General features: G+C 38.6%; 13 protein-coding genes and 1 long non-coding RNA gene across 22 annotated transcripts; 4 read left to right on the top strand and 10 right to left on the bottom strand.

The window, feature by feature from the left end:
* Window positions 1–14,380: 14,380 nt before the first annotated feature.
* Window positions 14,381–17,688, bottom strand: LOC132151744 (C-signal-like). Its single transcript, XM_059560088.1, has 6 exons — window positions 17,481–17,688; window positions 17,339–17,393; window positions 17,005–17,192; window positions 16,529–16,690; window positions 16,308–16,418; window positions 14,381–14,580 (listed from the first exon to the last, which is right to left on the bottom strand). The coding sequence occupies exons 1-6, from the start codon at window positions 17,628–17,630 to the stop codon at window positions 14,467–14,469; spliced, it is 780 nt and encodes a 259-aa protein (XP_059416071.1). The 5' UTR covers window positions 17,631–17,688; the 3' UTR covers window positions 14,381–14,466.
* Window positions 17,689–20,184: 2,496 nt separating this feature from the next.
* On the bottom strand, window positions 20,185–21,723 carry LOC132151759 (uncharacterized). Its single transcript, XR_009436439.1, has 3 exons — window positions 21,611–21,723; window positions 20,667–20,928; window positions 20,185–20,493 (listed from the first exon to the last, which is right to left on the bottom strand). It is a non-coding gene; the product is annotated as an uncharacterized LOC132151759 (long non-coding RNA).
* A 2,169-nt stretch (window positions 21,724–23,892) lies between these two features.
* On the bottom strand, window positions 23,893–24,538 carry LOC132141666 (retinol dehydrogenase 5-like). The gene is made up of 3 exons (XM_059551360.1): window positions 24,390–24,538; window positions 24,220–24,274; window positions 23,893–24,071 (listed from the first exon to the last, which is right to left on the bottom strand). Exons 1-3 carry the CDS (start codon window positions 24,534–24,536, stop codon window positions 23,893–23,895), a joined length of 381 nt encoding a protein of 126 aa, XP_059407343.1. The 5' UTR covers window positions 24,537–24,538.
* A 3,352-nt stretch (window positions 24,539–27,890) lies between these two features.
* Window positions 27,891–31,276, bottom strand: LOC132151752 (C-signal-like). The gene is made up of 6 exons (XM_059560100.1): window positions 30,963–31,276; window positions 30,811–30,865; window positions 30,455–30,642; window positions 30,064–30,225; window positions 29,851–29,961; window positions 27,891–28,513 (listed from the first exon to the last, which is right to left on the bottom strand). Exons 1-6 carry the CDS (start codon window positions 31,107–31,109, stop codon window positions 28,400–28,402), a joined length of 777 nt encoding a protein of 258 aa, XP_059416083.1. The 5' UTR covers window positions 31,110–31,276; the 3' UTR covers window positions 27,891–28,399.
* Window positions 31,277–35,353: 4,077 nt separating this feature from the next.
* LOC132124350 (C-signal-like) lies at window positions 35,354–37,759 on the bottom strand. Its single transcript, XM_059535394.1, has 6 exons — window positions 37,538–37,759; window positions 37,395–37,449; window positions 37,032–37,219; window positions 36,536–36,697; window positions 36,307–36,417; window positions 35,354–35,675 (listed from the first exon to the last, which is right to left on the bottom strand). Exons 1-6 carry the CDS (start codon window positions 37,682–37,684, stop codon window positions 35,562–35,564), a joined length of 777 nt encoding a protein of 258 aa, XP_059391377.1. The 5' UTR covers window positions 37,685–37,759; the 3' UTR covers window positions 35,354–35,561.
* Window positions 37,760–50,607: 12,848 nt separating this feature from the next.
* LOC132151733 (potassium channel subfamily T member 2-like) lies at window positions 50,608–139,781 on the bottom strand. 2 transcript variants are annotated; one of them, XM_059560066.1, is made up of 30 exons: window positions 139,394–139,781; window positions 100,669–100,748; window positions 100,287–100,386; window positions 99,336–99,389; window positions 98,002–98,050; window positions 97,590–97,649; window positions 94,026–94,100; window positions 92,313–92,396; window positions 91,922–92,016; window positions 90,868–91,048; window positions 85,602–85,766; window positions 85,212–85,348; window positions 82,562–82,625; window positions 81,711–81,819; window positions 75,422–75,530; window positions 74,187–74,243; window positions 72,565–72,717; window positions 71,979–72,229; window positions 70,378–70,696; window positions 69,347–69,452; window positions 69,066–69,238; window positions 68,612–68,683; window positions 54,166–54,300; window positions 53,978–54,089; window positions 53,773–53,874; window positions 52,809–52,892; window positions 52,213–52,341; window positions 51,784–52,129; window positions 50,954–51,038; window positions 50,608–50,769 (listed from the first exon to the last, which is right to left on the bottom strand). In XM_059560066.1, the coding sequence occupies exons 1-30, from the start codon at window positions 139,480–139,482 to the stop codon at window positions 50,652–50,654; spliced, it is 3,693 nt and encodes a 1,230-aa protein (XP_059416049.1). In that variant the 5' UTR covers window positions 139,483–139,781; the 3' UTR covers window positions 50,608–50,651. The 2 variants fall into 2 exon arrangements, with proteins under 2 accessions (XP_059416049.1, XP_059416059.1); XM_059560076.1 differs by lacking the exon at window positions 74,187–74,243.
* On the top strand, window positions 58,008–63,577 carry LOC132151707 (uncharacterized). Of its 3 annotated transcripts, none has more exons than XM_059560026.1 (14): window positions 58,014–58,057; window positions 58,989–59,202; window positions 59,502–59,577; window positions 59,860–60,134; window positions 60,224–60,361; window positions 60,839–60,918; window positions 61,063–61,143; window positions 61,221–61,426; window positions 61,614–61,716; window positions 61,800–61,962; window positions 62,049–62,149; window positions 62,281–62,431; window positions 62,788–62,914; window positions 63,050–63,577. In XM_059560026.1, exons 1-14 carry the CDS (start codon window positions 58,038–58,040, stop codon window positions 63,340–63,342), a joined length of 2,028 nt encoding a protein of 675 aa, XP_059416009.1. In that variant the 5' UTR covers window positions 58,014–58,037; the 3' UTR covers window positions 63,343–63,577. The 3 variants fall into 3 exon arrangements, with proteins under 3 accessions (XP_059416024.1, XP_059416009.1, XP_059416015.1); XM_059560032.1 differs by lacking the exon at window positions 58,014–58,057 and adding an exon at window positions 58,684–58,905; XM_059560041.1 differs by lacking the exon at window positions 59,502–59,577 and having other exon boundaries at window positions 58,008–58,057.
* Window positions 63,664–67,412, bottom strand: LOC132151727 (uncharacterized). The gene is made up of 7 exons (XM_059560053.1): window positions 67,341–67,412; window positions 65,183–65,883; window positions 64,844–64,889; window positions 64,654–64,745; window positions 64,350–64,460; window positions 63,962–64,238; window positions 63,664–63,870 (listed from the first exon to the last, which is right to left on the bottom strand). The coding sequence occupies exons 1-7, from the start codon at window positions 67,374–67,376 to the stop codon at window positions 63,664–63,666; spliced, it is 1,470 nt and encodes a 489-aa protein (XP_059416036.1). The 5' UTR covers window positions 67,377–67,412.
* Window positions 139,782–141,382: 1,601 nt separating the features above from the next.
* LOC132124282 (queuine tRNA-ribosyltransferase catalytic subunit 1) lies at window positions 141,383–146,680 on the bottom strand. The gene is made up of 9 exons (XM_059535275.1): window positions 146,279–146,680; window positions 146,130–146,198; window positions 143,030–143,168; window positions 142,755–142,949; window positions 142,372–142,510; window positions 142,223–142,298; window positions 141,911–142,020; window positions 141,691–141,775; window positions 141,383–141,603 (listed from the first exon to the last, which is right to left on the bottom strand). The coding sequence occupies exons 1-9, from the start codon at window positions 146,597–146,599 to the stop codon at window positions 141,451–141,453; spliced, it is 1,287 nt and encodes a 428-aa protein (XP_059391258.1). The 5' UTR covers window positions 146,600–146,680; the 3' UTR covers window positions 141,383–141,450.
* A 797-nt stretch (window positions 146,681–147,477) lies between these two features.
* LOC132151677 (dynamin-2) lies at window positions 147,478–195,127 on the top strand. Of its 6 annotated transcripts, XM_059559971.1 has the most exons (22): window positions 147,478–147,924; window positions 160,894–160,967; window positions 169,656–169,805; window positions 169,907–170,110; window positions 170,368–170,466; window positions 171,336–171,496; window positions 171,575–171,717; window positions 171,800–171,935; window positions 172,120–172,187; window positions 173,780–173,918; window positions 179,263–179,349; window positions 179,452–179,522; window positions 180,656–180,709; window positions 180,974–181,022; window positions 182,359–182,370; window positions 185,808–185,918; window positions 187,958–188,067; window positions 188,149–188,260; window positions 189,488–189,652; window positions 189,777–190,000; window positions 190,945–191,151; window positions 193,024–195,127. In XM_059559971.1, exons 1-22 carry the CDS (start codon window positions 147,764–147,766, stop codon window positions 193,091–193,093), a joined length of 2,607 nt encoding a protein of 868 aa, XP_059415954.1. In that variant the 5' UTR covers window positions 147,478–147,763; the 3' UTR covers window positions 193,094–195,127. The 6 variants fall into 6 exon arrangements, with proteins under 6 accessions (XP_059415954.1, XP_059415969.1, XP_059415961.1 ...); XM_059559986.1 differs by lacking the exons at window positions 173,780–173,918; window positions 180,656–180,709 and adding an exon at window positions 175,497–175,635; XM_059559978.1 differs by lacking the exon at window positions 180,656–180,709.
* A 3,771-nt stretch (window positions 195,128–198,898) lies between these two features.
* LOC132151668 (transmembrane emp24 domain-containing protein 1-like) lies at window positions 198,899–202,719 on the bottom strand. Its single transcript, XM_059559960.1, has 4 exons — window positions 202,311–202,719; window positions 201,316–201,413; window positions 200,211–200,397; window positions 198,899–199,177 (listed from the first exon to the last, which is right to left on the bottom strand). The coding sequence occupies exons 1-4, from the start codon at window positions 202,494–202,496 to the stop codon at window positions 198,959–198,961; spliced, it is 690 nt and encodes a 229-aa protein (XP_059415943.1). The 5' UTR covers window positions 202,497–202,719; the 3' UTR covers window positions 198,899–198,958.
* A 3,035-nt stretch (window positions 202,720–205,754) lies between these two features.
* On the top strand, window positions 205,755–211,276 carry LOC132124204 (tumor necrosis factor ligand superfamily member 6-like). The gene is made up of 4 exons (XM_059535153.1): window positions 205,755–206,044; window positions 209,785–209,824; window positions 209,959–210,036; window positions 210,347–211,276. The coding sequence occupies exons 1-4, from the start codon at window positions 205,841–205,843 to the stop codon at window positions 210,736–210,738; spliced, it is 714 nt and encodes a 237-aa protein (XP_059391136.1). The 5' UTR covers window positions 205,755–205,840; the 3' UTR covers window positions 210,739–211,276.
* A 10,914-nt stretch (window positions 211,277–222,190) lies between these two features.
* On the bottom strand, window positions 222,191–226,301 carry LOC132124138 (uncharacterized). The gene is made up of 3 exons (XM_059535033.1): window positions 225,816–226,301; window positions 223,303–223,369; window positions 222,191–222,955 (listed from the first exon to the last, which is right to left on the bottom strand). Exons 1-3 carry the CDS (start codon window positions 226,005–226,007, stop codon window positions 222,606–222,608), a joined length of 609 nt encoding a protein of 202 aa, XP_059391016.1. The 5' UTR covers window positions 226,008–226,301; the 3' UTR covers window positions 222,191–222,605.
* Window positions 226,302–231,563: 5,262 nt separating this feature from the next.
* LOC132151660 (phospholipid phosphatase 3-like) lies at window positions 231,564–258,078 on the top strand. The gene is made up of 6 exons (XM_059559948.1): window positions 231,564–232,189; window positions 251,300–251,457; window positions 252,207–252,490; window positions 254,102–254,159; window positions 256,496–256,672; window positions 256,769–258,078. Exons 1-6 carry the CDS (start codon window positions 232,006–232,008, stop codon window positions 256,871–256,873), a joined length of 966 nt encoding a protein of 321 aa, XP_059415931.1. The 5' UTR covers window positions 231,564–232,005; the 3' UTR covers window positions 256,874–258,078.
* The last annotated feature ends 12,430 nt before the right edge of the window (window positions 258,079–270,508 follow it).

Genomic DNA, 270,508 nt, shown 5'->3' with positions numbered 1-270,508 from the left:
GTAACGTAGTTACAGTCTTCATGGAAGGCCCTAGTTCTACTGCATTCCATAGGACACAGCTGAGCAACCTGGCAGGGGCAACAGCTTATGAGCTTGCTATGGACATGCTGGAGAGGTGTCTCTGAGGGCTGTACATCTACCAGGAGAGGACAATGTAGCAGCCGACTTTTTGTCCAGGGGAGGCCCCATACCAGGAGAATGGCGACTTCAGCAGTGGTACATGCCATCTGGCTTTGTTTCAGGAAAGGTAAAGTGGATATTTTTGCCTGACAGGAAACCACACATTTTCTCCTGTGGTATTCAGAGGCAAACAAATCATCCCCAGTACTCTTGTATATATTTCCCCCTTTCCTACTTCTGCCAGCAGTCCTAGGCAAAGTGAAGATTTTGAAGGCCAAAGTCTTGCTGATTGATCCAGTCTGGCCCCAACAGCTTTTCAGAGCAGGACACCATGGTGCTGTCCTATCTGGCAACTAGAATCCAAGGACGTACAGGCTATATGTTTGGTCACTAGATGGGAGTCAGCCATAAATCTTGGAGAAGCAATTCTAACAAATTTGCAGGCAAAAAAAGCCCCATCTAAAAATTGGCATTACACTACTAATTAGGAAATGTTCTGTAGATGGTGTCAGTCCACAGATATAGAGCCATTTTCATGTGAAGTGGATTCAATCCTATAATTTCTCCAATTCCTGTTGGAGATGGGATTAACAGAATCAACCTTGATAGGGTACGTAGCTACTTTCTGATTGTCATTAAGTCTATGGAGGTTACAAAGGTGGGTTTAACCTCTTGTCAGGGATTGACAAGGAGGCTCATTGTCTCTGTCCATCTTAAGCTCATACCTTCATGGGATCTGGGTATTGTCTTGAAGGCTCTGACACAACCTTCTTTTGAACCAGTAGACGAAATAGGGATGGAGTTTCTCCCATTGAAGATTGCATTTCTTTTGTCGGTTTCTTCAGTTAAGAGGGTGAGTAAAATGAATGCCTTCTCTGTGCACACTGTGTGAGAAGACAGCTCATCTATTTCACTTCATCCAAACCCCTCCTTTGTGCCTTAAGTTCTGCCCCCTTCCTTTGTTTACAGGCACTTAGTACTGGAACCCTTCCATCCACCTCCTCACAATTAAGCAGAAGCAGCCAGAATTGCATCTAATCTGCACAGTCAGGGCACTGAGAACATACATTTCTTGCACACACCAGATAAGACATACAAATCTGCTGTTTGTCTGTTATGGGTACTCTGTGCAAGGCCAGACAGTGGCTAAGTAGCAGCTGGCAAAATGGGTGGTCAAACTTATAGAGCTAGCCTATCACAGTGCAGGGATGCCTCCTCCTTAAGGGGTGGTGGCCCATTCCACAAGAGGAGTCACAGCCTCCTGTGCATTGTTTAAAGATTGTCGCGTTCACTATGTCACGGGTGTTCGTAATGTAACGCAGGATAATAGGTGGGAGGTTTCACTTACCTGATTGAAGCACAGACCAGTCAAATCCCAAACAGGTGTGTTAAATCCAGTAATGAATGAGCGCGGGCTATAAGCGGGAGCGAGTATTCATTTTGGCATGTTGTCTCGTCAGGAGAGATGCGCCACCGGTAAGCTGCTGTTTTTATCCATTGAGTTTGTTGTCTGTTGCGTTACTGCTGTGCTGCCGTTACATGTGCGCGGTTTGTATGATTGAAAACTGTTACTTTGGTCACGCTGATAAAACCTTGTGTGCGGTCTGATGTTTAATATTGTCGGCTCGATAGTATCCGTGACTATATAAAAGGCAAATGTTTGAAATTGGAGCGTTTCACTGTCACACGAGTTACTTCCTGTTTGCAGTGCTGGATGGGTAATGTAGTTGATCACTTTACATTTTGTAATGGATTACTATGCTCAGCGATGCCACTTAGAACTACACTCACTGTTTTCACTTTGAGTCAACAGACTGAGAACGCTATTGGTTTAATGTGTAACATTGACATTGTATATTTGGTGTGTGTGAAGTTGTTGCATTTCTGTGTTAATATGCATGTGCTTTGTGTAGTCATTTAGTTTAAATACTAAGTATATTATGATATTTATAAGATTAAATACTGACTATATTGAAATTTATATTTTACTTATATTTGTATATGTTATAATATGTAATATATATTTATATTCAGATTTTATGGTATATTATGTATGTGGCTATCAATATTGTTGTTTACATTGTAACCTCTCCATTTCTCCAGGTTTATAACCTGCTGATGTGTGTGGACTAATCAATTGTTTATGAAAAATAAATCAGGGTAAATAAAAACCCACAACGAGTTGTAACAACGTGTCCTCTCCTGACGCCCCGTTCGGTGGGGATATTCTTAAAGAACCGAACAGTTATAAACCGCGGCCTACTGCACTGGATTGAATGCAGCTAAAACAGCCACGGACTGCTTCATTAAGGAAGCTCAATCAACCCAGGATCAGCTGGCCTCTCACTTCTTTGACTGACCCCAAGTTTATCATTAATCAAACTGCCCGTTGATCAAGGATAAAGGAGCTCGTGTGCACATTGGCATTGACGTCTCTCCAGTCAACACAAAGGGAGTAACAATGGCAGACTTGGAAAAGCTTAAAAGTGTGCGATCAAGAGCACAGGCTTCATTCACCAAAAGGGCTCATACTCTCACCAAACCGGGACTCTTGGAACCGACTGAAGTCCTCAGTGAATGGAAGATTTTCAGGACAGACTTTTCTAAAGTCATAGATGCGGGACATGAGTATGCTGAAGCCCTGAGAGAGTCAACGGATGAGGAGGTCATAGAATCTGCAAACCAAATTGAGGAGAAGACAGCGGAGTGTGAGAACAGGTTCCTCGAGGTAAAGAATGCCACCCAGGAAACCTTTTGGGCCAGCTATGCAGAGGAGGTGTTTTTTAAGCAGGTCAAAACAGCTGAGTCGGCCATCACTCAGGCAGAGGAAGAGGAAGTTAACCCTCGGAAGTCAGTCAAGGACCGTAGGCTAAGAAATAGAGGTCTTGAGAGAGAGGTCATTGAACTCAGAGAAATGCTAGTAGAGTGGAAGGAGTTGGTTCCTGGTTCGAGGGCATTAGATCTCAGGACACGCCACAAGACACTAAAGAAGAGGGTCCTGGCGTTGTCTGACAAACTGGAGGAGGACGAAGCAGACCAAGTGAAGGGTAGAGAAAGAAACCTGGAAGATGAAAGCAGCGCGGTTGGTGATCCGATACGAGATGCTCCTTTCATCTCTCTCCCTGACATGTCTGCCGATCTCCAGCTGAAGCCCAAAACGTATGCGGGGGCATTGAACATGAACACACGGCCCCTCTCACAGCAGAGCAGCCCGGAAAGGACCAAAGGAAACTTTAATCTCAAGCCTCAAATCAGCCTTGAAAGAGCACGGCTACCGACTTTCTCTGGTGACATGAGGGACTATTACCGCTGGAAGACTGAGTGGGAGGACCTACAAGAATTGGGTAACCCACAAGGTGTGGAATGTATAAAAAAGTTCCACTTATTAAATAGTCTCCACGAAAAGGTCAAGAAGGATCTCGTCCTATCTGGCTGTGGATCCGCCGACGATATGTTCAGGCTGCTGGACAGCAAATACGGGAACAAAGCAAAAATAGTCCTAATGATCACCAACGAAGTCCAGTCTCTTCCCCCTGTCAAAGGAAACAATCCAAGAAGAACCATTGAATTGATCCAGGCTGTTGAAAGAGCACTGTACAACCTCCAGATTCTTGGTGAAGAGGATGCCGTGAAGAACCGTGTTGTTGCTCAATCTCTTGAAAGCAAGCTTCCCAGTTCACTCAAGAAGGAGTGGATTATGCACAAAACTGACCCAGCAAACAGGTTCTCTCCAAAGTATCATTTTGATTGCCTCCTAGGATTCTTGAAAAGGCAAGAGGAGATTCTTGAGGAATTGGATCAGTTGGAGCCAAGCCCTGTGGACAAAGGCCCTGTGGAAAAGGGTGCTGCAGACTACCCAGATAAGAGAGGGAGGAAGGCTTTCACTAAATCCACAGGAGGTCAGAAGGACGACTATCCCTGCTGTACTGTCTGTGAAGATGACTCTCATGCTGGCAAGCTATTTGCGTGCAAGATCTTCAGGGAGCAAGATCTTTTAAGAAAAAGGGCCCATGTGAAGAAGCTAGGGTTGTGCTCCAAGTGTTTGAGGCCCCACCCCAAGGATGGTAAAGGATGCACACCCAGATACCTCTGCCCAAAAGTAGACTGTCGGAAAGGAGGGGTGTCGGACCACAATTACCTTCTGTGTCCTAAGCCACCGACTCCAAGGAAGAACAACAGCAGTGAGGAGCAGAGTACCATAAAAATTGGAGGAAAGAAACTTGGCCTAACCAACAAACAAGAGGAGTTTCTGGCAGAACTTACTCCAGAACAAAGAGAGAAATACAAGAATGCATTCTCAAACAAAATATCATCAACTGTATGTGCCAAGGCTGGAGATGGACTGCAAGAACATCCAGTGGTGATGATGCTGATGGAAGTGACGACAAACTCGGGATGCCTTATTGGCTCCCTAATCGACCTCGCATCTGATACCAATTACATCACCAATGAAACTGCTGATCGCCTTGGACTGTGCGGTGAGAACATCAGGCTTATAGTCCATGGAGTTGGGGGGATGAAGAAGACTGTCCTGACCAAACGATATTCTCTGCGGCTGAAGGTGAAGACATCCAAGGGAAAAGTGGCAGAGCATAGGATTCTCTGCTATGGCCTGGAAAACATCGCCGAGGTGACTCAATTAGTCACTGCCGAGCAACTGCAGAAGTTTTTCCCAAATGTACCCAGAGACGAACTGGTCCGTCCCACAAAGATTGACCTTCTTATCAGTCATCGGGAAGGTCGTCTTGTTCCCCAGCCAATCAGGATTGTGGAAGACCTCGTTCTCTGGGATGGTCCGCTAGGAAAGACCGTTGGGGGAACCCATCCCGATCTCATTGAGACAGTTGACATGGCCGTGTACTGCTCCGAAACTCACCTTGCAAGAACCATGAGATCAGCCTCGATGGCGTATAAAGAGACCATCATACCTCGGGAAGAGGAAGGAAATGCGCTTATCCGGAGCACAGCAACCGCCAACAAAGAGGTCTTCGAGTGGTTCAGGTGGGACAGTATCGGAGCTGCGTGCAGTCCTCAATGTGGCGGCTGCAAGTGTGGTAGGTGCCCCCCTGGAGGAAAAGAAATGACCCTTAAGGAAGAGCGGGACCTGGAAAAGATAAAAGAATGCCTAACATACGTGCTGGCGTACAAACACAGCAACTCTCCCCACTGGGACACAGCTTATCCCTGGAAGACAGACCTCACAGCACTGCCAAATAATCGGCAGGCAGTGGAGGCGACCTTCAGAAATACTGAGAAACGTCTGGAGAAAGAACCTGTGTGGAAGGCTGCATACAAAGAACAAATACATGAAATGGTTTCAAGAGGGGCTGCTGCAAAACTCACAAGGGAGGAAATTAACAACTGGGAAGGACCTAAATGGTACATCAGCCATCTGGTTGCACCGAACCCTCATTCCTCCTCAACCCCTGTGAGAATTGTGTGGAATAGTAGCCAAGAGTTCCGAGGCATAAGTCTAAATGATCTCCTTCACAAGGGTCCTGATGTACTCAATCCCATCAGAGGTGTCCTTCTGAGGTTCAGGAGTGGACTCCATGCAGCACTGGGTGATGTAAAAAAGATGTATAACTCAGTGTGGCTGAAAGATGATGAAGTTCACCTCCACCGCTTTCTCTGGAGAGACAACCCTGAGGACAACATTGAGGAGTTTGCAGTCGTCAGAGTAAATATTGGCGATAAACCCGCAGGATGTATTGCCCAAGTTGCAATGAAAGAGACAGCCAACCTTCCTCAGTTTGCTGATATGATTGAAGAACGGCGAGCTCTGACTGAGGACAGCTATGTGGATGACATCCTGACCTCACACGATGACCTCAAGACACTGGAGAGGATCACCAAAGGGGTGGAGGAGATTTTGAGAGCGGGAGGCTTCTTCCTGAAACCATGGGTTCTGTCATGCCAAAGTGGGAGGAGTGGAGTCCCTTCTGAAACAACTGTACCCACGACCCTGGTACTGCCCAACCAAATGCATGATGGGGAGAACAAAGCGCTTGGGGTCGGTTACGAACCTGAGACAGACAAGCTCCGTTTGCTGACTTCTATCAACTTCTCTAAGAAAAGAGGGAAAATGAGGACAGGATTTAATCTGAGTATGGAGGATGTCAGGGAAGGAACACCAAATCCCCTTACCCGACGCATACTTCTTAGCCAGATTGCCGCATTATACGACCCGGTTGGTCTTGCCTCACCAGCCAAACAGAAGGGAGTGATGTTGGTACGAGAATCATTCCAGGAAGCTGGCAAGGACAACCCATCTAAAGACACATGGGATGCCCCTCTCTCACTAAAACTTAGAGAAGCCGCAATAACGCTCTTTGAAGAATTTGTGAGGCTTGGCCAGGTAAGGTTTGAGAGAAGCCTCACGCCTCCTGGAGCCATAGGCCCACCGACAGGGATCACGTTCTCAGATGGAAGCGAATCCTCCTATGGAGCCGTACTCTACCTGCGGTGGGAAATCCGAGACAAGGTGGTAATGAAGTTGGTGGAATCCAAGGCTAAACTCACCCCTCTCGACCAAAAGGGAGATGTGATCAAAGCAGAACTCTGTGGCGCGGTCTTCGCTACCCGCCTAAAAAAGTATTTTGAGAAGCACTGCCACATTAAAGTCAAGCAATGGATTCACTTTGTGGACAGCCAAACAATCCTGGCAGCCATCCAAAAGGACAGCTACGGCTTCCAGACCTTTTTCGCAAATCGAATCGGTGAGATTCAGAAAGCCGGACATGTGGAAGATTGGAGGTGGATTGAAGGCAGACGAAACATTGCTGACATTCTTACCAGAGGTGCAACTCCGGAGGAACTTAATGAAGGGTCAGAATGGCAGCAAGCCCCTGAGTTTCTGAAATGGCCTAAGACCGACTGGCCTATGAAGATGGCCAGTGAGATTACACCCTCTGCTGCTGAAGATGTGGGAAAACTTCAGCGGAAAGCCTTCTCAGCTGTGATTACCAGGGCCCAGTCAAAAGAAAGAACTGACCTTAACGGGCCTGACATCAAGGCGGACCTCAGACATGGGGTCAACGGTAGATCAACATCACCAGCTGTCCCGGGTGCAACATCAGTGGCAGGCAGACAGAGAAGGCCCTGGGCGATTGGTTTGGTACGTCTTGTGGAACCTCAACGCTTCAGTTCTCTGTCTAAGCTGTGTGGTTCCATAGCCTGGACTCGAAGGGCTGCGGAAACCTGGCTGAGAAAATGCCAGGCACCTGACTCATCAAAGTGGGAGGCAAACTGTTCTATCCTGTCAACTGAGGAGAGAGCGCAAGCTTTCCAAGACCTGGTCCTCGCAGCCCAAGATGGCAGTCAGTTCCTGGACTCAACACTGAACCGCTTGGTGGTCCACAGAGACGAGAGCACAGGAATCCTTCTCTGTGGAGGACGAATCCAGTCCTGGAAAGAAGATGGAACAGCTGTTCCTTTAATTCCATTTCGTTCATGGCTCGCAACACTACTGTCAAGAGAAGCTCATGACGAGAACCATGAAGGTGTTGCTGCCACGCTTCTGCGCACCAGGAGGAAGGCATGGATTGTGCAAGGTCGGAGGATAGTAAAGAAAGTTGCAAACAACTGTATTACATGTCGCAAACTGAAAGGGAAGATGTGCCAGCAGATGATGAGTGATCTGCCGCCAGAACGCTCACAGCGTGCTAACCCATTTGAGTATACCACACTAGACCTCTTTGGCCCCTTTGAAATCAAGGATGCTGTCAAGAAAAGAACAGGAAAAAAAGTTTGGGGCATAGTATTCTGTTGCATGGCATCAAGGGCAGTCCATGTGGACCTCGTTGACGACCAATCATCGGAAAGCTTTCTCCAAACTTACTCTCGCTTTGTAGCATTGAGAGGCAATCCCAGAAAATTGTGGTCAGATAGGGGAACCAATTTCATTGGAGCTAAACCTGCCCTACAAGACTTGCATAGGTACTTAGCTACCTTACGGGAAGCATCCATAGAAGACAAAGCCGCCAAGAATGGGACAGTGTGGGCATGGAACTTTCATCCGGCTGACGCACCTCATCGCAACGGGTCTGCGGAAGCTGCAGTTAAGCTCATAAAAAGGGCTCTCACTAGCCTCGGAGGGACAACAAGCTCACTCACCTGGGGTGAGCTCCAAACCCTCTTCTACCAGGCAGCTAACCTCACCAATGAAAGGCCGATTGACGCCAGGGCACAAGAACAAGAAGACTCTATAGAGTATTTGACCCCCAATACTCTGCTTCTCGGGAGGACCAGGCAAGGGGGAGATACAGGAGGAATTGACTTGTGCACCCATCCCTGGCGCCGTCTCAGATCCATCCAGATTGGTGTGGATATGTTCTGGAAAAAGTGGAGTGAACTGGCCGGACCTAACTTATTCATTCGGCCAAAGTGGCACCAGACCCAAAGAAATGTAGCGATAGGTGACATTGTTTGGATTGCTGATCAGAACGCACTGCGAGGGCAATTCCGGCTCGGACGGATCCAGGCCGTGTACCCTGACAAAAAAGGACTTGTGAGAGACGCGGACGTTAAGACGTGTGCAGGCCCCCCTGCCTCCCTAATAGTTGGGCAACTGAAGAGGAATACTCAGCAGCTGACGTCAGTCATCCTACGGCGAGACGTGAGGAGACTGGTAGTCCTCATCCCTGTGGAAGACCAGTGACTCCTAGACCTCGTCTCTTCGGCCACCAATTCTCCAGGCGCTGCCTAAACACCCAAACCCCCAATTCTGAAGGCATTACCTCAGGATACCTCTCTCTCTCTCTCTCTCTCTCTCTCTCTCTTTCTCTCTCACTGGTTGGTATGCTTCTATGCTGCCTTCACCACCACTTGCACCACCATTCACGAAGAATGAAGAGTACATACCCCATATGACCAAACCTGGCAGAACACCACACATCTGTCAGGGGAGGTGCTTGAACAATGACAATGGTGTCCTATTCTTCACAAAAAAAAAAAAAAAAAAAAAAAAAAAAAAAAATTGTGTGTATTATGTGGTGTAATGTTTGCCTGTGACCGCCTTAAATCACATGATCAGTCAGTCAAGTGGGAGGTGTCGCGTTCACTATGTCACGGGTGTTCGTAATGTAACGCAGGATAATAGGTGGGAGGTTTCACTTACCTGATTGAAGCACAGACCAGTCAAATCCCAAACAGGTGTGTTAAATCCAGTAATGAATGAGCGCGGACTATAAGCGGGAGCGAGTATTCATTTTGGCATGTTGTCTCGTCAGGAGAGATGCGCCACCGGTAAGCTGCTGTTTTTATCCATTGAGTTTGTTGTCTGTTGCGTTACTGCTGTGCTGCCGTTACATGTGCGCGGTTTGTATGATTGAAAACTGTTACTTTGGTCACGCTGATAAAACCTTGTGTGCGGTCTGATGTTTAATATTGTCGGCTCGATAGTATCCGTGACTATATAAAAGGCAAATGTTTGAAATTGGAGCGTTTCACTGTCACACGAGTTACTTCCTGTTTGCAGTGCTGGATGGGTAATGTAGTTGATCACTTTACATTTTGTAATGGATTACTATGCTCAGCGATGCCACTTAGAACTACACTCACTGTTTTCACTTTGAGTCAACAGACTGAGAACGCTATTGGTTTAATGTGTAACATTGACATTGTATATTTGGTGTGTGTGAAGTTGTTGCATTTCTGTGTTAATATGCATGTGCTTTGTGTAGTCATTTAGTTTAAATACTAAGTATATTATGATATTTATAAGATTAAATACTGACTATATTGAAATTTATATTTTACTTATATTTGTATATGTTATAATATGTAATATATATTTATATTCAGATTTTATGGTATATTATGTATGTGGCTATCAATATTGTTGTTTACATTGTAACCTCTCCATTTCTCCAGGTTTATAACCTGCTGATGTGTGTGGACTAATCAATTGTTTATGAAAAATAAATCAGGGTAAATAAAAACCCACAACGAGTTGTAACAACGTGTCCTCTCCTGACGCCCCGTTCGGTGGGGATATTCTTAAAGAACCGAACAAAGATACCTCTCTGGAAGAAGTGCAGCTGGTTGGTGTTACGTGCTAGCTTTTTTTTCTTTAAGTCTAGGGGAACTAGGCATAGCAGTAATAAAGTTTTGGAGAGAGAGAGCACAGGTCCTTCTTGTCTCTAGTCCCAGTAACACACATCCAAAAACTAGTAATCTTAGAAAAAGTATTTATTGAAATCAAAAGAAAAAGGATAGAAGGAAACAAACTTCAGGAGGGGGCAAAGGCCAACAAAACAAACAAAAAGGTTTCTAACTCAGTTTTAACTATAACTTACCTAAACATTAAAACAAAAAGTAAATAACAAATAAAGTTCCCTTAAAAGAAAATCTTAAATTCTAAACAAAACCATAAGTCTCCAACTATATCTACAATTGCCCCAATAGTTAACAGATTTCAACAACATAACAGGATGAAGCTATCTGGAACAAGGGGAAAAGAAGTCCATGTGGCAAGTTAGCATCTGCAACCCCCTCTCCTTGTTGTGAGATGGTGCTGGCTTTATATGCTGACATTCTCCCGGCTGCAGCCAATCAATGGAGCTGAGGTTAATGGGCAGCAAACCAACAACAGATGATCCAAATCACCAGCATGAGTATGGTGGCAGTAGACATGAGGAGAAACAAAAAGAAAAACACACCACAAAACACATTAAATGATTACAAATAAAATACGTCTTAGGACGCAACATCTCTGGAAGAAGTGCAGCTTGTTGGTCATCTTCTGTGACATTTTCCAAATTCTATGATCTGGATGTTGCTGCGACAGTCTCATCTACTGTCCTGCAAACAGCAGAACAGACATGATCTGCTTTTATGTAAACAATATCAATGTGCTAATAACTAGGGTGACCATACATCCTCTTTTCCCCAGTTGTCCTCTATGTAGACCTAAAAAATTTCTAAATCACCCAATATGTCCGGGATTTTGCTTCGCCATTCATTATGTGCATTTTTTTTATTAAAACCCTGCACAGAACTGTCTTTTGAATCCCTTCCCCAATTTCTGGCAATTACTGCCTGCTCCTACCAACATTCTAATTTTGAATATTTTTTTTACACATCAGGGAGCTGCCATCAATATGCAGAGTATTTAAATTGCTTTGAAAACTGCTTGTGTTGGATGCAGGGTTGCCAAATCTGATTTTTTGCCATGGAATTAGGCTGATTTAAACTGTTGCAGCTGGTTGATTTTCTCCCATGGGAGTGGGTTGAAGGTTTGAAATATTGCATAAATTACATTTGACTGAAATGATTGTATTGAAACATTTTACATTCTACTTATATATTCTACTTATATATATATATATATATATATATATATATATATATACATTCTACTTATATATTCTACTCTATATATATATATATATATATATATTTTTTTTTTTATGGTAAATGTCAAATTAAACCGCACAAAAAGCTTATGCATTCAAATATATGACACAATATTGCAGTATTGTTTGTTTAGTTTGTTTTATTGCACTGAACACAAAGAGATTAAAGTTCAACATGTTAAACATTAATGACCGTTCTTATCACTTTATTTATAATAGGTAAAATAGGATCTGGATCAGCCCTTTGATTAACTTTTGATTATTATTTAATTATTTTTCTAGTTTACCAGGGCATTGTTTTTCTAGTGTAGTCTAAGAATGCACCATTCTGCTTCTCAGTAAGGCTGTCAATGACAAACATCACTCCCTCCACACTTTCTCTGGCATCAATGGGTGCCTGGTGGACAAACAAGGATTAACATGCATTTTAACCCTCTGGGCTTCTTCGCCCGAAAACGGGCGAAAACTTGAACGTTTTGAAATGTTTAATTTTTTTGCTTCATCGGATGGGGATGAAACTTGGTGACTTTTGTTGTATTACCTATATGAACACACAAAAAAATCAAGGAGATGATTCTGATATGTTAAAGGGTCGTAAAAAAAAAAGTCACACTTAGCTTCCTCCCGCCCGAAAACGGGCGACATAGGAAATGAATGGGAAATACGAAAAAATAGGAAAACTCAGAGAAACTTTTGGTGGTACAAGCTACAGATCAGCAACTGTGCTGAAAAAAAGTGTACAGCAATGAAGGGGTGACACTCTAGAACATCAAGAGTGCAAATAAGATCCCCCCCCCCACACACACACACACACCCACGCACACACACACACATACACAGATAAACTGGCGACTGCAACAGCAAATTTGTAGAATATTCCACATAAAATCAATAAATGAAAAAAAAAACTTGCTCAAATACACACACACACACACACACACACACACACACACACACACACACAGAGAGAGAGAGCGAGAAAGAGAGAGACTGGTAAGACTGCAACAGCAAATTTTGAGAATATGCAAAAATAAATAAAAAATACAAAAAGAGACTCTCGCTCAAATGCAACACACACACACACACACACACACACACACACACATTCACTCACACATACACACACACACATTGTGTTCCCTTTCTAACCAAATGCTATAGTTTGATTGTAATCATAATGCAAAACCTGATACTTATCTAAACATTTTTGTTAAGAAAATAAAGTAATCATCTTTTAGAATATCTAAATGTATATCTAAATAAAAAAACCGAATAAGATAGAGAAATCATGTCTAAAACAACAAAAGGAATCAAAAAGCCTTTCTACATAGGATATATAGGAAGCTATAGACAGCCTACAGGCTGGTACAGGACATTACACAAAAGTGGCTATTTTTTAAAGCCACTAGATGAAGTTCTTCTCCTGGAACATTTTTTTTTTAGGCTGGCACTCTATTTTGATGTGAAATGCTGCATTTATTGAATTTTTTTTTAAAAATAAATATAAAATAAAAAATGATATATTAATTCTAATGGAAAAAATAGCTCATAAAAATTATATAATTAATGCAAAGTATCATAAATATATCTAAAAATTCTAAATAATAATCAGAAAACATTATAGAACAAAAATATATTTGATTGGTTATCCTGGGAAAAAGTAAAGTACAATTTTAAGGCTTCGCCCGTTTTCGGGCGGGAGGAAGCTAAGTGTGACCCATTTACGAAGAAGCCCAGAGGGTTAAATAGTGTAACATCAAAACGAGACCATCAGTGTACTTGTGTGATTCAAGCCTCATGTTCTGTTCTGTCCTGAGAGATTCCTTTATTTTCATAAAATTTTCATAAAAGCTGCTTAAATATCTTAATTTAACTTAGGCCTAGTTAGTCCTGACTTAAACTAAGCCTCAACTCTGAAACCAATGCAATTGGCAATTGCAGGGTATTTTTTACTAAGTAGCCTACATAAATATGCAAATTTATTTGTAGTAAAATACATTAATTTCAACGATATTTTATATTTATTTTTTTATTGACCGGGAGCCATTTAAAAACTACAGAAAAGTAAAACTACTTTACTCTAACAGTACTGGCCACGAGTACTAAAGATCACACATTGGCTGCTCAAAAATATCAGCAAGACGAATGGATCATGAGCGCAATTCTGTAACGGGCAGTATGGAGTGCATGAAAGAAAGATATGTGAGGGCACTAACAATGCTGTTAAAGGTATTTGTATATTTTATAGCATTGATTATTTCGATTCTTAGTGTTTTAAATAGATTACTACCCAAAATCAACGATTGACGATTCAAAAATCCATGTTTCAAGATCAATGCATATGCATCAGGGTTTGTAATCGATGCTTTGGAAACCAGTGAATCATTATACACCTAGGTACTGGAGTCAACCCCTTTACCGGCAGTCCAGGATATTCCACAAACACCATCAACCTCACCAACTCTTTTGCCCGTTTGAGTATGGTACCCAATGGAAAGACTGATGGGCACACTTTGCAAAAAGAAGGTGGCCTTCCAAGTCCCCATCAGTCTTTCCATTAGGTAGCCTACTATCTTTAAATGGGTGAAAAATTTATGTTCAGAAAATCATCCCGGCCACCAGATGTGCTCATGAAGTGTCTGGCTGATGCTCAGATGAACAATGCACAGGAAGAACAGATTTTGTTTCATAAAATGCTTCATTAAATGTATTTGCCTGAGCTTGAGCAGAATGTTTTTTTCATGTCTTACATCTCTCTATCATGATTACACAAAAACATTTTTTGTAATACTGTTTTTTTTTTTTAAATTAATTATTTACTTTTTTTCCCTGATTCAACCATGTATGTGTAATTGACAGCATATACAATTAAAAGAGAGAGAGACAGAGAGACAGCACCTCTTTATTGATCAGAGTGTTTTATTGAATGAAATTGTATAAAATTAAAATGTGTCTGTCATAAACTCTTGACCACATTTTTTCTTCTGGTTTACCAGGGCATTGTTTCTCCAGTGTAGTCCAGGAATCCTCCATGATGCTTCTCAGTGAGGCTGCCAATGACACGCAGCATCCCCTCCACACTTTCTTTTGATTCAAGTGGTGCCTAGAGAAAATATAAACATTAATATAGTTCACTAAACTCCATTCATCACTTTTCCAAATTACTTGTATTATGCTTGGGGAGATGAAGCCGCTCTCAAAATCTTGGGCAGGAAAATACCATGGGTGAATGGGCAGTACATTGCAGGGCTAAAGACCTGTTCACACCAACACAAATATTCAGCATGAAAATCTTGGTCCGTATTCAAAAAACATCTTAAGGTTAAAAGTAGCTCATAACTTGCTGATTTAGGAGAAAATGTTATGGGTATGTCAGGCCTAAACGTAGGACTCCTAAATGTTTGCTTTAGGAGTATTTCATAAAGTGTTTTAGTGATAAAACTATCACCTAAATCTGTGAAATATTAGGAGTAGTAGGAGTAAAAAGACCAAATGTCACTAAGACCAAACCACCAGACCCATCTCTGTCACCAGCAGGCAGCAGATTGAACTGGCACAACAACTGCCTAGAGTTTCTAGCAGTATGCCTTGACTTGAACGGTCTCAGAGGGAGCTTATGAAGCAACACTTGCTGGTCCGCTGGGACAACACTGCGACCATTGCGTACATCAACCAACAAGGTGGTCTGCGCACCCATAGCAACTCTCCTGCCACCTCCTCCTCTGGAGTCAGAAGCATCTGAGGTCACTTTGTGCCATTCATATTCCGGGTCTGCACAACCATACGGCCGACAAGCTGTCACAAGTTGCACTCCCCAGAGAATGGAGACTCCATCCCCAGACGGTCCAGCTGATTTGGAGATGTTTCGGAGCTGCTTAGGTAGACCTGTTTGCTTCTCTAGAGACCTCTCACTGCCAGTTGTTTTACTCCCCAACCGAGGGAATGCTCTGCACAGATGCACTGGCACACAGCTAGCTGCAGGGTGTGTTCAAATATGCGTTCTTGTGTCCAGTTTGGTTTTCTTTTACATTTGCATGAATTACTATCAGCCATGATCATTCTACTCTGCTAATTAAAAGGCTGTTTATATTCATATCCGCTAATTGTTTTACAAGAAGCACACATATAAGAGGCTGACAATTAGCTGAACATATACAGTACTTGATTAATTAGCTAAACTTAGCCTCCATTTCAAAATCTTTATTTGAATGTGGAAAATTCTTTATTTTTAAACCTTTTTTTTTTAATATGGCAACATATGCTCTACAATATTTCTATGAATGAATCTTTAACAGAGACCCCTCCCCTATCAGCCACTAACTGTGTTCATAGTTAGTAAGCATGCTGACATCATAAATCGCAACGAGGTCAACCCCACCCTTACTCTTTTAGGTTAAACTCCTCCCTATTCCTTAGTAAAAGTTTGTCTCGGCAGATTTGTGAATAGGTTTTACTGCTATTTACGTGAACTATAAGTGGTAAGATAAAATGTTTTGTGAATACGGGCTCTGGAGTATACAGCACAAAATATTTCCTAATTTGAAAGCATTTAAGCTTGAGTTTAGGTCAAATTGTTGTGAAGTTGTAATAAAGTCTGTCCTTTTTTTTATTTAATTTAGGCCAGTAGGTAGTGTTGTCAATAAATCATTTCCCGATTAGTTGAAAATTATTTTATACAACAAAATGTTTTTAATATCTTGCCTGTCATAGTCACAATATGATGTGACAAACTTGGTGAAGAAAAAGAATATTTGTATGTTTGAATATATATGGAAATTGAAAGCACCTGCTGCATTACACTTAACATGGATTCAAGTAATCTACACTCACTTTTTCTCCACCCATATCAGTTTTCACCCATCCTGGGTGAAGGGCCATGCAGAGGATCTCATCGGGCTTTAACTCCTCAGCAGCTAACACAGTCAGCATGTTAAAACCTGCCTGAAAGGTAAACATAATGTTTGAGATATACAATGACTTATGCCTTTCATATTTTGTGTGTAATTAATGAGATTCAGTTTAACTAGTGCCAAAACAGAACTCTGGTGTACCTTGCTGACGCAATAAGGCAACACTGGGAATTGGGTGTACATGGAAGGCATTCTGGTCATGGATCCCCCAAGAGTGGAGATGTTGATAACAGCTGCTTTATTACTGGACATGCCTGGTGTCCCACTGGCTTTGGCCGCTGCTTGTAGATATGGTAAGTACTCCTACAGTACATAAAAAATAGAAACGAAAACATGTATCTGAATTAAGTTTATTTGACACAGACCAAACCAAACACATTAACTAGCCTTCAGCAAGCACACCAAAAGAAACAACTGATGAACAAGGCGTTAGCTCACTAAAATAATAATGCAGCAGTCTCTTTGGGACTAGCTGGTCTCTCAGCCTGATGAACAGAATTTTTTACAATGTATATATTTTTATACAATGCCATGCCTAGATGCAAGGCCCCAATCTTAGATGTTTAGCCAGAAAGCTGAGGCAAATTGTTGCTTTAGAGCTCTTAGCGATGCATTACCTTAATGACTAATAAGGGTCCTATCACGTTGGTGTTGAAGGTGTTTTTCATGTCTTCAACACTGCTGGTCTGAATGGTGCCATTTGTTGCTATTCCAGCATTATTCACAAGCAGGTTCAAACCACTGTTTCCCAGAAGAGATCCCACTTTCTTTGCAGACTCTTTGACACTGGATGGATCATCAGCATCTAAAATTAACAGAACAAATATTAGTGCTAAAGTATTAATCAATGAAGTGGTATTCAAAAAACACTGAAAAATCACTTTGAAATTCTAAAAAAACTACTTCTAGTGAAAATTTTAAATGAAGCAGGAAGGACACATGCACATTTACCAAGACGTATGATGGTGATCACACTTGGATGCTTTTTTGCCAGTTCTCTTAATGCCTTGAGAAAGATAGTGTGTATAATTAAACAAGGCACATTAGGATTTACTTTGTTGTTTTCTATTTGTGTTAGTTATTTAGAACTCACCTCAGACTTCGGTCCATCTGGATCACGGCAAGTAGCAAAAATATGTCGTTTTTGACTGGAATCCTCCAAGAGTTGTTTAACAGTTTCTAAACCCAAGCCCCGGTTGGCTCCGGTGATCAAGATATTGCATGCTTTCACTGCATCCATCATTTAAGTTAATTGTTTAGTCAGGATTATCCAACCTGCTCCTTAGAAGTGCTTTTTATATGGACCCAAGTGAACAACACGCCCATTTTGAACTCATGTATTGTGCTGAGTGTATTGTGCTGTGTGCATTGTGCTGTGTTTACTGTGCTGAGTCATACTCAATGTTATTGAGGTTAAGAGGAAAATGTTACTTAGATGACATTCCATTGTACATACATGCTAGTATGATAAATAGCATACGGTTTTTCATTTCATTCATCTATTGTGTAACTATCTAAGTGTAACCGTAAGGCCAGTGGGTGGTAATAAATGAGAAATGTACAGTTTTGCACCATCATGCTGATAATGTTTCTTCAGTTATTCGGCTAAAGAATCATCTTGCAGCCTGAAGAGTCCTCATACCACCCCCTTTCCACCCAATGAATAATTTTATAGAACCATCTCAGAAATCGATATAGAACAGTACTGATTTATTGCTTTATTAATTGTTTTATTGTATGAAGCTGCATTGATAAAAAGTAGTTATGTGTATGTCATAAATGTGTGGACATAAGTGCTTATGATTAGGTGTGTCATTTTATGCTTAATAGATTAAACAGGGCAGTTTGGACCTGGATTGTCCCTTTCATGACCTCTTGTATAGAAGTGATATTGTTCTTCTGGTTTACCATGGTTTTGTTAATATCTACCATCCCAATTTCAAAAACGTTAGGACGCTGTGATGCAATGATTTGCAAATCTCACAATCCCATATTTTATTGATAATACAACAAAGAAAACATGTTTCAAATGTTAAAACTGAGAAAATGCACCATTTTAAGTTGAAATAAAAGGTAATTTTGGATTTGATGACTGCAACAATTCTCAAAAAAGTTGTACTACATCCACTCTTCTTTTAACAATAGTCCACAGACATCTGAAAACTTTTTTATTTCATGATGTCCCGAATGTTTTCAACAGGTGAAAGGTCTACTCTAGACTGTAGGCAGGTCTCTTCTAATACAAAGCCATGCTGTTGTAATAGATGCAGTATGCGAGGCCCTGAAAAAGACTTTGTCTGGATGGAAGCATATACTGTATGTTGCTATAAAACCGGTTTATCCTTTTTAGAATTGATGGTGCCTTTCCAGATGTGGAAGCTGCCCATTCGATAGGCACTAATGCCATCAGAGGAAAGCTGTTGGACTGAGTGCTGATAACAAGACAGATGGTCTCGCTCTTCCTTAGTCTGGATGATGCGGCATCAATGGTTTCTAAAAAAAAATTATTAATCTGACAACAGAATAGTTTTCCAGTGCAACTTTGCCTCAGTCCATTAAAAATCATTTTTAACCCGGAAAAGACGGCAACGTTCACACATCACAACTTTTTTGGAATTGGGGTTGTACATCATAGATTAAATTTTGAAATGTTGGTGGCACTTAAAGGGTTTCAGAGACTTCAAACCTATTTGTACGCTCAATTTTAAAATCATTGTGACGTTTCCTGCATTAGTGCTCAAAATAAAACAAAACTGACTAATAAATCTACACACCTCTTCTCCAGTTCAGGCTGTGTTATGCAGAGGATCTCATCTGCCTTTAACTCCTCAGCAGCTAACAGAGTCAGAATTTGAAAACCTGCCTGAAAGGTAAACATAATGTTTGCATTACACATTAGCTCATGCCATTAATGCATCATGGGCAATAAATGTAATCTAGTTTAACCAGTGCCAAATCAGGACTTTGGTTTTCCTTTCTAATGCCATATAGCATGCATAATTATTAAGCAGGGCCCGTATAAAACCTCTCAAAAATGCTCTTGAGAAAATCTTAAGTTTTGACTTGTCAAAAAATTCTTAGTAAAAAGTAGGACTTTTCTGAGAGTAGTAGACTTTTATAAAGAAGCTAAAAGCAGCTTTCAGTAAAGTCTAAGACTGATTTTTAAGTAATGACTGAGGTGACATTTAAGTGTTGGGAACCAAGGACTACAATGATATCAACCCAAAATGGCCATCCTCGACCTATGAAACACCCAATAGTTAGCATGCTTGTGAAGTCATAGCAGCACAAAACCAAACATTTTTTTAACTATAATAAAATCATTTTATTATGACACTAAAATATTTTCATATTTAAATAGTTTTTAGTCAGTTGGAAGTCATTGAACTGCCATAAAGAAGTGGCCAAAAGTGATGTCCGGCCTGGGAAATTTGATATCTTCACACTTAAAAAAAAATGCGTTGAAAGATTTTATAAGCATATTGCATAGTTGCTTAGAGTCAATTGTTTTATTTGTGATGATGCAAATAAACATGCCAATTTGTACGGTCATAATTTTTGGCCATGCTGTCATGCTGACTCATGATGGTTTAAGTGAAATGTGGGGTCAAAAAAAAAAGATAAATAAAAAAAATTCACTTCACTTCTCCTGCTCTCTTAAATAATTTAGGAGCTGAGACCTAGTCTTAACACTTAGGAAGTTTTATGAATCACTCTTATTAAGTCTAGTAATAAGAGTAAAATTACGTCATTCTTAGAATTTTAAGACTTTAAAAATTAGCTCTGAGTGTTTTTATGCATACGTCCCCAAGTGTCATATTAGTGTCACAAGTGGCAGCTACAGACAAGCATATGAAGACAAAGACACAGTCAGCATAGTCTTTAATTCAAAATCCAAGGAATACATAGAGAATGCAACCACAACACTACTAAGATGACACCAAACATTGAATACAGGGAAGACTGGGCTTAAATAACAAGGAAAAGTAAAGAAGATAATTAACAGAACAGGGGAATGTACTCAGTAACTATAGAAAATATTGAACAAACCGAATTAAGGCAAACGGAAACATGATAAGGAATGAAAATTAAACCAAAATAAAACCCTTTTAACTCACAGCAATATTAGTAAAAAGTAAAAAGAAGTAAAAAGGGCCCATTATCTTCCACTTATCTTTAATTTGACAAACAGGCAAGGACAAAATCAGGTACTACCTCCAAACACAGTACTAAAGCTCTGTACACAACTCTACAAATAGTGCACCACACTATTCAGCACATTTAATTGATAAGAGTTTTACTGTATTAAATTGCATAAAATTGTCATGTTTCTGTCATAAATCCTTGTGTGCCTTTTATGGTTATTGGGATAAATAGGTCAGTTTGGACCTGGATCAGCCTTTTCGCGACCATATTGTTCTTCTGGTTTACCAGGGAATTGTTTCTCCAGTGTAGTCCAGGAATCCTCCGTGCTGCTTCTCAGTGAGGCTGCCAATGGCACGCAGCATCCCCTCCACACTTTCTTTTGATTCAAGTGGTGCCTAGAGAAACAAATTGTGCAAACTGAAATTGTGAATTGAGAATATGCCTAATGGAAACACGTCACAATTTCACAAAAATGCCCATATATCACAAAAAAAGAAATAAGGAATAATTTGCAAAACTGCAATGGAAAGTTTTTTTTTTTGCATTTACAGGTCACATGGTGTATGTAAAAAGTCATGTTCATTCTTCAATGTACTACAACCTCCAAGAAACACTTCAAAGGTGGCTGCTCTCCAGTATAAGGGGCTTTCCCTATCATTAATGCTTTGACAATTTACACTGCAAACATCTGCAATATAGACAAAATCCCACCAAAAACCATTGCCATGACTTATCGTGATAGGTTAAATGTTACGTTTTAGTCGCATAACATTGGTTAATGGAAACGCCATCATTTCTCAACACTTTTTTTATCTACATTTATAAAATATTGCCAAAGTTTGGTGCAAATCTGTAATGTAAACACGCCTATTGATATCTGCCGATTAATATCTTAATTGAGATGCAAATGACTACAGAGTTTCTTTGAACTTAAAAATTCTGCTGTTAATTATTTTATATAACAAAATGTTTTAATATCTGGACTGGGATAGTCACAATAGTTTGACAGAAATTATGTAGAAATCAAAAGCACCTGCTGCATTACACTTAACATGGATTCATAGGCTTTACACTCACTTTTTCTCCACCCAGTTCAGTTTTCACCCATCCTGGGTGAAGGGCCACGCAGAGGATCTCATCCGCCTTAAACTCTTCCGCTGCTAACACAGTCGGCATGTTTAAACCTGCCTGAGAGTTATATATCAGCTTATGGCATCAATACATCACAGAATAATGAATGGGCTCCAGTTTAACTAGTGCCAAAACAGGACTCTGTGTACCTGCTAATGCAGTAAGGCAACTCTGGGAATTGGATGTACATGGGAGGCATTCTGGTCATGGATCCCCCAAGAGAGGAGATATTGATGACAGCTGCTTTATTTGAGGACATGCCTGGTATCCCGCTCGCTTTAGCTGCTGCTTATAGATATGGTAAGAATTCCTAGATAAAAAAAGGGAAAGGATTATATCTCTCTGATAAAAAAAAAGCAGTAGCTTACTTAAATAATAGTGCAGCAGCGATTTAGAATTACTTTAGCACTTAAGAATACTATTCCGTCATTAAAGTGCTACTCCATCCCAAAATAAAAATGTTGTCATTAACCACTTACCCCCATGTCTTTCCAAACTCATAAAAGCTTTGTTCGTCTTCGGAACACAATTTAAGATATTTTGGATGAAAACCGGGAGGCTCTTGATTGTCCCAAGTAAGTTACACTGTCAAAGTGCAAACTGTGTTTTCTGTACACAGAAAAGTATGAAAGACATCCATCTGCCATCAGTGGTTCAACCGTAATGTTATGAAGTGATGATAATATATTTGGACGCGAATAAAACAAAATAACTACTTTATTCAACAATTCATCTCCTCTATGTCTGTACGCATCACCGTATCACCATTTTGGAGAATATGAGTTGGACGCAGACAGTGTACACTCTTCTGTGTCAGCCACATCACAAGGATTCATTTTCTACGTGTATTTACGCTGTGATTTGAAAGAAAACAGCGAATCCAGCTGTTTTTCATTCATTTTGATGATGCTTTTCTAGACTTTGACAATGTTATTTACCTGGCAGTCTATGGGACAGTCTCAAGCCTCCCAGTTTTCATCCAAAATATGTTAAATTGTGTTCCGAAGACGAACAAAGCTTTTACGGGTTTGGAACGACATGGGGGTAAGTGATTATTAACAAAATTTTCATTTTGGGGTGGAGTATCGCTTTAGACTATACCGGAACAATTTACTAATGCACTATTAACATTCTAATAACTAAGAAACTCTGATTAACAAATCAGTAAGTAATAGCACTCAGTTGAAAGTGTTCACAATTAGTTTTTGTCATATTTTCCCCAAAACTACTAAGATCTACTACTGTATATACAGGCAGGTTCATAATTAATGTGAATAATGCAAAATGTTTAATTAATTCTAAAGTGACCCACTAGGTAGCCCACTAGTGATGGCTCAAGTACCAAATCCATTAGAAGGAATTATTATTTGGATCAGTATTCTGAAGCAGGGCTTCTCAAACCTCTCTGTGAAGTACTGCACGTTTTGTATGTCTCCCTGTATCTGACACACCCACTTCAGGTTACAAATCATTGTAAACTTTTGAGGCTTTCCGGGAGATATGAAACAAGTAGTTACTGTTTAGCTTATAGTGAACTACCACTCTCAACTAAGTGCTATTAAGCTGATTACTTACTGATTCATTAATCAGAGTTTCTTGTTAGTTAATAGTAGTTAGTAAAACGTTAATAGTGCATTAGCCATTTGTTCCAGTGTAGCTATTCATTAATGATGGACCAGTATTCTAAAGTGTTACCAATTATTTTGTACAATGCCATGAACCTTGCTAACTCTGCCACATCAAGTGACCAGTATTTCTCAAGAAGGACTAATTTTGCAGTTTTTTTTTCAACTGCTTACACACAAAATCTTTACTTGTCACACAATTTCTGAAAGCTGACATTCAAACACAAGAACAACACACCAAATCTGCAAAGCCATACGCTAATTCTCGGCCTTTGACTCAGTTTTCAATTTCATAAAACACGTTTTGCAAAAAACAACCTTAATATTACAGCAAAAGTGTTTGTAAATGTTTGCTTTTGAGATGGTTTTTTTGATATTTTTTTAATGCAGTGCCTCATTTTGCAATAGATGTGAGGCATTTTGTGTGTGCAAATCTTGGATTTGTGTGTTAAAAAAAAAGTGTGTAAGCAGTTGAAACTCATTCACCGGTGGCACAAAATAGTAAAAGCCCCAGCCCAGATATTAAGCCAGAAGGCAGAAGTTCTCATGTTTCAAACAGTTGCTCAAGAGCTCTTAACAATGCGCTCTACATTACCTTAATCACTAAAAGGGTCCTATCATGTTGGTGTTGAAGTTGTTTTTCATGTCTTCAACACTGCTGGTCTGAATGTTACCACTTCCCATTTTTCCAGCATTATTCACTAGCAGGTTCAAACCACTGTTTCCCAGAAGAGATCCCACTTTCTTGGCAGACTCTTTGATACTGCATGGATCGTCAGCATCTTAGACGAACAGAACAAATGTTAGCACTGAAAAGTATCAAGCAATGAAATGATATTCAAAAACCACTGAAAAGAACACTTAAGAAATCTCAAAAAATACTTTTAGTAAAACAATTGAATGCAACAGGAAGGAAACGTGCACATTTACCAAGACGTATGATGGTGATCACACTTGGATGCTTTTTCGCCAGTTCTCTCAAAGCCTTAAGAAAAATAATATGCATAAATAAGGTACATTAGAATTTATTTTGTTTTGTTTATTTTGATTTATTTTGGTTTGGTGTTTGGTGTTATTTGTGTTAGTTATTTTGAACTCACCCCAGACTTCGGTCCATCTGGATCATGACAGAAAGCAAAAATATGCCATTTTTGACTGGAATCCTTCAAGAGTTGTTTAATAGTTTCTAAGCACAAGCCCTGGTTGGCTCCGGTGCTCAAGATATTGCATGCTTTCACTGCTGCCATGTTCTAAGTTTATCAGTTTGGCTTATCCAACTTTCTCTTTAAGAGTGCTTTTCAAACAAACCCTGGTGAACACCACGCCCATTTTGAACTCATATATTGTGCTGTGTCATACTGTATGTGTTACTGAGGTAAAGAAAAATATAAGAGGAAAAGAAAAATGATGACTGAATAGTCAAATAGTCAGAGAGACAGTGAATAAAAAAGCTAATATAACTGAATGTTTGTTAATAATTTGCAACTATAATACAGTTTTTGCCCGTTGCTTGAACACATTTTGCAAAACTTCGCTTATTGTGCCAAAACTCTGCACACAAGTAAACATGACACAACACTAGAAAATATACCATTCACATCTGTGTCAAATTAAAACTCTAATATCAAAAACTAACATTCCTTTGTCAAAATGTAACTCTGATGACAAAAGGACACATACTTGCATCATATGCATACACTTTCAGATCAGGGGGAACACACTAGTCTACTTTATATAAAACATTGCAGTCTTTGATTTTCACTGTTTATTCAGAAGGCATATTTTCAGCAGGCACATTTTCAAACAACCAAAAAAGCAAATAAGCCTACTCAATATTGTTCATTGTAGCACTGTACATTGCAGTACGATCAATTCAGATAAAGCAAAAAAAATATATAAAATAATATAAAAAAAACTATACTGTAAACACAGAATATCATGGCAATTGTGCATTCGTGGGCTCATGGATCCCGCCGTCTGTTGGCCTCATCGACATCGCAAGCAATGTCTTCTCCCGCTAGGCACAGGGGAAAATATCCCCTTGCATGTCGAAACCATCCATGGATTGCTGTCACCTGAATGTCGTCACAGGTCTGTTCCATTGCCTGCAGAAGAGACATGCGGGCGTGTGGGTGGACTCTCTGCCCAGCTTCCCTCACAGTCAGGCCATGGTTGATGACATGGTCCAGCAAAGTTGCTCTTATATCATCAGAAATAGGGGTCCGTGCATGGCCTCTTCGACCTCCTCTTCCTCCTCCTCCTCCTCCTCCTCCTCTTCCCCTTCCTCCTCTTCCTCTTGCTCTCCCTCCATCCATGCTTGCAAAGTTCTTGAAATGGCTAAACTGAGGGCTTTTTGTAGCTGGCTGATTGGTGTTCAGTTTTGCAAGTAAGTGCCTTCAGTTGTGTATTTGAGTGGTAGCAATTACCCGATGTGTATTGTATTTTGGAGACATGTGTTTTCCAAACGGCACTCTGAGATTTCATTTTTGAACGAAGTTTCTTATGTATGAAATAGAGTGTAGTATGCAGGACCAAGTGTGTTGCATAAAGGAGTAAGTGTGTTGCAGAATTGCAACTAGAGTGCAAAGCAGCGCTTTTAAGGTATGGGTACATGTGTTTGAGGTATGGTAACGAAAGCTTCAAGTTGTGTTACTTTAGTCTAAGCATGGGTCTATAGTGTTCAAGCAAGGGGCAAAAACTGTAAAAAAAAACAGTACCAGATCATTCAGATTAAGATGCTGTCATTTTCAAATATTTTCAAAACTTTTTTGCCTGGTATACATATGCACAACTGCATAAAATGCAAAATATATGTATCGCTGAAATGACATTTTCCTTAGACATATTTATTATTTATAAATAACACATTTAGAATCTGATTATTTCTTTAATAGGCCATTTTTACATGTTTTCAGTTATATTTAAAAGGTATTTTAAAGGCTACTTTGTGGTCCCTCTGAGGAAATGCAACCTCTCGCATATTCGCAAGACAAATGTATAGTCCTATAAATTCAAGAACTATGCATGAATCTTGCTTCAGTGTTCTCTGTCTTGGAACAACCCCTGATTGATCCAAGAAAAGAATCAAAGCTATGAGAGTCTCAAAAATAGAGCCATCTGGTGGTTAGTAAAAAAGCAGACAAAGTTACAAAGCCAGGTTACATGCACAAATAAAAGCATGCATGTTGAATTTGTCTCAATGGTAAATCCATTTACCCACTAAACTGTGGAATTTAATGCCAGTACCAATATAAATGTGAGGTAATAAATGAATGTTTTACACATACTGTACTGTACACTTGTACGACTTAGTATTTTAAAATAATAAGTCTGAATGAAAACGTACTCGTAAAACCTGGGGGTTCAATATTTGAACATTCTGACACCCAAAGTGAATCATAAGCCGTTACTGTTGTTAAATCTTTTCATCAGCAGTGGGAGGTAATAGGAAAGAAAATGTACATTTTTGCACCATCATGCTGGTAATGTTAGTTTAGTCATTCAGCAATCCTGCAGCCTGATCCACCCCTCAGAGTCCTCATGCCACCCCCTTTCCACCCTATTAATTATTTTCTCTGTGTGTAATTGACAGGCAAAAAGACAGTACTGCTTTATTTCTTCATTAACTGTTTTATTGAATAACATTTCATTTGATACAAAGTTGTTATATGTATGTCATAAATGTGTGGGGTTAAGTTCTTATGATTAACCCTTTGACGCGTATGATCACACCGGTGTGATCAGTCTTGGCTGGTCCCTGAAGTGTACGATCACACCGGTGTGATAAGAACTTTCAGTACTTCACGTCATCAACTGCTGAATTTAAATCCGCTTTCGCTCTTCTACTGACGCAGAGCCAGATCGGACGTGCTGAGCGCCTGTCATATTATCACAAATATTCAGTGTTTTCAACCATATAATGCTTATTTGAGGTTTCAGACATTTAAATACACATAAGTACTAGCAAAACCATACATTCACAGTTTGTAAAATACATGCTGATGTCTATGGAAAATGGCAATAATGATCCTTCCCAGCAAACCAAACCAAGCAGATCATTTTTCCTAAAATGGGGTAGTTAATGGGTTGTGAGACCTGCTTGGTTACAAACATTCTTCCAAAAATCTTTGTGTTCAGCAGAACATAGAAAGGTATGCAGGTTTGAAACATGAGGGTGAGTAAAAGACAGAATTTTCATTTTGGGTGAAAATATAGTATAGTATATAGTATACAGTATTGTGTAATTGGTATTTTAGTTTGGTTAGATGCATAACTGTTCAAAAACAATAAAATGTGCCAAATCAGAACATGGTTCTTTTTTGCTTATGTCCACAAATAATGCAATCTTGTTTGTAATGTACATGTCATTTAAAAAGTTTTATGGACGTTCAGGTCTGACTGGACCGATTTTGAACCTTTGCGTTAAACCTCAAGACATAACTGATTGCCTTTCATGATGTTACACAATGGGTGTGTGATTATTTTATATGCAGGCTTATATATATATATATATATATATATATATATATATATATATATACTTAAACTATGCAGCAACGCATTTAGACGTCCAGGGACATGCAGAAAAGACATGGAATTCACTGCCAGATTATGTCAAAAACGTCCGTTCAACTTTCATTTTGGAACTATTTTTCAACCATGACGGGACGTGTCGGAGGGACGTCTTTCAACGGTCATTAAACGTCCAAATGTTTGCTGGGAACTAACATGGGGGCGCTCATCGCCCGGTATAGCTCAACTAACATGGTCGATATAAAAGTGTTTAAGTTACCAAATATATTTACTTGCACATATTTCAGAATCGGAATATCAAATATTTCATAATAACAAAATCATAATATAGTATGTTTGTAAATATTTTGTATAAAACAAGAAAAACTAAACAAAAGCCATGGAAACAATAAGGTGGTACATTCTAAAATAACAGTCGCCTAAGAAACTCATGCTGGGGGCTCAGCTAGATTACTTTAAACTCACGCGCAAAAGGGTTAAGTATGCCATTTTATGATTAATAGAATAAACAGGGCAGATTAGACCAGGACAGGCCCTTTCAAGACCTCTCGTATAGAAGTGATTTTGTTCTTCTGGTTTACCAGGGAATTGCTTCTCCAGTGTAGTCCAGGAATCCTCCATGATGCTTCTCAGTGAGGCTGCCAATGACACGCAGCATCCCCTCCACACTTTCTTTTGGTTCAAGTGGTGCCTAGTGAAAACATAAACATACATATAGTTAATTAAAATGCTAAATAAAAAAATGTTGCTGAAGCAGCAATTGACACTACCAGTGTGACACTATGTTCAGTACTACGTAATGCTGACCATGGTTGGAGAGCATTTAAAAGCATCTAACAACTTTTATATTTTACTTTTAAACTATTAAACAACACATTTTAAATCTTATGAAAGCAATAAAACAAGAGAAAGTTGTAGCTGCTCCAAAAAAAATAAAAATTGACAGAATTTAAAATGGTGGAAATTAAAAGAACCAGAGGCATTAAAATAAACATGATTTAATGAACACCATTGCATGAGTTTGTGACTAAAACACCATGTTCAATAGGATAATAGCTAAATAATTCATCTTAATCTGGTTAATAGCTACAACCTCAATTCCAAAAAAGTTGGGACACTGTGTAAAATGTTAATAAAATAGAATGCAATGATTTGCAAATCTCATTAGCTCACGTCAGAGCATAGACATCTGGGAACTGAGCAGACCAGCTTCTGGAGTTTTGGGAGAGGAACTCAGTCCCATTTGTGACTGACGAATCTAGCTGCTCAACAGTCATGTGTCTTTCTGGTCGTATTTGACATTTCATGATGTTTCCGAATCTTTTCAACTGGTAAAAGGTCTACCTTTGAGGTAAAGTGCTACCTCAGGGCCCGAAGATCACGGCATCCAGTATTGATTTCTGCCCTTGTCCCTTGCGCACAAATATTTCTCCAGATTCTTTAGATAACATCACGTACTGTAAATGATGCAATATTCAAAATCTTAACAATTTTACATTGAGGAACATCATTATGAAATTGTTCCACAATTTGTAGAGGAATGTTTTTGGCAGATTGGGTGAACCACTGCCTCTTAAATTCTAAGAGATTCTGCCTCTCAGACACACATTTTATGCACAATCATGATATTTTCTTTTTAGTAACACTTACTTTTCCAGCCTTTTGGTGCCCCGTCCCAACTTTTTTGAAACGTTTTGCGGCCATCAAATTCAAATTACCATATTTTCCCCCTAAAATGGTACATTTGCTGAGTTTAAGCATTTGACGTTTTTATGTTCTATTTTGAGTAAAATATGGTTTTATGAGATTTGCAAATCAAATCATTGCATTCTGTTTTTATTTATATTTACAAAATGTTACAACCTTTTTTGGAAGTTGGGGTTATGCGTCATACATGACATTTTGGACTTTTGTTGTTGGTTGCACTGAAGTGTTTCAAAGATTTCAAACATTTTGTAATTATAAGCTCATTTTGATAGGTTTCCTTGGCTAAAAATAAACAAAATTGACTTATAAATCTACACTCACTTTTTTCCCACCCATATCAGTTTTCACCCATCCTGGGTGAAGGGCCATGCAGAGGATCTCATCAGCCTTTAACTCCTCAGCAGCTAACACAGTCAGCATGTTTAAACCTGCCTGATAGGTAAACATAACATTTGAGTTATACATCAGCTCAAGCCATCAATACTTCACGGGCAATGAATAAGATCTAGTTTAACAGTGCCAATACAGGTGTACCTTACTAACACAATAAGGCAACACTGGAAACTGTGCGTATAAGGAAGGCATTTTGCTGATGGATCCCCCCATAGTGGAGATATTGATAACAGCTGCTTTATTAGAAGACATGCCTGGTGTCCCACTGGCTTTGGCCGCTGCTTGTAGATATGGTAAGTACTCCTACAAACAAAAAAAGAGAAATAACAATGGTGCAGCAGTGTCCAGTTAACCTGGTTTAAGCTTTTATTTTGGTACAATTCTATGAACCTTGCAAATTCTGTCATATCTAGTGACTAGTTCTTCCTCAAAAGCACTAATTTTAGTAGTCTCTTTACAATAAAAGGCCAAGCCTAGATGTTTAGAAGACAAACTGTTGTTTCAGAAATATTAATTATGATTTTTACCTTACCTTAATGACTAATAAGGGTCCTATCACGTTGGTGTTGAAGGTGTTTTTCATGTCTTCAACACTGCTGGTCTGAATGGTGCCCTTTGCCACGATTCCAGCATTATTCACAAGCAGGTTCAAACCACTGTTTCCCAGAAGAGATCCCACTTTCTTTGCAGACTCTTTGACACTGGATGGATCATCAGCATCTAGAAGTAATAGAACAAATAGCAGTTCTGCAGTTCTATTAAAAAATATATCTCGTCTCAATAATAATATTATCGAATCTCAATAAGAAATCAATGACATCTACATCGTTTCCAGTTAAATATTATTTTAATTTTTAAATGCACAAAGGAGGACACATGCACATTTACCAAGACATATGATGGTGATCACACTCGGATGCTGTTTTGCCAGTTCTCTTAATGCCTTAAGAAAGATAATATACATTAAGCAAATAAACATTTGGATTTCTCCTGGTGTTTCTATTTACAGTAGCTATAAATGGTAGTTATTTACAACTCACCTCAGACTTTGGCCCATCTGGGTCCCGGCAGGTAGCAAAAATACGACGTTTTGGACAAGAGTCCTCTGTGAGTTGTTTAACAGTTTCTAAGCCCAAGCCCCGGTTGGCTCCGGTGATCAAGATATTGCATGCTTTCACTGCTGCCATGTTCTGACAATCTGCTTCGATCTGGCTGCCTCTAAAACTGGTTTGTATGTGCAACCAAGGGAATGTAACGCCCCTTTAAACATTACGTAATATGCGTTTTGCTTTACGCTTGCGACTGTGACAGAAAGATCGCTTTCCCATATTTTAGCGCCACCAGTCACTTTAAACGCTGCCCTTCGCCCGGTGTCACATACAAAACTATCATCTGAAATTAGAAGTGCTGGCCTTGATTTTAACACATTAGATATTGTCTCGTCTGGTTGTCAATCCTTGCAGTTTAGTGAATCGCGCATTTACAGCACGTTGCATTGTCCTACAGCAGTATAAAAGCCAAAACGTTGATTCAAAATGGATTAGGCTATATACATCATAGCAAGAGCTCCCAATCACTAAAAATCTGTCATACCCATGCATAAGTTTGGCTAATGTTCAGAATGTTAGATCAGCCAAATTCCCCCAAGTTTTCGTATACGCAAACATTGACTATACCCTGGATTTTGAAATCGTGATAACGCAAAGACATAATTTCAATTCCCAACTCATGTCGTTCATTATTACCGAAAAGATGCTGGGCATGTGTAACGTTAGTCACAAAAATGATCGAGTCTCTCCTCTGGGATCGCGCTGCAGAGTTCATTTCAGCTCACTTCCTCTCTGTCACAAAGGATATAGAAAATATTTTTTGTACAAAGGGGGCGTTTTGCCCCAGCGGTGGGGTAAAACGCCCCCCAAGGTGGGGTAAAATGCCCCCTTTCTTACCAACCAGTTTGCTTCATAGATCAACAGCAAAATGAACAGACTAGTTTTTAATCTCTAAAAGTAAAAGGCAAGTAATGTATCAACATGCCTATATATTAATATTTATTTGAGAAATGTCCAACATATCCAAATTTGTAACATTTAAATTTATACATATAACTAAGTCATGCAAACAAATATGTTGTAATAAATAAATAAATACATAAATAAATAAATAAACATTAATTCATTAGCCATTCACTGTTCATCCATGCACATTTCACAGATGAATTCCCCTTGAATCTCATTGGAACAATCTACATGTGCCCACTTTTGGCACCCCTCACACCTGTCCGCATCTATATGGAGAGAAAAAATATATATGAGGTTGAGATTTCTACACTAGGCCTTTATGGGGTTGATAATTGATGTATTTGTTCACTATCACCAAGAAAAACAGAAAACCCTAAATAAATATTAAACTTATAAATTTGTATTTATGTAGTGAAATACATTCAATAAATGTAATAAAAGCCACTATGTTTTATCATTGGGTCACCTAACCACTTTCCATCAGTGAGCTAACTGTGCTATCAAGCTAGCCTAATGCTCACTTGAGGATTTTTTTTTTCTTTTGTTCAAATATTTTGATTTTACCACCTAGTTATACTGCATTAAGTGTAAAACAGAGGATTTGATAAGACAGAAATATGTTATTATAGTAATTATGATAGAGAGAAACTATGCCCTCTGGGGGGCGTTTTACCCCTCAGCGTAGGGGGCGTTTTACCCATAGACTGTATAAAAATATGGACGTAGTGTTCGTGACGTCACCCGTAGACTACTGAAGAGAGTTTTTGAAGCCTAAAGTGTGTAGAGCGGGCCGTCGCCATCTTGGCAGCGGCGTCACCGCGCGACTCTCCCGGACAATCAAAAATGGGCAAAAAGGCGGGAGCTAGTTGCTGTAGCCACGCCCACCTAGCGCGACGGCAGTGTCAGCAGCGGCAATCTTCCTGTCACTCAAGTGGCCACGCCCTTAATTATGCAGAACTTTAAGTCTTAATATAATTTAAACGGATGAGTTATAAAAAAATTCACCCCCCTCACAGTTGTCATGAAGGGCAAAATGAGCTATTTAGACCAAAATAATTTTTTGAACCAGGCTGTAAACATGTTTTTTCCTGCTGTAAAGTTGGGCATTTTAACATAGGGAGTCTATGGGACTGACTCCCTTTTGCAGCCAGCCTCAAGCGGCCAGTCGATGAATTGCAGTTTTAGTCACTTCCTTATTGGCCTCACGAGAGAGAGCGGGAGGTTGGCGCTCGGTTTTACCCCACAACCTATGACTTTTTAAAAAAATGTTTAATTTTTAAAATATAATTATATTCCTTATAAATAACATATCCTCTTAAACTACAGACTTCACTATTCATCTATCATACATCACTGTGATATCCTGCAGAACAATTCTCTTAAACACTTGTTTACTAATATCTGAAAATTATAGCGCTTACCATGTAATCCTCTTCTCTTCAAATACGTCGCTGGTGTCAGCTTCTCCAAAGAGATTTTTTATCCCCGTTTTTATCATCTTGAAAATGTATCTTGACTCTCTCTAGTGGTTATTTTGGCAAAAACAGGTGGGGGGCGTTTTACCCCAGGGGGGCGTTTTCCCCCACTCTACCCTCTTCTGGAGATGCCTGAATGTTTTGTCAAAGCATTTGACTTTCTGAAGACACGTTAATAAGGACAAACTTTGTTTAATATAGTATAAACTTACATTACGTCAAGGTCAAGCACACTTCTGAATGTTTGGTGTAAGTTTATATAAAGCATGTTAGAATAGTAGAAATCATAAAGGTTTGTGGCATTTTCTCATCAGTTTATATTTATATGTAGGCTAATTCCTGATTGCCAAGTATCAGTTAGTGGTGGCACATTCGATTAAAAAGTTGTTTTTTTCTTTTTATTTCTTTTATTTTTATATATATATAAAACCCAGCGGCAGGTTTTAGTGACACCTGCCAATGTCCACTGACACGTGCCACCAGAAGTGTCACTGAGCATAGTGGCAATGTGGCACATGCCACTGCACACTGACATATGTGCCAATGGCAACTGTGCGTCACATTTCACGTCACTTAATGTTAAAACTGCCTCTATAAGGCTATATGGAACAGTCTCAAAGAAGCAACTATAACAGCTTACTGTACAGTGTCTCAACTTTCGTGGAGTTTGTACAGGAAACCTAAACCCGATGGTAAACCACTTTCAAATGAGCTGTTATGCACACTGGACCATAAACACCATGCAGTTGTGCACACCATGCACCATGCAAGGCAACAGTTTACAATCTAATCATCTTAAAGGCAAAAAGTTTACTTCAAAAATTTCCATAGACTTACGTTTATTCTGACCTAACGATATTTTCTGTCCCAAACCATAGCCTATTGAAAACCTGTTTGCATTGAATAAACATAATTTACTATTTTTAATATTTAGTTTTTCCATCGTGGAAAAATTCAGATTGACTGCAGAAAAATGTTGCATAAGCTATTATTGAAAAAAAGTCTTTACTCTCTTCCAGCCAAGGGTGAAGTCATTATGTACATTAACATTTGACTGGCGTTGTGGACATCAGGATTTTAAACAGCTTTTTATACCGTGTGCGACTGCCTTTTACTCTTCTGTCTCTTGCAACCAACATTATCATATTCACTTTATATTCAACGTAAATATACATGCCGGCACATGCCAAAATAACATCTTGTTTCTGAGGAGTGAAATCTCTTGAACCATCTCACCACAAGGAAACCGCACCCCACTTTATTTTGAATACTTTCCTCGGACGTTTCATTCCCTTTTTCGGTCTAGTTATGTTTATATTATGTTACATCAATGTGACGTCTGTCTTAAAAGAAAAAAAAATGTCAATGTGAATGGATGTAGATAGAGTGGAGCTATGCTTTATTTCAGCTTGACCTGTAGCAGTAGATATATGCTGCTAGTTCAGTTATTGAAAGCTTAATAAAGCAGAAGCAAAAACTACCAGGACAAGAAATTGATTTCTAGCAATTATGTCAACCTTTCAAGACACGAGCTTGAGGTTTTTTCAATCAATATCCTTCTGTTGAAACCATCAGTCCACATAATTTCAGTTTAATTAAACTGTTTAATAGCAATTTAATTTAATTCAATTCAATAGTTTTTGTTGAATGGTGGAAAACAAAAAAGAAAGGTATATATGTATATATGCATGTATGTATAATGGATGCTAAATTCTGAGATGGTTGATTATCACTCTGTGACATATTCTCATCTTTCACCTATTTGTATTTTTGTTCAGCCTAGCTGCTGCTTTCTCTAAGATTTATGTTTTATACCTGTTATACATACTGCACAACAGATGGGTTTTATTTAACTTACCTAACTGAAACTGAACTTCAGCTGTGCATGCTATTGCTAATCAGAGTCATGCAACATATACAGTAAAAAAGAGACAGTAGTGCTTTATTGAGTGTTTTATTGTATAAAAAGTATAAAATTATCACGTCTCCCATAAACCCTTGAGGCCTGAAATTAAAGATATACTTCACCCTTCAAACGTGCATGAGGTTTTCCTTATTGGGTGAAGTATCCCTTGTGACCTTTAACTTATCCCCAAGTGCTTATGATTTGGTATGCCCTTTTATTAAAAAGTGACCTTGAACTTGTTCACCAGGTCACAGTTTCTCCAGTGTAGTCCAGGAATCCTCCGTGCTGCTTCTCAGTGAGGCTGCCAATGACACGCAGCATCCCCTCCACACTTTCTTTTGATTCAAGTGTTGCCTTGTGGAAATCAAAAAGCATGTATTTATTAGCATACTAACAATATAAAACATAAATATAGCTTCAAGCTGCTATTACAGCAAAACCACACCAATGCAAGGCTTGTTTTTGAATGGATTTGTGGGGTCATATCACTCTCAGCAAATGAAGGAAAACTAGTTTTAACACTATGAGATTCATGGCTTTATAACTTTTGACCAGTAGGTGATGATATCATCAAATTTATATATATATATATATATATATATATATATATATATATATATATATATATATATATATATATATATATATATATATATATATATATATATATATAAAAATTTGATGATATCATCATATATATATATGCATGAAGCTTGAGTTGAGCTCAAAATGTACTCTGGTTGTAAAAGTTTCTGCCCATTTTGGCCAGTAACTTACTCATTTCATGATTACATGCAAACTGTTTTGAATATCAAAATAAATTTCCAACTGGCATAGTCATAAAGATATGACTAAAACTTCACAAAGAAACACTTAAAGCTGTGGTCTAAAGAAAGTTTGTATGGCAATGAAAGAAGTGTGTTTTGAAAATGGAAATCAAAAGCACATGGTACAACAGAGCGTGACTTAAGAGATCAACACTCACATCATCTCCACCCAGTTCAGTTTTCACCCATCCTGGGTGAAGGGCCACGCAGAGGATCTCATCCGCCTTAAACTCTTCCGCAGCTAACACAGTCAGCATGTTAAAACCTGCCTGATAGGTAAACATAACATTTGAGGTGTTCATCAGCTCATTGTGCCTTCAATACTGTTTAGACATGCATTGAGTTGAGTTAGGCTTTAATTAGTGCCTTAGCATTACATTGGCGTACCTTGCTCACTCCATATGGCAACGTTGGGAAGTGATTGTATATGGAAGGCATTCTGGTCATGGATCCTGCCACAGAGGAGATGTTGATGACAGCTGCTTTATTACTGGACATTCCTGGAGTCCCGCTCGCTTTTGCTGCCATTTGTAGATAAGGTAGATATTCCTACACAAAAGAAAGAGAAAAAAATAATGTTCATAATTTTGAGACATAAATGAGTGTTAAAAATGACTCAAAAGACTTATCTGTCATTTTACTATTGTAGATATAGTCTTGAATTGCCATTGACTGATTGACAGGAATGTTGTGATTCATTAATAAACAGAAACGTGTTGCCTAATCAGTGCAATATGCAATAATCAAAATCAACACTGAGCGTGAAAGCGGTAGCTTACTTTAATAATGTCACAGCAGTGTGTTTTTGGACTAGCTGGTCTGATCAGTTTATTATTATTATTTATTTATTTATTTTGTAGCTCTTAATAATGCATCACATTACCCTAATGATTAATAAGGGTCCTATCACGTTGGTGTTGAAGGTGTTTTTCATGTCTTCAACACTGCTGGTCTGAATGGTGCCATTTGCCACGATTCCAGCATTATTCACAAGCAGGTTCAAACCACTGTTTCCCAGAAGAGATCCCACTTTCTTTGCAGAATCTTTGACACTGGATGGATCATCAGCATCTAAAATTAACAGAACAAATATTAGTGCTAAAGTATCAAGCAATGAAATGGTATTCAAGAAACATCGAAAAATCTCTTTTAAATTCTAAAAAAAAAAATATATATATATATATATTATTATTATTTTTTTTCCAAGGAAATTTTAAACTCTAAAATAGGACACATGCACATTTACCAAGACGTATGATAGTTATAGCACTTGGATGTTTTTTCACCAGTTCTCTCAATGCCTTTATGAAGAACAAATGCATAATTAAACAAGGCACATTATAATTTCTCCCGATGTATTTCTGTTTGTGTTAGTTATTCATAACTCACCTCAGACTTTGGCCCGTCTGGGTCACGACAGGTAGCAAAGATATGCTGTTTGGGAAAAGAGTTCTCAGACAGCTGCTTAACAATTTCCAAGCCTAAACCCCGGTTAGCTCCAGTGATCAAGATTTTGCAAGCTTTCACTACTGCCATGGTCCGCTAAAGGCTGCTTCTACTCTGTCTGCATGAAAAAGTGTTTTCCATGTAGGATATGTAAAAGTAACTCAATGCCACTGTTACATTATGTAATATACTGCAATTGAGGATGTGGCAGAAAGATTGCCTCCCCCATATTTAGCTCCACCCCGTCATTTTAATCAACGCCCTTTACCAGAATCATTGTGGCACAGTGCTGATCCCAGAAGAGGATAGTTTTTCCATGACCACACGCGGGCAACATCTTTTCATTAATGGAGATGAACCATCACTATGGCTGAGAGCTGAGCCGTCTCTGTACCATTTCTTCTTCACTTCCTCTCATTCACTCGCAGGGAACTCACCGCGAGGGCACCGTGTCCCACTTTTATTTTGGATAATCCACCCGGACATTTCATTCCCCCTTCTGGAGTGTTATGTTGTATTATGTTGCATAAACACCTCCTGGAGGCCTGAGGCCATACCCACTGTGTCTGTCTGTCTTCAGAGGATAGCTCACAGATAGCTCATTTAAACAACAGAAGGTGACAGAGTAAAGGAATGTGGTCAGTTCGATTATTAATAGTGACTGCCTGTGGAATAAAAGTGCAGCAGCAGCCTGTGCAAGGTCGTACAGAAAACAAAAGACACGAGAAACACTAAAACTGAATTGCCTGGCTGCAAAATATAAATGACTGTAAATACACAGCTGTCAGTCACAATTATGCAACTATCCTAGATACTGCTGCCATGATTTGTTGTTTTGTCCACCACAACCATCATTAATAAATAAATAGTTTAGGTTGTGGGGTATTGGACCCCACATTGATCTAAGACGCCACTGATCATATCCTTTCTTCAATATATATTAATTATCTCATTAATATTGTGTAACTATTAATCAAGTTATTGATCAGTATTTAACCTCCAAGATTGTTGTATGATTTAACTAAATAAGTAAAAAGCCATCTACAAAATTCTGATTGGTTCCAAAACCTAGATAAACTCTCCAAAGACGTATATCTGACACGCTGGACACTGGCAGTTGATCGTTTGTCCTGGGACTGTCTGAGCTTCTCCCTGTACAGATACTAACACACATACACAGAGAACTTATCTAAAATTCAAGGCTTTCTAGCACTGGTGAGTGTCTAATCATTACGGTTGGATACACACACATAATATGTGGACATTAATCTTGAGGAAAAGAAATACAGGGTAGAACAGGATTCTTTAATATCTCATAAGCACACATAAGGTTACACATTTCACTCTTGCCATAACTTGATTAATAGTCAAATAACAAATCATGTAATATCATAATTAATATCAGTATGAAGGATATGGCAACTCGGCATCCACTCCTTCAAGGCAAAGGTGAAGTAAGGTTCAATTTATATTTTCTCTGCATTGTTGACTGTCGTTTCAGAGAATTATGCTAAGCAGAACATGTTGAATCTAAAAAAAACCCTCTGTTTATATAACTCTGTTTATATATGATGAAGTTCATGTCACTGAATGTGAAAAACAAGGCTTATGCCCACATCAGTGATAGTCTGACCTGGAGAAGCCATGAGGAACAGCAGTACCGTTATCAGCCTCTTGGTGGTGACCTCGGCCAAGTGAAGCACTGCATTGTCTCTGTGATTTTTATGAAATATATTTTTTTAATAAAATAAATTTAAAAAACGTGTCTGCTAAACAGCATGCTGTTTCTCAGTAAGACTGTCAATGAAACACAACCCCCCCCCCCCCCCCCCCCCCACGCTTTTTAGTGTCTAGTGAATAACCATTGAATCACACACAATTAAAATAGTGTATTATTGGCCAGGAGAGACAATCTTTTGTGATTCTGTTTGGGTTTTGGGACTCCAGGGTCATTTGAATGAAAAACATTCTTCACACTAAATCATCACACTGCAACTTTATAACTTTACCTTATTATAACTGATTATAATCCAAAATTAAACTTCTCAAATGTCCTCAATAAACATTAACTTGTGTATTCTCTTTTGGGTTCTCATAGTCCCCCAGCATAAATTGATGCAATGCATTTTAAATGTTAAGATTCTCTGTATTGGTATAGACACAGTATAGAAGTACACTCCCGTCAGTTGTTTATAGTCTCATTTGTAATGTTGTTTTCTCCAGTATGGATAGTTACATAAGAAAAAAATATGTATTAGTGGTTTATTACTGAATCTAGATTTACTGTATCTCCCCCATTGTCAGTTCTCACACATCCTGGGTCAATGGAAATACAGAGGATCTCATCTGCTTTTAATTGCATAGCGGTATATAGCTCCAATCATGCTGGTGTTGAAGGCATAGATCATGTCATTAACAGTGGCGATCAGCATGGATTTTGATGGCAACACTGCAATGTTATTTACAAGCAAGTTCAAGCTGATCTTCCCCAGTTGAGAACCCTTTATGATAATGCAAGGATCAGCAACATCAGATCTGTTCTGAACAAATATAGTGATATGCTATTTGAAAAGTAAAACTAGGAGCTCAGTGGTGACAACAATGGCTGTCAACCAAATAGTGCAGTTTATATGGACAAAGACAATAGAATACCCTTAAATGGACTTTGATATGGAGCAGAGTTGACTCCGCACCCCACATATTAAACAAACACATTGGCAGGATTCTATAAAGAATATTAATGCTTGGATGCTTTCCAAAAAGCTGTAGTTTTTATATCAGATATACTGTGTCAGGGGTAAGAGTAGAGGCCAACAACGACTTTATTGCAGCTTTGCAGACTGAAGCAAAGTCCATTTTTAGAAAAGTCTGCCCATGCCGCTGGGCGGCTGTTCTATAAAGGCAAGATGCAAATAATCACAGAAGCTGTTTCAATAAAAATCACCAGAACTGTTGGCTTAGAAATAAAAATCACAAATGCTGATACAATCTGTTTCGCTCACCTGACTCCTCCAGATCCCTTTGCTCTTTTGGCTGTCCTCAGCCCACTGGCTCCACTGGAGAGTCCACAGTCTTTTGGCCATTTATCCTCAGTGTATCAGTGCATTTTGACCTTCCAGCTCTAACCTACTTTTTAAATATTGTTTTCTATAGGAATTCAAAACATAAAAATCTGGACTGCAGTTCCATAAGTAGGCTACTAGTTTGTTTATTTTTGTATAGTTCCATCTTTCAGCTCTATATTCAAATCTATATTTAACTGAATATTCTGTTAATTTTTGGAATATCTGTTTCATATTGTATTACACAGCAGTTCGATATTTGTATAATGAGTGCTACATTCCAGACATGGGGACTTGTGACTTGGTGACTTGGACTCGAGTCGACTCGAGTCGCTATTTTTATGACTTGTGACTTGACTTGACAAAAAATAAAATACTTGAGACTTGACTCGGACTTGGAAGTTAAAGACTCGGGACTTGACTTGACTTGAGACACGATGACTTGAATGACTTGAGTGTTAATCACATTATGTTTTCAGTTTGAATATAAAATATATAAATTATTATTTTTTTAAATAAAATTGATTACTCAGCTGGAGCGCAGGCTGAGAATCGCGTTGTCATGACTGGACCAGGACACTATCATCAGTCATGCCCTCTCTACCTTACGCAGACCACGCCCACTTAGATCAGATATCACATCACATCAACATCTCAGCTTGAGGGGTACCGAGGGTCATCGCTTTTGTCGTCAATAATTCGCGCCTAAAAACGCGTGGAAATCGCTAGGCGCGTCGCTTTCTCCTTGTTTCCAAAGCGCTCGGGCAGTTGCGCCCCTGAGGCGTCGAGCGTGTCGCACCGCGTGCGCGTCGCGACCGCGTTGCTTCCATTATGAGCGCGCATACCGGTGGCGATACATGGTGGGATAGGCCAAATCGTGCTCGGCTTGCAGACAAGACTCTCGAATCTTATATTTTGCAAGTGCAATACCTTGTAATAGAGGTAATGACTTACGGATGTACTCTGAGAGAGAGATTGTGTGTGTGTGTGTGTGTGTGTGAGAGAGAGAGAGAGAGAGAGAGAGAGAGAGAGAGAGAGAGAGAGAGAGAGAGAGAGAGAGAGAGACACTCGTGCTTCACCTGATGAAGGAAACCCAAACTGAGTCTGACTCCAATCACAACCCCAACATTCAGAAACTAATTGACAAAAATCTGAAGTATAATTATGATGAAAAATGAGAAAATGAATTTGAGCTCCAAACCAAACTCCAGTGTTATTCGGCCCTAAACAGAACCACAAAACTGGCAAATTACTTATCACTCAAGCAATTAAAAGAGAGACAAATCCTTTCAAAATATCGACTCAGTGATCATGATTTGGAAATAGAGATTGGTAGACATAAAAGATCCTGGCTACCGAGAGAAGAGAGGCAAACACTGTGAGCTGAATCAAACAGAGGATGAGAAACACTTCCTTCTTGTCTGTCCCAAATACAGCACTACAAGAGAAACATTCTTCCCACAGTTTGTAGCTTTGAATCCTTCATTCTTGTCTCTAAATGACTCAGAGAAACTACTCTATATACTTGGAGAGAATGAGACGGCAGTCACAATAGCTGCTAAATATTTATACACCATACACACCATACGAAAGGGATAATTTATTATATTCAACTGTTTTATTTGATATTCTTAATTGTATATAATTACTATTATTAATATTAGAAATATTATCTGCTGCTGCTATTTTTATTGTATTGTATTTTATTGTAATCATATTTTATTCTGTATCTAAATGCTAAATTTGGCAATACTGTAACTCAAATGTCATGCCAATAAAGCAACTTGAACTTGAGAGAGAGAGAGAGAGAGAGAGAGAGAGAGGAGAAATGTAAGAAAGTTTAATGTTGTATGTAAACTGTGTTTGAGGGGAAGTTGTGGCCTAATGGTTAGAGAGTCGGACTCCCAATCGAAAGGTTGTGAGTTCGAGTCCCTTGCCGACAGGAATTGTGGGTGGGGGGAGTGCATGTACAGTTCTCTCTCCATCTTCAATACCACGACTTAGGTGCCCTTGAGCAAGGCACTGAACCCCCAACTGCTCCCCGGGCGCCGCAGCATAAATGGCTGCCCACTGCTCCGGGTGTGTGCTCACAATGTGTGTGTGTGTTCACTGCTCTGTTTGTGTGCATTTCGGATGGGTTAAATGCAGAGCACAAATTCTGAGTATGGGTCACCATACTTGGCTGAATGTCATGTCACGTCGTTTGAGAGAGAGAGAGAGAGGGGGGTGTTCAGAGAGGAGTCTGTTGGATGTTTAGCTGTTATTTGTTTTATGGACTCAATGTTGAAAATGTAAAACATTTCTGCTGGCAGAAGTGAAAAATAAATAATTTTATGAAGTTACAATTTTGTTTGATTCCATGATGTATTTTACTGAACATGAGTATTTACAATGCAAATCCAAATTATTTTAATTTACTGTTACTTATATCTTGTCTTTTAACTTTATTAAGATCAGATTCTGCAGGTAAAATTACAATAATAAGGTGACTTGACTTGGACTTGACTTGACTTACTACAGGACTTGACTTGACTTGACATAACTTGTGACTTGACTTGACTTGACTTGCCCAAGAAAAAAATACTTGGGACTTACTTGAGACTTGAAGGTTAAGACTTGAGACTTACTTGAGACTTGCACATGTGTGACTTGGTCCCATCTCTGCTACATTCTGTGATGGCTGACTCAGAAAACTGATTTCCTGCATGTCTTTCGTATGACTCTGTGGCCTCTTCTCACGTTTGATTGCTGATTTTGTCACTATTTGTGTTAGACTTAGATCAGACTTTATCCCATCTGAGTCACGACAGGCAGCAAACATATGCTGTTTGGGTCAAGAGTTCTCAGAGAGTTGCTTAACCATTTCTAAACCCAAGCCCCGGTTGGCCCTAGTCATCATGATTTTGCATGCTTTCACTGCTGCCATATTGTGTTAGTCAGATTCTGTCACCTAATCTGCCCCACCTATGCTTTTTATACAACTCAAGTTAACTCCACACCCATAACTGCACTGGGGTATTGTCCTCATGCAGCATGTATGACAGAGAAAAATATAAATGATATGATCAGAGGGTGAAACAAAAAACCAAAATGACAGTTTTGTATTCTATCAACACAAATACTAAAGTGAATACTGTAGCTTATTGCAACAATACACATGGGTGGGACATAGTGGTTGCTTATTCAAATAAAGGTGAACTCTCAGTGAAAACTTAAATAGAAAACCTTCATATGTAATACAGTGTGGCATGGTATATTTATATAAAAAAAAAATAATAACACACACACAAAAAACATTTGCACACCTCCTAAGCAGTGGAACTGGAAATTTTCAACAGCTCTTGTTTTGTTTAGCATTCAATGCCCTATTACCTTTTCATGGTAAACAGTTTGTTTAGTGTGGATTTGGAAACCCAAGAAGAGCATTGCAATAATGCAAGAAAGGACAAAGATGTTTCTTCTTCTTGCTGCTTTTTTGGAGTTCTGTTGTATAGCTTTTAGGTGTTTGTACTTGGCAGCATTTGGCAGAATCATGGTTTCCTCTATTTCTTCCAGTGATTACGAAATGGCCTCTTTTTTTTGGAACTTGACCGATTTTGTTCAAGCACAGAGGCGAAGAATCCATTTGTCCATTTGAGGCCTGCCATGGCTTTTCAAAGAAAGATATTGATTCTTCGCCTCTTGCTGCCTTATTCATCATTTGCCAGTATTCTGTTGGTTATTGGGACCCTTTCTGTTTCTTGACCTGGTTTTGTAGCCTCTGGCTTCACAGGATCAGACCCTGCAGCTTGGACCCTGGAGGATCTAGTAACAAGCTGACTTTTTTTTCACAGCTCTCTTTCCTCTTTGTCCTTATAAAATGGTCCAAGTGCATCAGCTACCATCTTTACAATGTAAACAAAAATCTAGAAACTGTATTGAGAATAAGCATGCTGATTGTCACGATTATTAGATGGAGTGCCCATGTACTTCATTAGAGTGCACTCCACTCAGGACCATTCCACCCATCAACCACCAGATGTCACTTGGACTCTAGCACCTCTCATACTGTTGCGCCACACCCGAACTACATTACCCATGAGTCACTGCATCACAATCACCCTGCCACACCTGCACCTCATTCATCAGCCAATTTCCTTGCCACACCTGCACCTCATTTACACACACACATAAAAGCAGCACACTCACTCTCACTCAAGGCGAAGTCTTGTTTAGCCAGTCTGACATTTCCGAGCGTTTTTCCCCTGTGTTTGTTATTCCTGTGTTTTGACCTTTGGACTGTGTATTCCGACTCTGATTCTCTGCTGCCTGTCCCGATCTCTGCTTGTTTTTGGTTACGATTCTGGTTATCCCTGACACACCTGACGCCATTCCTGATCTCTGCCTGTATTACCATTCTGTGGAATAAATGCTGCATATGGATCCGAACGCCTCCGACTCCTTGTTACACTGATCATACTCTCATGTCTATTCAAAATTACAATCATCTATGTCAGCCTTTAGACAGAAAAATGAGCTGGTACGGCTGTATTTTCACTGTATTAATGCATAAAATCACTACTTTATACAACCCGAATTCCGGAAAAGTTGGGACGTTTTTTAAATTTTAATAAAATGAAAACTAAAAGACTTTCAAATCACATGAGCCAATATTTTATTCACAATAGAACATAGATAACATAGCAAATGTTTAAACTGAGAAAGTTTACAATTTTATGCACAAAATGAGCTCATTTCAATTTTGATTTCTGCTACAGGTCTCAAAATAGTTGGGACGGGGCATGTTTACCATGGTGTAGCATCTCCTTTTCTTTTCAAAACCGTTTGAAGACGTCTGGGCATTGAGGCTATGAGTTGCTGGAGTTTTGCTGTTGGAATTTGGTCCCATTCTTGCCTTATATAGATTTCCAGCTGCTGAAGAGTTCGTGGTCGTCTTTGACGTATTTTTCGTTTAATGATGCGCCAAATGTTCTCTATAGGTGAAAGATCTGGACTGCAGGCAGGCCAGGTTAGCACCCGGACTCTTCTACGACGAAGCCATGCTGTTGTTATAGCTGCAGTATGTGGTTTTGCATTGTCCTGCTGAAATAAACAAGGCCTTCCCTGAAATAGACGTTGTTTGGAGGGAAGCATATGTTGCTCTAAAACCTTTATATACCTTTCAGCATTCACAGAGCCTTCCAAAACATGCAAGCTGCCCATACCGTATGCACTTATGCACCCCCATACCATCAGAGATGCTGGCTTTTGAACTGAACGCTGATAACATGCTGGAAGGTCTCCCTCCTCTTTAGCCCGGAGGACACGGCGTCCGTGATTTCCAACAAGAATGTCAAATTTGGACTCGTCTGACCATAAAACACTATTCCACTTTGAAATAGTCCATTTTAAATGAGCCTTGGCCCACAGGACACAACGGCGCTTCTGGACCATGTTCACATATGGCTTCCTTTTTGCATGATAGAGCTTTAGTTGGCATCTGCTAATGGCACTGCGGATTGTGTTTACCGACAGTGGTTTCTGAAAGTATTCCTGGGCCCATTTAGTAATGTCATTGACACAATCATGCCGATGAGTGATGCAGTGTCGTCTGAGAGCCCGAAGACCACGGGCATCCAATTAAGGTCTCCGGCCTTGTCCCTTACGCACAGAGATTTCTCCAGTTTCTCTGAATCTTTTGATGATGTTATGCAGTGTAGATGATGAGATTTGCAAAGCCTTTGCAATTTGACGTTGAGGAACATTGTTTTTAAAGTTTTCCACAATTTTTTTACGCAGTCTTTCACAGATTGGAGAGCGTCTGCCCATATTTACTTCTGAGAGACTCTGCTTCTCTAAGACAAAGCTTTTATAGCTAATCATGTTACAGACCTGATATCAATTAACTTAATTAATCACTAGATGTTCTCCCAGCTGAATCTTTTCAAAACTGCTTGCTTTTTTAGCCATTTGTTGCCCCCGTGCCAACTTTTTTGAGACCTGTAGCAGGCATTAAATTTTAAATGAGCTAATTAAGTGGATAAAAGTGTAAAATTTCTCAGTTTAAACATTTGCTACGTTATCTATGTTCTATTGTGAATAAAATATTGGCTCATGTGATTTGAAATTCCTTTAGTTTTCATTTTATTAAAATTTAAAAAACGTCCCAACTTTTCCGGAATTCGGGTTGTATAATGCAGGCTGCAAGTGTGACTCCAAACAAAATCTCACCTGGAACAACTACAATGTTGGCAAGAATTGGGCTACTTTTATACTGCTGCAGTGGCTGTTTTTTAGTGTGTTGGGGCGAAATCCTCCGCACCCCCGGAATGTGATTGTGACCAAAGTGGGTCCCCTATTTTCTCCTGAAATACGATTGGCTGTGATAAGGTTGGTTTTGCATACCAATTGTCCTGGTTTGATACGCAGACCTGGCAACCCTCACTACGACTGGCGACAGATGTAATCATCAGTAGGCTATCAACCATAGATTTGTAGCTATCAGTGATTTAATGAAGCAATTCTCAGTGTGTAGGTGCATCACTAATACTTTTAGCGGACTACTACGAAAAGTATTAGTCTTTTTGTCCCTGATGAAGATAAAGTTAAAGATGACCTTAAAGTTATCAGTAAACAAACTAGTTTTGATTAAATAAGGGAAATGGGGGGGGGGGGGGCGGTACCATTCATTTACCATAGGGATAATTAAGAAAGTGAACAAGGCCACTATCCTGTAGAGTTTAACTTCAAACCATAATTAAGCACACAGCTAATCACGGTCTTGAGGATTGCTAGAAACTTCCAGGCAGGTATTTGGAACTGGTTGGAGCTTGACACGTGTCCTAGAGCAACCTTTCCACCTGTAGAACCGTAACTGCAACACATCAAAACATGACTTTTATTTAAAGCTGTGTCATTCACGGCTGAAACAGTGAGAATAATGGAACGTGTGTTGGAGTGCTGTTTGCAGTTTAATTATACTGAGTAATTCTCTCTGTTTACCAAATTATGAGTTCATATCATTTAAAGAGAAAAGTGCGTGAGCTGGTCAGATTCAACTCTAAAAATATCCCTATTAATGTGTAGGCTGCGTACAGTATTTACATTTGAAAAATGGGTCATTGGTCTGGAAAACTGAATTTTTGGAAAAGGGTGCGTGGGTGAGATGCTTTGCTTGACGTGCTTGGCAACTCTTCGGTGAATTCACACATGGAAGCATGAGAGACAAGTCATCGGTTTGGTTGATTTTATTATGCACGTGTGTTTGAATGGCACTGAATCAAGGCAAAAGTGCTTTGTTATCACAGAGCTGCAGGACGGTACATTCTCGCTCACTCCTGTACTCCATGGCAGGACAAACAAACCCTTGGTCTATACATGCATGTTCTTTAGCATGCATGCCAGCAACAGGATATTATACTGAAAAATGGCAAAAACAGGCAGAAACATTGAACATTCAATAATTGAAGGGGGAATAAAACAAATAAACTCACAAACCCAAAGCTGAACAGATGATCTCATGAAAAGCAAAAATCAAACAGAGAAAAACAGAGAATTTTTACAGAAAGAATTACATTTTCTTTAAAGATGATGAATTGACTTGTTCCTAAAGCCTCCTCTGAGAATAACCAACAGATGTCGTGGTAAAAGAATGAGAAAGACTGTAGGTCAATCATTTGGTTCAATGAATATTTAATAAGATCCTTTTCGGCAGATATGCAAGTCCAGAGACAGTTGAACGGTAGAAAACATTCACAAAACGTACAAGCTCTGCCTTTCTTGACGAATCCCAGGGTCCTCAGCGCGGCTGACAAGACACTGAATCTACATGACACAGAGCAACAGAGATCAAACTCTGTCCATGGACATATGGCAGCGTGTTCCTTTGGAGGTCCAAGTTAAGATTGGCAGTGCTGGCTATTCAACATACATTCACATGCACAGAGACTAACACAAGGTACATCATAAATGCACTTACGTGGCCTCGGCTGTCTGGCATCAAAAATAATTTGACGCACAAAATCAAATGTAAATGAATTTTTTCAAAGGTCATGCTTTGGAAAGTCCTTTAATAAGAAAATAAGGATTAGATTACACTGTAAAAAGTGATTTGTTGATTAAACATACAAAAGTTGAATCTATTTGTATTCTTTGGAGAGCTTTATTATTAATCTTATTGTTACAATATGATTGTAATTGTCATTGTTAATATGATTGAAAAACTTTGACTCATTTTGACTCACGCAGTCATTTTAAAGATTCAACAGACATTGTTCGTTTTTTATAATCTTGACGAATTAAAAAGTGTAGACAGTAAATATTCGATAAACTACAAGTATTTTAAAACTGTCAAACCGAGTTGCTTTGTCTGGAAATTCAATCATATATTTTAATCTTACTGTGTATCTAAAGTAAATTATTATCACTATGTGTTTTTCGCTGGGAATCAAAGCTATGAGCATTCCTTGACCTACAAAAACACAAATTGTGGTGAAGAATCTGTTAAAAGAATTAGAATTATGGATGACCCGTGCCTGAAAAATCACTCTTGGTTTGTACAGACTCTTTTGTTTTATACACTGAGAGCTTTTATCTTTTACATGTGAAAGGATCATTTTAGATACATTAGATAAACCTTAAAGTTTAACATTCTACCTCCAGTTATTTACAGAATCATAATTACTTAAACTTAAGTTAACGTAGTTTGGTAAGGATTGTACAAGTTATATTAGAAGTCATAACACTTTATTGTACTAGTGGGGCAAAGCATGAGCCTGAAACATGACTAAAAAAAATAAAAAATTCAAAATTGCTTATAATAAGCAGGCATTGCAATATTGTTTTTATTTATTTTAACCATGTTCTTAAGAGAACAATTATAAAGAATGAACCCTACTTTTAGGACCATTATAATTGTGACAATTATAGTTACCATATTTTAATGGAATATTTTAATGGAAAATAAGTCTTTTTTTTTTTGACTGTGAAACGAGCTATGACTTCAAATTCCAAAATTGCATTTCAAAATGAAACAAATATATTTCATTGTCATGAAATAGTATCACAATTCAAAACGGTCATAAAAGGCTTCATTTTGTTTATGAAAAAAAAAATCCTTATTTGGCTCTTGAAAAGCATCCATTAGCTGATTCAAAAGCTTAAAAAATCGTGTTCTCTCAACAGTTACAGTTTAATTGACTATTTAATAGGAAAGTTGATTGAAGGCAACTGAAAACTAGATCACTTTTTACAGTGTAGGTTAGCTCACCGTCCCATCTGCACAGGTATTCCTCTCTCTCTCTCTCTCTCAACCATACATAAACACATATGTACTGTATAAGGGGCCGTTCACATGTCTTTTGCGCACTCAAGTTCGTTATTTCCAATGTAGGCGCGCGGTATGCTCGCTCATAATGGAAGCGAAGCGGTCGCGATGCGCAAAACGCGCGCACTTTGCTGTAAAATCGCACGCTTTTGACGTGTCAATGTGCAATCAGACGCCCGAGCAGGCGTTTGTGACCACTTTGGCTTGCCATACGCACGCGGTGCGACGCGCCCGTTTTTTCCAGACACGTCCGCACAGAATCGAGTTAAAAACATCTCAACTTTTCAGATTGCCTCAAGCGCACCGCAGGTCATGTGACAAGAACTAAACATTCAGCTTCATCCTTTCCCGTAACAACGTTGAAAGCTCAGCCAAGATGAAGGAACAACTGATCATAGCTGTATATGGATTGCCATTTTGAAATAAATTTTGTAGCAGAGCTACTGAAAGCGATTTTTTGTGCTGCAAATCCATTTATCCTTTGCTGAAATTTCCGCGTCTTCATGGAGAGAGCGCGTCATTGTTGCTTAGCAACGGTAGACGCCTCAGGAGAGCTTCTGCCCGAGCGCTTTGGAAAGAAGGAGAAAGCGGCGCGCCTAGCGTTTTCCACGCGTTTTTAGGCGTGATATGTGAACGGCCCCTAAGAATGTCCCCATCTTCTCGTTCTGCTGGTGGCCTGTGGTGATTGTGTTTATAGATGAGTGCTGTCCTGTGTGTCAAATCTGTGTCCCTCCGCTGGCCCTGCGCTGGGCTTGCGCCCGCCGGCCTGGTTAGACACTGGTGACAGAAGGTCTGGTCTGATCAGATACCTGCAGGAATTACCACATTTACTGTGCTCAGTCCAGATTTGTTGCACAAACAGCCACATGAGTGTTTCCTGAACCAAATACAATACTCTAACAAGCATAAAAATACATGGCATGCACAAATTTTGCATAAAACAATCATGCCAAAATGCCTTAAAATGCTATCTTGTGATGTCATCGTACTCACACGACATCATGGAGCTCCAGGCGTGTGTCGGGTGAAGGGTTGATAAGAATATAAGACAGTCTGTTGCCCTGGTCTGTCATCCCATCTGACATGAGAAGAGCAGGACAAAGGACTATAAATTACAGTCTAAACACAACTATAAACATACAGAATGGGAACGGACGATTCATTTTGTAAACTGACCTGAAGGAAGTATCAAGTTCAGAGTATCAGTATCAGAGAACATAACGATTATTATTATCAATGTAATATATTTTATAATAATAATTATTGTTATATTGTTTTATACTGCTACATGTTTACAAAGTTTACACTACTGTTTAAAAGTTTGTTTTCATATTTTAAAGTCTATTATGCTCACCAAGTCTGCATTTATTTGACCAAACATACATTAATATTATGCAATATAATTACAATTCAAAATACAATTTTTTCCATTTGAATATATTTCAAAATGAAATGTATTCCTGTGATGCAAAGCTGTATTTCAGCAGCATTACTCACAGTCTTCAGTGTCACATGATCTTTCAGAAATCATTCTGATATGCTGGTTTCCTGCTTATGAAATATTTCTTTAGTTGAAAATAGTTTAAGATTAATATTTTAATATTTATAGATTAATATTTTTGTGGAAATCAATCCCTTTACTAAGGATTTTATTGCTTTTATGAATAAAAAAAGTGTTTAAATCATTTGTTTGATTATAAATGTATTTACTGTCACATTTGATCATCAAATCTTTTCAGCTATAATGCTGTTGATTTACATAGATATTAGATATGCAATATATTTTTAGCTACAGTATATCACCCAGCGGTGTGCACACTCACTAAATCCAGATGGTGAGAGCCCCAGGTGCTTCATGCGTGTGCGGACCAAAGCGTTGAGCTCCTGTCTCTCGGAGCGGCGGAACAGACTGAGTCTCTGCTGGCTGATGCGCTCGGCGGCGCTCCCCACTCCCTTGGCCCCGCTGGACCCCCGTCCACCTTTACGACTCAACCGCCGCGCCCACTGCATGCTCTTCCTCCTCAGGAGCGGGTGGTCCATGGCCTGTGATGATGAGGAGGAGGGAGGCTCAGACGACGTGGAGTTACGGTGAAGACCGGAGCGGCAGAGCAGAGGCTCGCGGGGTTCACGCGTATCCTCGTAGTCCTCCACCGTGATGGACACCTGAGACTGAAACAACCACACGGTGGACTCATTCCTCCACCGAAACGGATTGATAACAAGTAATGATAGAAATATGCACAAGCAGGTACCTCTGAGACGGGCAGTTTATGCGCTTCAGTGCGGTAGATGCCAATGGGAATGTCTCCTGTCGACGAGCACAGCTTCTGGTAAAGACGGCCATAAGTGCGAATCCACAAATCCTCCTCTGTGATCTTCATCTAGAAGGAACATGAAAGTGAAAAGTGAGTGAAGTGACATACAGCCAAGTATGGTGACCCATACTCAGAATTCGTGCTCTGCATTTAACCCATCTAAAGTGCACAAACACAGCAGTGAACACACACACACACACACACACACACACACACACACACACACACACACACACACACACACACACACACACACACACACCGTGAACACACACCCGGAGCAGTGGGCAGCCATTTATGCTGCAGCACCCGGGGAGCAGTTGGGGGTTCAGTGTCTTGCTCAAGGGCACCTAAGTCGTGGTATTGCCAGCCCGAGACTCAAACCCACAACCTTAGGGTTAGGAGTCAAACTCTCTAACCATTAGGCCATGACTTCCCATTCAGGGCAATATCATCTTCATTATCATCAATATCATAAATTTCATTATGACCGCTATCATTATGGGCATATTGATTTGAGTGAGTGCACTCACAGCACACAGGAAGCCAGATCCAGGCATGGAGTCGAGACCTAGCAGCAGTCTGGTGATGGAGATCATGTAGTCCTTCACAAAGGACTGAAACACATACAAAAGATGAAATCAGACACTAATGAATCTGCAAGTATTTCAGTCATTCTGTGAATTTTTCAGTAGACTCTTGAGGGGCAGGGTAGACTCCATATTAAATAGATGTGAAAGAAAGTTATCTGAGATACAGTGTTCAATAGCTATTGTTGAGTATAAGTGATGAGAATGGTAAGGAATTAAATTAAATTTCATGATTACATTTCCTTAACGATTTGATGTAGCATCTCTTCAGATTGATTCAAACTCATTGACTCATGAGTTTGAGACAGAGCTTCAAGACTTTTTAACTCATTGATTGGAAAAGCAGCCCACAGGAGTATCTGTAATAATGTAGTGTATATACAGTAAGCTATATATAATAAATATTGTTCAGAAATATTGGTAAATTGGTAAGACATTGTGTTCAGAGTTATGATTACATTTAAAATCTGAAAATTGCACATACATTGGATTTGATTGGAACTCAGTGCAGCTTCTGTATTACTTTCCAATGGAAATTAATGACTTCCATTCTTTCATCGCTTGTCAATACTGGAAAATCATCTTAGCTTATTCTATGACACTGTAATTTGACAAGGAACTTTTTTTTGGAAGCATAAATGCGTTTGTATATTAATTATAGCAGTGAAAAATTTAAAATACAAAGATGAACAATTATTAAAGCATGAATCACAGTCACTCAGTATGACAATTCCTGAAATGGTTTCCCACACATCACATTTATATTTGTATTTGGCCAGAGACAAAGTATGTGCAAAAGCATATGGTCAATATTATTTATATTAATTTCATTATGTATTTACATAATGGAAGACAGGAAAAATAACCTGTAGTTTAGTCATGTGTGGATCACCTGCAATTAAGTTACCTGATACAGCAGAGTGTCTAACATACTGACACTAAACACCTTCCCAGCTGCAAACGGTAATCTGAACATGAACACCAGGTTAGAGCCTCTCTCTCTCTCTTTCTACAGCACAAATGGAGCAAAAGATGAGATATAAGAGATAAGTTATATTAGACTGTTTAGAAAAGGCAAATGTGTTTTATACTGTACTGTATTCGTGTCTCACCTTCTCCAGTTTGGAGAGAGCTAGAGAATAGTGGTCTTTCACTTTGAACTGCATGAAGCGCATGTTGGCTGGGTGGGTGAGTTCAGTTATGATACTGAGAGCTGGAAAAAGCCTTTGAGAAACAGCGAGGAGAGAGTGTCAAGTCCCCAGATGTTTCAAGCTGAAGACGTACATGTAGAAGGACCTACCTGAAGAGCGTCTGAACATTAACAATGGTCTTGGCATCAGCCATGTAATCCTCCTCAGCGATCATGGAGCTCTCTTTGTCCACCACAACCATGGTGTCAGCAAACGTCACACCACAACGCAGAAGACTATCCAAACTGCACACACAAAGTGTTGCGGGATTGGTAAAAAGACACAGAGACACTTAAACTACAGTAAACAGAACTGAAACAAGCATTGAACTAATGAACAAGAACAAATATTTTGATAATCCTTCATGCCTGTAAAGATACTTCATGAAGGTATTCCTAGAGTAGTGATGGGATTTATGGCTCTTTGAGGGGATCCGGATCTTCGCGATCCGTTCCTTTCAAAGAGCCGTTCAAAAGAACGGCTCTTTTGGCTCTTTTAAATATTTAGTCAGTTTTAAGAAGCCAGCTTGGTGCCATCTCAGTTTATCCTGGAAATAATCACTGGGAAGAATGATGAGGTGAGATTTGTAGTCAAATAATTAAAACTCAGATATCACACACCAATATCTGAGTTTGAATTATTCTGAAATATTGATTATTACCTCATTTGTCATGTGTGGACTATATTCCATAGGGTTGCACAAATCCCTCTGCTTAGACAGTGACATCACTATTTTGGATTTACCTTTAGTACAAAGTGTGTGTGTGTAAAGCTACGTTGACTTATGTTATTCATACAATACCTACTCACGAATAAACATCAAAAAGAAAGCCGGCTGCAATGAATTTATGTGCAAAACAGCTTTTACTACAAACACTTCCACACAAGAACATTTTGATAGAAAACAAAAAATATTTAAAGTTAGAATAAATAAAATGGAAATGTCTACATACAATTACTACTGTAAACTTTGCAAACATCAGCCCCTTCAAGTCAATGAACAATAACAAAGTGGGCTGCAATAAATGTCTGTGCAAAACAGCTGTTTTTCAACGCTCCTACCCAATGACAGAGGCACGCAGGATGTGAAGGACGTGAAGGATGCGTGCACAACTAATAACTAATATCAACACGCTATAAAGGGTTGGCCTGCGCTGGGTGCGCCCCTCCCCCTACAACTGTTCTGTCTCGCGGAGGAGCTCATTTGTGTGCATCTGTGTGAAACACGCATAGGATAAAAGAACGACAGAAAGAACGGCTCCCCTCCAGCCGCGACTCGGCTCCCATCGTTCATGTTTATGAGCCGTTCAAAAGAATCGGTTCGTTCGCGAACGTCACAACTCTATCCTAGAGGTAAGACATAATGACTGTTTTCAAACAGGTTTCCAGATTCATACCTTTCCTTAACCCTTGATCAATAATACTTTTTTCAAGGCCCTGTTTACACTTGGTATTAAAATGCATTTTGGTTGATCGGATTCACAAGTAGATGAGGGAGAACATACAGTATGATGGTTAGGTGTGTTTAACATATATTTTAATAAATATTTAAAGTTTGCAGCATAGAATCTTTAAAATACATGCAAGAGTTTTACACACTATTCTATAAATGTGTGTGACATTTCCACACCCCGAAATGTGATGCTGAATGAAACAAACTGTGACTGGTGGTTTGTCATGTCTGTCAAACGGCCTCATAGGCAGGCCTTGGCCAATGAGAGCTAATATTTCAGACCTTCAGCCATGTGTCTGAAGCTCTGGCTACGCGAGACTAGGTGAGAAGTGATGAACGCAGAAATGCAGATGAGAGAGTTAATGCAAAACCCAGCCACGAACTAAAAGAACAAAACAAGGATTTGTTAAAAAAACAATATGTTTATGTATATATTTTTTTTGATTAATTGATATAATTTTTTGATTTTGATATGAGCCAAGAGGAGACTGGTTTTCCTTTGCTGTAAATCAAACTTGGCTCTTGCGAGACTAGCATTTCTCACCAGTTTACACTACGCCTACATCATCCTCTAAAACGACACTCTCTTGTGAATATGACGTGAGCTAGAGATTATGGTTACACAAGTTTTAAAAAAATATATTATTCTTACACAAATAAATTGCTTCGCTTCAGAAGTCATTTATTAACCCCCCGGAGCTGTTTGGAGTACTTTCTATGATGGATGGATGCACTTTTTTGGGACTTCAAAATCTGGACAAGCATTCACGCATTGAGTAAATCATGGTAATTTTCATTTTTGGGTGAACTATCCCTTTAACTAGCTTTTCCAGATTACATTCATACTACATAGAACATACTTTTTAAACAGTCACAAGGATTACCTATTTAGAGAGTATGTGAGCAGCCAGTCACTAGTTTTGTTTCTGAATGAATCAGTATGTTTGAACAAACTGGCTGAATGAATGATTTAATGACTCACTCATAGACAGACACTTGTCACCACCTACAGAATGGTTCACTGAAAAAAAAACCTCACTAATGTACCGACTGACTGTCTGTCTGGAACAAACAAAGAAAATGAAGTAATATGAACAATAAAAATCTCCCAGTGCTTTTGGACTGTTTATCAGCACTCAAACTCAATCACTAGAACTACAACCCGAATTCCGGAAAAGTTGGGACGTTTTTTAAAATTTTAATAAAATGAAAACTAAAGGAATTTCAAATCACATGAGCCAATATTTTATTCACAATAGAACATAGATAACGTAGCAAATGTTTAAACTGAGAAATTTTACACTTTTATCCACTTAATTAGCTCATTTAAAATTTAATGCCTGCTACAGGTCTCAAAAAAGTTGGCACGGGGGCAACAAATGGCTAAAAAAGCAAGCAGTTTTGAAAAGATTCAGCTGGGAGAACATCTAGTGATTAAGTAAGTTAATTGATATCAGGTCTGTAACATGATTAGCTATAAAAGCTTTGTCTTAGAGAAGCAGAGTCTCTCAGAAGTAAAGATGGGCAGAGGCTCTCCAATCTGTGAAAGACTGCGTAAAAAAATTGTGGAAAACTTTAAAAACAATGTTCCTCAACGTCAAATTGAAAAGGCTTTGCAAATCTCATCATCTACACTGCATAACATCATCAAAAGATTCAGAGAAACTGGAGAAATCTCTGTGCGTAAGGGACAAGGCCGGAGACCTTTATTGGATGCCCGTGGTCTTCGGGCTCTCAGACGACACTTCATCACTCATCGGCATGATTGTGTCAATCACATTACTAAATGGGCCCAGGAATACTTTCAGAAACCACTGTCGGTAAACACAATCCGCCGTGCCATCAGCAGATTCCAACTAAAGCTCTAAAGGAAGCCATATGTGAACATGGTCCAGAAGCGCCGTCGTGTCCTGTGGGCCAAGGCTCATTTAAAATGGACTATTTCGAAGTGGAATAGTGTTTTATGGTCAGACGAGTCCAAATTTGACATTCTTGTTGGAAATCACGGACACCGTGTCCTCCGGGCTAAAGAGGAGGGATATGGAGTCAAAATAGGGCCGTATATATCTGCAAAATAAAACAATGTTTTGCAAAAAAAAAAAAATGTTTTGCAAAAAAAAAATATGTTTTGCAAATAAAAATAGAGTATTGAGAAAAAAAATACTTTTTTGCAAGTAAAAAATATAATTGCAAAAGAAAAGTTAACCACTGGGAGAAAAAAATAAAGTTTAGCAAAGTAAAACTTCAGCAGCATTGACTTTGCAACACATATTTCCCTTTGCGCCGCTCCTTTAAATCCGCGTTTCAGTCATCCGTGCCTCTGCGGCGCAAGTTTTCCTTTGCGCTTCATTTTTCTATGTGCCTCGCTTTGTGTCCCTGATTTGACGTGGGGGAGGGGTCAAGAGGTTGGGGTGTGTCTCAGAGCCGTTAGGGTGTGTACAAGGGATGAAGGGAAGGCGCGTCCTTCTTGTTACGTCATCAGCGCGAGCCCCAGACCGAGTGGATCGATCGAAATGGCAGAGCAGAGACATGCGAGTGATGGATCACAGGTATGTATTATTGATCGCTTTCTTCAAGTTCACTAGATAGACTGATAACTATATGTAACTATGTGTATCAGCGCGTTTGCTCAAGTTAAGTAAGTTAGAGATCAATTAATGTGGCGATTAGCTAATCGCCGACGCAACGTTAAGTGTGTCGGCGGCTGTACATTTCTCTCAATATGCACACCTTTCACGTTGTTTTATAATTAATTAATAAATAATAATTATTATTCTCCACGCCCTAGTTGTATTATGGACTATAAGCGATGCCAAAGGTGTTTCTCAAAATATACTGTAAATTGAAAACAAATGCCTTGTATGTGCAAACATAATTTGAAATAAACCTCTTTCTGATTCCGAACAAGTTGATTTATATACAGTAGGTCACATCCCTATAGACTATGTTTAAAAGCTGTGATGTTTATATGATACATTGTTAATGCACTTGTTCTAGATCAGTTGTGTGAAACTCAATTCCTGGAGGGCCACAGCTCTGCACAGTTTAGCTCAAACCAGCTCCATCCCACACCTGTTTGGAGGTTTCTAGTAATCCTGAAGATCTTGATTAGCTGAATCAGATGTGTTTGATTAGGGTTTGAGCTAAACTGTGCAGAGCTGCAGCCCTGCAGGAACTGAGTATAAAACCCCTTATCTAGATAATCCTATATGATTTTGTCATGACATATTTAACAGAGAGAATATTCAGATGTCTGTACAGCTGCACAGAATTTAATAGGTCTTCTGACCCAAAGCCTTGGTCAGATTCAGTCAGCTCAGGGTCAGCAGCAGCAGCCACAACAACGACAGCAGCCTCCTGCTATTTCTCAGCCTCGAATAGAGCAGGATATGGCCAGGTTGCCGCATCCACATCTAATTATTTTAACAATTGTCTTTTGAATGTTTAATATTATAATTAACATTGTTTTATTATTTGTAGATCTTTTCCTGGGATGTTTAAAAAATCAAAGAAGAAAACTCCAAATCCACAAATACATGTGAAAGCCACACCTTGGAAACCATTTGCTGTTTCCATATATTTAATGAGCAGCAACACTGACACCTCACCCACACCTTCTGAAGAGCTTGAACTACTCCAGGCCGGACTAGGAAAACGGGTGATTACAATTTCATCCAATGTGAACCATTCGGATGTAAGTTCATTTTATAGTACAATCTAATTTGTTAGTTTGTGCCATCTGATTTTAGAGCAGGATTATTTCTATATCACCCTGCGAATAATATATAATTAACTGCTTCAAAGTAATATTCCACTTTCAAAACATGCTGAGATGAATGAACATAATTTGCTTAGGCTAAACATAGTAAAATGTGAATTAGTATGTATAAAAATGACAAACAAATGCACGTAAAATTTTCAATGTGATAAAGATTTAGTTTTTACTTTGTGTGGTTGTTTGAGAACCCTTGTTCTGTTTCATGTTTATTTCAGTTATGCAAGCTCCTTGAAGCTGAATTTCCAAAGATGAAGTCACTTACTGGAGGGTGGTTACTTTATAAGGCACCAGGTATGCTGTACTGTCTACCAGAACAGACACAAACATGAATATCTGAGTAGAGTATACTGTAGTGTAAGTAATTTCCATAGGTAGTTATTAATTGAACATTTCCCCGGGCATTCTAACCTTAAATCCCAGGCTACATCCTTTTTTAATAATAGTACACAGGGAAGTGTTAATAGAATATGGGAAGCACTGTTTTTTGACATCATTTTAACTACAGTATAAAGCCCAATTATATAGTAAAGACCTTTTATTGCTGGATTTGTTAATGTGTTTTTAAATTATCAGGTGGGAATGGAAGAAGAAAGCTTACTGTTGTCCCTCCAGACTCAGAGGGTTATACAGGCAGCCTTCTCAAAATGGCTACCACCGCTGGAAGAACAGCACTGTATATGGTCCCTCTTCAAGATGAGTTATGTCTTGATCCACTGCCATTCTCAGCAGAAGAGTTTGCGAAGATGCCAAAGGTTGAGTGTCGTACTTGTAAAACCACAATGCCACTACCAGTTTTGTACTTGCATGTTAAATCTTGTGGTGGCTGCACACAGTCAGCTAATGATGAGGTATGTTGTTTACACAACATTTACACAAATGTTGTTTTTCAGTTAAGTTTTCTTTTAGGCAGAATATATATCTCGTTTTGTCATTTCAGACTACTGAAGATGATGATGATGATGTAAAAGTAGTTGGTGAGATTACCAGAGCAGTTACCCCTACAGCCCCAGCTTCTACACCTACACCCACCACTTCAATACAAACTTGTTCTCCTACACCCACCACAAGTTTTGAGGTGAGGTTTTAATTTTAATATAAGTGCATAAGGACCGGTGCAGTTAGTAAAATTAATTAGATGCCATGTTAAGATTTTATTACTAACGGTAATGGTATTTTCTTTGTAGTGCCTTATTGTCAAGCACTTTTGATTAATTGATTGTAATTATACTGTCTCTCATTGGTACATAAAGACCATTTTGCAAGAGGTAAATAACACTGGTTGAGAAGAATGCCCTATTTTTATAGTTTTAAAACACTACACAAATGTTAGAAGTCAATACAATTTACTAAACATTTAGAACTGAATCAGAATGTTTTTTGTAAAGTTAAAAAAACTGAAACAGCGAGTGCTTGTTTAGATCTTGCAAAATACTTGGTGACCAAAGTATTTAAAGTGACCAATTAAACAAATTGGATTTTGGAAATAACCAATTGTGTTTTAATTGGGATTTTATTGTATAATACTTAATCAGTTGTCCTTTTGCCATTATAGGATGAGGGACAGTGTCCCATTTGTTTAGACACATTTTCACAGACAGAGTTGCCCATGCATGCAAGTGTTTGTGGAGATAGGTCATTTTTAATGATTTGAAAAGTTATTTCATTTACAGACATTTAATAAGGTATGTATTAAAAACATGTTTTAGGTATTATAAGTGTATATAACATGTTGTAAATGTTCTAAGAAGTCAATCTAACCATTGGGTATATACTCAGTATATTACAGACACTGGATTATGAGAGCAGTCCTCCGTGTGGCACACCAGTACAGCAACACCAAGGCCCAGACATGAAATGGTACAGTCTATTTATTACATTTTAACAACCCTGAGACATCTGAATTCTTTACTAATCTTTTTATCCTGTTTTTATAGTCCAGATGATGTATTGCGTTTGTTGGCAAGAAGGGTAGATGACAGCAAGGATTTCAAGATCTGTGTTTCTCGAACTGACTTCTATCAAAGAGCTATGGTGCAGTGGCAAAGACAAAAGAGAGGAACCCCGGGCAATACTTTGCGTGTAACATTTTTGGGGGAAGCAGGTGTTGACACAGGTGCCATTCGTAAGGAATTTCTTTCAGGCAAGTTAGGTTCACAATCACATTATTAGGTTTTTAAATTCATCGTAACAATTTAAAGTTTAGAAAAACAATAAACAGTTACCACATGTGTCATTATGAGATTTGGTATGTTTTAATGTGCTTATAATTGTACAATGTAGTAAATAACATTCTTTTTTAACATGTACATTTGTATATTTGTTTGTAGATTTGATTGGTGAGATTGAGAAACACCTCTTTGAGCATAGAGGACACCAGAGAGGGAAGAGCCCCATCTACTCCCTAAGTAATCTGGAGAATGGATTTTTTAAGTTAGTAATATTTTACATTATAGTAACATGTCAGTTGTCATTTTTGCATACAACTAAATATTACTTTGTATTTTTTCTTTCAGGACTGCTGGAGAAGTGTTTTCGGTTAGTCTCGCTCAGGGTGGGCCTGCCCCCCGTTTCTTGAGGCCGTGGTGCTTTGATTATCTCTCATCTGGAGACTTGGATGAATCAACTCTCACTATAGATGATGTGGATGATGCTGAACTTTATAATTTGATTAAAAAGGTAGTAATTTTTTTCCAAATAAAATCTGATTTCATAAAAGCTTTATTTCTACGCAAGCACACCATTTTACGTGTTTGTGTTTTCAGGTGGAGGAAGAAGAAACCGATCTCTCTGCATGGAATGATCAAATAATTGACTGTGGTTTTACTGGGGCCATTAAACCTGAGAACAAAGAGGCCATAATAAGGTCAGAAAAAGTGTTATAACTTCTTTACATTTGAAACCTTGCAAACGGTTTTAATTTTGCTGCCTACCAGATATACTGATTAGCCACAACACTGTCTATATTATGCTAGAATTTCCTGGTTCTTTTTTCAGATCAATTGTGCTGCATGCAACTCTACGTTTGTTCCCTTTGTTGAAGCAAATCCGAAAAGGTCTTGAAGTCTACAATTTCGTGGACATCCTGGAAAACCATTCAGGACTTTGCCACCAGTTCTTTGTCCCTGATGTGGATGATGATGATAAGGTATCACTAACTGGAATAACATTTTTGCCTATATCTTGTATTTCATTTTAGAAATGGTTTTATTTTAGGAATATTATATATAGGAAAATTATTATTTGCTAAGTTGAAAAATAGTCAAACACTTTGTTCCTTACAAAAAATAATAGTAGAAAATGGATTGCTCTTAATACCTCAGTAATGGTTTCCTGTAGCTTATTGGTTAGATAACAGTGCTAGCATAGCCCAAGGGCTTGGGTTCGATCTCAGGGATTGCACATACTTAAAACAAATGTTATTATAGTAATAAAGTAGCTTTGGATAAAAGTCAAATGCATATGTGTATATGTACCTGAAAATGGATTTTTCCCCCCCCACAGGCTGATGCAGACTTCATCATGCAGAACATTCTTCCGAAAATGTCGGAGAAGGGATCAGTACGAGAGACTTATGAAACAGCTATAATCAACTTTCTGCAAGACTTTCTCCAAGAAATTGAAAGCTGTGGTATGTATGAACTGACAGTTGATTTAGTATAAATATTGTTAAAAAAACTGCAGATTACACAAATTAATGTTAAAATGTAATTGATCTAATTCAGACAATACCAACCCTAGAGATAACAAGTTCTTTTGCTTGTAGAGGATAACCCTGACGGAGACATCCTGCCCTTAACTGTCCCCGGTGTTATGCAATGGCTCACTGGCCAGGGACACAAACCTCTTCTAATGTCAGAACTTAAAGAATTCAAAATTTCTCTTCATTTTGACCATGAGTGTATGCAGAGGATGCCAGAACATAAAATATGCTTCCCAGTTGTAAGTGCCTGTGCCAGAAAAATTACATTTCCCACAGTACACATGGGTGACTACAGTTCTTTTAAATCAGTCATGTTGCAAGCCATTCAGTTTGACGACGGTTTTAACAGAATTTAAAATGCTGCTTAATGTATGGAATTGTACATGTTCAGGAAAAAAACCTTTTATACATTGGTAAATGTTCTTATGGTTTTGAAATTTACTGTGTATGTGTAGAGAACACAACGTGTTACATATTGTAAAATTTTATATCTTAATGCATGTGTTAAGAGAACACAAGTTGTTATACAAGTCTTTTTCTGCTTTAAATATAGCCAATACAAAAAATAAAACAAGCATGCAATGTCAACTTGTTTGTTTTTTATTGAATTGGATGTTAATTTGCTTCTAAATGGATCATTTGGTCACTAGTCATTTCAATGATTGATTTAGTGTCAATTAAGAATGAAGCAGAACAAAATTCAAAACTTCTAAATACTTGTCTCTTCCATAGTTTTGAGAGTGTGAGGTTGGGTTAAAAAAAGTTTGAATTTGGGCCTTAAGTTCTTCAGTTAAGGGGCATTCGACTGGAGGAACTACAATTCCTGTCCACGGCTGGTCAGAGATACGGTCTGTGTCCCAGTCAGAGTCGTCGTCTTGTGCAATCTGTTAAAGGTTGGTAATAGGTTATGGACATTGGGGCAATATCTTGCTTGAAAACATTACATACATTAAAAGACACAAATTCTTAAAATACCTCAGATTGGACTGGAGGAGGGACAGGGTTTTGCAGGAGTCCAATTTCCCACAACTGGTCTGGGCTTCTATTACTCTCTGTGCGGAGAGGATGGTTATTCCACCCACTAGTAAAGGAGTCAAGGCTGGCCTGGAGACGAGGCAGGAACACAAACTGACAGCAAAAGAGGTGAAGGCTGTTGGTTGGCTCTAGTAATCCTTCCTCTTCAAGGCTGTGCAAAACATCATAATAGATGTTTGTAACTGCCATCCATATGTCACGCCAAAGGCGCTCAATGCTAAAAATGGAAGAGAAAACAGTGTGTAATGTTGAACACAAGTCATCATTCTTAGAAACAGAACACTTTAACATTCATATCAAGCTTTAACTAATTTATCTAGCTGCTTACCGCTGGTTATGCACGCTTTTTCCTGAGATGTAGCTTCCCCTGCCACAACCACGCACAGAAAACATACATCTGGCAATCTCTACATTTTCAACTCCTTGGTCTCCTCGAACTCTAAATGCAAAAAAATTAAATATGACAAGGTATTTTAGAAAAGAAACCTAACAGTATTCAAAAAACGTATGTTAACCATGTTTAAACAAGCAGGGATTCATTTACATTTAGCTTACGCTTTTATCCAAAGTGACATTCACGTTACTGGAGGTAGCAAAGCATTCATACACACTCATGATGTAAGTTGTCTTACCTCAATGGAAACCCATGTCTCTCCACTGACTGAAGGAAGAAACCGAGGGCAGTGGATGCCTTGTTATCGGTTGCAGGTCCAAGGTACATGATCTGAGAGACAAAGTAAAGTTAGACTTATGCATTCCATCAGAAATTTGATTTGTACAAAATTTATAGGCCAACAATGCATTAAAGAAAGAGAAAAATACCTTTCTGGAGTACCCATCAATGGCACCGAATATCACAAGGCCATATCTGATAAAAGATAATCTGTTATTACCAGTTGAAATGCGTATGTAAACTGTAGAGAGAAACTCACATGCATAATAAGTCATTTTTAAGGATTAAAAATATCAAAAAAAATCTTGGGCATTACTTATATTCCTTAATACATTTTCAAAGAATTTAAATAGAATTAGAAAACTCAGAAACTCAAAAATAATGACTTCACATAATGTAATGTGATCACAATATGTGATATTTTCACAGAAAGGGTCACATACTTTAATCAGTAGCATTACAACAATGGCTTGACACGCATGACATACCTTATCAGCTTATGGTTTGTGTCTATGTGAACAACATGAAGAGGGCCCTTGACGGAATAAGTCCTTCTGACTACACATCTCAATTGTGTAATTCTTGCTAGTATTCCAGCAGAGTCCACTCGATGCATGGAATCCCAAACTCTTGTCCATGGCACACGATGACCCAAGGCTTGTAAGTGTCCCTTCATCATTCTATGGCCTAGGTGTGGACTTTTAGCTTTGATTGACCTCACTAGGTTGTCAAGTTCTTCATCTGTGATTTTACTGTAGGTGTCCTTTAGAGAAATGCCATACTCAGTGAGGCGACGTTTGATTGTCCTTGTTGACACACCAAGAAGCTCGGCAATACATGGAACAGATAGCTGCATATTAACTAGGTACTGAAGATGTTCTCTGGAAATAATAAACTTTGGGGGCCCCTTAACTCCAAATTCCACTTCAAGGGCAGTAACAGGTTCATTGTCATTGTCAATATGCCTATCCACTGTGTTTTTCAAGGTTGACAGTTCACCAAGGAGTTCCTCTGGGACTGAAATTTGATCATAGACTGATGAAATGAAGAGAAGCTCATGACTGCATAAAAACTGCAAATAATCTAAATCTAGGGGTAGGCGACTCATTGTATCCTGCAGTTTGGATAGCAGTCTTTCCATGATCATCCTTCCCAGCTGGTGACTTGTGGCATCATTAGGTCCATGGACCTAAAGATAAGAATTTATTTGATTAAATGTATAAAAAATGATTTACAAATTGATATGCGAGTCAGCTAAAGTTAAAACACCCTTAGGAGTTTGGCTGGTGTGTGCGTGTTGAGTTCTGTGCATGCATCTGTGTGTGTTTTGTGCACGATTGTTTCTTATTTGAGTGTTTTCATGATTCTGATCAGTAGGAAGTGCTGCTCTATGTAAAAGCAGTTCGAGTTTGAATCACTTATAACGTGCATTTGAAAAAGCAACACCAGTCGAACATCCTCTCCATTATTATTAATATACTTTATTATCATGAAAATACCTGAGAAGGTTTTAGGAATATTGATAAAATGATGTCCATATGCATTTCCTATAATTAGTTATGTGTGTTATTGTCTTCCTCTACTGTGCTTATTTTGAGTTTTCGCACGAGAGCGACCTCTAGCTTTCGGGTGCAACAGTATTTTACCTATTTCACCCACAAGCTGTTCATAAATCATGTACAATATAATGTCTGTTAATCGTGGCAGCCTTATTTGTGCTGACGCCTAGGTAAAGGTTGCAGCAGTTACTCTTAAAGGAGAACTCCGGTCCATTTTAACATTGAGCTCATTTTTTTGTCAATTTGGAGTGCTGTCAGTAAAGAGAACAACGACAAAAATCGGTGTTGCCAACACCGTGTTATCCTCTTTTTAAAATTTGCACCTTGTTGACTTCAATGGGACAATATTTAAACCTGCTTCTAGCCTCTTAACATCCTTGATGTGTCATTACAATTGCACAGGTCATGTGAGTGATTCCTTCAGAGTGAATCTGACTGCAGTAGATGTGAAAGAAATGGATAAAAATGATGTTATTTAAGCCAGCGCATCCTGATTTCGGTTGAAGTCCAAAGTAGTCGATTGTCGAGTTCATGCGCATAGGTTTAGTTACCAATGATCACGCGCGTGAACTCGGCAATCGACTACTTTGGACTTCAACCGAAATCAGGATGCGCTGGCTTAAATAACATCATTTCTATCCATTTCTTTCACATCTACTGCAGTCAGATTAAAAAGAGGATAACACGGTGTTGGCAACACCGATTTCTGTCGTTGTTCTTTGTACTGACATCACTCCAAATTGACAAAAAAATGAGCTCAATGTTAAAATTGACCGGAGTTCTCCTTTAACGTCTCAGGTCAAAGAACTACGGGTCACATGACAACAGAAACGTATGTCTGAATACTATATTGTGCCTTTTTTGCGGATTACTTTTAAAGATTTCAGATGCAAAAAGCCTCTACAGGCCCATAAAAAAATGAGATTATGATGTTCAGTGAAAGCTCTCCACACATAGAGCTATGTGTTACTCAAATAATTTTACTTCAAAACCCCGCTAATACCACGCTCTGGCCGGCCTGAAGTATCTGTTATTAATAATATAGGAGTCTAATAATAATAAGAAGAAAGCGATCAATAATACATACCTGTGATCCATCACCCGCATGTCTCTGCTCTGCCATTTCGATCGATCCACTCGGTCTGGAGCTCGCGCTGATGACGTAACAAGAAGGACGCGCCTTCCCTTCATCCCTTGTACACACCCTAACGGCTCTGAGACACACCCCAACCTCTTGACCCCTCCCCCACGTCAAATCAGGGACACAAAGCGAGGCACATAGAAAAATGAAGCGCAAAGGAAAACTTGCGCCGCAGAGGCACGGATGACTGAAACGCGGATTTAAAGGAGCGGCGCAAAGGGAAATATGTGTTGCAAAGTCAATGCTGCTGAAGTTTTACTTTGCTAAACTTTATTTTTTTCTCCCAGTGGTTAACTTTTCTTTTGCAATTATATTTTTTACTTGCAAAAAAGCATTTTTTTTCTCAATACTCTATTTTTATTTGCAAAACATTTTTTTTTTTGCAAAACATTGTTTTATTTTGCAGATATATATGGCCCTATTTTGACTCCATAGAGGGAGACCTTCCAGCATGTTATCAGCGTTCAGTTCAAAAGCCAGCATCTCTGATGGTATGGGGGTGCATAAGTGCATACGGTATGGGCAGCTTGCATGTTTTGGAAGGCTCTGTGAATGCTGAAAGGTATATAAAGGTTTTAGAGCAACATATGCTTCCCTCCAAACAACGTCTATTTTAGGGAAGGCCTTGTTTATTTCAGCAGGACAATGCAAAACCACATACTGCAGCTATAACAACAGCATGGCTTCGTCGTAGAAGAGTCCGGGTGCTAACCTGGCCTGCCTGCAGTCCAGATCTTTCATCTATAGAGAACATTTGGCGCATCTTTAAACGAAAAATACGTCAAAGACGACCACGAACTCTTCAGCAGCTGGAAATCTATATAAGGCAAGAATGGGACCAAATTCCAACAGCAAAACTCCAGCAACTCATAGCCTCAATGCCCAGACGTCTTCAAACTGTTTTGAAAAGAAAAGAAGATGCTACACCATGGTAAACATGCCCCGTCCCAACTATTTTGAGACCTGTAGCAGAAATCAAAATTGAAATGAGCTCATTTTGTGCATAAAATTGTAAACTTTCTCAGTTTAAACATTTGCTATGTTATCTATGTTCTATTGTGAATAAAATATTGGCTCATGTGATTTGAAAGTCTTTTAGTTTTCATTTTATTAAAATTTAAAAAACGTCCCAACTTTTCTGGAATTCTGGTTGTAAATGTTGTATAATACATACATGTGAACACCTTTATACAAGCTTCAAGCAAAGCTTCTCTTACTTGTCGATGGAGCCAACTGTGTAGAAAACCATAGGAAACCAGCAGATGGCCTCCAGGAAGTCTGCCTCAGGTCTAGTAAACGGCACAGAAAGAGACATTGAGAATCTAAGGCGATGCCTTTGCGAAAGCATGCAAAATGAATTAGCAAGGTCGATCTCAGTTGTCTCTTTCCAAGTATTTTAAGAAACTGACCCAATGTCTATAAAAATCACACCACTTCGCCCTGCTCCGGGGCATCTAAATAATGAAATCCAGCCTGCAGCTGCTCCCCAGTGTACATCCAATTAGGAAAAAACAAGATGACTCAGAGTTTTATTACATTTGATTGCATTATATGACGATGAATCTCCCCATATTAGTTTTCTGTTACAGTAAAAACAATTATTTTGTGTCATAATAATTACAAAGCAAAGGCTGTACTCCTTCTTAATGTTTCTATTTTTAGGACACTCACACATTCTCCAGTAGCAAAACGATGGGGTTGAGCTCCTTCCTCGGCCGGTAATACGCCCGCAGCGGAACAATGAAGTTATAGAGGCCGTTTCCAGCGCTTTCTGCAGACACGATAATCAGTTTGTTTTTAAAGCCGTATGAGCGAGCGTCCTCGTAGGGCATATGATGACAAGCCTGAGAAGATAATCTGCTGTTAGGATGTTGTGCTGTGAGGGTGTAGCTGATGAGCTTCTGTGAACTGTCATATAAATATACAAGATTTGAAGAGATGCAGACATTCACCTTATCCAGGCGCAGACAGCAAAATGGCATTTTCTCCTGCAGGAGGTGGCAGAGGGCAGGAGAGCTGCCGATGTATGGAGAATTTAGAGGGTAGCCTTTGACCCATCTGTGTGAGAAATACAAGAATAAACAGCTGTGTCAGACAAACATCTATATTATTTTTCTAAAGTTTCGGGTCAGTCCAATTTTTTTATGCTTTTAAAAGGAGTTTCTTATGCTCACCAAGATTGTATTTATTTTAAATGCAGTATAAACAGTAAATTGTAAATTATTATTAGAATTTAATTGTTCTATTTTAAAATATTTTAGAATGTAATTTATTCCTGTGATCAAAGCTGAATTTTCTGCATCATTCTTCAGGGTCACATGATCCTTCAAAAATCACATTTAGAAATTTCTGAAATAAATTTCATGAAATTTGAAATTTTGAAAACAATTGTGCTGCTTAATATTTTTGTGGAAACTGTAATACAGTGTTATTTTAAACAGAAATCTTTTGTAACATAAAATTATAAATGTCTTTACCATCACTTTTGATCAATTTAATGTGTCTTTGCTGAATAAAAATAATAAATAAAAAAAACTTCTGAATGGTAGCACTGAAAATTCAGTGTTGCCATCACAGGAATATATTTTAATTTTAAAATTGTAATTTAATTAATTATTTTTCTTTTCTTTTTTTTTTTTTTTATAATTGAAACGTTATTTAAAACTAACAATATTTCACAGTATTTCCGTTTTACTGTTTTTTGATCAAATGCAATGTATCTGCAATATAATCAGTACTTTCTACTTTTAAAGTTCTGGTGATTGTTGTAAAATCTATAAACAAAATTATAAATAACATAAACAGTGGTTTGTCACACTTCAGTCAATTCCAAAATAACAACAGCCAAATTAAGATGCAAAGTGGACCAGAGTTTATGCTAATAGTCAAACGTTTGGCTTTATGAGACTAAGGAGGTCTAGACCAAAACCACATTTACGTGGTCTAGAGACCAGGACCTGGTCCCGCATGATCTAAGACTCACTCGCAGTGTGCTCCCCACCACTGGCCTTTCTGCTCTTCTCCCTCTTCCTCTTTCCCTTCCTCTCCTCCCTCGTCCTCCGATTGGTCCCCTAGCAGGTCAAATGTAGCGCTGTGCACCCCGTCAACCACCTCCAGGACGGGGGCGATGCTGTGTCTCCTCTCCTCCCCTGAGCCACTCATGGCGGGCGGCGCTAGAGTGTTACAACCGCCCACTTCTGTCCTGGAGCCCATCCTGCTCACAGTCCCACTGCCCAGAGCCGGCGGGCCCGAGCCTTCTGGACTGCTGTCACTGGAGTCCTGCAGGTCTATGGCTACCGTGCCTGTTAGAAGACCAAAGACATTTGTGAGTTAGAAGAAGTCAAAACCTGACTTTTTTAATTTTCTTAATGCACATTTCACATCTATTCTACATTATTAATAAGCACAGATTTATGTAAAATATATATGCCTGCCTTCTTAATATTTTATGAAAATCTAGTAACTTTCTCAGGAGGATAGAGTTTTAGAGAAAGGGAGTGTGGTTGAAAAAATGGTGTAAATCAGCAGATCGCCTCCAAATGCTTACAGCACTTTCAATCAAACCTCTCAAGTGCAAGATACGGCAGAACTGAGTTCCAGTGCTTTTCACTAGATGGTGATATTGCACTAAAATGGGACATTTTGACAGCAGAAAACCCTGTTGAAATTATGCAGGGAATTTAACAAATGTGTTTCTCTTTTTATGTCCAAATCTATCTCACGTCCACAGTTAAGAACAAGTGTTACTGTGTTCTACTGATACTGAATTACATTACTGTATTATGTAGCATTTAGGGAAATTATGAAAAATTAACATGAATAATTTGATTGTTAAACAGCACAGAATTATTTAAAATAAAGTTTTCATACAGTGAAAATAATTCACTTTTCACTATTTATGATAACCACAATGACAAGCTCAATAAAAATATAATTACATTAATATTTCTCAATATAATAATAATAAAAATTATTTAAGTGAACCAAAGATACTACCAAATAATATTTTAAACTTATAAAAATTATTTAAAACATTATTCTTAAACTTTAAATAATAAAATAATAATAATAATAATAATTGATTTGGATTTTTATGAACCAAATATACTACCAAAGAAGATATATATATATATAAGATAAGATATATATATATATATATATATATATATATATATATATATATATATATATATATATATATATACATACATTAAAGAAAATCATACATTTTACTTTATGATTTCAGATTCAGTGTGTATTAATTGCATTTAAAAAAATTGAATGAATAATACAAAAAAAAAAAAAAGTGGGGCGGGACCTGTTTCAGTCCATTAGTTGATAATTGTTTAAAGGCAGTTAAGAACGTGAGCTTGCAGTTGTTTGTATAAAAGGTGCAGAGTTTAGGCAGACAAAACAGACAGGATGAATATCCATTTCATGCTGACTTTAATGTGTATGTGTGATACGATACGAAATCGCATATACAGATTATTGCTAATAACATTTCAATTGTCTGGTTTTCTTATTACAGTACATCAGGCAAACATTTATGATTGAAATGAAACTGTGAGTTTACAGACTAACCCATGCTGGCTATAATACTGTGCACTGGTAGTCGAGTGAGGCCATGATAGATTGTCTGCGAGACCCCTCTGGAGTCGCCCCCCGGGCCCCTGACTGGCTCTCTGTGGCCCCTGACAAAGGCTGAGTTCTCCTCCTTGGAGATGTTGATGTAGAAACAGGTGTCGGAAGCTCCCATGATGTGGCAGGGTCCGGGGTTTAGGAGGATGTTGGCTGTGTCCATCCTGCGCACCCCGATCAGACACACGCCGTATCTGCCACAGCAGTTAAACAGTTAGTTCACCCAAAAAGGAATTCGCTACAGCAGGCCTTTATGATGGATGTGCATGCTTTATGTGACTACTTTTGGACTGCTGAACAAAAACACACGCCTATGCCATTATAAAGCTTGGAAGAGCAAGGATCATTTTTAATGTAACTCCCGTTGGATTCATCTAAAAGAAGAAAGTCATATAAACCTAGGATGCCTTGACGGTGAGTAAACAATGGACTAGTTTTCATTTTTTGGTGAACTAACCCTTTAACAGTGTTACTGTGTGTGATTACTGGCATGAAAACAGTGATTCACTGCATCTTTATCCAGACTTACTTCTTATGTGCATGAAAGGAGGCAAAAGTGAAACTCTTTCCCTGATATTCTCCAAAAAACTTGCTCTCTTCCAGCCTGATGTGGTGGACCTCATTGGCTGCACACCGCCGGTACATGCGCTGCCATTGGTCGACAGAGCCAGCACCGCCTTCCCTAGATAGAGATGGATGACCTTTTGAAAATGTTTTCCTAAAAAATGAAGGGATAGTTCACACAAAACTGAAAATTCTGGCATCATTCTCTCAGCCTTATGTCACTTCAAACCCTTCGTTCATCTTTGAAACACAAATGAGGATACATTTTTAATGAATCCTGAGAGGTTTCTATCTTTTCACTGAAAGTCTATTACAACAAAACTTTAAATCTTAAAAAGTTCACAAGGAGATTGTAAAAGCAATCCATATGAATCAAGTGGTTCAATCCCAAGATTTCTGAAAAACAAGATAGTTTTACATGACGAACACGAAGACTTTTAATCACATTTAAACATTGATCAATGCACATACATAGAGCTAATCAAATATGGTAAAAGGAAGCCATACGGATTAGTTTTGCATCATCTTTATTGACATCTTTATGAAGTGTTAACATTTAGGTGCAAAGGACTTTCAATGGAGGGACAAAAAATGTCTCAGGTTTTAATAAAAATATCTTAATTTGTGTTTCGAAGATGAATGCAATTTATACAGTTTTGAAAAGACATGAAGTTGACTAAATAATGTCAGAGTTTGATTACATTTTAGTTTAAAGACCAATTCTCACTATTAACTTTGATTATAAGTAATCATATTACTAGAACATTGGCTGTTTCTTAGTATTGATAAAACTCATATTAATGGCTTATTCTTCATTACCATATTTTAAATCCCATAATCGCGCCCCATATTTAACAACTCCATTACTGATTATTAATGAACAGCAAATTAGGAGTTTGGAGTTTGACATCATAAACCATCTGGTTTGTAGTACACTGTAAAAATGCTACAGTAAGAACCTGCTAATTGGTTATAGGTACATTTCCATACTGCAGTGAATAGATGCAATTACGTACATTTAATGCAATTTTACAGTACAATACAGTTAAAATGACGGTTCTTGGAAGTTAAAAAGAACAGGTCATTGCATGATTTACACAGAGACAAAACATAGATTAACATTCCTAGAATTCCCTGCATGACACTTAGATATTTTTTTTTTTTTTTTGCAGTTTATAGAAAAGAGCCATATGGAAATTATTCCAAATTTCTTCCATTGTGCTCCACAAAATAAAGGAAATCATATACGAGGGTGAGTAAATGTTGACAGATTTTAATATTTTGGGTGAACTATTTTTTTGACATGTCTTTCACACGTATTCACAGCTTGCAGTTCAGCTTGGGAAAACACTGTCTCTTACAGACGGGCAGAGAAAATAAAAACCGCTTGATGTGTCTTTGACATCCCTGCGAATGGTTGGGAGGATGAAGGGGAGGTGAGAACCAGAGGGAGTGGAGGAGTGTTAAGATGGAGGAGGTGAAGAAACGAAAACGCATGACGCAGAGTTATATTCACAGTTTATGGGATCTTTGCTTCTGTGTGTATCGATGTGTTTGCGTCAATATTTTACAGTCGGTGGGTCTGACCTGTTAAGGGGCTGGAAGGCGCCTGCTCGCTGCTTGAAGGCCTCTGAAGATACTGTTCTGATAATAAAAAATATAACAGTTGAACACATGCGGATGGTTCAACGAACGACTCTAAAGATCTGTCCTGCATCTCGTCTACATGTATGCATGGAGCGGCACAAGCATTGTGTTTTACTTTAGGCATCATCTTTGTGCAGCATTCAGGTTCTGGAAGTAAAAACATCATCCATTTCCTCCAAAGGAAAAATGATTTTTAACAATAATGTATATACACCTTTAAAAACAGATCTTTTATGAACTTTGAGGTTGTTAAAGGGATAGTTCACCCAAAAATAAAAATTCTGTCATTAATTATTCACCCTCATGTCGTTTCAAACCCTCAAGACCTTCGTTCATCTTCAGAACACAAATTAAGATATTTTTGATGAAATCCGAGAGCTCTCTGATCCTGCATAAACAGCAATGCAACTGACACGTTCAAGATCCAGAGAGGTAGTTAGGACATCGTTAAATTAGTCCATGTTACATCAGTGGTTCAACCATAATTTTTTTGGGTGAACTATACTTTTAATCAATGGTATGTAGTTTTGTTAAAATGTTTGCGCTATGTAAACAGCAGAATTTGTAATGAAAAACTACATTACCCAAGGTTATGTGCAAAAACCACCACCAAAAGGACAATGACTGAAGCACTTCAAATGATGTACTGAGTCTGTCTTGCTGACTCACAATAAACTTAAAAATAAAGTGTTTCTGTAGATATAATCAACAACTTTAAATGGACAGGTTTAGATTTCAACGTCTACTTTCCATTTGATTGTCATTCGCAATGCTTCATGGGACTGTAGTTCAAAAAAGCCGTTAAGTACAGTCTTGTATCTTTTCCAAACTGTTTTTTTTTTTTGTGCTTCATATAAAAGTTTGTAATGTTGTGATCCACTCATAGTTGGTTGGTTTGATCCAAGGCTTATAACAAAAACTGATTTCAAATTACCTAATGGAAAAAATACTTCCAGAACCAGCATTGCTGAAAAAGTGGACATGTATTAATGCATGCTATTCACATCCATTCTATTCTTAATACCAGACAGTGGATGTTTTAGTGACACTGCACTCAAAAATACATATTTCAGATGACAATGCACACAAATGTGGTTGTTCACTAACAATTCATAAGCTCAAATGTGACTAGATGAAATGCTGTAGTATTATATGAGAGGGATGTTTATACTCACTGTCCTCTAGAGGAGTGAATCAATAAGGTGATCAGGGTGGAGGTGGCAGGACACACACAGTTGAGGGCCAACATGGCATACTTAAACTCTTCCTCACAAACCACATGGTCTGCAAAATAAACACACGAGAGGAATATTCATTCTCAGATTTCTTATCATGGAATGGGTTTTCATTATGGAGAAATGTTCAATACAAGCTAAGCTCTATTGATATTTTATTGATCACCAGAGAAAATGATTTCATTCTTCCTTAAGTTTGTATAAGCATGCACAACGCTTGATGAGGCAGAAGGGTTTAAAAGCATAAAAATGCAGCTTGTATTTTTGTTCAAGAGCTTTTTGTGTGAAAATTTGTTTTTTCATTTCTGCATTGTCATTTTTATTTTATTTTATTTTAACTTCTAAACCAACATACACCAGTTTGGGTATGTGAGATTTTTTCCATGTTTCTGAAAGACATTTACTTTGCTTACCAAGGCAGCATTTATTTAATAAATACAGTTTTAAATGGTTTTCTATTTGATTATAATTTCAATATAAATTTTTCCGTTAATGCAAAGCTGAGCAGCCATTATCATAATCCTTCAGAAATCATTCACACAATTGTGCTGCTTAATAGATTTGTGGAAATCATGATACATTTTTTTTTTTCAGGATTCTTTAAAGAATAGAAAGTTGAAAAGATAATCTTTTGTAACATTCTAAATGTATATATTGCAAGTATTAATAAGTATTAATTTCTTTCAAAATAAAATAAAATAAAATAAAAATATACATCAGACTTTATAACGGTAATCTATAAACATTAGACTTTTCCAAGCCTGGAAATCAAATCACAGTTTGATTTATTTGACCATAAGAACCCTGCTAATATAGAGAGGCAATCCCAGCAGAACATTAATTGAAACTCTCATCCCTGCTGATTAGTATTGCTAACACATTTGCACATCTCAGTCCCTTGAATTTGATTTTAAAGACACATATCGCAGGGGTCAGAGCCTCTCAACGCCATTTACAGAGTGTGAAATAAGGCAACGCCTGAGATCTCATGCTTCTTGAACTCCCCTGCTCAAAACAGCTGCACTCTTAGACGGCCGAGTGAACACACATCAGCTTTAGACCTCGCTGCCATTTAAATGCCAGCCAATGTACCGGAAAACAGTTTAGAAAAAGTGAAAAATCTGAGGGCATATGAGGACGTTTAATAATACTTAAGTGTACATATAATAATGTTAAAAAATTAAATAATGCATTCATCAGAGTAAAAATAGCAGGTACGGCACTAATGACAATTTTCATGGGGCTTGTTAGCTGTGAGTGAAAACACATTTGCTAATTAGTCAATAAAATCGCATTAGCATTGAGGAAAACACTGACTCCAGATGTGCATTTCGGCTATGTTTATACCATTAACTTCAATTTATTTCAGTGCAGGGTTGGACCGAAGTCAAAACATAATGGACAGAAAACCACTCTCAAAACAAACAAACAAACAAACAAAAAAGGCATTTTTTTAACAGAATCCCTGGTAAACCGTTCAGCATGACTGCTCCTCTGAAGAATGTCTCTCTGGGCCTCACCAGTCCTTTTCCTTTGGTCTATTTTAGGTTGTTTTGGAGATTTTCCTTTTTTGTTCATCAGATGATTTAGACAGCACCTCTAGGCTTGGTGGCTTATTAAAAACACTGTGTTCTTCTCACGGCAGGCTTCTGATATAATTCGGAAATAAACGATAGGAGTGCAGACTGTTTCCTCATCCTGTTGCTTTCTGCTTCTTTGTTTTGTCTAATTGAGAGGGAAGTGGCAGAGTCATTATTGCTTTATTAGGGTGGATGTGTTCAAATGTATGCTCAGAATTTATTATGTTTCTCTAGTAGAGTGTTATTTTTCTCACAGGGTGGATTTAAGAAGATAGCAACCATTTTTAGCATTGCACAAATGATGTGAAATGTACTACATTTTTATATGAATAGTCTTTTATACAACAGGCCAGGAACAACTGACACAACCATAGCTGGATTTTACTGACATCTATTCAAACACACTCCTCGCCCAAGGAGAGAAGAATGCGCCGATTGTTTGAATAACCCGAGTCAATTCAGAGGAATACGTAGGCAAAGGCACGAAGAAGGATTGAAGGTAAAATTGTGAAATGAGGAAAATCACAAGGAGAAGAGGACTAGGCTTGTATTTTGTACCTTTTGTCTAGTATCTAGTATTGTTTTGATAAGCATTGTTTTGTCTACTAAATGTTTACGTTTTATGTTTTTATTATGTTACTGGCACACATAAAATATATATTTTTCCCTTGTTTAATATTCTGGTTATTTAATTAGTATTGTTTTGATAGACATTGACTAATGTATTCATTGTTTGCTATAGTATATCTTAATATTTAAAAACATATTTTGCTTCATCCTCACATAATACTGTCTGGCTTGGCATTGTTTTATCTATATGTTTTTTATTTAGGTTTTGTGGATTTATTTTATTTTTTATTTATTTTCTTGCTACCTAAAGTTAGTGACCTAATATTGTTTTTCACAAACGTTGCTTTATCTATTTTTTTAAGCTATTTGTTCTTAGTTATGGCTGAAAATAAATATATAATAATATAATATAATAATATATAATTTTTAATATAATCCATGTTTATAATCCTGCACAAACAACACTGTCCCCTTTTTACCAGTGTAAATATCAGCTTGTACACATAGTTTTTTAAAGGGGTCACATGATGCTGCTAAAAATAACATTATATTCTGTATTTGGTGTAATGCAATGTGTTTAATGTGGATTAAGTAAAAAAAATAAATAAAAAAAAAACTTTATTATTTTTTTTCCACATAATGTACATTATTGTTTCTCCTCTGTACCCCGCCTTCCTGAAACGTCTCGATTTTTACAAAGCTCATCGGTCTGAAAAGCGAGGTGTACTCTGATTGTCCAGCTATCCATTGCGTTGTGATTGGCTGAACACCTCAAGCATGTGACAGAAATGTAAGGCCCCTTCACATACTGTGATGCCATGTTCCAGTGCGACAAGACAAAAAACATTAAAACACATTATAAATGAGGCATTTGTTGCATCCAGTGGGGACATAATTACTGATTATAGTGACTTATACTGTCTTTTTACACACTGATTTGAACATTGCGATATTGCATATCGTATTTGTGATCAGAGATATGACAAACAAGGGCTACTCTTCACTGCTCAAAACTCGCGTTTGAATCATCAGTGGCAAATTCTTTAATTATAAAACATGTACTTACTTACATCTGGGGGCGTGTTTGAATTAGTCGTTTAAGGAGGGCATGGTTGACTCTTACCTTTTATGAAGAACATCTCTTTGGATTTGAGACTTTAGTCTTCACAACACTACAGATCTTCTTTATGCACCAAGAGCTTGTAACACTCCAAAGAGAAAGGAACAATTCAAACCGCATCATATGATCCCTTAAACTGTTACCTATTTGTCTGCATCTACATTCTCTATTTTGTATACTGTATATGTAAATTACTGTCATTTCCAATGCCACAACAAACACACCTGGCCAATAAACTGATTCTGCTTATTGATGTTAATCAATCATTAATAAGGCTTGTTCTTTTTTGTTATGTCTTTAAGCTATTAATTAAACAATATAATTTGTCTCACTTGATAAAAAAAGCTTCTTCTTTGAATTATTCTCCATGTCAGACTGAAGTAGTGGAGGCAGCACTTGAAGACGCACATTCACTCATAAAGATCAAACGGTGAATTAAAGACCTCTGTTCCTCCTCATGCAGACCCTTTCTACTCAACCACTTCATCTCCTCCTCCACCAACTCCCTCATTTCCAGCGGTCTCGGAAAGCGCACGTTGACCTTGAATGAAGCAGGGCCATGGCACAGCAGGCTAGAGCACTGTGATAATTGTGTTTCTAGATTCTTTTTTTCTCTAAAGCTGCTGTTTTCAGCCCCGCTCGAGAAGTGCAGCAGTGAGAGATTGTGCTCAATCTGTGAACCCCAGCAAGACGGTAACAACAGTGCCACTTCTCTGCCATTAGCATTAATTAAAGCAGCATGCTGGTTATGTTTATGAATGACCTGGCTGTTGATATAGCCACATTAAAACAGTGCAGAACAGGAAGAAGCAAAGCGGCCAGTTACTATTTCCAAACATGCCCACGGAGAGGAAAAGAAAATCAATTAACGCAGCAAAAGTCAAACAAAACATACGGCGCTCCAGAAGTCCCAGAATAACTGTGAGATGTGAACGAAATGCTTTTCTCCTCAGTCGAACCACTCTGTGAGCTTCTGTTACATTGATGTGAACATTAAGTTGTGATTAAGCTATTTGTGGAGCTGAAGTCAAGTCTCCAGTTGTACTCATTTATGCCACCCACTCAGCCACTTAGTGCATATATTCCAGGCATTGTCACCACATGCCCGCCATGCATAGAAAAACTGCATATTGATGTGTTCCACCGAACTGTCAAGAAGCTAGCGCTCTGTAAACCACCAAGACGACATACCGCCCACAGGGGACAACCACCTCTGACAGATATGAAACATAAGTATATATATCGCAAGCGTCATTTCAGCCACAACTCTCAATAAAAGAAGCACAGTCTTATTCATAATCCTGCTGACATGCTGCACATAAAAGCAGATAAAACAAACATTTGGCAAATGCATCAGAGGCGTCATACTTTTGAGAAAGTGTGTGCAATGTTTTTAACAGACTGCTTAAATGATTCATATTTTCTTTTTTTGGTGGGGGCTACAGCATACGCATCTATATGAATTACTCCAAATTTTGATTTGCCAATATTTAAATTGATATATTTTGTGTAAAAAAAAAAAAAAGACATTCTATGTGTGTTAAAAGATCATCATATTTTGTAGATTTAATCACTTGATTTAAGCGATTAAAGATTTAAACACTCCTTCACAAATACACTCGAGAAAAATAAGTGTGCTTAATTGTTTGTGGTCTGAATTGCGGAACTGCTCGCGGCAGAAATTTTCAACTTTTCACACAACAATTAGATCGCGTTTATGCAAACACTCTAGTACAGATGCTAGCCAATTGCATTCAGGCAACACCGGAAAAATTTATGTGATTGGCTGTTGTCACTATGGTGGTCGAGCGTTGACGAATGAGTTACAAATGTGTAATTAAAAATATTTTAAGTACATAAAATACAAGTTTCAATAAAAATGACATTAAAGTGTATTTTAGTTTACTATTAATGCCTGTCAGTAAATTCAACAGGAATCATATTTCAAAGACAACAGAAGTAATTTCTACTTGCGTTGGTCAAAAACACACTTTAAAGTTAACTAATTGTATTTAATTTAATCTGTAATTAACTTGTGTCCCAAAATATTAAATTCACTTTGCATTTAAGTCTATTCTTAATATTTCCATACACATACTAATGTACTTCTTTTTTACAAGGGTCAAGTATCAGCCAAAAGACGCATCCAAAACAATGAGTATTATTGAAACATTTGTGAATCAAGATGTTATTACGCCAAAAATAAAGATGTATTTCGCATATATTACATTTGGGTCATGAATTCTAGCGAATGTCTCTGATTGACAAGGCTGCAGGAACCCAGCAGCTCTGGGTTCGACTGACAGATTGTGTGATAGTGTGCAATCTGTGGTTGATCTCTGGGTAAAGCTCAGCTGCCCCAGCCACTGACTCATCCTGTCCAGTCATCCGCCGCCTTCTCATTGACCCTAAAACCAGCGCCACCACCACATGCTGGGCACACCATCTTGCTCTCAGGTAATGCAGCTCGAAATCTCTTTGAAATGTCAAAAGAACACAATTTATATCTTTTCTAACATTATTAATGCCTTTACTTGCACTTTCCAGGGTCTAACAATTACTTTTCAAAATCAAATTTAATTCACTGTTGCTGAATAAAAGTATTAAAAAAAACTTCCTGATCTCAAACCTTTTTGAACAGTAGTGTTCCCCACTACCCCCATTTTTATTTTATAACTGATTTCACTGCTAGGTTCTAGTCCATGTAACAATAACAACATTGACCTCCACACTACAGCAGACATTGGGAATGGGAGGACCAGGAAAGTAAAAAGCATTATCCACATTTCCACAACTGAAGAGGGATATAAAGTGGGTTGTGTGTTGAAGGACACGGCTTCAGAGGGAAGGAGATTGGCTGATTGGATGCCTCTCAACACACTCACACATGTACGAGGTGCATCGAATATCACACTATCTACACCTGCATCCCTGAGAGAAACACAATTTGCACGCTGACCTGCGAACTTGATGTGAAACTTATTCTCGGGTTTGAGGATCTGCACGTAGAGAGGGCAGTTTGGGGCAAAGTCCTTCACGGCCCAGGCCCTAAGAATAGTCTGATGGTCCTGTGACAAAGAAAAACAGAGAAAGGGAAGCAAATGAACAGAAGTATACCATTAGTCATTATTTAGTGTAAATTAACATCTAAAGTGCCTGACAACCAGGGGAATCTCATTAAAACATGTAGAGGTCACAAAATCAGAAGAAAAAAATCAGCAAATTATATATTTTAACAAAATAATTATTATATAAAGCATTGTTTCTATGTAAAATTATTACGCTTTTTTTCCCACCACATTCCAGACATTTAGTTTGGAGTTTTTCTTATTCAAATGAGGTATACTGTATTTATAATTTAAATTAGGCAATACATCAAATATCACATTTGCATAATATATCTTCTATAATACAGTAATGATTTTTTTTTTTTTGTATTAAGGTAATTGAAGTTATGGGAGAAGGGAATTAATGCCACAATGCAAAATTAGACCTCCTTTTCCTGATGCTAAATATATTTAGTGATTATTTCTTTTGATTTTGGGTTGAAATTATATTTTCTTGACGGGTTTCGTGAGAGGCATCCAAACTACATTCTCAAACATCACCTACAACTGTCTTCAGGATAAATCATTTCACGTTGAACTGTCAAAATGTGAGATCAGTAGGGAGAATGCCGAAGAGTGAAAGAGAAACGGGCTAATACTGGAGATGTTTGAAATTGCTGCTTCCTATTTTATGGACAGAAATGAGTGGGTTGAAAAGCAGAATGGAAAAAAGGTGGGAAACTTGAGTTGGAGGGGAACGTACAGCAGCAAAGCGGTCCACTTCAAATCGGTTGCTTAGGATAAAACAAGCCTCGGCATCATCCATCCTGCAGCCAATCATGAGGAAAAAAGGCCAGAGAAACAGGGTCAGATTCCATAATGGGAATAAGGAAGGGTAAATAAGAGAGAAATACGGTTACGCCACCATCATGCTATGCCAAGTTATCATGCTAAGCTGTTAGCTTGCTACATTAAAAGATCATTAACATATTTCATGATTAGGACTAAATACACATTTTCCATTAAGCAACGAGTACTATAGAGTACAATTTAGTGGATACATTTATAAGTTTAGGGTTAGTATTTTTTATTTTTTACTTAAATGTATTAGCAAAAATATAAGCTACACACTGCTTTTAAAACCTCTGTTGAACTTTGCAGTGACTGTGGAGTCCTGTAAATAAATGACATTTTATGACTCTGAGTTAATAATGAATGTACTTTAAATACATAATACATACTGTAGATATTTCATCTTAAATATATTAAATAATGCATAGGTGCATTATAGTTATACCTGTGATGTTCCTCTGCATAAACTATAGATTCCATTAAAAGAGTAATATATTTAATTAAAGTTCATTTTAAGTAAAGTTCAAGTACATATAATTATACTTTATGCAGTAAGAATGGTAAAATATATATATATATATTTTTTTTTTTTTTTTTTTTTTTTTGTAGTATAGCTCAATACTTCTTGGAAAGGGAAGGAAATTAAATCAAATTAAATTAAAGGAAAGGAATGGAATGGAAAGGAAAGGAAAGGAAAAGAAAGTGAAGGGATGTGAAGGGATGTGAAGGAAAGGAAAGGAAAGGAAAGGAAAGGAAAGGAAAGGAAAGGAAAGGAAAGGAAAGGGAAGGGAAGGGAAGGGAAGGGAAGGGAAGGGAAGGGAAGGGAAGGGAAGGGAAGGGAAGGGAAGGGAAGGGAAGGGAAGGGAAGGGAAGGGAAGGGAAGGGAAGGGAAGGGAAGGGAAGGGAAGGGAAGGGAAGGGAAGGGAAGGGAAGGGAAGGGAAGGGAAGGGAAGGGAAGGGAATGAAAATAAAAGAAAAGTAAGGGAAGGAATGGAAAGGAAAGGAAAAGTAAATGTAAAGGGAAGGAAAGGAAAGGAAAGGAAAGGAAGGGAAAGGAAAAGGAAATGTAAAGGAAAGGAAAGGAAAGGAAAGGAAAGGAAAGGAAAGAAAAGGAAAGGAAAGGAAAGAAAAGAAAAGGAAGGGAAAGGAAAAGTAAATGTAAAGGGAAGGGAAGGGAAGGGAAGGGAAGGGAAGGGAATGAAAATAAAAGAAAAGTAAGGGAAGGAATGGAAAGGAAAGGAAAAGTAAATGTAAAGGGAAGGAAAGGAAAGGAAAGGAAAGGAAAGGAAAGGAAAGGAAAGGAAAGGAAAGGAAAGGAAGGGAAAGGAAAAGGAAAAGGAAATGTAAAGGAAAGGAAAGGAAAGGAAAGGAAAGGAAAGAAAAGAAAAGGAAAGGAAAGAAAAGAAAAGAAAAGAAAAGGAAGGGAAAGGAAAAGTAAATGTAAAGGGAAGGGAAGTGAAGGGAAGGGAAGGGAAGGGAAGGGAAGGGAAGGGAAGGGAAGGGAAGGGAAGGGAAGGGAAGGGAAGGGAAGGGAAGGGAAGGGAAGGGAAGGGAAGGGAAGGGAAGGGAAGGGAAGGGAAGGGAAGGGAAGGGAAGGGAAGGGAATGAAAGGAAAGGAAAGGAAAAGTAAATGTAAAGGAAAGGAAAAGATGTGACCTGTGGCCAAGTATGGTGCCAATACTCAGAATTTGTGCTCTACAACAACAGTAGATTCTCAGTAAACAACTAGCTGACATTTATTTTTTCTTTTCTATTGCAATATTGTGAACTACACTATAACTGAACTTATAGGATTAATAATAGTAATAGTGGTTTAATCATTACTTATATCGTTAAAGTAATATGGTTAAAGGGTACTGCTAAATGTAATGACAAGCATTTATGGTAGGGGTGCTCCAATCACGATCGGCCGATTGTTAATGCGCATCTCGTCAGTAAAGCCGGTTCTCTAATCAGCGGTAAATTCCATCTGGTGCGCGATTTCACATAGAGCAGCTGTTACTACACAGAGCCGTTGTTAACTGAGAAGATGCGCAAATAAACGCTGATAATGAACGTGGATCTGCGCAGCTTCTCAGTTAATAATGGCTGTGTAGTAACAGCTGCTATATGTGAAATCACGCACCTGATAGAATTTACCGCTGATTAGAGAACCGGCTTTACTGATGAGATGCGCATAACGATCGGCCGATCGTGATCGGAGCACCCCTAATATATGGTAAACTAATATTTACCATAATATTTGTAACAACATATGATGCAACGATGAAGTTGCAATTTATTGCATTTAAAATACATTAACTTTAAAAGTATTATCAAGTCTAAGTATATCAGTCAAAACATCAAAATAGGTGTACTTCTTTAAAGCATTGGTAAAATATTATAAAGGCATAATGATTTCAAAACTACTTTGAAGTAAATCTTTTAATTTGACATTATTATTAAGTTAATTAATATTGTATTATCTGCAAGTACAGTTTTTAAAAACCCCTTTTCAATTTGAAGTCATTTTTCACTTCAGGTGACTAGGATTGTTTACACATTTACTCAGCAGGTCTTACTTCGCCCTCATTAGGTCCTGGTCTTTGAGAGCAGATCCCTGCAGGTAGATGACCCTCTGAGCCCATAGCGGGATATGAAGTATCCTTCGCACCTGGACATCCATCTCAGCGGGACATAAGATGACCACATAGTAGTCCTGGACATGATGAGCTCAACTTAGTGAAAAATGGGGTCAGACAGACACTAGCAAGCTAATGAAACCCGGATCATTCACACATAAATAGCTTGGTGAAATTAAATTGATATTCAGTTAATCCTAGCACAAGAGCCTCGGCTTCCAGCGCTCCTGAAGAGGATTAACCAGCACACAGCGGGGTGTCTGAGCTCAAATTAGCATGAATGTACACAAATTTACAAGTGCGAGTTTACATATGCACACACATACCCACCTGCAGTCTGGGGTGAGCGAAAAACTCGTTGAGAAAGTCCATGAGTAGGTCTATCTTGAGACAGCTGACACACAACACCACGTGCTTCTCAGTCTGGGCACGATAGCGACTGTAGTTCCCCCCAGACTTCTGTCGCTCCATCCACAAAAAAGCCAACTGCTCAAACTACGGGAAATCCAAGTGAACAAAGCTTCATTAAGACGGCTTTGCAAAGTGGCATCAGACTACATATGGCTTTAGTTGGGTTATCAGACCTTTTGTGAAATTAAATTCTGTGGGCAAACTAAAGGGGGCATGGACTCCACAAGGCATCTCAACGTTCCTGTGGTCTCTAGCGCAAAGACATTAGCAACAGATCCTTTAAGTCCTGCAAAGTGTGAGGTGGAGCCTCAATGGATTGCATTTGTTGGTCCATTTTGTGGGTAGCACACCCCATAGATGCTCAATTGGATTGAGATCAGGGAAATCTGAAGGCCAAGGCACACGTTGAACTCTTTGTCATGCCCCTCAAACCAATCCTGAATTATTTTGCAGTGTGGCAAGATGCATTATATTGCTGAAAGAGGCCACTGCCATCAGGGAACACCATTAGCATGCAATGGTGAACATGGAACATGGTCTGCAACCATCTTTAGGTAGGTGGTACATGTCAAAATAACATCCACACGAATGGCAGAACATTGTTCAGAGCAAACACTGCCTATGGCAGCCTGATTTTTTTCTTATAGTTCATCTGCTGCAATCTCTTCTACCACTGCACAGACATCAAGACTGGCTGTTTTTAAGATGCTCTGATCCAGTTGTCTAGCCATCACTGTTTGGCCCTTGTCAGATCCCTTCAGGTCTTTTCACTTGCCCATTTTCCTGCTTCCAACACATGAAATTCAAGAACTCATTGTTCACTTGCTGTCTAATATATACCCCTCTCCCCCCCGACCCCATTGTAAAAATATAATCAATGTTACTGATTTCACCTGTCAGTGGTTTTAAAGGGATAGTTTATCTGAAAATTCTGTTATTAATTACTCACCCGCATGTCTTGGTACTCTTGTGAAAGCACCACAAAGACTGACAAGGAAGAGAACAAATTGTTGAATTCAATATTTTTTTTTTTTTTTGCACACAAGAAGTATTCTCGTAGCTTCATAAAATTAAGTTTAGCCACTGATGGCACAATGACTATTTTAACAATGTCCTTACTGCCCTTCTGGGTCTTGAATGTGTCAGTTGCGTTGCTGTCTATGGGATGGTCAGAAAGCTCTCGGATTTCATCAAAAATATCTCGATTTGTGTTCCGAAGATGAACGAAGGTCTTCCCAGTTTGGAACGTTTGAAACGGGTTTGAGTACTTAATGACAGAATTTCATTTTCGGGTGAACTATCCTTTTAATTTTGTGGCTGCTCAGTGTGTATTATTATTTGTCACCCCACATTTACACAAGACTTTTACTAGTGTGTCTGTACTTTTACTCAAGTACTTGATTTGTTTACTTCATTCACCATCGGTGTGAAGATACTGGTGGTGATGTGGATCATGTTGGTTGTCTTGTGGAGTGTGTGGCTGATATTGGCAGTGAGGTTCTTTTTATGAGTTTCTGTGCAAAAACGCTCAGACGCATGTGTAATAGGGGGCATAAATGTCTGACAAAAGTGCTTTGCTTCCAGTATTGAGTACATTAAGGGATTCTCAGCTAAGATTCAATGTTTTTTGTTGCGAGTCATGTGGAATGTCTGCTATTCAGTGGCTTTCAGGCAAAGGGTATTTGGGAATTGAGATAGGGCACTGTTTAATTGCAATAGAACAGCTTAAAAAAACTGCATTGCAATGTGTGCACAGGGAGCGATGGGATGCGGCAGCTACTGTCAGACTGTTTGTTGAGATGGCTCTCTGCGGGCCATGAGCCATACTGGAGATTTCCCGTCAGGCCAGAAACAAGCACAGCCTCGGACGTAACGCTCACGCACCAGCTGCGTGTGAGGGGCAACAGTAAATGTCAGCTGGTATTTGTGGATGAAAAGAGTAGGAGGGCCTCACTGGAGCCACTGCCATTTCCTGTGTGACAGAAACATCCCAGCCTCCCAAACAGGAAGCTGGCAGGGAAGCCCTCATATCACACATGAAAGACAAGCTTGATCTAATCTCATTCTCTCCCCTGCCCCGCAGGAGGCTCGCGCTCGTGAGCGAGTGTGTGCGAGACTTGTTTGGGTGAGTGTGTGTCAATAATACAAGGTATATGTTGGAAGTGGAATGTGAAACGTGTATCATTAAAGCGCTGTGTTCATAGAAGTGCATCTCAGTGTTCGTCTGTGCGCTTGTGTGTGTCAGACTGTGAAAATCACCAGCTGTGACGCGTCTCATGGGGCCTTCGACTCAGAAGTGATTCGACTCAGTGCCTTTGTCATCATAACCACATAATATTTGCATAAAATGTCTTACAGTTGAAATTATGTGAAGTTGTGTGAAAGAACAAAGCAGAACTACTGTTGAGGAAACTGAATGATAAAATACTTTCTTTCGTTCACTAGGTTCTCTGTAAATGTATAAATAATGTTTAAAATAGTATAATTAAATTTAATTGTTAAGCTAATTTTAGACCAATCAGTAAATTCCAGGACAGAGATGACAGTCTGAAATTGAAAAGAGCTTGGGGCAAAAATAGATCCAAAATGAATTAAAAGTGCCTAAAAAATGTGGGATGTGGCAGCAAAATAGCTCCTTTATGAGTTTTTGTTTTTAATATTTATACCATTTCACACAAGCAATAGTGTTGTTTTCCCCAAATATTAGTTTGATTGCAAATTTGACGTTTAATTTAAAAAGTCAGTTTATATTTATAATATTTTTATAACATGTTGATATTTAAAACATTAATATAATAAGATTAGTTAAGAATTAGAAATGCAGTGTAAATGTAAAATTTCTGGTTTATTCATTCTGCATTACTGAATTTAACAGTAAATACAGTGCAATGGTGGATTTTGTTGATGCTGATTCAATTTGATAAGTAGTAGTGTTTTATAGTTCTAACTGATTTTTTTTATTAAATTCAACAATAATATGCATTTATGCATTATTAATTAATTATGCATTACTTTTACCCCATAAAAGGAAAAAATGCGCTGGGAAATGTAAAAGCTAATTTCTATCACTGACAGTGACATAAAAGGATGAGAGGAAAAGTGACCGTCTGTGCTCATTATTAAATGTTTACTCCGGTATTTCTCACTCAACCACAGTTGCTACTAACATCAGTTGCTCCCTTTATCAACACTGGTTGGCTAAAAATATCCAAATGTGTAAACTGCTGTCTTCCATGGGCTGCAAGATGCCTAAATATTGCTATGATTGCAGGTTATTTTACACACAGAAAATGATAACTTAGGGAATCAGCAATGCATTAAATCTGGATCTCTTTCTAAAAACTGTGCATATAACACGCTTACTTATGTGCACATTTGTACACTAAACTACAACCCGAATTCCGGAAAAGTTGGGACGTTTTTTAAATTTTAATAAAATGAAAACTAAAAGACTTTCAAATCACATGAGCCAATATTTTATTCACAATAGAACATAGATAACATAGCAAATGTTTAAACTGAGAAAGTTTACAATTTTATGCACAAAATGAGCTCATTTCAATTTTGATTTCTGCTACAGGTCTCAAAATAGTTGGGACGGGGCATGTTTACCATGGTGTAGCATCTCCTTTTCTTTTCAAAACAGTTTGAAGACGTCTGGCCATTGAGGCTATGAGTTGCTGGAGTTTTGCTGTTGGAATTTGGTCCCATTCTTGCCTTATATAGATTTCCAGCTGCTGAAGAGTTCGTGGTCGTCTTTGACGTATTTTTCGTTTAATGATGCGCCAAATGTTCTCTATAGGTGAAAGATCTGGACTGCAGGCAGGCCAGGTTAGCACCCGGACTCTTCTACGACGAAGCCATGCTGTTGTTATAGCTGCAGTATGTGGTTTTGCATTGTCCTGCTGAAATAAACAAGGCCTTCCCTGAAATAGACGTTGTTTGGAGGGAAGCATATGTTGCTCTAAAACCTTTATATACCTTTCAGCATTCACAGAGCCTTCCAAAACATGCAAGCTGCCCATACCGTATGCACTTATGCACCCCCATACCATCAGAGATGCTGGCTTTTGAACTGAATGCTGATAACATGCTGGAAGGTCTCCCTCCTCTTTAGCCTGGAGGACACGGCGTACGTGATTTCCAACAAGAATGTCAAATTTGGACTCGTCTGACCATAAAACACTATTCCACTTTGAAATAGTCCATTTTAAATGAGCCTTGGCCCACAGGACACGACGGCGCTTCTGGACCATGTTCACATATGGCTTCCTTTTTGCATGATAGAGCTTTAGTTGGCATCTGCTGATGGCACGGCGGATTGTGTTTACCGACAGTGGTTTCTGAAAGTATTCCTGGGCCCATTTAGTAATGTCATTGACACAATCATGCCGATGAGTGATGCAGTGTCGTCTGAGAGCCCGAAGACCACGGGCATCCAATAAAGGTCTCCTGCCTTGTCCCTTACGCACAGAGATTTCTCCAGTTTCTCTGAATCTTTTGATGATGTTATGCACTGTAGATGATGAGATTTGCAAAGCCTTTGCAATTTGACGTTGAGGAACATTGTTTTTAAAGTTTTCCACAATTTTTTTACGCAGTCTTTCACAGATTGGAGAGCCTCTGCCCATCTTTACTTCTGAGAGACTCTGCTTCTCTAAGACAAAGCTTTTATAGCTAATCATGTAACAGACCTGATATCAATTAACTTAATTAATCACTAGATGTTCTCCCAGCTGAATCTTTTCAAAACTGCTTGCTTTTTTAGCCATTTGTTGCCCCCGTGCCAACTTTTTTGAGACCTGTAGCAGGCATTAAATTTTAAATGAGCTAATTAAGTGGATAAAATTGTAAACTTTCTCAGTTTAAACATTTGCTACGTTATCTATGTTCTATTGTGAATAAAATATTGGCTCATGTGATTTGAAATTCCTTTAGTTTTCATTTTATTAAAATTTAAAAAACGTCCCAACTTTTCCGGAATTCGGGTTGTAGCTGATATTCAGACAAAGAATTATTGCCAGGTACTTTGTCTGGTTTTGATCCACAAATGAAAAGTAGTGACTTGTAGTGACACAGTAGTGACTTGTTTCATTCCCGAGTCAGTTGCATTAATTATTCTGTGACATATATGTGTCTATACAGTACGATGAAAAGTGTGATTGTCTGAGTGTGTTTTATTTACCTGTATTGGTAGAACTATAAGAGCCACACAGATCATGATGACCACCAGCAGCTGAGAGGGCCAGATCTGAGGTGTAACATCCCCAAATCCCACCGTAGAGAACGTGACAACACAGAAATACAGAGAGTCAAAGAGCGTCAGGTTGTTCCCTGCTCGTTCCAAGTGCTGAATACCACAAATACTGGAAAAGAGAGAGAAAAGGGACTAAGAACAGCTGAAATATGGATTTAAAGGCATAGTTCACCTAGACATGAAAAGTCTGTCATTATTTACTCACCTTCATTTTGTTCCAAAACTGTATGATGTTATTTTAAATGATTTTTAGAGCCTGACAGACATGGTCACTAAGAACTGTAGTATTCTTAATAACTTCCACCTGTGTCCCATGATAAATGGACATGGTCCATTTGGGAATGGACATGGTGGTGAGTAAATAAACTCTAAATAAACTATTCCTAGAAAGGCTTTTCAGGTGGACAGGTTTGCAGGGATTTGCATGTGTACGGAAAGCCAGAGGGTTTATATCATCATCAGATGGTTTGGAGCAAACTGTGATAAACACGAGCCAAAACACAATAACTGTGTGGTGAGCCACGTGCACAACGACATGATGCGAACGCTGTTTGTCTCTCTGTATCTTTCAGTACAGCCAGTGTGTGTGTGAGTGTTTGTGTATTTGCTCATGTTAAAAGGCCGGTTGAGTCAACATGCAGCTGTCAGTGGTGAAAAGGTCATTCATTTCTCTCCCTTCTGTTTTACAAACGCACCGCTACCCTGCACATTCAGCACCTCCCTGCTATGTACCTCATGGAACAAGAGAACACACACAACATGGCGTTTAATTAATCAGCACTTTAGAAACATTATCCTATCAACTAATGACCAGCAGCACCATCGCAGTAGCTCATATTCTGCAGTGTACAATGCAAAAAGGCCTTGTTCTACATTTCACGTCTACTTATAACATTTCTTGCACCAAACGTGCAACCTCAATAAATAATTATTTTAACCTAAATAAACTCCTAATCAGGCCCTGTTTTTGTTTTTCTCTCACCAGGTAAAGATGAGGCAGAGCAGGGTGCTGATGAGGATGAGCACCTGGTTGAACATGGCCGAGTGTGTTCGCTGAATAGCTCTGTGCAGGTCGTTCTGAAAAACAACAAGAACAGAGAGATTAAAGACGGCAGAGATGAGAGACAGTGAGACGTTTAATAACACTGCCATTGCGCTTGTACTTATGATAAAAATCCGAAAACAATTATCCAGAGCTCTGGCAAATTCGATAACCAGCAAGCTTTCAGCAGCAGAGGACAATCAGGAAAATAAGGCATGAGGAGGAAGTGAGATAGAGAAGGAGAGGAAAATAAGAGCTTTGTGATGAAAGTGGATACACACTGACACAATTGCTCTGAAAGAAAGGATAGAAGATGGGCTTCATTTCTTACAATCATGTTCTCGAGAGCGTGTTTGGCCAGCCAGCAGTTCAGGAAAACAGGAATGAACAAGTTTCTGAGGGAAGGCAAAATCACCTGATTGGAAAGAAAAAAAACCTTCGTTTCTTTCAAATTCAAAGGGTTTTGTGGTACAGCTATAACACACAATACAGCAATTCAGGAGCACTGTTGCGCCACTGATTAATTTTTAGCATCATAGCAAAAATATACACATTTCAGTTATTTCTAGCTTATGTAAATTATGAAACATGGCAGCTTTCTATTGCATTGTTCTCACTGAATTCAACCCACAATAAACACACTATGAACTGCTCAGTTGGAGCAGTTATTTTTAATGAATCAGTAGAAGCAGACTATTCAAACAAGAGTCATTAATCTGAATCACACAGCTTAATTTCTCATTTATACATCTTAGACTGCTCACTCAGAAACACAGGTTAAGACTGTTATTATTTAAATAACATTCATATCAGTTTCAGGGTTTGTTGTAAAAATGGAAATAAAATAAATAATAAAATAAAACATATAATAAAAAGTACAATAAATGTATTATTCTTATTTTAACTACTATTATTATAGTTTAATAAAAATTAAGTAATAACAGTTTTTATTTTTTATTTTATTTATTTATTTATTTTTTTTACCTTTTTTTTGTTTACTACTATTACTACCGCTAATAAAATAATGTCAGACTCCAAATTTTTTTTTTTACTGGTTGTAAAATAAAATTACTTATTTCAGTTATGATATGATACGACGTTATGTTATGTTATGTTATGTTATGCTATGCTCTGTTATGCTATGTTATATGTTTTATTATGTTATGTTATGTTATGCTATATTATGCTATGCTATGTTATATGCTATGCTATGTTATGCTAATCTATGTTATGTTGTGCTGTTATGTTACATGTTATGCTATGCTATGCTATGCTATGTTTGTTATGTTATGCTATGCTATGTTACATGTTATGTTACGTTATGTTATATTTTGTTGTTATGTTATGTTGTTATGCTATGCTGTTATGTTATGCTATGTTACATGTTATGTTATTTTGTTATGTTATGTTATGTTATGTTATGTTATGTTATGTTATGTTATGTTATGTTATGTTATGCTATGCTTTGCTATGTTATGTTACAGGTTAAGTTACATGCTATGTTATGTTATGTTATGTTATATGTTAAATTATTATATATGTTATGTTATGTTATGTTATGTTATGTTACAGGTTAGGTTACATGTTATTTTATGTTATGCTATGCTTTGCTATGTTATGTTACAGGTTAAGTTACATGTTATGTTATGTTATGTTTTATGTTAAATTATTATATATGTTATGTTATGTTATGTTACAGGTTAGGTTACATGTTATGTTATGTTATGTTATACTATGCTTTGCTATGTTATGTTACATGTTATGTTATGTTATATGTTATATCTTATGTTAGGTTATATGTTATGTTATGTTATATGTTATATGTTATATGTTATATGTTATACTATGCTATGCTATGCTATGCTATGCTATACTTTGCTATGCTATGCTATGTTACATGTTATGATACATTATGTTATGTTATGTTATATGTTATGTTATGTTATATGTTATGTTATGTTATGTTATGCTATGTTATGTTATGTTATGTTATGTAGGTGGAGTGGGCTATGCAGTGAAAATCCCATTGGCTTGTTGTACTCACAGTGATCACGAAAGGAACGGCGCTGATCATCTCCAGAACGAACGGAATGCGCAACACTTGCTCCCAAACATTCCCCTGGAAACAAGGACACTCTTTCAGGGTCAAGAAACACTATTGTCTGTGTGAACTCTAGGATTAAAGGATAACATGCTGCTTTGATTGGGTTTGATTCATTGAAAAAAAGCAGGGTCACTCTCCTCGCCCCCCATGGAAATATGTTTAATTTATCGGTTGGTTGAAGTTGGCTGTTGCTGAATTAAGGTGTTAAACATCTGCCACATTTCACAAGCTGGATGTATGTTTAGGTCTAACCCATGTGGGTCCTGCGTGGGTGAAGATGCCTAGATGGTTTGGCAAGAAATCAATGCAGAACAAAGAGCACGAGAGATGTGCTCCTACATGAGGATCAAGACTCTAAGAGATCCCTTCACTATCGGCGTCTGCGGGACAAACATGCCTTGTGTTTTCTCTACCCACTTAGTCCCTTCAAAACAGCTCAACGAGAATGATTGATTGTCACTGGCAAACTCTTCCTCTATCAATCGCTCTCTATCACTGTTGGGAAAAAACAGGTCAAAACAGCTTATGGTGGTTAAGCTTGTTTTTGTAGCTTGCTTGTTGCTCATCTAAGATGGTCTAAGACCAGCCTTTACCAGCTAAAAAAAAGTTGACGAACCAGTCTGGACCAGATAATGACCAGCTTTGAACATCTCACATTATCGGTTTGGTATTACAACATGCAAGATAAATATCATTCAGAACAGAATGTTATTTTGTGTAATTTCTAATAGCGCTGCGATTCTGAAAAGGGTCGAGGTATTATTTGATTGTGTGTATTAAGGATGTGAAAAGCTTGCAATGAAATAAACAACAATTTATTTAGCCATTTTATTATAAAAATGTTTACAATACTGTGTGCTTAGTTGTATTAGTGTACTTCAAGTCTTAAACGTATACATTTTATAAACTGTACTTGCAAATAATATAATGTTAATGAAATAAAAGGCCACTTAAGTGTACTTAGCATGTTTATTGACACACTTAAGTACAATTTTGTTAGGCTTTAAAAAAGTACACATATTTTGATGTGTTGACAATTAATACGATAATTACCCCAGGATAAAGAAAAGTATATTTCCATTATGTATTTAAAGTGCTCTAATTTCCTGCACAAATTCAGTACTTAACATACTAAAAATATTATTTATTACTTTTCAAGTTAGCACATTTGAGTACACTTAGATTATCTTAAGAAATGCTAAAGATTACATTAAATACATTGTGGAAGTACACTTGTTTTCACCTGGGCTAATTTATAATATTATAACCATATAAATATTTTAATTCTTTTGTATTCTGTATTATATTTAATGTAAAAAAATATAAGGGTATTAAATATTTAATGTATTAAAACGCAACTAATTACAGATGTATTTAAATACATGACATTCAAGTTTGTAATACAAATAAAGTACATTTTAGTTTAGCGTAAATGCTTGGTAGTACATTCATTAGTATTTTAACCATATTTCAGTGACTGCAGAAGTAATTATGAAATTACATGAAAAAATATTAAATGAGTCAAAAAAGCACTCTGAAGTTCAGCCAAAAATCAACATACATAGGTTATATAAACTTATACTGTAATGTATTTTCATTTCAGCGTATACTTTATTTTTTACTTAGATTTTTAAAGTAGATTTTTTAATTTCCTTAATAACTAATCTTTGTTAAAGTATGCTAAAATGTAGGGGTTTCATTTCCACTATTATTATTGGAAGACAAAATAAAGCCCTGCATTTCAGCCCGAGCCCGACGGGCCCCGACTTATTTATGCCCCTAGGGCCGGGCTTCGGGCCAATTTTCACGTTATAGCTCACATGCGGGCCGGGCCTCGGGCCTTTTTTGGGTTATCGTTTTTTTATATTTTTAGACATTAATAAAAAAAAAAATGAGAAGTTGACGTCGACGATAGAAAAACAAACATAGACGTTTCATAACCTCATAACTTTCATAATCTGATAATTCAACCCGTTATGATTATAGGCTATACTTACATACTGACATGACAGTCTCACGCACGCACGCTTTTCCGTCAGCGCGACCCACGATTATACTTCACTTATATCCACTTATTGTAGTAGTAGCTATTATAGGCCTCTAAATTAATGTATTAATCATAGCCTAGTTGGTCAACTAATAATTATAAAATGATGATTCATGCAGCGGCGAGGATTTCTGTGTCTGCACCTGTTGTTGCGGGCCACGCAGCAACGAAGAGAGCGCTGGCCGAGTTTGAAAACATTGTGGAGCAGGACGAGGATGACGACGATGAAGTACAGCAATACATGCGCCTCAATCACAACATGGAAGGTGATGGACGAGATGTGCTGCTATGGTGGAAACAGCACGAGACCCTGCTACCGCAACTGTGAAGACTGGCTCGCTCTGTGTTTAGTGTCCCGCCAGCAGCAGCAGCGAACGTGTCTTCAGCGCAGCGGGAAGAGAGATAGAAGAGAGGAGGACTGGGTTAAAACCTTCCACTCTGGATGCTATTCTTTTTCTCCACGATGCTCTGTAAGAGACTGTTCTAACTTTTCATTTGACTGGACTTTATTTTCGTTTAACTGTTGGAAACTAATGGAAAAAAGAATGGACATGTTAAGTGGTGCATTTTTGAGGTAAGATAACCTGCAAGTTTGTTTTTAATTAATTTAATTAGTTTAGATTGTAGGCTATTTCTCATTTCGTTTGCGAGCGCTGTTGCGAGCCTGCCTCAGTATTTCAATTTTTTTTTTATTTTACTCACTGTGGTTTAATAAATAAACATATAGGCCTATTAAACTAACTGTCTGTGTGATATGCTTAAAGTGTTTTATATCTATGGATTTTATTAGTAAAGTATTAGCGTTAATTTGAGAGGCTTAATTGATTAAATATGTTTTAGGCTACTCGCTGTCGGCTCGGCTGATTAACGTTAATCTTCATTTTAAAAAAAATGCTCCAAACATTTTTCTAAATTAACTTGATAAAGAAATGAAAAGAAACATAACACAAAACTGACCCCTTTTTTAATTGTTGCAAATAGGGCAGGCTTCTGCTGTGTAATAAAATAAATAAATAAATAAATAAAAACACGGGCTCGTGTCGGACTCGGGCTGATAATTCTGATGAGCTGTCGGACACGGGTCGGGCTAGGGCCTGAGCGTCTCGGGCCAGGGCCGGGCTCGGGCCTAGATTTGAGGCCCGTGCAGGGCTCTAAGACAAAAAAGGAATGGATTTGGTGCAAGATGACTGGTTAGCGTCAGTTAGCTCCTGCTGGTAGAAGCTGTAACTAACAAAGCCTTTTTCTCTGACGTTCATTTGAAAGCAGACGTGTTTTCTGACTAAATGAAAGTCAGGCAGGGCTCTAAAAAACTAGAATGGGCTTGCAGCTAGTATTGTAATGAACGAAAATGCTAACGGCTACAGACAGCTCTCTCCAGGTTTTCCAGACCTCTTTGAAGCCAAGAGGGTCTCATAGTGTATAGTGATAAAACCATGGGCACGTGTTGTTTGACTCACCTTATAGCTGAGGTACACCAGCAACATGGTCTCTGAAAAACTGATGAATGCAACAAGCACCTGGAGAGAGGCGAAAATAGAGAAACAGAGAGACAAAAAGAGACAGAGATGAGAGAGAAGCAGAGGTTGTGTAGGAAGAAACAGCAGGGGCAGTGTGTTTCACACAGTCTGAGAATAAATGGCCAAACAGAGGGCAACACAACAATGGCAAATGTGTCTGTGTGTGTCTTTCAAACACAGGCACTTTTATTTACCATGGGTTGTTTTTTTATTAAAGCTTACAGGTTTTTGTTACATGAAGGTCACAACATTTTTTACTGAAAAATGTCATTTATTTCTGTTACTTTATATATACCCCCTGTATATTTGAGTGTGTATTACTGAATGACGGAAATGATTTGTTTGTTCTGACCTGAAGAGCCCAGAGTGGCAGAGGCCTGTTCACCCAAATAATGAGGGACCTGATGACAGGAAGCCAATTATTATGACAAAATGAGATAAAGAATGAAAAGAAAATTACAAATTAGAGACGCTCAGATCAAGAAGAGTGCTCATAATTGAACACTTTTTTTTTCTTCACACGTCAAACAAACACACCAAGTACATAATCCAATCCATTTACAATGGCTGAGCAATAAACAGATTCAAACCAACATTTTTGTTGCGAATTAAGAAATCAAAGCTGTGTGGTGTGCATTCTGCATTAAAGGCATCGTGTCAGAGACACACTATTAAACGCTTACACACTACCACCAGAATTGTTGATGTCTAATAAATGGCGAAAACCGAACTGCCTTGTTAAACATGTCACGGAGACTCCCGGTGCACTGTTCTGAAATCAATAAATCAATTCTACTGTTGGCATGAGACAAAAAGTCCTAACTGTAAACAACACCATACATTTCCAGTAAAAATTCAGTTGAATCATACCCAGCATTTTGATGTTTAACAGATTGTTTAATTACTTTATGAAGAGTGGGATTCTGGAACAATCAGATTTAGTTGAGGGCAGGGTTACCCAGCCAACTATTAATTGCATTGTTTAATAAATGCAATTAGCTTGACCTTAGAGTGTTTTTGACCCACTAAAGTAACACTTAGGAATGTTATTTTATTTATTTGTTTTGTATGAGATATATGGTTAAAGTGTAGTACTAAATGTACTGACAAACATGTACGGTAAACTAATATACTTTAATGTAATTTCTATGGAAACTTGTATCATGCATTTAAATACATTGTAATTGCATTATTATTGTAATACACTAGTATAGTAATTGCTGGTTGCATTCTTCAGGAATTACACATTTGTGACAAAGAAGTTGTACATTAGGTAGTTATATTAAAATTATAAAATTATATTGAATAACACACTACAGTTAAAATTAAAATCAATGTGCTTTAGTAAGTAAGAACATTATCTAAATAAGTGTACTTCTTCAAAGCATGAAAAAGACTGTTAAAACAATGATTTAAAATGTAATTTAAAGTAAAACTTACAATTTGACATTAATTTCTGACAAAATGCACTTTTGAAAGATAACACTTATTATGAAATATCAAAAGAGATGAGCTTCGGAGTTCTTTTTACAAACCCGATAAACATCTTAAAAAGAGGAGATTCACAAACATTACAAAGTATTGCACTGATTTTCTTCAGATCTTGTCTATTAAAATGGCCGGATGTTTGTGTTTTTGGCCCTCGGCCACCATCTTCATTCAAGAGTCAAGAGTCTGGATACTTACCAGTCAAAATGGCTTCTGTTGTGGGTAGAGGCATTCTGTCTGAGACAGCCAGGACTGCAGGGGAAGCAAACACACACAGATAAGAGTTTTTATGCATGGATTATCCAAAGGCACTTCAAGCTTCTCCAGATTGTTCCTCCAGATCTCACTTTCCCTTCGTCCACCCACACTCTCTCTCTCCGACTTCACATGAACTGAAAATAGATCCCACGGTTTTCACTTTTGACCATCCTTCTCCTTGCTGTCGTTCACTTGCATCTCTTTGGCGTGAGCCCCTCGATATGCTGTTCTTCTGCACTTTGGCAGAAAATACGTTTTTACTTTTTCCATTTACACCAAGAAACCCAGCAGACTCTGACCTGCCTCTCTATCTCTTTGCCAATACTTGTCATTCTTCTTCACACTTCTAGTGAGAGTTGGTGATTTCCAGTGACATGAGTGAAAATCACTGCTGGAGATGTGACAAAGTAAACATTTTATGCTAATGAGCAGTGATGTAATTAGGGCTGTCCTAGACTAAGGGTTTTTCTGGTCGACTAGTAGTCGTTCACTTTAAGCGTTAGTCAACTAATCACATGTTTAAACATAAACCATTTAAATCATTAAAATGAGCCCTTAACTGCCTACATAGCCTAATAAGCGCTCAAGCACACGGGTAAAGCTTGCCACAGCTCACCGGCAGCAGAAGGGGTACTGTTGATAATAGACAATGGACTTTTCTGAAATATGGAGGTCTGCCTAAGATTGATTTTTCAGTCCTTTTACATTTTGTTCCACTCTCGCCAAGATCCTGCTTTCCTGCTTTTTCACTCGCATATGATGCACCTTTAGAACGTGGCCTAGACAAGATATCATAAAAGACTGAATACCTTTGCTTCCTACTGAAACAACTTTCACGTCGAGTGCATGGAACAAAGCTAATATGCTCAGTGCCATGTGGCTGTGTCTCACCAGTCTCTCTCCTCCCGCGGGTCGTCTAGCAGGACTCGAAGGATGTAGAGCAGGCAGCTCAGAACCTTCAGGAAGAAGTTGAAGAGTCGCACTCTCAAACCTGCAAAATAGAGTGCGAGGCCGTCACCAATCAACATTACAAAGAGCTTCACAAACAACAGAAACACAAAGCCGAGTACTCACGGACAGGACACGACAGCTAGAGGACATCACATCAAACGCACAGAAACAAATACAAAACCAACCAATTACCCAGCACCAGCTCCACAGAGCCACTCACAGGGGTCAACAGCACTCCACGTGAAAGCAAAAACAAACTACCACCTCACAGGACAAGAAAAGCCACAATTAGAGCCGCCCTTCGGCCCGGGCGAGAACTCACTGGATCTTTGGTTTTTGATGAAGAACAGCTTCAGACGTTCCTTGAAAGTGTTTTCATTCACATAGAACTCTACTTGCACTCTAAAAAGGAATGATGATGTTTTGGTTGGAGATAAACAAGAGATGGAGAGGAAGGGGAAGGACAGAAAAATGATGACGTGTGAGAGAGGAGGCAAGAAAGTTAAGACTTATCACCATTGTGGTAATATAAAAAGCAATCAATTGAGAGCTACAAAGCACTACTGCTATATTAAAGTCTAATAGCTTTAGAAGGAAATGATGTTGCCTTGTGCGAAAAAGGCGGCTGTGGTTGACCTTGTAATCTGTGCTGACTTAATCCAGAATTATAAACGACGTGCACAACGAGTGAAAGTATAACTGGAGAAGCCGTAACTCTGATGCTTTTTCATTTCGCTCCACAGTCTTCAACAAACAAGAGAACTGGAACAAGGAGAAGAGGCATATTCCAGCTCATGTTCAACCCGATGCCAGTCCAGCATCTACAGCGGCAAGATGCCAATCACCACAGGCAATCGTTTCGAAACACAAATAGAAATGTGTTTACTTGTACTTGCAAATGATTACAAGAGGGTTTAAAAGCAGAAACAGGAAGTGCATGTTTTTTGGTAAAGCACTTAAATGGATTCCTCAGTAAAAAGGATTGTTGTTTGAGCTCAAATGTCCAAATCAGTCTGTTCATCGCATGCACGCATTTGAAACACTGATGAATACAAATGCTGACCATTTATTTTGTATTACTAACTTTCCAAATTATACACTGTTGATTTGAATTATCAGTTTGGTTGAGATTGATATTCCAGTGTCGTATATCATTAACTGAGGATGCAAACAGTGAAACCAACAGCAGATTGTTATTTAACATTTCTGTTGACCCAAAAACATATTGCAGTGAATTTAAGGTATACATCTGGGAAATGAACCCTTGAACATAAGTGACACCTACACAAACCAATTAAATCTGCCATGTCAGTGCTGACTTCACACAGTTTAACAGCTGTTTCTAATTAATTTATGTAAACTATACCTACATTCACAGATATGATATCAAATAGGTTTTAAACACCTCTTTGAAATTAATTGCCATGATCTGTCAGTATCAGATGATTATAGACTGGTTACTTCCATATCCCATGCATGGATACAAAGTGAAAGAAATACTGTCTACATTTTTAGAAATAAGTTATATTTTTATTCAATATTTATATTTTGTATTTAAGTTTTGATTAACCAGTACAATAGATGCAAAACACAACAGAGCTTCGTTTCTGTATTGTAACGTACATCAGAGTGAAAATGATTATTGACATGGACTGGTTCAATCAATTGGTGCAAAATGTTCTTTTAAAATAGTTAACTATAATGACCAAAATGCACCTGAAAAGGGATTTTTTTTTAATCTTTTATAATAACTTTCTATTATTTCAAATGGTGATGATAGGTATTTTAAATGTTGATGTTGAAATGTTGTGATAGATTTAAAAAAAATGTTTATGCTGCTAAACTTCCATTCAAAGTCCCGGTTCATTTATACACATTGAAAGACAAGTCAATATGATCGTTTGTGGTAATTGACATCGCACCACAGTAGCTGGTCACACACATTAAGCAGTAAATATCAATTATGTTCGTTTGAAGGTCACTCATGGGAGAATGTCAAAAAATATAGAGTTCACTGTTCTCCAGCACGTTTCCAGTCCCATTCGCTCTGTTTTAAACACTTTTCCTCAGCACCAACTACCCAGGGACTCATAAAGAGGCATTAGCTACAGACCAGATCAGTGTGAGCCGGATCACTCCAGTCTTTTAAAGACTTCCCCACAGATCTCTGGAGCCAGCCTCATTACTACAGAGCTCTGTGTAATTGGACGGAAACATGGAGGGACACATAATATCCTGTGAGTCATGTCATAACAATGGGAATAAAGGATGAGAGGAGAGAACACAGGCCAAGCACATGTGTGATCTGTCTGTCTCTCGCACTCAAATATATGCCGGGGAAATGCGATAATGTGAATTCACAGTCCGTAAGGGGTCCCGGACCCCACGTGGTGGTCGACTCTAACGTACCCTCTCCTCACAGACAGTACCCCACCAGACCATGCTGGGTGTTGCTATGGTGACAGAAAGCACCTTCAGGATTCCTAATCTAGTTATAATAATCAAGTTTTGTGGGCGTGGAGGACTTGTTTCATTCCCAGCTCCCAGCAAAAAAGATTACAGGAATCTATACAATCTTGAAAACACTTATTCAATATTCACAATATTCAATATTCACAATTGCATTATATTATATTACTCTCTCTCTCTCTCTCTCTGTATATATAAATATATATACACGCACACAATCAAAGAGTAATAAAGAACATCATATAAAGTTATATTTTGAAAAATGTTAATGTCATTGTAACCATTGTTTTATTACAGTGGTTTTTTTTTTACATTAAGTAAAACTAAATAAAAATTTTTTTAATGGTTTTTAATCGTTTAGTTAACTAAAATAACCCTGACTGTGACATTTTCTTTCATGACCACAATGCATCAGAACAATTTTTTTTTATAATAAATAATTATATATTTTTATAATAATAAAGTCCAGTTATTTCCAATGGTAATGATTTTCATACATTCTCATTACTGTAACATGTCACATTTATTTCATATCCATATCATAATATAAATGAAATAAAAAAATAGCAAAATCATATTAGTTTTCTTTTATATTTTTCCATTAATGAAAGGTTATTGGGGGGTAAATGGGCTTATCTTATCTTTTCTTATACATACTTTGATTTCATGGTTATTAATGTGACTTAGCGTTGTGTCTAATAATAGAAATAGGTCAACATTCAGATGTTTATTTTAATGAACAGGCTACTAGATTTCATGCAGCCTCCAAGACTATCTGTCATTGTATCCAATGCATATGTTTATTATTTTAGGTTTTCTCAGTGAGATCAACAGTGAAAACTGTTTTTCATGTCCTTTTTTCAGACACTTCTTTATTTGGTGTACATATTCTGACCATTAAAGCCCTAATGTATTCATTGCTAATTAGCTCTTAAGAGTAATTGGACTCGAGACCAGAGAAAGCATTGAATAAGCCTTTTAATGAACCAGCGATCCAGTGCCTAATATAAGGTGACAGACGCTTCATTGAATATACATCAAATCATGTACCATTTATTGCCATTTCTCTAACAGACCATCCAACAGGAAAAGCATAATATAGAAATGAGTCTAATGCTGAATATTTGTCATTCTCATTTCTTTATCTGTTCTTTTGGGCATCTTGTTATTCGTTCGTTTAATCAAAACCTTTGTATAACTGGATACCCTAACAAAAATTGTTCACCTTTTGAACAAGTGGCAAAACAATGGAAGATGTTGATATATCATAAATATATATTTTATTAATATTTTCATACAATGCTTTTATTCAAATTTATAAATGCATAACTGTAGTATGCCTTATAGTGTTGATGTATAGTAATTTATAAATCCTTCAGTATTCTCAGTAATTTGTTTACATATATAGTTTTTAAAATAAAGAACCCCCCCCCCCTCCACACACACACACACATGATATATTAACTAATTAATTTATTAATTGCAGTAATTTGGTAGGAATGGATGATATGTCACTGAAAGTTGTTTGCAACATTTACAAGACAATGTTATTAGCCAAGTTGAAGTACAATTCTCCACACTGGTAGCAGATCACATATTTTTCACAACTCATAACTGTTTTATGTTGTTTTTGTCGGTCTTTTTTGGAAAGACGTTTGGTCAGCTGGACAGTCGGTATGTTGGTTAAACAACAGTACCATCCAGTGGGTTTGGGACCACATGAGGGTGAGGCCATGATGGCAAAATTTTCATTCCCTTTAACTCCAGTATTTACATGTGGTTGACCCTCCCAATCTGTATTGATGCTAATCCATGTAGAAATCATCATCGTTAGTATATGTGCAGTTTCGCATATCTTGAAGCTTTAAAAGTGGTTCTCTTACGAGAGTTCTCTCGTACTGCGTCTTAGCTAAGACTACGGGAAAAAGTCTCTTTTCACGAAATACTGAAGCAAAAAATTATCCTTAATTTTGAATTTTTGTAAAGCGCATTTGCAGCAGTACACAGCCATAGGCGAGACGGCTCGCTCGCTCATTGGCTGCTCTGCGGCAAGTGCACAGCCTATTGAGCGCAGGCTGATGCAATATCAGACCAATAAGGGCGCTTTGCGCCCTTCATGCCCCTTCCCGCCGAAACGGGTGTGGCCCAACCCTATAAAAGGAGCTCGAAAAGGCTGACTCACCTGATTTTTCATCTCTTCAGCGAAGCTCACGCATCGCTGGATCACGGAGGAAGCAAGCGCCGTCTGAGAAGCATCTCAGCGGGACGAGCCATTCTGAAGCTGCTGGCCTTCGCCGCCTTCTACTGCCGTTCCTGCTGTGCTGTCCGGCGCACATATCCTTTCAATTCTGTTATATCCAGCTGTTCTTTATGCGTGTGTGTGTGTTCGCCCTGCGAGAAACACTCGTAAAAGAGCTTGCGTCTTTTTTAAGATGCCTTCCTGCGGCTCGTCAGAGCCCCAATCAGGGAAGATCATGCGGCGCTCGCGCTCCCTGACGGCGGATGCCCTCACTGCGAGCTGTTGCCATGGTGACTCTGAGGACTCGCTTGGCCTTTTCTCTGAGCCTGCATTCTCTGCTGCGCTGAGGCGCCGCACTCTGCTAGCTTCGGGCAGTGAGGGCTGGGCGAGCTCCGAGGATCTCGCGCCTTCTGCTCAGAAGCCCAGCAAATGAGCTGACATCGAGAAGGAGCCGAGGCGAGTGCTCACGCCAGCCGCGACGAGTCTCGGCCTCGAGTGGTCTGCACCAGCACCCCCCCTCTCATTCTCGGCTGGATGGTAGTTTCCTTTCGGATGAGCGTACTTCTCAAAGCCCGCCTCATTTCTTCCTGAGCTTCACGAAGAGGTGGCAAAGGCTTGGAACGCTCCATATTCAGCGCGAACTCGTTCGTCTGTCTCACTAGCATTCTCCACACTGGATGATGCTAAAAACAGGAACTACCAGTCACTTCCGCCGGTGGAACAGGCGATAGCAACGCACCTTTGTCCGCCCTCTGCTGGACGGCGGACGAAAGCGGTGTTGCCATCTAAAGCCTGCTGCATGACGTCACCTCTGCTCGAGCGAATCTTCTGCTGCTGAGCAGGCTGCGTCTGCACTGCACACGATGGCTGCTTCATCGAAGCGCCGGTGTACGAGTTCCGCTGTGGCCGATCTCTCACCCAAGCGCGCCGCTTTTCAGTTCCAGGAATTGTGACTGTCTCAGCGTTTTCTGCAACACGCAAGCCTGCACAGTTGCCCACTTGCCTGCACACAAAAGCTGTTATCACAACAGCTTCAGCAACGCAGCTCGAGACCCCCGTTCTCACTCTACCGGCCGTCGCCCCGCGCCGCGGGGACCGTGGCAGAGGATTACGGTGAGGACGGGAGCCCCGAAGCCATCCTAGGAAAGCGCCTGTGTACAAGTCGCCGCGGCCGAACTCTAACCTAAGCGCGCCGTTGTTTCAGTTCCAGGGATTGTGACTGCTTCAGCGTCTTTTGCAATGCACAAGCCTGTACAGTTGCCAGCTTGCCTGCACACAAAAACCGTTATCACGGCTACCCAGTTATTTCCCGAAAGAGGTGTAATTTCTGGTCTCCCGGCCACGGCCGATGGTGCTATAAATGTAGTGACGATGCCCACTGCTCAGTGCCCATCTCCACATATAAGCACAGCCCTTCACACAGGGCTCGCGCCCATAAAAGCGACTCAAGTCGATCGCGCGCACTGTCAATGTCAATGTCAATGTCACCTTTATTTATATAGCGCTTTAAACAAAATACATTGCGTCAAAGCAACTGAACAACATTCATTAGGAAAACAGTGTCAATAATGCAAAAATGATAGTTAAAGGCAGTTCATCATTGGATTCAGTTATGTCATCTCTGTTCAGTTAAATAGTGTCTGTGCATTTATTTGCAATCAAGTCAACGACATCGCTGTAGATGAAGTGTCCCCAACTAAGCAAGCCAGAGGCGACAGCGGCAAGGAACCGAAACTCCATCGGTGACAGAATGGAGAAAAAAACCTTGGGAGAAACCAGGCTCAGTTGGGGGGCCAGTTCTCCTCTGACCAGACGAAACCAGTAGTTCAATTCCAGACCAAATATTAGCGTAGATGCCATTCTTCTAATGATGTAGCAAGTACATAGGTTGTTATGGGAAGTGTTTCCGGTTCCGGTTTACCTAATTAATGCAGCCTAAAAATCCTTTAACGGATTTGGATAATAAAAGCATATTAGTATGTTATGTGTATGCCAGGTTAAAGAGATGGGTCTGTGCACTGCCTAGTAAACGTGCCCACTCCTCAGTGCCCACAATCACTATGTCACACGCGTCATGTGGTTTCTGTAAAAACGAAACCCGTGCACGTTCATCCGGCCACGGCCGATGGTGCTATAAATATAGTGACGATGCCCACTGCTCAGTGCCCATCTCCACATATAAGCACAGCCCTTCACACAGGGCTCGCGCCCATAAAAGCGACTCAAGTCGATCGCGCGCACTGCATAGTAAACGTGCCCACTCCTCAGTGCCCACAATCACTATGTCGCACGCGTCATGTGGTTTCTGTAAAAACGAAACCCGTGCACGTTCGTCCGGCCACGGCCGATGGTGCTATAAATGTAGTGACGATGCCCACTCCTCAGTGCCCATCTCCACATGTAAGCACAGCCCTGCACACAGGGCTCGCGCCTATAAGATCGACTCAGATCGGTCACGCGCTCCACATAGTAAACGTGCCCACTCCTCAGTGCCCACAAACACTATGTCACACACGGCGCGTGGTTTTCTGTAAAAACGAAACCCGTGCACGTACGCTCTGCCCAGGCAGACAGCGAGTCGAAAGCAGTAAATGTGCACACTTGCAGCCCACAGTTACTCGCAGACATCACGAGTCCCACGGGACCTGCTCAGCCCTCCCTCAATCGGTTAAGCGCCGGGACAGGGTCGAGGAGGAGCGATCTGCCCGCTGTGATCAGCGTGCTCCCCGCCTCAAATGCCACAGGCGTAACGCCCATGTTACATCACACCGAAGCGCTGCCGTTGCTCAGTCAACAGAGCGCGCTTCGCATCCAGCCTTTAGCCATTCATGCAGATGCATGTTCAGCGCTTCCAGGGGTTTCGGATTGGGTGCTAGGCATTATAAGGAGAGGCTACTCGCTACAGTTTTTTCGACGCCCTCCGCGCTTTTTAGCGCGCGTCGAAACCACGGTCAAAACAGAAGTAGAACGCATACTTCGGGCCGAAATATCAAAACTGTTGAGCAGAGGGGCTGTAGAGCCTGTGTCTCAAGCTCAAAGCGAGGGGGGGCTGTACAGCAGATACTTTCTAGTGCCCAAGAGAGACGGGGGTCTCAGGCCCATACTGGATCTAAGACAGCTGAACAAGGCATTGGTGAAACGCAGTTTCAGAATGCTTACGACCAGGAAGCTCCTCGCGCATATTCGCAGAGGGGACTGGTTCATGTCAATAGATCTGAAGGATGCGTATTTTCAAATACAGATGGCTTCAAGTCACAGGCGATATTTGAGATTCGCCTTCGAGGGCCAGGCATACCAGTTTGCAGTCCTGCCGTTCGGCTTGTCCGTAGCTCCTCGTACGTTTACGAGGTGCATGGACGCAGCGCTCGCTCCTCTCAGACTCAGAGGCATGCGAGTGCTGAACTATTTGGAGGACTGGCTGATTCTGGCTCAATCATGAGCGGAGCTCGTGGAGCACAGGGCCGTTTTACTTGATCACCTCGAGAAACTCGGTCTCAGTGTCAACTGGACGAAGAGTCGCTGAACCCCAGTCAGACGATACTGTTTTGGGTTTAGCTCTGGACTCACGTTCCATGACGGTGCGGCTGTCACCACAGCGCGCGTTGGGCATTCAGCGCGCGGCGAGTTCTCTCCGCTGCGGCGCGACCGTTTCGCTCAGAGAATGTCAGAGGATGCTGGGTCTCATGGCCTCAGCATCTCCGGTTCTGCAGTTGGGCCTGCTCCGCATGCGCCCCCTGCAGTTCTGGCTGAAAGCGTGGGTACCGCACGGAGCGTGGGTATCTGGTCGACTGCGTCTCAAGGTCATTCAGGCCTGCGTTACAGCCCTGAAACCCTGGACAGCAAACGACTGGTACCAATCAGGTGTAAGCCTGGGGACTTCCTCGAAAGTAAAGATGGTGTCGACGGACGCCTCCACTTCGGGATGGGGTGCTCGAGGGCAGACCGTCCTTTGGCCTGTGGTCAGAACGGGAAAGGCTCCAACATATCAACTGTCTGGAAATGCTGGCAGTGGAGAACGCGCTGACGCGCTTTTGTCCCCGAATCAAGGGACACCACGTCTTAGTCCGTTCGGACGACATGTCTGTGGTGTCCTACAGAAATCGCCAGGGTGGTCTCGGGTCCCGAAACCTGTGCAGGTTGGCAGAACGCCTCCTGGTTTGGGCTCAGCGCAACTTGCGCTCGCTGAGGGCAGCTCATGTGCCTGGGCTACAGAATCTGGGTCCAGACAGGCTGTCCAGAAGCAACATTCCCACGGGCAAATGGTCTCTACACCCGCAAACAGTCCGGCTGTTGTGGGAGAGATTTGGCAGGGCGGAGGCGGATCTCTTCGCGTCCAACGAAAACGCACACTGCCCCGCATTCTTTTCCAAGGACGAAAGCGCGCTGTCACGGAGATGGCCGTGCTGCCAGCTTTATGCTTTCCCTCCAGTCTCCCTCCTTCTGCAGGTGATAGAACGTGATTTGGCATCATGTTAGAAGGTGATTTGGCACCCTCAACCGGAGTTGTGGTCCCTCCATGTGTGGGCGATCAACGGTTACCCGCTGATCTCTCAGTGGGAGTGCTAAATACCATCACTCAGGCTAGAGCTCCGTCGACACGACAGCTGTATGCCTCGAAGTGGTCGGTGTTCTCCAGCTGGTGCACGGCTCGGGGATGTTCACTCCTTAGTTGTGAGGTGACGGAGGTTCTTTCCTTCCTACAGGAGCTGTTGGATAAGGGCAGAGCCCCATCCACGCTCAAAGTTTATGTGGCGACCATCGCAGCGTTTTCTGAAACAGCGCTCGGTCAGTCAATAGGAAGGAACGATTTGGTCATCCGCTTCCTTAGAGGAGCTAGGAGGCTGAATCCTCCCAGACCTCCGTCAGTCCCTATATGGGACCTCGCGGCGGTTTTGGAGGCCATGAAGGGTCCCCCTTTTGAGCCTATCCAATCGATTAGCCTCCAGCATCTGTCGTTCAAGACAGTATTCTTGTTGGCTCTCGCTTCAGTGAAGCGTGTGGGTGACCTGCACGCGCTCTTGGTGAGCCAGTCGTGCTTGGAGTTTGGGCCTATGACTCAAGGGTCATATTCAAACCTAGGCACGGTTATGTGCCGAAGTCCCTCAACACGCCGTTTCGGGCTCAGGTTATTGCCCTGTCTGCCCTGTCGGTGTCAGGAGAGGATGGAGACTCGAGTCTTCTTTGCCCTGTTAGGGTTTTAAGAGCTTATGTGTCTCGCTCCGCTGTCTTTCAACAGACTGAGCAGCTGTTTGTCTCGTTCAGTGGACGTTCCAAGGGAATGGCTGTTTCGAGACAGACTCTATCCAGATGGATAGTTGACGCCATAGCGTTAGCTTACGCTTCGAGGGGCCTTCAGTGCCCACTGGGCGTCAGAGCACACTCCACAAGGGGCGTCGCCTCGTCGTGGGCGTGGTCTACTGGGATCTCCTTGCAGGATATATGTATGGCGGCAGGTTGGGCCTCGCCGTCTGCATTTATCAGGTTCTATAACCTGGAGGTTCCCGCCTTGCAAGCAAGGCTGCTGTCGGTATAGCCGAATCAGGGCCCTGGTGGGAATTCTGAGTTCGTGAGCATTATGCGCTGCCGACTGTTATATGGGCAGTATTGCGTAAGACCCGCATTGCCACATTGGTCAGGCCTTGCCTCGACTTTGTGATGTTATATTGCCGCATCTACGGGTGCTGCTAGATATGGGACGGAGGGCTCCCCCCCTCTCCTGTCCTGGACTCTCTGTGAGTCCCTCGGGTGACTGTGCACTGTAAATCCTGGGCGTTGCTTCAGGTTTATTGGTGTGTGATCCCTGCGCGCACGGCGTTTTACATGGGGTTCCCGTAGCGTCTTAGCTAAGACGCAGTACGAGAGAACTCTCGTAAGAGAACGTACTCGGTTACTAACGTAACCTCGGTTCTCTCTAGAAGAGGGAACGAGTTCTGCGTTCTCTGCCGTGCGTACGATTCACTCTGGTTCACTTCGGCGATGAAATAAATCAGGTGAGTCAGCCTTTTCGAGCTCCTTTTATAGGGTTGGGCCACACCCGTTTCGGCGGGAAGTGGCATGAAGGGCGCGAAGCGCTGCGCTCGATAGGCTGTGCACTTGCCGCAGAGCAGCCAATGAGCAAGCGAGCCGTCTCACCTATGGCTGTGTACTGCTGCAAATGCGCTTTACAAAAATTCTAAATTAAGGATAATTTTTTGCTTAAGTATTTCGTGAAAAGAGACTTTTCCCGTAGGGTCTTAGCTAAGACGCAGTACTCGTTCCCTCTTCTAGAGAGAACCGAGGTTACGTTAGTAACCGAGTTCATTCTCTTTGTTTCAAAATTCATCCCGAGACTGGTATATCATGCATGTCCTTCAATCACAAAATCACCCTCCCACTTGCTCGAGTAGACAGATAATGATTTTTTTGTTCCTTTGAATCATGTCATGCAACTGTCATTAACATTAACTGTGTAAGAATCTCATCACTACAAGAACGTTCCTCAAAGACTTTGGTTACATCATCCTCACCTTCTTCGAAAACTCGAAAACTATAATTAATAATAATATTCCCACTGTCTAGATATGAAATCTTCCATTTTGTGTAAGGTTTCTATAGTATTTCACCATCCATCTACTCAGTCATTCATGCTTCCATATAGTCAGTTCTCCAAAAAAAAGGAAATTTCCTTTGTGAAAAAGAAGATATTAGATATAAAGAATTTACAGAAATAATACTTTAAATGTATTAAATGTAATTAGTTGAACTTAGGAGTGCATTTGACCAACTTAATGCCATTTTTATATGCGATTTCATAATTACTTCTTTTGTCTTTGAAATATGATTGCCAAATGCAGATGTTGGGCAGAATTTCCAAGTTGCTTTTTCTCCATGCATGAAAAGTGTATGGTAATTTATATTGCCAAGCTCCAAAGAGCACAAAAATACTATATATTTTAAATCATCACCCACTTCATGTATGTAAAATAAAATCTTGGCAATTCTGTTTAACATCTGCTTTTGTGTTTCAGGTCAAATTTATAAAATGGGTTTGGTATGACATGATGATGAACTGTCCCTTTAAAGTTTTTTTTCTGAGGTTTTGCTCAGTCTCACAGCAGGATGGGATAATGCTCACCCAAGAGTCAATTGTTCCCTGTGTTTTTCTCATATGCTATTTTATATGCTTTTTTCATATGGAAAACTCTTTTCCACTTGAGGGAGTAACAGCAGTGAGCAAGTAAAGCGTAAACATCCCCACATGAAAGGAGCTGAGCACTGGGTTTGATAACATCACTGACTAGTTAGCTAAAGGAAAGAGAGAAAAACATTAAAAACTCATAAAAGCCGTACGGCTCTACAGAGAAGCAAACACACTATCCCATAGAGTTCCCTTGGCGATAATGCTAGGAATAACGGTAATAGAGTTGCTTTCTCAAAAAGCCAATTACATAACGATGATGCCTAAAATTAATATTATTATTATTTTTAACTATATTTAACTAGTAAATATACTGTAATCCTCCAAATGGAGTGCACAGTTTCTCTGAAAATGAGAGGAGGGGGACTTCTTAATAATGCTGTGAAAACTTATTAGTTATTTTTGTTTGTCTATTGCACACTCCCAAACTCTTGCCACTTAAAGAAACATTTCACTTAGAAATTCTGTCATTATGGGTTTTGGTACCGAACTCTGTACTTTTTAAGGGGACTGAGCGAATTGCATCGGTACTACTGAGTTAAATCAATCAGTGCCAAATTTTGTTACCTGAGAACGCATCTGTGCGCATACGCTACAGAGAGAGAAAGAGGACGTGATGTCACCCCTGTAACTTGTCCAAACAACACACAGGGCGTGCCGAAATGTTCCGAAGTGTGGTTACATTTCTAGGGCCATATAGTTTCTGTGAAAACACAGATGGGATCGCGGAGTCCATTTTTAGAAGCATAATTTACTCAATAGCGCAGAATGCCACGGAATTCATAAATTTTTGGACTAATAAATCGAAAGACGACAATTCGAATCATGATATGAACTAGTGTCTGTGAATATCAAAATGCCAAAAGATGGTTTAAAAATGAAGCCTGCATGTTCTGCTTGCCTCTGTATGTGTGAATGGCGTAAAACGCGGTTTTGTTTACTACACAAATACTGAAGCACGCATGATGCTCGTGGTGATTTTCAGCCTCTGCGTCTTACTATATGACAGTATGAACACAAAAACTTCATCTCCAGAGCTGCTGTGAGAGTCACTTAGCGAGACAAATTCATACATTTAATTTTCCCATGTATTAATTTCAATAGTAAACCTCAGTTTGTTTACTGTAGTAAATGTTTTTGCAATTACACAGAGTAAAGCACAGAAAAAGGTACCATTGGGGATAAAAAATGAATGGTACCCAACCCTAGTCATTAAGTATTTACATTCATGTTGTTCCAAACCCGTATGACTTACTTTTTTCCCCATGGAACACAAAATGAGAAATTTAGCACAATGTTCAAGCTGTTCTTTTCCATACAATCACAACATGTAGTGACATTTATTTACTGCTTTACCAGAAGGGCAGAAATAAATTTCAGATGTCCAATTACTGTCAATAACAACCGAGACTGTGGAAAAGTATATAAAAAACAATGCCAGCAAGAACACTCTTAAAAAGTTGGTGCTTAAAATGTTCTTCACAGTGATGCCATAGCATAACCATTTTTTGTTCCACAAAGAACCATTCAGTCAAAGAAGAATATTTAATTGTTTCAATTTGCTATTTGTCTAATAAAAGACAATACATTTGTTTGAGAGATTTCTATTTGTGTATTTTGTATTTGTGTTTTCTCTTTATTATGACAGGTGGTCTGATAAATTTGTTAAGCACTGTATTTATTGACTGTAATTAGGCATCTGAATAAAAAAATTAACAATATTTTTTGTAAACACTAAACTCAAAAATGTATGGATATCAACAATAATTATATTTTAGCATATATTTTAGAAACACTTCTGTGACTATTAAAAAACAATGACTGATGTGAATCTCAGTTAGGGTTAAAACATTCAATGAAACAGATACCCTTACATTAAATACAATACAGGTGGTCATATAATTAGAATATCATCAAAAAGTTTATTTATTTCACCAATTCCATTCAAAAAGTGAAACTTGTATATTATATTAATTCATTACACACAGACTAGACTATATTTCAAATGTTTATTTCTTTTAATGTTTATGATTATAACTGACAACTAAGGAAAATCCCAAATTCAGTATCTCAAAAAATTTGAATATTACTTAAGACCAACACAAAGAAAGGATTTTTAGAAATCTTGGCCAACTAAAAAGTATGAACATGAACTGTATGTACTGGTACTGGTAGCTCTGGCACTGTGTGCAGGTGCCAAGTCCTGTTGGAAAATGAAATCGGCATCTCCATAAAGTTGTTCAGCAGCAGGAAGCATGAAGTGCTCTAAAACTTCCTGGTATATGGCTGCGTTGACCTTGGACATCAGAAAACACAGTGGACCAACACCAGCAGATGACATGGCACCCCAAACCTTCACTGACTCTGGAAACTTTACACTGGACCTCAAGCAACATGGATTGTGTGCCTCTCCTCTCTTCCTCCAGACTCTGGGAACCTGACTTCCAAAGGAAATGCAAAATGTACTTTCACCAGAGAACATAACTTTGGACCACTCAGCAGCAGTCTAGTCCTTTTTGAAGCGAGACGCTTCTGACGCTGTCTGTTGTTCAAGAGTGGCTTGACACAAGGAATGCAAAAGCTGAAACCCATGTCTTGCATACGTCTGTGAGTAGTGGTTCTTGAAGCACTGACTCCAGCTGCAGTCCACTCTCTGTGAATCTCCCCTACATTTTTGAATGGGTTTTGTTTCACAATCCTCTTTAGGGTGCAGTTATCCCTATTGCTTGTACACTTTTTTCTACCACACCTTTTCCTTCCCTTTGCCTCTCTATTACAGTTCTTTTCGATTGCTAAACGACAGTGAGCACAACTGAAGTCACATGTGCAAAACTCTAACTACAGTCTGCACAGCAGCAGTTCATGTGGACCAAACTCTAGTTCGTTTTTCATTTCTTGAACACGGTTTTCAAAACTCTACACACTTATCCCATGACTTTAAACACAACCTGCACAACACTGTGGATTTACAGCACTTTGTTCAAATGCTAACACACTGCTGTTAAAACTGTGAAGCACACATTCAAAACAGAATTGATTTCAAACCCTGCTGATTGCAATTTCAGGATTAGCCGCTCAATTATTTGTTCGAATTACAGTATGTACTTTTAGTTTCTACCTTTTTTTCTCATTACTGTAATTCTGTAAATTACTGCAGACTATTGGAGCAAACTGCTAATTTTCATTTACCTTAAATAATTGTTATGTTCTAAAAATGTAAATAAATCATGTGAAAGAATGTCCCTCTTTTCTTTGAAGAAAATATGACTTTGTATGAAGTCACTGAGATTGTTCAAACTGTAAAGATGAAAAGCTTGTATTTTCTGTATTGGTGTTTGATGCTAGTGTTTTTCCTCTCAGTGTGTTCTGAGTGACAGTGTGTGTTATCTCAGTCGGGGTTGTGTGTAGTGTTTGGCTGCACTGAGCCTGTTTTGAGCCATGTGTTAAGAGTTGTGTTGCTTGGAATGAGTTTTTCAGGTGATGTGAACTGTTTAGCTCAGGTGACTGTTGGTAGCGCACACTGTAGTTAGAGTTTTGCACATGTAGCTCCAGATGTGCTCACTGTCGTTTAGCAATTGAAAAAAAACTGTAATATGACGGATTTGTGTCTGCTTGTGCCTTAAGGGGGAGGAGTGAGACACAGACAAAGACCAAGAGCACACATCTGGAAATTATCCATTAAATAACAGAAACAGATATTCCACAGAATTAAAATTTTTCATTGCAATATACACATACAGTATTTTGCTATCTATGAATAATCTGGCCTCCATACATCACTCAAATGCGGCTTTAATCATGAAAATATAAATTGCATTGACAGCATGCATATGAGATGGCTAATATTTCTATTCCGCTGGTTCTTTTTGTAATCATAAAAAACATTTTAATTTCTAATTGAGTGTCAATTTCAGCCTTTACTAAAGAGATAACTAATTCTGGGTTGCCACACAGTGACTCTACAATGAACTCCAGCACAATACATGGTGATGAAGATCTGAAAGAAATGTTTTCCCTGAATGATAAGATACGGGAACACACACACACTCCTGAAGGACATCCAGACAAAAGCAGCACTCTTATAATACAGGGAAAATGGCATTAATAGAGGCACAGAGAGACGCTCTCTCAACCATGACAGAAAGCAAGAAATTGCACACCTCCCTGGTGCCGCATCTAAAGAAAGGTTTGTGAGTAGCCTACTTCAAATAGCCGAAATGAGGTTGATGCAGCCTGACCCTGACCCTGACCCACTGTATACAGTAATTTTTCAACGATTTTTGAGAGGGACATTTAAGTGGAAAAGCTATTTAAGCCTTTACAGCTCAAGATGAAGCTGCAAGGAAACACATTTCCCATCTTCTGTTAAAGAATGTTGTCAGGTCTCTACCTGAGAATGAGCTTCTATGATGGATATTCCTCTGAGAGATTGTGAGAATAAAAAACAACAACTTTAAAATAGCACCTGTCTGACAATAGATGTATATCAGTAACAGTGGTGTAGTGGCATCACTGGAGCAGAGAGTGTTCAGATGTGCATCTGTAACAGCTGTGTGTGGGGCAAACATTAGCATGTCTACCACCGACTAGAAATAAAAATAATAGTTAATGTTGTAAAGTTTTTTTAATGAAATGTAAGGGGCAACTCTACAGTGCAAGAACCTTAGTCTGCTGCCACAGCTGCAGTTTTCAGCAAACAGGGCTGAGATGATTAAAGCAATACCTACTTATGCATTTCTGCTGACTGTTACGGTCTGTCCAAATTATAACCTTTATGTGGACTTCTTGTAATCTTTACCTACACATGTCAGTCCATGTGACCATAGAGCAGGGTTTAGCTCCAACCATAATTAAACACACTTAAATAAGCTAATCAAGGTCTTCAAAGTTACTAGAAAACTACAGGCAGGTGAGTCTGATCAGGGTTATGAGCTGAACTCTGCAGGGAAGTGAGCCTCCATGGCCAGATTTAAACATACTGAGTTCAATCAGATCCATTAAGGTATTTACATGAAGGTTTTTCAGTCTGATTAATTACTAATTATTTATCTGGTTTTCTGTCTATTTTCATCTCAACACAATTCTCATGGCTAGAACCCGTAAATCCATACACAAGTATGTCTAGAATCTTAAATTCACCTAAACTGCATGTCTTTGGGTGGAAACCGGAGTACCTGGAGTAAACCCTCACTGACACATGGAGAACATGCAAGCTCAAACAGGGTACTTTCTTTCTATGGGACAACAGTGCTAACCACCAAGCCACTATGCCACCCGCTTGGTTAAATGTAAACGTAGCCAATGTTTTCCGTCCAGAAGTACCAGATCATATGCGCAAGTTGGCATAGACTACAAAAAGTTCTCACAGTATTATAGTACCTGAGATTGAATTGGGTCTGTAACCAAGACCATGAAAATTGACTCGGGATGGAATTGCAACCAAGTCTGGTCTTGAGTACTAAATCACTGCCTATTTATCATTTATGGTTTGTAAAGATACTCACGAGAACCCGCTTGATGTCCATTTGAGCAAACCCCACTGGTGTGTACTTCACAATGATCTGCTGTCCAACAGTCTGTGCAACAGAAATTGCCATTAAATGGGAGTCTTGTGGTACTCACATTGGTAATGTCATGAATTAGTTTGCACAGTTACACTGACTATTGGATAGCAGACCTCAAATCTGGGCATGGTGAGCTTACAGAGTTTAGTTCCAACTCTAAACAAAGAAGCCTGAGCAAGCAAACCAAGGTCTTCAAAGTTACTAGACACCTACAGATAGGCAAGTTTGATCAGAGTTTCAGTTCAAATCTGCAAGGTGCTTACCCTCTAGGGCCGGATTTGAGAAACACTGTCGTAGAGTCTTGTGGGTTTTATAAGCATAAAATAGCAAAGATTAAGAGACTAGTCCACATAAAGTGAGCCATTTGGGATGGGATCAAAGTGAGAAGCGCAGTGAGGGATGAGCATACCATTAGCTGCTTTCACTCAGTCTTTTGACTATGAGTGTCTCCAGCCTTTTTTTTAATTGTATAAGAAGTGGCCACTCTGTGGAATGACTGATAGAAGCACTTGCCTTCGTCTCCAACTGTCGATGCATGTATTCCAGCCAACAAATAAAATGAAAGTCATTATTTACCTGCCATATGCAAGAACCTCTGACAGTAAGTAAATGTACTCAATAGCCTTTTACTCTAGTTATTTTCACTACTGATATGAGTAGACTTGATTAAAACACTCATCACCTTCTATCTCCCATGATCCTTTACTCATGTTTCCACTCATGTGCCAGAGCTGCTTTTACATCTCTCATCAGATGTCTTTATTAATGTAGCCTGCATCTTTGGGCTTATTGTAATAAAATTAAGTGCGAATGACCCCAAGTGGAAGGTTAATATGGATGGTGAGGTCTAAAATGCTAGTGTAATTTAAACAGACGTGCCCCTGGTCTAGCCTCTACTTTTAATGTCCATTAACCCATTTAGAGTGCCATCTTCCATTATGCTTCCCTAGAGCCGCAGTACTGCCCAGAGCTCTGTCGGTATTCGCAAGAGTCACTACTTGGTGTCGCCATTTCCTCTGCCCTCTCTGTAGCCCTGTAAATTTCATACAAACATATATTTGGCATTTCATCAGATTAAAATAAATGTCAGTCTATTACATGGCCTGTCATGAACTGCCACTAAAAGCAATTTACAAATGGGAATTGATGAAATATGATAAGCGTATTGTTCTTTAAAGCCAATGCAGTGTCTCTGAGGCTACACAGGGCCTCATGAAATTCTGGTGGCATATTGCTGTAACGTGATTTGGGAGCATGGGAGATCAAATCATGAGTGGAGTGTGTTGGAAACATCTTTGCAGCAGAGATACATGGTGCTACACATGCACAGACTGGCATCATGGGAGAATCTGTTTTGCTTATGCCAAGGCTAGTGACTGAGCTTATGAGGGTATTCCTCTACAGGTAATACCGTACTTAGCACACAGACCCTTTAGCTTCATTATCAGAATCTTAATTTATCCTCAGAGGATCCACAAGAGTCAGCTTTCCCTTGTAATATTAATTACACTTTGGCTTTAAAAAAAAAAATTAAGTCAGTGGTGGGGAGCTTGGTTTAATTTGGCAAGTCCACAGTCGTGATACTATCTCTCTCCAACAAGCTCGAGGCTTCAAGGTTTATTACAGTCCAAGTTAATTACACCCACACTCTAATTAACATCATTTTAAAGGTAAGTTCGACCAAAATATACACAGATCAAAAGAGCAGGATGTGATGATGGTTTTTATTGTGTGATGGAAAAAAAAAGTGTTTATTGATGGCATAGTAGATGGAGCATTTCCTTGTGCCTGTTTGTGGCCATGATGTTATTAAAAGCTAAATAATTTTTTTGAGAAAGAAAGATGAAGGAATATGAAAATTGAGAGCGGTACGTGACCCAAACAAGTCCAGATGAGGGTGAAGGTGTTGGCTACAATCCAATTGGGATGTAGCTTGCTACTCAACTAACCTAGTCATAGCATCGTTGGAGAAATTAACTAGCAAGTCAAGATTGTTTCCTGAAACCATAGTGATTTGTCACACACCTGTCGTTTGAATCATGTTAGTTCAACAATACAGAACAGTAGTTAATGACATCACACAAATGGTAGAGTAATAACTTCTGCTGATTATTCAGTTTAAGATCATATTAGTTTCGGATTATTGCTGCAAATAGCAAAAATGGCAATTGTTCCCTGTGGTTTTCCTTTATTTCCAGATGTCCCTTTGGGAACTCTGGGGTTCCCAAATGCTGTTTGCAGATGTTCGTTAGAAATATGGTTTCAGGAAAGACCAAATTTGTTGAATTACACTGTTTACTAACTTTGTAACCAATGCTTTTAGTGACTCATCTAATCAGAATGTAAACTACCATTATACAGTGTTAGTTTTATTGTTTTGAGTCTCTTTAGTGTATCTTTTTGTGGTGAGCAATGTTTCTTCGTTTTTTTATTTGCAGTCTCTTTATTATTCAGACAACATGTAATGGCGACTCACAGTGGAGAGAGATATAACATCTTCAGAATCATTAGAAAATCACAGGTAGTTGAGTTTGATCAGGGTTGGAGCAAAACTCTGCAAAGCATTAGCCCTCCAATGCAAGATTTTATATATAGGCTACTCATATTAATACACTGATTCCCCCCACCCCCTGTAGTTGTAAATAATGTTTTAGATTAAAAGAAAATAGTATTTAAGTCTTCATACTTCAAAATTTCACATTTAATTCATTGTGTTGCTTTATGATTCTTTTTTCAGTGCGTCACTACTGTGACACATAGTTATTCATATACCGTGATATATGTTTTTGGTCATTTTACCAAACGATACAGGTACATTTCGATTTGTGTTTTCAGATTGTGTACACAACAAGTGACATGTTGAACTAATCCAGAGATTTCCCACCTGTGAGCTGTATAAGCTAGTTTATCAAGGTTGATGCTTAAAGAGGAATAATGGGGCTGCAGGGGGAAGTCTGTGAAGTGGGAGACAGAGGAGAAGTCAATAAAAGATTTGGCCTCTAAGACTGAAGGCTGTTATTTGTATGATAATCAAGAGCCGAGTAACATCGCTGCTGAGCAGCTGGCTGCTGCAGTAGTGAAGCATGTTCTGCAAACCGCTACGTGACAGAGCATGATGGATGGAGTGTGTGTTTATGTGCAAGGCAACACATACCTCTGAGGCAAGAGTTGTTGATTTTATCATTTTATACGTGATTGGATGGTGTTTCTGCAAGGGCATGACTTAGGAGTAAATCAAAGATAAAGAGTGGCATTCATGTTCTCTCCCAATCTTAATGCCTGAAGTTTTATTTTAAGTCCAGTTCAAATTAAAAGGCCAGACTGCTCCTTTCACTGTGAGAGGTGAAGCATCAACCCACACCAGATCTGAAATTCTACAGCTAGTCATGTAATATTTCTGAGTCATGGTTTATTGTCAGAAACAGAAATACTCTTGGTTTAATAGACTGGTAAGGCAGTTTAATTTGGGCCTGCCTTTATGTACTCAACACTGTCTGATCAAGGCAAGGTGAATACAAAAAAGGACAGCTCACTAAAGAATATTATGTTTGGATCATTTTCTTACTGAAAGTGAAAGTCATGACATTTGCCAAGTATGGTAATCCATACTTGGAATTGGTGCTCTGCATTTAACCCATTCAAGTGCACACACACAGCAGTGAGAAGTGAACACACACCCAGAGCAGTGGGCAGCTATAGATCCAGCACCCGGGGGTTCAGTGTCTTGCTCAAGTGGACTTCAGTCATGGATATTGAGGGTGGAAGAGGGCACTGTTCATTCACTCCTTCCCACCTACAACTGCCAGCACCAAGACTTGAACCAGCGACCTTCAGGTAAATAGTCCAAGTCTATAACCATTAGGCCACAGCTGCCTAGAGTGAGTAACTGCTGCTGTAATTCTGCTTTTGGTTTTCACAGTGTACTGAAGGGTTTTCTATAATAAGCTAGTTTTTGTCATTGCAATAATAAATTACTTACATACTTACATTGCATTACTTAATTACTTACATTTACTGCATAAAGATCTACTTCATAAAATGACCCCTTGCTGATGTAAAATCTATTTGAAAGCACTGTGTGCTGAAAGCTGTTTCCATGATGGCCAGTTTCTCTTGCTACACAGAAATTTTGCCCAACCACCGGTGGCTTTGCATGCAGTGAACCACGTGGTCAGGAAAGAGGTCAGGCAAATTGTCAAGGAAGCAGCCAGGGAAGCGGCCTGGGACATGGTAGTGGTCAGGGCCAGGTAAGCGATCAGGGAAGTGGCCAAGGCCAGGGTCATGGCCAGGGAAGCGGTCAGGGCCAAGGTACCGGCCAGGGAAGTGGTCTGGGTCAGGCCTATGGCCAGGGTAACAGTCTGGGCCATGGCCAGGGAAGCGGTTATGGTCAGGGAAGTGGTCAAGGGGATGGTTGGATATGGTCGTTGAAATGGTCATGAGAATTTTGCATAACACTTACTGGTTTTCAATTCAGTGCTTTATTCTTATGGCATGTTTTACCTGTTTGCTCAAACTGTTTACAAAGATTTGCCTCTCCTCCCCAAACCCCATAATGGGGAATAGAGGGTGACATGGGAGTGGATTTTTAAACCTCTCCCGTCCCACTCCCGCAAGGAAAAACATCCTGTCCCAATCCCATGAAAAAACTGAGGGAAAATCCTGTCCCCAATCCAAGAATTATAAATATTTTTTGGCGGGAATCTGTCTGTTACAGAGTACAGATCACAGTATGTCCACTTCAGCTGAATAAAAATCCAAAATGTAGTCTTTTGTTTTATTGAACTGAAAGCCATCCTTAACAATATACCGTGTGTGTTGCCCACAAATTAAATATCATGTAGGGGAGACCACAGACTGGGTATGGTTGTTACTAGGGCTGGGCGATATGGCCTAAAGAAAAAAGAAAAAAAAAATCCCCAAATTATTTAATTTATTTAGTTTTGATTTTACCTTCTGGGATTTGATCTGGATTTCCCCCCCTGGGGTTAAGGTAAAATCAGAAACAAGCCAAAAAGAGAAGATGGCAAGCCCTGCCACTGTAAACTGTGAAAATGTTATATAACATTCTAATCCTACTGGATACAGTTTGTAATACTGTCGATTTATGAGATTTCCATTATGCTGAAATGTAGACTTTGTGGTTAGGTTATGGCTACATGACCTCAGACGATGTGTTGTCTGTATGGAGCCATTCCCACTTTACATTAAATGTGCCTAGTCCATGTGTACTTACATAGTAACTAGATGTGTACATGTATGTAACCACATTGTAAGTAGACAGAGTATCTACAGCTGTAATGTCTGTGTAACTACACATATGTAACAACCCACATCGGGGGTGTTATGCAAATCTTCCCACATCGTGACGTAGACATGTGGGGGTTTGTTTAAACTAGGCGTTTTAGGGGGTTTGGTTGACTCTTAACTTTTATAAAATATATCTCTTTGGGTTTGAGACTTTAGACTTTGCAACTTTACTAATTTTAAAAACATTTTATTAAAAAATGATTAGTAACATTTTACAATAAGGTGTCATTTAATGTGTTAAGTAACATGAACAAACAATAAACATTTATTACAGTGTTTATTAATCTTTGTTTAGTTAATACAAATATTGTTGTTCATTGTTTGTTCATGTAAGTTCACAGTGCAGAAACTAATGTTAACAAACACAACTTTTGATTTTAATAATGCATTAGTTAATGTTGAAATTAATCAGAATCAGAATGAGCTTTATTGTCAGGTATGTTTTCACATACAAGGAATTTGTTTTCATGACAAAAGCTTCCGCAGTGCAACAGAATGACAGCGAAAGAACAAAAACACAGATTATAAAAGAATAAAAGCAGACTCGCCACCGTCCTGAATAAGGCCGATGAGTGTGGTGTCGTCTAAAAACTTCAGGAGCTTGACAGAGGGGTCTTTAGATGTGCAGTCCTTGGTGTACAGGGAGAAGAACAGTGAGTAGAGAACGCAAGCCCTGAGGTGCTCCAATATATGGGTGCTAGATGTGTATTATCCCAGCCTCACTAGCTGCTGCCTGTCTTTCAGGAAGCTGTTTATCCACTGACAGATGGAGGTGGGCACGAAGAGTTAGTTTGGGCAGGAGGAGTTTTGGGATGATAGTGTTAAAGGCCAAGCTGAAGTCCACAAACATGATCCTTACATAAGTCCCTGGTCTCTCTAGATGTTGCAGAATATAATGTAGTCCCATGTTGACTGCATCATCCACAAACCTGTTTACTCTGTAGGCAAACTGAAGAGAATCCAGTAAGGGTCCAGTAATGTCCTTCAGGTGGGCCAGCCACAGTTTTTCAAAAAAGCTTCATGACCAGAGACATTAGAACCATAGGCCTGTAGTAGGGCTGGACGATTATGGCCTAAAGTCAAAACCTCGATTAATTGAACATTTTACCTCGATTACGATTAATGAACGATTATTTTGTTTCTGTTTTGTTTGTTTGCCCTCATAGTTCACTTACAAGGTTTGTACTATAAACAGAGCCGTAGTTGGGGTTTGTGGGGCCCCGGTTCAGGTTGTACCAGTGGGCCCTGTTTGAAAGTGTTTAATTTGTATGTTCGTTCTGTTTATCTGTTCATCAACATGCCCGCCACGTCCCAGAATGCAACGCGACGCCCAAGCCCTATTAGGCGCGGTCACTTTAAGAGACAATTAATGCATCCAATATAATACACATACGATTCTTTTCTCAACTGTTTACTTTAACTTAAGACATAACTGACAGTTTTTTCGAACATACTATCCAAGACGGGTATTTTCACATATTTTTTATTTATTTGTCGGTACAAGAGCAAAAACAGACAAATTCGGTATTCAAGTGTTTTGAGATGCCTCTCTGCATGAGCCCTGAACACCAGAACACCGCGGTGCTGAAGTGGGCTCTTACACATCCTTTTCTGTTTGTTTAAACTGCGATTTGTTTTTGTTCGTTGAGGTGCAGGAGGAACTTAAAGGAGAACGTTGCAAAGGAGAGCTCGGTTCAGTGTTGCTGTCTGTGAGACGCGGATCTCTCTCCGCGTGCGCACCGAACACAGCGCGAGTAACCAGCTACTCAGTTCAGTTTTTCCGCGTCTTGTGTTTGAATGCTTTAAAGTCTTTTGAATGGTTACATTTGCAAGTGGCAAGGCTTAATAACACGTGAAATTGATACGCTTTCATGACGACACGCAGCAACGTTCTGTCAACTGTCCTGAGCGTCTTTTTAGACTGGCCTCAGACAGACGGTTGAGTTAGACTATTACAGTTTTTTTCGATTGCTAAATGTCAATGAGCACAACTGGAGCTCCATGTGCAAAACTCTAACTAAAGTCTGCACTACCAACAGTCACCTGAGCTAAACAGTTCACATCACCTGCAAAACTCATTCCAAGTAACACAACTCTTAACACATGACTCAAAACAGGCTCAGTGCAGCCAAACACTACACACAACCCTCACTGAGATAACACACACTTTTATTCAGAACACACTGAGAGGAAAAACACTAGCATCAAACACCAATACAGAAAATACTCACTTTTCATCTTTACAGTTTGAACAATTTCAGTGACTTACATACAAAGTCATATTTTCTTCAAAGAAAAGAGGGACATTCTTTCACATGATTTATTTACATTTTTAGAACATAATTCTTTAAGGTAAATGAAAATTAGCAGTTTGCTTCAATAGTCTGTAGTAATTTGCAGAATTACAGTAATGAGAAAAAAAAGGTAGAAACTAAAAGTACATACTGTAATTCAAACAAATAATTGAGGGGCTAATCCTGAAATTGCAATCAGCAGTGTTTGAAATCCATTCTGTTTTGAATGTGTGCTTCACAGTTTTGACAGCAGTGTGTAAGCATTTGAACAAAGTGTTGTGCAGGTTGTGGTTAAAGTCGTGGGATAAGTGTGTAGAGTTTTGAAAACTGTGCAAGCAATGAAAAACGAGCTAGAGTTTGGTCCACATGAACTGCTGCTGTGCAGACTGTAGTTAGAGTTTTGCACATGTGACTCCAGTTGTGCCCACTGTCGTTTAGCAATCGAAAAAAACTGTGAAGGTGAGATATTTCTTCCTATTGAAAGAGTGATCATAGCTCACTATCAGCAGTTATTTTATCTATGTTCGTAACATTTCTTACATATTATTGCTCGGTGTAAGAGATAAATAAAGATTAAAGGTAATCAGTACCAGTACGAGGGATTGCGTGTGTGAATTAGTCATACCGTCTCTATTATTGTGAAGCTGGGGGTTGTAAATAGCCTAGTTCCTTCAAAAGTAGAAAAATATGCTATAATAAGTTTTGAGATTCTAAGATACTTTAGTGATAAATCACAGGACAGCGCTGACAACTGCGTTCCTCTGTGCGCGTGATCTTCACAGCTATGAGTTTTCGTGCCACAATGCAGCTGCGCGAACATGGGAGCTCGATATAATAATACACATCCGATCGTCTAATCGCTTGAACGTCCAAACCATAAAACAAATACAACTGACAAAGTTTAGTGAAGACTCGAGGCTCACCGCTCGCGCGCCATCACTATGTGTTGAACCGGCATTCACGTCCATGTTTTGCTTTTATGCCACTGACTGGCAGAATCATGTGGCTACACACGCTTTTAAGGGGGAAGTTTTAACAGGAAATAACCGAAATAACCGACATGGGAAAATTACGTCGGTTAGAGGTTCTAAATTTCGGTTTTGATTACTTTACAATTAAGTGTCCAGCCCTAGCCTGTAGTGATTTAGTCCTGTAATTTTGGATTTCTTTGAGATGGGGATGATGATGGAGCGTTTGAAGCATGAAGGGACTTCGCACCGCTCCAGTGATCTGGTCAGCACACGATTTCAGACAGGCTGGTGTAACACAATCTGGGCCTGGTGCTTTTTTCCTTTTCTGCTTCCGGAAGACCTGTCGCACTTCGTCTTCACTGATTTGAGGTGCAGGTGTGGGGGAGAGCAGGGTTGCAGGAGGTGTGAATGGTGTGAATGGTTGTGTGGAGAGGTGTTCAGAGCGGGTGTGGGGTGTTTCAGTAGAACTCATTCAGATCGTCTTCCAGTTGTTGATTCTCCACTGTGCTGGGGGATGGTGTCTTGTAGTTGGTGATTTCTTTCAGACTTTTCAGTCACTGGAAGTGAATTGAGTCCTTATTTTTTTCAGAATAATTCCTCTTTGTCGCTCTGATCTCCTTTTCCAGTGTGTATTTGGCCTGTTTTTACAAGACATTGTCTCCCTTCATATAAGCAACTTCTTTGGCCTGACGGAGCTGTCTGAGTTTTGCAGTGAACCATGGTTTGTCATTGTTGTAAGTTAGATGAGTCCTGGTAGGAATCCACATATCTTCACAGAAACTGATATGTGATGTTACAGTCTCTGTGAGCTCATCCTGATCAGTGGCAGCTTCAAAAACAATCCTTGTAAATCCTGCTCTGCTTCATTGGTTATCTTTTTACAGTCCTTAATACAGGTTTAGCTGATTTCAGTTTCTGCTTGTAGGTCTGTATTGAACCAAACAGTGATCAGAGAGTCCTAAAGCTGCCCGTGGAACATACAGATATGCATTCTATATTGTGTACATAACTGCCTCCTCATTTTAAAACACCACTGCACACCAATTATTATATATATATATTAGGGGTGTAACGATATGCGTATTCTTATTGAACCATTCGGTACGAGGCTTTCGGTTCGGTACGCATTATGGACCGAACGGTTCGTTGGACTAATTAATTATATTTGGAAAATAAATAAAAAATTGTGAAATATAATGATATGCGTTCAACAAGGTAGCCCAATAACCCAAACGACGTAACAGGCAATGCCCCTGACACCCCCGAAGAAGAAAAAAACACCAACTTATAAGTTTATGTTAGGCTACTCAGTCAGGCGCTCGCTCACTCAGTACGCGCTGAAGGCTCGTTGCAAAATGGCCAATGCGTTTAACAGACCAGAAATAGAAGATCCTCCAATAACCAACAGGTCTGGTGTTTGGGTGCACTTTGGATTCCCTTAAGTGAGTGAGCGCCTTTATGGGCCTTTTACACAGGACGCGGTATGCGTGGCGCTGCGCTATAAAACCCATTCATCTCAATGGCTTGCTCCGCGCAAGGACGTTTTGTTGCTGCGTCGACCAAAAGCGCAAGCGCAGCGGTACGCATCATTTGCGTGCTTGCGCGCACGCCGCGGTCAAAGTTCAAAATAGTTCAACTTTTGCCGCTGCGCTCTGTGACGATTACCAGCGCGACCAATAGGATCCAAAACAAGCACGGAAATCAAAATGAATGAACGGCTAGTACAGTACTGTGTGTGTCAGAATTTCCTGAGCTGTACGATACAAGTTTGAGGTAGTATAGGGACATCGTCAGGAAAGCTGTGTCATGTAGACATATCTCCATTCAAGGAACAACAGACTATGATAGAGCTCCCGCTAAAAGTTTTTAAAACTCCGCCTACGCCATAGCGCAGCGCAAATCGCGTTGTATCTGAAGGGCAACGCTGAACCCAGCGGCAAGCGCCGCGCTTACCGCGTCCTGTGTGAAAGGCCCACTCTGTAGTGGAAAACTTAGGTTTTAAGAACATGCTTAATGTAATTGAGCCCCGTTACAATATTCCATCACGAGCCCATTTCAGACAGACCGTAATTCCTGCTTTGTTCCAAAAAACATAAGCCCTATAGAGAACCAAATGAGTAAAAACACACTCAATATAAAGAGTTATAGAGTTCCATATAAAAAGTTACATCTTTGTATTTGTTCATAACTACTTGTGACGAGTGGGGCGGGGCCGAGGGACATGGGAGCGAGGCCGGGGGAGTGATTGGAGATGAACTACACCTGTTCGTCCCACCGGTCTCGAGGCCCATGGAGGAGATGGAAGGATATAAAACTGGAGCGACGACAGTGAAGGACGAGAGAGGACCAGGCCTGGGCTTTTAGTTGTGTTTTGGTTTTTATTTTATGCGCACCAGTCGTCCGTGAGGGGCTGGATGCGCTGTTTTGTGTTTATTTTGTTATTAAAATGTTTTTGATTGTCCGCCGGTTCCCGCCTCCTTCTTCCGGATGAATATGAAGGTTGATATCGTTACAGTGGTGCCGAAGCCCGGGAGAAGGAGGGACGCGCTGCTGAAGATCCCTCGCCGCTGTGGTGAATCCGCGGTGCCATCGAGCTGGCGAGGAGTGTGCCGCCATGGACGCTCGAGGCGGTGGACTGGAGCGAGTTGCCGGGGACGGGCGAGCTCGCTACCGGCCGCCCACGATGTGGAGAGACGGCTGCCGTCCGTGAGGGAGCGGAGGAGTCGGCGCCGTTCGCCAGGTGGCCGGAGCCTGCTGCCTCCGCCGGAACGGGGAGGAGCAGGGAACGGGGGACTCCTGCCGGCTGCCCAAAACCGGAGGAGCCGTCGCCGTCCACCGGGCGGCGGAGGAGTGTCGTGCCGTCCGCCGAGGGCCGTCCAGTGCCACCGCCAGGCACCGCGGAGGAGATCACCCAGCTGGTGGAGGGCCGAGCAGCGGTGCGTCTGGGAACCGGAATTTCTTTTTTTTTTTTCCTCTCTCCCCTCTCTCGTCTCTGTCGCTCCTCCTTCCATCTCCTTTTCTCTCGCCTCGCCTGTCCTACCCCCAGGTTCCCGCAGGTCCCCGGGAGCGGCCCCCCCGGAGGGAGGGGGGGGGGGGGAGTAGAGCGCAGTCTCGGGAGTACCCCCCGGCCTGCGAGGGGCGATGGGGGTATGTGACGAGTGGGGCGGGGCCGAGGGACATGGGAGCGAGGCCGGGGGAGTGATTGGAGATGAACTACACCTGTTCGTCCCACCGGTCTCGAGGCCCATGGAGGAGATGGAAGGATATAAAACTGGAGCGACGACAGTGAAGGACGAGAGAGGACCAGGCCTGGGCTTTTAGTTGTGTTTTGGTTTTTATTTTATGCGCACCAGTCGTCCGTGAGGGGCTGGTGCGCTGTTTTGTGTTTATTTTGTTATTAAAATGTTTTTGATTGTCCGCCGGTTCCCGCCTCCTTCTTCCGGATGAATATGAAGGTTGATATCGTTACACTACTACAATAATATAACATTTTCATTTTTTTTATAAGTAGCTGTTTTTGTTTTATACAGTATGCTGCTAAGAAAACACTATAAAAGATGGGTAAAGAATAGCTCCATCATTGTTCAATGTAAAAAAAAAAAACATACTTTGTTAGTTTTAATAAATAAAACATTTTTTAAAAATCAAGGAAATTTATCTGCCAATTTTTTCTTTTTGCTGTATCTAAAACGTATCGAACTGTACCGAACCGAACTGTGACACCAGTGTATCGTATCGAACCGAACCGTGAATTTTGTGAACCGTTACACCCCTAATATATATATATATATATATATATATATATATGATTGTAGGTTCACACGCAGTGCCTCTGCAGTCTTGTAGTCCTCTGTAACGGCATCCAGAATAGATAAACTTTTATATGAATAATAAAATTGGTATATAGGCTCATTTTAAATGTTTAGTAGTTTGGGAGTATTATCAAGCTTACTCTATGACATGGATCAATCTCTTGCATTTTTTTCCTGTGGAAAGAACTTAAAATAAAAGTGTGACTAGTTGACTAGAAAAAAACTTTAGTTGGGGACAGCTTGGCACGAGGAACCGATCCATTTTTAAAATAAAATGCAATGACATTACAAATGATTGCAAATCATGTCACTTATTGCATTGCAAGAGAGTCAAATGTTTTTATTTTATATGTTTACTTTTTTTATATATGGGGTGCTAGCCCCTAGCGCCGCCCAGTAAAGACTATTATAGTGACATACAGGAGTCATAAACTAGGCATCAGGCGGGAATGAAGTCGACCGGAAGTTGAAGTCGGCTGCGTGCTGCCATCTTGTAGCAGAACTTCACTTGCGTTAGCATCCCATTGACTCCCATTTTGGCGTCACTTTGACAGCGAATAACTTTACATCTGAGGCATTTAAAGACTCCATTTGTCCATTATTTATTTCTAAAGATACACAACAATGTATAAAGGGCTCCATTATCTTCTATGTTACATTATGGCCCCGTTTTTGTAAAAATAGGCTAACGATTGCGTCATAACCACGCGACTCTCTGTCGCACAGTAGAGAAATTACCGTACAGACCGGAGGAGAAGCTCGCAGGCAATCGAGGAGACGTCAAGAGAGAAGCCCATAGATACAAGCCCTGGCGTTACTTTTTAAAATACTAAAAAAAATAATTAATCAGAATACTTACTCCTGCTCACTCACGCCAAAGAACTCCCCGCTCTAGCTCGCCGTCTCTGCAAGATTAACGATGGCAGTTTGCACGCACAGCTACTAGAAGATTTACATCTGTCAGACAGGTTGCTGACGTCATCAAGCTTAGTTTGAGTCTGCGCGTCAGAAACGGAAGTGCTAAAAATCGCTAAAAATGGGCTTCACTTGTCTCAATTGAGTTCCAATGGGGTCGCTGTGTCCATTTCTTTTACTGTCTATGCTAGGCATGCATGTGCTTAGGCGCTGCCATTCTCAGTGCCATCAAAATAAAAGTCCTGCCTCGAATCGTAACGGCCAAATAGGAAAACTTATCGCCCGATGCCGATATTTGAAAAATTAATTAGTCATTAAAGCCACAGTCCTGTTTATCTTTTGAAATTAAATAATTAATTTAGTCTTTTTTCAACCAACATGCTTTCAATTTAACTGAGATGCTTTAGACGAAATTGCAGATTCAATTTCTGGTACAACCACAGCTCAGATGATGCCCCTTGAGCCTCCGTTGTTGGGGGCGGTAGGTACATTTTTGGTAAAGTAAGGCACTTGGCTATATGTGTTATATGTGAAGAGGCACTCAAGTAATCTGAACAAACAAACGCAGAGTTCAGGGAATGAGAACACAGCAGGGGAAACAGTTCAAAACAAAAGTTCAAAACACAAGCGTGTTTAGCAAGAATCAAGAGGATAGAAGAGGCTGGCAGAGTGTTGTTGCATGTATATGTATAGGCATATGTGTGTTTACGTGTGTGTGTGCACTAGAGACTTGCGTGGGAGATTAATAGAAGTGAGAGGTGTGAGACATGTAGGACAAGCTTTGGCAGAGTTGGCCGCTGAATTAACCTGTCTGTCACTATTAATCGCTGCTCTGCTTTCTCCCGCACTTCATTCCCTGGAACTTAATGCCTTCTGCTCGAACCTAATCAAGTCCTTCTGATACAATGTTTGACAGGTATTTTCCTCAAATTGCTACTTGCTTTTCCCTAACGTCTTTGTACCTTCTGCCACTTTTAGACGTAAATACAGCCTGACATTAGTGGCAATGCTCCATTTCCTGTCAAACAGCCAATGGGATGTTGTGTTTTCACTGGCATTTGATGTAATTATATACTTTAAGAAATCCAACCTGCAAAAGTTATTCTAACAAATGTAAATAAAGTAACTTGAACAAAGATTTTTTTAGTAGGAGGATTTTTTAGTTTTAGAAGTCACAGTATTTTGTGTGAATCGAAAAAATAATTTGCTAAACGTTTAACAAATAAATTTTATTGGCCTTACTTCTTCAAATGTTGTCTGAATGTTGTCATTTCTTCTGCTGAACATAAAAGAACATATTTTGAAGAATGTTGGTAACCAAATGGTGAAAAATATTATGGAAGGACCATAAACTATTTTGTTACCAAGATTCTACAAAATATCTGAATTAAAATGTTCTATCATTTAATCACCCTCATGAACAAAATCAATAAAGTTGTTTGGAACCCCAGCATTCTTCAAAATATATTATTTTTTAACAATGTCACACTGAAGAAATAAGGTCAAACAATAACCATCAGAATGGATAAATAATTACAGATTTAAAATTTTTGGGAGAATTTTCACTTTAAATAAGCTTCTCTTCACTCAGTTAACATTTGTTCTTGAAAGAGTGAAGCAATTCTGAGATTCTTAAATGAAGCTAGGTTCTACAAACCATTTTTTGTATGGTAATTATTTGCTTCTTAAAATAAGTATCACTGCACAAAATACCCTTTCCACCCACCAGGACACCATTTTATGGATCACAGGGAATCCCTAAGAATTGCAGAAGGCCACTGTGTATTGTTTTTCTATTAAGCTTTCCAGAAATGTGTTATTCATGTAAGGAGGTGATAGTGACAGCACACAGTGTGGAACACAATGCCACGGGATCTCCAGCGACGAGGAATTACTGCCTCTGACACACACACACACACACACACACACACACAGACACACACACACACACACACACACACACTCTCACACACACTTTGTTTATACAAATGAGGACAATCCCAAAAACATATTTTGACAGATTCTTTTTTTTGTCAGCTAACATTTGGGTACAAATATGGCAGATAAGTAGGCACACACACACACTTCATGCGCTGCTGCCAAACTCCAATCGCTCTCCACTGGGCTTCAACAACAATTATTGGTGCCAGACGTTGTCTAGACAAATAGTTTAACCAATAAACGAAAATTTATTATTTACTCACCCTGATGTCATTCCAAACCAGTATGCTGTTATTTTGGTCCATCAAAAAACAAACAAACAAACAAAAAAACCTAAAAGAATCATTCCTGAAAAATCTTCATGCAGCTATTTTGATGTTTTTTTATACAAACAGCAGATAATAGAGCACATCCCTCATATAAAATCTGACCCACTGGAATAAAGACAAACTTCTTTATTAAAGTGCGGCTTCACGATTTATATGAAATCAAAATTGCAATATGGCTTAGTGGGATTATCAAATTTTAAAAGGTGAAGGCATCATTAAATTTAAAGTGCCCATGCAGTGTGTACATTTTAGTGAATATAAACAGCTTTAAGTGAATATTAACATCCTGCAAAGTTTTAAATCTGAAAGTGAAGCTCTCACTCCAAAAGGTAAACCCTTTGAAGGGATTAGGGCATAGGGATGAGCCCTTCCAACAACACGTTGTCATGGGACGTACTCATTGTCGAAATCATACTCTAGATTTAATACTGTCACAAGGAATTGTTTTTGATGTTGTTGAAATTATGCAGCCAAGTGATGATTAGGGCTGTGACAGTTTCCGTGACCACCACGATTGTCAACTGCCACCGGCGGTAGTGCACATGATGTCACGCACTAATACAATGTTTTATATAAAAGTGTAAGAACAGAAATCGTTGCAAATTGTTTTATTTAGACTTTAAGTCTATGGTAATTCACAAATGACCTCAAACACAATACACAGCGTTTCCTTTGGATTGGCAGGTTTGAGTGTGGGAAAATACAGTTTATGCATTCAGCAAATAAATTTTGTGTTGGGCGATAGGCCGCCGACTTTGTGCATGCAACTGAAGAGCATGCACTGTGAGCACAGGACCATTTCCGTGCTCACTTGATTCGTGTCTGGCGCTGAAGTGAAGTGGAGCACCCATCTGAAACATCTTTATATATGTATCAACACAGCACCACCGGCGGTTATTTGGTCCATTACCACTGCGGTGGTAAAAATCTGCCACCGTCACAGCCCTAGCGATGATATCTCAGATCTAGTCTTATGCAAACTTCATATAGCTAAAACTGTAAGTTCTAATCCTTGTTACAAGTATCATAGAACCATCACTTCTACCAGAAAAGACTGCTTTATAAGTAATTTTCCTGATTTATCTCAGTTATGGACAGAATTTCTAGGCGCAGCCAGGGGCCGGAGGGGGTCAGGTTAGGTGACAACACGATTTCGTCTCTGCTCTTTGCGGATGATGTTGTCGTGTTGGCCTCATCAAGCCAGGACCTTCAGCATGCACTGGGACGGTTTGCAGCCGAGTGTGAAGCGGCTGGGATGAGAATCAGCACCTCCAAATCCGAGGCCATGGTCCTCAGTCGGAAAAGGGTGGCTTGCCCACTTCAGGTTGGTGGAGAGTTCCTGCCTCAAGTGGAGGAGTTTAAGTATCTTGGGGTCTTGTTCACGAGTGAGGGAAGGATGGAACGGGAGATTGACAGACGGATCGGTGCAGCTTCTGCAGTAATGCGGTCGATGTACCGGTCTGTCGTGGTGAAGAAAGAGCTGAGCCGCAAGTCGAAGCTCTCGATTTACCGGTCAATCTACGTTCCTACTCTCACCTATGGTCATGAGCTTTGGGTCATGACCGAAAGGACAAGATCCCGGATACAGGCGGCCGAAATGAGCTTTCTCCGCAGGGTGGCTGGGCGATCCCTTAGAGATAGGGTGAGAAGCTCAGTCACCCGGGAGGAGCTCAGAGTAGAGCCGCTGCTCCTCCACATCGAGAGGGGTCAGCTGAGGTGGCTCGGGCATCTGTTCCGGATGCCTCCTGGACGCCTTCCCGGGAAGGTGTTCCGGGCGCGTCCCACTGGGAGGAGACCCCGGGGAAGACCTAGGACACGCTGGAGAGACTATGTCTCCCGGCTGGCCTGGGAACGCCTCGGTGTCCCCCCAGAAGAGCTGGAGGAAGTGTCTAGGGAGAGGGAAGTCTGGGGTTCTCTGCTTAGACTGCTGCCCCCGCGACCCGGCCCCGGATAAGCGGAAGAAGATGGATGGATGGATGGATGGATATCTCAGTTCCTCAGCATATCCAATAGCTAACTTGATGATGTAACAGAAACTATGGACTCTCTCTTTTCTAGCATTTTAGATATGGTTGCTTTTTTATGCTTCAGAAAGTTAAGGAAAACAGCCTGACACTGTGGTATAATGAGCACACTCGCACCCTAAAGAGAGCAGCCTGGAAAATGGAGCGCAGCTGGAGGAAAACAAAAATAGATGTATTTCATATTGCTTGGCGGGAATGTACCCTATCCTACAAAAAAGCATTAAAACTAGATCTGATTACTTTTAATCTCTTGTAGAAGACAACAAACATAACCCAGGAATAATGACTTTATTAACTACTTTACTTCCAAGATCGATACTATTAGAGATAGAATTCAGATCCTCTGAGAAACAATTCCAAACATTCTCTACTATAGGAGAGAAATAATTGTATAACTTGTTAAATCATCTAAACCAACATGTATGTTAGACCATATTTCATCTAAACCACGTAAAGAGGTTCTTCCAGAAGTCATAGATCCTCTTCTGACTAATATTAATTCATCATTGTCAATAGGATATGTCCCCAAACCTTCAAATTGGCTGTTATTAAGCCTCTCATAAAAAAAAAACACAACTTGACCCCAAAGAACTAGTTAATTACAGACTCAAATCTCCCTTTTCTGTCCAAGATACTAGAAAAGGTAGTATGCTCACAGTTATATTCCTTCTTAGAGAAAAATGGTATTTGTGAGGATTTCCAGTCAGGATTTAGACTGTATCATAGTACTGAGACTGCTCTAATTAGAGTTACAAATTACTTGCTCTTATCATCTGATGTGGTTGTATCTCTATCAGTGCCATTGGATCTTAACACTGCATTCGACACTACTGACCACAACATTCTTTTGAATAGACTAGAAAACTTTGTTGGCATTAGTGGAAGTTATTTAGCATGGTTCAAATTGTACTTATCGGACCGCCATCAATTAATTGCAGTGAATGAAGAGGTATCATATCAATCACAAGTACAGAATGGAGTACCTCAAGGCTCAGTACTAGGGCCGTTACTTTTCACACTTTACATGTAACACCTGGGAGATATAATCAGAAAACACAGTGTTAGCTTTCACTGTTACAGTATGTTGATAATACTCAGCTCTATATAGTAATCGCTCGGATTACAAAAGGGATAAACCACCCTTTACAATCCGATCGAAATTTTAGTCGGATCGAGCCGATTTGACGTGTTTACATGTGACATTTTTATTCTGATTGTGCTTCTAGTCCTATTACGATCGGATTAGAAGGGTCCATGTAAACGCAGCCATTGAAACAGTTGGTTCTTGTAAAGAGAAAAGCATAAATACTCTTAAAAGTAACTAACAAATCAAATATTTTATAGTTCTCGCATGCCTCATTACCAAACCACACTGACATGAGGTTTGACATGTCTAACAACCCCATATTTTTTGATTCAGAAGTTTTGAAATACACAAGTCATACGGACTACTCTTATGTTTTTTTCATAATCATAGTTATCACTATAAACTGTCATCAGATGGAAAAGAGCAGCATAATGATACTTCAAAATTTATTGTTTTATGCTGCATGAAAAATAAGAGCATATGAGTTCGAAGGGCCAGTAAATAATGGCAGAATTTGGATACCTTTAATGCCCACATTCTGTTAAAACTGGCATAAAGTGATTTGCCTACTTGGACATTTCTGAGGTCTTCAGAGCGGATGGAGCCGTCCTTATGTGAAGTCCTCAGGGACCCAGGTTGAGCAGGTTAATGTTTCACACAGAAACACACACACATACAGAATTGGATTGTAAGCTTTATTCAGTGGCAGTGTTCAGTGGGTTGTCGCCACCCCCGCACGCTCTCTGATAGACAAATAACATAATCAATCCTCAGTAGGTGAGAGAGATTAAATATGATTTCAGTAATGAGATCCCTTTGAAACTGTCAAAGAGAGGCTGTTTCATTCGAGGAATTATCACCTGGTCGCACCATTTACGTAGACATGTCCCCTACAAATGAGCACTCACCAATTAGTGCATTTTAAAGACCAGAAGTGAGGGAGAAACTCATTCTTATCTTTCTAAAGGACTAAAGTGTTTTGGTCCTCAGTCCTCACCTAGCAACAGAGTGTCAAGCATAAAATACAGATTTTATTTTCCACTGTCTGTCTAAATGGTTTATTTAGCTCACGTGTACATTTAGGTGCTGCAGCATTCACAATATATTTTGGGTTTGCAGTAAACATCATTAAAGAAAGCACTGAACACTCTTTCAAATGAACAAATATTCAGTCCAGTAGTTTTCTGCAGGAAATGCACATGGAATTTAAAACAGACAGGCAGCAATACCATCTGATGTGAACATCAACACATGAGATAGTTTGACAGAACACAAGCACACACAAATCCAATCCCTTTCCCAATCTTTTGTTGTCTGTAAAATGGCTGTTGGAGTCAAACAAATCAAAATGTAACCAGACTGCATCAAAACAGCTATGCAAAAAACAGGCTGTCTTAAAACTTGGCATGCTACATAGATAGACGGCATTTGTGGGCATCACAAAAGAGTTTTAAAACAGCCAAAATGTACAATACTAATGCTCACTCTCATACTAACAATAATACTAGTGCTATGGTAACACTTTACTAATCACGCTGACACCAACACATGCATACAAATACTATTACTAACAGCATACTAATACCCACTTTTCCTCAATGTAATGCTAATACTCTATTAATATTAATACTGTCTGTAAAAAGGCTGTTGAAGTCAAAGAGATCAAAGTGTGACCAGACTGCATGAAATAACCACACAAGACAGGATAAACACGGTCGCCGTGATTTTGCCAAGTAAGACATGTTCCTGGATCAACATCTTCTGATGATCCTGAATCAACATTATTGTCCAAAAATATAGACTTAACCCAATCCCTAAACCTAACACTACACATAATTTATTCCTAAAATCAGTGGGAAATGCTAGCTGATTAAAAAGGGTGTAGAAGCACCTAACCCTGATTGTAAGCCTAAAACAGATATTTTCTGAAAAGTTATATCTCAATTCTGATTGGTTAATTGGAATGTTGTTCCAGGATCAACAAGGATCCAGGAACATGTTGTACTTGATGAAATCACGTTCGCCGGATAAACACAGTCCGTGTCTCAAAACATAGTGTGCTGCCAAGCAAGACACAATTTGAGAGCATCACAAGATGCTTAATAAGTTTAAGTTTAAGTTAATAAGACCGCAAGAATTATACTAATGTTCAAGTTTATTCTAACACTAGTACTATGGTAACAGTCTACTAATAATCCTTACAGCACTGGTAGCTTCTGATACTCATCTTAAAACTAATGATGTTACTAAAACGAATACAAAACTAATAGCAGTTCCAAAGATCTTATTAACATTGACGTATACTAGTGATACGGATACTTGTGTATATGCTAATATTGTTGTTATACACACACTAAAACTATTGCTATTTCTAATAGAATTTGGAATACTTAGTGTATTCTCACACTAATACTAATAATAGTAAGCTTTTTCTGTTGGCAAAGGGGCTGTTAAAGTCAAAGATCAAAATGTGACCAGACTGCATAAAACAGCTAACGTTACGCAAGGCAGGATAAATAGAGGCTGTTTAAATAACTAGTGTGCTGCCTAGCTAGACAGCATTTAATAAGTTTTAAGACACAGCCAGGATGTACAATACATACTCATACTAATGCTCACACTGATACTAACACTATTAATAATGCTCATGATAATACTAGATATATTACTAGAACTACTATCAGAACTAAATTGTCTTACGAATTTATATAACCAATAGCAGTATGCTCCTATACTAATATAGCCTACTATGGCTATTATTCATGCAAATAGAAATACTAAATGTATGCTCATACTATACTATTACTATGGTTATTACTAATACTCACACTACTGCTGATACTAATGTGATTCCCTGTGCATATGCAGTTATTTAAGCACGCATGTTAACATAAGCTGAGGAGTTAAAGTTGCTCTACCTGTCGTCGCTCTGCCAGTCCCCGAGCAACAGGTCTCGGAACCGGTACCGCGGCGGCAGCGGCAGAACCTCCTTCTCCAGCTCCACCATAGTCACTCAGCAGAGCGCACGAACCGACACGGCGTGGAAATGCAAACGCGTCCGTCCTCGTTTATCCGTCCGCCGCGATTGTTTCAGGTCGCTCAAGTATAGAAATTGTTGTCATCACTCAGGAACGAGGGACACGGGTCTAGATCCAGTATCACAGCAGCGACTGAGCAACTGGTGCCTCGAGCTCAGCAGCTGAGACGAGACACGGCGCGTGCCTGGACATCCCGTCCATTGCTGACACAAGCGGTTTCAGTTACTGCTGCAGTGCATTATTTCACAATTGTCCAGTATTGATTAAGACATGCACTATTTTGAGGGGTGGGAGTGTTCATTTTTTATAGTAGGCTACATCTAGTTCTTGCAACCAGTCATTTCGTCTCCTGCATTGTTGAAAGACGCATGAGAAAAGTCAACTACGCTTTTTGCCTGATATATGTCAGTCAAAAAAGCATGCAGGTGATGAGAAACCTCATTTTTTATCACTGCCATAAACGATCCATTTCACAAGACATTGGCTTTAACAAGTAGCCTATAGTGCAGTGAAATGCACACTCAAACTGGAGAATGGGTCTGCATAAGCTGCTTGATGTGTGCAGAAAGTAAAGCATGACACCTGTTGCGGTGTTTGACATATTTGATCTGCATACATATGCCTTTTAGCATAATAATGTAAGTATAACCAAAGAAATTGTGTTGTCACATTGGATTTCAACCCTGGAACATTACCCAGCCCTCAGTGCAGCTCTGATGCTGTCAATAATAGCGGGTGTTTTTGAGCGCTCTGCCTCCTAGCGGCTGCCTGCGGGACAAGACCAATAAATCAATCGTGTTTATTAGCTCCTGAAAGGTTTAATATAGGCCTGGCCTACCCTCAATCTCAACTTTTAAAGGTTTTGATGGGCTTTTACAGGCACATCTGTTCAGTTGTGGCCTTAGAGAGATCATCATCGAACACAGTAAAAAAAAAACATTCAGGGAAAGAGCTAAGGGGATGTTATCAGATAAAACCATGGTAGTTAACATTAACATTTAAAATGTTGGAGCATTTTTTAATACTCCCATTCATTAAGGATGCATGAAATTGATCAAAAGTGACAGTAAAGACAAATAGATTGTTACAAAAGATTTATATTTTAATGCTGTTATTTTTAACTGTCTGTTCATTACAAAATGCCAGAAAAAAGAGCAAAGGGTTTCATTGATAATAATAAAAAAAGCTTCATCAGATCAATATATTAGAATGATTTCTAAAGGATCACATGACTCTGAAGACTGGAGTAATGATGCTGACAACTCAGCTTTACATCTTAATATTTTAAAATGTATTCAAATAGAATACAGTTAATTTAAATTGTATATATATATATATATATATATATATATATATATATATATATATATATATAAAATATTACTGTTTGTACTCTATTTTTTACCAAATAAATGCAAATTTGGTGAGCATTAGACACGTCTTTCAAAAACCTTCAAATTTAATGACCCAGACATTTGAATGGTAAGCGAATGTATGTCTATATTATTACTTTAAAATCTATCATGGGTTAAAATGTCCAAAATCCAATGATTGTATTCATGGTTGAACAAATTAGACTTGATTGGCATAGTGAATGACAAAGAATACAATTTCCTTTAGTTAAGTTAATTTAAACATCCATGCCGCCACTTGCCATTATATTAAAAACATAAAGGTGCAATAAAAAAATGTAAAAAATGCTATTCAAAAAATGTTTTCTAACATATTACATTACTGTAAATTTCACTAAATTTGGTGAAAGAATGTAGCAATTTGCCATCAAAATGCAAAGAGGATTTTATTTACAAAACAGCGATATTACACATATTATATGTTAAAATGTTAGTATATAAAAAAAAGAAGAAAAAAAAGAAACAAACATCCATAAAAAACAGCAAGTCTTTTTCAGTGCTCTTCATCTTCCTCAGGTAGGATGCTCAGCTGATGTCGATGTTGACGGATTGTAGTGCCTCTACAGCCCAGCTGGGGTACTGCTCAACGGATGCGAACATCCGCTTCATAAACGCTTTCACAAACTCAGGAAACCTCTGCTCTATGATGCTCTGACGCACTGACCGCATGAGGGCAAGCTGAGGAACCATACGGCGAGGACAGGAAGACAATTATAAACAACATTTCTAAACACTGGATTCAAAGCACGTGGTGGATATAGTCACCTGGTAAGAGATGTTATGGATGGTGATGTGATGCAAGGCTGCGGTGTCGCTCTTGAACAGCGCGTGAAGGTAAGCCCGACTGTGTCTGTCAGTGTCAAGACAAAGAAAAAAGAAACACAATAGGTTTATGGGATAAGAGGAGATTTAAAATGAATGATGAATTATTGTTTTAAGCACAGCGGGCAGCTGAACAGCAGCACACTGAAGCAGACAGATGTACCTCCTGCAGGTGGGACACTGGCAGTCAGGATCAATCGGCTGAAAGTCTTTAGCATACTGCTTCTGTTTGAGCTGCAGAGACCCCCAGGGAACTAAAGCCGAGCCAAATCTCTGAAACAAGCACACAGCCTCATTAACAATGGCAAAATAAAAGATTACTAGAAGCATCACTGGTTTAATTCTAGCTTCTATTACAATATTTCACAATATTACTGTATTTTGATCAACTAAATGCAGCCTTGGTGAGCATTAGAGACTACTTTGAATGGTACATCTAATAGAAAAGGGATGTCAATGGAAATCCATCACTTACTGCTGTTCGAGTCGGGAAAACACAGTCGAACATATCACAGCCCAAGGCAACACAGACCACCAGGTCTAGTGCATAGCTAAAACACATAAACAGGCTTAACACTTGCGAATAAAAAAAAAAAAAGCAGTTTCGGAGGAAGTGGGGCTCACCCGACTCCCATGAGGTAGCGGGGCTTTTCTCTGGGGAGGTGGTCTGTGCTCAGAGTCACCATCTTCCAGAAGTCATCCTTTTCCTCTCCCCCACTCAAACCTCCAACGGCGAAGCCTGGCACGTCACGCTTGGTCATTTCTGAGGGAAGAACTACATTTGTGAGAACGTAGTATGACGTAGTATGGAACGTAGAATGTGTATGGAGAACGGACTTCATACAGCCACTAAGCAAAATCACTGTGACACCTGCTGGTTAAAAGTCATTACCTGGAACCTGAAACTTTTGAAAGGTAGTGCGTTTTATTAGAATTTTAATAGGATTTTACACTGCTAATGCAATATTGGCACATCATAACAGACACACATTTGATGTGCAGCTTACCATCCAAACAGGCCTTGCGCAGTTTGGCATCAAGCCCCCCTTGAATAATGGCGAAGAGGTTCTGTCGATCTGGATTCTTATTGGCTGCGATGCAGCGGTCCAGCCAGCGCACAGAGCGGTGCATGGCCTCCTCCACCCGCGGCCCTTTCACCGTACTGCTCACCACGTCATCCAGCTGCATCATGATGTCTGAACCTGCACACAATGCAGAGTCGCAACGGTTTCAATGCATCTGTTGAATGCTCATGTTAAGAGATCTGTACGTTCCTTCATACCCAGGCTGTTCTGTATGGCGATGGACTGCTCAGGTGTGAGCAGGATTTCCTTTCCATCATAAGGGGAACGGAACTTGACTCCCTCCTCCGTCACCTCCGACAGCTCCACTAGAGACACCATCTGAAACCCTCCACTGTCCTATTTAAACAAACACAGGGGAAACACAGAAATTGGGGATTTCGATGAGCAAGACCAAATTCATTCATAGTGCAAGTGATTTTTAACCAGTGGGCCTCAGCAAACGTATAGAGGGTCTGAAGGATGATTTGTAAATACTCAAAGAAATTAAGTTATTAATATAAAAAAAATAAATGTTTAAAAACACACAAATCGATTCAAAGTGTAAAGTGCAATCATCTCCTCTATAAATGTTGTTTATCTTGAAGAACTTGAAGTTCTTGAAACCCCTTCACAAAATGAACAGTGCTGGGCTCATTACTTACAAACTGTAGTCTGTTTCTGATTACAGATTACCTACAAGTAACCTAGGAACCTGATCTAGTAGATTGCATAATTTAGGTACTTTTTTTTTATTTTTTACTTTTGACAATTTGTTTCAATGAGAATATTTTGAACAGTGTTGATATAAAAATACAAAGAGAAATAAAATATATATTCCCTTCTTTACTATGAAAAACATGAAGTGCATTAAACATCAGGGTTTTACCAAACTGGGGTTTGTGAGTTGTTGAAAAATTATTAATTGACTGGTAAAACTGTAAACCTAAAATAAAAAGTACATAAAAAAAAAAAAAAACCATTTGAACACTTTTATTTCATCAGTGTGACTATTAACATCAGAGAACAGTGAACATTCAAATTTGTTGTTAAATTATTGTAATAGTGACTTAAAATCTATTTTAAGTAATATTTACTATTCAAATAGTATTATTAGGGCTGCAACTAACGATTATTTTGATAATCGATTAATCTGTCGATTATTTTTACGATTAATCGATTTATGTACTTATATTTTAGTTTTTTCCATTTTTCCCCCAAAGTAAATTATTAATAAAGGGTCTTTATCATTCAGCATAGATTTTTAAGAGATTTTAATAATTTTGCATTGTCATATCCTCATCACAAATATACCTGGAGTTGTTTTATTATGTGTTAGTGATCCCTTGTCAAACTCTTCTGCAATCAAAACACTGACCCATACTCTAGCAAATTTCACAAGGAGATTTCAAATAATGTTTTCACCATGGCAGTCCTTAGAGCTCCTAAAGTAGTTTAACATCCCGAACAAAGCTTAAGGAATCTTTCAGAACATTTTTTCACGAAGAATAAGGATAAAACAGAATAAGATTGCAGTGCGTTGTATTTTATTATTTACTGGGAAACAGCTTTATAGCTTATGCTGTGAAATTGTAAACAATCCTTCGAATAAAGTGCCAATGGCATGAAACCTGAATGGAACTCACAATTTAAAGTAAAATCCATCAGAAGGTTGTCCAGAAAAAACGGACACACAAAAAACCTGCTGTGTGAAAAACAGCAGTGAATAGTTAGAAATAAAAGTGCATTTCAAATATCTTTAAACATTTACCTCTCTCATTCAGTCATAATTAGGCTGCACGACTGAATTATGAACTGGTAAATGACAAACTGATCACAGAACATGTTTGTAAAGCTTTAAATGTTAATTGTTAAAAAGCAATGTTATCAGCTTTTACAACTAAACATTTGCAAACAACATTGTACTGGAGAATCTGCACAAATAAAAGGCTTAGGGGCCGTTCACATATCGCGCCTAAAAACGCGTGGAAAACGCATAGACTGTGCGCACCGCTTTCTCCTCCTTTCCAAAGCGCTCGTGCAGAAGCGCCCCTGAGGCGTCTGCCTTTGCTAAGCAACCATGACGTGCTCTCTCCTTGAAGACGCGGAAATTTCAGCAAAGGATAAATGGATTTGCAGCTCTAAAAATCGCTTGCAGTAGCTCTGCTACTAAATTTATTTCAAAATGGGAATCCATATACAGCTATGATCAACTCGATGCGGTGCGGACGCGCCTGGAAAAACGGGTGCGTCGCGACCGCGTCGCTTCCATTATGAGCGCGCATACTGCGCGCCTACATTGGAAATAACGAACATGAGCGCGCAAAAGACGCGATATGTGAACGGTCCCTTAAACAGTTCAGTAGGCTAGTGCAGAGTTTACAGGTTAATCTTCTTTTTTGAAGGCTCAAAATAAAGTACTTCCACATCCTGCTGAATGCTGCAGAGTCGCCGTTCGGGAAGCACGTGACATAAAACGAGGCCAGCTATTGGCTATTCGCTACTTCTCCTGTTGTACTGGCTGAGTAAATACTCCGGTGGCTCATTACTGCCACACTTTGGTCACCGCAGATTTGAAATATGCACGAAATAAGCCGCTTACGGCAAATAAATTATTTAGCAACGAATCGATGACTAAATTAGTTGACAACTATTTTAATAATCGATTTTAATCGATTAAATCGATTCGTTGTTTCAGCTCTAAGTATTATATATATATATATATATATATATATATATATATATATATATATATATAAGTTCAAAAAATGTGTGAATAAAATGTAATCATGCAATATACTGTATAAAAAATATCTGATTATATGCATTTGAAAATGTCATCTAATTATAATCATTTTATTATTGGAATCTGATTATCAATGTTTCTGATCATAAAAAATATATAATAAAAATAAAAAGTGTTTGAAAACTAGTGTTTACTAGAAAAAAAAAATAAAAAAATTAATATTATATATATATATATTATTATTTTATTGAAACTGTTGGCGTAACAAATAAATAAATAAATATTAGTAGTTGTAGTAGTATGTAAATATGAGACTTCAAGTGGACAGACTGGTGTTTCATGCTGGCTTGATAATATTTACAATAAAAACAGATAATATGTATATTTTTAAGACTTTAACGTTACTCATTTCCATAACTTGTCCAATCTGCTCTATCCATCAAACGGACACTCTGCAAAATCTGTAGAAGAAGAACGCGAAATACACACATAATGGTATCCTACATTTGACTATTACTACTTCTGGTGTTTGGGTGTAGTCTGAGAAGAAGAAACAGAAGGAGAATGAGATTTACCGTTAAGAGATTTCTATTCCACTTCATGAATCCATGCAGTCCATTGGCTTTCTCTATTAACTCGGGACCCTGTTAGGACACGATAACAGTCAAGTAAGTTGTGCATTGATGAAACACTTTGACAATGTAAAGCGTTCCATCGCTCATACCGGCCTCATGCCCAGATGATAAGTGTTTCCCAGACATATCTGACAATCCAGATCCTCCAGCTGGTCCACGGTGATGCCTTTCAGGGTACCCTGCGTGCCCACGGGCATGAACACCGGGGTGAGGACAGCACAATGCGGGAGAGTAAGAGTGCAGGCTCTCGCCTTACTCACGGGACACTCCGCCACGATACGAAGAGCGAGAGGAGCAGCAGAGGACACAGCCTTCATTGATGCCATACTGTCTTCACACTCATGTGTGCTGCTGGGTATGGGCGCAGCCATTTTGAATAAAGAAGTCCGATTCACTTGGGAGTCACTCATTTGAATCGGATCTTTTTGATGAATCGGATGAACTAATACAAAAACCGCTCAGGGGTGCGTTTCCCAAGCAACTATATGGTTCGTAGAGTTCAACTGAACTGACAACCATAGTTAGCTAACGATGCTTTTGGAAAACGCAACCTTGAACAGTACACGAATCGGACTGAATCGATCCAAACGGTTCTCCGAGTCTCTAAATCACTGAACAGTATACCATCGTGCCTGATGCCTTCAACTCATAGATTTCAAATTTATAATTTGTAAGTATCAGATATTAGGGTTTCAAATGGTTAGTTAGTCAGTTTTATAAATTGAATCGTGCAAGAAATGACCACAACACGCAGTTAATCAAATTTTATTAATAATAAAAAATGGTAAATGCGTTATAAACAGAATATGTTCTTACCACTGATCTATAATAGAGAACCGATTCGCGGAAATGAGTCGGACTTTCCGACACAAGCGACGACTCAAGAGTCTCAGTATGTCTGACACCATTTTATCGTTCTAATCGAGAACAATAATAATGTTGCATGATTCTGCTTAAATATCGCATTTTTTACTAGTCGATATAACAAACTGGAGAGCCCAAACAATGTTTTAATAATGCTCTAATACTTAGAAAATTATGATTAAAATTTATTAAATTGAAATACGTTTAATTTATTCATGTTTTTCCTGTAGTAATTATACATGCGTATTATTATTATTAAAATCAGAATTATAATTTGTATTGTATATCCCTACGTTCAAGTGTTCTCGTTGAAATTAAATTGACACGTGAACCGTCCAATGGAACCGTTTGCAGCAGAAACGAAGATCGAGCCAATCAAAAGACAGAACACACCAGGAAGCGCTCTGTCGGACCAATCGGCTTTCACGACATAAGGAAGAGAGACCCTCACCGGTGGAGGTCGGATGTCGCCTGACCGGATGATAGCAAGAAGTTTTGTTTTATGAGTTTACGAATGGTTGATCCTCAGATCAGTGCACGGATCTTAACGAATACGCGGCATCTGTCCGTCAGCGAGTGTTTGATCAGTTATTTGTCTCAGACAGACTGATCTGGAAGGGTTTGAAGGGTGGAAACTGAGCATTTGAAAGTAACCCGAGCGCCCTGCTGCCGCAAGCCCGTTCCTGCGCGCGGAGAGACGGTCAGAAACCATGGGCAACCGGGGGATGGAGGACTTGATCCCCCTGATCAATAAACTCCAAGATGCTTTCAGTTCCATTGGCCAAAGTTGTAACTTGGATTTGCCGCAGATCGCCGTGGTCGGAGGACAGAGCGCCGGAAAAAGCTCGGTGCTGGAGAATTTCGTCGGGAGGTTGGTTACTATGTTTGATCATTTCACTTCGATCGCGTGCAAAAGCTCAACTCGCTGTAGTTATGTTTTTCTAACTTAATAAGACGACAAACGTCTCATTTGTTACTTTCCAGCAGCGTTTTTTATACTCGCTGCTCGATCGAGTCACTCGTTTGGGTTGTCATTCACAAACGGGAGTTACGCAGTTAACGTAAGCCGCCTCTCGCCGTCACTCATTGAGCCGAAATGGGCGTAAAGTGAGAGCGCAGCGCAAAATGGGGAAGTTGGCGGAACACACACACACACACACACACTGATTAAGTTATAGCCGTAGTGTCCTTGGGAGTTGTATTGTGCCATATAGGGGAATCAAAACCTCTAAGATATTAATTTGCTGTGCTTAAGGCGTTGAAGTCATTTCCTCGTTCAAACAGCGAATACACTGACACTTAGTTCCCTGTCTGGACGTTGACGTTATGCTTTTTGTGTACATGTCCTTATAGAAAATTCTGGCATGCAGGTGGTAATAGCACTGTAGTTTAATATATAACGTGGTACTAAATGACACCGGTATCGCGATATTTGCATAATCCTCAAATGAGCCTAATGGAACACCCTGCCGTGGTAGATGTATAAAAACGTAGTTCCTATTTATGATTACTTTAATAAGAATTAAGCACATTTACCCCCAAGCTGTAATTACTAAAACATCAGAATGTTTACATCTGAAAACATTTAAAATAGGTTCCTCCTGGTACACTTCTGTGTTTTCTTTGTTTGTCTGTTAAAATCAGAACAATTTTGAAGCAGTACAATCACATATACATATTTTGCAATTTAAATAAAATGTAAGCATTAATTTCATATTTGCACTAATAGGAATTATTATTATTATTATTATTATTATTATTATTATTATTAATAATTCATGTAAAATATTGAAACCGTCCTAAATAGCCAACATATATTATGACTGTAATGCATGGTAATGTTCACTTTCGAAGGTTATTTAATTAGATTATCATTAGATTATCATTATTGTAATACACTTCTATTTTTTCTACTTTAATCCAAATAATTTGTAGTCTGTACAACCACATATACATACTTTGCGATTTAAATAAAATATAAATATTTCCACATTAAAGTAACGAAATTATTCTCATAGAAATAAAAATAAAAGTGTTTAAAAATAATTTATATATATATAAATCCTTTAGAATCAAACATTGCATTGATTGCAATAATGCATTACAGTCTCTCTCTATAACTGATTATAATATCCTGAATAGGAATGGTTCGTTCCTGCCTACATAGTATAATACTTTAGATTTATAAAAGGAATACATACTGTTATTCTTAATGAGATAATATCTGCACATTTCAAATCAGTAATACTCAGTACTGTACACAAGTACTTATCTTCTGAAAAAGATGTTAAATGAACTGTATTCTGTATACAGGTGACCTTGAGTTTTGTGTGCCGCAGGTCGCTGTAACCACCTGTTTTGCAGTAATCATAGGTCAGTGCCACACCTGTGTCACACGCAGCAGACTCCAGCACTGACAGGCCTCTCATGCTTGGACAGATGATGTTTGTTACTGTCAGTTTTACTTTGTCATCAGATAAGTTTGTGATCTGTACCTTCCTGCATTCATTTCCTCACCACAGTCTCCTCGATGCGGCTGCTCTGTCTCAGGTCCAGTTTGAATGAATTTTGTCGGACTGAGTGGCTGAAATGTAGTTTTCATTTCCCATGGATGGATGCGGAGGTTCATCTCTGGAGAGCTTGTGAATGCATGTATTCATTTTCATCAGTGAAGTTGATTAGTCATGTTGTTGACCAGAGCATGTCTCCATTTTAAGATTATTGACATAAAAATTATTCTGTTTGCCGTTCTGAAATCTTCCGATAGTCTTGTTGATGGATTCTTTTTTTTTTAATGAATTTTGGGTTGATTTCATTTCGGAAATTGCAATGGCAAAAATGCAGTAATTAGTAAATGCTGTCAAGCCAATTCAGGTCCGTTTTTTTTAGCTCAAAATGCAGAACACATGATAAAAGCAGGTTTTGTGTGATATTCTTGCGAAATAAGCTACAGTCTTGTTCTTTCTCAATGGTAGTACTTCTGTCTAATATTTCTGTGGTAATTTGTTGTTTCATATGGCAGTGTAAGGTGGTGTGGTTAAACCCACAAGCCTTCACTTTCACTGAGGGTGAAGTTTTGTTATAGTTTCCAATATTATTATTAATATTCCTCTCATTTCATAAGTTTCATAAGCCTGAGTCATCTCCTCAGAGTTGTATATTTCTGTAGAAACCAATAGTGGCCTTAATTTTTTGGAATTACATTTGAATTTTGGAATTTTTTTAGAATATGAAAATAAAATGTACTTGGAACGCGTCAGGTTCACTATGGACCCTTTTCACTGACTTGAAGCATTTCAAGTTCCTAACATTGTATTGTGTGTGTGTGTGTGTGTGTTTTTTTTTTTTTTTTTTTGAATCCACCATTCTTTGTCTTAATTTCCTTGGAATTAAATGACAGAAAATGGCTGATGGAGTGACAGCAAATTCGACAACTTTCCCTCTCTGACCAACATAATCAATCACTCTACCCCCTCCCTCCTCTCTCTCTCTCTCTCTCTCTCTCTCTCTCTCTCTCTCTCTCTCTCTCTCTCTCTCTCTCTCTCTCTCTCTCTCTCTCTCTCTCTCTCTCTATATATATATATATATATATATATATATATATATATATATATTTTACCAACTCAGAAATAATCACTGTCTTTGAATTGTCTGACAGGTTGACTGCCATGTCTTTGGAGGACAGGTTTCAAACTAAATGGATGAAGTCGCTAACAGAATCTTTAAAAAGACTTGTTGAGCTTTAAGCCTCGTACACATCAGGACGATTATCGTGCGCCCTTATGGCTGATGTTCTTTGACATGTCTTTTGTGTTCATTCCCAAGCGATTTTCACTGGCGATGAGCCGATTGAATGTGCAAATTGACTCCCTGACATAAGATAGCTTTCATTTCTAATGAAGAATAGAAATACCCCGGTACACCTCAAATCCGATAATGATGGTGAGAACAAGCCTTTAGGCTACGTTTACACAACAGCGATGTAGTCAAAAACTGAAAAGTTTTTCCCTTGCGTAAAAAAAGAAAAAAAAAAGTTTACACGTATATACATCATTTTCAAAACGATTCATGTTTACAAATGGCTAAAAATGCTGTATTTTTTATGCCAGGCCAGTAGTTGAGGCTGTCACATTGTTAGTAAACAGTACCTGTAGGAAAGCGAAAAATTACCGTATTTTCTGGACTATAAGTCGCACTTTTTTTCATAGTTTGGCTGGTCCTGCGACTTATAGTCAGGTGCGACTTATTTAGCAAAATTTATTTGACATGAACCAAGAGAAAGCTCTATTCTGCTCAGTGCTCCTGTAGTCTACACAGAAAACAGAGCGCCCTTCGTGGCTGTAGACGGTAGTGTTTTCTCTTGGTTCTTGGTTCTAAATAAATGCGACTTAGTCCAGTGCGACTTATATGTTTTTTTCCTCATCATGACGTATTTTTGGACTGATGCGACTTATACTCAGTATCAGGACTTATAGTCCGAAAAATACGGTATATGTTGTATATGATGTCTCTCCGCTGTTGGTTGTAATATTGATGGAGTGAAACCACACATTGCTGAAGAAGCATTAGCAAACTCTTGAGCAGCAACAACAGTACCATGTACTCCACCATTGTTGTGTATGTTTGTTCACGCTTGCCTTTAAAATCGCCACATACTTCGCATATCAACATACCGTCACCATTTTCAAAGATTCCTGGATTGGGTGTTTACACAGAAACGATAATCATTCTTTAAATGTGCGTCACACCCACAAGATTGTGTAGGATACATGTCCTGAAAGTCTTTCCATTTACATCCACTGTTCAGAGGTTCTTATGGCCATGGAGAACCTGGAAATACCAGGGAATTTTAACAACGTTTTCCTTGACCAAAATTTAGCAAATTTTTAAATGATTAGTCGGGCAGTCTCACAAATGATTAATTAGTGAAATCTGTCTGAAATATAAAGATTTTTGAAATACTCTCCAACCAAAGAAAACTGATGAAAATGTATAAAAATTATAATTTTAAATACTAACGCTGTTTTTCTTTTACATTTTAATCAGGGCATTATTTGACCCATTTTTAACCGTTTTCTTTTTGGGAACTTCCCGGTAAGGGAGATTTGATTTTTTTTTTTACGTGTGTGTGTGTGTGACTGTGGTTGTTTTGATGGAGGCAGGGCAGGGTCACCTGACACCTGTCTGCTCATCAGGAATTTCTGGAAGCTCTCATTTCTAATCACAGACTTTATCAAGCATTCCAGAGTTCATCTATTTCACCTAAAAGCCTATTGTGTTTTAAATGATGTTTGCATTGCTCTCGTAGGTATGTGCTAGTGCTGCTGTGAGAGTTAAGTAAACTTAATTGGTCGTTGTTTATGAGTCTTTAGTTGTAAGACTATAAGGCTCAGAGGAACAGTTTCCTGGAAGAGGCTGTGTCTCACAGGTCATGTTATTTGAAATCACTCGCTCCAGTTTATTGAGTTTACTTAAAGTGTGGGCTTTTACATGTATTTAACTTAGTTTACTTGCAGTAGAAGCACGGCTCTCTGAAAAACAGTTTTTTTTGGTTTTTAAACCATGTTTCTGATTTTATCATACTGTGACTCAGCACTTGCCTTCTCATGACTCAACAATAAGGATTGCAGTTACCATTTCTGGTCAAAATTCCAGTGACTCACAAAAATCTATGACATTTATTATATAGCTAGCTATTTAATGGTTATAGTTCAGGATGCATGATATTTTTGGACTGATGTTGGAATCGGCCAATAATGGCTTTAAATATAAATATCGGCATAGGCACAATATGAAAAACTATGCCGATGTGTCTTGCCGATAAGAAGAATACGTCATCTCACATGTGCTCAGGGAGTCCTAGTGATTAGATTACGTTAGCATTGTGGCTCATTCTTGAATCAAATTATTGTCTGAATGATGATTAGATTCCCTGTTTTGGATCACTGCATTTAATCTGTGAAAGCACGTACAAAATGACACGTTCGGTCATGGTGTATGATAGAGTCGACAGTAAAAGCACATCCCGCGGCAGCAGTATCGCATCAGGGTTAGGCTGCCTCTGCTGTTACTGCACGTGCTAGTGACTGTTGACTTTCGGCTGACTGTTGACATAGATTCTCAAATTAAATGTGGAGATCCAATCCTTGAGGCAAATGTTTGCTTCAAGAATGATCAAACTGCTGACATGATCTTATTGCTAACATACCTTGCACACATGTGAGTTACCTTTAAAGATCAGATAATATCATGCATCCCTATATCAGAAGTTTTATTCCATCCTTCAGACATTCTATAACTGACTGTGTTTTCATTCAATTTGTATCATAAAATCACTTTGAGATGCACATGATATAACGTATTGGCCCAGTAAGGCAAGTGATAGTTCTGTTCTGTCAGCTCGAAACTCTCTCACACCAGCCCCACACAGAGTCTACTGAATGTGTAGAGAGGAAGAGAGATCTCGTATGGGAACCATATTTGAATAAATAGCCACTGGAGCACAGATGACATGTTCTGATAAACAGTGGCTGTTCAAATATAATGATAAAAACCGCAGTGATACCTTAGTGCTTTAGCATTCTCTCTGTCCTTCTGTCAGGCCTTTAACCACCATACTAACATTTAGACAGCTGGGAATTAACAAACAAAAGCACTATTCATCTCACGGACACAATCAGACCTCAGTAAACATTAGTAAGTTACACATATTAATTAGCCCAATCCACGTCACATCTGCCGTTATACAACATGCCAAGTATAACGAGACCAACGTTGCGGTTCTTGGTCAAATTTCATCCTGCCGAACTGGGTTTTCAAGATATTTCTCCAGCGCTGGTGGTTAGATCCAATCGCAGGCCAGCGCCTCCATCTTGGGTGTTTATTGTGGGGCTGATGTAATTGTTCTGCGTGACTTCTGCTATCTGGCTCCGCCGGCTGCTTTAGGAGGGGCTGTTGTTCAGTTTGCTGCGCTCACTATGGGAGGAGTATAAAACTGGAGCGGGAACCTCGTGAAAGGCAGGCAGATCATGCTGATAATGCCACGGGCTGTTTGTGACAAATGTGCTGAGGAAACTGAACCCATCAGTTATTAATTATGAATTGGAGGAGACAAAGGAAGTTGTTGTTTTTTGTCATTCCATATGTTGTTAATGGTGAGAGACGCTTCACAAACAAACAGCTTACCATTGAAAACTAAAGAACCCTGTCCAAAAGATATTGTACTTTACACTACCATTTTCAAGCCTCTCACTGACACTTAGAAATAAACAGCCTGGTTTTGCAACTGTACCTTTAAGACTTCTATTTGTCAATGTCTTTGTTTTGATTGGCTGACCTCTGTTTGTAGTTCATGCGGTTGTTCATCTGGGCACTGCACTATACTGTAGGTACATCATCTTGGGTTGGATAGGTGTTCCAATTCATACATTATTACGAAGACCTACAAATAAAAATTCTGTGAAGATCATGTACTCTCCTTCATTCATGTTGACTTTTTCTATTGTTCTACAGAAGACATATAGAAAATATTAGTTTTTATTATTATTTTTTTTTTTAGAAAATACAGGTTACTATTTTAACCTTTTTATACTGATAAATATATAATAATTAAAACAATATTACAAAGAATAAATATATCTCAAAAAGCATGACTTGCATAGATACATTCACTGTATTTGTTTTCATATCATTCATTTTGCACATTGAGGATGATGTGGATATATATATATATATTTTTTTTAATAATAATTATTATTATTTTAAATATAGAAAATAAACATGGGTTTTTATCTGTTTAACAAATAAGCTAATTCACATTAATCAATTAGTTGCAGCCATGCTTTGGTGGGAGGTCAAACTTGGCTTATTAATAAAGGTCTAGTTGAAATATTCTGCATGCAGCTCACTTCATTGTGTTTCCTCCTTCCTCACAAATATAGATGTGCTTTCATCCAGCGTTTAATGATTAAGTCATCACGTTGAATATCTATAAAAGGCACACAAGGTCTGATTTGTTCCCTTCAACCTGAGAGCATACACAAGAGGAAACTGATAGTTTGGGCCATATTTCATGGAGGTAAAGCTCTAAAGCTCTTGATTCTACTGTGTACTTGCTCATATGAATATTAAACATACTTCCTCTATAGTGTAAGTGTATCACTTGTAGTAATAAGACCATAACCAGTGTACCAGTGGCTCCTCATTGCCATTGTTAGGTCAATAACTTTAGTTACTACCAAAATTAGTTTAAAGGTTTCTATACTTTTTCACTGCCTTAACAGATAATTTTCTGATTGGCTAAAACCCAATCTAACCCTTGCTGTCACAAAAGACAGATGTGATTACTCCGCACATTCATTTCAGTGATATCCATCAAGTGGCAGGGACATTTCATAGCAGGTGTTGAAAAAAAAAAAAAACCTTTTCTGTTGATTTTGAGATGAATATGTGTTTGCTCCATCATGTTTAATGAGTGAACTCCGGCGAGGTGCACTCGATTTTGGCTAATGAGAGCAGGCGATTAGTCCTCCTCTCCCGCTGGTGGAGTGAGACTCACACTGGGAGTAGCTGAAGTCTGTCTCTCCTGCTCTCTTTCCACTCTCTCTGCGCCGCTCTGCAGTTTTGCATGCATAATGGATGAAATGATACACAATCTGCTCAGCCTCCTCTATCATTTAAAGGCCATGAATAATGGACAGCAGCCCACCTGCCTGTTTGCACTGGAAAGAAGTGAGAAACGAAGCCATGAGTCTTCTGAAGCGCTCGCAGCGTATTGCTTCCTGCAGTGTGGATATATGTTCTTATTAGCAAAGCACTTCAGTCCACTGCGCATGTGTGTATTTACAAGCCATCTTTTTTTCCTTCATTTATTTAGATTTTCTAAACATGAACCGATTGGATTTATAGTTGAAGATACCAACTATATTGGTATTGATGATATTAGTTATATATACTATACAGATATCACCATTAATATGAATTCTGTGTCTCTTATTAATGAAAAGATTCATGCCGCAAGCGAAACAGAACAAGGTTTTTTCCAAGTAAAGTATGCCGAGGTTATGCAAGACTGCATCCATCATACAATGCAATTTATACGTGGAGAGAATTAGGAAATAAAAATAAAATAAAAGAATATATGGAGTACAAAAACAGCAAAAATATAATAACAATAAATAACAATATGCAAAATTTTGGAATAATTAAGCTTTTGTGTGTGCATATATATATATATATATATATATGCTGCTTTCATCTTAGAGACTTGAAAAAATTTCAAGTTTACAGTTTCAACAAAAATGTCTTTCCACTGTTAAACTGGACATTCAACTGTATATTGATACCAAAAATAAATGCTTCTTGCACAGCAAACCAGCATATTAGAATGGTTTCTGTAGGATCATGTGATGAAAAAATTTCCTAGTACTGAATAATGATATAAATAGTAGTCAAATGAAGCAGTCAAATGAATACGTATTTACCGGACATCATTTTCTGTATAAATGAGTGCATGTGTGTATGTGTAGGTGTTGGGCTTTGAGTGGGTGTAAGAGAGTGTGAAGACTGCACACGGCTCTGTGTGGCCTGTTTTCATTCACCCTTCTCCCCCTCCAGGCGTTGGCTGTTGTCATACATCAATGTGCTTCATGCAGCCAGACGGTGCCGTCTTCATAGGCCACACTTTAAAGCTCTGGCTTACTTTTGCATTTGGCTGCATGATATATTAACAATAAAATATTGTGGAATGGCGTAAGGTGACTGAATTGATGGTGCCGGCTTTAATTTAAATATATGTATTTTGATGGCTTTAAGCATAGTTTTAACATGCATTAGAGTTTCTGACACAGTGTTCAAGTGTGTAAGAACGGCTTGGTTCATTTACTGTGAATCGAACCATTGAAATTGAACACACAGAGCTGAGCATCTCTTTGTGTATGGGCCTTCTTTTGTTGTGTAGCGGTGTGTGTGTGTGTGTGTGTGTGTGTGTGTGTGTGTGTGTGTGTGTGTGTGTTTAAAGGATGGTCTGTCTTTCTCCTCGGGCTCTGCTGCATTGTGCATTAGGTGGGCTGGTGATTTCTGGGAAAGGGTGGCTGGATTCATAGCTGACTGCACAAGCTTTGATCAGGACCAGATGTAGAGCAGGATCTCCTGGAGAGGAAGGCTTACTCATTAAGACAGACTGTGATTAGACTCCTATTGAACATGCAGACACGCTTTCAACCCACCCACAGCACGTGGGATGCCATCAAAGCTTCCCATGTGGAAAAAGAAACATCATTGGCATTTCATCATGTGTTTTTAAACTGTTCCAAAGTCTGAAAATACCGGAAACAAGTAAATGAATGCAAATGTTCATAGTTGAAACAATGTTGTCTATGGACAGTTTTATATTTCTGGATGACTGTTGTCATGGTTGATGACAGTTTATTGAAGGTAAAATCCCATGCCTTTTTGCATGAAGTTTTTGTTACGAAGACACAGCTGCCATTTTCTAAGGTATGTGGTTAATGGTTAGTTCATCCGAAAATAGAAGTCTTGTCATCATATACTCTCACATATTTTTTTATAGGGTTGCAAAAAGGTGTTTCCAGTAAATTTTCAGGATTTTTGGTAATATTCCAGTGATATTTGGAAATTTACCAGAAATTGTCCATCCCTTTGCCAGCCTATGTTTTCCAAACTTTTTTCTCTCTAAGAATATATTTTAAAGAATCTTAGTAACGAAATAGTATTGTTAACTACTGACTTCCATTGTGTGGATAATAAAAACACTATCTGGATTAATCGTGTCTGCGCGGTGTGCATGGAAAACATTTGCTGGTCATGTCTTGAACAAGGGCCGGTCACACGCAACGTGTTTTTAAAACAATTGCATTCGTAAAAAAAGAAGTTGCATTCAATCCTTAGCTGGCTGTGCTGATTTAAATCTAGTGTCTCGTGTAGCAAGTTCAGTGACGCAGGTATTGAAGATTCTCTCTGGCCAATCTAGGTGTCACATTTTGGTAATGGTACAGCTCACTTGGATCCTCAGACGAGGTGGTACTGAAAAAAAATGAGGGTATGGTGGGTATGGTGCCCAAAGCATGAATCCTTATAAAGGAAAACGACTAACGATTCATAACACTGCGTATACACCAGATGCGAGCGGCACGGTATATATAATCAGTTATGCTGTCTACACTGGATGCCGTGCGGCATTACGCCACAAATCCCTTACTGTAAACTGCTGCCGTGTTCTATTTATGACGTGCTTACACACATTTCAGATGATTTTCAACGGTGGCTTTGTCGCGTCGAATGTAGACAGTCTTTAGTTGATGCGGCGTGGCGCTACACGACTATTGTCGCATCAGAGTTATGTTAGACACGGTGTAAGGAGAGATGACCGAGGACATTGGCGAATTATTTGCAGATCCTCAGTACCACTAACAAACATATAACCATGTAAAATGTGTGATGAGTACTGCCGCTCCATACTATAATCAGTGGTTCTCAATTCCAATCATCGCGCCCAACGGCTCTGCATATTTTGCATGTCTCTTTGTTAACACACCTTATTCTGATAATCAGCTCATTAGAAGTGAGCTCCGTGCATGAACTGTGTTCCCATTGACATGGTCCCTACACACGTTCATTGGTCTGATACCGAGCAGTTAAAAAATTATTAATTTTATTTAATTTTTTTATTAAATTAATTGGAAAAATGTCAACTCAAATACATTTAAAATGTGTTGGGTCATTTTAATGCACTATATAATAGGGCTGGATGATTATGGCCTAAAATCAAAACCTCGATTAATTGAACATTTTGCCTCTATTATGATTATTGAATGATTATTTTGTTTTGGTTTTTTTTTTTTTTTTTTTGCCCTCATAGTTCACTGACAAGGTTTGTACTGTAAATATGATTGACTATCAGCAGTTATTTTCTCTATGTTCGTAACATTTCTTACTAGGGTTGGGTATCATTTGAATTTTATCGTTTCTGATACTTATCGATTCCTAGTTTCAATTACAATAAGATAAAAAATCCAATATAAAAAAATTAAGTCAAACATTTTTACAAAGCATTCTGTTGCAGCTGAACAACATGAGCAAAAATAAGCAGCCTACAAAACACTGCAAGAGGAATTTTGCCTGTGATAAAAAAAAATACCTTAGCAAAAACAACTAGATTTATATACATTTCAAATATTAAAGTGTTAAAGACAAGTAATAAGATAGGTCAGTAATAAGAAAGGAACAAACAAATCAATTAGCAATTTCATAAATACAACTAAACTAAATTTCAGGTACAGAAACTGTAATTAAAACTTTAAAAACACTGCATAGTTTTCTTTTTATAAATAAAATGAAGATTAATCAAGTAAAGTTATTAAATATTCAGTCAAGATCAGTGAATGATTTTTTGTTCTTTGATTAACATTAATGACAGGCAGCGCGTTTATTAGGCTGTTGTCTCTTTAAGCAAAAATACTGCACGTGTGTTTTCTTTCTCATCTGTTTATGTTCACGTAAGACAAAAACGGCTGCGTTTATGATGATATACTGATGTAACGTTAGTTTTCTGTATCGTAGTTTTCGACTCAACAACCTTTTCTACAGTTAAAAAACAGTCCGAGAACGGGCACAAACCGGGAACCTGCAGCGCGACCGCCGACCGCTACTCTCTGTGCATGCGCTTGTGCTTCATGTGCGCTGCACACAAATATGCTATAATACGTTTTGAGATTCTAAGCTACTTTAGTGATGAATCACAGGACAGCGCTAACAACTAGTTTCTGTGTTCCTCTGTGCGTGCGATCTTCATAGATACTGTTTATATGAGTGTTCGTGCCACAATGCAGCTGCGCGAACATGGTAGCTCGATATAAGAATACACATCTGTTCATCTAATCGCTTGAATGTCCAAACCATAAAACAAATACAACTGACAACTTTAGTGAAGACGCAAGGCTCACCGCTCACACCGCTTTGCTTTTATGCCACTGACTGGAGAGTCATGTGGCTACACACGCGCTAGTATGCTTTTAAGGGGGAAGTGTTAACAGGATTAAAAAACCGAAATAACCGAAATGGGAAAATTACGTCGGTTAGAGGTTATGAATTTCGGTTTTGATTATTTTTCGATTAATCGTCCAGCCCTACTATATAATAACACTACTATTTTGTTTATAGCTAGCTAACTAAATAATAACATATAGCATATATATTTGAAGGTAGCTCTATCGCCCCCTTTGAGTACCAGAGTCAAGAGCATTACTCATGTACAGAAGGTGTGTTCACAATGTTTTGGCCGTGTATTTGTGTCTGTTTTCACATACTTGGAAAGAGAACAATTTTGGATTGAATGTCTGCCTCATTTTCATTGATATTATTAAAAATGTTTAATCTTTTTTGTCCTCCGTGCTGCTTATTAGATCTGCAAATATGTTGGAGTATAAGGACTGAAATTGCCCTGCTGTCAGCTCACAGTTTGATCTCAGAGGGTGTTTATAATGTGCCACAGTGTTATTAAATGCACCCTGATTTGGCTGTGAGATACGGCCGTGGCCATTCATTTGCAAAGGCGCTGCGGCCTCTTAGGAATCAGGGGCCTTCAGAAGATGCTACCATGTTTTAAAATTCATTGCTACAAGGGGCCAGATAGCATCTTGGTTTGTGTGTGTGTTCTGATATGAATTCAAAGAGGTTGCCCCTAAACATTTGCCCCCTTACTCATGAATAATTTGATCAGTCTTGTCCCCCCTGAAAATTGAGCTTGATTGCTATGAATGACTCAAGAGTGTTTGTCTCTCCTTCACCCATATTCACTTTCTCTTTCTCTCTCTTTTTCTAGGGATTTCCTTCCCCGAGGCTCCGGCATCGTCACCCGCAGGCCTCTCATTCTGCAGCTAGTTAACAACAAAGCTGGTGAGTGTTGATGAGTGCAGCACAACCAAACAAAGCCTTCTCAGGTGTTTTTTGTATGTATGCGGAAGCTTGAAACCACATGCTTTCATGTGTATTCATGCACATTGCCCATAGTGTCTATGCTGGAGCTAAAGAGGAGTGACTTTTTTTTTTTTTGATGAAGTGCTACACAATAGAGCAGTGGTTTTCAAACTTTTTCAAGAGCGACCCTTTTTTTTTTTTTTTTTTTTTTACGCGACCCATAGGCATATTCTTAAGCTAAGTTTAAGAATAACAATAACAACCGCTTTTGATGATGCACGTGCACTGGATGATCATTGACGCGATTGCAATGCAAAGTTGATTCTGCACTAATTTGATCTAGCTATGGGATGCTCATTAACCTGATAACCATTAACCATCATAAGAATTTTACATTTACATTTACATTTAATCATTTAGCAGACGCTTTTATCCAAAGCGACTTACAAATGAGAACAACAGAAGCAGTCAGGTCAACAAGAGAACAACAACAGTATACAAGTGCCATGACAAGTCTCAGTTAGTCTAGTATAGAACGCATTAGGTTTTTTTTTTTTTTTTTTTTTTTTTTTTTAATTAAAAAGACAAGAAAAGGAAAAGTGCTAGTGTTAGTTGGTTAAGTGCAGGCGAAAAAGATGAGTCTTTAGATGTTTCTTGAAAATGAGTAAAGACTCAGCTGTACGAATTGAGATTGGGAGGTCATTCCACCAGCTGGGGACAGTCCAGGAAAAGGTCCTTGAGAGTGATTTTGAACTTCTTTGGGATGGTACCACAAGGCGTCGATCACTTGCAGAGCGCAAACTTCTGGAGGGCACATAAGATTTAACCAATGAGTTTAGGTAAGTTGGTGCCGTGCCAGTGGTCGTCTTGTAGGCTAGCATCAGTACCTTGAATTTGATGCGAGCAGCTACTGGTAGCCAGTGTAACCTGATGAGGAGCGGAGTAACGTGAGCTTTCTTTGGCTCATTGAAGACAACCCTCGCTGCTGCATTCTGAATCAATTGCAGAGGCTTGACAGTACATGCAGGAAGGCCCGCCAGGAGAGCATTACAATAGTCCAGTCTGGAGAGAACAAGAGCTTGGACAAGAAGTTGGGTTGCTTGCTCTGACAGGAAGGGTCTAATCTTCCTAATGTTGTATAAGGCAAACCTGCAGGACCGGGTAGTTGTAGCAATGTGGTCTGTGAAGCTTAACTGATGATCCATCACAACTCCTAGGTTTCTAGCTGTCCTCGAAGGAGTAATGGTTGATGAGCCCAGCTGTATAGAGAAGTTGTGATGAAGCAATGGGTTAGCTGGAATCACCAGGAGTTCTGTCTTTGTAAGGTTAAGCTGAAGGTGATGGTCATTCATCCAGCTAGAGATGTCACTCAGACAGGCTGAAATGCGAGCAGCTACCGTCGGGTCATCTGGTTGGAATGAGAGGTAGAGTTGGGTGTCATCAGCGTAGCAGTGATAAGAAAAGCCATGCTTCTGAATGACAGATCCTAATGATGTCATGTAGATGGAGAAGAGAAGTGGTCCAAGTACTGAGCCTTGAGGAACCCCAGTAGCAAGGTGGTGTGACTTTGAAACATCACCCCTCCAAGACACACTGAAGGATCTGTCAGAGAGGTAGGACTTAACCCACAGGAGTGCTGTTCCAGAGATGCCCATCTTTCTGAGGGTGGACAGGAGAATCTGGTGATTAACAGTGTCAAAAGCAGCAGAAAGGTCCAGTAAGATGAGTACCGAGGATTTTGAAGCTGCTCTTGCTAGTCGCAGGGCTTCAGTAACCGAGAGCAGAGCAGTCTCAGTTGAGTGGCCACTTTTGAAGCCAGATTGGTTGCTGTCCAGGAGGTTGTTCTGTACAAGGAATATAGAAAACTGGTTGAACACAGCTCGCTCAAGTGTCTTTGCAATAAATGGAAGAAGGGATACCGGTCTGTAGTTTTCAAGAAGCGCTGGATTTAGTGATGGTTTCTTGAGCAGTGGGCTTACCCGAGCCTGCTTGAATGCTGAGGGAAATGTTCCAGAGTGAAGAGAGGAGTTGATAACGTGAGTAAGCAAAGGTATGACTGAAGAAGAGATCGCTTGAAGGAGGTGAGTGGGGATCGGATCAAGTGGACAAGTAGTAGGATGATTGGACAGGAGAAGTTCGGAGACGTCCATCTCTGAGAGTGGGGAGAAGGAGGAGAAAGAGTGTGCATCGGTCATTGTGAAGTTGTCCTCAGTCTGCGGTGTGGAGAATTGGCCGCTGATGGATCTCGTCTTATTTGTGAAGAAAACTGCAAAGTCGTCCGCTGTAAGAGTCGATGGAGGAGGTGGTGGCGGTGGATCAAGAAGAGAAGAGAAAGTCTTGAAGAGTGTCCGAGCGTCACAACAGCTGTTAATTTTGTTGTGGTAGTAGGATGTTTTAGCCGTGAAGACATTTGCAGAGAAGGAAGAGAGGAGAGACTGATACACACTGAGGTCTGTAGAGTTTCTTGATTTCTGCCATTTCCTCTCTGCAGCCCTGAGTTTAGAGCGATGTTCACGGAGAACCTCAGACAGCCAGGGGGCAGATGGGGCAGTGCGTGCTGGTCTAGACAACAGTGGGCAGAAGTTGTCCAAGCAAGATGTTAAAGTGGAGCAAAGAGTGTCCGTAGCGCTGTTCGTGTCCAGAGCAGAGAACTGAGAGAGTGCAGGAAGTGAGGATGAAACCACAGAAGATAGGCGAGATGGAGAGAGTGAGCGTAGGTTCCGTCGAAAGGTGACCTGCGTTGGAGTGTGAGGCACTTCAGGAGTAAGTGCTAGGTTAGCAGTAATGAGGAAGTGGTCTGAGGTGTGCAGTGGAGCAACTGAAGAGTTGTCCACAGAGCAACAGCGCGTGTAGATGAGGTCCAGTTGGTTGCCTGATTTGTGAGTCACTGTAGTAGACACTAGCTTGAGATCAAATGAGGCGAGCAGAGTTTTGAAGTCAGCAGCCTGGGGTTTATCTAGGTGGATGTTGAAGTCACCAAGCAGTACCAGAGGAGTACCATCTTCAGGAAAGTTTGATAGCAGCACATCCAACTCCTCCAAGAAGTTTCCCAATTGACCTGGGGGACGATAAATGACCACAAAAAATTTTAACCAATTAAAAGCCTACTATAGTTGCATGCTTAAAAAATACACAAAACATATTCCACAACAAATCCTTTAAATGTGATATTCAGAACAGAACAAGTAACAAACAACTGTCACCCAACCAAAATCACACACACTCTCACAAACTTTTTAAAAGCAAAAAATAAGGAAACAGAAGGAAAACAATTATCCTATTGATCTGAAATAAGTGTGTGTGTGTGTGTGTGTGTGTGTGTGTGTGTGTGTGTGTTTGTGTGTGTGACAGAAGACAAGGCTCATGTTCACTGAACTCTTAAATGTGTATGTGTGTGTGTGTGTGTGTGTGTTGCTGCCGATGGACCGAACGAGTGAGTGTGTGTGTGTGTATTTTTGTGTATGTTTGTGTAAGTTTGTGTGTGTGTGTGCGCGCGCTTTGCTGCCGATGGAGCGAACAAGTGTGTGTTGCTGCCGATGGAGCGAACGAGTAGGCCTAATATATATTAATGAGAAGGGTGGGCCTGTTTATTCTGCATAATTTGGTCCCAAGCCGGTTCGCAGGATGAGAGGGCAACACGCATGTCCGGAGAAGCATTCAGTTTGTTTCGTTGTTTCGTCTTCATTTTGGTTAAAACTGAGAATCCAGTTTCACACATATAGGTAGTGGTGAAGGGTAGTAGCAATGAAATGCTTGCTTTGCTCAGCATGGGATACTCGGTGAAGAGGCCAATCCAGAACGAAGACAATTTTTCTGTTTTGTGACGAGTTTTCAAAGTGTTGTCACTGGTTAGTTGGATCATTTCTGATTCTTCAGAAGGAGTTAAATTCAGTTCAGCAATTGAATCTGGAGTTTCAAAGTCAAAGGGATTTTTCACCCACCGCTTGTCTTTTAATTCATCAAACTTCGCCTGGGGAAAGTAGCGAGAAAATTTCCCCATCAGTGCATCCAGATGTGACTGAATTAGACGTGTCAGGCCAGCGACCAATTCGTTGGGCACATCGTTTTCTTCAATGCGTTTCATCATTGTCGGGAACATATAGTAGTTCGCGGTTTTGAGTCGCAGCTGCCAGAGTTCGAGTGATTTCTGGAAAGCCTGAATTTGTTCGCAATGTCTGAAAATGTTGTCTTCCCGTCCTTGTAGTTTTAGATTCAGTTCGTTTAGAACAGAAAATATGTCAGCCAGATAAGAAAGGGTTAAAAGCCATTTCTCATCACTGAATTGGCTTGCGAGAGGTGACAGTTTATCAGTAAGAAAAGCACGTATTTCATCCCTTAATTCGTACACTCGGCTGAGCACCCTACCCTTCGACAGCCATCTCACGTCTGTATGAAAGAGTAAATGTTTGTGCTCGGCTCCCATTTCAACACACAGGGCCTCGAAAAGTCGGCTATTAAGAGCACTGCCTTTAATGTAGTTCACAACTTTGACAGTGTCTCTCACCACTATTTCAAGCTCAGGTGGGATTCCTTTTGATGCCAACGCTTCACGAGGAATAAAACAATGGTACCAAACAATGTTTTGTCCTGCTGCATCCTTAATCCTTCTGACAACTCCACTATTTTTGCCAGTGAGGTTGGCCGCCCCGTCGCTGGTGATGCCTTTGCAATTGGCCCAATCCAGACCGCTTTTTGTTATGAATGCATTTAATTGTTCAAAAATATGTGCTCCTGACGTGCTAGAAGGCAGAGTTAGGCAGCACAGAAGATCTTCAAGAAATTCACCTTGCCAAATGTACCGAACATAAACAAGTAACGTAGCGCTTGATGCAACGTCAGTGCTCTCATCCAGCTGAATAGCAAAATCCCTCACTGACTTCAGTCTCGCTATGAGCTGTTCTTCTAAATTCTGGGCAATATCCACAATTCGACGTGACACCGTATTGTCACTAAGAGGAATTAATTTTAGCTTTTCAGATGCCTTTTCATCCAGAACTGTATTAACTATGTCTAGTGCAGCAGGCAATATTAATCGCTCTGCAATTGTGTGTGGCGCTTTTTCTTTGGCAACACGATATGAAACTTTGTAAGATGCCAAGTGCAATTTGTCGTTGTATGTCACACTTCTGCTGAGTAACTGAGCTGATGACTTAATTTCTTGAGACTTCCTCTGAAAAAAAGATAATGGTTTGTCCGCAAGCTCTGCATGGCGTGTACTTAAATGTCTTTCCAACTTCGCTGGTTTCAAACTTTCATTTGCCAACTTTTCACCGCATATTACGCACATTGGTATTGCAGCACGGACTGCGTCTGAACAGTTGACAAACCCAAACCTCAAAAAATCTTCTTTATATATGGCCTTACTCCGGATTTCTGCTTTTTCTTTGCTGGGCAAGTACTGCTACTCTGTTCAAATGCATCGCCTTCGTTATCTTCCCTGCTGTTCTCCGCTGTTTGCGGCAGGGTTTGACGACTGGCTGCGTTTTCTGCTGCTTCATTTAAAGGTGTCTCTGTCTCTGACCCTCTTTTTCTTGTGAAAAAATCATAAATGCTTTTTGACTTTGGCTTGCTCATGTTCAGCATAAAATAAATTAAATAAGGCCAACTAATGTCACGCTACCTAAGATGTTGCATCATCTCAGTGAGAAAAAGAAAATGGCTGTATCAACAACACTGCGCTCAAGATTTTTTTTTAGTAATTTTTATTTTTATTTTATTTTATTTATTTATTTTGCATGTATTTGAATGATTTTTCAGTGTACTTCTATTCAAAGTTATTATTAATATTAGCTATTATGATTAGAAAACGAAACTAATTTTTTTTGTAAAAAAAAAAAAGAAAAATCACTGGCGACCCATTTTTTAATTCTCACGACCCACCCGAGGGTCGCGACCCAGGGTTTGAAAACCACTGCAATAGAGTTTAAACAATAAAGAATTTATTCATTCAAATTTGATCAAATTCTGTGCAATTCCTCTTACTAGTGTTACAAAAATGACACTTCAGCTATTATAATGTCATCTTATTCTGTTTCCCCTCTGAAAATTTCCCTTCTAACATGTACATCTCTCAGCCACTTTAAAGCAATTATCATTTCTATTGTTTACAGCATGAGGCGCTGTACTGTAGCGAGAACAGGGAAGTGCAGATGGAGAATTAATTCAGACAGAAAGACATTACCGAACATATTATCTTCCAAATGAGCGCAATTGACCATAAAGATGAACATAACAAAGCTGAACTGATGTTGTCTGCTTGTGTCTGCACATTATCTGTGGATCATTCACGTCATTGGGAATTGAAAAACAGTTTTTATTCCATTTTGAATTAATACTAGAACAAAATGAAGTTTGGTTCTGTTAATGCAGAGGAGGGAAAATAGGAAAAGGGAAAAAACACATTAGTTGAAGCATGCTTTCATTTATAATCTTAGATTTTTGTTTTAATTTTACATTGATATGAAAGTGTAAGTGAATTAAAATATAAAACAATGACCGTTTAATATATATATATATATATATATATATATATATATATATATATATATAAACGTGTGTGTGTGTGTGTAGTTACATAATGCATTTGACCCATGGCCCTAAGTTTTTGTCAGTTTTTGAATTTTGCATTAAAAATGTATATTGAACAGTGTTATTTTAGTCTCACTAAAATGCTATTATATTTTTTTATTAATATTTTGAATATTTTTAATATGCATTTTCTATTTCCCATTTTTTTATGTCAATATACAACCCGAATTCCGGAAAAGTTGGGATGTTTTTTAAATTTTAATAAAATGAAAACTAAAGGAATTTCAAATCACATGAGCCAATATTTTATTCACAATAGAACATAGATAACGTAGCAAATGTTTAAACTGAGAAAGTTTACAATTTTATCCACTTAATTAGCTCATTTAAAATTTAATGCCTGCTACAGGTCTCAAAAAAGTTGGCACGGGGGCAACAAATGGCTAAAAAAGCAAGCAGTTTTGAAAAGATTCAGCTGGGAGAACATCTAGTGATTAATTAAGTTAATTGATATCAGGTCTGTAACATGATTAGCTATAAAAGCTTTGTCTTAGAGAAGCAGAGTCTCTCAGAAGTAAAGATGGGCAGACGCTCTCCAATCTGTGAAAGACTGCGTAAAAAAATTGTGGAAAACTTTAAAAACAATGTTCCTCAACGTCAAATTGCAACGGCTTTGCAAATCTCATCATCTACAGTGCATAACATCATCAAAAGATTCAGAGAAACTGGAGAAATCTCTGTGCGTAAGGGACAAGGCAGGAGACCTTTATTGGATGCCCGTGGTCTTCGGGCTCTCAGACGACACTGCATCACTCATCGGCATGATTGTGTCAATGACATTACTAAATGGGCCCAGGAATACTTTCAGAAACCACTGTCGGTAAACACAATCCGCCGTGCCATCAGCAGATGCCAACTAAAGCTCTATCATGCAAAAAGGAAGCCATATGTGAACATGGTCCAGAAGCGCCGTCGTGTCCTGTGGGCCAAGGCTCATTTAAAATGGACTATTTCAAAGTGGAATAGTGTTTTATGGTCAGACGAGTACAAATTTGACATTCTTGTTGTAAATCACGGACGCCGTGTCCTCCGGGCTAAAGAGGAGGGAGACCTTCCAGCATGTTATCAGCGTTCAGTTCAAAAGCCAGCATCTCTGATGGTATGGGGGTGCATAAGTGCATACGGTATGGGCAGCTTGCATGTTTTGGAAGGCTCTGTGAATGCTGAAATGTATATAAAGGTTTTAGAGCAACATATGCTTCCCTCCAAACAACGTCTATTTCAGGGAAGGCCTTGTTTATTTCAGCAGGACAATGCAAAACCACATACTGCAGCTATAACAACAGCATGGCTTCGTCGTAGAAGAGTCCGGGTGCTAACCTGGCCTGCCTGCAGTCCAGATCTTTCACCTATAGAGAACATTTGGCGCATCATTAAACGAAAAATATGTCAAAGACGACCACGAACTCTTCAGCAGCTGGAAATCTATATAAGGCAAGAATGGGACCAAATTCCAACAGCAAAACTCCAGCAACTCATAGCCTCAATGCCCAGACGTCTTCAAACTGTTTTGAAAAGAAAAGGAGATGCTACACCATGGTAAACATGCCCCGTCCCAACTATTTTGAGACCTGTAGCAGAAATCAAAATTGAAATGAGCTCATTTTGTGCATAAAATTGTAAACTTTCTCAGTTTAAACATTTGCTATGTTATCTATGTTCTATTGTGAATAAAATATTGGCTCATGTGATTTGAAAGTCTTTTCGTTTTCATTTTATTAAAATTAAAAAAACGTCCCAACTTTTCCGGAATTCGGGTTGTGATATAATTTTATGAATTTCAGTTTTAGTTATATTACTACTAAAATTTAGCTAAAAGAAAATCAGTAATGCTGTTTTGGCACCTAAAACAGCGTTTTCAGGTTGCATTTATCTTAATTCAAGTATGGAATTAATTAATTATTAATTATGCGATCGTTATAATTAGTTAATTATAAGAACTTGTGTAATGCTATCTCTCTTTCTTTATGAAAGTGCTATGGTTTAGGTGATAATATTACTGTATGGTTTATGTATTTTTTTACATTGATGCTGAAATGTCATCGCTCTAAACCACACACTCCTTCGCTCTCTTTGTAGAATATGCGGAATTCTTGCACTGCAAAGGGAGGAAGTTCGTGGACTTTGATGAAGTCCGGCAAGAAATTGAAGCAGAGACCGACAGGATCACCGGGTCCAATAAGGGGATCTCTCCTATTCCCATCAACCTGAGGGTTTACTCGCCACACGGTAATACAGCACCAGACTCCCTAAGACCATAGCTTTCCTCAGTCCACACTCGGCAGCCATTGTTAAAATGTCACTCGCCTCTCTCTCTCTCTGTTCAACAGTACTGAATCTGACTCTCATCGATTTGCCTGGTATGACTAAGGTTGCGGTGGGCGACCAGCCGCCAGACATCGAGCACCAGATTCGAGACATGATTCTGCAGTTCATCACTAGGGAAAGCTGCCTGATCCTCGCGGTCACCCCGGCCAACACTGACCTGGCCAACTCAGACGCTCTCAAGGTGGCTAAGGAAGTGGACCCTCAAGGTGAGGATTGCTGGGAGGGTTACACACGGATAAAATAACAAAAGGATGTGTATTGAGTTCACATAAGTCATGGGAAACCTGGAAATATCGTCAATAGCAAACCATAGTGAGGTCAGTTTTATGAGTCAATAAAGGAGTTTCTTGGTGAATCACAGAATTTTGGTCCAGTAATAATAAATGACTGGAAATGTTAATGAGCCCTGATTGAACACAAACCCCGATGATGTTGTTAATGTTTTTTTTGTTTGTTTCAACAGGACTGCGTACCATTGGCGTGATTACTAAACTGGATCTAATGGATGAGGGTACAGACGCACGGGATATCCTGGAAAATAAACTCTTACCACTGCGCAGAGGTGGGCAGTTTCTACTTGACACAAGCCACATGCTTGTCATGTCACATACAGCAGCAACTTCTTATTATTTATGAGTCATGTTATATCACAGTAACCATACTGTACAATGCTATTCCAAAGTTTGGGGTCGATAAGACTTTCTTGTTTTGTAAAAAAAAAAAAAAAGTCTCTTATGCTGACCAAGGATCAAAAATACAGTAAAATTGTGACACATTACAATTTAAAATAACTGTTTTCGATTTCCTTATATTTTAAAATATTATATATTCCTGTGATACAAAGCTTAATTTTCTTCAGTCTTCAGTGTCACATGATCCTTCAGAAATCATAGCTTTGATGAATAGCAAGTTCAAAAGAACAGCATTAATCTGAAATAGAAATATTTTATAACCAATCAATTTAATGCATCCTTGCTGAATAAAAGTATTCCTTTCTGTAATAATAAAATAAATATATAATACTGACTGACCAAGCTTTTGAACAGGAGTGCATCTTATTATGTAATTTGAAATGCAACAAAAATTACAACAAAATATAATATCATATTTAAAATAAAAATAACTATTTTCTAGGAGGAGAAGTAGCCTCCCATATATTTTTGTTGACTTACGATAAAAGTTCTTTCTTCTTGTCCTGACTTGTTTTGGACATGTCCTGTCCTGTGTTTTTACGTCCCTTCCTGTTTCTCTGTTTTCAACACATGTAAATAACATGAAACATTCATATCCATTCATACTAGTGCATATATCAGTCGCAGTATAAACAATATTGCAAAATTTCAGTTGACACATTTCTATCATTGCACTGTATATATTGTCAAGTCGTCCAGCCCTGGAACACACCATTTATTGCCGTTTTCCCTGTCCCAGGTTATATTGGTGTAGTGAATCGTAGTCAGAAAGACATAGATGGCAGGAAGGACATTCGTGCTGCACTGGCAGCAGAAAGGAAGTTTTTCCTGTCCCACCCCAGCTACAGACACATGGCTGAACGAATGGGAACAGCGCACCTACAGAAGACACTCAACCAGGTGAAGACCAAATCGCTTTTACCCAAAATGGGGTTATGGTTTTAGAAAAGATTTGTCATTTTCATCTTTTATTTTTAGCAATTAACCAACCACATTCGGGACACGCTACCCGGCCTGCGCAGCAAACTCCAGTCTCAGCTTCTCTCTCTGGAAAAAGAGGTGGAAGAGTATAAGAACTTCCGCCCGGATGACCCTACGCGAAAAACCAAGGCCCTGCTGCAGTGAGTGTTTACGACAGGTCTAGCGTCTCGAACTCGAGCAGTTTCTGGGCTCGATGTTTATAGCTCTGAGTACCTCTTTCAGGATGGTCCAGCAGTTTGGAGTGGACTTTGAGAAGCGCATCGAAGGGTCCGGAGACCAGGTGGACACTGCAGAGCTGTCCGGAGGTGCCAGGATTAACCGAATTTTCCATGAGCGCTTCCCCTTCGAGCTGGTCAAGGTAAATGCTTCGTCTCAACAGAACACTGTTTTGTCTGCTTTTGAGCTGATGAAGTTGGTCTGAATGTCTGGGAATTCTACTTTGATCTTTAGATAACATGTCCCAACAAGTTTCCGGGAAAACCTGGAATGTCACACAGGTGCAGTGGCCAGTCCCTGTTATGAAGTCTCTCTTTCTCTTTCAGATTGTGTTTGACGAGAAGGAGCTCCGGCGAGAAATCAGTCACGCCATTAAGAATGTCCATGGTGTCAGGCAAGTGGTGTCCCGTTGGCCGCAAGCGATTGTCAAGCCTGCAGGCCATGTGACGGCATGAAAGCCACAGCACTTCTTATGTCCTCTGTTCACTCACTAATATATATATATATATATATATATATATATATATATATATATATATATATCTCTCTCTCTCTCTCTCTCTCTCTCTCTCTCTCTCTCTCTCTCTCTCTCTCTCTCTCTCTCTCTCTCTCTCTCTCTCTCTCTCTCTCTCTCTCTCTCTCTCTCTCTCTCTCGTGTTATAGTAAGGCCATGCTTTCACAACACATGTATATATCAGTAATAGAGGCGTTTTAAAATATTTTCTGCATGTCACCACCGTTTTCGCAATACCATATTTTCTGGAAAATAAGTCATACTTGATTGTAAGTTGCATCAGGTCAAAATTGCATTATAGAGATAATGCAGTCTTTTAGAAGTCTTTTTAAAATAAAAAATACATTGAAGAGTTTAAAAGAAATTCTAATATATATATATTTATATTTATTTTATTTTTTAATTATAATGGCATTCATAAATAATATTACATACTATTAAAGGCAAGCCTGAATAAATGTATTTAAAGTAAAAACTGAAACTGATGGTGCATAGGCAAATGTGCTTTATAAATAAACCTGAGCTCATCTACCCTTCACATTTGACACAAATTCAAATCCATGTTTTTTTTTTTTTTTTTTGCTTGAGGATAAGTGCATTATATAAGACATGTGGGAATATTCAGGTATGTCAGATGAAGAAGACAAAATCTTGCATAAGACCTATATTCTGGAAAATATATCTCATTATATAGAAAATATATTTATTTATACATGGAAGTACATTTGATCAAACAGCTATTTTTTTTATTTTGAAATCAAGAACCACTACAGGCTCCACATTATGAGAGTTGATTTAAGGCACTAAACTCCAAATTTGTGCAAATCTGTATTACTAGATATGTGCAGAATACAATAACAAAATGCTGATTTTATACATGCAAAATCATTTGCAGACGTATATTTTTTTTCACCTCCAGATTTTTGTGCTCATTTTTCAAAAATATTTTGAGAAAATTGTTTCTTCTTGCCATCTTTTGTTCTATCGTTGTTTTTTTGTGCATAATTTAGTTGCTTATACTACAAGATTGTGCCTAAAAAAGTTATCTACAAGCAAAGTGAGCGCCAATTAGGCTGCAATTTGTCTCTCTTTTGAGCTCCATCAAATGTTTGTCTGCGACCGCAAAAACAGTGTTATGAGGGCATGGCCTAAAGTGATTTTAAGAGAAACCTTATCTCTGAAATGTCTAATTGACTGCTTTTTCCCCACAGCGAGCTAAGCTCTTCTGTCCGTTTATTTTTTTCAATCTCACTTTATTTTTTGTTTTAGTCTTTGTGAGCTAAACTTTATCCTCCTCCACTTCACCTTCAAGTATCCTAATTTCACAAGCTTTCACTTCTATTTTAATGTCATTGTCACAAATATCTGTCTTTGAGTTATTTTTTGCCACTTTTGTTGTTGTTGTTTTTCTCCTCACTGTTTGTCTCTTGTCTTCTTACGTCCTGTTGTCTGTCTGTCCTGTGCGTTCTCAGAACTGGGCTGTTCACTCCAGATCTGGCGTTTGAAGCCATCGTGAAAAAGCAGATCATTAAGCTGAAAGAGCCCTGTCTGAAATGTATCGATCTGGTTATTCAGGAGCTCATCAACACAGTCAGGCAGTGCACCAACAAGGTACTGCAGTACCCCAGCCTGGCCACAGTGGGGCTCCCTATGAGGGGGTCACACTACACCTGAGACAAACAGACGGGCTTTCGGTGGAAAGCACAGAGCAAGAGTCGGCGGTTGAACGTGTTTGTTTGGCGGTGTGACCCCCTCGACCCCCCGGCTGCCGTGTGGGCTGGCTCTGCTGTCGTGTGTTGGGGTGTTGTGACGGTCTTGTGACAAGGAGATGAGCAGAGAATTTCACTCTCTGGTCATCTGCGGTCTAAAAGGGATGAGCAAGGGGTCCTGCAACATCCTAAGCACCTCTGTAGCCAAGGGTCAAGATGAAATGTAAAGGCTTATTGTTCACACCAAGTCTGCAATTTATGCTAAAGATGTTTGCATATGAAGTCTGGATCGTTTAGCTGTCTTTAATGATTCCAATGACAAATCTTTTTATTTTTTTTTTATTTTTTTTTGCATTTTCCCTGTTATTATGATAGGAGGGATCAGAGCTGACAAGAAGCGAAGTTGCAGAGAGATAAGGGGGGCAGAATCGGGAAAGGTCCTCGAGTTAGGATTCGAACTCGGGATGCCTGTAGCACAAGGGCACTGTATGTCGGGCGCTGCCCACAAGGCTATCTGCACCGACCCAGTGACAATTCTTTTAGTTAAATTGAGACAGTGCTTGATTGCATTAAAAATAATTAAAAAAAAGAAGTACACATGACTGTAACTAACTAACTTATGGTGGGCACACACTGGACAAGAAGTGCAGCGGCGTGTCGCGCCAATTCTTTACAATTCGAACACATTTTATATAACAATTCACGTTTTTATATGAGTGTACACACACCATCCATTGGTTGTCTGTCCATGGCACCCAGCAACGTCTCAAGACATTGTTCAAAATATTGTACAAAAAAAAGTGTGTTCGAATTTTAAAGACGTGGCGCTGTGATTCTCGTCCGGTGTGTCTGCCTTAGGAATACCAATTTTTCCTGCGTTTTCTTCACATTGAATGAAGAATACAGATGTAGAAGAACTATTATAAAGTCAGTGTGAAAAGAAAATTCACCCTATTTATTATATTAATACATATTATAGATCTTATTGTGACCAATTTATTAATGCATGTTACAATGTGGAAAAAAAGATATGTCGCTACTTCTGTTTCATTGTGACTTTAACAGAACCAAGTGTCATGAAAACCATTCGATTATTTTTTACTTCCAAAAATATATTGAATCTTTGTCACTTTTTTGGAGGTCAGTTGTTTTAATATTTTATACATTTACAAATATTTATACTGTGTATTAGCATTGGACTTGCCATTGACAATATTGTAGACTGGTTATATTGGACGTTGAGTGAACAATACTTTCTAGGCTCTGTTTATTGTGGTGCAAAAAAATACATAATTCATGGATGTGAAAACCTGCGGCTCCCCCTTTTGGACCTAGTTTGTATCTGTTCATAGATCAGCAATGATTAATCAACTAAAAGTTTCCTCTCTTTTTATTCTTCCCCTTCTTCCTTTCTTTCTGTCCTTTTTTAACTCAACACTTCTTCTCCCCGCTGCCCACTGGCATCACCCTGACCCCTCAGAACGGGGTTGTTCACCCCTGATCTGGCCTTTGAGACTATAGTGAAAAAACAGATCCGCAAACTGAAAGAGCCCAGCCTGAAATGTGTGGACCTGGTGGTGTCCGAACTCACCACCCTCGTCAGGAAAAGTGGCAACAAGGTAACCCGGAGCGGCTCGAGAAAAGGCGGAGTCCAAAAAACGTCCCATTTCTCCATTTCCACCCGCTGCTGCCCTCCCAGCTTTCCACCTTTATCAGTCAGCCACGCCCACTCCGCGTCACACCCATAGTGTGTGTCTGGAATGTGTCCATGTGTCTCGTCCGAAGTTCGGTCTCATAATGAGTCTTACGTTTTAATATCCCATGTGAATCCAATAAAAACCCTCTAGATTGTTTGGAAAAACTGGGTTTTTCCAAGCTGAGTCCGCTTTAGAGCCCCAGTTCCAGTGTTTGTCAGTGGCACATCACCTACTTTCACTCTTTGTTGCTAGAGTAGAGCATCATTGAGCCTGAACCACTGACTGTAGAAGTAAAAGACATACAGAAACGGATGCTTTGCCTCCTTCCCCAGACAATAAAAGGCTGCTGCTGTTGTCATAGTAACAAAGAACCAGTCACCTGCCGCCTTGTGGTCATTGGTGGAACTGCAGTGCAATCCTTGCTTCTGTCCTTCCTCTCAAATGTCACATACTTTTTGAAATTTTCCCATTCTTTCCTTTCTTAACTCACTATTTCAGTCTCGGTTTTGGAAGGGTATTGGTGGGAATATAATCTCAGAAAAGTGCAAATATTTCCTGCATTTCAGATGCAATTCTTATCACTTCAGATTTATGTTTTAATAACTAGTGATGGGAATCTTAAGAAGTTTACCAATTCTTGCTCTAGTTTCAATTCTGCTTGATCGAAGAAATGATTCTTTTTCAAGCAAGCTATTGATCCTAATGATATTATATATATATATATATATATATATATATATATATATATATATATATATATATATATATATATATACACTAAAAAATATAGTAAATAATTCTTACCAATTAAAATACTTAACAGTGCTGCTAACATTGGTCAAATGATTCATCACAACCAAATGTACTACAACCCGAATTCCGGAAAAGTTGGGACGTTTTTTAAATTTTAATAAAATGAAAACTAAAGGAATTTCAAATCACATGAGCCAATATTTTATTCACAATAGAACATAGATAACGTAGCAAATGTTTAAACTGAGAAATTTTACACTTTTATCTTCTTAATTAGCTCATTTAAAATTTAATGCCTGCTACAGGTCTCAAAAAAGTTGGCACGGGGGCAACAAATGGCTAAAAAAGCAAGCAGTTTTGAAAAGATTCAGCTGGGAGAACATCTAGTGATTAATTAAGTTAATTGATATCAGGTCTGTAACATGATTAGCTATAAAAGCTTTGTCTTAGAGAAGCAGTGTCTCTCAGAAGTAAATATGGGCAGACGCTCTCCAATCTGTGAAAGACTGCGTAAAAAAATTGTGGAAAACTTTAAAAACAATGTTCCTCAACGTCAAATTGCAAAGGCTTTGAAAATCTCATCATCTACAGTGCATAACATCATCAAAAGATTCAGAGAAACTGGAGAAATCTCTGTGCGTAAGGGACAAGGCAGGAGACCTTTATTGGATGCCCGTGGTCTTCGGGCTCTCAGACGACACTGCATCACTCATCGGCATGATTGTGTCAATGACATTACTAAATGGGCCCAGGAATACTTTCAGAAACCACTGTCGGTAAACACAATCCGCCGTGCCATCAGCAGATGCCAACTAAAGCTCTATCATGCAAAAAGGAAGCCATATGTGAACATGGTCCAGAAGCGCCGTCGTGTCCTGTGGGCCAAGGCTCATTTAAAATTGACTATTTCAAAGTGGAATAGTGTTTTATGGTCAGACGAGTCCAAATTTGACATTCTTGTTGTAAATCACGGACGCCGTGTCCTCCGGGCTAAAGAGGAGGGAGACCTTCCAGCATGTTATCAGCGTTCAGTTCAAAAGCCAGCATCTCTGATGGTATGGGGGTGCATAAGTGCATACGGTATGGGCAGCTTGCATGTTTTGGAAGGCTCTGTGAATGCTGAAAGGTATATAAAGGTTTTAGAGCAACATATGCTTCCCTCCAAACAACGTCTATTTCAGGGAAGGCCTTGTTTATTTCAGCAGGACAATGCAAAACCACATACTGCAGCTATAACAACAGCATGGCTTCGTCGTAGAAGAGTCCGGGTGCTAACCTGGCCTGCCTGCAGTCCAGATCTTTCACCTATAGAGAACATTTGGCGCATCATTAAACGAAAAATACGTCAAAGACGACCACGAACTCTTCAGCAGCTGGAAATCTATATAAGGCAAGAATGGGACCAAATTCCAACAGCAAAACTCCAGCAACTCATAGCCTCAATGCCCAGACGTCTTCAAACTGTTTTGAAAAGAAAAGGAGATGCTACACCATGGTAAACATGCCCCGTCCCAACTATTTTGAGACCTGTAGCAGAAATCAAAATTGAAATGAGCTCATTTTGTGCATAAAATTGTAAACTTTCTCAGTTTAAACATTTGCTATGTTATCTATGTTCTATTGTGAATAAAATATTGGCTCATGTGATTTGAAAGTCTTTTAGTTTTCATTTTATTAAAATTTAAAAAACGTCCCAACTTTTCCGGAATTCGGGTTGTATTTGTACACTTTATTTAAGAAAATATCTGACCTTTCACTGACATGTTCAGGTCGCACTCATTTACGATTGTATGTCTGATATAAAATACAACTGTCCTCACATTTTCAGCAAACTGCAATTGCAAAAAAATGTCTGTCATCTTTGCAGGACTGTAATATGAAGTCTACAAAGTAACGCAGTTTTTTTAGCAGTAGTGTGAAAGTGAATAACAAATAACAGGCACATTACCAGTAAACATGGATATATAGTATATTGGTACAATGTGTCACATGACTAAACAAGCGTCATCGTTTTCAAAAGCCTTTGTTTTCACAGTCCACACTGAAAAGCCAAAACGGCGTTTTCAGATTTATCCACTTTGGAGAGCGTTTTCAAAAATCTCTGTTTCCCTCAACAAAAACGTCATCTCGCTGTGGATTGAAGGGCAAAATGGAGAGGAAAAAGATGCGTTTTCAAACAAAAACATAGTGTATGAGTGAGCCATTTAAGGTCAATGAGTTTGATTCATAAGAAGAGTCTAAAGATATCACTTAAACCATAACTTTTGTCTTTTGTTCTTTTGTCTTGGTGCTGTAGATTCAACAGCGCAGTGTTTTGATCATTTCAGTGGAAGAAGTCATATAATAACACTCAACAGAGCAAAATATCATCATCATTTGGCTGTCGTATTTTAAAATGATATTGGAAACTGAATTGATATTGAAACCGGTTCTCGATTCCCAACACTAGGATCCCTTAAATTTTGTTTACTGCACTTAGAAGTTAATTTATTGATTCACTGTCCATTCCTGACTGAGAGTGAATGCTGTCTTACCTGCACAACTTGCTGAAATAATCAAATCTGCATGTCTGTGTGTGTGAGTGTGCGCGCATGCCTGCTCTCTCTTGCATTGGTTCCTCTTGTGCATGGTGGCTTAGCGAAAACTAGTCCTCACGTCGACCTGTGTGAAAAGGTCTGATCGTGGTTAGCAGTTACCGCTTTCACATCGCAGAATGTGTATGTGTGTTTACGCACGTGTGCGTGTGGCTATGTGTACATGCCATAGCCTGCATCTATCTGGTGTTTTTCCCCACAGCTAGGCTCTTACCCCAGACTGCGAGAAGAGACCGAGAGGATTGTCACTACCTATGTCAGAGAGAGAGAAGGCAAGACCAAGGACCAGGTGTGAGACTGGCGAGAGACGATCCGCTTTGATCCCTTTTTTTCTGTTTTTTTTTTTCATAAATTTACTTAATGTGCTAAATTGTTTTTTTTTTTTAACCAGGTCCTTTTGCTGATTGACATCGAGCTGTCATACATTAACACAAACCATGAGGACTTCATTGGATTTGCAAAGTATGTGTAGCATCCAGTGCAGCACATTCTGGATTTCATTTCTCAAATCAAGGCTTGACCCCTAACTTTAGCAGTGCTTCTTGTGTATTTGGACTTTTGACTGTCTACAAGACTGGTCTGCAGTGCAGTTTATTCTGACTCCTTTAGAAAGGAAGAGGTCATGTGCCCTAGCAATGGTAAAATACACAAATATTTTTATTTTATTTAGTTTAGTATAAATTAATTTTATTTGTTCAAAAGTGACATATTACAAAATATGAAAAAAATTATAAGAATTACTATTAATCAAAGAATTTTGAAAACATGTATCATTATTTCCACAAAAAAAAAAAAACCTTTCAATATTTATAATAAGAAATGCTTGAGCAGCAAATCAGCATATAACAGTTCTTTCTGAAGGATCATGTGACATTGAAGACTAGAGTAATGATGCTGAATAAATACAGGACTAAATAACATTTTAAAATATATTTTATTATATAAAATATAATATTAAAATAGAAAATATTTTAAATTAACAACATTTCACAATATTACAGTTTTAGATAGTTTTAGTATTTTTATCAAATAAATGCAGCTTTGTGAACATAAGATTTTATATTTTAGAGCATAAAAAAATCCCTCTTCCCCCTTTGCAATTTTATTTTTTTGACATCCCAATTCTATATTATTATCTCTGTAATGCTCTCTGAGCATCAACAGCAATATTTAGTTGTGTATATAAATTTTGTAGGTACTTTCAAGATCTTTTAAACATCTCTTGTTGAAGAATCTCTTGAAGTCACATTTTTACGGTGTCTCCCGTTTACTGTCAGTGCAGTGGACTAAAAAGTTCAGATCAGGTCCCTATGCCTGTGCATTATGGCTTATGCATTGGACGTAACATAAATGTACTAAAATTATTAGTGCATGTTTTTGATCTCTCAGAAAACTAGTGTAACAACTAAAGACTACCTGCATGTAAAATTTTTGCATGCTCATTTGGTTACTGTAGAGCATTCAAGAGTTGAGACAAAGGTCGCCTACAGCATCAAGCCTGTCTGACCCTGCTCGCCCTGCGTGTGTACCCATATGCGCATGCCGTGAGTTTGTCAGGGCACCTCTTTTAACGGTTCTCATGCCGTCACTTTCAGTCTTGACTTCAGACGGATGGATGACGGTACCATACCAGGGTACAGCAACAACAGGTGCGCTAGCGCCCCCTTAAACACGCAGTCATCTTAGACAGATGTTAATCAGACCACCCATCTCCTCTTTTTGTTTTTTTTTGTTTTTTTTTTTTTATCCTGCCCCATTCCTCCTCTCTACCTCAGAGCAGGATTGCTCCCACCCAGAGTGCCAAGGAGGCTTAAACAAATCATCATTTTACTGTTGTGCTATTCTAAAAATACAGACAACGATATGCAGTCAGTGCGTAATCAGTGTTTTCTGTGTGTTTTCCCCACCTGCAGCGCCCAGCAAAGGAATATTGTCAACAAGAAAAGGGCCATTCCCAACCAGGTACACTTTTCTCTGCTTTCACATGCTCTTCAATCCAAGTTGACACTCCTTCATTCCAACACCATCACGCCCTCCACCATTCCAATTAAACACTAAAGGGCCTAACATTGAACCCTGAGGGATCCCTTCCACATCACCTCTTTTAATCTACCCCCTGTGATTTAAAAACTGAACAGTATGTTTCCCCAAGATCTTTATTACTTTATAAATGTTATCAAGTACATCCTTTTACACGGTGTCCTTACCAGGTGCAACATAATGCAATGAGCGAAAAAACCCGAGGCTTCCATATAAACCTGAGTTTTTGCCTTTACCACAAAAAGTTATTTACATCCCCACCTAGAGTAGTCTGCGTAACTATATATATATATATATATATATATATATATATATATATATATATATATATATATATATATATATATATATATATATATATATATATATATATATATATATATATATATATATATATATATATATATATATATATTAGTTGTTTAGCTTCTAGTACTAAATCCTCTATTTTAAAATCATGTTTTTGTTCTACTACACAAATGACACAAATTCTGAATGGTTGATATTTTAAAGTATCACACTACAATTTGTGTTGACAGCTGGTATTCTGTCACTTCACACCTGGTTTAGGACACAGTATTTATGTAGACTGTTTCATTTGAATGAACATTGCTTTCCACTAAAGAATATTTTTTTTCTAACCCAGTTAGAAAAATAAAAGAGCCTGAAATGGGATTATCCTGTATGAAGGTTTCAGTGGAAATGACATAAGCAACTTGAAAGTACGCTTTGTTATTAGACAGGGACATTCCCTTTCATTTCCTCCCGCTTTTGAGAAACTCTGCTTTCACTGGCATCACAGCAGTACTAGCTGCTAGTAATACTGACGCATGACAAATGAGTAATCAATGCATTGTTTTTTTGTTTCAGTCTTGCCCTAATTTAATGCAAACTTCCTTTTTCTGTTGAAAGTGTAATTCAGAATGTGCATGAATCCAGCCGTGACAATGACACAACCTAATAGATAATTCTGATTTATGGTACTGTCAGTGTCAGTTAATCTAATTGCATGTAACTTTGTTCTGTTGCTCTCTATCTCTCTCTCTCTCTCTCTCTCACTGTGATTGTTCTGTTTTTTGACTCACTGCATCACACCCTTATCCCCTTCAAACCTTTTCATTTCCATTTGAAAAACGTGTATTTCTTGACCATCCTCCTGCACTGTCTTCCCTTTCTTGCTTCGCTTGTTTTCTGTGTCTCCGTCTCATTTTCTTCTTCCCAAAACCTGCCCCCACCCCATCCGCCTTTACCATTTCAGGGTGAAATACTGGTAAGTACGACAAAGCCACAAGCCACGCCCAATTAGAGGTCACCAGCGTCATCCAGTCAGGAGAACTGAGGCCGTAACAGGTCCACTAACTCATATTTACCAGTGTGGGTGGGATGTCTGTGTGTAAACTTGCCGGCGAAAATTATAAAGCTGATGGTTTTTGTTTCACTCTGCAGCTAGGTGGCCTGAGAGAAGGCGAAGCCGAGAAGGTATAGTCTGGTGGAAAAACCAAAATAATGGAACCTGAAATAAAATTTTGAATTAAGGCTAGGTTTTCGGTTTCAGTTACGAGTAATCAGTAACTGATGTCAAATCCACCATAAAATGTCCACTGTAATTAGTGGCATCACCTAACATTTGGTAATTATAGTAATTAAACATAACTTACCATTCCTTGAGAAAATGTCACAGTGCACCCTTAATTTTTATGCATGAAAATATACTTTTTTTTTTTTTTTTTTTTAATGAGAAAATGGAGTGAAATGGAGGCCTCGGTTGTCCTGTTGCTGGATGTGAGTCCTGGCAGCTCGGGCTGGGTGAGCAGAGTTTGCCTTGTGGAGAATCAGCCTCTACGTCACCATGGGGATATGGTGGGTGGGTGGGGCCAAGAACACATCCAAATTATACTAGAGAGCAAAACTCAAACCCAACATAACATGTAGAGTGTGTTTGGGTTTTCTATACATGTATGTGGTGTGCATTTTTAGATTTTAAAATACATTTGCCATGAAGAGCTAATCACAATTATTTTATGAAAGTGTCTTAAAGTCATTACAATAATAACTTGCTTAATTTTATATCTACACCAAACTTATCTTAATCAAAATATCGCCGAGCCCTACCATAACAGTTGGTATTTAGCCTACTTTTTTTCTTTTCCCCTTGGTGTGCTAGTAATGGCCAGTGGCAGTATCGGGCCATGTGGCAGTATCGGGTTCCTTCTGCTAATCAATTGTTTCCAATTTAATAAATTAACTGCTCAACCTTTAGAGAAATCCTTTCTGGGGCAAAGTTAATTGGGGGATTTCTGTTGGAGTAATTAACAGTCGCCTCTCACAGGTAATCATCGAATCATCTGATCTTTAATTCAAAATCATCCGTTCTATCAACAAATTTCTGTTTATTGAAATCTCTGACTGCACTTTGCCAACTCTGATTAAATAGTTGATAATTATCCATTTTAAATGTACATAATATTAGGATTAATTGGGGTAATTTAGAGACAGTAGTCAGATGTGCAACGTGGTAGGATGGTGAAATCCAAACACCGCGGAAAATAGGGTCATGCTCTCATTTCTTTCAGTTGTGGGCGGCAAAGGGAAATTGGATACATGTTAGAGAATACTGAGCCCGAGCCAGGCTTTGACCACAGATATTTGCTGGGTTTCTGTATTGAAAAGATATTTGAGAGCGTTTTTGTGGTCGTTTGTTCGGGTCGCTACAGTACATCCTAGCATGAGACGCCTAAGCCATACTGTCCTGGTGATTTTTCTTCTCATCATTCGTCATTTTCCCCTCTCAGAGATGGTTATCAGGTTTCTTAAGAAGGTTGATGGCATTTCCCCACCAAGGCAAACAATCTATATAGCCTGCCATAGCTTTATGTCTGCATTGTTTCTGTTGACACTCTCTAACTCTAACCCCCTCTTCTCAGTTTCACTCCGTTTTTACGGAGAACAAAGCAAATCGGAAAGGGAGAAAAGGGATTGTACCGTAGAAATGCATGCAGTACATTTTGGCGTGTTATTTCTTTAATGGAAAAGTTCAGTGTCAGTGATGCCGTGTGGTATTAAGCCGTAAGATGAAGTACCAGAACGGAGCTGGAATGTGCATTAATTATGTAAATAAGATTCATTTTGATTCCATGTTGACTTTACGAAGCAGTGTTTCACAATCCTTGAGTTACGGACACATTTTAATCCTCAAAAATAACACTGAGATTCCTTTACCACTGAAATCTGGAAGCCCTTTCCATCCCGATTCCTTGACTAACCCTTTATTCCTCCAGCTCCTGTACCTTCTCTCTGTTTGCCAGTGCAACCCACTTACTTGTATCTTTTCTAACTATTCCCTCCCATCCAATAGGTTTTCACACTTAAGTGTATGTCTTTCTCCATTTAAAACCACTAACGGCGTTCTCCTTTGTTTAGCAGCTTGTATGCTTGATTTTACTCACTAATTTGACCCTAACATACCACTGCCGACCTCTGACCCCTGTTCCTGTGACAGGGCAGTGGGTCTGGATGGCATCTGCCATCATGCTGCGCTGTGCTTTAGAAAGAACTCCTGTAGAGGGAAATAAATCCACAAGCACAACAAAATTGTTCCTTTGTTCTTTTATTGTTGCTCTATTTCAAGACTTCAAGACACTCCCCAGTGGTTTTCTTTAGTGTTTTCTAAAGCATTTATATGTAACTAAGCTTTAATTGCTGCCTTATGTTCTGACTCCATGCAGAGTAGATACTGTAGTCTAGTGGTTCCCAAATGGTGAATTGCAACCTAAAACTAAATGCGAATAATAAAGTACAAATATAATGGAATTTTTGCTAATATGCTAATACTGATATAACATAAGCGTCATAAGTGTTGGTAAATCACACTCCTGCTGTTTTTTTTTTTTGTTTTTTTTTTTGCAGTTGCAGTCATCACGCTTCTGGTTTAACATATTTAAATGTATATTTATATATACAAAGGAATAGGGAATTTTGCATGAGGGCTGAAGATTTCCACATGCAGATTTGCTATGTTGAAAAGCGTGATGCCTTTTGTAACAAAAAAAAAAAAAAAAGTGATTTCTATGTTATGCATTGCTATGTCTCTTGCAAAAAATTAACTATGTTTTTTAGTACAAATAAAACCCCCAAAAAGCATGGTTTGTCGTTAGAGCGTAGTAACAACAAATTAACCATTGTTTTGCTACACTAACCATAGTTTAACCATTGTATTTGTAATAAAATGTTATACAATTAGTAATCAATATGGCAAAAAAAAAAAACTGGTTACTACACGTTTACTATAATACAACCATGGTTAATTTTTCATTTGGGATTGGCAATGAAACTTACTAACATTTAATCTTTTTGACCTGAATTCTTTTTTTTAACAAAACAGTGGACCTTTTTGCCTGGAAAATTTCAGTGCAAATAAAAAAAAATTTAATGTAGTGAATTTTGGAAACCAGTCGAGGACCATTGCTGTAATGTACAAAGCAGAGTTATTTAGTTAGTCACTTTAACCACAATAGAAGGCAACCAATTTACAAAAAATATTTCCACAGCAGGTAAGTACAGGTTTGCACAATAGGGTTTTTAGGTTTGTTCAGCATAGGACACAAGTTTATTGCACCAAGACTGTGTGGATCTCATAATCTTTCCCCACTCTTGTGACATGCAACACCCCCCCCCCCCCCCCCCCACCCACTCCCCTCTGTACCACAGGTGATCCGTAAAGGCTGGCTAACCCTCCACATCAGCATTATGAAGGGCGGCTCCAAGGAGTACTGGTTCGTCCTGACGGCCGAATCGCTATCCTGGTACAAGGACGAGGAGGTAAGATTCATCTGTTCTTCATTTCTCATTTACAGTCCCTCCCCCTTTCGCTTGAACTTAAAACTAGTGCCACTCCAGTCGGGCTCGAACTTCATGTGTGTTTGAAATTAGTGCAAACGTTAGCTGTTTTCCAAAGTTCCTGTGGCTTTACTGGTAGAGTGTGGTGCGAGTAACATCAAGGCCTTGGGTTTCATTCCCTGGGAGCACATACATTTATGAATGTGTACTTTAATGTATTTGGCAGACGCTTTCATCCAAAGCAACTTCAATGTAAAAGTCTCACTTTATTCCCCAAAGAGAGATTGTTTATATGTGAACACACCCCCCCCCCCCCCCTCCAGTCCAGCAGCGAATGGTAGAGTCCTTGTACTCGAGCCACGGGTGTGTGTGTCCCAGCCCAGCCTAACCAATGTGCGGACTACTGTTCAGCTGCAGCATGATGAACAGGTAGTCTGAACACTGGGCAGGCGGGGGGGAGGAAAGAGGGCGGCTGGACCGCAGGTCACTGCCCCCGAGGACCGCACACGACTGCAGAAGAGAGTAAACAGTTTAGACAGACACACTGATAAAGCTTCGATCTTACTTAGCCCACCGAGAACATGCTCGGCTCGCTACCTATCTAAAATACAGTAAAAATAACTATTTTCAAAGTAAATTAAGTTTAACAAAGTATAAAAAATCCCCGTAAATTTGATTCTCAATAGTGTTAAATGTATTGCTAGTTTAATTGAAAAGTATTATTTACGTATTTTATTGTAAAACTGAAAAATTACTCTTTATTTAAGTAAAAATTGTCGTGAAAATCATAGTTAATTAATTGGGAGTCACGAAAAAATTATATATATATATAAAAAAAGTGCAAATGTAAAAGATTCGAATATGCTACGTTAATGATAATTTGAGGCCGAAAAAAAAACGTAATACTCATGTAAATAATACTGCGATGAAATAGGTTTTATTTTCTTAATGCGAAATATAAACTCTTTTGATTTTGGGGAGAAACGTCACATTTTTATGTTTAGATTTTTACTTCTAAATAGCTTTTTGTACCGAATAATAAAGCGACACAAAGAATCAAGTAATTAAAGCTGGTCCGCATGTTCAAAAAAAGGCATTATGAATCCAAACATAATGAAATCGGTTGAAATAACATTACTGAATATTCCGACGTAACTTATGGATAATGTTTACATTACGAATTCTTTTCAGATGTATATATTCGGTGTACTCACATGTCTGCTGCGTGGCAAATGCATATTCCAGGCCTCTGCAGTTTCTTCAAGACGAATAAGGACCCTTTGGCTTCATTTTCACATTCTGGACCATGTGCAGTTTTCGCTCTTTGCCATTGTTTTATAAATAACGCTGAGAAATGTTCCTTTAGCAGTCATTTTCAAAGTAAAGGGAAAGCGATAAATGGAGAAAAGAGAGGTGAGGAGCGGGACGAAAGTAGAAAAGGGACAAAAGGGGAGGCAAAGTGACGTGGCAAGCGCACTGAAATGTTCCAGCCGGGATCCGACTTTGGAATTCGCAGGAAATCGTACTGGGTTACTGGGGGTTTGTTGTGTGTGTGTTTGTGTGTGTGTGTGTGTGTGTGTTGGGGGCAGGGAAGTGTTCCTCTAAGTGATGTAACTGTTGGGGCCATAGCTGTGCAGACATAAACGTTTCCAGATGCTGCTTCTCAACTCAACAGAATGAGTTGGCAGCATTAGTCCTCATCCAGACTCCTCCTCTTCTTTTTCTTTTCTCTTTCTGTCTCACATCCCCCTCTCTGGCTTGGCAACCTGGTGGTCCTTCTTTAAAGGGACAGGTCACTTCAAAATGAAAATGTGGTCTTTTCATGTGTCGCTGAAAAGACACATATGATCCAAACCCATATGATCGCAAAAGATGTTTTGAAAAATCCTCAAGTAGCACTTTTCTATACATCCATTGTTACATATTGTATGTAGAATCTCTGAATGTTGCAGCTTTTGATACTACTGTGAAGTGATTTATAAGATTTTTGCAACTCACCTTCTCTCATCTCACTCTACTAGGAAAAAGAGAAGAAATACATGCTTCCTCTGGACAACCTGAAGCTCAGAGACGTGGAGAAAGGCTTCATGTCCACTAAGCATATTTTTGCAATCTTCAACACTGAGCAAAGGTCAGGGCTGACTGCAACTCTCTGTGTTTGTGTATTTTGGTTTGGTATTCGGTCGCTTCATGTGTTCGATCCCCCTCGCAGGAACGTCTATAAGGACTTGCGTCAGATCGAGCTGGCCTGTGATACGCAGGAGGACATGGACAGCTGGAAAGCCTCTTTTCTCCGAGCAGGCGTTTATCCTGAGAAAGATCAGGTACTAATGTTCAGTTTGAACACATGTACAATCTAAAACATTCTGCGTTCCATTACTGAGAGTTCAAAGTCTACACATTTAAGATTATTTTGTATCAGGATTTATTTTTGACTGTCAGCACTACTAGAAAACTTCACTAGTCACTTACGCTCACCAAGGCTGCGTTTATTGCAAGAAATACACTAAAAACAATATATATACATGTAGTGGATCATAACCTTTCATCAAAGTTGTCCTAAAACCATAATGCGTTCTTTTCTTAGGACAACTTTGGTGAACTTTTTTTCTGATCCACTTCAAATGTTGACTACTGTATATAAAACAAATAAACACATTTTGAATTAATATTTTGTAATTGTTACAACTCTGTTAGCTTGAATGCATTTTTAAATGTAATTTATTCCTGTTTGGCATTTCTCCAGTCATCAGTGTCACATGTTCCTAACATTTTTTTTTTTTCAGGATTCTTTGATGAATAGTACGTTTCAAAGTACAGCATTTACTAGAAATATAATTTATTTTGCATTATACATGTATTTCCAGTCACTTTTGATCAATTGAATGGATCCCTGCTGAATAAAAATGTCTTTCTTTCAAAAACAACATTACTGGTACAAAACGATAATATATGTTATGAAATGAATAATAGTTGTATAGTAGTAGCGGTGACGGTGCGTCTAAGGAAAACATTGCTATTATTACCATAAATACTTGGGGTTAGGTAGTTGAAAAATATTAGCACATCCATTTCTGTTATTGACATAGTACCTGCAATTATGCAGTTTTAAGATGGGTGTTTTACATTATTACTGTGTAATTACTATGTTATTACTAAGCAATCTGCGTAAGCAACCAGCGAGAAACACTCACACTGCAACATGTTAAAAACACTGAAAATACAGCAGCTACTTAGCAATTTCAAAGCATCTTAGGGACAACTTTTACATGGACAAACATCACTTCTGTTTTCTAGTATCTAGTAAATAGTTAAAAATACTTTTTCCCACCGATGCAATCTCCGTTTGATCGGCAGAAGTTGTTTTAGAGGTTAAGAAGTTTTTACATTTTGATGAAAGAAAACATTTCTTCCCTTAAGCATAGTATGCACTTCTCCATCCAGCACAATAAGACCAGGAATGTATTAAAGATACAGGTCACTTTAGATGTTGTCTTTAAAATTAATGATCATTCCTAAACTTAGATCAAAACTGGGATGTATGTGTGTAGGTGGAGTCAGAAGATGCCGCTCCAGCCGACACCTTCTCCATGGACCCTCAGCTGGAGAGGCAGGTGGAGACCATCCGTAACCTGGTGGACTCTTACATCAGTATCGTCAACAAGACCATCAGAGACCTCATGCCCAAGACTATCATGCACCTCATGATCAACAACGTAAGTACACCACTGCTCGTGTTTTAAGCAGTTCATCTTGAAACATAATAATTCTAACAAATTGCAAACATCGTCACCTCTTCATTAATCTTTCTGTCCTGTTCGGACGTCTTTCTGTCCCCAGGCTAAAGACTTCATCCACTCAGAGCTGCTGGCATACCTGTACTCCTCGGGTGATCAGAACAGTCTGATGGAGGAGTCTGCTGACCAGGCCCAGCGCAGAGACGAGATGCTGCGAATGTACAACGCCATAAAAGAGGCCCTCCACATCATCGGTGACATCAGCACCACCACTGTGTCCACTCCTGCTCCTCCGCCCGTCAACGACAGCTGGATTCCAGAGACAAGGTCAGAAAATGAACAGCGTGCTGCTGTCTGGGAAAGAGTTACATTCCCATTACTCTTGCTATGTTCAGAATGAATAGCCTATATACAGAATGAAATACTACTAAATAAAAATCACATTTCATTTTCTGTGATACTTGGGTCTAGGGCTGAGTGATAAATCGACAATGATAATTATCGTGTGATAAACATTTCCTCGATAAATGTTTGATATAATGCTTAAGAGGCAAAGGCTCCATCATTTACCATAGATTAACTGTAGTACCACTAACTGCACCACAATATTGTGTCAGAAATGTGGGTGTTTGTGTCAACTTTTATTATATTATTAATGTAGACGTGTATTAAATCTATTGAAGGAGGAGTAATGGAATTATATTATTTTTAGTGTTTAATCAATAGCATTTAATCAAGTGAGCTAAATGTATTTAGACTACTGTTTTTCATACAGATACCTAGAAGCCATATTACATTTTTACCATGGTATTGAGGTGCTATAGTTGTGGTTTTAACTCTGATTATAATGATCTAAATGTATGCTACTATGGAAGGCCAATGGCTTAAAAACAAAACAACAGTCAGAATAATTAAATTTTACCATATAAGAAAATATGATTGCTACAATTTTTACAGATTGATAATGACCATAAATCTATATCTGCATCCTAACTCAATGTACTATCAAATGTGTATTTCTAAGAGACCAAAAAAAAGTTATCAATATTATCAGGCAACACAGCCCTGTTACTTGATTTGAAATATTACTCATAAGAACAGGCCGATCTAAGAACACATTTTTTTTTTCTTCAATTAAGATATTTATTTTAAAGAAAAATGACTGGTTTATCTTTTAAAGTTTAAAGAATTCAAAAGTGAAATATTTGTCATTTTTAGTGTCCTTCATTACCCGTTTTAATACTATATTTCTTCTTTTCCTGTCTGTGTAGCCCCACCCCCCAGCACAGACCGTCTTCATCGGCTCCGGCCCCCAGCAGGCCTCCTGCAGTGAGAGGTCCAACGCCAGGCCCGCCCACTCTTAACCCCATCCCCTCCTTTGTAGCCCCGCCCATTCCCACTCGCCCAGGCCAAGATCCTTTCACTGCGCCCCCTCAGATCCCCTCCCGCCCCGCCCGCATCCCCCCGGGCATCCCCAGGTAAGACACTTAACTGTCTGACACCTCCGCGTAGAAGTGTATTCTTGCTGTGCTGTGTAAGAATGAGCGTCTTGTGTCTGAAGCTCAAAGGACTGAGGAAAATACTGTTTGAACAAGGTTTGACTGTTGTACTTTTTCTTCAGCTCTGATTCTTCTCACTAGATATTTTTTTTTTCTGTCATATACTAAACAAGTTTTCCTTCATTTACTTCTCAGCATATTCTTTCTAATCCTTCCAGTGATATCATTTTCCTGTTTTGATCTCCTCTCTTCTCTTCATTTCTTCTCGTTTCTACTAATCTAGCCTCATGTGTTCTCATCTCTCTTCATCACTTCTATTCTCACCTCTTTTCTATTCTAACTTGTACTGTATCTATTTTTGTCTTAAATCTTATTGTGCTTTCTCTCTTGGTCTCATCTGGTATTTTCCTATCTCTTCCTGTCTGCCTGGTTTCTTTTCATGACATTGTTTCTTTTCTTCTTGCCTCTTCTTCTCTTTTCTCATTTAGTCTTACTTTGCCTCTTTTGTCTGGTCTGTTTTTTTCCCTCTATTCTAGCCTTCTCTTCTGCTTTTGTGTGTCCTCATCTAGCTACTTCTTGTCTCACATAGTGTCACCTAACTTCTCGTCTCCTCCCATCTCATCTTGTTGTTTATCTCATTTCATCTCTAGTCTCAATTCTTCAAATTTTGTCATCTAGCCTCCGTCGTTTACTCTCATTTAGCCTCTCTTCGTCTCTCATTCATCTCTTCTAGTCTCATCTAGTCACCTTTTCTTGTCTCATCTTTTCTCTTTTATGTCTCATTTCTGCTCTCATCTCCTCTTAGGTCATCTCATCTAGTCCTTATCTTTTTGTCTTTTCTCATATCATTAGTCTCATCCACTCTCATCTCACCTCGGCTCAACTCTAATGTTGTCTTATCTAGTCTTATTTCCTAATCTTTTGTCTCTTTTCATATCTTCTAGTCTCATCTAGTCACCCTTTCTGGTCTCATCTTTTCTCTTTTAGGTCTCATTTCTCTTCTAATTTCCTCTCAGGTTGTCTCATCTAGTCTTTTTCCAATATATTTGTCTTTTCTCCTTTCTTCTCACCTCGTCTCGTCTCTTTTAATTTCTTTTAGTCTCACCCTCTCATTTCTTCTAGTCATCTCTTCTTGCCTAATCACAACTCTAGTCTTGTTTCTTCAGCTTGTCTCTTCTCATCTCATCTTGTCTCATGAAGACTTGTCTCTCCTCCTCTTGCATCTTTTCATCTCTTCTAGTCTCATCTAGATAGCTTTTCTTTCTCATCTTTTCTTTTTTATGTTTCATTTCTGCTCTCATCTCCTCTTGGGTCACCTCATTTAGTCCTTTTCTTATCTTTTTGTCTTTTCTCATTTCTTCTCATCCCATCTCATGCAGTCTCGTCTCTTTTAGTCTCATCTACTCGTCTCTTCTTGCCTCATCTCTTCTCCTGGTCTTTTCTCATCTATTCTCATCTCTCAATCCCCATATTTTGTTTATTTTCTTCCCGTCTCATTAAGTCTTGTCTTTTCCTCATGTTTTGTCTCGCCATCTTGTCTTATCTCATCTAGTCCCATCTTGTCTGTTTTCATCCCGTCTAGTCTCATCTAGTCACCTTTCCTTGCCTCATCTATTCTCCTTTTTTCTTTTCTCATCTCATCTCACGTCTTCTCTCATGTAGTCTCATCTCATCTAATTTCCTCTCATGTAGTCTTGTCTCTCCTCATCTTGTCTCTTTTCATCTCTTCTATGTTTTATCTTTTCTCATCTCATCTAGTTTACTTACAGTACGTATCCCCTTCTCCTTCATCATTTCCCTGGGGTTGTGGGTTTGTCTCACCTTTGTTTCTCACTATTTCTCCTTCAACAGCAGAAGACCCCCTGGCGCTCCCAACCGGCCCACCATTATCCGCCCCGCCGAGCCCTCCCTGCTAGACTAGCCACCATAGTCTGACAGAAAGAAAGAGAGAGAGAGGAAGGGCTGGAGAACTGCACTGAAACACGTGCACGTGTGTCTACACATACCGCCTGACCAATAGACCTAAATAATCCACTCAAACTGTCCTCTGATCAGCGCTGCTAGTCACATCCGTACTTTTAAAGGCCAGAGGTCTAAATTAAGCACATAAATATTCAAATAAATATATTATTGTTGTTATTATGGTATTCAAATTTAGAATGAACTAAAGGGTGTTGTGGCCTCCAACTTTCAGTTATTTCATCACTCAAATAGGTCAGTTGACCACCAGGGGGTATCCTACTCAACTTGTGTTGACGAACCAACATTACCTCCTCTCTGACTAGTGGTTTAATGTGGGATAAGATGTATACAAGCACTGTGCGAGCTAGTTGCTGTTAAACTAGCCTGTCTTCTTTCTGTTCTTGGGTAACTTAAGGGTTGTTGAAGACTCTTTCTTGTTATAGACACACTTCCTTATGTGTTTTTGTTTTCATTCTGTTTTCTTGACTCTCTAACTTGATCTGCTGAAACAAGACACCATGTTGTTATTGCTATGTGGGATTGATTTTGACCTGATTTCTTTGTTTTTCATGTTCAATTGGCCGTTTATGTTTTGATATCCTTCAAAACGGCACATTTAAGTACCAAGCGACTGTGAATTATGACTCGGTAGCAGCTAACCGAATTAGAGAAAAGCAAACATAGTTCACAAGTCAAAAAACTAGATGTTGACACTCATATTTGGAGTTGACAAGCAACATCATCTTTCTGTTGTGTCGGGAAATTTGGTTATTGAAAAGCACTTCTTGTTCTCGGGTGATGGGAATTTCTTAGATAGTTAGAAGAGGAGGTGGGGCTTGTATGCAAATCTCTGTAATGATCTGTTTATACAAATAATAATTTGTGTATATGAACATAATCCTGGAAGGCACGGTAACCACTTGCGATGGGCCGACCTGTCAGAGCTCAGAGCTCAGGTAACATCCGACTCCAAATCTCGCTTAGCGTTCTGATCATTGTAATTTAAATTAATCTGCAAGGCGCTTTTATTTTCATTCAGGGATAGTGAGGGTCGGGGGAGGGTTTATGAGCGGGAAAAACACCAGGGTGCTACAGGAAGTGGGAATGCACTCAAACACTGGGTCGCTGAACATGGTACATGCAGGTGTATTTGGGGTCTAGGGCGTTTGCTTTATGGAACCAGTCCGCTCTTGCTTGCAAAGACACGGAACTTTCTGAACGCAAAAAACAGTGAATCTTTAACATAGGGATCATAGTAATGTACTAACAAGTGTATTATTTAAAACCTGGGAATTTGTCTTTGTGTTGATTTGCATTTTTGACAAACTGTTTGCTTCTGAGTAGAACGACAGATGCTCTTCACTTTCGGTTGCGTTAACAATGGTTGAACAGAATTCAGAGTGAACACGGTCCAGCTGGTTTCCTGTTGATCCTGTTTTGATTGCGGAGTCTTTGATGTTTGCTTTTATTGATGTGCGTGCAAGGAAATGGGCCGTGACTAATTTTCCTTTCTTGATTAACTTGAGGATAAAAATAGGGATTTGGTGTAAGCGAGACCGGGTCTTTAATTTTAGCATCGATTCGTCTGTCAATAATCCCAGGCTTGAAGTCAGACTTGAGATGAAATTTAAAAATATTAGCTGCAGATTTCAGGGCCAAACGCTCTTTAATCACTCCTGTGTGTTATGGCTACAGTGATGGCAACCCTGCTCCTTCTTCAGTCATTTCGAGGCTTGAATTCAAATTGTATCCAGCCGTATGTTTTCCGATTTCAAATTACTTCAGTATCTGTTAAGAACTGGATAATGTTCAGATCACTGCAGCCATACCTTTCTCTGTAGTCATTGGTTATGGTGACCCGATCCCTGTCTCTCCTTCTAATAATTGTATCTTTTTGTATGGAGTGAGGGACTGAGGACATATTTACCATCCTTTTTATGCTTTTGGAATAACAAATCATTGTCAAGTGCCTGTGTAGCAATTATAATGGAATTGGAGCAAAATGCACAATGAGAATTGGAAGTTAGATGATAATAAAAGGTGTTATGTATAATAAAGATCTGGTGCTCTGGTGGTCGGTGTTTCCTTGTGTAACGTCTCCTCGCTGTCTGCTTAATTTTCCATGACATGTCTATCCCAGCATGCATCTCTTCCTCTGTGTTATCGTGGAAATAAATCAAATGTGGTCTCACTCACCTCTGACTGCGTCCGAAGCCACATGCCCTTTCTTTGAATAACTACTTTGTATGTTCTACACAGTATTAATGTGCAACACCATCTCATGGCAAACTATTTTATGTTTTGGCAAATTGGTGGCTAATTTATATGAATTCATACAATTTAATTTGTATGTTTTCATATGACCTACTTGTGCCTCTTTGATAGAGATGTTCAGAGGAGGACATTCATGCTTACTTTTTTTTTTCTATAAACCATATGCTTTTGTACTATTCAATTTATACAAATTCATACTAAATCCCTTTGTAAAATAGTCCCATTTTCTTGTGAGATCAGGTTAATTCAGTAGTGTAAATGAAATCTGAATGTACTACATAGGCTATGCATACTTCAGAAATTCCCCGAAAGTAGTTCATCTGGGTACTTTTCATGAATACTATGAAGTTGGACATAAAACTCTTTTCACATTGTTTTTTTTTTTTTTTTTTGCTTACCATATAGTAGGGAAATGCATACTAATGCATATTATTTTTAACATAAGAGCGGGGGCAGCCATTTGTAACTTTAATGTGCAAGGCTTTCGGTCGCTTCCAGTTATTGCATATTCCATCATATTTTATAAGGAGTGTGGGTAATTATATCTTCTGCCTGGTAAATTTGGTATCCATTGATATATGAACACTCAGTAACGTACACGGTTCATCACAAATATGTTTTTGGAGCTCTGAAGATAGTGCCCAATTGAGAATGCGAACGCAATGGCCAATTATAGATGTTAAAAGTTACCACATCCACTTACAACCATTCAAAACTACTCTTTAGTTACCTATGTCCAAGCACGTGGAAAAGCTCGGAGTAGAATGTCACGTGTTCTCATCTCAGCATTACCATAATTACAACATGGCGTGATTGCAGCTCTTGTCCATAGCAAACCAATTTTTGAAGCGAGTGTGATTACATTGGTCAATCACAGGTTGTTAAGTCAGTGATATATCCACGCAATACCATTAAAAATGGTTTTGAATCAAGCCGTTAACTCGTGAGGTAAACGATTCCCCACCTAGGAAAGTCCTCACTTATGAGTTATTTCTATTGCATATTGACACCTATGTGATGAATATGCATATAAGTGTTAGCAAAAAGCTAAATATAGGTAGGTCTAATCCATTAGTTACTGTTTCTAGGCTGGTATATAGGTTACAGTCGCATTACCCTCACTTTTCAAATGAAAATGTTGAAAGGGAACCTCCAGAAAATCAAAGTCTTAGCACAAGTGTTTACTTTTAACATGCACTAATTAATAAATTGGGGATACTGTGATGCAGTGTCAATTGGAATGGAGCACAGCACAGGAGCATGTAATGAGCTCATGAGTCACATTTGAAGGGTTGAGGGTCTCAAGAACAGGATTTAGAACCACGTGGCTTCATTACCACTTCTTCCAATGTAAAAAAAAAAAAAAAGCTGACCTTTTACGTATGACTCATGAGCACGTTTCCTTAGTGGAAGTACAAAGAGAGAGAGAATAAGTCTTATGTCATCATGGAAGACTACATCTGACTAATGATTAGTGTTGTTTTATTATCAGCATGTGACCTGATGAGTAGCCTAATGCAAGGCTCATATTTAGCAGCTTTCCTGCCAAAATCAGCGGTTTCTACATAAGTGAATAGTACAACTTCTTAGATAATCTACTCCCAAACCGGGTAGAGATCAGAGTTACTGTAAACATACATGTTTCACTCTGCACAGCACACAAATGAAATTCTCACTGCTGATCTGTGCTTTTGGCTGCGGTTGTTGAACAGACGTCCACCTCCACGACGGCCAGAGAACCAGTGGTGAAGCTGATCCGACGCAGTGAAGAAGAATCACCATACAGCTGCTCTGAACCATGAGGACAGGATGCCTGCTTTCAGAGGATATCAATAGGATATCAAAGGACCAATCAATTGGATTGGAAAAAAGTCAATTTAAATGTTCCTATGCGATTTAAAAAATGGACCAAAGATGAGATTCTTCTAGGTATTACACAGTCTTGTTTGAACTTTACTCTCTTGATGTGAAAAGGTGCTGACCTACCTTTTTTGTAGCAGTCTTGGTTCTAGAGGTAGTTTTTCTCATTAGGTTTCACCATAGATTAAATAAATAAAAGTGTTGAACTGAATCAAACCAGCTCAGAAATGCAACATTACAAACTTTGAATTAAGTCTAAAACCAGATATGAAGTACTGTATGAATGATGGTGAATCTGAAATATTGACAAAAAAAATTGACTTAGAATCATTGATTTTGTATATTAAAAGCAATATTAACTTTTTTCCCCCAAACTTTGAAATATTTACAAAGGAATAGAAGAAATAGAGTGCTGATGCATTGATGACATATTATATTTTTTGTAGGCCAACCCATAAGTTTGCGTCACCCTGGTTCCCCCTTGACAAAACCAAATGTGATTTTCCCATTGGCTTTTGGATTACTGCAGAAAATAAGCTGTTACCAACAAAATCAAATTCTTACACATTTGGTTCAAACTTGTCACACATGAACACAACTGAACGATAAAGCCTAAACACAATCACGTAATGTACAAACTAAACATAGGCTATAAACAAACTACACCAGGGTCACATGACTTCAAAGCCATTATGCTATTGAATAGATGAGTTGGTATGATGACATTTATGTTCCCAACAACCATTTAGTTATTTAACCAGTTGTGTATTTACTTATGTATTTTATGGCATTGAATAAAACAAGTGAACATGAGTTTTTCACCACAGACTTTATTTCAACCAAAAACCTACTCAAAAAACCTTCAGTACTATGGAAATGGAAGGTTTAAAACGCAAACTTATTTCCAGGTTTTGGTCAATGAAAATACATCAGGCGACTACAGGAGGTGCGTTCCACTTGACTTTAAGACTTTCCGAAGCACTTCCTCTCAGGGGAATCCATGCTGCCATTTTGAAGTGCGTTCCACTTCATTAACTAAGCATTCTGTCTGTGAATTGTTTCATTGAACTCTAGGGACTCTTATTTAGTTTGTAATGAATATGGCTGTACATAATGTTTACTAGGCATTTTTTTTAGAGATTAATGGCAACAACATGATTCTGATTCCCACACTACAGCAATAACTCAATTCATCGCAGTTAGCAAATGACTTGAAATGTCACCTCAATAACCCAGATGAGTTTTAAATTCATTTTGCATTTGCACTTGCTTGGCCACATATGTCTGAGCTGCATTTGTTCCAAATGAGATGCTAATGTGCTGAATAATAATCCATTCAAAGCAAAACGTTCCCTTGGATTTTTATTTTCCTGCTGTGTAAATCCATGAGAAAAGTTAATAGTTATGAGACTCAGAAGTCTCATAAATTATTTCAACCACAGTGTTTTAAAAGTCAAGTACAAAATTACATTCCAATTTTTTTTTATGCTTCAAGTAAGTTTAGTGTTCAGCAGTGTTAGCACTCTACAGAAAACTCTTAGAATTAAAAATGGTCAGATTCACTGATAGCTCCAAACACTTCAATTCTAACATAAACGGGGGACATTTTTTGGACCTGAGTTTCTGTTCCACAGAATCCATTAGTCCAGCATACAGTGTTCCAGTATCGTCCCTCTCCAGTTCATCTCTGCTATGTGCAAACTCTGTGTTTGTCACTGAATAATCTGCGTAACGTGTATATCTGGGCGAGAGCCACGCTGACCATGACCAGCAGACTGACACTGGACCAGAAGGAAACCCGCCACAGGTTATCCTCCAGCAGGTAACGGTCACGAGCCTCGAACGCCCGCAACGTCGTCTGTAGCTGACGGCTTCGCTCCAGATTCTTGTGAACGGCGTCCATTGTGTCCTGTGCGATGAGAGAAAACATGAGCGAAGCTATAGTTCCCACAAAACATTTTGAAACAATGCATTTTGGCTGCAGATGATAAGTGCCAAAACCAAGAAAATTTGAACTGCAAATCATTTTCTTAACTGCATTCCACCATTTAAAAAATGTTCTAGATCTAATGTGAAAATACCAGCCTGACAGCTTTTCTTCAACTTTAATAAAGCCTACTGTAAACTATTTGATTTGCAAATTTCATTCAAATAATCAAAATAATCCGAACATAACCTGAAAAACCTGTAGTACACAATCTACTACATGCCTTTTGTTGTCTGACTAATAGCCTATACTTGTTAGCAAGTAAAAGGCCTTTAAGTTTAATTGTAAAATCATCTACTTTCAGGTTGTGCTAATATTTGCTAATTCTATATCACGGGAACTTGACAATAACTTCTATGTTGTTAGTAATATTTCAAGATGAACGTACTGGACTGGCTTAGGTTTCTTAGAAAAATCATGTTAAAATTTGGGGGGGAAACGCAATTTGATTATTAATTTATTAATTTTACACTAGGCCTAATATTTATATGCATTTTATGCAAGTAGTCTCTTATGTTGTTAAAAAGATCTCAATGTACATTACAAGCTATCAGAATTTCATCTTTTTGTCCATATAAATATTAGCAACTGGGCCAAAAATTGCACATTGTTGCTTAGTTTGAGCTCCATATTCAATATAATATTTTATGAGCCATAAAGGCTTGATATATCAAATAATACTTCTTTTTTTTCTATGTCACGTCTTCCAGAGTTAAGAAACCTTACAGCGCCTATATAATGTACGGTTTGTTTACTGCAAAAGCTTATCTGTCATCTAATGTATAGTAAGTTGAATGAAAATGTTATCAGAACCTTTTTAGAACTGCCGTCAATACAATACAATGTTCTAGTAATGATTTGATATTTATCATACACATAATCCACATGTACATCCTACAATAATAAGAACTGTAAACTATTGGCAAATGAATGAAGTGCTGTGTGATTTGTGTACCCTGATATCCTCCAATTTGTACTCCAGCAAGTCCTCCGGTTCAGCCAGAGCAGCCCAATCTTCATCATCCTCATCGTCCTCCTCTGGTCCATCCACGATCACCTCCACATACACCATCTTCTCTGAAATATGGCTGAAGCTGTTGTCAAAGCAAATCCTGTAGTCGCCCTCCTCAGTGGGGTCCACTCTGACAGCAAACCCCCGACACACACAAAGCAAGATTACTAGAATGTCACGGCTTGTGAAAAATTAGATCCAAAAATACAATCCACACAATAGAAGTCCATATAAAAGTCCATCACTTAAACTGTTTGGTAACAAATTTAAATATATTTTGTGTTCATAGTCAAACCAGTGGAAGCTCATTTCTGGAATAAAACGATTTTGACTTGTTTCCTTGGAATTCTGACTTTACATCTCTCTCATTTCTGAGGGAAAAAAAAGTCAGAATTGCAAGATATAAAGCCAGAGAAACAAAGTCAAAGGGTAAAATCTACATAAAAAAAAAAAAAAAAAAATATTAGTCTTAATTATTAGATGTGAACTCAGAATAAATTGCGAGATTGTGAACTCAGAATTCTAAGAAAGTCAAAATTGTGAGCTTATAAATGCAAAATTCCAAGAAAAAAAGTACAAATTGCGAGATGTACAGTCAGAACTCAAATTTTTGAGAATAACACTGAGAAGTCGGGGGAAAAAAAGTTTTTAGCTCGCATTTCAAAGTCAAGAATTGTGTTCTAAAAAGTCACAATTATCTTTTCAATAGTTTTATTCTGTGATGGAAATAAGCTTCCATACAAACCGGTTTGGAATGACATCAGAGTAAATAATAACAGAACTTACATTTCTGCGTGAACTATCCCTTTAAGTAGGCTTTTAATTTGATAAAACTTTTCATTTTACTTTTCATTTGACTGGTAACCTGGTTATGCAACCAGTTCTGTAAGCAGGCAACTGTTTTCTGTAAATTCAGTTGTGTGTCAGCCCTGCAGCAGCAGACAGCATGCAATTTTGCAGCAGAGGACATGCAAATACTGTGGGTTATGACAGTCCAAAACTATGAGTAAAGGTTTCAGCTTTGTGCACTATGGGATGTGAAGCTCACGTGTGTATGCCATCTGATTTTCTGAAGTCGGAGACCAATCTATATCCTTGCGGGGAGATCAGAGTGAAGCCGACGTCCAGCCCTGAGCCTGCAATGACCTGCAGACAACACATATGGGTTAATGCCAGGGTGACTGATAAATGAAACAGCATTCGAAACCCACATTTAATTCTGTAATGTGACATGCATACAAGTGCAAAGATACACATATATAAATTTAAAATTCAAATTAGAGGTCTCCTATCTTCCACAGACTGATAAAGCAGCCCATTGAGGATTCAGTGTGCTGTTGCTAGAGATAAAGTAAGGCAAACAGAAACCATGTAGCACTAGAGACATTGTGATCCTTCCAGCAGATGGAATGAGCTTTTGGCCGAGTCAGCTGTCCTGCAGCTGTGCCTGTTTTTAACGTAAAGCTGGATGGCTCCACAAACACACCCAAGACACGAGGTACAGTGAACCTTCAGAGAAAGGTCACAACACAGGGCTGGACTCGAATAACTAAAAGACAGTAGCTTCTGTGAGTAAACAGGACTGAATGAGGATTGCTTAACCCCTTTGTATTCAATTGACTTTGACGTCAATAATATTGAACGTCCCACCAGAGCTGTAGAGAAGAACCACACACATGAAACCAAACCATAAACACACTGTTCATGTTGTATTAGCATGTGATCACTTATGATTCATAAGTACAGTCATTCATATCTATGCACTTTGACCAAAACATGCACCTGTGAAAGGAAATGTCCTGCTACTTCCTGGTCATTACTGTGTATATATATATATATATATATATATATATATATATATATCATAAAGCAAAAGTTAGAACACAAACAAATAGATTTGAGACTTGCTAACAATAAATAACATTGCAATTAACATTTAACAACTTGCTGACTGGTGTTGCCTCTCGAGTCATTTCCAATAGGTTTTCATCATTTAAGAGCATTGCAATTAAATAACTGAAATACTTTAAATGTTTCATTGACCTGGTACTCCACTTCCATGCTGCCGCTCTTAGTGGCTGTTTGGAAGAAGCACTCGGTTGCTCCTGGAGGTAAAAGGAAAGTGAACTCGGTGTCCTTATTCTGTCTGAATGCGAATCCCAAATCCACGCGGAGCGTCAGAAAGAGCAGCAAACACACTACGAGACGCTTCTCTTTACACCGCTCCATGTCTTTGCTCTTCAGAAACACACTCGAGCAGCAGTTTCAAGCAGCCCGTCTGCACTGCGAGCGACGCGACAACGCTAGGACGCTATCATCGCCTTACACTGCAAGAGCTTTGTTTGGACTCTTGTGAAATTGCGGCGACAATCAGCCGCGCGTGAAGTTTGATAGCTTCGCGGATAATGAACGCGTAGTAGTTTTCCCGCGTCGCGTAAAACGCGATTTGTCCACTGTGTTCCGACGTCAGGATTCAACGCGCGCACGTTCTGATAATGTTATCATAATGGTTTCATAAGTTTTTTTTGTTATAATAATTTTGTCTATTTGTATCTAACTCTATAAGAAGCTTATAGAAGTAGTCTTTCGTAGTCTTGGTTTTATTTATTTATTAATGTTAGTGACAAAAACCTTTATGCTTCGCTCATAGTTGTGAATGTTATAATACTATAAGGGGAAAACATAATTGAAATGTGACCAGAACCATGTTCTGTATGGGGGTATAATGCTGAACATCTGTAATGTTTTGGAAAAAATACAAATCAATTATAATTATAAAACTAACAAACTTATAAAGAACCTTTTATCAAGTGGATACAATGAATTGAAGAGTTCAGATGCAAAAGTGCCTTCTAAAATGAGCATTTTATATCAGGCTTCAGGTTTAGTAATTTTACTTTAATGGCAATTAATGTGTATAGGTCCTTTTCTATGCAATTAAAGTGAGGTAATTGAACATAAATGTAGGGGTCTAAAATGCTAGTTTTAGAAGAATATTTTAGACAGGACTTAGGGCTTTTGCATCTGAACTCTTCAAATATTGTTGCCATTTTTATTTAGTTTCATCTATCTTGATCAACAATCACCCCAGGACCTAATTTGGATGATTATACAAATCCTCATATTATAGGCCATGCTTGCTTGGCTTTGGAGTGAATAGTGAAGTTTGTCAAAAAAATTGCAATGCTGGACTTATTAAAGGGATAGTTCACTCAAAAATGGAAATTGTGTTATCATTTACTCACCCTCATATCGTTCCTCACTTAAAGACTTTTGTTCAGCTTTGAAACACACAAGAAGATATTTGTTATATTCCCTCATCATTTTTGTCCATCCTTTGTCCATCATTTTTCTGAAGAGACACAATCACTTTATATGATCACTAGCTTTATTTCATCATCAAAATGTTTGCTTGACACACAAGAACCAGTAAGTTTTGCTCTTGAGTGTAAAGTAAGAACATTGAGCTGATATTAATATTGTAATTATTTATGGTTTTAAGGGTTAACTTTTATTTAAATATACATTATGTATGTATCTCTAATAAGAAGTCCATGGTAAGACCCTGCTAGATAAATGTGTGTAAATACTACTATCTTTCAAGGCCTTGACACATTGAACAGACGGTCAGCCGTCATTTAGCATCTGTCAGCTCAGTTTTTTGCTGTCTTCCACACCATCAGCAGTTGTTCAAATTTGGCAATAATAATTTAAGTTCCGCATTCAACAGTGTCAATAACTGTAGGATGGAGGACAGAAATATCTGGACTTCAGCATTGGTCCATCTTTAGCTATCTAAGTGACGTGTGGTTAAGTATGGTGTCCCATTCCTGGAATTTATGCTCTGCATTTCACCCATTCAAGTGCACACACACACACACACACCATGAACACACTCGCAGTGGGCAGACATTTTTTCAGTGCCTTGCTTAAGGGTCTCACCTCAGTCGTGGTTTTTTCAGGTGGAAGAGAGCACTGGTCGTTTACTCCCCCCACCCACAATCCCTGCCAGTACCGAGACTCAAACTTGTAACCTTTGGGCTACAAGTCTGACTCTCTAACCATTAGGCCACAAATGGAAGATGCTAGTGTTTTGTATGGCATGCATTCTGCCAATCAATGTTGAACCAATCAACTTCCTGCAGTGCGAAAATGGCAAAAAGTGGGTACTTCCGCCAATAGTTATAGGAACCCCTTAAAAAAACCCTGATGCAAGCAAACAAACAATCCATGAGTGCACACATATAATGATTTTTCATTACTTCAGCTCACCTGAGCATTACTATATGCATTACTACTTTAATAATGACATGGAAATTTAATAAAGACACTGAAAACCATTTGAAATGGTAAGGAAGCGATGATGTTCGTAAGGCCGCAGTCCTAGCCGGTTTGTAAAGCCATCTGAAAATGAGTGTCGTACAACTCTGACATAAAGTAAATTACGTTAAAGCTGTAATGTGATTGGTTATTATGGCACATGTGATCCAAGTACAATACAGACCCTCTAATCTCCCTTTTAGTAAAAAAATCTCTGGTTTCACTTTCCTTCTTTGAATGACAAATGCAAACTACTGCCCCCATTGGTAGAGTTGTTTCCTCTCGCGCAGGTGCAGAACGTACATGCTAGTTGACCTTTGGATGTAGTCTTTGACGTGTGTTCAAGTGTAACTTTTTGGCCCAGGCGCAAGTGACAACACAGTCATATTTCATCACAACTAGCTTTTTGATATCGGTTTCATGTGTCACGAGCTAAGGCATGAAATCAAAAGTACATAAGGACTGAATGAGTCTCCTGAATGTGAGATAGCTCGCTCTCTCTCAGTCTACTACTCTGCATTTTTGTTTTTGTCAGCTGAACTATACTTGTGGTTATTGTTCTAAATATAAGGATGAGAAAGGAGACCACATCAGCCTGTACGGCGTATCACTGCTCTTTTGTGTTTTATTGCTTTATTTTTCCTACAGCAAAGTTACCTAAAAACGTTACCATAGCTAAGAAGTGTGTGAGTAGGGGAAGCTGTGGCTGAGAGCTGATGCACAGGAGAGAGGAAGGTGTGAATGGGTGGGCCTGTTGCATGACCATGAACATGCATTTATCTGCTTGTGTAGGCATTTGTGTGTTCCACGTCTTTTCTGATTCCCATTTATGTATATTCCACTTCCAACCCACTCAAATGGAATATGTCACGTTCCGAAAGACAAAAGATATGACATTTTAACACTGTTTTTTTTTTTTTCCCTCGTTTCAAAAACTAGAAAATTTGATTTAAATATAGCACTTATTTCATCCCACATTTCTCAAACTTGCAGATTTGACTTGACTTGATTTGACTACCTGTCACTTGAAATAATAGTACAGGAGATTTTGAGAGTGGTCTGACTTTGTCTTTTTTTTTTCAGACATCCGTCCGCCCATCTGTGGGCTTTGTGAGTGATGTTTATCTTTCACTCTCACTGTGGGTCTTGCTCTCACTTTACTTGCTCTCACTTTATTGCACTGGGTCTTCTTGCACCTCTCTGGATGTGCAGTTGTCATCTCTGAAGTGGCCAGAGACGGTGTGCGCGCGCACATGGCTACGGGTAAAGTGTTGTATCCTTCAGTATTCGTGGTGGACAGTAAAATGAAGCCCCCTCCGCTGCCCCCCAAGCCGGGCCGTAGACAGCGGAAGGATGTGATCCAGACTCTTCTGGTGATCCTGGTTTGTGTGGCACTGTGTGGCATGGCTGTGGAGGCCTGCTTCATCTACCATCTGTTCACATCAAAAGAAAACTCTGTAAGTACCATTTGGTCCAACTTTCTGAAGCATCGCTTGTGTACTTTCATTCAGCATCAGTCTTTCACTCACTTTTCATATCAGTTGATCTAATCTCAGTTCATCAATCTCAGTTGTTCATCAGTTCTTCTTTTTAGATCATTGCTGCTTTTTATCAGTTTAATCATTTCTCATGTCTTTCCTGTCTTCTGTTTCTCTTTTATATGAAGAATACACAGTAGATTATGTTATTTGGTTGTTGACCTCATCGTGGTTTATCACTTTTAGCTACCTCTAGTAATCGGAATCAATAAGATATATCTATAATTAAACTATAACTGTGTAAATATATATTTAAGCTGCGTTTTTAAACTTTCTACTCATCAAATAATTATGAAAAGAAGTATTAGTTTTCACAAAAATAAGCAGAAACTGTTTTCAATGGTGATAATGATGAGAAATGTTTCATGAGAAGCAATCCCCATATTAGAGTGATTTCTGAAAGATCATGTGACACCGAAGACTGGAACAATAATGCAAAAAATTAAGGAATGATTTAGATTTTAAAATATATTGAAATAGAAAACATTTATTTTACATTTCAAGAATATTACAGTTTATACTGCATTTTTAATCAAATAATGCAGCTTAGAGAGTGAGTATGTATATATATATATATATATATATATATATATATATATATATATTTCTACATTTGCTCCAAAGAGTACATACATTTACACACACACACACACACACACACACACACACACACACACGCGTTTATTTTTGTGAAAAGTAGGGACATCCCATAGGTGTAATGGTTTTTATACTGTACAAACTGTATATTCTATCACCCTACACCAGCGGTTCCCAAACTTTTTTTTCCTGCGCACCCCGTTCTATGTCCCAACCGGGATGGCGCACCCCCAATCCCCACTTAAAAAAAACGCAACAAAGCTGTCTTTAGTGACATGCGCAAATAACCAGAACACGCATGACAATAAAAAAATCAACAAAGTTTCAATATAATACAACAAAGCTACGCACAAGCTTCCACTTTTAAGAGGACGAGTGACAGACACAGGCTCAGTAACAGAAAGCACGGTTATTTTCAGCCGCGTAAAAGAAACATGGCCACGAATTCAAATGCGTCCCACCATGCTGAACACAATTATTTTTTTTTTCAGTTTTACAATTATTATTATTATTTTTTTTACATTAATTTAAACATTTACTTAAAAAAACATTAGGCTATAGCTTATGTTAAATTATTTTGTGTTTCATATATTATTTTCAGGCATGAGCAGACCTACTCACATAACATTACGCATTTAACGAACACATACAAGCGCCCACTTTGGCAGAATTCAATTCAAATAGCCATCAACAGCCATTAGTTCGGTAAAATTGAGCATCAGGATGGACAAATTTGTTTTTAAGGGAGAAAAAAAGAAATGTGAAAAAGGCCAGCGAATGAACACGTAGCTAGTCAAAGTCAAAGTCAAAGTCACCTTTATTTATATACCTACCGCTTTAAACAAAATACATTGCGTCAAAGCAACTGAACAACATTCATTAGGAAAACAGTGTCAATAATGCAAAATGATAGTTAAAGGCAGTTCATCATTTAATTCAGTCATTATGTCATCTCTGTTCAGTTAAACAGTGTCTGTGCATTTATTTGCAATTAGAAAAAATAATAGTTGCAGTATCAGTAGTAAAGGAGAGTGCTGGATTTTTGGTTTGCCCCGCAACTTACTTGAAGAAGTTCAGGCAAATGGGAACACAATATATTACATAGCAATCATCCTTAATTGAAGAAATGTGGCAAAACATCTCTGGAGAGAACCTCATATTATTAAATTCGAATGTTCTTTCCATATTTGGATCAACATAGGCTACATTTGTGAACGCACATTTTCTGCAATGTCGCGTCAAGTCATGCTCCCGTGCACGTCTTACAGACTGCATCTTAGGCCTATGTTAAACTTTCCGCGTCCGCGGGGAGTCCGCTAGGTAGGCGTGACGTAAACATCGTCACGGGAAAGTGTGTGCGGAGGCTCTGAGAGGACGAACGCGTACCTCCCATTTTTTATGACCGCGCGGACAGGTGCGCGTGGTTAGTAGGCTTCAGAAGCACAGTTGCACATGTGGAGGCAGTGTGAAGAAGCCCATTGCTACTCGAACCTGTGTAATCCGCTTGCACTTGGACTTGGACCAAAGTGCGGCCCAGTGGAAAAAAAGGTTGAGAACCACTATAACACAACGGTTATGGAAATTAGAACGACATTGAATTAAATTGCAATGAAGTTACAAACGATCCACATCATTAAAGAGAATAAGCTCCGAAATAGATAAAATAAATAAAAACGAGGATCAATCTGAAACTTTTCAAGAGCGACAATAAAATTAGCCTACACACGATCCACAACATAATTAAGTTGCAAAGAGCATAGGCTCAAACATAAAATAAAATAAAAGAGTATGCAGCCTGCAGCGAGAGAGAGATTTCCTCAAGATTTTTTCTATTTAATCAGTTAAATAGTGTTAGTTAAATAGTACATTTTCTTTCTCTATTCTCGTCTCTTTTGCCTCCAAATCCTCACTCTCTCTTGGCCCCTCTCCTCCTGACCAACAACTTTATCATAAGATGTCCGACTTGACAGTTTCTCTGATTTCAGCCAGTTAAGCATATTTATAATATATTATTATAGAATGACACACACACACACACACACACACACACACATACACACACACACACACACACACACACACACACACACACACACACACACACACACACACACACATATACTGTCATTATGGGAAGTAAATATCCCCCAAACACTATGAAATTACACAATTCATAGATGATGTTCATATTTCACAATATGATAATGCTGATAATATAATGCAAAACAAAATAATTTAACTAATTTATTTGTGAAAACAGACTGTATGTAGATGAAGATGTTTCCGTCAGGCTCCTTGCCGTACATGAAACTTGCAGAAATGTAGCTGGACAGCTGGTGCTCAAACCACATTGCGTGCTGTGGTTACCTGATCTAGACCCAACAAATGCAGTTATGAGAAAATAGGTCTTAAACAACCTGCAACAGGTTTATCTGATATGATTTGCATTGTGACACAAATAAGCTATCTGGGGCAAACGCAACTGCGTTCCAAGCCTTATTATTTAAAATACAAATAATCATACTAACATTTTTTTTTTATTACTACATTTTTTTTTTTTGCTTTGCATATTAGTAGTGTATAGCTTGATAATTTCACATTACTGTTTTCATATTTAATGGTAAACGTGCAACCAAGCAAACAAAAATAATGGTTGCTCTTTAGCATTTCCTCGCTTTCTTTGCCACAATCTGTATTGTATAAAGCACTATATAAATAAAGGTGATATAAATCAGTATTGTGACATACACCTAAATTAAATGGATTATCGGAAAGAAAAGAGGGCGGAGACTGTAAGTCGGTTGTTTGATGAATGTAAGACGTGGAACTCAAGGCAGATGAATGTGAGTTTGACATGATGTTGATGAAATTATGCTTTGTTTTGTTTGTTTTTTACATGAACTAAAGTGCAGGAATTTGCCACAGCTGATGCAACAGCAACCCATGTTGCAACAGCATCATTGTAGTATCACTGAGGTGGTAAACCTCAAAAGGTTTTGCAGACTCTTCAATCAATATGAAAGATTCATAAATGTAAGATTCTCTTTTTTAATCTTCCACAGACACTTCCAGTTGAACCACAGATTGGCATGAGAAAACAAGGTAAAGATAGCGCTATAGTCTGAAGTGCGACAAGTTTACTCTGATGCATTGCACCTTTTATTCTTGGTAAACATGGCATATGATTGCACTTTAAACCTATGATACTTTATTTATTTATTTTTGGAATATCGCAGAGAAAGAACATACTCTAACGCCCAAACAAAAACCGCTTGGAGAAATGAAGCCATCAAAACCAATGGCACAACTGACAAGTAAGTTTATTTTTTTAGATGCTAGGTTTAGTTTATTTGTCATCAATTACAATCAGTGACTAGCAATCCAATGTCTATTCACTGTTAATACTTCCCAAGTCAGAAGAAATGAATTAGTACAAATAGAAGTATGGGAACAATTCAGTCACCAAAAGTCTGCATGTATGCCGATCACCTGGTCTTACTTCACTATCCACCGTATTTTCATGACAAAATGTATACATGGGATCATGAAAGAGCAAATTCATTCAAGAGTTTGTAAACATGTGAGAGCTAATGTGTATGATGCTCTTGCTGTCCTCTCTTTTAGCTGGTCAGGAACCTGTAAATGGAGTCGTGCTGTGGCATGAGAATCATCAGTCCATTCTTTACCATGTCAAACACAAGGCAAATGAGGGCAAACTCATCATAGAGAAAGAAGGATATTATTCCATCTACTCTAAGATCAACTTCAAGGAGGACAACATCATATTCAGCCACTCTGTAGTCTGGCAAACACATCGATATGCAGGGAACGAGATTCTGCTTCTCCAGTCCTCCAGGTTCCGTCCTAAACCCACGAGGTCCAGAACCATCGACAACAGCTACCTAAGTGGGGTGTTTCATCTGTACAAAGGAGATGCTGTCTTTGTCAGGGTGAAAAACTGTACACTGGTGTTGTCTAATGCTGCTGAGAACTACTTTGGTCTGTTCATGGTTTAGATGGATTCTGCAATCAGACTGTTTACATCTCAGTAATGTGCGAGTTCACAGCTAGATCTGATGGAAGAATAAACTATTAATAATCACAATACTTAGTCTTCCTTTAAATCTGTACCTTTCAAGTAAAAAACGAAAAACTGAAAACAAACTAGATACTTAAATAAGAAGGAATCAAACTTTTTCTTGTTCTTTTAAGATAAGACGTTCATCGTATAGGATAGATATATAGGACAGGATATTTCACTCTCTCTCTCTGTCTATATATATATATATATATATATATGTATATGTATATATACACAGTATATACCTTGTAATGTTTAATAATTTTAATAAAATAATAATAATAATTTTTTGAAGTGGTAAATCAACCAAAGAAATCAAATCAAAATATCATTTTCACACTTATTTCTTTATTTTACTTGTTTCTTTGTGAGTTATTTCTGAAATTTACTTACTAGTTTCTATATCTATGTATACTGTATACTATAGTGCGGCCAAATGATAAATCGTATCCAAAAAATAAGTTTTTGTTTGCATAATACTGTATGTGTGTGTTCTGTGTATATTTATTGTGTATATATAAATACACACACATACAGTATATATTTGGAAAATATTGACATGTATATGCTTACATTCATATAATCTAAATTATATAAAATATATATAATATATAAAAAAATTCTAAAATATATACACACATTATATACATTATACATATAGACATTACACTCTTACACCTTTTATTTTGGATGCGATTAATCATTTGACAGCACTTATATATGTATATATATATATATATATATATATATAACATCCTTGATCATTTTAATTTGATCTTTACAGTCTGTGTGGCATATTTAGCATAAATTGTTTTGTGAGGAACAGGTGTCTGAATTAATAATCATAACAACTGTCCTGGGAGATGAACATGAATGTTTCATTGCACCTTTAATTTGTTCAAGATATAAAATAATACTGCTGCAATATATTGTATGTTGCTTTGCACATCTTAAATATTATAATTTACTTTTGTATTATTATTCTTTTATTTAATTAAATTATATGTATTTTTGAGGATATTTCTCACATACAGTGGGAACCAAAAGATTGATTGTAATATTTTTTTTTTTTTTTTTTGCAATTAAACGGAGTCATTGAGAGAGTTGAAGTGTGTTATTTTGTAATGATGATAGTAAACACCTGCTCAGTTTGTTTGAACATCCTGATACAGCAACATTGCCTCCCACTGACATATGTTATTGCAAAATAAAAGCATAAAAATGCAATAAAATACAAATTGTGTTTCAGATTTTGGAGCCCTATATTTATATATATATATATATATATATATATATATATATATATACATATCCCTATATATATGATATATCTCACATTAGATAAATGGAGTTCATGTATCTGGATCTGCACAGGGGCAGTGATTTATTTGTCTGATCATTATCTTTTTGCATCAGCAGCATAAAAAGTTTTTTTTCAAGTATTTTAAATGAATGTTTACTGTCTATTTTGAATACATTTCCTTCTCAAAATAAAGCTACGGTAAACCTCATCATTATGTGCTGTTAGATAACATGCATTGTGTTTATTAGTCACTTGCATGCAGATCCACAATGCTGTGGTTTGACCTTTTCCTGCTCATCCACTACAGTGGCACTCAAATCTTGCTTTATTCGCAGTTCGTTTTTTAATTCATAATGCAAATGTTTTTCTTACTCATCTTATCCTTTGATCTCCTCGGTGCGGAGAGACTTGAGTCATATGTTTTTTGACATGCAACCTGTTCACATCTGTCAGATGACATCAGCGCGCCGCAGCAAAGGACATTTCAAGAACTTCAGTGAAATGAGTTTGGAGAAATGCTCAGTTGTGCGCACAGCTGCATTTATCATTTGAATCAGGACCTGCTTTATTTTATCTTATTCTAAGAAGCTTTTCTCTGCGAACGCCCACGCTGCTGTGTATTCTTAGCAGAGCTAGTAAACTGCAGAGGAAATGGGGGTGGGGGACGCTACCCATGTACACAGGTACGAGTTTGGCTGTTTCGCTGACTCAGATCTGTCTGACTGAAGACTGAAGCTTCTCTAACGAGCTTGATGGAAGATTCCAACCAACACAGCAGCAGCACATGTGCCATTACACAGTTTAGACAAAGCGAATTGGTATAGGCCCAAACTTTAATGACACTATCGCTTTCAGAATAGAGTTGGGTGGTTTTGCATAGTCAGATGATATTTGATATTGTGATGTCGGAAATGGTTTTGAGTGGACTGATTCGGAATGGGAAGGTCTTCTTGATGTGCTTTTCTTGTGTTGATGTGTGCATATGTGTTGTGTATAGTTCCTCTGTGGGTGTATATGATCCAGTGTATGTGCACATTAGCATAGTTAGCCTTTCTTCTGTTTTGGTAGGGTGAAACCAAAAGTTGTTTGACTGGATTTTCCTGCCCTTTCAATTTCCACTATATAGTATCTGTTAAATGTGTGATTTTGCTTTACAGAAACTGAACGTTAAGATCAGAAGTGTTGCTAATTTCAAGGATGGTGTTATTGCAAAAAAAAACAAAAACAAAAAAAAAACACTTTTGCACATTGTAAATAACAATGATTACTCAAATTCAGTTACTAGTCTTATTCACAAAAAAAATAAAATACGTTTCTTAAGGAAATAGGTCATCTCAGTCACTATTTGGTCTACAATCATCATCGTAAAAGCAGACTTTGTATGATAGTATGATAGTTTTGTGTGAGGAACAGAATTAAACTCAAAAGTCATTACTGAATTCAGATTCAAAAACAGAACCTTAAACATGACATGCTGGCTTTGCAAAGATCATTGAGAGCAACATGCCATCTGTTCTCGTGTGAATGTCAAATGCCAGTTTCAAAATGTGCAATAAAGAGTGAGAACTGAGAGCTGCAGTGAATGGGAAGATCTGATTCATAATATAAATTTCAGTTTACTGATCATGCAAAGCTAATCAAAATTTTTAGAAGATACAGACAACAGCATATAGGGTTGAAACAACAATAAGTACAGAATTTATAGTAAATAAAACATTAAAATATATATATTTTTTTTTACCAAAAAAAGCTTAACAGCTTAACACAGAGAAACTTAATTTGTGTCAGAAAAAAATAAAAAGGGTGAATTAAGGACTTTCGACAAACAGAAAAGTTAGACTTTTTTCATTTTATAGTGCTGTTAACTGATTAATTGGGATTAATCGCATCCAAAATAAAAGTTTTTGTTTACATAATATATGTGTGTGCTGTGTATATTTATTTTGTATCTTTAAATACAATCACATGCACGTATATATTTAAGAAAAATATGTTACATATTTATATATTAAATATTTGTATATTATATCAAATATAAAAATGTAAACATATACATGTAAATACATATATTTTTTAAATATATCCTATATGTGTGTATATTTATACATTCATAATAATAAACAGAAGAAACACATATATTATGTAAACAATACCTCTTTTTTTGGATGCATTATTTTTTTCAATCACATCTATTGTTTGACAGCACTATCATTTTATAAAAATAAATCAATAAAACGAATGGTCCATTGCTGCATTCCAAATGGGATACATCCACCTCCAAACGATACTTTGCAAATAGAAAGAACAGTTGTGGCCAGTTTATTGAACAGTCGATCTATAACAAGTGCTGAAACCAAAAAACAGGCCTGTCAGAAGTCAAGCCTGTAGTTATACACAGCTTTATACAAGACAAATTGTGTCAAAGCAGTTTTACGGTATCAAACAGGAAAATAGTGTGTCGACAGAGGACCATAGTAAACACTCAATTGTTCAGTTAAAGTCAGTTAATCATTAATTCAGTGATGGCTTCATCCAGCTATCTCTGCAATCAAGCCCCCAATTGCCATAAAATAAATGTCCCCAACTAAGCAAGCCAAAGGCAACAGGTTCTCCTCTGAAATGGCAAGATGATGCAGAGGGGCCTTCTAAACACAGTTATTTTGGTCCCCTACACCCTTCATTTCACTGACGTGCTCACTCTGGAGGGATTACAGTTTAAAGGTGAGCACTTATAAATGGCACAGAGCCCATCACTTTAAGTAAAACAGCGCCCTCTGCTGCCAAAACATGGGAGTTCACGTGACAGGGCCTCAGACTCCACCCCCTGCCTGACTACACACTGTCTCTGAGTTGCTTTGTTGAATTACTGTTTGAGAGCACAGCGACTGGTGAGAGACCTTTCAGATTAAGGAAACATTAAATGTGTGAAATGAATACTGAGAGTGATTTTTCCTCTATACACCACAGATCAAAGCGAGACACAATAAAACATAAAATTAGCATATTTCAATTTCATTCTCGGCAACATAGGGTGAGAAAGAAGTTAGGAAAGTGATCTCAGGAAAACGAAGATTATGTGATGTTAAAAGAAGCTGATGAATGTCCGGGTGACGTCACTGAAAGAAAAGATTCCCCTCAACAGCAGAAGCACACACAGCGGAAATGCTTCTGCGCTTCTTCCTTGTCCTGTGGAGGAGGATAACGGCTGATTTTGACAAGAGTGGGCTGTAAGATTAGCATCATGGACCTATTGGTGGCTAATATGAGGGTGACTGGCCTTTTCCAATTCAGGGGGAACAGCCACATAAAATCTTGAAAGAAGTAAAGAAAAGAAAAAAGAGAAAAGAGGAACTCCCACTCAGGATAGATGTGATGTGAACCAGTAGAATTAGCTCATTTTGTTTCCCCGATTCTCTGTAAGCAGTATTATTAATGCGTAGGATTATAAACCTTGTCATGAAGCCAGTCTCATTTGAGCTCAGCCAAATTCAAGCTGTTAATTCAGTTTGATGTTTAAGTTTTCCACAATGTATTCCACAGTTTTTATTTATTTATTTATAAATGTTTGCACATTGTCTGAGAGCAGTATCAGTCAAGGTCTGATACATGCAAGGGCGTAACTTTGGGTCTACCATTGGGGGGGTTAAACTCGCGGCATATTTATTTATTTATTAATTTATTGTATTATTTTCTTGTGTAAAAGGTAACATGCTAATTTGCATAATTTAATTATGCAATCCCCCCCAAAACGGGTGACTGTATTGGAGCAAACAGCAGTTACAATTCAGTGACATTGGTTCTACACAGTCCCTGGCACCCTCTGGCTTTACCTCATAGGACACTGGCAAACGAACATCTAGCCAGCCAACTCCAGTCAACAAAACAAATCATCAGCTAACTCAGTGTTTCTCAAACTTTTCTGCCATTCCCCACTTCAGAGGTAGGAAAGGGTTTCGAGCCCCACCTGTCCCCAATCACCCCAACAAAATGTTAATAAACTAGGCTTTAAGTTTAACTGTTAAAATGTATTTTATTAACATCACATTTTAAAAACTTAACATCAAATAACAGCATTAAAAATTTTCAAATAAAGAAAATGAAAGTGCAATTATATTATCACTTTGCATGAAATAAGACTCAAAATTAGATTAAAAAATAATAATAATTGTGTTTGCATTTAGCCTCTGATAACATCAATACAAGTGTGGACTAACATTAACCTAGTTGTGCTTTGATTCATTTTGACACTTTGCAAAATCCATGCAAAAAGAACAACAAAAAAACAAACAAACAAACAAACAAAAATAAAAATAATCTCAAATTGAACCAGAGGTGGTAAATTCCTAATAATGTACGTATTTTTTTTTAGGTATTTTAATAAGATAGATACCTAAAATACGTTGCGCATACAGCTCAAGTAATGCGATCGTTATAAAGGTGTTTGAACAACAAAACACATCCACTTGCACATATTTGACAATCGGAATATCAGATATATCCTGCTATAGCTAACACATTTGTGAAATTTTGAATAAAAAAGGAAATAAAAGCAGATCATCAGTCATTCAGCACTATTGTGGCTACGGTGTGACAAGCAATGAATGGCGCGTCTCCATGGGAACCATAAAGCGATACTACGATCAATAACGGTAGCCTTGAAATACTTTTAAACTTACGTGTGAAGAGGTTAAGTAACGTCAAGGCTTACATTTAAATGTGTCTTTGTTTTGAGTGTATGGTCAATAAATAAAGGAATTAAAAAGATGGGCACAAAACCTGTTTGTCATGTTTCTATTCCCCACACTTTGAGAAACGCTGAGCTAACTTAACAGCTAACTTAAGGGTACCTCCGTTTGGTCAGGATTTTTCGTTTCTTTTTTTTTTTCTTTTTTCTTTTTTTTTGGCTGGTGTCGACAAACAATGAAAAATCGTTGTCTGGCTGCCTTTCAGTGTCCTTTTCATCTTTCCGTCAGCTTTCTCCAACCATTCATCCCATCGACTGCGCAAAATAGTGAACAAACTTGGTACAGAAAGCGGGTTGGGTAATACCAGAGACTTTGGTAATACCAAATCGGTGCGGTGGGCGGGGGTACATTACAGATTATTTAAAATATGATACTATCTTTCTTGCTGGCAAATGAAATTAATAAAGAAAATGAACAAAAGTATTCATTCTGAATATTTCATATCTATTTTAATCTGAATGATGTGATGATATTGGGGGGGTTATATTAGCTGGATCTGATTTTTGGGGGGGTCATGACCCCCGTAACCCCCGTGCAAATTACGCGCATGGATACATGATTAAAACATTAGTAGCCTAACCTGCAATTATTACCTGCAATTATTTTTTTACATAATTTAACCCACAAAAAGGTGTTTGTTGTATAAATTAATGTATTTATGTCAATTCTGTTATGTTAAAGAGCATTTGTACTTTTTTCAGGGTATGGTGAAGGGAAAACAAAGTTTTGTAGTTACCAATCAAGTGAATACGGAGAGAAATATTCAATAAACTTTTGGCTACTTTTGGAAACAAAAAATATATAATAAAATAAATACATATAAGTATTGTGGCATAGATTCAACAAGGTGTTGGAAACATTCTTCAGAGATTTTGGTCCATATTGACATTATAGTATCACACAGTTGCTGCAGATTTGTCGGCAGCACATCCATGATGCAAACCTCCCGTTCCACCACATCCCATAGCTGCTCTATTGGATTGAGATCTGGTGGCTGGGAAGGCCATTCGAGTGAAGTGAACTCATTGTCATGTTCAAGAAACCAGTCTGAGATGATTTGAGCTTTGTGACATGGTGCATTATCCTGCTGGAAGTAACCATCAGAAGATGGGTACACTGTAGTCATAAAGGGATGGAGATGGTCAGCAACAATACTCAGGTAGGCTGTGGCATTTAAACGATGCACAGTTGGTACAAAGTGTGCCAAAAATATCCCTCACACCATTACACTACCACCACCAGACTGAACCATTGTGACAAGGCAGGATGAATCCATGTTTTCATGTTTTTTACACCAAATTCTGACCCTACCATCTGAATGTTGAAGCAGAAATCGAGATCAGGCTACATTTTTCCAATCTTCAACTGTCCAATTTTGGTGAGCCTGTGTGAATTGTAGCCTCTGTTTCCTGTTCTTAGCTGACAGGAGTGGCACCCAATGTGCTCTTATGCTGCTGTAGCCCATCTGCTTCATGGTTCGACGTGTTGTGCGTTCAGAGATGGTAATATGCATACTTTGGTTGTAATGAGTGATTATTTGAGTTACTGTTGCCTTTCTATCATCTCTAACCATTCTGCCCATTCTCCTCTGACCTCTGACATCAACAAGGCATTTTCCACACATCTGCCGTTTACTGGATATTTTCTCTTTTTCGGACCATTCTCTGTAAACCCTAAAGATGGTTGTGTGTGAAAATCCCAGATCAGCAATTTTTGAAATACTCAGACCAGCCAGTCTGGCACCAACAACCATTCCACATTCAAAGTCAATTAAATCCCCTTTCTTCCCCATTCTGATGCTCGGTTTGAACTTCAGCAAGTCGTCTTTACTACATCTACTGTAGATGCCTAAATTCATTGAGTTGCTGCCATGTGATTGGCTGATTAGCAATAGAACAGGTGTTATCAAGCAACTGAACAGATGTACCTTATAAAGTGTCCGGTGAGTGTATCTTTTAACCAGGAAAGCCTCTCTGAGATTAAAAGAGTATCCTGGATTTAATTTCTTAGTCAGAAATTGGAACTGAATGGAAATTAACATTAAAATTAACATATTCTTGAATTTTGGAGGTGAGTTGGGGGACCATGAACATAAAAAAGCATCTGTAACATTGTATTAATATCCTGGGGCATTCACATACAGCAGATCACCATAATCCAAAAGTGGTAAGAAGGTAGCAGATACTGATAGCTGATTGTCAAATAGGATGCCCAGATACTTATAACTTACAACATATTCTATTTGTGTTCCCTGGAGTGATATAATGTCAGAAAGATTACTTGGTATAACTTCAGAATTTGAAAAAACAAACAAACATTAAACTAGTTTTATCTGTGTTTAAAACCAGCTGACATAAACAGAACTGAACAATATAAAATGCTGACTGTAAATAATGACGTGCTTGTGAAGCTGATGGAGCACTGCAGTAAATGGCAGTGTTGTCTGCATACAGATGGAACTTTGCATTTGGAATGTTACTGCATAAATTATTTACACACAAGGAAAATAAAACAGGTCCCAGAACAGACCCCTGAGGGACACCTTTGGAAAATGACAAATAGTTATAGTTAGTGTAGTTAAACCACAATTTATCCATGATTTTGCTACAATAAGCATAATTAAAAAAAACTCTGGTCATACTCAAAAAAACAAAAAGAAAAAAAGAAGAAGAAAAAAAACATGGTTACTACATTTTTACTATAATGAATCTATGGTTAATGTTCATAAGAGGTATGTATTTTACATATAAAGAACATCATTTATTTGACCAAAATACCCAAATTATCAGCAAGCTGACTATCTTGATAGCATCGTGAAAGTATACAATAGCACAGGTAATGTTTACATGGTTGTCAACAATTGGGATGCTATGTTTTATTCAAATTTGGATATTGACTACATATTTTCAGTATATTTGGACTTTTATAAGATTTTCTCAATGACAAAGCAAGAATTAGCATGCCATGCTCCACTCAAACACAAATGCCATGCTCCACTCAAACACATGCTCCACTTAAACACAAAAAATCCTTGCCCATCACTAAAGAGGTTTAGATGAGACAGTTATAGTGGAGTTCATATTCAGGTATTTTAAACTGTGGAGGTAATGTGAGGTAACGAGTGTGTGTCCTGATTAACTCATAGGGGCTCCTCGAAAGCAGCAGATGAGATGACGTTACGGTTTACACACCCTTTCACTTTCTTTTCCGAAAGAGGGTCCCGCTATTGAGTCATCAAAACATAGTGTCACAGTAACAGTGAATGATGACACTATAGTTTCCAGATCTAGGAGATGTATAACAAAACCATATAACAAAAGACTCAGAGGAAATCAAATGTGGTTCAATTTAGTGCCAGGTTACGATAAATTGAGATACAAATTTGAGATGATTATTGAACAAATGTCAATGCTGAAAGCCACAACTAACTAAAAATGTTTGCTGATGGATTCATGGAAATGAGTCACTGCTGTGAAATTGTGTTTCTGCCCCCTCACTCCCACCTCAGTGGAAAGTCTTATCATTGTCTGTCTCGTTCTTGTAAGCATATCAGAGAGTCTACCACCAGTATAAATGAGTCATCGCAAAAACAATTAAAACATAGCAAATGCATAAGACATTGGCAGAAAGTATGTAGTTGTTTATTCCAACAATTGCCTTACACTGAATAAGCTTCTTCTTTTTTTTTTCAGATATAGCTATAGCCTAATATACAGTCAGACCTGCAAAAAATGAGTAACTTTATTAAGTTAACTTTTTTAAGATCTTAGGACTATAATATAACAACACATCAATTCGGCCATATTTAGTGAGTCCAAAAAGTGACTTGGGTCTTTACAATGTCATAAGTCATTACAATGTCATTAGTTTGCAGACAGAAGTCTGTTGAGCAGATATATACATATAATTTTCTTTTAATAATGTTCATGACATTTCTAATTATTCAAATGTCAACGAATGTCCAACTAATGACCTCATAGACATCATATGATGTAGGCCTTAGAATTTTAGTTGAAATTTTTTTGCTGTTAAAAACAGATCATTAACCCACTACAGTCTTTAACCCTATATTAATTAACCTTTCAAACCAGTGGGATCTGCATACAAAGGAAGCTAGAGATTTTCTCAGATTTACTTTTTACTTTTCTGAGCAATTTGTGAATTGACTTTTAACCAGTTGGTATCAAGACAAACGGGCAAACCACATCGAAAAAGCTGCGGGTTTTGAAAATACCCGTGTTCGTGTGGACAGGGCCATTGTCTTCATTATAAATTATATGTCTGTCCTAAATGAGTATACTATTGTTTCAGATTTAGAAAAGTTATTTTTGTGAAATGTTTTGCTTGAATAGGTCTTTTGTTTAATGAAATGCCACTTGGCTTGATATTTGTTCTCTAGTTTAATCCAATGACTTTTAAGTATGCTAAAAACATCTCGCTGCCTCTGTATAATCAACAGCCATAAATACAGATAAATATGACAAAATAAGACATCAACAAGAAACAAACAAAAAAAAAACCACACATACATACGTTTTATATACACTTTCAGTGGCTTGCCACTCTTAATATGCCACCTGACCAATGACATCTTTGTTGGTGAACACTTGGAAATAGCATACACACAAATAAAGGTTCTTAAAAGATTCTTCACAGCGATGCTATAGAACAACCATTTTTGGTTCCACAAAGAACCATCTCTTTCTTACCTTTTTATAACCTGAAGAACCTTGTTTTGCCACAAAGAACCTTCGGTTCTCAGATGTTAAAGGTTCTTTATGGACCCATTTAGACAAAAATGGTTCTTCTATTGCATCGTGAAGCACCTTTATTTTTAGGAGTGTATTAGCATACTACTCTCTGCCATATTAGTTCATCCAAATATGGAAATTCTGTCATCGAGGTTGTGCAAAACCTGTACGAGTTTATTTCTTCTGTTGAACACAAAAGAAGATATTTTTTTAAGGATTGTGGGTATCAGTGGGGATCAGCAAGCCACATTCTTTAAAATATCTTTTATGTTCAACAGAAGACACAAACTCATTCAAGTTTGGAACAACATGTGGGTGAGTAAATGATGACAGAATTTTCTTTTTTTGGTTGAACCATCACTTGTTATAATTGTAGTATGCAAGTCTGCCATTCTGAATTCAGCTTTAGTTTTTTTGCTTTGTTGAAGGGAGGTATTCTGATCCTTTCCTTTGTGTGCACTTGACCCTTTGCCAAGTCCCCACCTTTGCTGCAAATTACAGCAGTTGCTGATCTGCCATTTAAGACCAGCTCTTGCTATTTTCTATTTCTGTGGTCATTGTGTTTGACTAGTTTAACTCAGGTGTTGACTCAGGTGTTGTAGTGTGGACTAAGGTATTCACAATACCAAAGTGAGTGAGTTGAAGAAACATTTGGAGCAGTTCAGGGGTTCAGCAAAGGGTCAGCTTCACACAAATATATATATATATATACATACATGTATATAAAGTGCATCAATGGGGTGCCAATTTTACATTGGTAACAATCAGAATTCGGCCACACATGGACATTCAGTGACACTTCATCCATTGAGTGGGGAGAAGCTTAAATATAGGCTAGTGCAATAAAGGCAGAGAGTTTTAAAGATGTCACTTTAAGAAATAAATAAAGAAAGCTAACATGCCGTACACTGCCTTCGGTGTGTACATCAAAACCCAGCAGATCAGTGCGGAGGGAGTCCACATTCAATACTGTCACAAATCCGTTCCAGTCTTTGATCTAGATTCAGGTTGAATTAATCTTGATCACACCCAGGTAGGTTTCAGTGTGATTGGTCTGGATTTTGGCTTTCGGCTGGCAGGTCACAGTTAGAGTATCTCCCTTAGCGAGGGAAATGCCTTTAGCCATGAAGAGAGTTGAGAGTTTTGATCCATTGATAAGACCTTTTAAAATCACTTGTCTTTGTTTTGATACCACAGTGATTGTATGGTTTGCTTTCTCTTGAGACGCAAGGGTAACTTGCAGGTACAGGAAATATTGGCCGTCCTTGTTCACCAAAAGCTGTTCCTTTACCTTGAAAAAATCCTCACGCACTGTTTTCCACTGGAGTTTCTCCACCATCTCGGAGTCTTTCCCTGTGGACAAGCAGACAGAAAAGTCACGCTTAAAACGTAAATAAATGCTGTTCTTTTAAATCAAAGAATCTGTTCTATTCATCAAAGAATCCCGAAAAAACGTGTCACAGTTTCGAAGCAGCACAACGGTTTTCAGCATTGGTAATAATAAGAAATGTTTCTTGAGCAGCAAATCAGCATAGTAGAATGATTTCTGAAGGATCATGTGACAATTTTGCTGTATAATGAAAAGATATTAATATATTTGAAACTACTTGGACTTAAGTATCCAAATAGTTCCTGTGGCTAAAGTGAATACACATAAAACAAGCTCTTAAAAGTCGAAAAGGTAAAAAATTCAGACTTACAGTTTGGTGAAAATTCCATTATGGGAATTTCTTTGGACTGAGGAGGCTGGGTGACGTTTTCTTGAATCTGTTGGAGCAGAAGAATTAGGTAATATCAAGGCTTTTAATCTTTCTCCCATCATCTACAGTAAAATATAGCCTAATACAAATATAATTAAAATACAGTAAGCGAAACTAAGAAAGGTCTTTGAATGTGTTGCCTGAAATTTCTACAATGTAGTAAAAACCTTTAAGCATTTAGCATTTATACGGAATTTAAGGTTTCATAGATAAATAGATACTGAAAGATGTTACTATGACAGTTTGCTAAGTGGTTTCTTGGCTCATTCCAGTCTAATTTATCTATCCCCTTTAGTTCTTTGTTTCAAACATGCAACAAACTGAGCAACATGCAGTGCTTCTGCAGAATGAAAAACCATTATCAGGGAAGAGGGGGGGTTGTGGAGTGGTATTTCCCCTCAGTGGAATGATGTCATTATGTCTTCTTATGCTGTTCTGTGGTTGCTGGTTTGTCTTCACCAGTCTAATATGTTCTACATCTACTTTTTATTTGCGCGTGCGTGCGTGTGTGTGTGTGTGGAAAAAAACATTTCAAGAGAAAGTATAGTTTCAGACCTAAACCAATTTCGTTTTCAAACATCAGAATCTAGTTCTCATGTCTTATAGGTGTTACTTTTGAATGAAACCACCAGTTAGCCTTTCTGACACTATCACATCCTAATCTTCAGAAAGTTACCCAAAAATAATATATCTTTTATTTTTTTTATTTTTTTTGGCTGAGTGCAACTAGAATAGTAGATTAGCTTCATGATATATATATTATATACGCGACAAAACGGTGACTCAAAAATGATGGTAAAGTGAAAATTGCATCAGATGCTGATTCGTATCAATAGAGTTTCATTTCTTATTTTTTTTATTGCACTGAATTGTGCATGCTCAGGTTTTGACACGATCATGTGGTAAAAAGAAAAAAATTCAACCTTCCAACAGGCGTGATCTCATGGCTAATTACTCTGCACTGTTCAGATAAACAAAATCATCTTCTAAAAAGTCAGATCGCTCCACTGTGCTGGAAAGAGAGGTGATGATTGAAAGTGATATCTACAATATTGATAGTGAGTTTCCACATTGGCACTAAATGAGCTGTTTACTTACTGTATACAAATGACTCACTGTATTGTGTGGTCACTGCATGGTTACTTATCGTAAGAGAACAGATCTTTTTTTATAGAAAAATCATAATGGTTTTTTAAATAAATGATAAAAATGACTAATTAAGTTATTAAATCTCAGTTCTCAGTCAGGATACCAGCACATCCAGTGGAAGTTCATACACCCCCAAAAATAAAGCTTCCAAGTGATGACATAGAAAAACAGCTCCTGAAATAACTTATTTCTTTATTTTATTTTATTTTATCAAAAAAAAAAATATTATATATATATATATATATATATTATTGGCATCTGTTGTTCCATGAAGAACCTTTAAAATCCGTGGAAACTTTACATTCCACACACAAGTTCTTTATACTGGAAACAGGTTCTTTAGGTTATTTAAATGTTCTTTACACTAAAAATGGTTCTTTTAGGTACTGTTTACTGAAAGGTTCTTTGAGCAACCCAAAACCTGCTAAACTCCCTTTTTAGAATGTTCGCTTTTATGAGTGTAGTAACTAAAATTCAAATAGTATATGCCAGTTTTCAGTGGGGTGCAAAATAGCATCTGTAAATAAATGATTATTATTATTATTTTTTTGAATGATACATTTATTTGAGCTTGTATATTTCAGTCTGCCCTGTTTGTATATAAGCGTGCTGTGATTTCACATATCTGCGTTCCCCTCATCTGCGGTCTTGAGTCAGCAGCCGCTGTGGTCTGACTCTATCCCACCAATATACAGATACACATTTCACAACAGAACCCGAAACAATGTGACCAGTTCACACAATACAATACCAGTTTGAAAAACACTTGCCTGAATAAATAAGCTGATCTATGGTTTGCTAGGATAGGACATTATTTGACCGACTATACAACTATTTGAATATCTGGAATCTGAGGAAGCCAAAAAATCGAAATATTGAGACTGTGTCCAAAATAAAGTTCTTAGCAATGCATATAACTAAGTTTTGAGATATTTATGGTAGGAGATTTACAGAACACCTTAATGGAACATGATCTTTACTTAATATTATAATGATTTTTGGCTTCAAAGAAAAATCAATAATTCCGACCCATACAATGTATTTTTGGCTATTGCTACAAATATACCCCAGTGACTTAAGACTTGTTTTGTGCTCCAGGGTCACATACACAGCAAACCATTTAGGGTTCCTCAAAGAACCTTTCAGTGAACCATTTTTTCTGAACATTCTAAACAACCTTTTAATTTCACCATAAAGAACCAATGGAAATGTTCCATGGATGGTAAAGTTTCCTCATGGAACCATCAATGCCAGTAAGAAAACTTTCTTTTTTAAAGAGTGTAGATTACAGATCTCAACCATACCTGCCGTTTACTAGGAGCTGGTGATTCTCTTTGGATGAAGTGGAGAGTTATTGATGTGCCCAAGCCTAGAGTGAGCAGGGTGGCCCAAACAAGCAGTCCCCGGATCAGTCTCCTCTGATGGGCCAAAGCAACTCCACCTCCTCCACCCCTGTCACCCGTTTTATCACTGCTGTACTCGGCAGATAGAGACATGATACCCGACAGCCTCAGTGCAGGTCAAGTGTGACAGATGAGTGAGAAACACTGGTGAGTGCACGACGCCTGGGACTGATAATGAAGAATGAGCGTGGCCTCCACCTCTCGGCTTCTGGTTGGCCCGTAGACAAACCTCAGAATGTGTCAAGCTTCCTGTATGTTGGCTTGGTGTTTGTGTAAGTGAGCTACTGTGTTCCTGTTTAAAGTTCTCAGCAGATGTCCAAGAGGAGTGCTGTAGTGTACTTTCCCCTAAAGCATGGGTGATGTGCAAACACCTCTCATCTGGGCAGGGACAGGCCCTCCTACTCGCTGTCAACCGGAGGGAAGCAGGTGTCACAGTCCCTTTAATAGACTGATGGGAGTTTTTATGCTACAAAACTGTCACATTCTGTAGACCACATGTGACGCACTACATGAGACCTGTGCTAAGGCATATACCGTGCTGCTGTGTACAGGTGTAGGTTTCGTTTTTTCTTGCCATAACTTGTTTAGTGGCCAAAGTGAGCTTGTTCTGACATGTTCAGAACTTATAAGGAAGGTACAGCCACCACATTTACCACACTGCATTAAACCAGTACTAAGCTATATGTGCATTGCTTAATTTTTTTTGCATACTTTGTTATTCTGACTAAACATGTTCTGACATGTTGTAACAACAACAGGATGCTGAACCATCAACACATCTGTATAAAGATTAAACAGATAACTTAGATATGCATATAAAGTTAATGAGACATTGTTGAAAATGTGACTGGATGAAACATTAAAAAATGTCCAAGTTATATTTCCCCTCAAAACTGAAAGAACAATAAATAAATAATGGAGAGATAAAGAGAAATTATGTAAACAATACTGTGGGGGTCAGTAAGATTTGTTGATGTTCTTGAAAGAAGTCTCCTATGTTCACCAAAGCGGCGTTTATTTGATCAAACATACAGTACGATTGTGAAATATTATTGCAATTTATAACACCTAGTTTCTGTTTGAATATGTATTAAAATGTAATTTATTCCTGTGATGCAGAGCTGAATTTTCAGCATCATTATACCAGTCTTCAGTGTCACACGATCCTTCAGAAATCATTCTAATATGATGCTTTGCTGCTCAAGAAACATGTATTATTTTTTTGTCAGTGCTAAACGGATGTGTGGCTTAATATTTTTCAGGATGCCATGATACATTTTTGAGCATTTTTTGAGAGATAAAGAGTTTAAAATAACAGTATTTAATAGAAATCATTTGTTACACATGTTTTTACAATGTTTTTTTTTTTTTTTTTTGAGAAATAGCGTAATGCGATTTTTTTATTTTTGCATTACATTACAATCATTTCTCCGCCTTGTCTCATTTCTTGTTATTTTGAGGTGTAAAATGTTCTTGACAGGTTTTGTAATATCCACTCTGATATGGTTATGTACAAAGCTATCCATATTTTGACACTTATGATCATTTTATTAAATAAAAAATGCAAAAAACTGTGCATGTAACCTTTATGTGATTATACATTTGATGATATGACCCAGTTGCGGTTTCCCTTATGTGACCCAGAATCATGCAGAAAGACTAATTAGGAAAAATAAGAGAAAATGATTAGTAACAAAGAATCTCTCCTGACCTCACTTCAGCTTCTCCTCTTCAGAATTCATTCATTCATGTCATGTAATTATGAGTAATCAAGCAAACCAACCAAAACATTTGAAGTAACATAAATACACAATTCAGTAGCAGAAAATGAAGAGTGTGTGTGTGTGTTGTATATGTCATGTCCTGCAGATATCGTACACTCCAGTCTGTGGTCTACCTGTGAAAGTTTACTGCCACACATGCTCTGTACGAATGACTCTTGCTATTCGTCATCAGCCAGATAAAGTGTTACATGACACCTGAAGAAAAATAATAAACCAATAAATCACAAAGGGAGAAATAATGAAATACCAACACTTTCCAAAGCCACAAGAGATTTTCCCAACTTTTAAGGCCTTGGGTTAGATAATAAATCAGTGAAGAAGAGAATCAAAAGAGGAACCTTGTTGTTCAGATATGTTGGATTGAGAGGAACCGAAAGAGACACAGAGGCACATTTCAAAGACTAGGTCATCTATGTGAAGTGAGTGTGGTTGGTGACTGGGCAGTCTTGTGGGTGGATGGATCCTTTACCTCACAAGAGGAAGTTCAGAGCTTAAAAAAACAAACAAACAAAAAAAAAACACCTGAGATGTGTGGGGACGTGATGGGAAAGTTCTATATGGTGAACATGGTCATATGTCTATGTCTATGACTGACGTTTATCTCTCCTACTCAATTTCCATCCTTTACCAACTGACCGTGTTGAGAGCATAACCACAGAGCTTCATAAGAAAGTGTTTTAGGAAACCATTTTAGGTTCCTCGGACACTTGAGTGAATCGCTTATTTAATTTCTTCTTGAACATTTTAAGAATATTAAGAACTTTCTTCCATTCTAAAGAAACATTTATAGGATGGAAAAGTTCCATGGATGTTGAAGATTCTTAATGGAACCGAAGATGCCAGTAAAGAACCTTATTTTTTAAGAGGCTTTCAGTGGAACAGCTAGAGATGTGAAATAAACCCCATGGGGGATTTTAAAGGTGAGAAACTGTACACTTTCAAAAGTGGGACATTAATCCAGCCCAGGATGGATTTGCTGCTGTAATCATTTTTTTAACACGGCTGACAATAAAGAGACACAACCATCCATTCACTTCATTGTGACTCTGGGACTGAATCTTTTAACAAGTATTAAATAAACATCCCTTTGTCAAAACATCCTTTTACCTATAATTTTCACTTTCACACAAACACACACACACATACATTGGTGAATACAGAAGTGGTCCTTTGTAACCAGCCTTTTTTATTTTATTTTTTATTGTGTTGTTGATTGACATCATACAATCTTATCCATAATTTGGATAAAGCCTACAGGATAAAGACCAACAACATCTGAGACTATGTTTTAAGAACATTTAACCCGAAATGTGTGTAGACTTAGTAATCAGAATTCTGGCTAGTTTGTATTATATATATATAATGTAATTTAAATAATGTGATTTATTTAATCTAATGACATCTTATTTTTCCTGTGTACTAGAAACTTCTAACACCTAGACAAACTTATTGTGTGTGCAAGCATGCTTAGTAATATCTCGTTTTGATTCTGAAACAAATGGTTATTTGTCTCCACCTACAGGTCTTAAACTTTTCTACACATGATGTGATGTTCTGTATGCTGTTAGGGTTCAATGAAACAGACATTACTGCAGTGAAAGTGACTGTTTAGATGAGATCCATAAAAACGTCACCACAAAGCTGTTTATTTTGTGTGAGAAAACAGCGTTTCTTTCAGTTTTGTTTACATATTAAGCAAAGACACTTTGTCTAAGCACAGTTAGTGAAAGTAAACCCTGTACAGTTAGAACACTTAGTTTTTTACATTACCACACAAAAACTAAAGTAAAAACACATGCAATTTATTACTATTTTATATCTTTAATTCATCTACTCAACAAATTATGGTCAATAGTCCCTAAGTATTTCATATTTTCTACAGTTAGTTAATAAAGACAAGGGATACTTTTGTTCTAATTGTACCCATGCCAAGTATAGTTAATAACAGCACTTTACATTTTTAAGCAGCCTCACCAACTCATTTAAAATATCATAATGTCTTATATAATTAATTATTTATAATTATTAAATATTATACATATATAATTATAATGTCTAATATAAAAATGTATTATATAATGTCTTATATAATTATAATTTCATTCTACTATATATATATATATATATATATATATATATATATATATATATATATATATAGCTCTTCCTGTTCTTTATTATAATTGGCAGAACATATATTAGGATTACATTTCCTGCGAATCACTGAACAATTAGGATTAAGTAATAGCAATAAAGACATAAACCAGCTCATCGTAAATCCGTAAAACAAAGTATTTTACATTCCCTTAGTCAGTGAGTAATCACCCATTGAGAAAAGACCTCAAGATGGCTGTGGACATCACAGACAGTCATCTGTAACTTTAGCATTTATTCTCTGTAGGTGTGAGTGGGGTTTGAGAGTTGCACAGACTGTGTTGGATCGGATGGGAAATGTCATTGTTAAAACACTCAGCAGATGGCAATCTTTCCCAATTCTCCAAAGTTCACCAGCCCTGCAAATAATTGAAAACCTCAAACAAATGTCTTCAAGAAGCCCCTGCAAAGAGGCCCAAAACTCTGCTCTATTTGTGCGATATGATTTATTAATTTTTTAATACTAACCTATATTTTTGTAATCGATGGTGTAAGCATTCTGAAAGGAGTGTGAAGGACAAGGTTTGAGAGGTTTTCTTCATGGCCTCCATTTAATGAAAAAAATAAAAAACATCTGATTAGTATTTTAGACTGTCTGGAGCTGAAAGACAGGGAGAGGCAACAATTTCTGGTTTCATAAGAAAGGAGGCAAGAAGAGAGGAAGAAGGAGAAAGGGAGGAAGAAAGACTGAATCAAATCCTAGTGGGCTGCCTAGACAACATTTCACGAGTTTGCCTGCACATCCAGTCCTGATTGTTAATGGTAAAAAAAACTTGGCTTGCTGTCCTCAACAGAGGCTCGAACCTGAGGCTCGGCTTGAGCTCTGAGTACAGACCCCCATTGTGGTACTACATAGAAGAAGAATAACAGAAATAGAGGAGGAGATAGGGAGGTGGAGGGATGCTGGGAGAATTGTCGCTGGGATGGCACAATAAGTGCTGCTTATATAGGTTGAAAATAATGATTGACAGGTCTGAATGATTAGGCTCCTCACGAAACTACATTTGGAACTTTTGCTTCAGAATTCTACAAGGAGGTAATAATAAACTTTGCAGGAATTATGCCGCTCATTTAGAATTCGCCATCATGTTTGTCCAAAAAAACTAAACAAAAAAAAAGTATAAATAAAAATATATTAAGTAGGTAGGCAACTTGCAAGTTTAACTCTTGTGTGGTGTTATTATATATATTATTTTTGTTTTTCAGCCAGTGTTCGTGGGTCTGGAGGACCCGCTGCATTTTTTGGGGTTTTTCATTTAAAACAATTAAAACTATATATGTTACTCAACAGATGTTTACTTCATCCCAATTACAAGCAATATAAACAGCATGTAGGCTATGGCTGATTTTTTGCCCTTTACCTTTGTTAGATACATCACATTTATCAATTAAAGTGCTACAACCTTGAGCGGGATGGCAGAGGTGAAAACACAAAACTAACACTGAGCATCCTGTAGCCTATGAGTGGTCATTGAATTGTGTTGTGATAGGCTATATGTTCTTCACAGAAAATGACCCAAGGCCAATGAGTATGGGTTTGAAAAAATAATTAATCGTAGCCTATAATTTTTCTTTTAACAAAAAGTGAAAACGGGTCCCACAGACCCGAACACCATACAAGGGTAAACGTCCAAGTGCTGTCTGGGTAGTCAGCTCACTAGTTTTTAAGACAGCCCCAAAGAGGGCGGAGGGATAGCACTAATACCCACAAATCAAAACACGGTCCGCTTCAAGTTTGCTCTCGGTTGTAGAAAGAAAGAAGTTTGACATGGAGAGTAGAAGTCATAGGGGATGACAAACTTTTGACTGACATTATGTTTTCAGGAATGTGTTTTCCTCCATTATGTCCAGAAGATGATGGCCAAACTGCAGCTGAAACTTTTTCATAAGTGCTGGGGAAAGGGCTTTTCATGCAAGAGAGAGCGGACCAGGATCCCCGTACAAGTCCGCTCGCTTTATTAGTTAAGACTTGTGTATATTTCTGTATTTACCATCTACACGTGCGCTTGTGCGTGTTACTTGTGACACTTACTGGATTTGAACCTAAAGCATTCGGAAGATTCAAAACTTCAACTCAGCTTTATTCCTAACCTGTCCAGTTGGCGATCTAAAGGACACAATCTCCGGTAATAGTACTGAATTGAACGGACGTCATGCAGAAGCCGAAGCCGGTAAACAGTCACGAGGAGCAGCGGCTGGCGGATCACGGCGGATCCGGAGACACGGCGAGGGAGAACGGCACGAGATACATCCCGAGTCCCGCGGAACCTGTGGATGCGGTTCAGTGCTCCAGCAGAAAGATGCTGGTCGGGCTGGACATCCTCTGTCTGCTCGTGGGTAAGAGAAAAGAAAGTTGGTTGAGACATTGTAGTAACTTAGATTGTGATGTTAATGACATAATGCCATGCTATTAGATTATCTGCAATATATCATGAAATGTCAGCAAAACTTGTACTGGGTTGAACTGTATAAGAACCATTATATGATGCTTTGCCAGTCAAAACAAAGTTTCATGCCATTTCTATTAGAACGTACATGATCATTTATTTAGCATTATATAATGCAGTAGGCCTGATAATGAAGGTTACTGAAAATGCTGCCAAGCTGAAGTGTTTTTTTTCCACCCCATCCCCTATATGCAAAGAAAACAAGTTTAAAACACCGCAACAGATTTATTTGCAGGTTGTGGAACATCCACTTCATCTGTTTTCCTAATAACAAAAACAAAAAACAAAAACAAAAAAAACTTTTTGACAGTTCTCCATAAAAGATATTGATGTTTTACTGCTGTGTCAAAACTTGACATGGGAACAACATTTCAAAAGAGGAGGAATACAAAGTTGCTCCATCCAAATAATCCCCTCAAAAGCCAAATCAGAGTTTAGGAGGGGAAAATAATAAGTTCATAGCCTCTGCACACGTGGTGTGTGTGTGTGTGTCTTGAGTTTAGAGTTGGCAGGAGAGTTTGTCCTGGGAAATTCGACTGTATCCATGGAAACAAGCAGTTCTCCAGAGAAAAGTGAAACTGTCTTTTCAGATGCCCTGAGCTGCATGTGTTGTTTACTTTGTTTGGGCAATACTTTATTGAAGCTCTCATTAGAACAGTATTAGTTTCACTGTAAAAAGAGTGAAACTGCACAATTGTTACTGCTCCTATAACAATTAAAACCTGGTTAATATAAATCTTTTTTTTTCATTCTGATATTTTCATATAAATATTTGCACATAGACTACACACTGAAAATGTTTAAACTATGTATTTTTGCTTTGTTTTCCATTACAAATATTATCTAAACATTCTTAAATCAAGATGCATTTCCTTCAGAAGCAAAATGGCTTAAGATATTAATTATTATTATTTTTTTAATTAGAAATTGTAAAATTTGCACACAAATTTTAGAGACAAACTATCTGCCAGTGAGACAAGAAAAATAATCTTGTCATTGTCATTTTACTTCTCAAGTAAATGCATCTTGACTAATAAATGTTTAGATAATTATACTAAAATACAAGACAAAAATACTATACTTTACTGTATACTCTACAAAAAATACTATACTTTTTTTTTTTTTTTGCAGTGCATGAACTGCTAATCAATTTCACATTATATAAATGTGAAATTTATTATGAAATGTATATTTTCCCTGCCACTTCCCAAAGACTTTTCATCCCTACAAGTCCTGTCCGTTTGTTGATGCAATGACTGCTTTCTGCAATACTGCTAGTGAAACTAGTGCACACCCTATCGGTTTAATGGTTCACAACAACATTCACAACAGGGATGAGGGGATAAACACTTCTATTGTTTTTTTTTGTCATCGCTTTTGGTGTGCCAAAAAGAACCTGTCCAGGCCGACAGACAGGTTACAGTTCACTGCCTTGACAGTGGGGATCATTGACACGAGACTTGCTGTAGGCCTCCAGGTAAAAGTCCTCATCCCACAGTGTCTGTTTTTAGAAACGTGTCTGGTTCCTGCTTGAGGTTTATAGAGGAAACGGCCTCCTTTGATTTCGGATGACTGTCACTTTCTGCATTATGACGTTACAGTCATGCACTCAGCAGGTTTATTTACTCTGGATTAATTCATGATTAAAAAAGTGGAGTACTTATAAGCTTCTGATGACAGACTGGAGAAAGTCAGAGAGGAACTGTGCTGTGGGATGGGGCATGACGTGATAAAAGATGGAGGCATTTGTGATTGCTTACTTTGGTTAACATTGTACTCGCATTTCCCTTTTTTAGTATACACACAGCTTATGCGACTTCCTCTTAGCATTTGTTTGACAACTGTAAAAACATTTAGAGCATGATGTAGCTCATTTTGGGCTGTATTCATTGGAAGAATCGAAATGGCACATTTTTGTACACTTGTGAAAAGAAGGACACACTTGAGCATTTTATGAGTTTCAATTGAATGTAATGTTTCCAGACACTTGATTGACCCTTCGCAAAGACCCCTGTACCCCCCACATCCCTTAATTACTGTTGCTATGTCCGACAAGCCATATCGTGCTCATGCCACACATCATGTTCTCATGCAGGGAAAAATATATTGTGGAGCAAAGAGGAAACGGTCAACAAAACAACAGACAAGACAGAGCAGGATACTTCTGCTATTAATCAAAGTCTCAGCTTTAAAATTTTGTCGTAAGAAATTCAGTTAATAATAAACGGAGCAGTTCCAATAGGGTCCTCGCGCTGCAGTGCTTGGGCCCTAATTACTGTTTTGTTGCCCTTTAATGTGTTGTGACAGATCGCTGTTGTGCCTCAGTTCAAGCGGCACATGAACTGAACGTCTTTTTCCTTTACTTAAAGCATGAAAGAAACATGAATCAATGCAGAAAGATTTGATTACACACCATTTTCATGTTGAAGTCCACCAAAGTTCATCTACTCTCCTGCTTGTCACTATGGTTGATTCTGTGCTATGATTGGTCAGATCGCCTATCAGTCAGACTCCCGGTGAATGGTCAATTGCATTGCAGTTTAATTAGAATTTATTACAGTTTAGTTTATATGTAAAAAGTGCTTTCTGAACCACTTAAGTAGGACTGAAGTACATATTTATATGTAATTTCATAATTACTTCTATTGTCTTGATAGTTCACCCAAAAAATTCTGTTATGAATTACTCACGTCATGTCGTTACAAACACGTAAGACTTTATTCATCATCAGAACACAAATTAAGATATTTTTGGTGAAATCTGAGAGCTTTTTGACCCTCCATAGACAGCAACGCAACTGCCACGTTTAAAGCTCAAAAAGGTAGTAAGCTGTGACACTTCATGGTACTCTTGTGAACATGCATGGAAGACTGACACGGAAGATAAAAAATTGTTGAATAAAGTAATTATTTTTGTTTCCTTTGCACACAAAAAGTATTCTTCATAGCTTTATAACATTATGGTTGAACCACTGATATACATGGACTATTTTAACAATGCCCTTTCTATACCTTTTCATAGGCCTTGCATGTGGTAGATGCATTGGTGTCTATGCAGAGTCAGAAAGCTCTCAGATTTCATTAATGTTATCTTATCTGCAATTACAGTATGCTTTTAAGATTTGACATAAACTGCAAATTAACATTCAATACAATTAAGAGACCTTTTTTAAACAAGGATATGATCGATTGAGTAGTTGGATTCTCTGTTTGGTTCGACTAATAAAATGGATAGATATGACTGCACACAAGTTGAATTCTGCATACATCATGTTTATATATTTCTTGGCAACCATGAACATATTTCAGAATTGATTATGATCTTATTTAGTTAGAAACAAGGCTCGTTAATATAGAATGTACAGTTATAGTTTGTGAGTTCATTGACCATTTCCAGTTTTATAATGTAAAACTTATACTTGACTCTAAAATCTGATTGGATGAACTATGTTCAAAGGTGCTATACAACAGCGAATAGAAACACACTTGTGAATGCACAACAGTTGTTCAGCAACAGTAAACAACCTACATTTAATAAATAGTATTTATTAGCATAATTTATTCAGCATTTTATTACCAGCATATTTGAATGTTTACTAACCATCTGTGTTGTTCATCGTATTGCTGCTGGCTTACTGCGGTTGAAGCTTGAGACTATGGCAGGCTGAAGGATTGTAACTGTGTGTTGTTTTTCAGCAGTGAATAGGGTATTCATGCCATGGCATTCTGATCCACTTTTAATACGCCAACAAAGCAGGAATAAGAGCAGCTTTGATGCCGGATCTGTCGGAGAAGCTCTTGCTGTTCATGTGAAAGTGAGCGCTGACTACATCAGCAGCGCAAAACAACACTGCAGATTGTTTACAGAGGCGCTCAGACACACTGCGACGATCGATCACTCACTTGGCTCCACTTCTCTGCAACTCTTTTGTCAGTACATTCCACTCGGCCAGACTGCGATACACAAGGAGGTTCTGGAGAAATGCTTGCCCCGGAGATATGCTTGAGTACCTGTGGTTTGAACAGGTCAAAGGTGAAAGTGTGAAAGAAAGGTCACAGGCATACCTGAGTGTGCGTAGTGAGAGAGCCTGCTGAAACAAGCACTGCTGATTCCCTGTCACCCGCTCCCACGATTTCAGCATTTTGTCAAATAAAATCAAGTGTAATGGCAGTACCTTAGAAAACATGGAACAAAACGGGTCCATTTGTTAACATTAGTTAACACGAACTAACAATGGAAAATACTTATAAATCATTTATTAATCTTAGTTAATGTTGATTCCAACAATTTACTTATACATTACTAAAAAATCTAATTTTGTATCTATTACTGTTATTAAATGGACCTGAGCTTACATGGACTTACAATAAACAGTTGTATTTGTGTTCACTAATGTTAACAAAGATAAATATATACTGTAACAGTGTATCGGTCATTGTTAGTTAATGTTACTTAATGCATTATATATAGTCAACAAATGGAACCTTATTGTAAAGTGTAACCGAAAAACTGGTAGTACCATGAAAATATATCTTGATAGCATATGGAAATACCTCACAATGCTTTTTTGTTGATGTTGTTGTGGAAGCCTATAATGGTATATAAAGGTTTCAAATGTGAGTTGATAAGATCAGTGAACAATGACACTGTCAGTGATAGTGTTTTTGTGAATGATTTGGTTTCAGTGCAGCTTCAGTGATTCAGTGTTCATTTGAACCCTGAGTGCCTCGCCAGATTTGTACAGGTAAGACGCCCACAGCTTGATCTAAAGGAAATGATTGAGACATCAAAGCAAATGACACACACATGGCAGTGAGTGTGTGTGTGTGTGTTAATATCTCATTGAGTGAGTAAGGCATTTACTGAAGCGATGCTGTACCTGAATGAAGCCCCTCTTCCTGTTTATCACTTCCCTCTTCATCACCTTTCTTCTCCGCCACAAAAACGCAGCATCTAATCGAAGGCGCTCTTACAAAAAGCCAGTGGAGTGAGCGGCAGTGTGAGGCCTGTAGGTGCGTGTGTGTGAATATAGTGTCTGTTTGTATAAAACAAATGTCTTGTGTTTCCATTGAGTTGGCAGAGAAAGCTGTCAAGTGAGACAGTGAGATTGCAGCACGCTGCAGCATGTCAGTTATGTGGGCGACAGCACATTCATACCTGCTCATGAGCACATGGTGTCTGCTGTTTCCACATGCTCATTCATGTTGATAAATGCATACAGCAAATGAATCTCTGTCCTCGTCACATTAATAGCTCAATCATAATGTCAGTGTATATATACAGTGGTCAAATTGTAGAAAAATTCCAGGGGGGATGGTGTAGTCAATTTCTTTGTCCTAATTCTAAAATGTGTGCAATTTTTATAAATATTTTTTATTTAATAAAAAATTGTCAGTATTAAACTATTTTTTATAAAAAAAAATTCAACCAGGGGATGCCACCCCCCCAAACCCCCGCCATCCCCCATCAATTCGAGCCCTGTATATATGTGTGTGCATATATATATATATATATATACATATACACACACACACACACACACCCACACACACACACACACACACACACACACACAAACACACACACACACACACACACACAATTCATAAAGCTTTACACTTGTTTTAGTAGCATATATCCATCCTGTCAGAGAGAGTGTAAGTTGTATCTGCCCTCATTTGTTCAACAAATGACCATAGAGATCACCCTGCCATTATCTCTGTCTGTGTTCTCCCCTCTGGCTAAAGTGCATTAGTCTAGCATCAGACTCGCTCTAAGCTACTCAACGCTGATCCACTGCAGCCTGCTGGAGCCTGCCAACTCTCAGCTGTACACAGGGTTACAGCTTTAAATGAGGAAACCGCCCAGGGCCGTCAGAGACTGAGAGTTTGTGTGAGTTTGCTGGTGGTTTAATACTGTTGTTATGGATTTGGTGAAAGGTCAGAGGTTAAAGGACAGCGCTGGCTGAGATCTATAATACCAGCTCGTCTCCCTCATGAGTGAAAGGAAACTAGAGTGAATCCTGCCGAGAGACACAACAAATTAGAGGATTACACGTTTTTTTTTTTTTTTGCAAGAGAGGAGCAAATGAGTGGCAGTTAGCAGCACAATTACCACAGCTCTATTATAGAGTATTATGCTCTGAGAATATGCAGCCCTGTCTGTTCCTGTCTGTTTTTGTTACTGAGGTCTCAACCATATCAGAGGAATGTATGAACTAATGGCTCCTTCTGCTCTTCTCTACCTCTTTAAAACAATCAGACGAGTTCCCCGTTGTAGCCTATTATGTTCTGATTTTTGAGCTGTCGGAAATACCAGTTAATCTGTGATTTTATTCTTGATATTTTGTTACTTTTTCTCATTTAGGGCCATCGACATGCATGCAAAAGTGAGGATACACTGATGTGTTTTGAAGTGCACACAAATCATTTTCTGATGATTTTGATGTTCGTGGGTTAGTTTGACCCACATTTTTATTTCAGTGCAACGTTACAGACCCAAATTAAACATATTTCTTGGGTATATGTTGTTATGTTGGTGTTTTGTTATCCTGGAAATGGGGAAAAATAGATGCTGAAAAAGTGCTGAAAAAGACTTTCTCAGAATCAGATGGTAAAAGTGAGCTATCATTTCTATTTTCAATGTATATGAAATAATATTTAACTTATCTTATTCTTCCAGAAATTTTGTAATTTTTTTTCAAGTCCAAATTGTGTATTCATAACTCACAAGTGTGAGTTTACATCTTGCAATTGATAACTCTAAATTGTGGGATACAAACTCGTAATTTTGAGAAAGAAGTAAAAATTGTGAGTTTAATTCTCACAATTCTGAGTTTTCTCAGCATTTCACGGCTGCAAGATATTAGTCTCGCGTAGCCAGACCTTCAGACTGAGGGCTAAAAGTCTGGAATTCATGGCAGCTTTCATTGGCCAAGGCCCGCCAAAGAGGCCGTTTGACCAACATGTCAAACAACCCATAACTTCATTTCATTCATCGTCACGTTTCGAGGGCGTGGACATTTCGCCACAGTAACAGACAGTGTAAAACTCTCAAACATATTTGAAAGATTCTATGCCGCAAACTTTATTACCGTATTTTCCGCACTATAAGGCGCACCGGATTATAAGGCGCACCTTCAATGAATGGCCTATTTTAGATCTGTTTTCATGTATAGGGTGCGCCGGATTATAAAGCGCATAGAATAGAAGATACTGCAGTCAAACGTTTGACTGGGTTTGCGTTATGCATCCCTAGATGGAGCTGTGCTAAAGGGAATGTCAACATTTTGACAGAGCGCCTTGATCCATATATAAGGCGCTCCGGATTATAAGGCGCACTGTGTTTTTTTTTTAGAAAATTAAAGGCTTTTAAGTGCGCCTTATAGTGCGGAAAATATGGTATTTCACATATTTTTGAAAATCCAGTGTTTAGTTGATTGCGCTCGTCGTCATAGTAGTAAACACGTGGCTTTCTTATTTTTCGTGAGGGGGTTTGGCACCACGGTATCTTTGTTTCCAGCCTGAACGTTAAAGAACGCAACACACACGTCTCGTGGATGATGACTTCGACACTCCTGAAGTGTTTCCACTTTTGTGTCCCATATGCATCAGACGTTTAGCCAACGGTCCGTGTGCAAGAAAAAAAAGACCAAATTGTAGGTTAACAACGTGCAACTGTGAGATTACATCTTGCAATTCTGACATTTTTTCTTTCATAGTTTTAAGTTAAAGTCGCAATAACCTTTTCTATATTATTCCATGGTGAAATAAGCTTCCTTACTGACCTGCCTCAACACAGCCCATTCTCAAAAAAAAAACCACACTCTTAAAAAGTATGGAGGCACCGCTGACCCCTCATGCTGTTGACTGTCTCCTGTTCACAGCGTATTGTAAGACAGGGTAAAGTAAATCCCCCCCCAGCCTGAGGACGCATGTCTGGACTCGGCTAAAGTAACACCAGAGACACTGCATTGCTAGCGGTGAGGGTCAGAGAGGAAAACTCAAGCAAGCTTCAACTCATCTTTCCCTGTGGTTGTGCTCCCCATCACCTCAATTTCCTGACAGATTCATTATTTTTAGGTGTGAAGAAAGCATTTATAAGAATGCTTGAAGGGTATATAGGAAAAGTTGGCAGTGTTTCATAGAGATGCAGAAATATTAAAGCAGATGTGCCCCCTTTCTTGGTAGCAGCTTATGTTTAGAAGTATCTTCTTATCATGAGCAATTTTTTGCTGTGTAGAGTTCTTGACTTGGCCATATGGTTCAGTGTTCATTGTGTTACCGCCAAGCATAGTACTTTTTGGTAACAGAAGAAAGATGAAGCTGTCCTGGCAACACAAGAAGAAAATTATCTTTTGTTAGGGAATCTGATGAAGGTCAAAATAAATGAGAAGCATTGTGACAGAAAAACTGCATTCACAGACATTCCTATCCTGGTGGGATTAGTTGTCTCGGAGGACCCCTGAGTTAGTCGAAACACAGTGAGTAATTTGCTCAGTAATTTTTACAGAGGCTGTATAAGAAAAGGATTAAAAAGTAAGTCTGTGAAACCCAAATTTACCTAAGTCCTGTTCAAACAGGGCTTTATAAAGGTTCTCTTGTGACATTACTTTTGCTAAATAAGGTCCTCTTAAAATGGTTCTGTGGCATAATTAGAACTTAAAAAGGTGCTGGGACATCATAAGAAGCTAAAAGGGTTCAATGATGTCATAAGAACTTTAAAAGTTTCTGTGATATCAGAAGAACATAAAAAGGTGCTGTGACATCATAAGAAGCTAAAAGGGTTCAATGACATCATGAAAACTTTAAAAGGTTCTGTGATATCATAAGAACTTAAAAAGGTTCTGGGGCAGTATTGAAACTTCAAAAGGTTATTTGACATCATAGGAACCGAAAATGTTTCTGTGCCATTGTGGAATCATAAAAAGTTCTATGGCAAGGATGCATAACTCAGTTTCCAGAGGGTCGCAGCCCTGCAGAGTTTAGTTCCAGCCCTACTCCAACACACATGCTATGTGGTTTTCAATTAAGCTTGAAGTTCTTGATTAGCTGGATCAGGTACGTTTGATTAGGGTTAAACCTTGGGTCGAATTCTTCAGGGATGTGGCAACCTCCAGCAACTGAGTTTTGCATCCCTGTTCATTGGAACTTAAAAAGATTATATGGTATAATAGGGACTTAAAAAGGTTCTGTGACATCATAGGAACTTAAAATGTTCTGTGACATTATAATAACTTATAAAGGTTTCTCAGGCTCGGTTAGTAATCATTCTTTTGAAGACTGCTGCAGCTTGGGAATTTGTCTGTGCGTGCGTCGCTCCTGTCTTCCTCTGCAGGTCTGCGTCTTTGTTCTTGGTGTGATTTGTCTTTTGTGTGAGCTCATCAGGGTAGACACAACAGAACACCAAGCAACAACAGAAAGAGTAATGTCACCCCTTGAGCTATCTCTTTCTCTTCACAGAGATCAGCTCTGCCCGTCTACCCAAACAGACTCTCTTCCAGACAATAGCTTCAATTAGATGTTTAGTGGATGATGGTCCTGTGATCCAAAACACAGTCACAGTGCCAGAGGGTGTATCATCTGTACGGCTCCGTCTCATCTGTGTGTTTGTCTGAGTCTAACTCATGCACGCCTGACCATTTTTTTCCACAAAGGCTCTTTTTATCTGATTGAAAGACACCGCAAACAAAAGGTAGACAAAGACGGAGATTAAACAAGATTAGGTGGGTAATTACATCCCACCTCTCACTCACTTCCTGTAATAAAGAGAGCATGTTTTGCTTCTTGTTCCCAGAAAACTTCGTCTTTTTTTTAATTTTGCGTTGTCTGCCTCAACGCATTAGTCAGCCATATTTGTGCTTGTAGATTTGTCGTTTCAAGCAGAGAAGAGACTGTCTACCTGCATGTGTTTCCACTGCTCTTTGTTTATATAGCTAGTCCAAGGCTGTCTGGGGTCATTTGCATGTACGTGTACATGCGCAGCACAGTCGGTTTGGCCTGCATTTGTGTGGAGTCGATGTCCATGTGGTTGTATATTGACTCTGCGGTTCCTGTGGTTTTCAGAAGTGTTTGTGTATCTGCATGCTAGTGTGTCCATGTGGAACCAGTGGTTTCTGAAGCTGTGTTTTGTAAGCAGACCCTTAGTATTGTGGTGATTTTGATGGTGAAGTTTGTCAGCGGGATGTGTTTTTGTATAGTTTGCCGAGGCATTTTATATAATGAATGTATGGACGTTTGGGTAGAGGCTGGCGGTGATGAGGTGTTTGTGTGGAATTTTTGTGGGAATAAGTGTATATTGTCATAATGAAGTGTTTGTGTTAATGTGTATGTATGTGTGTTGTTATGAAGAGGAGGGTCCCTGTTTACAAAGTAGGTCTCAGCTGAGCTTCGTTCACTGACCTCACATTCCAGAACCGCCACTAATCGCCTCCGTCTGGCAAACTCTCACTCTCTCTCACACTCACCATTCTTCTCGTTCTTTTCTCCATCCCCTCAAACACTGAGGGCTTTTTTCGACTGTTTAGCTAATTGTTAGTGTTTGCTAAGCCAAGCATTGCTTACTTTTCCTTATATTTGGGTGTTTTTCAACTATGGAAACTTGGAGCCTTGAGCCTTGGAGACTCTCTTTTTAATGTATCAAATATATATATATATATATATATATATACAGTATATTTTTTTATACAGTAACAACGTTTAACAGCGTTGAATACTGTTTACCATTCAAAGGTTTGGGTTTGGTGAGATTTGTATGATTTTGAAAGTCTCTTATGCTCATAAAGGCTGCATTTATTTGATCAAAAACACAGTAACAGTAAAATTGTGAAATACTAAATACGTTTTTCTATTTGAAAATATTTTAAAATGAAATTTATTTGTGCATGAAAGCTGAATTTTCAGCATTGTGATTTTCTGCTCAGAAAATAATTTCTTAGTATTATAAAGTTCAAAGGTATAGCATTTATTTGGACCAAAATAAAATAAAAAAATGAAACTTGAAAGGTGGTGTACATACATCACAACAGAATTATGTAATTTGTTTCTGTTTTTCTACATTTTTACATTTTTGTCACCACATTCCAAACTATGTTATACATGGCTAAGAAATATCATCTTGAATATTTTTGGAATAAAATAGCCAGCACCTTCATATTTACAAGGTTAATTACATACCTAGCATTTAATGTATACTAAATACATACAATTAAATAATATTTTCACACTTTTCAAACAATTGAAAGTTTGACTGAAAATGATGCAATAAAAATATTCTGTACACAAGTGATACCTAGATTTGTCTTCTCAACCTTTCGACATATATACAGTATATAATGGATATTCATATTTTATGATTGAAATTGTTAGTCTAGGACAAATAAAGCAATACAATAATAGTATTAAATAAAATGATAAAAGCATAATAAAAGGTTTTCATGACAGCTTTAGTGTGACCTCCATATAACAAAAATAAATAATTATACTTTGGTGCTTTACTTAAATGAATGAATTCTGCTAGATGCTGAGTCATATCTCATGACCAAAATTGGTCTCTTGTGATTCTTGACAGCAGAGTTCTGACCACACTAGCAAATCACAAGTGTGAGTTGAACATCTTAGTGTCCACATACAAAACACTAACACCCATCCAGAAGACTAGCAACCTCATAACAATTCACACAGAAACACACACACAAAAAAGCTTCCCAAATGACTTTAGTAACCACAGAAATGTTGATGAGAAGCAAATAGCATTTTTGTTTACTATCAATTTCCAACACAAATGAGCTACATGGAAAAAAGAAAGACGCCCCAGCTGCTTTTTGTGCAATTCTGTCCCCTGCTTCTCTGCTGTTGTTCTGTCTCTTGTTCCAGCTTATTTTATTGTTATTCTTTCACGGTGAGCTCATTCTGGGCTGTGGTGCTCAGAAGTGTAAATTAGAACCAGATCCTTTCTTTCCGAGCAAGGCACAGATTGAATCTAGTGTTCTGTTCCCTCACTCCTGTAACTGAAAAATGGCCCAGACCAAGAGCAGATTGTTCGTGATGTTTATCTCCTATCTTTTCTGGCCTGCTTTCTCACAATCTCCGTCCATCTTCTCTGTATGCTCTCCTCCAGCCAGGTGTTGGAGTTTGCTCGCAGCTGCTTGACAGATTATGTGCGGCCAGCCAGTGGTTTGGAGGTTTGTTGTGAAGCTCTGAAGCTGTGGTTGAAGTGACCTCACAGTACTCATTTGGACTCATGTATGCCGCTTGTCTACTGTGTGTAGCGTGTTTGCACTGGGCTCGGGTAAAGCCGGGCTGCGACGTGTTTCTCGGTAACGACTGAATCACGGCTGTGTTTGTCTCCGGGATTCCAGGATTTCTGGGCTATGGCTTTTTGGATGTGATCTGCTAATGGACTTGTGTTGATCCGCTCCTCCACCGGCACGCTGGCACGTTAATGGAAAAGCATGTAGAATGTACCTCAATCGATAGCATCGACTGAGCCTAGGTTATAAATGCAGAGTAAAGAGACCGGTGGATATGGGCTATTACATTACCTTGTGGATCCATTAGCGATGTCCTCTAGATAAGTGAGTCTGCTAGGGTGGGTCACTGATCCTGACATCGTCCCTCAGCGTTAATGGAAGTGTTTCACTGCGTTTTACACAATAGTCCAGAACGGCATAGACTTTTTTTTTTTTTACACCCCGGCCCCTCTGGCCTTGTTCCTTGAATGAATTCGATAAACGTGTCACTGATACGGGAAGCATTAATGACAGCAGACACCTGATACGTGTTCAGTGACATTATCTCATTTAGCCTTGCACGTTTTGCAGAGCTGCTAATTTTGAGCTGATATCTTGGCTGTTGAAAGGATGCTTTATTAAAAAGTGTTAAAAAATTCACACATACAATGACTTGATTAGACCTCTTCTTTTATGAACATTTCTGAATTTAAAATATTTTGTAATAAAATCACATTTGTCAGGTTAATACACTTTATTTTAACAAACAAGGTGATTTTTCAAATATTTCGGATCTTAAATTTCTAAAAGCTAAATTCAGGAATTTTATGGACCTTGTGTGAACCCTGTATTTGGCACAAACTTTTATTATTATATATTTTATTATTTTTAAATAATACAAATATATTTAAATCAAAGTGAATATGCCCATCACTTCTCTCACTCTAGATTACTCGCGGGATGTTTTTCGCGCCACTCGTGCTATGTTTTTATTTGCGTGAGTGAGATGAAAAACATCCAACGAGAATAACCATGGTGAGGATAAATATGATAGCTGCTTGTTTTGTACCTGTTGTGGAGGTCCCAAAAATGCTAGAAAGCCAAACGCAGACGTGTCTGGGATCACAGCACCATACAGTGGCAGAATCAACTCTGTGAAGTTGTATCATAGATTTTGGGGGTGCCCTCAAACAGCTACAATAATGCGCTCCTCCATTTTCTGAATTCGTTTGTATGTGATCTACTCGCGTGAATAAATAAATTTGCGTTTGGTGTGAATACACCATTATATTTTCAAAAACGTTTGTCTGCCAAAGTCATGTGGTGCAACCAACAAAATTAAGTCGTAGAATGGACCCTATGACTGTGTGTCAAAGTTGATAAGTCTCTTCAAATATCAAATAATTTGACCAGATTAGTTCAGGTTGCCCAAAAAAAACGAATGATTTTATTAATTAACTATCCATAATATTTGTAAAAAAAAGTATTACATTATAACATTTAAAAATAAGGATATATTTTGGTATATATATTTTTATTTTAACAATTAATTTGTGTACACTCATGTATTCAGGGTATGATGGAAAAACTGATGGTTACACCAAGACATGAGGAGGAAGTGTATATATACTGTATATATATATATATATATATATATATATATATATATATATATATATATATATATATATATATAATTCTTTCTTCACCTACATCTTCATTTCCATCTTGGGACAAAATAAACGGAAAAACCGAGAAGCGTATACTGAAACTGAAAGTGTGTCAGTCATTTTAGGAGGACTTTCAAGGACAGGCGCCGTTGGACTGATTTTCAATCCTTGACCTGTCTGCATGAGGTGCGTACGTGTAACCCAGTTTAGCACGATTGATCTAGCTAATAATTAGCTCAGCTGACAGCAGCTAGCCACTGGCTAATATGCTGTCTTGTTGATAAGGGGCTTCCTTTGGGGGTGTGAGCTAATGGACCGCCTGTGAGGTCGCCGTGTGTTAAGTGTGCTCAACTGAGGCTGAGTTCAAGGTGCAGTTTTTCTACTGATTTCCCAACCCACCTCAAGTGTGAGCGTGAACTGATAAGAGGATTAGCACACCTGGAAGATTATTGCTAACCTCACTTCTTTGCTCAGCATGGGCAAGCGAGGAAAGCGAGAAGTTGTTCAGAGTAACAACCATCCCTGCCAAGCAGACTTGCCTGCTTTCCTGAAAGATGAACTGCCCAGGGGAAGACTTGTGGAGTGTCTTGCAAAATTAAATTTAGGAAAATGTACAAAGAATTTAATGAGAGTAAAAGTTTCAGTATTGTCAGCCGGCCCATTTAAAGCACAGTAGCCGATTCTGGCGTATATTGCTTGGTAGCGTGGCACAGTTGTCCCCAGACGCACAGTCTACTACTACAGCAGTTTCACAGGATTGCACCAGCTCTAAGCTCAGCTCGCCGCTCTCATCCACTGTTCATCTAGTAGACAAATATAGTGTGGGATGAATGTTCAGTGCAGTACCATTCACTGTGTCAAATTAAATAAGTAAAAAAAATTTATTTCCAGAATACTGAAATGTTAGAATTTGTCTTCATCACACAACAATAACTTTGATTTATTATGACTCTTTAATCAATATAATTATATAATGGGTCAATGACATATTGGTGTCCATGATAGAAAAAAAAAATCATAAGTCATTCATGTTGGTTTTAACATATGCTATTCATTCATGGTTTTGAAAAAAACAAAACAAAAATGTTTTTATATAATTTTCAAGAAACGTTTAATCATTGACTCATCATTTTAAATAATAGAATTGTCATGCTATCCAACCAAGGGTTACTATAGTTAACTAAAACTGAAACTAAAATGAAAACTACTGACAAACATATATGTCACTTGAAATAAAATAAACATTAACTGCAAATTTTGAAATAAAAATGAATAAAAAGTACACTATATAGACCGATTTAAAAAACAATACAACAACAAAAACTACTAAAAATGACAAAAACACACACATAAAATACTAAAACCTTAAAAAAACTGAAAAAAATAAATAAAAATAAATAAGCAGCTGTAGCAGTTTTATTAAAATAGTTTGTTTTATTATAAGACACAGCAAATGACTGTCAAAATACTTCAAGATGTTTTCTTTTCAATCATTTTTGAATGAGGCTTGTTTCATTATGACATCAGTTGCATCACTGCATTTCTGACTTTATGCTTCTCCAAAAAAAATCATAAAAGAGTGCCATGTCATTGACCTTTTTTGTCCCAGTCCACCTCCGACTTACCTCAAGTGTGGCCTGTAACCAATATCCATTTAAAGAATAAATCTGAAGGAAGAATTATCTGAAGGAGTGTCATATAAAATGTATAAAATCTTCTCCCTTATAGAATATGTAGGGACTCTGTTTAAAAGCCTGCTGAACAGGATATTGGTACAGATTCATATCTGTATCCTGCCTGGTGACCAGAGCTAAGGATAGAGATCTCGATTACACACAAACACATGTGACCGGCACAGTGAGGACCCTGAAGGGTAACAGTGTACAGGCCCGTTCAAAGCCTGGATGAAGTGTAAAGGTCAGATCAGGGTGTGTTGACGTGTAACCCAGCGCTCTCTCTTCAACAGCGTGTCTTCTTCACCTCTACATATTCAGCAGTGCAGGATGTTGCGTCTCACCTTATCTTTGTTTGGCCTCCACTTATTCTGAGAAAAGCAGCTGTCAGCGATATACACAGTACAAATTTAATGTTAAATTCTGATTATACTTATCAGTGTTTTCAGGGGCAGTGTTCATAAGCATTCATCTCGATATGCAAGTCTGTATGTGTGCTTGTTAGGGCTCTTATGGGGCGTTTGAGCGATAAGAAAGTAAAAAAGATATGCTGGAAATCAAGTGGGAATACAGCGAATTGGATTTATGGGCAACTAGATCGGCCTGTTTAAAAATCTTAGTAGTCAAAGTCAAAATGACTAAATATTTGGTCACATGAAGGTTGATCCCTTTTGCAAACCCTTGCAGTTCTTGCTCCTACGTGTATGTGACACATCTTTTTTGTTAAAATCAATGGATTTGGTTGATGCCGCATAAACTGATGTGTGTAGGAGACCCACAATGGCTCTCATGTCAAACCCCTCTCTCCTGGCTCTCAAACCCAGGTCTCCGGCATTGGAGGCAGACGCACTAACAAGGAGGCTAAATGACTGCAGCCACTAGCATCTGTCGCTAGTGCGTCTCTTTAGATTTGGGAATGAGGTTTAACTGCAAAGCAAGTACTCGCTGGCCTCCGTTACACATGCACTACTAAGTGTGTATGCGTACATTTGTGTGTGAAATCTGAGTATGAATGCTTTCACGAACCAACCATGATTCACCAATTTCTTTTGGACTAAAATTCAACTGAAACCACAAATATGCAAAAACCAATACTTTGGGTGGCCTAATAATCATGTTAAGATAAACTGATTTATTGCTTTTTTTTCTGTATGAGAATGCAGATATTCTGTGTACAACTGGCTAATATAAAGTGTTTATTTTGGTTTTGAGAATGAAATACTTAGCATTGCTTGAGGATCTAACAAAGTTGTTACTTTTATTACAGGAGTACCAAAAGGCTGAATGGAAAGGTTGTGTGAAAAGCCCTTAAATGGAGATGGGTGTGTTTATGCAAATTAGTAACATTGAGCGGTCACTCATTCTAGAAATCTCAGAATTCATTAACATTAGAATAAGGTGTATGCATGTGTTGGGAATTTTTGTAAGTATTTCACCCGTGCATATAAATACGAAATTATTAGTGAATGACACCCAGTATTCTGGTTGAATGATAACGATTAGTCTACATGAACAGTAAACAGTGACCTACTTTTGATGTTCTTTCCATCTTGGATCTGTTTTGATCCCCCTGCAGCGTGCAAGCATGTGCATGTGCCCTGGAAAACGAGCGGTCACGTACACAGAGATTCCCTGGCAGAGGCTGTGTTTGTGGCTGGGTTTGTTCCAGCTGGGGGACAGAGTGGAGGGTTAATGATTAGTCTCATGCTCTGTGTGGACCAAGGGCATGGGACCGTACGGGCCCTGGGCCTGGGGAAAACGAGAGAGAATGAGAGAGAGAGAGAGAGAGAGAGGTGGGGGAAACAAAAACCAAGAACTCAGCAGCTGAATTACTCATCACTTCTATATTCAGACTCAACTCCCGTTACAGATCTATATTTACACATCAGTACTGTGTACTCCACATTTATTTCCAGTAATGATTATATAATGAATAATTAGCCACTTCTTCTCTATCAATTAAAGGTTTTGTAAGTGATTGCTTGACACATGAAATGTTCCTATTTCCTGACAGATATCGCTGGAAAGAGGTCCTGAGAAATGGCACCTGCCTGTGTGAGAACACTAGATTCTGGATTCTGAACTTTAAAAATGCTAATAAATAGGTGTTAAATGCAATCTTTAACAAATTGTATGCAAAAATGAACATTAAAACACAGTGATGCCTAAACCCACTTTTAGTACTTAAAATGCATTTTTTAGTTTGGGTGTCTTCACACCTGGCATTTTTGGAGCAGAAACTGGTGCATTTTCTCCCTTAGTTTGGTTCTTTTAAATATATTTAAATATAGCAGTCATGCTTAGATCCACACCAGTCTGAGATCACCTGAATGAGGAGGTCTTGGCCAAACTGAAATCATCTCACTTGCATTGAGATAGCAATCCGACCCGATGTGTATGTGTGAAAACGGAGCTAGATCGCAGAGCTAACTTGTCAACCAATCTTGATGGATAACCATAATGAGTGGAATCCCAAAGCGTAAACTCTGACCAATGAGAGGACAGTTTACTTTTTATAGTGACTTGCAAATGTTGGTACAAAGGAGAAAATGCAACAAAGAAAGCAAAAAAATCGAGTTGTCTGTTATATAAAAATATATATCTATAACTCATCGACCATAACATGAAACTACAGTAGTTATCAGAAAAATGTAATATGAATATTAAACCATGAAATGTGTTGGAACACATGCACTTGGAAATGACCTATTTGCTTACTGATTTATACCTTGAGAGTTCACCCATCCATATGGAACAGCATCCTGGTTTACTTATCTGTAAACTTGTGTATGACCTACTGCCACAATGTTTATTTTTTAAATTAGTAATTATTTAACAAAGGGATAGAATAAGTCCCAGACACTGCCATAAATACTGTAAGGAATTCTGCAAGCTACAGTAGTGTTCAGGACTTAATTTCTACACTTTAGTCTAGCCAGTGTCCAACACACCTCCCTGCGACCATCCAGGTGTGTAATGGATTTGTTTGCGCTTTCTTGAAAAGGAAGAACCCCTACGCACTCCAAGTGAACCATAACGCATTCCCAGCACAACTCGCAAGAAACTTTCCATCTTCCTCCTCATAGTCTCTGACCTCAATCCTGTATTCTTTAGGGTCTTTTCTTCTCCACATGCCTCATCTATCCATGCTGTCATTCTCTTTCAACCCCCACCCTCTCCTTCACTCTTTTTGCCAGAGATATGCATGGAATGTCAGCTCCTTAGGCTGGATCTCGATTCCCATCAGGAAGACAGTGCCATTCTCAATATCTCAACTGCACTTGCGATTCTAATTGCACATAATAGAGCATTAAAGATGTATCTTGTGTCTGATCTTGTGGTGCCAGAGAAACACTGAGATGCACAGAAGAACATTCCTCCAGGTAATTTCGACATAAACATTAACCCGTCTGTCTCTCTCCTGACAGCCTCCATTCCGTTCTTCGCCTGTGAGCTCAAAGCGGTGACTCCATACATGAGGGGCTTCTTCTGCGGGGACACCAGCATCACTTACCCTTACATACCAACTGAGGCAATTCCTGACAGCATGCTTATAGCTGGGGGCGTCATAATCACAGGACTTACGGTGAGAACACACACATAAACTGAAATATCACTTGTTGAAAGACTGCAAAGAGAAAGCTCACCCAAGAGAGTAAACTCTGTCTTAATTTACTCAACCTCATGTCACAAAAGCACAAAAGATTTTCAAGAATCGTTCTTTTCCATTGCTTTGCAAAGTCTTTTAAGTATCAAAATGGGTGCAAAATCAACATTAAAATATGATAAAAGTGGTACATACAACTCAGTCCTTCAGAAGACATAAAACTTTGTGCAAAAAATAAACCAAAATGTAAGTTTTCACCAGTAAGCTGTTAATTGCTGTTGGAATCAATAGACTTATGGGCAGCGCCTCGTCATGTACGTATAATTGCACTTCGACTAGGGCTGTCACGATATTAGATTTTTCATATCACGGTTATTGTGGGCAGAAGAATTCACTGTAATTCTGTAGAAAAGAGTGACCGGTACATTTAAATTGACCTTTGATGTTCCCTGAAATAATGAAATCTTTATGGACTTAAAATAACATGTAACTGATGACATTCATTTTCGTATTTAACAAGATGTCCTGTCCATAGTAGTATTAGCCCACGGTTCTCCTATTACTGAAGGCTATTGATTTACTCTTTTCATCTACTTTGCTATTGAACAAGAGAACTCTTTGTTTAAGAGAGCATGTGTATGAGTTGCTATGAATTATATAACGTGTCATGATTATTTAACTCAGTGTTGCATGGCTGTAAACTTAGCGGTGTCCCCTGTCCGTCTCAGATTGCTGTCGGAGAGTGTTACCGGGTACGATTCAGAGTTGTGGACTCAAGAGCATTTGTGCGCAACCGTTACGTGTCCTGTCTGTATAAGGAGCTGGGCAGTTTCCTATTTGGGTGCTGCGTGGGGCAATCCTTGACCAACATGGCGAAGCTGAGTGTGGGCCGACTCCGTCCCCACTTCCTGTCGGCGTGCAATGTGACCTATGACTCACTCAACTGCGTACCCGGAACCTACATCTCAGATGTCACGTGCAAGAACAATTCCAAGATAGTGGAGGAGGCCAGGTAAGTGAAGTACAAGGAGTTTAATGAAAGGCACAGAGATAAGATGAGCTCTGTTCCAAAAACCTAGGCTCTGTACAAAATTTGCATGGAGACTTGCAGTTCCTGCAGACTTCAGTTCCTACCCTGCTCCAACACCTGCATGTAATTATCAAGTTAGGGATGGATCTGAACTCTGTAGTAACTCTCCAGGAGAATTGGAGACCCCATATACTGTAGCAGGCCTGGCCAGTGCTCATTCTAGAGGGCCACAATCCACCAGAGTTCAGCTCCAACACTAATAAAATACACCTAAACACACTAATCAAGTATCAAGGCTGGAGCAAAACTGCAGGATTTGGCTCTCCTGGATCGGTGTTGGCTACCCCTACCATGTAGTATGAATGTGTGTAGTATGAAGGTAATCTGGACATACTATATATATATATCATGTTATCTTGTAACCTACCAGTGTTTGTTCATTCACAACTGTGATCACAAGGCCTCATAGGATAAAGTGTCCATCAGACAAGCACATCAGAATCTTGTTGTAAGTTGGTCACCCGAGTAATATATGTCTAATATAAATACTCAGAATTCGAACATACTATCTTTTTCTGCAATATTTTTTACCTACTATATGTAGGGAATTATGCATATTTGGATGGAGCTTAAGTGAGTTGTATTGCTGTATACTACTACATACATAGGCAACATCCTAACCAAAACAGATCTTCACAACTGACTTATTTGTAACATTTTACATGCACGACACAAAAAGTACTCCACATGGAAGACTCGACTTGCAAATTAATCTGATGCTGCCAAGCTAAGGGCACAATAAAAATGTACTTTAAAAGATTTGAAGTTTGATAAAAGTGCACATTCAGTACAACAAAGCATATTTTATCACAAGGGTCAGCTAAATACTATGGTTCTTTAATATTTGGCCAAAAGAAGGTACCTTGCACTATGTTCAAAACCGGATAAATCCTCCAGAGGGCATATCAGAGTGAGAACAATCACGGCCATCATATTGAAGTGTCATTCCAAACTGAATTACTCAAAATTGGCCACTTTGAAGGGTGCAACTGATGGACACTTCGCTCCCATGATTCCTTGCGGAGGTTTAATTGTGTGACGATGGCACTTCCTCAACTGTCTCAGCAAGATGACACAGAAGTGCCTTCCAAGGCACAGTTTTTTGGTTCCCTACACCCTTAATCCCTTTGAAGCTTTCACTCTGGAGGGTAAATCCTTCGAAAGGATTAGGGCACTTCAGAATTGAATGTAGTAATGGGTGTTTAAAACAGCATGGTAACACAGCATAAAACATCTAGTTATGCTGCTTACATGTAGGTAGGAGGCTCAGTAGATTTTGGAACAGAGCTACAGTGTATGATAAATTAAAGGTACAGTTTTTCAAGTGCAAATGTTGGATGTTTTTTGACTGATCACATTGTATGTTTTATGGAAATATAAAGGAATTTACTTAAAATAACATGCATGCTTGTAATTGCTTAATATAATACCAAGGAGACAATGTTATGGCCCATAAAGCAGTGCAGCGGTTTAATGATTTGCGAGATTATGACATTTAGTTGGTAATATTTCCCTTCTGCTCTTTTCAAACAGAAAGTCCTTCTTCTCGGGCCATGCATCTTTTGCCATGTACACCATGCTTTACCTGGCAGTGAGTATCGCCGTGTGTGGCCATATTTACCTCTTAACACTCAACCATGCAAACTCAAACACACATCAGGGTAGCGCCGAATGACTGTGCTTGCTGCCGGATGCCAGTGAGGAGCTTTTTCTGTTGTCAGCTTTCACTTCCCATCCCTGCCATGTGGGGAAAATGCCAAAAAATTCCTACTGACAAGAAACTCTCTCAAACTTCAGCTCACACAAATGCACACAAATAAACTCATACTGAAAGAAGAAGGCTCTGAGAAAGCAGAAACACTCCCAAAAGGCATCTTGCTTCAAGCGGAATAGAAAGGCTTGAGAGAAAGAGGGAATGTTCTCCAGAGGCCTGATGAATAGACGAGCGGAGAGAGGGAGAGTGAGTGAAAGCTAGCTGAAGACAGAAGAGGCCTTGTTTAGTTGTGGGTTGGGTCCGGGAGGGGGCGGGGGGCTTTGGCCTGCTGAGAGATAGACAGGCTTCTTTCAGTTAAACCCTCTCTCTCACTCACTGTTATTGCCTGGGGAAGGGGCACAATAAGGGGAAAAAATTACAAAACGCTTGCAAACGATCATAAAGCATGCCATTCAATAGCATTCACATTTCTCTTTCACTCAACTGCCCCACAAACCTTATCAGAATTTACTCTGCCTTGTGTGCCAATCACGTTTAGAACGGAGGGAAGAAAATTTGCGCGCTGTGTAAAAACAAGCTATTTTCTACCATTCATCTAATTCAATTCACGGGCCTCTGGCTGCTCTAAAAGCGGGAGGGCTCTTCAGCTCTCATTAGAGAGTGCGCGAGAGAGAACATGAACAGAGTGAGGGAAAAGCCTATAGAAAAGCTGTGCCAGGCTCTTTGTCCTCTCTGCCTGTTTTTTCTCTCCTTCCCTTCCAATGGCTGCACTGTACAGACTCGGCTCTGCCTTGCATGTCTGACCTGCAGCCACATGCTTAGGCTGTGAGCGCCAGCTGCTCCAGGCTTTACTGCAGGAAGCTAAACACCTGTGACGGAGCTGATGGGAGGGGTACCAGGGCGCTTAAATTCTGGGATGTTTCACGGTCCCTCGTGTGACATCAACTTCCATAAAGTTCATCTACAGCCAATACCAGTTGACCCAAAATACATTTTCCCTAATATTTGTCATGTAGCTAAGCTAGCTTGTCAGGGTGGTATCATTATTATTAACAAGTCTTAACAATTTTTTTTCACCATATGGCTCTGTTCCCAAAGCTACGTGTTTACTTCTAAGTCAGCATCCTAACTAAAATGCCTCAAAATGTATGTTTAATCGGAAATTGGACATGAATGGCTTCTCGAGTCATATTTGCTACAAGGAAACTCTGAGATTATTTTGATACTTGAGTTTTCCAGTTGGGCAGGCCATAAACATTTAACATGGTGGTTGGGACAATGATTGCTGCTGACAGTGCAATTCTTTATTAGTTTTTTTTTTGTTTTTTTTTTTGCAATAACTACATCTACTTGTCGTTAAAGTAATGCCTATTTGCCTATTTGTGTATATGAACAATCATTTGAAGTTCAAATCATTTGAATTCAAATAAGAATTTATTTGACCAAAATTCCGGAATCGTCAGCAAGCTGACTATCTAGAGTGGTGAATGTTTATGGTTATCAACCAATGGAATATTACATTTTATTATTTCGACAACAAAGCACTTAAATGCGACAAGCTCATAATCACGATTTCAAAAGCAGGAAAGCATGTGAAGGCAGCATAAAAAAAATAAATAAAATAAATGTTTAATTACATAGAACATTTGAACAATTCTGGCCTCTTGGATGAAGCTTGTCACAGTATATTCTGGCATTGACCAATCTATTGCTATGGAATAGACAGAGACAAGATAACTTTTGCATGTGAAGCCGTTGTTTGTGATGCTCACTATATTTGGGAACAGAACTTTTTTAATACCATCTTCCACTGCTAGCTTGGAGATACACAAAAATAGATAACTATAGTAGGCCTAAATAATTTTGTCTCCCAAGTATTGTAATCTAATTTAAAGATGATTAAGATTCAATAACATGCATTTAGATAATATATTCATGTAGGGTGGATTTTTATTTGATGCAGACTTTGTTCTTAGGCTATTTATAATAACAGGCATACGCTATTGGAATCTTTGAACTAAAATAAGCACATAATTTAGTCTTTTGAGGATGGTTTATCAGTTTTGGCTTCCATCCAAGCAGTTTTTGAAGAAATGTGTCATCAGAAGTTTAGCTAGGTCAGACACACACTCTGTAAGCTTCATTTATCAGTCTGTACTCTCTTTTATCAGCTCATATGTTAATCATTCTCGAAACTTCCTATTTTTGCCCAGTTTTACCTGCAGGCGCGTTTGTCATGGCGAGGGGCGCGGCTCCTGCGACCGTTGCTGCAGTTCATGTTGGTGATGTTAGCGGTGTACACAGGACTCACTCGCATTTCTGACTACCGCCATCACCCAACTGACGTCCTGACCGGCTTCCTGCAGGGAGGACTGACTGCCTACTGGGTGGTAAGAATCACGTCGCCACATGCTCTAGATTACTGTTATTATGAATCTGGGAGTGTAAGGTACTTTTTGTGTGTTCACTTTAACATTTTCTTACAGGCCTTTTATATTTCGTCCATGTTTAAGACGTCTCGTCCAGACATGTCTCCAACAAGCTTGTCTCTGGAGAGTCCCCTGTCCAGCCGGCAGACCAGTGTCTGCTAACAGAGATACCTGAGAGACAACGGGAGTGATCAGGCAAAGAACGGGAATGGGACAAAGAATTTTGAAACATGCTCGAGTCTTGACAAATCCTCACAGAGATCCATTTCCTGTGCACTTTGTGAGAGGAACAGTTATATATATATATACATATACGTCTAACCCTTCAACAAACCCGTCCGCAATGTATCAGCCCTCCATAGATAAATGATATTTTTATATAAAAAGTTTATCCTTTATATTTTTGAAATACGTTATAGTTGAAGCTGCTAATAATTGTTGTTTTATAATTTGTCACCGGTAATCCAGGCTCAGAGATTCACACGTCACAGTGATAAGTGATTTAACTTGTCAAGTTTTTTGGCTCATTTTGACTGTTGGAGGCCCAGTCTAATGAATTTCCATTGGACACAAATGGACCAATCGCAACAATGCTTTGGCCTCAGACCACACCCCCTTGTGTTTGCTATCGGACCTGGCTAGACCACTGTTCTGGTGCGCTGTTGCACAATCATAGCGGTGCTGATTATAGACATCCTCTGTTTATGAAAGCACAGATTTGATGCTAATGCTATTAAGCTTGTATTGTATTAAGGTGGGCTAAACTCTATGTTTGTACTAACCACTTTCACTGCATGAGTGAGACTGAAAGGAGGATTGAGCCGACAACCTCCTCACCCCCCCTCCGCATAATGTGGGCTTGAATCCCGCCCTAAATGCTCAGCGGACCGGGGGTCTATACCTGTGTACCCTTTACTACTCATAGCACTTGAATTACACTATGGAATCGTCTAATTACTACAGATAATATTTTATATTTTGTCTTCTTTAATCAGTGTTTTACTTTCCTTCCTGCGGTCAGTGCCAGTGTTTATTTGTTTTGTTTGTTTTTTTCCCCAAATGATAATTATTCAGAATGAATGTAAATAAATCATTTTTATAAAGGATCCAGATTTTCAGAAGTATTAGCATCGGTTCTTGTTTCACGTGTTTATATATGTTTTTATCGTTCGTGTTGATCAGGTATGCAGAGTTATTGTTGCTAATTGTTAAAGAGACTAGTGACTGAGCCACAGATTGTCAGAAAGCTATATTCTACTTATCTAGTTTAATTTTATTTGTTGGTTTCCCCTGTGAAAAGCCTGTGCGGCTGAAATAACCACTGTATTAATAAACCAAACCAATAAAATGAATGTTCAATATTTGTATCTCATTTTCTCCTATTCTTTAATGACAGAACAAACCACACATCCATCTACACACACACACACTGATGAGTAAAGCTGCTGTAAAAAAGCTGATGAACACACCCGTGACTGCGCATCAGTTGGGTTTTATAATAACGGAGTGAATTGATATGTTGCTCTGCGACTGTAGCAACCTAAAGGACAATATTCTATATTTGCTAATGATTTATATTAGCTAATGGTAGAATTATTGTGAATAAATGCATTTGTGTAAATGTTTATTTACTGAATCTAGGTATCTTTTTTTATATTGCTGTGTCACCTTGCATTAAGTACACAAGCTATTGGCGCCAAACGCCTAGTGGTTAGTGCACTGACATACAGCACAACTGTGCTCACAGTGACCCAAGTTCGATTCCCGCCTCTAGGTCCTTTGCTGATCCTGCCCCCCTCTCTCCACCCAATATTAAAAAAGGCATAAAAGCCCCAGCAAACCAGCACATTAGAATGATTTCTCAAGGATCATGTGAAGACTGGAGTAACGATGCTGAAAATTCCGCTTTGCATCACATGAATAAAATATGTTTAAAAAAAATCTAAAAATAGAAAGCTGTTATTTTAAATCATAATAATAATAATAATAATACTGCTTTAATATATTTTGATCAAATTAATGCAGCCTTCTTGTGGATCAGAGATCGAAAATCTACTAATCCAAAAAATATTTGAAATCTGTTTCTCTAGAATACATGGCTATATCTGCCTGTATCGCTGTCAATGGAGAGAATGAGAAAAAAAGCCTTTTGTTGCCAGATAGCATAGGTACTACAAGTACATATAAAAGCAGGGGCTTGTAGCCAACTGCAAACGCTAACAGGCCAAACTTTGACCTCTTGAGCGCCACAGAATAATACAAAGCAAGCAATACAAGACTGAATAACAAACCCTGGCCTTTGAACTTTCCATCCATCTGTGCTAAAATCTCTAATGCACAACCTCTCGTGGCTCATTGCTTTATCAGACGAAAGTTTAAGCCTTAACTTCAACTCAAGATGTTAGAGTGCAGAAATAATGAAACATTTATGTCAACACAAAGAGCAGCTCTTTGAGGAAACTAGTTTAACATTAGACATCCAATCCCACCAGTTCTCTTTCAGCCCCTCATTTCCCACTCTCTCTTTCTCTCTTTTTGAGTGCAGTGGAGGGCATTGGCTGTTTCTGGGGTCATGCTACCACTTTGATTCCGGGCCAGATAGAAGCTGGCAAAGTGCTAGAAGCAGAGGAGGTGGCGTTGCTTTTCCTTCTCGTTTTTTTCTATTCCAGTGTGCTTCCAGACACAGTGAGCAGAATGAAAGGCAGCCAAGATCAGAGCGAGCAAAGGAGAGATAAAGCAGTTGAGAGAGAGAGGGAGTGAGTTGCAGTAAAGGCATCAGCGGAGGTGCGGAATGAGGGGCGAGGGGGGCGGGGCTCTGCGGTTGGCTGCTGGTGTGGTGCAGGGAGCTGTCGGGGGCTCTGGGTGTGGGGTGCACTGGAGTGGGAAGGAATGTACCCGTGGTTTGGGGGCTGTTTTGCTTCACAATGTTGTTACCAGGGAACATATTTCATACCTGATGTGTAGTATGCATGTTCCATAATGAATGGCCCTGCTCTTTTACATAATGTACTTCGCTCAACTTGTCTTACCACTATGACTTTTCCAACGGCCTTCACTCTGCCCCAGAATCCTGCAGGCTAGAATCAACAGCGATAAGCAGAGACAGATTCTTCCTGTAAATAAAACTCCCTGCTGCTTAAAGACAACATGACACAGCATTCACAAAACACTGAAAGCATGATCGTTTAGAATATACACCTTATTTAAATATATGTTAATAACATCTATATTGATTCATAAAAAAAAAAAAAAATCTTCATAATCTTTATTCAGAATTTAACTAAAACAGCCTTTCTTTTCTGATGATGTCACCAAGGCCTCTCATTTAAGCCCCTCCCCTTTCTCAAACCATCAATTCCCAGCAGATAAAATCAAGTATCGTCCTACATGTTTCTCACTGAATCTCAGAAGCATTTTACAGGCGTAAAATAGGTTAGGAACTGCATTTCATGAATTTTACTTCTGGAACCTGCCATATGCAGGTATTTAGCAGGAGATTATTTAGGACAGGACGTGGTTTTATCCACAAGGAGTCTGACTGAAGGTTGAAAAGCAGGCTGTAATTTATAGCGGATAATGTTATTTTACTTGCACATGTAGCTTTTTGTTCTGTCAGCAGATAAGTGTCATTTCAGAGGTGAAGAAAGTTATTGCATTTCAATGAAATAATATGAAAACTTTTTTCATAACGTCAAGATGTGTGCAAAAAACAAACAAACAAAAAAAAGGACCAGAGACATGAATTAATAAAGATAGTAAATACCGCAAATATCATGCATTTAAAGGTGCACTCTGAGTCTGAGTCAACAGTACAGAGTCCAGATTGACGGTATGGATCGGCATGTGTGCGATCCATCAGTCCAAATATAATAATTATGAATGGAAAATTAAAATGTTTATGCACTCAGTGCCTGCAGGAGTGATAAAATGACCATGACGGCTACAGCCACCATAGGGCAAAATCCCTCCATCCAGGAAACAGCTGCACCGTCCACAGCAGACCAGTGGAATGCAACACACAGCCTTCCTGCACCAGTCACCATTTTTATTAAGTTCAACTATGTTCATTTTTTGAAGTGTGTAGCATGGTTGATATAAATGAATCAATTAAAAGGTATAAAAAAAATCTGCTTGGACACAGCAGTGCTTAATAAACAAAATCTCCATACATTCATACTAACAGGTGTCAGTATGAAACCCAAGAACCCTGGGGGAAAAAAGGTCAGTGAAATGTTAAAGACGTGAAATTGAAATGCACCACATTTATTTTCTTAATACTCATTACTGTGAATGCCTTATCTGTAAATTTCATCACTGTTAGACGGAAACATCATAGGTCCAAACCCACTACTTTTCAGGAAATAAGAAAATAATTTAACCTTGCTGCTGTCAAAGTTTACATGTGGTCATTGGATTATTGTGGTTTCCAACATGGCCACTGTTTTTCCTTTCATTATATACATTTAGTCAAACATGTAATGAAATATACTATGCAAAGATAATTTAACAAAGTATTGGCAATGACTAGATGGCAAATGCTAGACTAGGACATTTTTCTCCACTCCTAAAGTTGGTGGTGACCAGCTTTATGTTTCATGGCAGCTATAAGGCAAAGCGCAGTGCATTCATTCATTTTTGTTAACGTCAGCATAAAACTGAAACTGACAGCATTGTATGGATTTCATATCAATAAATCGGTTGCACTTTATTTTACAGTACGTGTACTTACATGTAATTATAGTGTACTTACAGTGTATTTATCTAAGAAAGTTCTGGTAATACAAGGTTACTACATGGGGTAGGGTTAGGTTTAGGGGTAGGTTCAGGGTTAGTACCTAGTTATAACATAGTTATTATAATTACTATAATAAGTACATAGTATGTACATGGGGAACAGGACTGTAAAATAAAGTGCTACCAATAAATCTGTTGGATCTGTAAGTGAAACATTCCACATGAAAAAAAAACAAAAAAAAACTTCAAGTTTGGGATTTTATCTGTTTACCAGGGTTAATATAGTACATGTTGGTGCAATTTCATGTTGACTTTAAATGGTTTCTTTCATGTCTTTTTCTGCACTCTCTCTTTTTCCCAACAGTAGCATCTGGCTCGCCACTGGACATTTCGATCTGCCTGATTGAGTTCTAATAGCAGCCTGTGAAATATTTTAGACCTTTCACCCCTGATTATCAAAGAAAATAAAGATTACCCAATGTGCTTCTTTGACCAACACATGGTTCATACCTCAAGGGAATGAGATTGAAAAGAAACTGAGGGAACAAACATTAAAAAAATAGCTGCCCTTATAAATAAAAGTGACGTCTATAGATAAGAATCGAGTTTGATGGATGATGCCTCTCCCATGTGTTCTCCCACATAGATTCCCTACACTCCAGTCCAGCCAGACACGAGCATTCATACCTGAGACAGCAATCTCAGGACATACCTCCCTGGATCTGATTATGAGCCTATCGACTCATTATCAAGAACTCTTGCAAACAAAAGGCCGGCAACACTGCACCGGCATTGCTGTGGTTTCCCCCACAGAAGCACTAAAACTACCTCATAAATCCAAAGCCGCAAACGCTTTGCTATATAATGATCGTCATTTTTTATTTACGCTCTCACTGCAGCTTATGACGGTGGCGTTAATCTGCTCTGGGAAAAGGCTTAACCTCAGCACCAGCAAAATGAGCTGGATGAAAGCGCTGTACGGTATCGGCGCTGTTCGCGCCACGCTCGGCGGCTCACGGCTTCAACCCTGAATGATGCCAGCTCAATTCCTAATAGAATTAGCATGGATTAATTGGCTGTTTATATTCAGGAGTTCCAGGCTTGTTCTCTTCTGTGATATGGAGTGCATTGCTCCATTTATCCCAGTAATGAAAGTGGAGAATGCAGTGGCAGCAGTCATTACTGCTCCCCAACCAGAACAATGTGTTCTGACTGCAGCCTGTGAAAGACATTAACTAGGCCGTCTGAGAAAACTGATGACTAAATATCTCAGTCTCTTTTCTTTGGGAGTTGACCATAGGGACTGCGCCGAGGTCAGCGACACCGCAACAAGCGAAAAAACTACCCCAGCGAATTCCAAAATAGCCCGATGCCCCTGAGGGCGGAAGTGAGGGCTGAAGATGGGAATCAGATGTGCTGTGCAGATCTCTAAGACACGCACATCACCTGCACACCTGTCTGGCTGGAGCCTGCCAAGTCATACCTGAGAGGACAGACCCACCGAGGCATACCTCCACACATCAGATTTCAACACATTTCTACGTCACATTTGTGCATATTTGGTCAACGAAAGGTGGGTTGTCTGCTGTTTTATCATTCAGAACATCCAGTTAGAACTAGTTAGAGTTTTAAGTCAAGCATCTCCAAACATGTCATAAAAAGCATTTTTTGTTTTTTAGGCTATCAATATTTTCATGGATGGGTGTAACACCAAATAAATCAAATTTACTTGTTAAAATTATTACTTGTTCCCAAAAACCCTCTTGATATAATCCATTAAGAATTTTATCTAATAGAAAATTCCCAGTAATTATTATTTTTTTCCCCTTTTTCTTTTAGGTTTTTGAAATAATCCATTTATGTGATTAAAACAGTAAAAATATAAATATTGTTAAATAGTATTTACCCACACAATTTATTTATTTATTTTTAAGGAGACAACAGTACGTGATAAAAATGAGATCACATTTAATATTTTTCTGCAAATTAGCAAATTTTGCAGCTGAATTTTGCATAAAGGCAAAGGAATTTTGCCTTTATGCAATAACAAGTTCATAACAGGTTTACTGTTTTGACCAGTAAGCTGACTGATTAGTTGTGTCAAATTCTGGTTTATGGTCTCATTTTGTGTCTCTGATTTTGAATGTGTGTTTATTTCATTCATTACTTTATATGTAATGAATCTAGAATATGTGAAAGTTTCACTTTTTGAAATAAGTTACAAAACAATTAACTTTTTCACAATATTCTATTTTTTTTAGATGCACCTGTATATGTACTATATATATATATATATATATATATATATATTTATATATATATATTTATATATATATGTATATATATATATATACACACACACACACACACACACACACACACATCAAATCTGGTTGGTATTGAAAACATCTTTTATTTTACGTAAAATGCCCTATTCACAGAGTTATTAGGTCATGTTTTCTCCCCTTTTTTAAACCCTTTTTTGCAAAACGCGATATATCTGCTCAATCAATCACAGCGCACCATTCCACGCACTCTAGACAGTAATCGTTGTACTTTGAATATACTCTGCATCTTAGTTTTCCTCATCTACTTTGTACTTTGTGATCAACAAACAAGGACTGCTTGATAAATCGCATATGACTCTCATGCGCATCTCGTCAGTGAAGCCGGTTTTGTGATTAATAATATTGGTAAATCTTCATCACGTGCTTTCAGATGAAATTATTCAGATGCATTTTAACACACAGAGCCGTAGATCACTGACAAACTACACAATATCGCGTTCATTAGATGAATCGCATTCGATTATGAATGCAATATTGCATAGCTTGTCAGTGTTTGTGTTTTTATAAATGCCATTTATGATTTTGTTAATACAGCACATTGCACTAGTCAACTAAATGAATGTAACATGGCAAAGATGAATGCACTTGTGGAAGCTGAATGTAAGCGAAATGCCATTTTGAAATTTTTGTGGTCTAATGTGATATTGTTGTTCATGTTCTTGTTCATAATGAACACACACACACACACACACACACACACACACACACACACACATATATATATATATATATATATATATATATATATATATATATATATAAACATCTATTTATTTTCTTTTTATGGTAGTAATTTTAGTTTAAATTTTAGTTTGCGTTAACTGTATGAAAACCCAGAAGTGAAATGTTAAAGTGGTCAAACTGACAGTGTTATAATTCACCTCGCTTTCTCCTACTCCTAAAAGTTAATAAAACTCCCTTTTATACAAACATTTTAAAAGTCATCCTCCTCTGGGAAAATGTGCCAAAAATTATGCACTCACATGTTTATGCAGACATTTTGTAAAAAATGTAACATCCAACAGGTGCTTCTTCATGACTACTGAGCTTGTGCTGTTAATATAGTAATGACCACAACAGTCAAGAGCAGGGTTATCTGATCTGTGATGGCGCCACACAGGATATTAGTTTATTTTAGTGTGTCCATGTTAAACATTATGCTCTAGGCCGGCTTTCCACTTCAGAAACAGTGTCAAGGTTACCTGGGTTAACTATGTTACATCAACCTTTGGAGCCACACACAGATGCTGAGAAAGAGAGAGATATACCACACCTGTGCAGATAAGACTGAGAGGAAGGAATTTCAAGGGAAATGACATGCATGTCCGTCTATAACGTACTCGCTTAAAGCTAAAAGAATAAAACACCTTATCTGTGAGACAGACAAGGCCTTGTGTTAAAAAAAAAAAAAGTTTTTGTTTGTAGTGTGAGCTCAGTCACAATACCCTTGCAAGTATCTTGTGTTGTTGTGTGCATTAATAGTTCATGAGACTGCAGCACTGAAACAAAATGTAGTGCATTAAGAAAAAGTGTGCAGTAAAATCAAACACTTTGCATTTAAAAGCATATGAGAGGCTAGAGAGACAAAACAATGCTCAAACCAGACAAAACACATCACATCAGCAACAGCAACACAAAATAACAGCACTGTTTCTGTCCACACTCAAAGTGAAATGCAACATGATGCGGCAGACTCAGGGTTTTTCCAAACAAGTGATGCAATGAAATGAAACTAGTGATTAAAACTGCAAATTCTGGATACTAAGCTTAGATTTGGTTTGGAATAACAATATTTCTAATAATATTTTTGTGTTTTTCCAAAGTATTTATGAGCCAAAAACGAAAAGTGGTTTCAAACCATCAAAACAAATGTTAAACACAGCTTGTCTTTAGCCCATATATTGCTAAAATAATATCTAGGCTCCAATCATTTTCAAAAACTATTATTTAATATTTTGAAATATTATGCATATTGGAAGGCAAGAAAGTAGTTCAAACTTTGACCTATTTTTGACATGAACCATGGAATATATATATATAAAAAAAAATCTGACTGACTTTCTGTTAAAAGTGAAAAAGTGAAAGTGACATTCAGCCAAGTATGGTGACCCATACTCAGAATTCGTGCTCTACATTTAACCCATCCGAAGTGCACACACACAGAGCAGTAAACACACACACAGAGCAGTGGGAAGCCATTTATGCTGCGGCGCCCGGGGAGCAGTTGGGGGTTGCTCAAGGGCACCTCAGTCATGGTATTGAGGGTGGAGAGAGCACTGTACATACACTCCCCCCACCTACAATTCCTGCTGGCCCAAGACTCGAACTCACAACCTTTCGATTGCAAGTCCGACTCTCTAACCATTAGGCCACGGCTTCCCCAAAAAGCATAAGCAACAACAATACACAACAAAGGATAAATGAAGTATTTTTGTTTATTTATTTATTTTAGTAACAGAAAGGGGTGCATATGAATTTTTGAGCAGCTTTATGCCAACTTTTTGTGCATACTGTCCATGTATGTTTATTTATTTATTATTATTATTTTCTGTGAGATTTATATGTTATCTTTTCAGAATACATACATACTTTACCAATGATATGCAATATTGTACAACATTTTATTAATTAATTCATAAAATCCTATTCATTCATTCATTCATTCATTCATAAATTCATGCTCCTTTGTGGTGTTCATGGCATTGTATCCTAATAAAAAAATGAGAATGTCCAAATTCATGCCTTAAAGCTGGCCAACAAATTCCTCAAGCACAATTGTATATTCTGCTTTGTTTTCAGATTTATGTGTATGAAATATTCAGGGCTTATTACTTCTGGACGGAGGGAAACTCTGACCAAAGTCAACACACAGTTTCCGCCAATTTCTTCAGTGTTGTCTACAGAAGAGAATGAAGAGAATTTAAATGAGCTTCCACTTTGTTGCAGAATAAGCTACAGTTCCTGCCAGGCTTCATGCCAGCGGTCAAAAGTCTGGCTTGCATGATTATTTCTGAAGTGTAGAAGAGATTTACATGATTTTATTACTGACAAAAATGACCTGTCATAATCCAAACAGAGAGAAAGAGAGAGAGAGAGAGAGAGAGAGAGAGAGAGAGTGATAAAATAAAAATCCCAAAAACCCACATGTGATCAACAGACATGAGTTTTCTAATTATGATCTTAATCTAAAATATACATGAATAATAAAACATTTAAAAAAATGTATTAAACTTTTGATAAAAGTAAAAGACATGCTGTGCAGCTGTAGTAACACGATATCTATGTGAGTATAGCAGAGTCTTTCCACATTAAGTGTTTCTATGACATGCGGCTGAAAGATTGCAGCTTTTCTTCACAAACAGCTGGAGCGACTTCAAGCACTGTCCGAACTCCACAGGGGTGTGGATGCAGTCATTACAGCTGTTATCATCGGCCCGGGGCTGGTTTTATTCATGTGTGCGCTCATGTGTGCTGCAGACTACTCAGATGATAGCAGCTCTGCAGAATGGCTTGTGTTATGTGTCACTAAACGAGTAAAGAAAAGGTTGTAAAGTTTATACGAGCACTTACAGGCAACAGAACGCTATTAGAGGCAGCTGTAAATGGTCATCTTGGAAAGGTGTTTCACTGCTGTTCAGCTTGACCTCTCTGAGGAAAAACACAAATTGATTTGTGTAGCGATTTGTCTCGAAAAGCCAGGTTTTTCCCTATTGGCATAAAGTCTGGTCTATATCGCAGATTATTCTATTCAGGAGCTCTGCAATTACAAGAAAAAAGGCCATAGTTCAGTGTTGTGTAAGTAAATCTGAAATCAATCATACTACATACATAAACATGGAACAAAGTAGTACCTCAAATACACAGCAGTCTACAAGAAAGATGTAAATTAGTAGAAAATGAGTAAACTGTAATGTAAGTAGAAGTCAAACTTTATAATGCTACAACTGTTTACAATAATAATCACTGATTATAACACAGACACAACTAATAAAACAGATATATAAAATACCCTGTTACCACTTTTTAGAGGCTTACTATAGGCAGAAATTATTATTATTTTTTTTATTTACTTTTTGGCCTTTTGACAATATCAACATTTTTAACATATTCCCTAACCCTAACCCTCACAGGAAACTTGCATATTTACTTTCTCAAAAAAAAAAAAAACTCATTGTGTATGGTTTATAAGTGTTTTGAAAAATGGGGACATGGGTTATGTCCTCATAAGTCACCCTCTCCATGTAATACCTGTGTCATACCCATATTATTATACAGAGTTGTGTCCTGATATATCACAAAAACAAGAGCACACACACACACACACACACAGCCACAGCAGAACAGTAGTGCATCTCCGAGCAACACACAACAGTCTTTCCTTACTGAATGATTCAGCATTTTTGAACGAGTCAATGATTCAGTGAGCCATTTATAAAGCCAGTCACTTGCTTAATTTATTGAATCAATCAGCTGTTTGAACGAATCGGTTGAATCAATGGTTCACTTATTATGACAATGACTTGCCACCACCTCCTGATAGTTTAATTTCACATTTAAAAGTATCATTGTATTTTTCCAACATTTCATATTTGTATGACAAAAAAGTAAAACATTAATCTAATAACATAATTTATGCATTTGCAATTTTGAGTAAATGAATTCATGTAACCTCTTATCTTCATTAAACAGTCTGAGTAAATACATCTAAATTGCACTTTCGATGCAGCTTCTGTGTTTCATCTGCAGTGGAAAGAAGCAGGAGTTTTTATACTGATTTAATTTGAATAGTAACAACCATAAAATGTCTTATTTTTTAACTTGAATTTGACATAAATGGTGACATGTACATTTAATCAGGTTAGGAAAACATTGTCCTTCATAAAGTTAAAAAGTGTAACAGCAATCAGTTTAAGGCAAATATCACAAATATGCTGAATAAAGTAATACCTGCTAGTGCACTGATGAGAAAATTGCTTCAGAATAAATTACATTTGTTCCCCGCCAAAAACCCCCAACTTTGACAATTTTTTCCCCCCCGGACAAGTAACTTTTTTACTCGGAAAAGTGAATGACTTTTACATGTCAAAACTTAAAGTCGAGCCCATATATGTGTAAATATAAAATATACACATGTTGCCAGCACTTTATTAAATGCTTTTTTAACACAACATAAAAAATAGAATTTGAGTAAAGCCAGCCAAACAGATTAGGGCTTGCAATTTTGGAAGCTCAAGACATTTATTATTAATTTTTCTTTGGTGTGCCACTCACAGTATTTCATGAGTGTTTTGTTTTTGTCAGTGTGTCGTTTTAGACTGAACACCCATCAGGTACTGCACTGACAATACTGCCACCTGTAATTATATGTCGCCGTTTTGGTTCACCAGAAATACAGATGGATCAATTGGAATGCCAGGATTGTTTTTCACAGGTGTGTGATGGGAGCACAGAAACATTCACTGGCCCCTGAGGGGGGAGAGCAGGCCTGCCCGGGCATGGCCAAGGATCGTGTTTCCTGCATGTGCTCACCTGAATACTTCCCTGAAGAAATGAATTACCTGAGAATCATCACCAGCCACAGCTATGAGAGGGATATGAGGACGGTTAGTTAAACAACAGCTCTGTTTATACAGTGACATGCAGTGATCCAGTACAGATCAGCTGGGGAAAAGCAAACTCCAGAAAAACAAGGTGTTGTTGAAAGAGAGGGAAAGCTGTCAGTCCTGGAGAGAGGAGAGAGAGTTCACTGTCTCACTTTCTCTCTCACTTTTACTGGATAGACTTTTAACATTACTCAAGATTTACTGTCACTGTCATCAAAACAAAGTGTAATCCAACAGCACTTCCCATCGATAGTGCCAGGATTTTACAACCTTTGCCAGTAATTTATTTCTATCTCTTAATGAAATATTTAGAATTGAACTTTGATATGAATACATCATTTTCTGTCATAACAAATTACTGTATCAAAACAAAAAAAGAACAATTTTGTGCTTCATTGGGGGATAATAATGTTAATAGCTTTTTTTTTTTGAGGATCATTATCGTGTTTAATGTTCCCAATGGCTGCCAACCTGGACCTTATTTACTTTTAATGAGCTTTCTCCCTGCCAGTATAATAGCATTTTTGAATATTGTTACACTGAGTTACATGGAGAAAATAATCTAAACTTAACCGGTATTGTATTTTGCATATACTATATGTTACAATACTTTATTACACGGCTCTGTGGAATACTTGATTCTGATCGGTCAGTCGCAACATTCCGAGGTATGTTATCCCTAGTTATACTACGGGGCTGTTGAATGGTTGAATCTGATTGGCTGACGAACGTTCTGAGGTGCGCAATTATTTTCTGGGAAACGCACGGCGAACGTAGTTCCAGGCAGCTCTCCTGACCGCATTACAGTTCCGTATCACTTTGCATAGTTAACTATAATAACGGTCACGCAGTTTACAAAAAAAAAGAGTGTTGTCAGCGCTGCCCTGACGATTTTATCAGTTAGCATATATAGTGTATCAACTTAAAGGGGGGGGGGGTACAATGGTGTTTGGTGTATTCAGAGTTGTTCACAGTGTTAAAGCGATGGATTCTCATGCGAAACATGGCCAAAGTAATAACATAATTTAGAGGAATGACTGAGAATTTCTGTGCCGAAAATCTTACTTCTGGGTTGCTACAATTTTCGGCTGTTTTTTTTCGATCGTGGATCT

The sequence above is a fragment of the Carassius carassius genome, chromosome 1 (assembly GCF_963082965.1).
Source record: "Carassius carassius chromosome 1, fCarCar2.1, whole genome shotgun sequence".
NCBI lineage: Eukaryota > Metazoa > Chordata > Actinopteri > Cypriniformes > Cyprinidae > Carassius > Carassius carassius.
This window is presented reverse-complemented; position numbering and strand designations above follow the sequence as displayed.

Excerpts from the sequence above, each read along its gene's own strand:
- LOC132151727 (XM_059560053.1), bottom strand. The coding sequence starts at position 67,376 with ATGGCAGAGCAGAGACATGCGGGTGATGGATCACAG. Across the intron at positions 64,461-64,653 it reads AGACATGGGTTTCCATTGAG|AGTTCGAGGAGACCAAGGAG; the intron begins GTAAGACAACTT and ends TTTTGCATTTAG. Across the intron at positions 64,239-64,349 it reads AAAAGCGTGCATAACCAGCG|CATTGAGCGCCTTTGGCGTG; the intron begins GTAAGCAGCTAG and ends TTCCATTTTTAG.
- LOC132124282 (XM_059535275.1), bottom strand. The coding sequence starts at position 146,599 with ATGAGTGACTCCCAAGTGAATCGGACTTCTTTATTCAAAATGGCTGCG. Across the intron at positions 142,511-142,754 it reads GCGCAAGGCCTGTTTGGATG|AAATGACCAAGCGTGACGTG; the intron begins GTAAGCTGCACA and ends TTCTTCCCTCAG. Across the intron at positions 141,776-141,910 it reads CAGTGTCCCACCTGCAGGAG|ACACAGTCGGGCTTACCTTC; the intron begins GTACATCTGTCT and ends TGACACTGACAG.
- LOC132151707 (XM_059560026.1), top strand. The coding sequence starts at position 58,038 with ATGCGAGTGATGGATCACAG. Across the intron at positions 59,203-59,501 it reads CCAATGTGAACCATTCGGAT|TTATGCAAGCTCCTTGAAGC; the intron begins GTAAGTTCATTT and ends TGTTTATTTCAG. Across the intron at positions 62,432-62,787 it reads ATGTGGATGATGATGATAAG|GCTGATGCAGACTTCATCAT; the intron begins GTATCACTAACT and ends CCCCCCCCACAG.
- LOC132124204 (XM_059535153.1), top strand. The coding sequence starts at position 205,841 with ATGGCTACGGGTAAAGTGTTGTATCCTTCAGTATTCGTGGTGGACAGT. Across the intron at positions 206,045-209,784 it reads TCACATCAAAAGAAAACTCT|ACACTTCCAGTTGAACCACA; the intron begins GTAAGTACCATT and ends AATCTTCCACAG. Across the intron at positions 210,037-210,346 it reads ACCAATGGCACAACTGACAA|CTGGTCAGGAACCTGTAAAT; the intron begins GTAAGTTTATTT and ends CCTCTCTTTTAG.
- LOC132151744 (XM_059560088.1), bottom strand. The coding sequence starts at position 17,630 with ATGATGGATGCAGTGAAAGCATGCAATATCTTGATCACCGGAGCCAAC. Across the intron at positions 17,193-17,338 it reads GATCACCATCATACGTCTTG|ATGCTGATGATCCATCCAGT; the intron begins GTAAATGTGCAT and ends TGTTAATTTTAG. Across the intron at positions 14,581-16,307 it reads CTGATATGGGTGGAGAAAAA|GCACCACTTGAATCAAAAGA; the intron begins GTGAGTGTAGAT and ends TATTTTCTCTAG.
- LOC132151677 (XM_059559971.1), top strand. The coding sequence starts at position 147,764 with ATGGGCAACCGGGGGATGGAGGACTTGATCCCCCTGATCAATAAACTC. Across the intron at positions 171,718-171,799 it reads AAAACCAAGGCCCTGCTGCA|GATGGTCCAGCAGTTTGGAG; the intron begins GTGAGTGTTTAC and ends TACCTCTTTCAG. Across the intron at positions 189,653-189,776 it reads TGCACCTCATGATCAACAAC|GCTAAAGACTTCATCCACTC; the intron begins GTAAGTACACCA and ends TTCTGTCCCCAG.
- LOC132151668 (XM_059559960.1), bottom strand. The coding sequence starts at position 202,496 with ATGGAGCGGTGTAAAGAGAAGCGTCTCGTAGTGTGTTTGCTGCTCTTT. Across the intron at positions 201,414-202,310 it reads GCATGGAAGTGGAGTACCAG|GTCATTGCAGGCTCAGGGCT; the intron begins GTCAATGAAACA and ends TGTTGTCTGCAG. Across the intron at positions 199,178-200,210 it reads ACAAATTGGAGGATATCAGG|GACACAATGGACGCCGTTCA; the intron begins GTACACAAATCA and ends CTCATCGCACAG.
- LOC132151733 (XM_059560066.1), bottom strand. The coding sequence starts at position 139,482 with ATGGTGGAGCTGGAGAAGGAGGTTCTGCCGCTGCCGCCGCGGTACCGG. Across the intron at positions 97,650-98,001 it reads TGCCACTCTGGGCTCTTCAG|GTGCTTGTTGCATTCATCAG; the intron begins GTCAGAACAAAC and ends GCCTCTCTCCAG. Across the intron at positions 94,101-97,589 it reads TGGTGTACCTCAGCTATAAG|GGGAATGTTTGGGAGCAAGT; the intron begins GTGAGTCAAACA and ends CCTTGTTTCCAG.
- LOC132141666 (XM_059551360.1), bottom strand. The coding sequence starts at position 24,536 with ATGGCAGCAGTGAAAGCATGCAATATCTTGAGCACCGGAGCCAACCAG. Across the intron at positions 24,275-24,389 it reads CAGATGGACCGAAGTCTGGG|GCTTTGAGAGAACTGGCGAA; the intron begins GTGAGTTCAAAA and ends ATTTTTCTTAAG. Across the intron at positions 24,072-24,219 it reads GATCACCATCATACGTCTTG|ATGCTGACGATCCATGCAGT; the intron begins GTAAATGTGCAC and ends TGTTCGTCTAAG.
- LOC132124138 (XM_059535033.1), bottom strand. The coding sequence starts at position 226,007 with ATGTCTCTATCTGCCGAGTACAGCAGTGATAAAACGGGTGACAGGGGT. Across the intron at positions 223,370-225,815 it reads CAGCTCCTAGTAAACGGCAG|ATTCAAGAAAACGTCACCCA; the intron begins GTATGGTTGAGA and ends CTGCTCCAACAG. Across the intron at positions 222,956-223,302 it reads AATGGAATTTTCACCAAACT|GGAAAGACTCCGAGATGGTG; the intron begins GTAAGTCTGAAT and ends GCTTGTCCACAG.
- LOC132151752 (XM_059560100.1), bottom strand. The coding sequence starts at position 31,109 with ATGGCAGCAGTGAAAGCATGCAATATCTTGATCACCGGAGCCAACCGG. Across the intron at positions 30,226-30,454 it reads GACCCTTATTAGTCATTAAG|GAGTACTTACCATATCTACA; the intron begins GTAAGGTAAAAA and ends TTTTGTTTGTAG. Across the intron at positions 29,962-30,063 it reads TGCCTTATTGTGTTAGTAAG|GCAGGTTTAAACATGCTGAC; the intron begins GTACACCTGTAT and ends TTTACCTATCAG.
- LOC132151660 (XM_059559948.1), top strand. The coding sequence starts at position 232,006 with ATGCAGAAGCCGAAGCCGGTAAACAGTCACGAGGAGCAGCGGCTGGCG. Across the intron at positions 252,491-254,101 it reads AAGATAGTGGAGGAGGCCAG|AAAGTCCTTCTTCTCGGGCC; the intron begins GTAAGTGAAGTA and ends CTTTTCAAACAG. Across the intron at positions 256,673-256,768 it reads GACTGACTGCCTACTGGGTG|GCCTTTTATATTTCGTCCAT; the intron begins GTAAGAATCACG and ends ATTTTCTTACAG.
- LOC132124350 (XM_059535394.1), bottom strand. The coding sequence starts at position 37,684 with ATGGCAGTAGTGAAAGCTTGCAAAATCTTGATCACTGGAGCTAACCGG. Across the intron at positions 37,450-37,537 it reads CAGACGGGCCAAAGTCTGAG|GCATTGAGAGAACTGGTGAA; the intron begins GTGAGTTATGAA and ends TTCTTCATAAAG. Across the intron at positions 36,418-36,535 it reads TGCCATATGGAGTGAGCAAG|GCAGGTTTTAACATGCTGAC; the intron begins GTACGCCAATGT and ends TTTACCTATCAG.